Source organism: Oryctolagus cuniculus, chromosome 12 (genome assembly GCF_051225735.1).
Source record: "Oryctolagus cuniculus isolate XC-2025 breed Fujian yellow rabbit chromosome 12, ASM5122573v1, whole genome shotgun sequence".
Taxonomy (NCBI): Eukaryota; Metazoa; Chordata; class Mammalia; order Lagomorpha; family Leporidae; genus Oryctolagus; species Oryctolagus cuniculus.
The window spans coordinates 24,783,441-25,071,798 of NC_142878.1; the positions used below are offsets into that span (position 1 = coordinate 24,783,441).

Sequence of the window (288,358 nt, forward strand, 5' to 3'; positions counted from 1 at the left end):
AGAGGGGAGGTGTGAGAGGGAGCAGGGAGGAGGTGAGCGCCACTTCCGGTCTGAAGACGCTGTCCTGAAGCTGCCTGCTGGAGCTCCCAGGAGGGGTCCAAGGTGACATGGGGCTCCGGAGAGAGCATGGGTCTGTGGGCCCAAGCCACACAGCGAGGGCCAGGTGCGGCCCAGGGGCAGCCCCGGCCTCCTGCCAGCCCAGCCCCTGTACTCCACACAACTCTCTGTCCTTTCTTTTCTCTTAAGAGCCTGATTTGCTATGAGAACCAATCAGCTCAGCAAGGCCGGTCCACTCAGAAATATGAAAATAAGTGCTCTATCTTATGGCATAAGTGGCAGGCTTTTCAGGTTTTTTTTTTTAAGATTTATTTTTATTTTATTTGAACAACAGAGTTACAAAGAGAGGTTGAGACAGAAAAAGGTCTTCCATCCACTGGTTTACTCCCCAGATGGCTGTAACAACCAGAGCTGCGCTCATCCGAAGCCAGAAGCCAGGAGCTCCTTCTGGGTCTCCCATGTGGGTGCAGGGGCCCAAGGACCTGGACCATCTTCTACTGCTTTCCCAGGCCATAGCAGAGAGCTGGATCGGAAGAGGAGCAGCCGGGACTAGAACCGGTGCCCATATGGGATGCCAATCTTCAAGCTAGGGCGTTAACCCACTGTGCCACAGCACCGGCCCCCTCAGTTTTTGTTTTTGTTTTTTAAAGGTATTTGTTGAGTCCGGCGCTGTGGCACAGTAGGTTAATCCTCTGCCAGTGGTGCTGGCATCCCATATGGATGATGGTTCTAGCCCTAGCTGCTCCACTTCTGATCCAGCTCTCTGCTACAGCCTGGGAAAGCAGTGGAAGATGGCCCAAGTGCTTGGGCCCCTGCACCCACGTGGAGACCAGAAGCAGCTCCTGGCTGTGGACTGGCTCAGCTCCAGCTGTGCCTGGCTTACTACACTTAGCAGCCTGTCCTCCATGTTCGCCTGTGCAGCAGCTCCTCTGCTGTATGTGTGTGTCTGTGTATGTATGTGCACACTGCAATACTGTTTAGCCCTTAGAAATGAAATGCTGCTATTTACAACAGCATGGATGAACCAGAAACTATCTTCAGACTTTGTGTCTTTCTCGAAGATGTCTATAGGTAGGCCTTATAAAAATCACAGAAGGGTGGGATGGGCCCTTGGCACAGTGGTTAATTTGCCTCCTGGACCATCCCATCCCATGTCAGAGAGCCTGAGTAGGAGCCCTGGCTCCAGCTTCCTGTGAATGCCCACCCTAGCATGCAGGTGATGTTTCAAGTTTGGGGATGCCTGCCATCTTCATGGGAGGCCTGTATGGAGTTCCAGGCTCCTGGTTTTGGTCTGGCCCAGCCCTTGCTGTTGCTAGCACTTGGAAAGTGAGCCAGCAGACGGAAGCTCTGTCTGCCTGTCTCTCTCCTCTCATGATGGGATGGACATGTGACAGAGTGGTGGCTCTTAGTTGCGTCCACCAGGAGCTGATCCCACAGCTCATCTCCTGGCTTGGGGATCCTGGCGTGGCTTGGACTTGCCATTACTCAGTTTCCTTTTCAGACCCTCTTTGTTCTGTGAGTCACATCAGAGATGCCCTATTGCTACCAGAAACGCAAACAGGAACTATCAACCACACGTACTAAGGGCACATCAGGAAGCGACCGGCAAGCAGGTGCCTACTATCCACACCAACAAACAAAAGGACCTCTACCATTTCAGGATAAGGACTCCAGGGAGACATGCAGCCTAGTCATTACAATGCCAGCTAAGATGCCCACATCCCAGACCAGAGCACCTGGCTCCACTCCCTGGCTCTGGCTCCTGGCTCCAGCCTCCTGCTAATTCAGCCCCTGGGAGGCAAGTGGTGATGGCTCAAACAGTTAGGTTTCTGCCACCCACAGGGGAGACCTGAAGTGAATTCTGGGCCTGTGGCTTCAGCTCTCTAGCTGTCCAGGCATTTAGGGGGTAAAATAGCAGACAGGAACACACTCTGTCTCTGCCTCTCAAATAAATGAAAATTTAATAATAGTAATAGCAATAATAGGGAACTGACTACACAGGAAACAAATTAAAAGCATTATTTTGCCCTGTGACAGATACCACCTTAGCAGGCTGTAGGACCTTCCTTTTTGTGAGTGTGGGTATAAAGAGCTCCACTTCAAACACTTAAAGATTTCTTAAGTAAACTAGCACTCTGTGGCACAGCGAGACAGCACAGGAACATATTCTAATCCCTTGCGTTTGGCCATGAAACTGGTAACACAGCATGTGGGGAATGTCACCCATCAAGGGCTGATATCACCCAAGTTTCAACCATAACTTACAGTCTACAATCTTTCCTGCTAGAAGCAGCCAACAAAACATTTTTCTTCAAAGTGACATAAACCCACATCCCAAATAAGGCAGTGAAACAGAAGGAAACAGGGCACGGAGAGACTCTAGATTCTGCTTCCCAGCTCTTTTTCAGTGCACAGTGTGAGCTGAAGCCCACACTGCAAGAGCTGTGGTGTTGAGGAAGTGACGGATGGGACAGAGGAGGCAGAAGGAAGCTGTCTCGAGCACCCGCCCTCCGGGTACCAAGCTGCCCTGAGACCAAGCGAGCGTCCTCTGAGCAGTCTCAGCAAAATTCCACGTGCTAGCAAGGATCCAAACCACTCCCTGATGTATGCCGTTTTTCGTTCGTTCGTGTGTGTGTGTGTGTGTGTGTGTGTGTTTAAAGATTTACTTATTTATTTGAAAACCAGCCTTACAGAGAGAGCAAGACATCTTCCATCCACTGGTTCACTCCCCAGATGGCCACAACAAGCCAAAGCCAGGAGCCAGGAGCTTCTTCCAGGTCCTCCACGTGGGTGCAGGAGCCCAAGCACTGGGCCATCTTCCACTCTCCTGCTGCTTTCCCAGGCATGTTAGCAGGGAGCTAGACTGGAAGTGGAGCAGCCAGGACTCGAACCAGCACCTGCTATGCCACAATGCCGGCCACAAGGCCAACACTTTTGAGACTGTTGATGCTCACAAAGAAATTAACTTGGTGACAACCAACTATGCCATCTCCTGCATGGTCCTCAAACTCAGTGCTCACGCCAATCTGCATATGTGAGTCTGCTCTGTGGTCTCTGTCTTTAGCTTATAGCGCTCCTTCCTCTGCGAACTGAACACACACTCATGACGCACGCCTTTCTGTGGCCACATAACACAAATTAATCTACAAGCAATTAATGAGCACAGACCTGGCTCCATTCCAAACTTTTCTCTTTACACTCACACTACATTAGATTGAGGGTACTTCACAAAGCTCACAGAAACATAGAATTAAAAAAATAAGAGGGGGCTAGCACTCTGGCATAGCAGGTAAAGCCATATGGGCACTGGTTCAAGACCTGGCTGCTCCACTTCCAATCCAGCTCTCTGCTTGGCCTGGGAAATCAGTGGAAAATGGCCCAAGTCCTTGGGCCCCTGAACTCTCATGGGAGACCTGGAAGAAGCTCCTCACTCCTGGCTTCGGATTGGCCCAGCTCTGGCCATTGCAACCATTTGGGGCGTAAACCAGTGGATATAGGACCTCTCTCTCTCTCTGCCTCTGCCTCTGCCTCTCTGTAACTCTGCCTTCCAAATACATATTTTTTTAAAAAAAGATAAGTTTATTTTAGTGCAGGAAAACCTTGGAAATCCATGCCTAGGTTTTTCCTTCATAACATGCATTTCCAATGAACTTTCTGAAGTCCCTCCTGCCACTTGCACCTAAGTTTACATTTTTTTTTTTTTTGACAGGCAGAGTGGACAGTCAGAGAGAGAGACAGAGAGAAAGGTCTTCCTTCCATTGGTTCACCACCACCCCTAAATGGCCGCCATGGCTGGAGCTGTGCCAATCCGAAGCCAGGAGCTTCCTCCTGGTCTCCCCTGCGGGTACAGGGCCAAAGCACTTGGGCCATCCTCCACTGCCTCCCCGGGCCACAGCAGAGAGCTAGACTGGAAGAAGAGCAACCGGGACTAGAACCGGCACCCATATGGGATGCTGGCACCACAGGCAGAGGATTAACCAAGTGAGCCACGGCGCAGGCCCCCAGACTAGGGTACTTTCAATGTAACAAGTTCAATTTAGACATAGAATCAAGAGAGAGAAACTAGGGGGAGACTGAGAGTGCCAATCACCAGGAGGAAGGAGCGCTAGAGGAATAGTCACTCGGAAGCCCACTGGACCCAAGATCTAAAAGCAACCTGCTGCTGCTCTGCTGTCCACAGCACGCACGCTGTTTGCCTCTGCCCCGCCGTCTCCACTGCCTTCCCTGGATACAGCGGGCTGGGGAGCAGTGACTCAGAGGGCGGCCCTCAGAGCCAGGCTGCCTGGACTCAGGCCCTCGCTCCACCTCTAGCATGCTGTGCGACCCTGGGCTGTGAACTCGCTTCTCTGCGTCTCATCGCGCCGTCTGTGACAGAGCTTGTTTGGAGAAGCAACGAGACACCGTCCTCAAAGATTTCTGCACAACGCCCGACAGACAAAACGCTCAATCGACGCCAGCCAGTTTCTTTTAAAGAGGAAATCTGATATTCTGTCAAATCCCTGGAATTTCTAATATAAAATAGGAAAAGAAAATGGGGCCACACAGATGTCAGGTCTTTCTTCAATTTCTTTTCTAGGTTCATGAGCGGCCAGGTGACCACTTGTCAGGTCATTGCTGGGTCAGCATCTCGGCTCACAGAGGGCAAGGCAAGGAAGAACAGCAGCTTCGTGGGACGCGGTGTATCGGCCATCAGCTGCCGTAGGAATGCGGTGGGAACCACGTGTGTGGATAACTGCAGCGAGCGTCAATCATAGCCTCTGCTGGAGACCTGTCCCATCCGCTCCTCTCTGTCTCCTGTTACACTGTCACCAGGGCAAGCTCCGGTGCACTCTCTCCAAACGCAAAGGGAAAGTGGCTTTGGAACTGGATTCTAGCCACTGGCTGTGGGCCTTCGGGCAGACTGCAGAGCGGTAGGACCGCCCTACCAATGCTCTCTCCGTAAAAATCTGCTGTGATCCATAAAGTACCCGTATGAGCTAGAGTGCACGAGTTTACATTAATCAATCTCCCAACCAGTCGTGCACCCCAGGGTGCACCCCACATCTCTGTCCACACAGGGCATGCTTGTGACCCGGGGGACCTTCAGAAGCAATAAGGGAAGGGGCTCGGTGACACCTGCACGTGGAAGCTTCTGTCCCTAGCACGATGTCACCACCAGGTGAGAAAGCCCAGCCTCCTTTAGGATGAAGGAGCACACGGGGAGGCTGATCTTCAATGCAGGGAAGTCACGTGCAGAAGCCCAGATGGGGCCAACAGTAATTAAACCTGCCGCTCAACACACAGGCTCACGCTGCAAACGAGCAATGCTGTATGGCACTAAGCATTTCGGTTTTTTGTTTCTCGGCAATAGGTAAAACAAAATTGGCTAGGTGGAGCCCTGCCAGAACAAAAACTTAAAACATGTGGCCTTGGCTTTGGGACCAGGTGGTGGGCAGAGGTTGGAAAGGCAGTGAGGAAATTGTTTTCGGAGGCTGGAAGATGGACAACTGCACTGGCGGAACTATTAGCGCAACTGCCACCTGCCTACCTTGTCGGGGGAAAATTGTGCCTGATAATTTTGTGGCTCTGACTACAGAGATTGCCAGCAGAAGGCTTAAAAGCACACCAGTGGTTCTTTTTTTTTTTTTTTTTAGAAAACTTTTATTTAAAAAATATAAATTTTGAAAGTACAACTTTTGGATTATAGCGTTTTTTCCCCTCCATAACCACTCTCCCACCCACAATCCATCCCATCTCCCACTCCCTCTCCCATCCTATTCTTCATCAAGATTCATTTTCAATTATCTTTATATATAGATCAACTTAGCATATACTAAATAAAGATTTCAACAGACTGTACCACACAGACACACAAAGTATAAAATACTGTTTGAGTAGTAGTTTTACCGTTAATTTGCATAGTACAACACATTAAGGTCAGAGATCCTACATGGGGAGTAAGTGCACAGTGACTCCTGTTGTTGATTTAACAATTGACACTCTTGTTTATGATGTCAGTAATCACCCTAGGCTCTTGTCATGAGCTGCCAAGGCTATCGAAGCCTTTTGAGTCCACAAACTCTGACCTTATTTAGACAAGGCCATAATCAAGGTGGAAGTTCTCTCCTCCCTTCAGAGAAAGATGCCTCCTCCTTTGATGGCCCCTTCTTCCCACTACACCAGTGGTTTTTGTTTATTTGGTTGGTTGCTGTTTCTGTTTTTTTTTTTTTTTGGTTTGTTTTTGTTTTTAGCATTGTTTGATAAGGTAGAGGAAGACAAGGGGATGAGTTAAAGAAGGAATTTAGTCTGTGAACAGAATGTGGAGAAAATGAAAAGGGGCTGGGACTTGCTGGGTTGGAAAATCAACCTTCTCTCCAGCCAGCAAAATATCCTCCAAGTAAGAAATGGCTTCAGGGTAAAGGCTGATGAAGCAGGTGCTTGTGAGGGCCTTTATCAGGACCTCAACACATATTCGGAAATGCTAGGAGTAGATCCTCTCAACTGGACAACAGGGCTTCCAGGAGTCATGGAAAATGAACCCCAAGCAGCACTGAGCAGCCTGAAGCTGGGCTCCCCAGGATGGTAACTGCCAGCCACCTGAAGCTATGGAGCACACGATTTGTGGCTAGTCCAAATCGAGTCGCATTAAAAGCATACAGTACATGCTCAATTCCACAAACTTAATATGAAAAAAAAAATGTAGATTATTTTATGGATAACTTTTCTATTGACTACTTGTTGAAATAACATTTTGGACATACCAGCCAAATAAAATATATTATTAAAATTACTTTCACCCATTTCATTTCACTGCTTCTAAAAATGTAGCTACCAGAATGTTTCAAAGTATGTGTGTGGCTCTCAGCTGTGGCTTGCATTACATTTCTGTTGGACAGCCCTAGTACAGCAGAGGCCTGTTCCAAAAAAGAAATGTGGGAGAACATTGTGTCTGGTAGAAGGAACAATAATCAGATATATTAAAAAAAACACACAGGGGGGTAGGCCTTGTGACACAGTTGGAAATGCCAGCGTCCCATGTTGAAGTGCTGGTTCAAGTCCTGGCTGCTCTGCTTCCCACCCAGCTTCCTGCTAGTGCACTAGGGAAGGCAATACAGCATAGCTCAGGTACTTGGGGCCCTACTACTCATGCGGGAGCCTCAGATGGAGTTCCTGGTTCCTGGTTTTGGCCTGGCCTGGATCTGGCTATCGTGATTATTTGAACAGTGAACCAGTAGGTGGAAGATCTCTCTCTCTCTCTCTCTCTCTCTCTCTCTCTCTCTCTCTCTCTCCTTCTGTTGCTATGATTTTCAAATAGATACTTTCAAAAGTGTTTAAAGGAGTGATATCAGATAGTAACAACAGTTTAAAATGATAGACAATCTCTGAACTTCCAATTATCTATAGACAGGAAGAAGGATGAGAGATACAAGGTACATGTAGGCCATTTATTCTGAAAAGCTATTCTTAGAAGGTGGAATGAAGAACCTGTAGGATTGAGTCAAAACCAGAGCCTGATATTAATCAAGGTCTTAATTTGCCTCCTTGTATAGAAGAACCCGACAATACATGCAGAGATCTGCTACTGCTGTTGGGTACCCTTTGGATGGCAACATCAAAGGAACAAAGGTTCCTTTGTCCTTGATTCAACATCATATGTTGAGTGTATGGTTTAATTTCTGAGTAGAGTTTAGAGGAAACGAGAGGGCCAGGACTTGCTATGCGGGAAGGCAAATTTCATTTCTAGATAAAGAGGAACCACATAGGTATTGGGAAGTCAAATTTCATTCCTCAATAAGAGGAACCACATATGACTGACAAACCTTAACTATGTCTGGACTGGACACAGATCATAAGATCACAGACTCTGAGCCTAATGGGATCATTAGGTAAGACTTCAGGGGTCCTGGAAGAAATGACCATATGAGGAGTTCATGAAAAATGCACAGTATTTTTCATTCCACTTTCCACACATTTTTGAAGTTCTCTTAACTCTACACATGGGACAATATAAGTAACTGTTGCCATAGGGTAAACCTGTAGCCTAAAGAAGACCATGTGTTATTCCCAAACCTTTTTATCAGTTTATTCCTCCATCCCTTGAATCTTATCTTTTCACTTTCTTTCCCCAATAGAAGTGATTCTGCACAGCTTTCTCAGAGGTCACACACCCTCTACTCTTGTACCCTTGGCACTCAATCATGCCGTGATAAAGTTCATGATGAAAGGCCATGAGGAGACGGAACCCTGGCCATTCCAGCTGTTCCTTCCATCCATCTCTGAGGCCCCAGACACATGGGAGTGGCACTCTCTTAAATGTGTAGGAACCGTAGTCACATCAGTCAGCCCAGGAAAAACCAGTATAACCACTCAACCCAAAGAACTGCAAGAAGCGATGAGCGTGGCTATTCTGGCTGCAGTGTGTTGGGGGTGTTCTGTAGCAACAGGCAACTAATATCCATTGATAGTCCAACAGGGAACAAGGAGCTGGACAAGGGTACAGGTCCTCTGGCAGGGGGCTGAAGTGCAGTTCTGCATTTGCAACACTGTCACCAGCAAGCTCTCACCACATGGTGCTGTTCCCAGCATGGCGGCTGGATTCCCCCAGAACGAGTCATCCAGAAGCAGATGGAAGCTACAACACCTGTTACAAACTAATCTCAGAAATAACAAAGCTTCACTTCGCCATTCTGTTAGTCACTCAGACCAACCCTGACAAAATGTGGATGAAGACACAGAGTGCTGGTAATAGGAGGCGCCATCTTGGAGGCTGGCTATAACAGAAGGCAATAAATGGATGCAGGTATTTCATAGCCTAGTCTTCAGGAGTCCCAAAGAGGTTAATGTCCCCGTATCCTCCCTTACTTCCCTGACCTGCTCATTTATCACAGGTTCTTCACCTGCTTCTCTCCTCAACTTAACCCATGTTTTTCCTCCTCTGCTCCAACTCCAGTAGGCATGGACCACGGCCTTTAGAGCCTGCAGAGTTCTGCCTGGAGGAACCGCTGGAGTTCACTGAGTCAGTCTTAGTTCTCAGAAGGCTCAGTAACATAGAAAGAGACCCACTAAGAACAGGCCCTACAAAACCTTCAAAGAGGACAACTATCAGTGATTCCAGCTCAACCAACGGCAGACAGCCTGCAACCAGGAGACAAGGGCTCACGCTTGCTGCTGGTTTTGGAGGAAGGAAATCTGCCAACTGACCTAAGAGCCATAACATTCTCCCACACTGTTTGACTCACTGGTTTCCTCGGGGGAGCCCAGACTCCCTGGCTGTGGTCTAAACGGCTGTGTTCTTCCCAAATAGACCCTTACAGGGATCTTGGGGAGGGCTCAGGAAGAGAAAGGCTGTACAGAAAATCTCAACACTCTCAGCGCATACCTAAGTAGCCATCAAGAGAATGTGTGGCCACACACGGTGTCAAAGTCCACCGTGATGAGGCCGCAGAGGGAAATGAGGAACACGTCACTGGACAAAGGAGGAGAGGTGATTTTTTTATTATTATTATAAAGTGGCAAAGAACTTGGCTGACTTGTGTATGTGAGCAACGACACTGACTGTTTGGCTGAGGAAACTTCTAAGGAAAATGTTGAAAGCAGCGTTTGGCTTCCATTGACTACCTATACTAAAATGTCAGAAGAGAGAAGATGGAATAGTTAATCAAATGGAAGAATTTAAAGATTTTGAAAATGCTCAGTCTACCTATGTTGCAAAGAGGAAGCATGCTTGGGAGAGAACAACATGGGTGAAACCGAGTGATAACCTATAAGGAAAAGAGTTTCTCATCTAAACAGAATCCAGGACCTGTCACCCGAGAAAATGGGCAAAAGGCTCGGAAGGCAATTCCGAAAAGATGAGGCTAAAATAAAGAACAAAGTGAGGCCGGCGCCGCGGCTCACTAGGCTAATCCTCCGCCTTGCGGCGCTGGCACACCGGGTTCTAGTCCTGGTCGGGGCGCCGGATTCTGTCCCGGTTGCCCCTCTTCCAGGCCAGCTCTCTGCTGTGGCCAGAGAGTGCAGTGGAGGATGGCCCAAGTGCTTGGGCCCTGCACCCCATGGGAGACCAGGAGAAGCACCTGTCTCCTGCCATCGGATCAGCGTGGTGCGCCGGCTGCAGCGGCCATTGGAGGGTGAACCAACGGCAAAGGAAGACCTTTCTCTCTGTCTCTCTGTCTCTCTGTCTCTCTCTCTCACTGTCCACTCTGCCTGTCAAAAAAACAAAAAAAACAAAGTGAAGTATTTGTAGTGAACGTATAATTGCTAAGATCAAGGTTTGGCAAATCTAATACGGTATGAATATGTGAGTGTTAATCAGGATCTGGGGGGTGAATTTTATCATGTGAACACTATTTTCCCAAGAAGCTATGTGTCTTTGAGATGAAACTAGCAACCTTTAATATATACATATATTTATACATATATAATATATATATATTTATATACATAAATACATTGCCTGGCAGCATCCTCCAAGTTTCAGTTTCCTCCTCCAACAAATCAGGGCCACAAATCTACATGCCAGGAACGTGAAGCTTAAATGAGATGGAAGTCGAGGAATGGCAAAGCAAAGGAATAGTCACTTCCCAACTCTCCTAGCGGCGAGGCTGCCACCGAAACTGGCAGCACAGTGGGGGTAGAACACAGCTCCTGCGCCATGACAGGCAGCCCCAAGAGCAGGGGAGGAACAGCGGCAGGGCCCTTGCTTATACACAAAGATGAGATAAACGTCACCCACCTCAAAGGGAGACAGGACAGAGCCCTTGCAGAGAGAAGTGTCAGGCAGCGGAGCAGGAGCCCCAGGTCCCCCTGGCAGTCTCAAGCAGAACTTTCCAGAGATTCCCCCAGAAAGCAGAGCAGTGAGAAGGGCTAGAACGGAGTCTCCCAGTGCCAGTGATTCTGTCTGCGAAGTGGAGACAGCAGAAGTCCCTGCGATGTGTATGTCAAGCCGTGAGCACAGTGCCTGACCAGAGCCAGCACTCCGCCAGTGCTCGACGCTGTGGTTGACGCTGGTGTTGTTGATTTCCTCCTCTGCGTTGTCATCTCACCCTAGCAGCGGCACTTCTTCCCTGGAACTGGGAGATGTGCAGAGCTAAGGGACCCTCGGGGATGAACTCAGACGTTTTCCAGAGCCAGGAATGGTGTGAGTCCCAGCTGCCACATGGAGAGGCGGCTGCAGGGCAGAAGTAAAAGAGAAGGGGGTCCCTTTTCCATCCATCAGCCTGCCCTCTGGGTCTGCCTCCCGCTCACCGAGCAGCAAGCACCCAAGAGCAGGAGAGGGCGCCAGGGCCAGCGCTCCAGGAAGTCCCGCCATGGTCACTGAGGGCCCGGGCACACTCAGAGATGATGCAAAATGGAGAAGGACGCTAGGAAACACCCAGGGAAGAGTCCTCCAAAGGGGAAGGGGCGCCACGCTCCCACTCCCAGCCATCCTTACTCCCACAGGGATTCTGGGAGAGGCCAGAACAGAAAAGGCATTACCTCCAGCCTCGGCACCTGCTCTCACGCAAGAACCAGCGTCCTCCCTCCCCCAGAGAGGTTGGAGTCACAGACAGGATACAAATCTATTAGTTGTGTTCTTGGCCACAGAGACTGGTTTTGAAGGAAGCTCGAGCCCAGCCAGGAAGCTTGGGAGGTACCATGTACTTTCAAGAGGGTGTCATTCGCCACACAACGGCAATATATGTTTACTCAGCAGGTGGGTGGCCAGATGGGCAGTTCAGGTATTGAGGCCACCTTGGGAGACCAGCAATGGTAATTGCACTGACATTCTATGTCTGCCTTTTTGTTGACAACACTAACAAGAGGGAGGTAAAGGGTACTGGAGAGGAAATGCAGCAGGATATAGAGTTCAGGGTCAAGCACAGCACCCAGAACCCAGAAGCTGCAAATTCCTGTGTGCAGAAGAAGTGGTATCTGACATGCATTTTTAAAAGATTTTTATTTATTTATTTGACAGTTACAGACAGTGAGAGAGAGAGAGATGGAGAGAAAGGTCTTCCCTCCATTGGCTCACTCCCCAAATAGCTGTAATGGCTGGAGCTATGCCAATCCGAAGCCAGCAGCCAGGTGCCTCTTCCTGGTCTCCCACGAGGGTGCAGGAGCCCAAGCACCCAGGCCATCCTCCACTGCCTTCCCAAGCCACAGCAGAGAGCTGGACTGGAAGAAGGGCAACCAGGACTAGAACCCGGTGCCCATATGGGATGCCAGCGCCACAGGCGGAGGATTAACCTAGTGCGCCATGGAGCCAGGCCCCTGAAATGCATTTTTAAACACCCCACAACGTGTCCAAAATCTAGTATACTGGAGTGTTTAGTCACTCCTCCCCTCTCTCCTCTCACTCTCATACACACACACACACACACACACACACACACAATGGCAAACAACAGATAACATTTGATCACTTGTTAAAGCGAGGTAATGGCACAATTCATAAACATCTTCTCTGAGCACTCATTCCTGGTTGGTGACTCACACAAACTCCGTTTGCTTTTAAAGAGTAGACCACACGACCCTCATCCGGCTCCACTGGGCTCTTCTCCATGTTCCCTTCCTGACTTCCCTCAATCACACGTGTCTCATACTTCACTTTTACAGCACCTGGGACCTGGGTATGACAAACTCCATAAGAGCTCATTGTATTTACTTTAGGGCCCTTGCCTAGTCACTAAATTATTTCCCTTCCAAAGGAAGTGCGGGAATCCAAAAAACCATAAATGTCTCTTTTTGGCGACCCAGAGGGTGAGCATGCAACTTCTCAGCCCTTAATAACTTCCTTTTTAAAACTTGTAGTGGCTCTTACAAAAAGCCATCACTGGACTCTTGAAACCTTTAGAATGGAACCACACATCAAAAGGGATCTGTCTTCAAGTCAGATCATCATTTGTGTTTGTGAAAGTGTTTCTTAACAAAGAGGCATATGTCTGTAGTACAGGACACACACACACACAGAGCAAACGTGCACACAACAAGCCAAAGTCCAGAGGGCCCAGGCACTGTCTAATTCATGAGACGCGAGTTTCTTCGCAGCCCTCACTGCAGTGGCTGCTACAGGGAGTCAACCCAAGGAACCCCCTCCCCAGAGAAGAAGCCTCCTCCCACCCATCTCGGCGGAAACCAAAGCACTGAAATCCTTTGGTGGTTCGACGGCGCCCACTGTATTGACCGTTAACATGAAATTAGTCTTGCAATTGTATTCCCTGACAAACCAAAGGTGAGCACCACCATTCTCTTCCTACCTGCTGCAGGAGCCACCAGGAGCCGAGCTGCTGCTCTAGGAACACGGCGGACTCCAGCTGAGACCTTCCGCTCCTGCCCCTGGAGCCCGAGCGTCGGAAGAAAGACGTTCAGCCGCTAGGAGCCAGCAGACAGTCCACTCCCAGCCAGTTCTTTCTTATTCCCATGGCCTGCTGAGTGCCCGAGAGGGGTGCTCAAGGCAGCATGTTTGGGGGGAAGGGAATGAGTTTGGGGGAAGAGGAAGGAGAAAACGGGGTTCCCAAGGCGAGAGTCAGTTTCCCCAACCCTCTTCCTCCGGAGAGGAAAGCCCTCTTTTTGCAACTTTCAATTCTCAAGGAAGAGCTGCCGCTGCATTACTCATGTAATTGCTACATTGCCCCTTCCCAAGCTGCAGACATAGTTTTTGGGCAAGCCTCCAGCTTTCTGGTGCGTGCTAGAACCTGCCTGGAGGATATCGCCATGCCTGGGAAAAACAGGAGGGCAGCACGCCCGCCCTAAGGGTGGGCCCCGTGTCCGCTATAAATCACGCTCTTGGGATACAAGGTGCCACCAAGGGCATAGTTACCCCACTGGGGTGAGCCTCTTGTCCATCAGGCGTCCACCTCACTCGTGGCTGACCTGCTTAGGGCTCAAACAGCTTCTAAGCAGATCAGCAGCTACGATTTGTCAAGCTCTGACTTGTTCCCCCAAAGAGCAAAGGAACAGCAAGGATTACTATCTCCAAAGGAATGCAGTTTTCTTACTCTGGGCAGTCGGTGGAGAGAGCCCAAGATGATAGATGTGCAATTAGAGGTCCCTTCAGAGCCATACATGAAATACAGTCCTGCAGAAGACGCTAGGAGATCAGGCAGGTGTAACAAAGGGGCCAGCTTTGATGCTTTGATGCGCCCCTCGCTTCCAAGAAGATCGAAGTACTGTAGCTGAGAGAGCAGAGCCAGAAGGCAGGAGCCGGAAAACCTGGGCTCCACTGTTGACTATCTGTGTGGTTCTGGGTAGCTCATTTGACCTGGGTTCCAAACAGGCAGAGAGAGGACTGTGCTGGAAGATCTGTGCTACCCCAGAACAGCAGCTCCCACCTCTGCATCCATTTCACCTGCTCTCATAGCACAACTCCCATGCTCCTTTGGGGACCACTCCTTCTTCTCCACTGCCCTGGGCCGGGCTGATAACACTCCCAGCTTCTTCAGAAGTGGGCGTGTGGCCAAACCTAGCTGGCTGGAGTGGCTGTGACAGGTTGAGAGGCAAGTTTTTGCCGATGGGAATAATCGCTGGTACTCGGGCCGTCTCATCCCGCGGCAGCTGCTAATCACGGGGCAGAGCCCAGGACTGCTGGGGGCTGTCCTGGGGGGCAGAGGAACTGCTGGAAGCTAGAGCCGCTGCTGATGAGAGCAGCACTGAGATATGGCAAGAGACCAGCTCCTCCGAATGCCATTTGAAGGCTCAGAGTTAGCCATGACCGAAGCCAGCGTTTCTCTTAGATTTCTTACTAATTCCTTTTATCTCCTTAATTGCATTTCAATTAAACTTCTTACACTTGCACTGAAAAAAAAAAAAAAAAGTCAGGTTAGATGAATTCCCTTCTGCTACCCTCTACAACTAGCACCAGTGCTTTAGAACATTCATACCCATGACATTATGGGGGTGGTGCAGGGGCTGCACAGGGCTAATACAGAGTTTCCTTCTGATTCATTCCAAATTCCAGTGCAACGTCTTTATATTATCCACTCTTCTCTTTGAATACACATATTGGTTAAAAAATGCAAAATAATTGGGGCTGGCACTGTGGTGCAGGGGGTTAAAGCCCCTGCCTGCAGCACCGACATCCAGATGGGTGTGAATTTGAGCCCCGGCTGCTCCACTTCTGACCCAGCTCTCTGCTAAGGCATGAGAAAACAGAAGAAGATGGTCCAAGTGCTTGGACCCCTGTATTTGTGTGGGGGACCCGCAAAGAGCTCCTGGCTCCTAGCTTCAGATCAGCTCAGCTCCAGCCATTATGGGGAGTGAACAAGCGGATGGAAGACCCCCGCCCACACTCTGCCTTTCAACTAAAATGAATCTTCTAAAAATGCAAATAATTCACAAAGACGATGTGAACAAAGTGGAAGTCCTCCACAATTTGACCTCTCAGAGATAACCATGCATTATGTTTTTGTGTCCTGCTATTTAAAATGTGGCCTACAGAGTAACAGCATTGACCTGTATCTGCTTAGAAATTCAGAACCTGGAGTCTCAAATGGTCTTGCATTTTAATAAGAATGCCCAGGAACCTGCACACACATCAATGTGGAAAAAGCACTGGCTTCATGTGGTATCCTCTAGAGATCTTTTGACCTAATCGGCAATATTTTTTAGCGCAGGTAATTGGTTGGCTTTTAGTTTTATTGACTTGGTGAAGGAAAGCCAGCTATGACTAGAACAAACCAGAAGCAACATAATCAAAACCCATCCCAAAACATAAGCAGTTCATTTAGTAGGAGTCTATGCTAATTATAAAGGTGTTATAGGGGGCCGGCACCTTGGCTTGATTGGTTAATCCTCCACCTGCGGCGCCAGCATCCCATATGGGCTCCGGATTCTGTCCCGGTTGCCCCCCTTCCAGTCCAGCTCTCTGCTGTGGCCCGGGAAGGCAGTGGAGGATGACCCAAGTGCTTGGGTCCCTGCACCTGCGTGGGAGACCAGAAGGAAGCACCTGGCTCCTGGCTTCAGATCAGCATAGCTCCAGCCATGCAGCCATTTGGGGGGTGAACCAACAGAAGGAAGACCTTTCTCTCTCTCTCTGTCACTAACTCTGTCAAATAAATAAATAAAACGTGTTATAAATCCATGCCAGACTCTGGTACACAGCATACAGACCAAGCCAGGCAAACAAGAGCAGGAGTCTGCACTCTGGGGCAGCAGTTCTCCAACCTGAACATCCTCAGAACCTCCTGCAGGTCATGTGCACAACTCCCCGCCCACACCAGAGTCTCTCATTCAGTAGATAGAAAGTAAGGACTAAAGACTGTATTTATTTATTCGAACAATACACAGACAGACAGACAGACAGAGGTCTTGCATCTGCTGGGATACTCCCCAAATGCTTGCAACACTTGGGCTGGGCCACGCCAGAGCAGGAGCCAGGTCTCCCATGTGAATGGCAGGGACCCAGGAATTTGAACCATCACCTGCTGCCTCCCAGGGTGCACATTAACAGGAAGCTGGATGGGAAGCAGAGGAGCCAGGACTTGAACCAGCCACTCCAGTATGGGATTTGATCATCTGAAAGAATGTCTTAACTGCTGTAGCAAATGCCAGCTCCAAACTTCGCATTTCTGATCAAGTTCCAGGGTAACACTGATACGGCTGAACCCAGAACAACATCTCACCAGTATTTTTCAAAAGCAAAAATGGTTTTCTATGATACAGACTATCCTGCAACTTACTTTTTTCATGGAATAATGTCTCTGGGATATCTTTCCACGCCATTAAGTTAGCATTGTATCATTCTTTCGAGAGGCTACAAGGCTCTCTTTTTCGAGACAGGCTACAAGACACTGTTGGCTGACACAACAACGTCTATTAAATAATTTAAAAGGCAATCACTGGCATCTTCCACATAAGGACATGCATTTCCACCACCAGAATCATCATCTTCAACATTGAGCAGACATCCTGGGATTCAGTCTGCAGATCAGCAGAGCTCTGGACTGACCAGGAAAGAGGCATGGGCCCTGAAGTTGCAAGTAAATATTCTGGTTTCTTTGGGAGGCTTTCTAGTCTTTTCTTTCCTATACCACAGTGCCGGGAATGAAAACAGGTATACAGTAAGAGCTTCATGAATGCCTGCAGGGTCAGTGAATGCAATGCATACCACCATTCTACCTGACCACCTTGCCTGCAGAGCTATTGTGCCACACTGCACACTGCCAATGCACAACAGCCACAGACCCCTTTTTGCTCATTCAGGTTTCCAGAAAGAAAGTGACCCAACCTGAAGACACGGTTGGCACTTCAAGGGGCAGTCCAGCAGGAATCAGGCCTGGAATTCTGAGGCAGCTCCGCAGGAGGAAAGTGACTTGCTTCCTGGAAACCCTGGGCTCAGCTGCAACGTGCTTTCTAGTTGTCCCCAGGGGTACAATGCTCTGGGCTCAGACCTCCCCACCTTAGCAAAGAGACCCTGTCGGACAGGGCTTTCCCTGAGGTACAAAAGTACAGCTAGAGAAACGAAACACGAAGAAACAACATCACATGTTCCTCCGAAGTCCTCAAAGGTGCAGCTGAAAGCTCCATTTCATTTCTCTTTGAGAGCAGAAGCTTCATGGGACACGTTTTGAGGCCCCAGAAGACCCCCCACACCTAAAGCCCCTGATGCAGTCTCTCCTCGCCTGCACTGCAGCTGCAACTGATGAATGTAAACCAAAGCCTCCACCCCACTGGCTGCATCTCTGTTTTGACGTTGCTTTGCCATGTGGAGGACCACACAGTCAATGGGAAGAGGAAGACGGTGTAGATTTGAGAAAACAGCACTGATTGTCACATCCACTTTCCTTACATGGTACAACAGACAGAGACATCTCCTTGCCTCCCTTCCATCCAGGGTTTGGTTTACCAATCAGTCCTCCCAGACAGATGCACTTATGGGAGATGTGGAAGGTAGAAGCGATGGAGGAATCGCTTTGCCTGCTGCCTTCCCTGTTGCTGTTTGCAAAAAGCTTCATGCGGTAGATTGGAGCTGGAAGGAGCCATTCCATGGCAATTGTCCCAGGGTCCAGTCTCCAGCAGGGTGACCGTTGAGTGACTATTCTGGTGGCACTAGTGGACTTATCCCAATCGCTACATTGCAGCTAGGCCGATGTGTTCTTCAAATCTGCAGTGGCTTCCTGATTCACAACCTGTTCCTGATGCAGGAGGGGACGGCAGAGGGGGGCACCCCTGGGAGGTCAGACAGCCCTCCACTGTGGGAGCCAGCCAGAATCCCAGCCACATACCTCTTTCTCCAGCCTCTCCAACACTTGTGAACCTGCCCAACTACCTGTATTAAACTCCTTTCTGCTTAAGAAACCTATGTAGGTTTTGTTCCCTGTGATCAACCTCTGATACGTGTTCAAATTCTAATGTTAAGTCTTGAGTTGTTCTGGCAGTTCCTGTAGGTTCTCAGATCCTCATTAAAGCAGAGCTAATGCTAGAGTTTCTAATTATCTCTTACCCAGGTCCCCATTTGGAGATCTGATGTTAAAAATATAGAAATTTTTAAGGGAAAATTTACCCTTTTCATACATTTAACAAAGATTTGATTGGACTTTTTTTTTTTTAAAGGATCTACTTGTTTAATAGAAAGAGCTAGAGAAGGAGAATGGGAGAAAGAGTGAGAGGGAGAGGGAGAGGGAGAGGGAGAGGGAGATCTTCCATCCACTGGTTCACTGCTCAGATGACTGCAATGGACAAGGCCAACTTAGGCCAGAGTCTGGAGCCAGGAGCTTCATCCAGGTCTCCCACGTGGGTGGCAGGGGCCCAAACACTTGGGCCATCTTCCACTGCTTTTCCCAGGTGCATTAGCTGGGAGCTGGACCAGAAATGGAGCAGTCAGGACACAAACCAGCACCCACATGGGACACCAACGTTGCAGGTGGCCGTTTTAACCATTGGATATCTTCTGTATTCAAACCACAGTCCTAGCCCTCAAATGCTGACACAGCATCCTGTCATGAAAACAGCACACATTGCTCATAAAGACTTGAACTCGCTCTGCCCTACTACATGGTCCTGGGCGAGTTACTTCATCTCTCCAAGCCTCAGTTTTATCATCTGAATGAAGACAGTCACTATAAATAATTACTTCTGGGTCAGTGCTGTGGCATAGTAGGTTTATCCTCTGCCTGTGGTGCCAGCATCCCATATGGGCATCGGTTCTAACCCCAGCTGCTCCTCTTCCAATCCAGCTCTCTGCTATGGTCTGGGAAAGCAGTGGAGGATGGTCCAAGTCCTTGGGCCACTGCATCCACATGGGAGACCAGGAAGAAGCTCCTGGCTCCTGATCAGCGCAGCTCTGGCTGTTGCAGCCATTTGGGGAGTGAACCAATAGAAGGAAGACTGCTCTCTCTCTCTCTCTCTCTCTCTCTCTCTCTCTCTCTCTCTCAGTCTGTAACTCTACCTCTCAAATAAATGAACAAAAATATTTTAAAAAAATAAAAAATAATTACTTCTAGGATTGTTCTACTATACTTGATCTTAGCCAAAAGGTTGAGAAGCAATTAGGACTGTTCTCAAGGTTACAGGAGACATAGACAAAGTGTCTGAAACAATGCATAGTATATCAAATGAATACAACACATACAAATTCCCTGCCTTTTTCCTAACACACGTAAAAATGAAGTCATTGGTTTTTACTTTTTAAACGTTGATTGACTGATTGACTGACTAGTTTGAAAAGCAGAATGACAGAGAGAAGGAGAAAGAATCTTCCATCTAATACTGTGCTCCTCAAAGGGCTGGGCCAGGCTGAAGCCAAAAGCCAGGAACTCCACCCCAGCAGGGTCTCAGCCCTCAGGCCGTCTTTCACTGCCTTTCCAGGCACATTAGCAGGGAGCTAGAGCGGAAGCAGAGCAGCTTCCAGTTACAACTGGCACTCTAATACGGCAATCACAAACAGCAGCTTCACCTGCTCTGCTACAACATGGCCTCTCTATTGTTTTTTTTTTTTTTTTAATATTTTGAGTAATAGTCGACAATCCTTGCTTGCAGTTTCCAAACCCAATTCCGTCCCTCCCTGATTAAAATCCTCCAGCGATCAGGATGAAACTCTTCACCTTAGCCCCTCTGGCTTCTCCTGTACGAGGTTCCCTCCAGGCACCATTTCTGTTCCTGCACCTTAGCCAGCTCACTACAACCAGGGGCTCTGCTCTCCTCTGCCCCGGGCCTGCAGCAGCCTCCCTCCAGCTCCCTCCCTGCCTGCCTCCAGTCATTCAGGTCTCCCTGTCAATGGCCCTTATTTTTTTCTCTAATACATCTGCCCTATTCCACCTTACCATGACATTTGTCATCACCTCCTTTTGTTTTCTCGTCTATGTGGTAAGAACCCTTAGAATGTAACTGTCAGGCGAGCAGGGACCTCAACTCTTGCTTGCTGTTACACCTGCAGAGTTCACAACAGTGTCCAATGTGCAAAACACATGCAACAAACATTTAAGGAACAAGAAAACGGACCCATCAAAAACCCCTGAAGACAACGATAAAGTTAAAATACACATGGTTTTCCAGAAATCTTTCAAAACCAGAACAGGATGAGGCAACGCTGGATGCATTAAGAGTCATCCACAGGCAGGTGCTTGGCCTGGAAGTTAAGATGCCCGTATTGGAGTGCCTAGGTCTGGTGCCTGCTCCTGGCTCCAGCATCCTGCTGGTACAGGCCCTGGGGACAGCAGTGATAACTTGGTAGCTGGCTTCCTGCTCCCCTTGTGAGGGGTCTGGGTTGGGTAGCTGGCTCCGGAGTTCAGCTTTGGCCCAGCCCTGGCTGCTGCATTTGGAGCAGGGGGAATGGACTGGTAAATGGGGCCTGTCTGTCTCTCTCCCCTCCCCATCCCCTCTTCCTCTGCTTTTCAAATAAATTAAGAAATAATAATAACCAAATGTCTGGGTGGAGTCCCAGCTCTGGTCACATCTCCCTGTTTCCTATTTCTGGATGTGCGAGGCTTAGCTTTTGTTCCACAGATTCTCCCTCTTTGGATCAACTCTGGTATTCCAGAAGTTCACTGTTCCCAAGGATTCCTGCGGAGCAGAGACAGAACCGGAAAACACAGTTCTGACTCCCTGGTAAACACAGGCCATAGAGACACCCCTGCGCACCTCTTCCAGCCTCCCCAGTGGAGGCTGAGCTAGATTCTAGAAACATGAAGGCCTCTCCACCAGCGTTGGGTGTGTGTGGCTTCATCTCTATGTGGATGTGGGGTTCCGCAGCCTCCGTGAGCCCACGTTCTGGGCCTGCATCTTGCCCATGTGCCGTGACACAAGCCCCAGATGGAACATTTCAGCGCTCGACAAATAGCTCTCAGAAACATCTGGATGCAAGCCCAAAGTAGGTAAAGCCAGATAACTCCATGGACGGCAACGTCCCTGCTACGTCATAGAAAACACTAATCAGGTTCAGATAGTCATCCTTTGCTAGATGGAAGCAAACCCCCTTCTCCAACTCTTGAAACCTCCAACTCCTTTGAAAAATGGTCAGAGCTGAGCTTCCCATCACCTTACTGCCTTCTTTCTGGGATAGTCAGGAGGGAAATGCAATCATGATGGATCAAATGCCATTTGGACAAGCAAAATAAAACACAGCACAAATTAGCGCCAGTTCCTGGACAAAGGGCTTGCATCTGCCCTCAGCTCTGGCACTGACTTAGTGGCTGCACAGCCCGCTGAGCACTGAGGAGAGCCCGGGAGCCAGAAAGTTCTCGAATGCTTTCCAGTTTCAGTCAAGAGACTGACAGGGTTCCTTTGACGTTCCCCACTTAATGCTCCAGCCAGACCGGCCGCTTTTCAGGGCTGAGGATGTAGCTTGTCCGCAGTGTACGAACTATAACAGAAACTACCTGGGGTGATCAAAGGCGACACGATCTAAGGGACTTCAACCTGGAACCCATGGGATACTAACTCACGTCAAGGGTCTGTGTCCTTTGAACCTTATAAAAGGGGTATTCAAAACATTCATGGAAAAATGTATGTTAAGAAAAAAAAACTACATGGATTTCAAAACTTTTTGCTCTAAAATATGTTCTTCTTTTAATCCCCTTTGTTGGCAAGCCTCCTGAAGCCCCCACATGCTTCCACAGAGTAGGCCCCTAGAATTTTCACTCTTCCTTTAAGTGTGATATCTATCTACTGCGCGGCATCATTTTCATGAATGACCATTGAATGAATGATGAACCAACATAACACAGCCTGACACCTAGGATTTGGACCTTAATAGATAATCCCCGAAATTGTGTTCTTTAGTTTTAGTGTTATACATGTGGCTTCTCAGGAATTATCTTTGACAACTAGGATGTCAACACATTGATTAGAGACCCACTTGTCAACAAAGGATTACAGTGTTAATATCCAATGGGGTGAAGTGAGCTATTGGTCTCACCCCACCACACCATGTCCACCACCATGGCCACTGCCAGTAGTACAGCTCCTCCCACATATCTAGCATTCAACAGGCATTGTTCTTAGCACTTGGCAAGGATTAACTCACTTAAACCTCCCAATATCGGGGCCAGTGCTGTTGCGCAGCAGGTTAACACCCTGGCCTAAAGCGCCAGCATCCCATATGGGCACCGGTTCGAGACCTGGCTGCTCCACTTACAATCCAGCTCTCTGCTGTGGCCTGGGAAAGCAGTGGAAGATGGCCCAAGTCCTTGGGCTCCTGTACCAGCGTGGGAGGAAGCTCCTGGCTCCTGGCTTTGGATTGGCGACCACCTGGGGAGTGAACCATTGGATGGAGGACCTCTCTCTCTCTCTGCCTCTCCTCTCTCTGTGTAACTCTGACTTTCAAATAAATAAATCTTAAAAAAAAAAAAAAAAAGGAACCTCCCAATATCCTTGTGGGTAGTAGATACTATTATTGTCCCATTTCACCCTTGAAGAAATGCAAGCCAGGAGAGGCTCAGGAGCTCACTCAGGAAGACCGAGCTGGGTGTAGTGGAATCAGGATTTGCCTGTAGGTAGGGCACTAACTACCCTAATTCATGTAGTCCCTGTGTATAAACAGGGTGAATTCTTCCACTCAAGAGCCACAGAAACTAATGGGGACACATGCAGGCAAACAGATGGTAATGTTTCTGAAACCAATGTTTGGTATCTAGATCTTAATTGTTTTTAAATATTTAATTATTTATTGAAAAGCAGAGTTAGAGAGAGAGAGTGAGATCATTCATCAACTGGTTTACTCCCCAAACGGCTGCAATGACCAGGGCTGAGCCAGGTCAAAGCTGGAAGGCTGGAACTCCATCCAAGTCTCCCATGAGCATGTCAGGGGCCCTAGCACTTGGGCCACCTTCTGCTGGTTTTCCAGGCGCATTAGCAGGGCGCTGGATGGAAAGCAAGGCCGCCAGGACTCAAATCGGTGCTCATATGGGGTGGCAGCTTCACAGATGGTAGCGTAACCCACTGTGCCACGATGTCAGCCCCTAGATCTTAATTTTTGACATAGCAGGCATACAGACACAGGAGAAAAATACGCTCACAGGGCATGAAGGAAAGCTACCCTCTCTTCATATTCCTTCCCAGTTGCTGGTCTTTGTTCTCTGCCTGGCCGTCTACTTTTGGCCTAACTCACCACTTATTCACCCTCAACTGTTCAATACATACACATGCATGTGGCTTTGCTGTGGCCTGCCATTAGGCTCAGAGACCACGGCGCCAGGTCCCAAAATGTAGCTGTGCTCTCACGGCTGTTTTTCCCAGGGCCTGCGAGTCCTTCCTCCTTGATTCCTGGGAGCTGTCTCTTACCCTCCGTGCTGCCAGCCAAGCCCCGACTGCAGCTCAGCTGGGCTGATGGGAGAGGCTTCTCTGACCTCCCTGACTTCCACGGCCCACTCCTTCCAAGCCGCCGGCTGCCAGCCTCCCCGCCGTCACCTGTCTCCTTCACTCACGTATAGACAACTCATTGTTGATCACATCAAAACCCAAACTGCTTCACCTGACTTGTGAAGCCTTCCTAATCTTACCCCACCCTATCTATTCAGTTTCCTTTCCCACAAAGTACAATCCACACCCACTGAACCAGTCAAGCTGTTATCTCAGCTGTAGAGGCAGCAACCCACATGCCTTTACGACTAGCATTTCCCCACCTCGTGTGACCTTCCCTGCTCAAGTCTGGAGCTATCTACATTTCAACCACCACTCAAAAGGCCCCTGGTCAAGTGTCAAGTCTATAATTAAACTTTCCTCACGGCAACAGCACATATTACTCACTTCTTTCTCTTACTTTGATTATATTTACAAATTAATGAGCGTCAGATTGTGCTAACTGAGCACGTGCTATGTGCCAGGTCCTGATGGGCTAAGTAGTTGTTTTACTCCTGGATACAGATGAAGAGACGCAAGTACAGAGAAGACCCCATAATTCAGGTTAACCTTTGAGTGTCGCCTGTTTCAGATGCGCTATCCTGGCCCCCCTAACGAGTTTTCCACTTCATTGGGAGCAGAGACTAAGCATCAGAGCCATCCCACGCCTCCCACGCAACTTGGGAAGCAGCGGGTGCACTGTAAGTTATTGGGTGGTACCGATGGTTGGTCCTTCATACATGCTACTGTTACACATCTCCTAAAGTTCCCAACCAGCAAGAGTTGCACAATGTCTATATAACAACTAAGTAAATGCTAAACAAACAGTTCAGAGCACAGGGAAGAATAGTTTTGGGAAATTCATAGCCTCCCAATGGTCCTAAGTGATTCTTTCTAAGTTATCCTCACAATATCTATCCTCACATGCACTTCTAACACTGAACCCACAGAAGAGCTGTTAGCAATCTACGACAAAACTACTTAGCATTTTTGCAGAGTTACTGGACGAGTGAATTTGTTCACTGTATCTTAGCCAAGAACTGGGAATTTGGGTTTTATTAAAAATCCAATGGCAACAAGATTTTCCAAAGAAACAAAATATTTGTATTCCACACATTATTATGGGCTTTTCTCTCAATCTCTTTCAGCACATGGCTTTCCTTTAACAATGACGGCAGGTACTGACACAAATCCAGCGGACAGAAACATCACAGTGGGAACAGCACTGTACGGGGAGGGGGGGGGGATCATGATTTAGTCGATGTTTCCTGAAGGTCATCACTGTTTCCTATTCTCATCATAGGCTAGTTTCTCATTCTTCATTTCCACACCCATTCTACGCAGAAGGTCCCCCCACCACTTCAAATCAAAACCAACAAAGGTCAAGACCACAGACAAAATTTTTATTTCAGAATTCTTGCATTGGCTCAATTGCAAGTCATGAATTCCTGAGCAAACCCTCAGAAGTAATAAAGGAGCAGATGCCTTAACTAACCAATCAAATGAGAAAACTCATCGCTAATGACCAAAGACAGCTGAGCTGGCGTTTCCATGGCTGCTACTCACTTTTTATCTTTTTTACTTGGAAAAAAATTACCCAATGAGAAGAAAGCAAACCATGTATATAGCTTGATTCTTTGTGTGCTTTCTTAAACCCACAGCTTACTGGGATTTCCTTGGTTGCCGGGTGAAGCAGATACATGGTCCATCTGAATCTGTAACAATTTCAGTTTTAGAGATGAGCTGGCTTGCAAAGCATCCTCATGGAGAACTCCATTTCCGAACCAAAACCACTGGGTCAGAGGAAACCTGATTGAAATGGAAGCACGGAGTCTTTCTCCCCAGTCACGGGAAAACAACTCGGCTTACTCTGTAGAGCCTGCGGTACACTCATTCCTCACTCAGCAGTCTTTGCTCATCCAGTTTAAGATCCTTGAGATCTAAGTGAATCTTTTCTCAGCAGAATGCATTAGTCTTTGCACACAGTTTTGCAATCATATTGAAGACATCTATTTTTAATAGTCTCCAGTGAGGGGCAGGCATTTGGTGTGTTGGATAAAACTACACTTGAGATACCCCCATCCCTTATCAAAGTGCCTGTTTTTTTTTTTTTTAAGATTTATTTATTTATTTAAAAGTCAGAGTTATACAGAAAGAAGAGAGGCAGAGAGAGAGAGGTCTTCCATCCGCTGGTGAACTCCGCAGATGGCCGCGACAGCCAGAGCTGCACCAATCCGAAGCCAGGAGCCAAGAGCCTCCTCCAAGTTTCCCACATGGGTGCAGGGGCCCAAGGACTTGGGCCATCCTCCATTGCTTTCCCAGGCCATAGCAGAGAGCTAGATTGGAAGTGGAGCAGCTGGGCCTCAACCCGGCGCCCGTATAGGATGCTGGCACTGCAGGCAGCAGCTTTATCCACTACGCCGCAGCGCCGGCCCAGAGAGTGCCTGAGTTTGAAACCCGGATCCCCTTCTGATTCCAGCTTCCTGCTCATGTGACTCCTGGGAGGCAGCAGGTAAAGGCCCAAGTACCTGGGTCTCCACCACGCACGTAGGAGAACTGGACGGAGTTCCTGGCTCCTGGCTTTGGCCTGACCCAGCTCCAGCTGTTGCAGACATCTGGGGAGTGAACCAGTGGATGGAGGATCTCATTCTGTCAGTTTCTGTCTCTCTGCCTTTAAACAAAATAGTTTATTTTTATTTTTTAAAGAAGTCATTTTCTACTATTTTGTTTCATGTGTCCTCATCCCAATTCACCTGTTGACCAATTGGACTGAAAATTCAAACACTTTTTTTTTTTTTTTCAGAGGAGCCTACAAAGGGATACACTTGCTGCCATTCTGGAAATGTGAAAGCGAACTCCTGCAGTGTTTGCACAGAAACTTCTCGCTGGAGGACTACGTGAACACAGCCTTGTCTCCTGGAACACTGTTTTAGCCGTGATGACGGCGGTATCTGAACCCAGCCCCATGGTCACTTCCGGTCCGTAACCACTCATTCCCGCCCCAGGCCGGAAGGATTCTTTCTTTAATGCGAGTGCCCGAGTCTGGGCATTTTAACTGCTCTCCTATCTGCGCCACCTCGGGGAAGCTTCCCTCTGGCGCGTGCTTGACGGTTCCCAGTGTTTTTGCGTAGTTTATTCATCGAGGACAAATCTAACCCTGCGCTCAGTGTTTTCTCTCTTCTTGCCCAACGTTTCTCATCTTGCTCTTTTTGTTCCTTATTTTGTCTTCTAGTTTATTGGTTTCTCTTTCTTTCCGAGTCTCCCCTGCAGCATCCTGAATTTTCAGCGCTGCTCTCCTACTCTTGGCATATTTGCCTCCGTTTCTTCTTCTAGCCTTTGCAAATCCACCTTCCTCACTGTCTGCCTTCTCCTAACACCCCCTGGCTCCTGTCTTGTAGTGACTCTAAAAAAAAAAAAAAGTCTGTGAAATGTCTTTTTCCTGGAGAAATTCATTTTCAGAGATATCATCTTGCTTCCAGTTTTAATGGAAAAGCTTCCTCGTTCTTATCTTGCGATATTTTCCTGGGCTCCCTTGGGCATTTTTCCACCTAATTACGGGAAAAGAGAACAATATGTTCAAGTATGGCAGTTGCCAACACTGAGCCTTGGCGAAAACGCTTCGGGCTGCTTCACTTTCCTTTTGGGTACAAGTGAAGCAAACCCGAAGGTCAAGTCAGGAACACGGTCTGACGCAGGTGTGCGGGGGGACTGGGCTGGGCTTCTGCTCACAGGCTGCTCAGAGCGAGGCTGAGAGGCCGTCCGCCGTTCCGTCTTAGAGAGCAGTACACGAGGACCCCAGGCCTTGCCTCTGGCCTTTTGCTTATCCCTTTCCCTGGAGCCTCTGCGCTGGTCTGGAAGCCCTGGGCTCTGAATGCCCGCGGAGGGAGACATGACTCTGGACTAGACTGGTCACTTTGTGAGTGTTTTTCCTATTGGACCCTTTGCTTTTCTGACCGGGGCAGCTCCAAGGTCCTGAAATACTTGAGAGCAGAACACAGGAGCAAGGCACATTTGCTTTTGCTTATATTTTGGTACAAGGTGGCCTTCTCTGGCTCGGTGGCAGAGCATGCGCTGTGTCGATGTCAAGAACATACTTCCCAGGGCTGGCATTGTGCCACAGCGAGTTAAACCCTGGCCTGCAGCGCCGGCATCCCACATGGTGACGGTTTGAGTCCCAGCTGCTCTACTTCCCATCCAGCTCTCTGCTGTGGCCTGGGGAAGCAGTAGAAGATGGCCCAAGTGCTTGGGCCCCTGTGCCCATGTAGGGGACCTGGAAGAAGCTCCTGGCTCCTCTTCAGATCAGCTTAGCTCTGGCTCTTGCAGCCATTTGGGGAGTGAACCAGCAGATGGAAGACCCCTCTCTCTCTTTCTCTCTCTCTACTTCTACCTCTGTCTGTAACTATCAGATAAATAAAATAAATCTTCAAAAAAAAAAAAAAAAAAGAATCTACTTCCCAATCCATCCCACTAACCATTCTGTTAGTAGACATCTCTGTGGACACATGGATTTTCCAGATCTTCAATTTAGATTATTATTCTCCCTCATTCCTTTTTGTGTAAATTCATAGGTATTTTGGTTTTTAAAATTATTTATTTGAAAGATGTAGAGAGACAGACAGAGATAGACCTTCCATCTGTTAGTTTAGTCCTCAAATGTCTGCAACAGCCTGAGCTGGGCCAGACCACAGCCAGGAGTCTGGAAGTCAACCTGGATCTCCTACATGGATGGCAGGGCCCCAGGTACATGGGCCATCACCTGCTGCATTCCAAGATGCACCTGAGCAGGAATTCGGAATCCAAAGCAGATCCAGCACTTGAATTCATGGGATACTCGGATACGGGAACAGGAGTGTCCCAGGCGACGTCTTACCTGCTGTGCCAAATGCCCACCTCCATGGATGTTTTTTAAAAGCATTTGGGAAGAAGCATCTTAGTCATTGGCCATCTCCTCCTATAAGGACCTGGGAAGTTTCTAAATAACAACTGTAAATATTGCTAACCCAAATGAGATAGGTAATCCACAACAGCACATTCATACTATATACTGAATGCGACAGAAGGGGAAAAGGGGCTTTTCTCATAGCACTTATAGACTGAGAGGAAAAATAATGGAAAGTGATTTTTTTTTTAATTTTTAGTTAGTGTTTAACAGGTTCATTGTGATTTGTAGATACAATTCTATGAACACAATGATATTCCATTGCTCCCACCCCTCCCTCCCTCCTTCCTTCTCACGTTCTTTCTTCTATTTTTTGTTTTTGAAATAACATTTTAAATTTACATTACAATAAAAAGCTTAAAACCTTGCCTAATAAGACAGTTTACAAGTAAAAAGCAAAAAGACCCTAGTTTAGTGGGAATGTAGACAACAGCTATAAACAATCATTGGATGGAAAAATGACAATTTCATCCACATACAGTAAATCTTAAAGTAATCCCAGATCATTAAAACTACAGTAGTCTAACATTCTTAACCACTGGTTTGACAAAGGTATAAAACAAAGTTTTAGAAAACTCTATTTGCAGCAGTACTGATATACATAGATTTTTTTTTCTCTTTTTTTCCTTTTTTTTAAATTTTAGCTCCCACATTTAACGGAGCACATAAGATATTTGTGTTTCTGGGTCTGGCTTATTTCATTCAACATGACATCTTCCAGTCATGTCCATTTTGCTGCCAATGGTAGGACCAAAAGGTTTTTGACAAAAGTGCTCAGACCATATAGTGGAGTAAGGATAGTCTTTTCGACAAATGGTGCTGGCAAAACTGGATGTGTGTGTGTGTGTGTGTGTGTGTGTGTACATAGAGGAATGAAATTAGATCCATACCTCTCACCATATACAAGAATCAACTCAAGATGGATTAGAGACCTAAATGTAAGACCTCAGACTATGAAGTTGCTGGAAGAAAATGCAGGGGAAACAGTCCACGACATTGGCGTAGGGGATGACTTCTTGGATAAGACCCTCAAAGCACAGGCAACAAAAGCAAAACTAAACAAATGGGAATACGTCAAACTCAGCAGCTTTTGCATAGCAGAGGAAACGAGCAATAGAATGAAGAAATCCAGCAGAAAAGGGAAAAATATTTGCAAACCACCTGACAAAGAACTAATATCCCAAATATATCAGCTAGTTTAACAAGTTCAACAATAAAAAAACAATTAACCCAGCTGAGAAATGGGCAAAGTACTTCAACAGGTAGTTATCAAAAGAATAAATATAGGGGCCAGCACTGTGGTGTGGTGGGTAAAGCCACCACCTGCAGTGCTGGTAGCCCGTGTGGGCGCCAGTTCGCATCCCAGCTGCTCCTCTTCTGATCCATCTTTCAGCTGTGGCCTGGGAGAGCAGTCCTTGGGCCCCTGCAGCTGCATGGGAAGACCCAAAGGAGGCTCCTGGCTTGAGATGGGCCCAGCTCCAGCTGTTGCCGTCATTTGGGGAGAGACACACACACACTCTCTCTCTCTCTCTCTCTCCCTCCCTCTGTAACTCTTCCTTTCAAATAAATAATCTTTAGAGGAAGAAGAAGAAGAAATACAAATGGCCAACAAATATAGGAAAAAAATGCAGCATCACTAGCCTTTAGGGATGTAAATCAAAGTCCCAGTGAGATACCACCTCACCCCTGTCAGCAGGGCTCAAGTCCAAAACATAGACAGTAACAAAGGTTGGCAACGAAGTGGACAAAGGAGAACACTTACACACTATTGGTGGGATTGTACATTAGTTTAGCCATTGTGGAAAACAGTGTGGAGATTTTTTTAAAAACTGGAAATAGACCTGTTACATGATCCTGCAATTCCACTACTGGGTATATACCCAAGACGTGAGCACAGTATATCAAAGAGATAGCAGCACTGTTTACAGTAGCCAAAATTTGGAACCAACCAAGGTGTCCCTCATCTGATAAAAAAAAAATGTGGTATATATACACAATGGAATAGTATTCAGCTATAAAAAATGAAATTCTACCATTTGCAGCAAAATGGATACAACTAGAGAACATGAGGAAATGCGTTAATAGCACCTTTGTGGTTCATGCTTCATGCAGAGAGGACAAGGAAGCCACACTGTCCAACGTGGCCACCCCTGTGCCAGAACACTCTGAGATTGGCAGAATTACCAACTTAGAATGGGTGAAGTCAGCCCCCAGCGAAAGGCAGCCCTGGTGTTATGACGCTTCTCAGCCCCACAGCAAGGACAGCTGTTTGTTCATCCAACTGAACCAAGAAAAAGAGGCATTTTTTTTTAACATCCATCAAAGGCCACAGTGACCTGCATCCATGCCCGGGTTCCGACATTGCTAATGCAAATCAATTTATGACTAAATAAACCACACAGTCTCCTTGTTAAGGAAACTATGTGAGGAGCGAGCGTGTCACAGATGGCTGAAACTAGCGCTGTCACTCTCTGGGCAGGTACCTCCTGATCTGGAAGGGGGATTACAGTAGCTGACGACTGTGATTAACACCATCTTGCTCCCTTTGCTCTGAGCCAGTGAGCTCTCTCTCACTTCCCAAGGGGGAGAAAACACAGGCAGGAAGAACATGGCTGTGCTGCCGAGTGAACCACGGAGGCTAATTCCACAGCTTAAGGCTAGCACCTTGACTCGTCTAAGTGGTTTTATGGCAAAATGAGCTATGCTGTGGACAAAACACGCCATGTAACTGTTTGCCTGCTTCTCCCAAGTCCAAATGCCTTCTGTCCTTCCCAGATTTCTTCATCTCAATCCAAACTCATCAATGTGACCCTCAAGCTCCTTCTCAAACGCTGTCTCTGTTATTCCCCAACACAGGCTACCTTCCTCTCCGGTCTACTCTGAGACCTCCCTAACTGCCCACACTCAGCCTCTCCTCTCCGCCTTTGCTCGGCTTTCTCCAGCCTGTGGTGTTCTCCCAATTCCTTCCTACCAACAAAAATCTCACTCATTCATGGGCAAGTTCAGGACCAAGCTTCTCCATTGAAACTCTCCAGCTCCACGGATTTCCACCTTGCAGATGAGCTGCCTGTAACTCTGAGGCCAACTCCTCTCTGCCAGCTCTGAGTTGTCATTGTAGATTTCTGTTGACTTTGTCATCACACCACCTTCTGTTACCTACGCTTCATGAATTTTCACTGTGTAACTGCACTGTGTATATACCCAGCCTCTCAGAGTCTTGGGGGGGCAGGGCAGAGACACTTCTCAACTTCCCTGTCTGTCTATACTGCACCAGTCGCTAAGAGGACCAACACTCAACCCAGCATTTTTCTGAACTGGAATTGAAGTCTGCGCTGTTACAATACAGTCGTGGATATGGAGCTATTTGAGTTCCCCTTTGGGACAGTGAAGTGACCAGTATTCTCTATCTTTCCTGTGTGAGACTGAGTGGTGCAGTGGTTAAGAGCACGTGCTCTGGACTGGGGTGGGGGGAGGAGATTTTCAAATCCCTGCTTGGCTATTTTTATCTGCAAACTTTGGACAAGTTACGTAGATTCTGTAAGCCAGATTTTCTATCCCATACGGCGGGATTTCAAAGGGTTTTGTTGAAGATTAAATGAAATGAAGCAGTGACATGCTGAGCGAATGCCTAGCACATGGCAGGCTTTCAACAAACAGTAACTACAACAGGTAGGAAGAGACCCAAAGGATGACTTCATTGGAGCCACCCCTCTGAGAACTCCAAGATGACTCTGGGTGAAGAGAAAGCCCATAAGATTCTAAGGTTTCTTAGAATAAAAAAGCAAGGAAATCCTCAAAATTGGCCGTAAGGCCAGGCCTGCTACGCTGTCAGATGCTCCGACCTTACAGGTACCCGGTCGAGAGTAAAAGAAAGGGGTTAAGCCGTTGGACGACTGCTGGAGAAAGGCAGAAAAGTCCCTGAAATGCAGCCAAAAGCCCATGTCCTAACCTGGGCCATCAGCCCAGAACCAGCGAGAAAGGTTTTTGATGAGACTCCAAGTAGTGCCTCCCAGTGAAAGGTGTACTTGTTTCAACCTGTTCAGATCTCCTCCACCACGGGTGTGTAAAACAGGAACAACAGGACTGGCTCTGGACACGCAGAGCTGTGCTCACCTCCTGGCCAGACCGTTCTAGGGGGATCCGAGGCTCTGATAGCCAGAGGAACGCCATCTGCCAGGTTCAAGGTCAGCTGGGGCAGCCAAGGGGCCGCAGCACTGGTGGCCGTGAGGGGACAGAAATGACAGTGAACACCCACAGATGGCTGGATAAGGCTCAGCCGCGACTGGAACCTTTGAGATGCAGTATGAATTCAAACGAAAGCAACACTGAGAGGGGGCTGGTAGTCGCATACATGTGTGATTTAAGGCCAAGTCTCAATCGTCCCCGAGGTTGGTGTGGCCCCAGATCTCTGGCCATTGATCGTTATGCTGAGCCAGGGTGCACAGGCAGCAGCATTGGCCCGAGCTTCTCCCCCACAGCCTTTCTTCTTGGCTGGGCACCCTCATTTGGGTGACATCCAGAATAATTGTACTCATTATACCTCATTTGAAATGATTTCCCAAGCTGCTCGAGGGTATCAAGTAAAAAGTGTTGCAAGGGTAACCATTAGGTCTTATCACACAGCAGGGAAGCACAGACTTGCGTTATCCTTCGTCCAATCTGCTAACAGACTCAGAGCTCAACCTTGGGGGTAAACTTGCTGCAGGAGCTGCACGAAGATCCTTGGCGCCACTGTGCTGGAGCTCCAGGGGCCTCTCCCAGGCTCCCACGAGCCCGTGGGTGAGGGCTGGAGGCCACTCCGAGTTCTTGCCCGGATGCTTTAGCCGTGAGCTAAGTTCAGATGAGCGAAGGAGAGGAGGCAATGTTGGGAAGCAGGTACGCTACTGGTCGTCCTTGAATGAGAAATTCTCCCTCTGCTAAGAGCTTCCCTTCTGCAGGGGAGCAAGAAGAAGACCTGGACTACCCACTATCAACTCTCAGCAACTGTGCCCTTCACTTGGGGGAAATCACTGTACATCGTCTCTTGGGTAATTCCCTCCTCTTCTGTTGTATTTGTTCCCTAAAAATAAAACTCTCATTGTGTGAACGTTGCACCTGCGAGAGCAATCCTCTCAGGTTCTTCTCATTTATCTACTGCTTCCCGTCGCTGCTGCTTTCTTGGTGGGTACTCTACTTACTAGATCTCTTCAAACTTCTCTTCTGGGCCTTCTTTGAGCATTCTTTTCCAATCTCAGTTATCCGATCTTCCTCTTCCAAGAGTGCAGAAAGTTTCCTTTACAATGGCCCTGGGGCCAAGGGGGCGGGCAAGGCCTGCAGCAGGCTGGCAGTAAGTATAGATGCCTGCATCCCACCGGTGCAGGGTGCCTGTGCCCTATTCCTGGCTCCGGCTCCTGACTTATGCTCTCTACCGATGTAAGCCCTGAGGCGCAGTGATGGCTCAAATGTCTGGGTTCCTGCCATCCACACAGTAGACCCATACTAAATTTTCAGTTCCTGGCTTTGACCTAGCCCAGGTCCAGCAATTGTAAGCATTCTAGGGATGAGCCAATGACAAGAGGAAGTTCTTTCTCTACTTCTCAAATAAATCAATTAATTGTAAAGAGTAAAATTATCCTGGAAATTTTATGATGATCAGGAAGATGTAACAGCTACAAATATATATGCAGTTAATAAGAGAGCCTGGAAATAAATGAGGGGAAAAAATGGATGGAATTAAGAGGAGACAGAGGAGCCAGCGCTGTGGCACAGTAGGTTCATCTTCCACATGCAAAGCCGGCATCCCATATGGGCAGCGGTTCTATTCCCAGCTCTCTGCTATGGCCTGGGAAAGCAGTGGAAGATGGCCCAAGCACTTGGGCCCCTGCACCCATGTGTGAGACCTGGAAGAAGCTCCTGGCTCCTGGTTTCAGATCGGCATAGCTCCAACCATTGCAGCCATTTGGGGGAGTGAAGCAGCAGATGGAAGACCTTTGTCTCTGTCTCTCCCTCTCACTGTCTGTAACTCTACCTCTCGAATAAATAAATCTTTAGAAAAAAAAGAGAAATGGGCAATTCCACAATTATATCAGAAGATGTACATGCTGCATCTATAAGCAATTTACAGAAAAACTGGACAAAACATCTACAAAGATACGGATTGATATGAGCAACTCTGTCAATCACCATTTAACTGACAGTGATGGAACACGGTTTCCAATGCTGGAAGAATATGTATTCTCTTCAAGTGCAGAAAGCAGGTTTAAACTAACAGGTCATAGGCTGGGTAATAAAACAAGTCAGTACATTTTAAAGGGATGAGATATACAGTGTCTATTTTCTGGCCATGGTGCAATTAAATGAGAAATTAATAACAATTCAGCACATGTCAAATACCTGAAAATTAAACAACACCCTCTTAAATAACACACGAATGACTCAAAATCGCAAGTATTCTGAACTAAATCAAAATGAAATACAAAGCACCAAAATTTGTGACATTCAGCTAAAACAGTGTTAAAGAGCATACACTGCGAATAGAAATATTAGAAATCAGAGAAAGATGATAATCAGAGCAGAAATCACCAAAATGGAAATTAAGGAGATAAAATAGAAAAAAAATTATTTTTAAAATAACAAAAGATTGGGGCCAGCATTGTAACACAGTGAGTTAAGCTGCCACCTGTGATGCCGGCATCCCACATGGGTGCTGGTTCGAGTCACAGCTGCTCCCCTTCCAAGCCAGCTCCCTGCTAATGCACCTGGGAAAGCTGAATATGGCCGCAGTGCTTGGGGCCCTGCTAGCCTTGCAGGGGAGCTGGGTGGAGTTTTCTTTGGGGTGTGAGCCAGCAGATAGAAGACCTCTGTCTCTCTCTCTCTCTCACTCTACCTTTCAAATAAATAAATAAATCTTTTTAAAAATCAAAAAGTAATTTTTTAAAAGATCAACAAAATTAACAAACTCAAAGCTAGACTGAGAGGTTGGAGGGGAGGAGGGGAGGGAGGGAGAGAAGGAACCCAAATCATCAATACGCAGAATGAAAAGTTGGAAAAGAGGCTGTCATCATAGATCCTGTAGACAGTTAAAGGATACAAAGAATAATATGGAGAAGTTTACAACAACAAATCCAACCAGTTAAATTAAATGAAAATGGTTGACAAATACAACCTACATAAACTGATACAAGAAGCAACAGAGCATTGGAAAAACCCTGAATCTGTATAAAAATTGAATTTTTAGCAATAGAACTCAAGGTACACATGATTTCAGGGATAAATTCACTCCAACGCTCTTAGAAGAAATGGCATCAGTCTTGCACAAACATTTCTAGACTATGAAAGGAAGAGGGATCACAACACACCTCATTTCAAGAGGTCAATATCACCCTAATGCAAAATCTGAACATGAAATCATGGTGGGGGGGAATTAAAGACTAATATCTTTATGAGTAAAGACAACAAAACTTTTTTTTTTTTTTTTTGACAGGCAGAGTCAACAGTGAGAGAGAGAGAGACAAAGGTCTTCCTCTACCGTTGGTTCACCCGCCAATGGCCGCCGCGGCTGGCACACTGCAGCCGGCGCACCACGCTGATCCGATGGCAGGAGCCAGGTGCTCATCCTGGTCTCCCATGGGGTGCAGGGCCCAAGCACTTGGGCCATCCTCCACTGCACTCTCTGGCCACAGCAGAGAGCTGGCCTGGAAGAGGGGCAACCGGGACAGAATCTGGCGCCCTGACCGGGACTGAACCCGGTGTGCTGGCGCCACAAGGCAGAGGATTAGCCCAGTGAGCCGCGGCACCGGCCACAACAAAACTCCTGATAGAACACTAGCAAGTTAAATCCAGCAATAAGAATATCATACCATGACCAAAACAATTTTATTCCAGAAATTAAAAGTTGGTCTAACAATTCTAAAAACTGGTATAATTTGCCATATTAATATAAGGGAGCAAAGCCATATGATTGTTTCAAGAGATTCAGAAAAAAAAATTCAAAATTATTCTAATCACAATAAATAGAAACAAACTTGCAGAAAACTGAGAAAAGTACAGAATCTCCTCAGACTGATACGACAAAAAAAATCCTATAGCTAGCATTGTGCTTAATGCTAAAGACTGGAATGTTGAGCCGGCGCCGTGGCTCAATAGGCTAATCCTCCACCTTGCGGCGCCGGCACACCGGGTTCGAGTCCCGGTTGGGGCGCCGGATTCTGTCCCGGTTGCCCCTCTTCCAGGCCAGCTCTCTGCTATGGCCAGGGAGTGCAGTGGAGGATGGCCCAGGTGCTTGGGCCCTGCACCCCATGGGAGACCAGGAAAAGCACCTGGCTCCTGGCTCCTGCCAGGATCAGCGCGGTGCGCCGGCTGCAGCGGCGGCCATTGGAGGGTGAACCAACGGCAAAAAAGGAAGACCTTTCTCTCTCTGTCTCTCTCTCTCACTGTCCACTCTGCCTGTCAAAAAAAAAAAAAAAAAAAAAAAAAAAAAAAAAAAAAAAAGACTGGAATGTTCTCCAATAGCGTGGCAAGCAAAACAAGAATACTCCCTTTCACTTCTATTCAACATTGTATTGAAGTTCTAGAAATAGGGACAAATATGAAAAAGGAAAATCCATCAATAAGAAGTAAAATGGTCCTAACTATAAGCTAATATATTAGTTTATGTAGAAAGTACCATAGAATCTACACATGTCTCTAACAACCAGTAAGTGAATTTAGCAAGATCACAGGATACAGTGTTCATATACCAACCATTTTGTTTTTATATACAGGTAGCAAATGATTAGAAAATAGATTTTCGGGGCCAGCGCTGTGGCACAGGAGATTAACGCCCTGGCCTGAAGCGCTGGCATCCCATATGGGCGCCAGTCCAAGTCCCAGATGCTCCACTTCCCATCCAGCTCTCTGCTATGGCCTGGGAAAGCAACAAGTCCTTGGGCCCCTGCACCTGCATAGGAGACCCAGTGGAAGTTCCTGGCTCCCGGCTTCAGATCGGCACAGCTCTGGCTGTTGCGGCCCATTAGGGATTGAACCAGCGGACGGAAGACCTCTCTCTCTCTCTCTGCCTCTCCTTCTCTCTGTGTAACTCTGACTTTCAAATAAATAAAAAAATCTTTTAAAAAGAAAATAGATTTTCAAAAAATTTAAGTTTTAGTGGCACCAAGAAAACAAAACTTAGGAATAAATCTAACAAAATATGTCCAAAACCTCTACACAAACAATTACAAATCACTGTGGCAAAGATCAAACAGCTGAAATACAGAACTATAAACACTTATGTAATAGAAGATTCAATATGGATTCGATAGAAATTATCCTCAAGCTGACTTTCAGATTCAATGCAATCTCTATCAAAATTGCAGTGAGCTACTGTGTAGAAATTTACAAGCTTCATATAAAATTTGTATAGAATTGCATAGAACTTAGAATAACAAAGCAACTTTGGAAAAGAACAACACTCAAGTAGTTTGCTCACTTAAGACTTGCTCTAAAGATACTGTAGGAGAGAGGGCATTGCATTGCGTGTTGCACCTCTTACAATAAACAGAGTGAAAGTGATTTACCAAACAGTACTCTTGATGAAAATTATAGTGGATCTATTTCCATCTGGATCTTATTTTGATTTTATCTGAGGTGACAATGAGCTGACCTAATGATCTCATTGCTGGGGGAAAGTTAGGTTAGGGAAGGACCTCAAGGGCCTTTCCCCTAAGATCTATGTACTAACACTGTTCTCTTAAGAAGAATGGCGACTATGAACTTTTTGGTGTGTTCCATCCAGACTCACAATAGAGCATATTTATTAATGTGAAAGTAATAATATGAACCATGTATATAAATGATTAACCTTTTTTTCATAATTTAATCTTGAGCTATAAACTTAAATATTTCCAACATGCTTTTGCTGAGAAATAGGCAGAGCTATTACAGTTTGAAAGTGAGTTTCTAAACTTTTATTTTTAAGCCAACTCTGAAATAATATGGTCTTACACAGTTTCTAACAGGTATAAATATTCCTCTTTGGAGGGGCACATGTGTAGAGGAAGAGACTATATGGGAACATTCTGTACCTTCTGCTCAATTTTGCTGTGACCCTAAAATACTCAAAAAATAAAATCTATTTTTTAAAAATAAAAAAAAAAAGATACTGTAGGAGAAGGCGTCCAACACCACAGTTCAGATACTGCTCAGGGTGCCTACATCCTGTATCACAGCGCTTGGGTTCAAGTCTTGGCTCCACTCCTGATTCCAGCTTCCTGCTAATTCACACCTTGGGAGACAGTGGCGATGGCTAAAGTAGTTGAGTCCCTGCTACCACACAGGAGATCTGGATTGAGTTCCTGGCTCCTGGCTTCAGCCTGGTGTAGCCCCAGCTGTTGTAGACATCTGGGGCCTGAACCAAGCAGATGGAAGACCTCCACCTTTTTACTTAAATAAATAAGCAGGCTACTATAATAATAATATAGTAAAATAATATATATATCAATAGGGAATAAAGAAATAACCCTACACATATATGATCAACTAATTTATGGCAAAAGTACCATGATCAATGAGAAATGAAAATTCTTTTCAACAAAGCTGGTGGATCAACTAGCTACTCATACAGAAAAAAAAATCAATCCTCAATTCACATTGCACTTACTCATAAATGTTAAATCAGTCATTCACCTAAGTGCAAAATCTAAAACACATGGTAGTAAAATCTTTGTGACCTTGGAGGAGGCAAAGGTTTCTTAGGACTTGAAATGCATATCACAAAAGAAACATACTAGACTGGACTTCTCCGAAATTAAGTATGGTTCTTCAGAAGATGCAATTCAGGGCCAGGTGTTTGGTGCAGTGGTTAAGTCTCTGCTCGAGATGCCCGAATCCCATAGTGGAGTGTCTTGGTTCATTGCTCTGCTCTGCTCACAATCCCAGCTTCTTGCTAATGTGCACCTTGGGAGGCAGCAGATGATGGCTCAAGTAGTTGGGTCCCTGTCATCCACATGGAAGACTCTGACTGAGTTCCAAGCTCCTGGCTTTAGCTTAGCCCAGCCCCTGCTCCTGTGGGCACTGGGAAGACAACCAGCAATGGAAGGTCTCTTTCTCTCAATCTCAATCTCTCTATCTTTCAAACAAATAAATGCTTTTTAAAGATGCAATTAAAATATGTAAATGCAAGAAAACAGTCACAATCCATATAAAAGACATGGATGCAGAATGTATGAGGAATGTATATAATCCAATGACCAACTTCCAAAATCTGATAGAAGATTTAAACAAAATATGATAGCAAAGATTCTCAACATCATTAATCAGCAGGAAAATTAAACTAAAACTGTAGTGAACTTGTATACACATTGGAGAAACTAAACGTGAAAAGACTGATCATACGCAGTGCTGGTGAGGATGCGGAACAACTGGGACTCTTACAGTGTCAACAGGATACGAAACGACACAACTGTTTTTGGGAAAACAGTTTGATCCTTTCTTGAAAAGTTAAATATAGGAAATTCCAAGATGACAAAACAGAGAAAGGGCATACTGCTGTAGGCTAGGGATAAATAGCAAAAAAAAAAAAAAAAAAAAAAAAAAATTGGAGAAGTACATTCCCAGGGAGAGTTAGAGAGACAGTCACAGTGGAAATTCCATGAAAGGAAGGACGCCAGGGATTGGTGTGGAAGGTGCAGACGCACAACACAAACACAGACACATGCAGGATCCCCGGAGCCGAGAGCCAGTGAAACGCCAGCTTGGGAGGGCGAGGTGAGAACAGACTGCAGCGGCCAGGGCCACTGGTGCTGCGGCCGGAGGGAGAGCTTGTCCAGAGCCTGGGCTGGAGCCCTGAGGGGCACAGTGTACCTGCTAACCCAGTGAGAAAAAAGCCTGTGTTTCTCTCTCCCCATCCTCCCCCACCCAATGGCCCCCAGCAACCGGTTCCTAAATCTGTATATATGGAATACATGAAATTTGTATAAATAAAATTTTGAGATTTAAATTTTCTTTTAAAAAGTTAAATATATGCATATGGATCATCCAGGCAGCCATTCCATTCTTAGCTATTTACCAAAGCAGAAAAAAAGGTGATCACACAAAGCTCAACACATGGGGCTGGTGTTGTGGCGTAGCCAGTAAAGCAGCTGCCTGCCTCCTGACACCCCAGATGGGTGCCGGTTCGTGTCCCAGCTGCTCCACTTTCAATCCAGCTCCCTGCTAATGGCCTGAGAAAAGCAGGGGAAGATGGCCCAGGTGCTTGGGCTCACGCCACCCTTGTGGGAGACCCAGATGATCCACTCCCCTCCCTATAACTGCCTTTCAAATAAATAAATCTTTTATTAAAAAAAATTTAACAGAAGTTCATTGCAACTTCTTTTGTAATTGCCCCAAACTGGAAGCAATCGGAACGTCTGTCAACATGTGAATGGATAAACAATTTGTGATACATCCATACAACGGGACACTACCCAGCAACACAAGAGAACCAATCACCGACACACAACCACAAGGGTACAGGTTTATGTCTGGATTTCCTATTCTATCAATCTATGCTTCTGCCACTTTGCCAGTATAAAACTGATCTCACTATTACACTAGCTTGTTTACTTACTTGTTCTGATTTTTTTAAAGATCTATTTATCTACTTGAAAGTCAGAGTTGCAGAGACAGAGGGTGAGACAGGGACAGAGGGATCTTCCATCTGCAGGTTCACTCCCCAGATGGCCACTACAGCCAGTGCTAGGCCTGGCTTTCGTCAGGAGCCAGGAGCTTCGTCTGGATCTCCCACGTGGGTGGCAGGGGCCCAAACACTCGGGCCATCTTCTGTTGCTTTTCCCAAGCCCTCAGCAGGGAGCTGGATCGGAAGTAGAGCACCCAGGACATGAACCAGCGCCCATATAGGATGCTGGCGTCACAGGCAGTGGCTTTGCTCAGTACAGCACAACACTGATCCCTGTTATCATTTTAATGATACAGTCATGCTCAGTGGGGAAAAAAAATCAAAGAAGAAAAAAGAGTACTTATTACATGATTCCACTTATTTAGAATCCTAGAAAGTACAAATCAATTTATCATTTCAGAAGATACATTGCAATTACCTGGAGGTGGAGGGAAGGGGGGAATTTTGAGAAAAAACAGACCCTGCCCCTGACTGCTGTGGTGGTTTCGTGTAAGCATGCAAACATGAGAGCTCCTCCAACTGTGTCACATGGCATTGTACAAATCTGTAAAATGGCTGTGAGTGTTGATGAAAAATAAAAGCTTAAAAACGCAGTTTATTGTTTCCAAGTTACAGGTCAAGAAATATTTAAATTTTTACAATAGAATTTTTTGTTTGTTTGTTTGTTTTTTTTTTTTACAGGCAGAGTGGATAGTGAGAGAGAAAGACAGAGAGAAAGGTCTTCCTTTTTGCTGTTGGTTCACCCTCCAATGGCCGCTGTGCTGATCCGATGGCAGGAGCCAGGTGCTTCTCCTGGTCTCCCATGGGGTGCAGGGCCCAAGCACTTGGGCCATCCTCCACTGCACTCCCTGGCCACAGCAGAGAGCTGGCCTGGAAGAGGGGCAACCGGGACAGAATCCGGCACCCTGACCAGGACTAGAACCCTGTGTGCTGGCGCCGCAGGTGGAGGATTAGCCTATTGAGCCTCGGCGCCAGCCACAATAGATTTTTAATAAGACTAAGAAAAACAGAAGCACTCGTTTTGGAGGTGGACCTAAAAATAGCATTATTATGTTTTCCCTCGAGACAACATATTGGTGTTGATTTTGGGAAACTGTTAATTATATTTTGCTTCCTACTTTCCACCTGTTTCCCACATTGTCTCTTTTTTCCTTTGGGGCTTTTTTTGTTTTTTAATTTGAGAGGATGAGAGAGTTCTCATCTACTGTTTCACTCCCCAAGTGCCTGCAACCACTGGCAGTGGGCCAAACTGAAGCCGTGTGCTGGGAACTCAGTCTGTCTCCCATTCAGGTGGCAGGGACCCAGGTACCTGAGCCATCATCTGCTGTCTCTGTCTTCCAGCGTGCACAGGAGCAGGAAGCAGGCTTGGGAGCAGAGGCGGGACTCAAACCCATGCACTCCAATCCACGATGCAGGGGCCTACGTGGTGTCTCCAGCACAGGGCCAAATGTCTCCCCACCCAGCCCCACCTTGATTTGTTTTCCTTGGGTTTATTCCAGTTTCCTTTTCGAGATGAGGAGAGGTCCTGTTCACAAGACTGTGAAAGGGGATGAGAGCGAACTAGACCTCAGGTCGTGTGACCCAGCCTTTGTCTCAGAGGCTCCAAAGGGTCCGTTTCTCCCCCTTCCCTTGGGCTTGTCCTTTCCCCGGAGGGGAATCCTCCTGATCCTCGGTGCTGCACGAAGGAACTTCAACAGGCTCCCAGAAAACCGAATAAAAAGACAGGTTTCTTTTGGTGCTAACATTTTTTGAAATCCATGAACACCGGCAGATCATGAAAAAATATTCACCAAACATGGATTCCGTGCAATAACCAAGCATGGGGTTTGTTGCTGTTATTGTTTTGTTTTGACGTTGTCTGCACCAAAAAAAAATTACCTTTTCATTTATTTATTTATGACAGGCAGAGTGGACAGTGAGAGAGAGAGACAGAGAGAAAGGTCTTCCTTTACCGTTGGTTCACCCGCCAATGGCCCCTGCGGCCGGCGCACCGCACTGATCCGAAGGGAGGACCCAGGTACTTATCCTGGTCTCCCATGGGATGCAGGGCCCAAGCACCTGGGCCATCCTCCACTGCACTCCCGGGCCACAGCAGAGAGCTGGCCTGGAAGAGGGGCAACCGGGACAGAATCCGGCACCCCGACCAGGACTAGAACCCGGTGTGCCGGCGCCGCTAGGCGGAGGATTAGCCTAGTGGAGGATTAGCCTAGTGAGCCGCGGCGCCGGCCACCTGTTCACTTCATTTTCCGCATACAAGCCGAAGTTCCCGGGCATGCTCCCCTGCCCCCGCGCGGCTCTCCGGCACAGGTGGGCCAGCTTCCGCTTCTGCGCATGTTCTGCTCCTTAAGTCGACGCCCTCTGGCTCTCCTCCACTGTTGCCACATCTCGGGCTCTCAAACGTACCGATTCACACGCGTGTGGCTCCCTCACCAGTACTAGAGACCAGTTTTTGGTTGGAGCGGGGATAAATGAGTATAACTTCTACTAAAAACTGCAGGAAATAATGGCTGGCTGTATTTTAATGTTGCTATGCAGAAGCCATCCTCGTGGGTCCCACACAAAGGCCTCCATCATGAACTACCTGCTAGGTGTCAGGTGCAGCGGAGCCTGTCCACGTGCACGGTGCCCCCGGAAGCCCTCACAGACGCCCATTCTGAGCCCACTCTGTGACAATCTGGCACTGCCAACACCCCCTCCTGTTCCCACGTTTCCCTACAGCCTCGCATTCTGGGCATTTACGCTTAACATGGAAATAGCCCGTCTTTGAGAGGCAGAAGAAAGAGTGGGTCAGTGTTACTTAGTGACCTGTCACTGCAAGGGAACTGAAACATACCACGGAGAGAAGAGACAGATACTCTTTTCCGGTGAATCGGGTTGAAACACAGTGGGCGAAGCTGGCCTTGTCCTTTGTCTCACCTACTCTCAACCAGCAAGTTCTGGAAACCATACATGGCTGGAAGACAGGGACATGGGGAAGGTTAATGTCCCTTTGTAACGATCCAGCAAGCTCGGTTTATAGGATCCTACTGCAATTTATGAGCAAGAAATGAGGTCACCGCATGATTAAGTTACTTTCCCAATGGCACATAACAAGTTGTGGCAGAAATGGGATTAGAATGCTTGGCTTCCGGGTTTTTAGCTCACTTCTTCAGTGAGTGCCAGTCCTTCCCTTTCCCGACCCTTCCTTTTCCATTCTCTTTTCTAACACAGTTGGTCTTCTGGATCCTCCACATGCCACCCCCAAAGAGGGTAATGCTCATGTTCTAGGTGTGGAATGGCCCGCCACCAGGCTTTGCCTCCTCTGTGGGCACTGCGTTCTGAGGGAGCCCTTCAGAACACCCATGCTGTGCTGTTAGGAGCCAGGTGGGTGGAGGCTGCCCATTGGGGCTCATGAACAGTCGCTGCACAGAAGCCCAGCAGAAGGGGAAAGCCCTAGCCCACCCCCAAACTCAGGAAGGACCCACCTGCGCCAGGAGCCAGTTCAAGCAGGCACACGCCCAGGGAAAGCTGGGTGAGACACACACCCTTATAATTCTTACTCCCCACCCCTGCCCCACCCCCACATTGCCTGCACATGAACTCCTTCGCACTCGCGAACCCATGGAGCAGGCAGTTCTAGAAATCCCCCCACTTACAGAAAAGAAACAGACCCCCGGCTCGGGGACGTCACATGATTGTCCGGGTCACGCACTTAGCGAGGGGACAGTCTCCAAAGTCCCACAGGAAGAATGAATCTGACAACAGCTCTATTGTTTTCCAATCTCTTCCTCCTCCCTCCCTCCTTTCCTCTTTCCCTTCCTTCCTTCCCAAATTTCTTCCTGTGGGTTTTGTGAATACAACACGCACAGCTAACATTTCCTGATGCGCGCTCTGCGCCGGGACTGTGCGTGCCAGGTGCCTTGCACAGGGACTTTCTCTTCCCTGTTACGGTCTCCAAAATGTAGATGAGAAAATTGTGGACTGAGGGCGACGTAAGCAGCGTCCAGCTGGCAGCAAGGAGCGCCTGCAGCTTAAACCCAGGAAGTCTGACATCAGAATCTACAAGTCACCATTTCCTTTCTTCCCTTTAACTCAAAACAAGCAATAATAATAAGTTTGATTGTTAGAGCACCGGCCAGCTGGCGGTAGGCAGAATTTTTATAAAAAACAAAGTTCTTGGGTGCTCACCAGTATTGTGGGTGAGCCTTTTCTCTGGGGCAGGTTTTGATTTTTAAGGACACCAAAAGACAGACCGGCAAAAGGATATGCTGAAACTCTTTTTTATGAGCTGTTCAGTACAGTGCTATATGACATTCACATGTTATCTACATTGGTTGCCGCTGTCACTGATGTGCTCTCATCACACCAAATGTCCGAATAGCTTTGGTCTCTAGCCATCAGGAACATGAATGCAAAGGTGGTGGCCTCTCACAGCTAAACTTATGTAAACAGCAGAAGCAGAAGGCTTATTGACACCTTTAATTTCTCTCCCTGGGAAGAAGTGGCAGCACTAATAACAATTCACTTAATAACAATTCACTTAATCACCATCAAGTTCCAAACTTGCAAAACTCTAAGGGCAGAAACAAAATAGTAAGCCGTTGTCAAACCTGGACCAAGAAATGTCTGACGGAAATCCTGAAAACAGGATATGAGCCACTTGTCCCAAGAGGTGTGCTTTATCTGTCTGGGAAAGGTACACACAGATCTCATGTGTTCTAAGTACACAGGTCTGTGGTCAAAAACTGCTCTTCCCTTTGGTTTCCCATTAACAGGAGGAAAAGTCATCCCATGGCATTGGGAACTGTGCATCTGTGGAAGGGAATTTGACCAAAGGCGTTCTGCTAGCTTTCACACGACCTATCCGTGGGAAAGGACTCTCTGCTTCCTACCGAACCATCACGAACCAATACCTCTGTTCTTTAAAAACAAAACAAAATAAAAAAAAATGCTAGGAAAAAAAGTAAAGTAAAATGAAAAGGTGACAAACAAGGGTACTTCGGAAAGTCCGTGGGCAGGGTGGGCATTGTGGCACAGCAGGCTAGGTCACCATCTGGGATGCCCACATCCCATACCAGAGTGGTTAGAAGTCCCATCCCTGCATCCGATCCAGCCTTGAGCTAATGTGTACCTTGGGAGGCAACCGGCGGTGGCCTAAGTCCTAGGGTTCACGCCACCCACATGGGAGACCCACATTGACTGCCTAGCTCCTGGCTTTGGTCTGGCCCAGCCCTGGCTGCTATGGGCATTGGAGGTATAAATCAGTAAGATCTGTGTGTGTATGGATACCTGCCTATGTTTCTCTCTGTCACTCTGCCCTTCAAACAATAAATAAACTTGATTAAAAAGTCTGGCCTATAGTCACCCCCTGTGCAAGCGAACACTTGCACTCATGTCTTCCACTGAAGTGAGCGTTGGGAGCCATTACCTGGTTTCCCTATGCCAATTATAGTCTGTTAACACTGTTGAAAGGGGATGGAAATGCTAACTAATTTGGTTAATCATCACACACTGAATAGGTTTTGAATTATCACACTGTATGCCATAAATATATACAATTAACAAAAAAGCTTATGGAAAAGTAGAATTTAAAGAGAAACTTATTTTGGTGCAAAAATGTTAAAAATTGGGTATGATTTTCTCATATACACATTTTGAACACACTGTTCAATCATGTCAATCACCGTTCAATCAATTGTTCATACAATCCTCACATCCCATTCTTTTAAATGAAAATCGCTTTATTGTATTTCTGTAAGTGTTTGTAAATTTACTTCCCGATGTCTGTACTTGCACAGGCCACCACTCAGCAGCCTGGACCTGCAGCAGCTGGGGGGATGCACTTTGAGTATTTCTAGGCTGAAAACTATCACTTACTCTTATTATTAATTTAAGTGATTTGAAGATTTATTTATTTACTTGCAAAGCAGAGTCACAGAGAGGCAGAGGCAGAGAGAGAAAGGTCTTCCATCCAGTGGTTCACTCCCCAAATGTCTACAATGGCCAGAGCTGAGCTGATCCGAAGCTAGGAGCCAGGAGCTTCTAACGAGTATCCCACGTGGGTGCAGGGGTCCAAGGACTTGGACCATCTTCCACTGCTTCCCCAGGCCGTATCAGAGAGCTGGATCAGAGGTGGAGCAGCCAGGACTCGAACCAGAGCCCATATGAGATGCTGGCACAGCAGGCGCTGGCTTTTCCCACTATGCCACAACACCAGCCCTTTAAATGATTTGGTTTTTTTGAAGCAACCTGTTGTAGTGTCCACCGGCTTTAAAAGTCTACACTGATTTTTCTAGAAGACTTTTTAACAGCATGTGTCAAGAGACATAGAATGTTCACTTTCCTGATTCAGTAATTAGACTTTAAGGAATCTACCTCAAAGTAATAATACCACATAGGCACAAAAGTGTTAACTGTAGGCTTATTGAAAAGAGCCAGAAATTGGAAACAGAGCAAGTTCCCCGAGTGAGGGAATCGTGGAGTGAACTTCATGCCATAAACCCAGAGAAGTTCCTCTGCCATGCCAGACTCCAATGCCTGCCGAGTTCCTGGTCACAGTCCACCTGCTTCCTCTGTAGCACCTATAACTGTGATTAAACATCCGTGCAGTGAATTAATGTGCATCTAATATGATGCCCTGCTTCTACTGTTTTCTCCATATTATCTCCAGTACTTAGTATAGTTTCTGGCATAGCCGTTCAATAACTGCTTATTGCATTGACACAGTGGATATGGATAAATGCTATACTTGGCAATATCCTTACAGTATAATGCTGAGTGAAAAAATTAGGTTGGCAAATTTTATTGCCATAAAGGTAAGTGTGCTTACGTGGTTTATCAAGAATGTGGTAAGATAGCATCAGGAAGGCAGAAGAGTAGCATTAGCCGAGATGTGTTCAACAATGTGAGTGTCTGCACTGTAAGGCATGATTGACTCGAGGGAAATGCAAAGAGCAATGGAGGGGAGAGCAGGCGCAGTAGTAACTGAGGAAAAAGAGAAGGCAGAACTGCCCAATGTCTGTGTCACCTGTTGGGGGGTCCAGTGTCAGATCCACACACCATGCGAAGGGGAACTTCAGGTGCAGACTGGCAAGGGGTTAGTGAGAGAGGCTCCATCTCTCCAGCAAGTACCCAGGCCTGCATGAATTACATTCCAAAGCCTGCAGGACTTCGAGTCCTTGATGGTCTTTGCGAGATTGTAGGAAGGAGAAGAAATAACCAAAGACCAAGGAGCCTGAGGGATGGTCAGGGGCGGCGACGTTTGCTCTCTGTTGCTGCAGAGAAATGAAATAAAACCTGCAGCTTTCAGTTATAGGTAGACAAATGGGCCAACACAAGAGGGGTCGGAGGGAGCTGAACTGGTTACCCACAGTCCCAACCTACAACGCTGCAGCTTAAGATTTTTCAAGATCATGATGGTGTGTGAGAGCAAACCTGTTCAGCAGAAACCTTACTTTGGATTTTTGCATTTTCGTCTTTCCTGGAGCTAGTGGAAATGTGGTGCCTATCGCTCACAGTGCCGGGTGCCAGCAAGCACAGCTCCCAGCCACAAGGGAGACCGCTGACACTACAGCACCTGCTGCTGAGCTGATACAGGGCTTGGCAGCTTAGAGCTGTTCAGCGCTTTCTTATTTAGGACATTTTCAGCTCAAGATGAGTGTGGGGGGATGTGACCTCCTCGTACACTGCGGAGTGCCTGTGCTAGCACCGTTCAACCCTGGAGGAGGGCAGATACTTTGCAATCTTCTGACGGAGAAGAGGGAAGGCAGGATGTGGGTCAGAGTGTTACTAACCCAGGTGACCAGTGCCATGCCTAATACGCCAAGGGAGCTCTCCTTCTCTCCAGCTGCCCAAGCCACAGAGTCACAGCCCTGATCCCTGTACCCACCGAGCCCTGGGCCGGGGGGTGTGTGTAGACACACTCCTGCTTTTCCCCAACCAGCCTGAACTGCTGCAGAACCAGACTCAGAGGGCCTCACAGTCTGCAACTCAGAATCCATGGCTGGGTGTATGAGGGGACTTCAAAAAGTTCACGGAAGACGGGATTCGACTTCAGTTTATGTAGGTGTGGAAGGCTTTTGAATTCCATGCATATTTCTTCCATAATGTACATTTTCCATGAACTTTTTGACGACCCTTCGTACGAGTGACAACTGGACACCAAGTGATTCACCCTTCGCTCACCCTGACACCAGTCCAACCAAAAAATTCCTTATCAGGATGCGCACTAGAACACAGCCCAGGTTCCCTTCCCAGCCTTCATTGCCACCTTGCTTATCTTCTAGTTTTCTTAATTATCAACAATCAATCATTCCATTGGTCCTGGAATTGCATCACTAATGGTCTGGAAAGATAGTATGTGGTATTCCCCAGTTTAGAAAGACCCAAGAAGAACTGCCTCCCAAACTTCAAAGGACCCTTATCCCATTTAAAACACACCAAAAAACCTTAGAGATAACACACAGCTTGGACTAAAGAAACAGAACAGCTTGGAGATAAGACACATAATCTCAAAACCTTCCATGGAAGCTGTGAAAACGCTATCAGGACCATCTGCAAAAAAACCCCAATTTACTGTGAAAGTCTAATCAGTCATTTGGCAAACATCGCCCAGGACAGATAAGAGATCAGCAGCATAGGGGTGAGGGGAGACAGGAAAGAGGGCCTATGAGCAAGAGGGACAATGAATACCTGGTACTGCTCTCTCCTATCCTTCCAGCCAAACTCCCTTGGAAAAGTGTCACCCATCCCAGCGGGTGAAGCAAGCGAGGCCAGAGTGAGCCCTGAATTCTGGAAACAGGAATCCACATGCTCATCGGAAAGACGAGTCTGCTTCTGCCGCTTTTTCTGGCCCACGTTCCAAGGCGCCTCAAAGAGGTGAGTAAACAAACAGCCACCTCAGAAACCGAGCGGAGCCCAGAGCAAGCCCAGGTGGAGCTCCGAAATCCTCTTCGACTCCAGGACTTACTAAATAGTCAGGATTCTGTCCACTTCTTGCACGTTGCTAACTGCTGGAATTAAAGCACTCACGGCGCAGGTGATAGGAATGCAGACAGGAGCATATCAGACCCTGCTCAGGATCCCCAGGGCACCTGCTTCTTACAAACCGGCCATTTGCCTCTACTGAAAGCTCACACAAGGGATGGTCTTTCACTCATCGACTAAGACTGCAGCCAGTGATAGTGAGATGCCAACTATTCAACAATAGTGAGGTCCACCTGCTGCGATACTTTCACAATGGTGCATATTCAGAGGCCTGGCTGCAGGGTGCAAAGCGGGAGGTGTTTCTCTCTTGGCCACCCCACCAGCCACCAGCAGAGAAGAGTCAGATTCCTCGAAATGCTTTTCCAGATGTCCAAAGCAAGGGCATCAAGTCACAGGGCCCTGTAGCTCCCCAGATCTGCTTCCTATGATTCCGTGTCAGTCGCAGTCCTCACCTCTGCGTCATGGGTTCTTGGTTTCTCCCTTAGTCATCACCCCCTTGATCAGCTACAGCTGTTTATTCCTTGCCTGCCCAGGTTTTCAATTATTCGTATTATTGCCATTGTCTTTTATTAATTATTATTATAGTGCCAACTCTTAAATATGGGCATCATCGCTTCTCTCCTGGTAAAGATTCCAAATCCACTCATTTCTGCTCTTGCAAGCAGCTGCTCTTATGAACGGGAGGAACAGGACCCTGGGCCTAAATCTACGTCTTTATCACAGGCAGAAGGAACTGGCCCGTGGCCGACCCGAGAGGCGGAGCAACTGGCATTGGCCACACAGCTCGAGGCAGAACGGGGCCTTAGAAGTCAGCGCTCTAGACCCCTTGCACAAATTTTTTCAATTTCACTATGTTTTTGGCATTTTTGTCCCATACTATTTATTATTTTGAATTCTACCCACATCCAGACTTTATATATATTTTATACATGGTTCTGCAAAAAGGTCATGGAAAAGGCATTTAAAGTTGTTTCTTTTGGTGCAAAAAAAGTTTGAAATTCCTGCCTCGCTTTTTCATAATACCCTTACCATGAACTTTTGATGCGCTCTCCTGATTGAGGCTGACAGCTGGTTCAGAAACGAGAATTAGCAGATCTTTCTGTACCTGCAGTGTCCACGTCCACAGGCCCTCCAGAAACTGGGCTCCTTCCGACCTGCCAGTCCCACGGTCACTTCTGTAGCTCTGCGGAGTGACGAGCAAGCACCGCGGGCAACGCCTTCCACGCAGGGGCTAGGCAGGAAGAGAAGGGGCCTGGGAGGGAGGGCCGGAGGCTGCAGGTGCCCTGGGCAGGTGATCAGAACACAGTGAGGAGTGGGATGGGGAAGGATTGGATAAACAGGTGGGAACAAAGTCGGCAAGATGGCCGGAGGTCAGAAGGAGGAGTTCTTCCGGCTGGCGGAACGGGGGTTGCCAATGCGCTGAAGCACAGATAAAGGCCTAAGAAACCCTACAGCAAAGAAACCGTCATCTTTGATTTAATCTGAACTTTTCTAAATTTGAGCACTGCTCTGTCTCCTTTTATAAAACTAAATTCCTGAGGACTGGCATTGTGGCATAGGGGATAGAACGGCCACCTGCAGTGCCAGCATCCCATAAGGGCGACGGTTTGAGTCCCGGCTGCTCCACTTCCTATCCAGCTCTCTGCTATGGCCTGGGAAAGCAGTGGAAGACGCCCTAAGTGCTTGGGTCCCTGCACTCACGTGGGAGACCCAGAGGAAGCTCCTGGCTACTGACTTCGGATCAGCCCAGCTCCGGCCATTGTGGCCATTTGGGGGGTGAACCAGCAGATGGAAGACTCTCTCCCTCTCCTCTCTCTCTCTGGCTGCTTCTGCCTTGCTGTAAGTCTGCCTTTCAAATAAGTTAAACTTAAAAAATCTAAAATCCTATTTGTTCTAAAACCACAGTTTAGAAAAAAGCTGAGCCAGATTTATTTAGTGTTTTTTTCCAACTTCTAATTAAAAAAAACTTTTTTTAAAGATTATTTTAGGGGCCGGCACTGTGGCTCAGTAGGTTAATCCTCCGCCTGCAGTGCCAGCATCTTATATGGGTGCCAGTTCTAGTCTCGGCTGCTCCTCTTCCGATCCAGCTCTCTGCTATGGTCTGGGAAAGCAGTATAAGATGGCCCAAGGACTTGGGCCCCTGCACCCGCATGGGAGACCTGGAAGAAGTTCCTGGCTGCTGGCTTTGGATTGGCTCAGCTCCGGCCATTGCAGCTATTTGGGGGAATGAACCAGCGGATGAAAGACCGATCTCTCGCTCTGCTTCTCTCCCTGTCTCCCCATCTCCCCCTCTCCCCTTTCTCTCCCCCTCTTCTCCCAAATAAATAAAATCTTAAAAAAACAAATTAATTAAATTATGTCTTTAAAAAAAAGAGCTTCATTTACTGAGGCCAGCACTATGACATGGTAGGGTAAGTCTCAGCTTGCAGTGCTGGCATCCCATATGGGTGCCAGTTCAAGTCCCAGCTGCTCCACTTCCAATTCAGCTCCCTGCTAATGGCTTGGGAAAGTAGTGGAAGATGGCCCAAGTGCTTGGGCCCCTGCATCCACATGGGAGACCTGGGAGAAGCTCCTGGCTCCTGGCTTCAGATTGTTCTAGCCCCGGCTATTGTGGTCATTTGGGGAGTAAACCAGCAGATGGAAGACCTCTCTCTCTCTGTCTCTCCCTCTCTTGTCTGTAACTTGCCTCTCAAATAAATAATATTTTTTAAAAGGTTCATTCATTTATTTATTTCAAAAGCAGAGTTGCAGAGAGAGAGAAAATCTTGCATCTGTTGGTTTATACCCCAAATGGCCACAATGACCAGGTCTGGGTCAGGTCAAAACCAGGAGCCTGGAGCTCCATCCCGGTCTCCTATGTGGGTGGCAGGAGCCAAGCACGGGGGCCATCCACTGCTGCTTTCTCAGGCACTCTAACAGGGAGCTGGATCAGAAGTGGAGCAGCCAGGACTCACATTGGATGCCAGCATTGCAGGTGTAGCTTAACTTACTGCACCATAGCGCTGGCCCCAACTTCTGCTTCAGATTCAACAATTAGCTAGAATGAATCTGGATGATAGCAAACTTGTATCACTGGACATCTCTGACATCCGCCCCGCCTTGAAATGTGTCTTCAATCAGTGCATTCATTGTTTTAATATTTCGCGAACTTGACTGGAGGGTCGGAGAGGAGTTGCATCCTTCAAAAGTCTCGCTGTGCGGGCCTGCAGTCACAGCTTCAGAACACTCTGGATTTTGCAGTGGGAGCTGGGACTGCTCAGGAAGTCCCTGTCCACAGCACACCTTCCTGGGGAGACAGAACATCACAGGCCTATGACATCCTGAGCTGGGACAGGCCCTACAGGTGGCCTATGGATGCCATCGGCCAGGAAAGCGAGAGGCAGCCTTAGGAGGGATGGCAGGTGTCACGACCACAGACTGTGCCCTGGAGGGGCTGGGATTAGAACCCAGGTCTTTGGGTGCCTCTGCCAGGAAACCTTTCCCATCCTGGAGTTCTCTGCCCTTCTCGGAAAGGAAGGCCTCGTCCTTTTCACCCTGGGAACCATGACGGAAGGGCAAGAGGGAAACAGGCTAGGCTGTTAACCATGCCTGACACCAAGATGACACTTTCGGTCTTAGTTCTGTTTTTCTGCATCACCAAGATGTCTCCACAGGACATCTGTTGCTTTCATGCCACAAACAAAACAACACAAATCTATGTTTTAAAAAATTAAGTGGAAGGTACGGTGCATATGCTGGAAAGGATTGTGTGCCCGGCTCCCAGCTGACCACAGCAAACAGAGCTAATGAAATACCGCGGTGCAGCATTTCCCAGCGCCAGGAGAGGCATCGGCTGCAGTGGGATGACTCAGAGACAGCGCGCAGGCTGCCCCCCTGGCTGCTGGCAGGGCCTTGGCCCTCGCTCATGGCCTGCGCACCGCTGCGGCTGCACCCACCGCCTGGCGTGGAGCCGGAGCGGAGTCCCGATTCATTGCCTTTGCTAATTTCCTCTCAAAGCGTGCACCTCCAGATGGGTTCTGAATGGCTCCTGCGTGGTTTCCAAGCTCAACCTGAACATGCAGTGTACTTGGCAATGTTTGCGCGTTGCCTTCTGTATTTATGCACGGCCCGCTCCCTCGCAGTCTCTTTAGAGATTTGATTGCTGATTTTGGAATCCAAGCAGACAAGTTGCAACGTGTTTATGTATAAAGGGTGTGAGTGTCCAGGTCAGCTGGCACATGTTCAAGGGTGCTTCAAAAATGTTATGGAAAACGGCGTGAAAAGTTCAGTTTATTGGAGTGGGTGGTTAGCTTAGCGGTGAAGATGCCAGCGTCCCAATTCGGAGTGCCTGGGTTTGATTCTTGGATTCCAGCGTCTCACCAATGCAGACCCTGACTCCGGCCAAGAGCAGTGATGGCTCAAGTAATTGGGTTCAGCCATCCATGTAGGAGATCCTGGCTCTGGCCCTGGTCCAGCCCCAGCCCATCTGGGCATTATAAGAGTGAACCATATCCCTTGTATGCATGGATTTCAAAATAGTTTTGTGTCAAAATAAAGTGACCTTTTTTAAAATTTCAAGATACCAAGAAACAAAGAAAAACAGAGAGCGAGAGAGAGAGAGAGAGAGAGAGAGCGAGAGAGAGAGAGCGCTTACATCCACTGTTTCCCTTAGAGCATGGCTAAGGTATGTCTTCATCCTGTGCATCACTTGCCTCAAGGCTTCTCGTGTTTCGCTCCACCTGACCCGACATTAACCACAGTTCCTTGCTTCATGTCTTTCCATTTCTAGGTTGGTCCCCCCTCCCACAGTCCCAAAAGGGGCCATGTCCTTCCCTCCCATTTAAGGCCAAGATCTTCTTAGGCTCTAAGTCCACGATGTGTACGCTCTCCAGGTGAGCCAGCTGTCGCCCGGCCACTCTCCACACTGTGCTCACATGCTCCGAGTCCTGCTCACTCTTTCTTCCCATCTGGATGGAAACATCGCAGGAACAAACACTGAGTTCCCTTTGCCTGTGTGCCCACAACATCCACGATCATGTCTGGCACGAGACAGACTTTCACAAACATTGGTGGAACTCATCTATTTTGAGGTACAAGCTGGTAGCCAGCAGGTGAAACCCAGCTCAGGATCATGGTCTGTTTGGCCTGTGTGATAAATCTTTTATTTTTCCATACCCATGTTTAAACATCAGAAGACTTCATATAAAAACCCCACAGTTTAGAATCTCATGAGAAATCTAAATATCTGGACACATCACGTTCATACATTGCTGTGGTAACTGGACTCATTAGAAAGGTTGCCCAGAGGCGGGCATTTGGTATAGTGGCTAAGCCACCACTGGGGACACCAACAGCCCATATTGGCATGTGTTGGCTTGAGTCCTGGCTGCACTTCCAATTCCAGCTTTCTGCTACCGTGCACCCTGGGAGGCAGCAGGTGGCAGCTCAGTCACTCAGGTCTCTGCCACCTCCCTGGGAGAGACCCGAACTGAGTTCTGGGCTCCAGGTGTGAGTTGATGTGGGCATCTGGGGAGTGAACTATGCGACGGAAGATCTTTCTTTCTTCACTTCAAGTAAACACGTAAAAATAAATGGCACTCACTAGCTATCTTCACAGTCCACTCTTAGCCCACATCTCTCTTGGGCCCTGGAGCTAACCCCAGGGACAATTCCTCACATCTGCTCTGCTCAAAGAGATGTTGGAGGAAGTTTTGTTGGTTTCATTTTGGGGAGCTCGCAGGCCCTGACCATATCAGGAAGGTCTCCTGATTTTGAAACACGAGTATATAAAATCCATCATGTGGCCAAGCAAACCATGGCTGCTGGCTGGATTTGCCCTGCTCACACCAGCTTGTCTTTCAAATAGACGAGGTCCACCAGAAACAGTCAGAGACCAACATGGTGGCCCTAGAATATTTAGAGTGAGCAAGAAACCCACCCTGGCCAAATAATTCTGCTCTGTTGCTGTCCAGATGTTTAGCTAATATCTAAGTCATGATGCTGCAGCTTCCAGCTCAATTTTAGAACTCAGCTTTGTCTCAAATTTCCTTTGATACCTTTCCCCCACAGAGTTCAAGGGAAGATGTCAGTGACATTATCATCTTCCTACCTACACTTTCATCAGTCATCTCATTCAATTCCCACCCCATCTCTATGCCGTAAGTCACGGGTCTTAGCACAGGTGATTCAATTTTGTGAACATATTGAATTTTCACCACAGGTATGACTGCTTTCACACAGAACGGACAACAGCCACGGGCACAAAGACACCTCAAGAACTGTTTTGCATCTTAACTGCTAACAGCTTTATGAATCTGAACGGTTCAGAAGGAGTTTATTTTTCACCCTGTGCTGAGATGGGGATCCCTGTCAGCAGGAAGAGCCGAGATCCATGGCTGGGATCAAGCTGCAGATTTGGAGGCAGAGGAGTCAGAACTTGACCTGCTGGTGCCACCATCTGCTCTGCCTCGCAGACCCAGGAGCTGGGGACTCCCCGGGGGCCCTACAGAATCACCCAGCTGTGGGGGTGTGTTTCACTTGCACTGAATTCCGCCAGCTTTGGGGCTCTGATAGGCAACCTGCAGTGCTGGGCTCTCTCCAATACTGCTTGTTCTATGTGCTTCTTGACACCGTCTAAGGAATCCTAATGCAGTTCACTCCAGTGACCGGAACTGGGAGGCTGGATGATTTTCTTCGGGAGCGCTCAGAGACACCCCCGCCATGCTGGACTCAGGACGGGCGCTCAGGGACTGCAGGGTCTATTTCAGCTGACCTTCTAGAATAGCGGGCCAGCTCTTTCTCTGTGGCTCTGCAACTGTTCTATAGCTGCCCTGACAGACGGCAGAAGACGCGGATTAGCCCGCTAATCACATAAGCTGCGAGGGGAAAATTCATTGTCGGGAGAGATTCTTTCCTCATCGACTGGAATCTCAAAGTCAGCAGCAGGCACCGCGGGCTCTTTCTGCAGTGCTGCCCAAGACTGATGGTTGCGTTTCTCCCCAGGAACCTCCCACTGACGAATGGCTAACTGCCAGACGCCGAATGCCACAGCGAGAGACTCAGCCTTCCCATCAGCCCTTCCCTCCGTCCCCAAATCACTCCGGGAACCCCCTCTGAGGTCATGCACGTCTTTCCTGGACTGTGACCCTGTCTGGGCATGACTGTGGCCACCAGCCACTGAGCAGACATCTGCTCTGGAAGACAGCACGGTGGGTTTTTTTTTTTTTTTTTTTTTTGAGACTTGAGAGACAGGCTGCTGTGATTAACACTGGCATCAGATAACCAAAGGCAGACTGTTTGCCTTGTTTGTCCACCCTCGTCCCACTTACCTGGTGCCTGGCCTGATACCTTACGAGTCTGAACAAGCTCCCGGAGACTCACTGGACCCCTCCGTCTTGATGGGATCCTTCCCTGGTGTATGTCTAAGTGAGAGAGAATGTGAAGCTTATCCCCACATCAAACTGGAACAGGCAACCCTGTTCAAAAAAGATGGCTGTTTCCCGTGTACAGCTTGTATTGCATAGCATTTCCTGCCCCCAATGTTTGTTGCGTAAGCTGACTGATATTTGGCAATTTTATTTGAAAAAGAGATACCTTGGCTTGGCCGTGGTTCACCTGTCCCATGGCTCTGCCTGGCCCAACCTACCCTTTACCCATAGACAGAGACAAACAAGCCAAGCAGTGCTACGTGCCTCTAGTGTAAGCACGGAGCCACCACAGTCCTTTATTCTTGCCATCAGTAACTGATTTGTAGTTTAGCATGTATCTCTACCTTAGATTGCACAGGAAGGTCAGTTGAACAATGGCGTCTTGGTCATGCCAGCCAATTCATTTCCACGAACACTGATGCCTGGCTGTGTATGAGACACTAAACCAAGATGAAATACATGTTGTGTCTCCCCTCAAGGGGCTTCCAGATCTAATGTGTAGAATTCGGCACATGTACACCTGAGGAGGGAGTACCAAACTGGAAAGCAGAAGCAAATAAATTGTCCAGAATGCAACCCATAGCTCTAAAGTAATGGAAATATTTTTGTATGGTTAAGGACATTTGGAAGAGTATCTATCACTTATTTTATCAGAAATTTGGATGTAGATAGAGGGAATTGTGAGTCATAATATTTAAAAATGATAATTTAGGCTTTCTTAAGCATCAGGAATTAAAAAAAAACAAACCAAGTAGATTAAAGGAAAGGAAATCTACAAATATTCCATCCTAGTGAATCTGAACACCCAAAATGGAGTGATAATATTAAAAGCATCCAGAGAGAAAAGACTCCTTACCTACAAAGGGGTAGCAATGTGCAGAGTCTCCACAACACTGGAAGCTGGAAAAGAGGAGAATAACATCTGCAGGTGGAATGTAGCTGCCAAGCTGGCACTATGTGCCCTCCAAGCAGGAATAAAACTCCTTAGGCTGTGATGAGCATTGTGATAGATGAATGAGGTGCTCTGAGAAAGCTTAAGGCGGGGCATCTCACTGTGCATGGTGGTGTTGCTGAGGGAGAAAGGGAACGAATGGCATACAACTAGACTTGGATCCTGACAGATGAGTAGGACTGGTCCTCTAGGGAGTGGGGAGGCTGGACTTCAGCTGCCTAAGGGGTCCCTTAGTCCAAATGAGAAAAAAAACCCTACCTCTCATCCAACATGTTCCACATAAGGTGCTCAGAGTGTAGGCTGTGAGATGCCAGCCCTCCCTGACTGTCCTGCTACGTGGCAGTACGTGGGGCACAATCTGCTCACTCACATTGGGGCAGACAGAGTACAGCACAATAGCAGAGGAGCCAACATCCCCTACTTCCTCACGGTCAGCATGGACTTTCTTAGGCATCACCTGTGGCCGATGCCCATCCCTGAGCTCATGCTGTCAGGAGCCAGAGGCTCAGGGCCCGCTTCCCACGATGGGTCTTCTCTCCAACTCTCACCTTCTTCCCAACATCGCAGGCTTGTCCTTAAGGGAACAATCCTCAATCATCTGAATACTGTCAGGATTTGGCCGAATGACCATAGTCCCCCCAATTACAGAATACTCCACTTCATTCTAGTTAATCCCCTCTCTGAAGAACCTTGAAGCCAACTGTTTGCTGGCCATTGTCAATACCTACAGGGCCTAAGGTACTGTGGATATGAGGCAGACATTCACTAAATTATTTGTGGAAGATAAGTTTAAAAAGATAGCCATATTGAATGGCTTCTGGCCATCAACTCATCTTTATTTAGGTATGCTACAGATGGGGAAAATGTAAAATCCAGAACCCAGCACAGGCAGCCCCAACATTCAAGAGGGAAGACAACCCTACTATGACGGTCCAGCTGAGAACCACAGATCCTCAGTTTCTTCCTGAGTCCATTAAACAAGTGAAAAACGGCAACAGTTGGTCAAAGTCAAACCATTTGCAGGCTCCAGAGGCATTTCAATGGTCATTAATATTTCTAGATAATTTCTCAAACACAGTGCATTAGCCGGGGGGGGGGGGGGGCACTTACAGGGACCACCTCGGAGGAGCTGCTTCCTCTTGGGCCAGATGGGAATGGACCTGGATGTGGGCGCTCCAGGAACCAGCACTGACAACCAGCTGCTTTCAAGCACGCAGAGGGGTTACTTGCTAAGGCCATGTAGGAGCCCAGATTAGAGACATGACAAATAAAACCCCAGGGAAGTGGGGCTCAGTGACTCCTTGCCAGGGCCAATAAGGCACTGGCTCTTCACCTCACCTGTGCTGTCACCACCCGGGACAGATGAACCTGCAAAGCACTTAGCAAGCAAAGACGAGTGCTGAGTACAGAGTCCTGTGCCCTCTGCCAGCTTTTACCTGCCTCTCTAGTGTGGGGTGGCACGTTGCTAAAAATGACTGACCATACATACTGTGAATAATCCAACTGCTACCGATTGTCCACAGAAGACGGAGGAAACTGAACCGGTTCCTATTCCCAGTTTCCCATCAAGGCAACTTTGCAAAGCACTCTTGGCGCTGTCCATGCACCTCTTGGCTTCCCAGCCTTGCGCAGTCTTCAACATGTGAAGCTTAGGAACTAATGTCAGGGAGTTACAGCCACAAAACTATCCTTAAGCCTCTTGCCAGCTCCTAACAGAAAAAAAAATCATTCTGTGAGATAAAAACATACTACTTGAAGGGCATAATTCATTCTCCAAACACACACACAGAGTTTTCTCCAAGAAAAGCAACCCTCTTTGCTAGAAACTTCTCTGGGCAGAGATAAGCCTAGTTCTGGCATTCCTGGCCAATGCTCAGGACCCCTTCCTTGTTTACTTTTTAAGGATGGGAGGCTGCTTCAAAGGGACTTGGAGAAGGAGGTATTTCGTATGGTTTCTCTTAGAAGATGGGGGCCAGAGGCTGTGGCCAGGCAGGCTTTCAGCAAGAGGGCATGAAGCTCACAGAGAAAAACCAATTCCTGGTCCTGGAACTTCAGCCTGATCCTACATGCCTGGTACAAGGTGGTGGAAGAGCAGCTCTTGGCTTCATGAACCATGGATTGAGGCTTTTTTTTTTTTTTGGTTGTTGTTCATCTGTACTTGGAGGCAAGAATCTGCAATTTTTGACAGCCTTAAACCTTGCCATATGCTAGAGAGAGAAAAAGAGAGAGAGAGAGTGTTACAGTTGAGTTACACTCAACCTAATCTCTTGGTATATCACAGCTCAGTCACATCCATTTTGACACTTGGAGAATAGAAATAGAAAGATTTGGGAGCAGAAATAAGAAACCTATCTATCTTGGAATTTCTCAAGTTCTTTTTGCTAGTGTATGTGTACTTGAAAAAGTTCAAAATAAGCTGACGTCTGAATTTTCCCACAAACTTTCTGACATCCCCTTGGATTTGCTGTTTCCCTGGGGAGCCTTGGCTGTGATCAAAGTCAAACAATGAAGAGCTCAAACGTTTGAATGTCTTTGATACATCAGATCGGGCAAGCCTGGGTGAAAGGCAGAGAACAGACGTGCTTTATTTCTTAGAACGCGGGCTGGGGGGTGGGGGACGGCGTGGGGGTGGCGCGCCTAGGGGCACGGCTTCACGTCGAATTCCTGTGGGCGATTCCCATTCTGCTGTCTTCACAGCCTCCTTAGGTATGGGGAAGGCGGTCATGCACTGATTGCTACACCAGGACTCCAAGTTCAGAGAGCATCAGGGCACAAGGCCGGACGCTATTGAACTTGCCTGTTTCCCACTCCGTGGTTTCTTGACAAAATGTCGTATTAGTTTGTTGGTTTTCTTGCTGTTCTACTAGGAAGGAACATAATATTCCAATGTGTTTATACCCACATGGTTACGTCCAAGGGGTAAGACACATACTTACCCTGAAGCAGGCTGCCGAGAGGATGAAGAAGCGACCACAGAAATTAGGTGACCAGGGACAGTGTTCCTGTTAAATATGTCAACAAATATTTCCTTGGCAATGGTGCAGCTCCTGCCTTGGGGAGTTGATATTATTTAGAGAGGAAGTGGAGGTGAGCAGTAAAATATTTAACAATTAGAAGATGGCAAAACTAGAAGCAAACAAAGGCAGAGACTTTCTAGGCGTTTCCAGAGTGAAACCGGAGACAGAGAAAAGCTGGCAGGGCCATTCAGTCCGGGACGCCAGTCTCTCAAGTCAGCCTTCCCTCTGGAGGGCGAATGCAATTCACGCTGTCTTGGGCTCTTACTAAAATTATTTCTCCAGGTACAGAATTTAACACCATTGAGAGGGCTTTGAAAGAAGAAGCGTTGGAGAGAGAGCAAGTGAGCCTATGAAGCAGAGAAGAGAAAATGGAGGCAAGAGGAGAGGAAGGGTATTTAAGAATGAAGAAGAGAAGCCGGCGCCACAGCTCACTAGGCTAATCCTCCACCTTGTGGCGCTGGCACACCGGGTTCTAGTCCCGGTTGGGGCACAGGATTCTGTCCCGGTTGCCCCTCTTCCAGGCCAGCTCTCTGCTGTGGCCAGGGAGTGCAGTGGAGGATGGCCCAAGTACTTGGGCCCTGCACTCCGTGGGAGACCAGGATAAGTACCTGGCTCCTGCCACCGGATCAGCGCCGTGCGCAGGCCACAGCACGCCGGCCGCAGCAGCCATTGGAGAGTGAACCAACGGCAAAGGAAGACCTTTCTCTCTGTTTCTCTCTCTCACTGTCCACTCTGCCTGTCAAAAAAAAAAAGAATGAAGAAGAGAAAAACACTGGGGGCAGAGGGGACCCCCAACCGAGGCCAACACCCTCTCCCCACACTAAGCACTTTCCACTAAAGTCAGGACTGGTAATGTCCCATCATCCACAAGTGCTTTTTAAGATACTGAACTACATGGGAAGTATTAACGTGCCTCCTTGAATAAGCCGAACAGAAATGAGCTTTCTCCCGGGACCCTTGGCGCTCCCTGTGGGCTGTCTGCTGGTGAGACTCACAACACACACGCAAACAGGAGTCAACAAACTTCACAGGGCACTGGAGAACTGGGGCTGTTCAGGGGCTCCTATAGTGAAGAGAGTATGTTTCTGAATTCATCGGAGTGGATAGAGATGGAAAAGGTTAACTATGTCATTAAGGAGTATATAATTATCAAGTACATTTCACATCACTTTCTGTTTAGGGCCATTTCCAAAGCAATTTTACATCATTATCTTACACTATTCCCACAAACTTTTTACGTGTTTTTCTGAAATTCGATGGCTCTCAGAAGAGCTCCATCACTTTCATTCTGTCCTCCGTGTAGGAGCAGGAATTTGAAGTGCGTGTGCTTACATTCAGTCCTTACATTCGCGTTCATTCATTCACTCGTGTCCCTTCATTCTCTCCCTCTCTCTCTCCTAGGACTGTGACACAGGGAGTAAACCAGGATAAAGACCACAGAATAGAGCTATTTCACTTCGACTTCTTTCCCCAAAGCAAAATGAAAGCTTAAAAGAACGGAAAACAGGCCGGCGCCACGGCTCACTAGGCTAATCCTCCTCCTTGCGGCGCCGGCACACCGGGTTCTAGTCCCGGTCGGGGCGCCGGATTCTGTCCCGGTTGCCCCTCTTCCAGGCCAGCTCTCTGTTGTGGCCAGGTAGTGCAGTGGAGGATGGCCCAAGTGCTTGGGCCCTGCACCCCATGGGAGACCAGAAGAAGCACCTGGCTCCTGCCTACGGATCAGCGCGGTGCGGCGGCCATTGGAGGGTGAACCAATGGCAAAGGAAGACCTTTCTCTCTGTCTCTCTCTCACTGTCCACTCTGCGTGTCAAAAAAAAAAAAAAAAAAAAAAATGGAAACCAGAAAAACTTTAACACTCTACCATCCTCCATGAAACTAGGAGACAACCTCAACTCCAAAACTCCAAACCGCAGTGGGAGAAAGACGCCAAATGCAGTGCCACGAGGACCTCGCTGAGGGAGGGCGTGAGAACACACTCCAACCACTACAGACCTCCAAGGGCACACAGTGTGCTCCAGAGGGGCTGACCCAGCCATTGCCTGACACAAGTGCTGAGGACGTGGACAGGGCCCAGAGGCTCCCTGTGTCCTGCTGCCGGCTCTGGGGCTGTGGGTAAGGCCCCCCAACACTGAGCACACAAGCATGTCTGGTAGAGGCAGCACAGTTACTAGGGACCCTGACCTGACACTGGGTTTGCACCAGTGACCCCAGACCTGCTGGTCACAAGGGTCTCAACCAAAGATGAGCCCCTCCCCAAGGGACAGCTGCCAATACCTGGAGATGTTTTGGATTCCCGCAACTGCAACCAAGTGGGTAAAGGCCCCAGATGCCATAAACATGTAACATGCACAGGGCAGTTCCCATAACAAAGGATCACACAATCCAAAATGCTCACAGCGCCATGTTGAGAAGCCTCTGACCTTGGACAAATTACTTAAAATTTCTGGACCATAATTTTATCATCTGAAGAATGGAACTGAAAAAAACACCTTCTTTTGGGCCAGCACCGTCATCATTGCAGCTGGTCAAGTTGCCACTTGTGAACCGGCATCCATATCAGAATGCCAGTTCAAGCCCCGACTACTCTGTCTCTGATGCAGCTTCCTCCTGAGGCACCTGGGAAGGCAGTAGAGGATGGCACAAGGACGTGGGTCCCTGCCATCCATGTGGGAGACATGGATGGAGTTCCTGGCTCCTGGCTTCGGCCAGGCCCAACTTTGACTATAGCAGCCACCTGGGGAGTGAGCCAGCAGATGGAAGACTTTGTCTCTTCCTTTCTCTCTCTCTGCATTAATCTGCCTTTCAAATAAATAAATAAATAAATCTTTTCAAAAAACCTGCTTTGCTGAGTTATTGTGCTGCTTAAAGCACACATATGTTTTATATGAAGCAGTATTTTACCCAGTTCTTCTTGACACATTTGTAAGCACTCAATAATGACAATTCTCTTGCTCTCTTTCTTGATGAACAAGTACAAAGGCACCTGTTTGACTCTATGACCTATTACCAAGGTTTGACACCATTCAACCTCCACAAATCATCTTTAGCAAAAACCCTCTAGCACTTTCTATGAGTGACTTCACCTCATTGGTCTCTGTTCTTGGAGAAAAGTGCTGAAAACCAGTGCAGGTTATGGTCAAGGGAAGTCCAGTTCAGTCAATTGATTGATTGATTATTCTTCCCTTTTAGAATAAGGACCATAACCCATCATTCCAGCATGACCTAAACAAATTACAGGAAAACCCAGGACATCTAAACCTTTGGACAATTAATTATTCTTTGGTATGTTTTCGGGATCATGGAAGATTTACATAGGTAAGCACCCACATTCAACTTGAAACATCTTTTAAAATCACCCTAAAGTGAACTATATACCTCTTTGAATTTATAACAGAGTGCATTCAACAGCGTAAGCTTTTCTGCATGATTCAAGGTCATGACTACTAACATCAATTATCACATATGCTTCAGTACAATGATGGCTTTAGGATCTACTGAGGTTTGTTGGATCTTAATCCACACACTAAATAGCCCCAGAGCACTTTGCTGTTTGATCTTTTGTTTACATTAATTAAGAGGATTACTTTCCAGCCTAATTCCTTGTTATAGCATTTCTAGCTAGCTCTTCCCTTAAAAAAGTCAAGGGTGGATTCAAAATTGTAGGGACCTGAAACTTGCACAATCGATGGTTGTTTTGGAGGAGATCTTTAAAAAAAAATTACAAATACAAAAATTAGATACCAGATTGGACAATAGGAGATGTTCCCACTCCAGTTAAACTAGCAATGATTTCATAATACAGAAGTGACTGTAAGACGTACAAATATATCCCAATAAACCCTACTGGACTTGACTGGAGCTCAGGAATGCCTGCAGCCTCTCCAATTCCATGTGATCAGAGGCTTTGTGCACTGCAGGGCCGGTGAGAGCAGCAACAGCGGGCTGAACCCACTGCAGCTCAAATAGCTTAGCTTCACAAATTTCACAAAACCTATGATCGAGTGCAGTAGTCAGCTTTGCATTACTACAATGAAATACCTGACACTGGCTTTACAAAGAGAAGATTGTTTTGCTCACAGCTTTGGAGGTTCAAGGACACAGCACCTGCGTTGGTTCAGTTCCGGTGAGGTGCCCATGGTGAATGGTAGATGACAGTGGCAGGAGAACAAGCTATCACATCTTAGCAGCAGACAAGGACTGGGGTCCCGCAACCCCTTTCAAGGGCCTGCTCTAGTTGACCCAAGGACCCTCCATAGGCCTCACCTCTTAAAGGTTCTACCATTTCCCAACACTACCTCCACCCTGGGGACCAAGTGCCCAACACATGAACCTTTGGAGATACACAAACTCTGTATAGAGCATCACACCTGACCTGCCTGGGGGCGCTTACCACTGACCTACCTGAGAGTGGTCTTTGCAGTGCTGTTTGTTCTCATCTGTTATGAGCTAGAAAACCAGAGCCCACCTCGACAGTGCTGAGTATGACAGATGAATGGGCTCTGAATAGGACTGAAGTCATCTCCTTAGAGAACAGCATAGAGACTTATGTGCCCAGAATTTGAGACAGGTGCACAAAATGTCTCTTTGCCTTATGACTTATTTATAACTGTGTTTCTACCACAGGAAGCCAAGGAAAAACTAGTCTATAGGTTAGAGTCATTTTTAAAAAGCATCTTCTTAGTATAAATAGTTTTGAATATGGTTTTGGTTAAAATAAACCTGACTGTAACTGGTACCTTTTCTGGTTGTGAAAATCCAAGACTTGGGTTTTCAAAAAAAGCAAATATTTGCTTGTGTCTCTCTTTGTTCTTCCTTACCAGTTATTTATTTTTATTTATTATTTTCAAATAATTTTTTCTTGGAGAAAAGTTGCAATAAATGTTCTGAGATCTCCGATATGTTTTACCTAGTTTCCCTAATAATTTCTCAGATAACTATAACACAACTATGAAATCAAGGAATTAACACTGAGTCAATGCTAGCAACTCATCTGTAAACCATACTTGAATTTTGTCAGTTTCCCACTAAAGTCTCTTTTTCTGGTCCAGGATCCAGTTCAGGAGTTCGTACTGCATTGAGTTGTCACGTGTCCCAGAAAGCCTTTCAATGGTGGTAGCCTGAGTCTTTGTTTTCTGTGACCTTGACACTTTTGAAGCATATGAGACAGTTATTTTGTAGAATGTTCCTGAATTTGATTTATCTGCTGGTCTCTCACAACTTTTTTTTTTTTGCAAGAAGACCAGGAGGTTATGTTATGCCCTTCTCATTGTCCCATGTCAAGAGATACACAAGACCCACATGTGTCATTGTTGTGATAACTGATGTGGTGGTTGGGGTGGTGTCTGCCAGGTTTTTCTACCATAAAAACATTATTTTTCCCTTTGTAATCTTTAGGAGAGGCTATGCACACAATTCTATTTCTTGTTATACACTTACCCATTAATTTAATGCAAGTGATGGTTCTTAACTGAACCATTACTGTTGGCCCAAGTAATTTTTACTCACAGCTTTTCTTTTAAATTTATTACTTGAATTTATACTGTAGGAAAAAGTTATCCTTTCTAACCCTTTTGATTATTCATTCAATTATTCACATCAGTTAGGACTCAGAGGTAATTATTTTATTCTATGGTATATAATCCATAATTACCATTTGCTGTTGCTCAAATTGCCCAAATGTCACTAGATACAGCCCCTTTAATTTCTTCAATCTTTTCAAGATATGCAAGGTCATACTTTCCAACACAAAACATCCCCAACTATTCTTATATTTTCCCTGGTTCAGTTTTGGAGTCAACTAATTCTTTAAGGATCCCTGGTTCCTTTCATTGGAGAATGGCATTTAGGAGCCAGGATACAGGTGCCAGGTGTGCTCAATGCTTATGAGAGTCGGTAAAGGAAGTCCATGGGTGCACATGGCACATGCACACACATATTTCTATTTGCTTCTTCCTCTCTTCTGTATAAATAACAAAAGCAGGAGCTCATGCTGAGAGCTATTCCAACACCACAGGGATCATTGCGGCTTCCTCCCCTTACCTTATTTGTAACTCATTCCTTCTACTTGAAAAATATGGCTCTCATTAATCACAATGCTTTAACCTATTTGCTCAATCCTGGTAAACACATCAAATATGCACAGTGGCAGAATCACTGGACCATGTCCCCATGAGAAACACATTTACCATGTAGATTATACTTGTACACCATTCTCTTTGCAATATTTATGTACTGTGATCCTTAGTGTTACAGTGCTCCTTTATAGTCAAAATCCATTGTCACTTGAGTTGGCTCTTTCCTTACTATTGTATTATATTTTTGGTGCCCCCAACAGCCTGGGTGAATTTCGTCACTGTGGGTGGGGGTATCTGGAACATTCTTATAGTTCCACAAATCAGAGCTACACAATAAGCTGTATTCAGGGAATTGCTGCTTACACCATGTCCATCCTAGTCTGCTCTATTCTCATTCTCCTATCTTTCCACTCTGGTTTCTTCTACCTTCTGTAGGTAACCAATCTCATTGTCTTGTGATTTATTCTTTTTGGCTTATTCATACACAAATGATCGATATATGTATATACTCTTAATATACCATTTTTTAAAAGATTTATTTATTTATTTGAAAGTCAGAGTTACACAGAGAGAGGACAGGGGGAGACAGAGAGAGGTCTTCCATCTGCTGGTTCACTCTCCAATTGGCTGCAATGGCCAGAGCTACGCCAATCCGAAGCCAGGAGCCAGGAGCTTCTTCTGGGTCCCCCACTTAGTGCAGGGGCCCAAGGACTTGGGCCATCTTCTACTGCCATCCCAGGCCACAGCAGAGAGCTGGATCGGAAGAGGAGCAGCCAGGACTAGAACCAGCACCCATATGGGATGCCAGCGCTTCAGGCCAGGGCGTTAACCCACTACACCACAGTGCCGGCCCCAGACCATTTTTTCTTAAATGAAGGGCATACTATAAATATTCTTTGTGATTTGCTACTGTCCACTTAACAACATATCCTGGAAAGTCACTACTTGTCATTTCATAGAGACATTCCTCACTCCTTTTTCACAGATATGTAGGACTCCATGTGTGGGTGAACAAATAGCTGTAGTTTTTCTTTAATGTATGAGCATCTAGATTGTTTCCAATATTTCACAAGTGCTTCAGTGAACAACTTTGAACATAGGGACTTTCCTATCTTTAGAGGTACATTTTAGGCTAGATTTCTAGAATGAGATTACTGGGTCAAACAATAAGTGCATTTGTATATTTGCAAATTATTGCCAAAGATCACTCTAGAAAGGCTGAATTTGTGTGGTTTCCTATCAGTACTGTAAATGAATGACCACTGACTATAGCTTCATCAACAGAATGTTCTATAAATGTTTGCTGATCCAATAGGTAAGAAGTGGTATCTCAGTGTTGTTATCATTGTTTTTCTCTTATTATGAGTATTCATACATTTGAGGGCCATTTTATATCATTTGTTCAGAATTGAATGTTCATGAACACAACAACCAGCAAGAGGCCACATCTTAAGACGCTCAGATCTGGTTCCCAGGGTGGGCTCGGCCCTCATATTGAGTTCTACACACAAAGAGCTGAGACTTGCATGCTTTTCCAGGCTTATCCATACACTCAGCAGACTGGGCAGACAAATTTCCAGTCCTCCCCGAGGCTGTTCGTGACCTTAATCCTCCAATCTGGCCAGGGTTCTAACTAGGCTCTGTGATCCCAATTTCAAGGCTATGGTTATTTTTAGGTCTCTTGTATCAATGACTACAGCGTTTGCAAGTGCCTCAGAGCAAGCCCTGCATTTGATGTAGAAATCATGAAGTTAACAATTAACACGGGCCTCCGTATCATCAGGCCTTAGTCACCACAGGTCACAAGGGGAGAAGTCATTCAACTCACCATTTAGTGGAGGGCAAAGCAGGAGAATGACCTTGCCACAGATAATTTTGTGTTCCAGATCATTGTCAATTTCTCTACTTCTCTGTTTACAGAAGGAAAAGGGGATTTTGCTGAGTTTCAGTAGAATTAATCACATTGAACAGCTCTTCAGAGTTAAAAAAAAAAACCCTCAATCTTGTAACACGCGAGTTCTGCCTGGGGACTCACACATTAGGTGTCATGCGTGTGTTTGTGGTCAGGACAGACATGGAGCTGGCTACACCTTTCCCAGGGGCACTTTGTGCCACTTTGTCTTTTCAACACTGGATCAGTGGAAACTGGATCGATTTCAACAACCTGCATTCCGTTTCAACGTACGCTGCTACTTCTTGTCTTTTTGATTCTCTAAGTCAAAAATAAAAGAGGGGGTTTTGTTTGTATGCTTGTTTAGCATCATCAGCAAACTGAATTGGTAAATATCTCATTTGCTTATAGTCTCCAGGGCTGGGAAGGACATAAGACACCGTAAGCCTTCTAGGTCACACAGCTCAGGGCACATTCATAAACTAGGTGCCTTTCAAAGTCATCTGTCCTCTCAAAAGGGGGGACCTCACCAAGAGCTCTGGCCCAACACCAAAAGCCATTCCATGCATGTGACCTCGGTTAGTTACATGGGATTAAGGAAAATTGATCTCTTCTAACCTGAACAGCTCATAAATCTATCTTTAATCTGGAAAGAAGATAGTAAAGGGAAAAGGGGTTAAGGGGAGTCTTGCTGACTTCAGGTAAAATCCAAGGTCTTGTTTGGATTAGCAGCTATATTTCTGAACACCTAAACCCAGGATGTTTCAGTTAAGGACCATGAGCTATAAAATAACGTTCACTTTTCATTACAACTTTTGTTAAGAAAGAGGCGTTGTTGGGGCCGGCACTGTGGTACACTAGGTTAATCCTCCGCCTGCGGTGCTGGCATCCCATATGGGCTCCAGTTCTAGTCCCAGTTGCTCCTCTTCCAGTCCAGCTCTCTGCTGTGGCCTGAGAAAGCAATGGAGGATGGCCCAAGTGCTTGGGCCCCTGCACTAGCACGGGAGGAAGCACCTGGCTCCTGGCTTCAGATCGGCGCTGTTGCAGCCACTTGGGGAGTGAACCAATGGAAGGAAGACCTTTCTCTCTGTCTCTCTCACACTGTCTGTAACTCTGCCTGTCAAATAGATAAATAATAAAAATCTTAAAAAAAAAAAAGAGGTGCTGTCAATGCAAGTGTTAATCATCTCAAAGACCTTCCAATTGTGTGATGGGTTCCCTTACCTTGATGCAAACAAAAATGTTTCACTTTCTGTACCAGGTAGAATCACAAGTGACTTTTCCCCAGGAGCAGTTGAATGCATTGGAAGCATATGAACATGAACGTGTCATGGAAAACAACTTCTGTTAGAGCCGCGGGCATTACACAATTGCTCAACACTAAGTGAGACAGAGTCTACTTTGGAAGGATTTCCAACCTGAGTGACTAGTTTACAAACTTTGAAAATCTCTTATCAGGGCAATGGCTTAACCATTAATAAGAAAAACACAGGATCCTTCTCTAATGCTGTAACCCTCTCACTGGACTTGGCCGAGCACTGTGCAAAGGCTCAGGGCCCATTAAGCCACTCTGACATTTTTCTGGGTTATATGTTGAAAACAATAACCTCTATCATTTCAACAAAATAGACATTTAAAGCCACACACATACATATATATCCTCTTAAACACACATGCACACTATCTTCTTAGTAGCACTGATCGTACTAGCAAAATAAATGTTCCTTTAAGCTCTTCTCTCTTTAGAGGTTCCTATTTCAGAGCCACCCCACAGATTCTTTGTGTCCTACATTCTCAGGAAGCATCCCAAGCATTCTTGCAAGCCCTGTGGCTTGGCTCACGCAGCTGGGAATAAAAGATCCCTTGAATACAAACAGCAGTGCTACACTCTAGCAGATGCCACCCAAGGGCAGCAAACATCACGCAGTTCATGTTTGTCCTGTTGTCTTTTGTTCTGAGGGAAAGATGAGAGCAATGCTCTTTCTGGGGAGTTCTTTTGGTCTGATTTACGGGGGGAAGGAACAGATGATTCTCTGCAGCAAATAGAGTTTGACTTTGACTTTTAAGTCTCAGGAACACATGAACTTCAATACAAGGTTATGTGTGGATTTTGAAAAAATAAGGGATTTGAGAAATCATTTTCAATTTGCATGGAGTAATCATTTTGTAGCTTTCAAGACGCTGCAATGTGGCATTGTTAACAGCAGTGGGTTAGGTCCTCTCTATTAATGCAGACCAAAAAAGCACCCTGGAAAAGGTCATTGGGATTAACTGGAGCTTCAGGAAGTGAGTGACTATATTTACAGATCCAGGATGGAGCATATTCCACTCTCCACACAAAGAATGCTTTCTTTCTGTTTTTAACTTGTTGCTAAGTCGAGGTGGATAAATTCTGAAGACTCACAGAGAGGTTTGTTACTGAATTGTAAAACCAAACTTTCATGGCATGAATGTCATTACTCTATCTCTCATTCTACTTCAATAGCCCGTGGCATGGAATAGCTTTTGCCTGGCATAATCACCCTAAACACAAAGCCGCTATAGAATTTTCTGGATTGAAAGAAAGGATATTGAACTTATTTTGCTTCTTTTTTCTTTCTTCTTGAGCTATGTGCATTTAAAACAGGCACACATTCTCAGGAAGTTCAGTGCCCGAGGAGCTAGTGGTGTAGACACAAAGCTTTTCAAGCCTGGGTGGTGGGTATGAATCCAGACTCAGTCAGTGGTGATCAAGAGAAGATTGATCAGCTGCATATTTTGTGTAAAAATAATCCTTCCCCACTGACACTCACTATTCAACACACCTGACACTGTCACCAAGTCCCACAAAGGAAAGGGAGCATACAGACAAAGCAGGCAGAATTCTTCACTGTAGAAATGTCAAAAACAAGACTGGGAGATGATGTATGACTTGCCAAGGTCAAGGGGTGGTGATGTCAAGCCAGTAACTAAAGTCTAGGTTTCCTGATTCCTAGTCCAGCACTTGGTCTCTTTAAAAGTCCCTGACACTTTATTGATTGTTAAATGGGAGAAATGAGTCCTTTCTTCCAAATGCATGAGCTGGCCTTCACCACACACACACACACACACACACACAAAAGTAGTGCATTTAGAGGGAAAATTAAAGAAATGGTTGGGTAATATGTCTATAACTACTAAGGTTAAAAAATTCTTATGGCTAACCAGGTGACATGATTTCTGAATGGCCAGCCTCTATATTAAAATCACCAGGAGGAGAGTTTGGGAGAACCTACTGCTATGTTCGCAGACTACAACAAAACTCAGCAATTGAAAACAATACCATTCTATCAGTCTCTCCATTTTGAAGGGCAAGAGTTTAAGCAAGGATTAACCCAGTGACTCTCTTGCTCCCTGTTGTGTAAGTTGGCATTATTTGCTGGTGTTGAGTTGGTGGCTGCATTGGTTTGGAGGACACAAGATGGCTTCTCTCATATGCTTAGTGTTCTGATAGGAACATCTAGGAGTCTGATTCATCTGGTCTCCCTCTCTTTCCATGCAGTTTCAGGGAATATCTTTGGATATGGCAAACTTCAGACTTGTTAGCTTGGGGCTCAAGAAACTGCTAGAAGCTACCTTTATTTTTAAAGACTAAGCTCTTACTGGCCCAACGTTGCTTCTGCCATTCTCTACCAGTCAAGACCATCAGACAGCCCAGACCCTCAGGCAAGGGAAATAAATCCCACCCCTTGGTAGAAGTGGCAGTAAAGAATTTGTGGCCATCTTGAACCTATCACAGTCCACTAATTATTTATATTACTTATATTCTTCTCACACGCAAAACTCACTTACCCCTCCCAAAGTCCCCAAGAGTTCTATCTCATTACCACAACCAGCTCAGATAGGAGATTCAAGATCTCTTCTAAATCATGCCCAGGTCCAGCTGAGGCTAATCAGATATATGACTCTCTAAGTACAATTCTGTCCATCCTGAAAATCAGTAAACCATGGAGTGCAGTTGTCTGCCCCATATACCCAACACACAGCATGCACAGTGAGATGATTGCACCAGATACACATGTCCACACGCGTGGAGGAGGACAGCGGAGATTTGCCACAGCAAATCTGAGCCATACTGGGCACTGTCACCGAGTCCTTACTAGGTCCTGATTTAGTGGAGCATGCAACAAAGCCTGGGAGCTGGCGTTCTGTGCTTGTTCCCCAGGTGGAGCTGCTCACGGTGCAGGGTTGGAATCCTTGACCTGGGGACTTTGCCTGCCCCCTTTATTATAAAAGAAAGAAAAGACTTACCTTGGAAAGTTTGAATGTGTCCTAAATCATGGTCTCAGTGTACTTTACTTTTTTTTTAAGATGTGAAATTCTTCTTTTAGACCAGACTTAATGAACCCAAATCCCTTTCAGAATAAGTCCCCACCACTCCCAACCATTCCTACGCCACCAAGAATTCAGATCTGCTGGATTTACTTCTTGGTAGAATTCCTTCTACACACTGTGAGTTTTTAAAGAATGTGATAATAATGTTGCATGCAGTGTGTACTGGTAGATGTTTAACAACAAAAAAACAAATTCTTTGGGGAAGAAAAATGTTTGACTCCTCATGGATGCTAATCTCTATAGTACAGGGAGAGACTGAATGAGCAGTCCTTATCTGAAAGGCTTGGGACCAGAGTGTTTCAGATTTTTTCCAAATTTTGTAATACTTGTACATACTTAATAAGATATCTTGGGAATAGGACTCAAGTCTAAACATGAAATGTATTTGTTTCATACACAGCTTCTGCACAGAGGTTGAGATAATTTTATACATGATTTTTAGTGTGCCTGTTTTGACTGCACCTGTCAGGAGAGTTTGGGTGTGGAATTTTCCACTGGTAGCCTGTCAGCACTCAAAAAGTTTTGCATTTCAGATTTTGATTTTTTGGATTAGGGATGCTCAACTTGTATTCTCACTGAGGCTGATTTCAAGCTCATTGTTAACATCAAAAACATGAAAAATTCCTGCAAATGTAGAACCACCACTTACAAGACAGCACCAGCTAACCAGCATGCCACTAAAATCCAGTTTATGCTCACAGGTGACACAAAGTGAAAAACTCAATTATAGCACAGAGCAGAAACTTTGAAGTAAGACTGCCTTGGCTGAAAATTCTTTTTTTTTAAAGATTTATTTTATTTATTTTCAAGTCAGAGTTACAAAGAGAAATGGAGAGGCTGAGAGAGAGAGAGAGAGAGAGAGAGAGGTCTTCCATCCTCTGGTTTACTCCCCAATTGGCCGCAATGACCAGAGCTATGTCGATCTGAAGCCAGGAGCCAGGAGCTTCCTCTGGGTCTCCCACATGGGTGCAGGGGCCCAAGGACTTGGGCCATCTTCCACTGCTTTCCCAGGCCATAGCAGAGAGCTGGATTGGAAGTGGAGCAGCCGGGTCTTGAATCTGCGCCCATATGGGATGGCAGTGCTTCAGGCCAGGGCGTTAACCTGCTGCGCCACAGCACCAGTCTCCTTGGCTGAAAATTCTAATCCTTCAATTTGCATCAAAGTGTGATCCAGGACAAGTTCATTTTCTGCTTCAGTTTTTGCATGAGTAAAATGGGGATCCCAGTCATAGTACTGCTTTAGGGGGTTAACTTTCCCCCATTCTTCTCAATCCTGTATCCCCTAAGTGCAATGCACTTCCCTACTGGAAGACTCCTCACACTTTCCTAATTTAATTCTTTGCTTTCCTCAAATGCCTGTGAGTTTCATGAAGCCAAGTATTCCTTTCTCTTTGGGAACCATATCCCTAGGCATCAGGGGAGTGGCCAGAAGGTAGTTAAGTCCCAACAACCACATGTTGACCAAATAACAGAATAGATGTGCCCCACTCTCACCTCCTGTACCCAGGGTAGCCATACATAGATCCTGCCACTTGCATACAAGACGATGAATGACCATGACCTGTGGAGTTACTCTAGGGAACCTCTCTACCCATGTGGAATCAGCCCATGAGGGAAGCCTATTTCCCACCCTAGTACTTGTTCTGCTAACAAAGACTGCTGAACCTCAATGGAGAAAAGTACTAGACCAATCCTGTCTCCTTCAAGCAATCACTTTAACTTTCCTCATCCACCAAAAAAAAAAAAATCATGTTTTGTAATTTGAATAGGACTTAGACCCTAATGTCTGAGGAGGAGAAAAGAAAATTGAAAGAAAATTGCTAACATTTCCCAGGAGGCTAATTTCAATCCATTTCCAATTTTCTTGTGAGCATTTTGCTCTCAGTCAAAATCGCTGTCACTGTTAAGTGAAGACATTGGGGAAAATGAGAAGGCATCAAGCTAGGTGTCAGACCTACTCCAACCCCGACACCAGCCTCCGAGCCAGGGTCCTCGCTGCCAGTTCAGGGTGCAAAGATGGAGGCAATGGAGAGCCCTGGGGTCCAAGAAGAAGTCCCCCTGCCTCACGCATGAGCCTCCCTGAAAGGAGCACCGTGATACTGGGTCCTAAACGCTGCACTCCCAGCACCTGGGATCCTTGTGTCCCACTTAGTGTAGCTAGACCCACTGGAGGTCAACTTAGGGGTCTTCAAAACCTTCAGGGAAACACACACTGTGAAGAAAAAACTCTGCATGGATTTCAACACTTTTTGCGTCTAAAGAAACTTATTTTTCAATTCCATTTTTCCACAATTTTCAAAGTGTCTTTGTATATCATTTGTGCATTTGTCAGTCAATATATATATTTCTTTTTAAAAATGAATTCTGGGCCGGCACCGCGGCTCATTAGGCTAATCCTCCGCCTTCTGGCTTCAGATCAGCGCGGTGCACTGGCCTCAGTGTGCCAGCCGTAGCAGCCATTGGAGGGTAAACCAACGGCAAAAAGAAGACCTTTCTCTCTGTCTCTCTCTCTCACTGTCCACTCTGCCTGTCAAAAAAAAAAAATGAATTATGAAAGAAATATTACCCATCTGCTGGTTTATTCCCCCAAATGCCCCCCAACACAGCCAGGGCTGGGCCAGGCTGAAGCCAGGAGCCAAGAACCCACCTGCATCTCCCATATGAGTCACAGAGACCCACCTACTTGCGGCACCACCTGCTGCCTCCCAGGGTGCGCATTAGCAGGAAGCTGGAATTGGGAGCAGAGCTGGAACTGGAAGCCAGGCACTCCAACGAGTGATGCAGGCGTCCCAAGGCCCATGATTGAATTCAGTATTTTTTTAAGATTGAACTACTGAATTCAGATTTTCTAGACACTAAGTGCCAAAAGTATAAATTCCTCGGAGGGGAGGAGTCTGCAGTTCACTTAGGAAAACAGCACGTACAAGGGAGAAGATTCATGGAAAACAGAACTCACAGGTAATGTGCATTTTCAACGGGCTGTGTGAAGCCCCCTTGTATACAAAGAACCACAGTATTAAAGACTGGAGGGAAAACCAGAGCACTCTAAGAGCAGGGCTAATTCTAGCCAGGGGGCAGGAGGGGACCTTGTGGATGGACAGGGCTGCTGCACAGAGGATGGTGAGGGACACACAGGCCAGAGGTGTCCAGAGGGTGCGGATCCCATGGCCGAGTCTCAGTGTGACCAGGCGGGGATGTGGGAGGGGAACTGGGTGGGAACAAGATAAAGCAATCTTCAATGCCAAACTAAGACCCAAGCAGAAGGTTCTGGAGTTTGAAAAGCCACTGTCGGCCGGTGCCGCGGCTCAATAGGCTAATCCTCCACCTAGCGGCGCCGGCACACCGGGTTCTAGTCCCGGTCAGGGCACCGGATTCTGTCCCGGTTGCCCCTCTTCCAGGCCAGCTCTCTGCGATGGCCCGGGAATGCAGTGGAGGATGGCCCAAGTCCTTGGGCCCTGCACCCCATGGGAAACCAGGAGAAGCACCTGGCTCCTGCCTTCGGATCAGCGTGGTGCGCAGGCCGCAGTGCGCCAGCCGCGGCGGCCATTGGAGGGTGAACCAATGGCAAAGGAAGACCTTTCTGTCTCTCTCTCAATATCCACTCTGCCTGTCAAAAAATAAAAAATAAATAAATTAAAAAAAATTAAAAGAAAAGCCACTGTCATGGTAACCAAGAAAAGGCATCAAGCTGTGATGGTGACAAGGAAAGCAGAGGGGAAGACAAAATGGGACCCTCGCTAGGAAGCTTTTGTGACAATCCAGAAATGAGGGCTGCTTTATGCAAGGCTTATCTTAGGCTTGAGACTGGATTTATGAACCAGAGAGGGCAGAAAGCCCAAGTGACTGCATTCAGGAACTGAGTGGCAGGAAAACTCATCCCATCGCCAACCACCACTGCTCCTTGCCACGGACCCAGCACAGCACTCAGTACTCAGGCCCAACAAGAACAGCCTTAGTGCCTGCCCGACGGAGCTCACGCCCTAGTCAGGAGATGAGGCTAGCTAGGGTCCAGCGTCACCACGGGGTAGTGAGTACTGCGCGGGACATTCGTAGGGCAGCAGGAGAGAGGACGGGAAACAGGAGGGAGCTGCTTGGAGATGGAGCTCTGGGGAAGATCCCCCACGCAGGGGCCACTCAGCGGAGGCTGGACAGGAGGAGGAGGTCACAGCCCTGCATAGGATGTGGCTGGGGAAGGATGGGGGGAGGGCACCACGGAGGGAGAGGCAGCTCCCGCCCGAAAGCAGGTAATGGCAGCGTGGGGCAGGGTGTCAGCAACAGGCAGGTGAGTCTGGGGCCTACTTTGGACAGCTGCACCCATAAGAGATCAGGGCACTGGCTGGCGACAGCTGTGGGAGGCCCTGAGCGGAGCAGGGAGGCTCGCCCGGCGGAGGCACGCAGCGCATCTGTGCGGACTGCTGAGGGCCGGGATGCAGGATACACGAACGCAGAAGACCCCGCAACTGCACAGAAACCAGGCATGGAGTCCAGGGGAAGAGTTCCAGGATGGGGACCACCAGAGCAGGGAGAGAGCGAGCGAGCTCGGACAGCAGCATCCGGCTCACCGAGGGTCACGTCTAGGGCACCAGAGTGTGGGCAGCACCGCCTGGCGCCAGCAAGCTCAAAGGATGGAACCAGGAGGAAGGGGCTGGGGGGTCAACACCGTCCAGGCTGAAGCGGACACACGTGGCCCTAAAGGTGAGGATCCCCAGCCAAATTCCCCATTTCCTGCTAGCTAGTCCTGCTGGGTCAAAGGGCACCGTGTGTTCCCAGGAACTGCTGGCCTACTGTTCGCCCAGGAGGGCGCCAGACATTTCTTTCTGCTCTTGGAAGCACTTTCTTTTCCCAGCAGACACACACCATGCACGCAGACGCTTCCGTGGGCAACAGCTGACAAGGAAAACTTCTGTTTGGGACACAGTTTGAGACAGCAGCGGTGCGAAGCTATGGTTCAAGTCACTCATGCCTTGAGGGAGGCCGTTCCTGGGGAGCTATTAGGTATCACAGGAGGCTGACAACACTGGGTGCCTCCCCTTGCAGCTAACCCCCCCCCCCCCGGTGCACACCAGGCCACTGCAGCCTGAGGTTCTCCCCACTCCTGCAGTGCAGGTCAAGGAGGTGAATTTCAGCCTTGGATTTTTGCCACGTTTTCCATTCATTTATGTTCTTGGTAATTTTTCATAGGAACTCAAGAAGCAACCCCACTGAATGCTTGGTTTGTCTGTATCCACAGGGAGACCCGGGTGGTGCATTTGAGGCTACATTCTGCTACCCACGATTGTCCACTTCCACATTTCTTCTCAAGGCCAGTCAGTGGTTTTCACCTTGCACTTGGCCTTTAACTATTGTTCTTTCGCACCTCCCAAGATGAGGAAGAGAATGCAGTGGTCTCTTCCTTCAGTCTTTCACCAAGGCTTACACACCTTGTAACAACCCAGAACCCCGCAGCTCCCACCTAATCCAGTAGTGCCCAGATTGGACACTGTCTAAATTGTATGATATAGCAGTTAGCGATACAGGCAGGATGCTAGTGTAGCGCTCTCCTCCACCCACTGGTTCACAAGTGACTAGCTGGAAGTAGTCTGTGCTCAATGATTATCCATTTTTTTATTTTTTTAAATTTTTTTTGACAGGCAGAGTGGACAGTGAGAGAGACAGAGAGAGAAAGGTTTTTCTTTGCCGTTGGTTCACCCCTCAATGGCTGCTGTGGCCGGCGCGCTGCAGCCAGCGCACCACGCTGATCTGAAGCCAGGAGCCAGGTGCTTCTCCTGGTCTCCCATGGGGTGCAGGGCCCAAGCACTTAGGCCATACTCCACTGCACTCCCTGGCCACAGCAGAGAGCTGGATTGGAAGAGGAGCAACCGGGACAGAATCCGGCGCCCCAACTGGGACTAGAATCCCATGTGCCGGTGCCGCAGGCGGAGGATTAGCCTAGTGAGCCACAGCGCTGGCCAATGATTATCCATTTTATTCTGTAAATCTTCCTATGTCAAGCTCCAGGACAGGGCTAAGTGCATTTTCCCCTGGAGGAACACCCCAGTCCTCCAGGGACGGGAAGAATGACCAAGCAGGGCCAAAGCTAGATAAACAGGAAGTGGTGAAGCAGGCGGCCCCACTGCTGGTGGAAAAGAAAAAGTGGTGTGCGCAGAATCAGCGAGATGGCGAGAACTGGCCAGAGAACCTCCTGAAGGCTCATGGTCAGAGGAGAGGTATCTACACGGGTCTGGGACAGAGGACCTTAACCCTGGGAGAGGTGTCCCTTAAAGGGTGAGGTGGAGCAGCCAGAAATGAGGGGGGCTGAGCCATCTTGGGAACTCAGTTCCCGTGAGGACAAAGAGACCAGCTTCAGGGAGAGTTCCCTGCACGGGAGAGGGAGCCCCACCATGGCAGGCCTGGAGCGAGCAGCACCCAGCTCCTTCCTGCAGCCATGGCTCTGGTGCACAATCAAGGAAATAGGTTGCCGGTGAGGCGCTACCCTTTTCGCTCATCTCATTGGCCAAGGCCAATCATGTGGTCGTGGTTAATTTCAGAAGGGCATCAAAGTACCATCCTACCACGTTCCTGGGGGGAAGCATTTGTGAGCAGCACTAGCAACTTGTACCAGTTCCACGGAAATGCATTTTCCCCAAACATTTTACTAATGCTCACCATAGGTCTCCATCGCTCTAACCTTTAATATCGGTTTCCTGGCTGCCTACTCCCCAAATAATAAGTGTAGTAGAGTTTAGCTTTGTGTTACTATAGCACCCAATTGCCCTCCCATTTCTTGCATTCATTCACATGAGCTGCTGTGACGTTAGCAGCTGAGCACCTTCACGTAACAGGTTTGCTCCCCCCTCCGACGTAGACCAATCAGCAATAGAGGACATCTGCTCCATGCAGTTAATCAGAGACTGGGACTCAAAGGAACTCAACTTGTGGCTTACAAGGCTGTCCTGGGCACTGGCATGCAGACCAGCGAGAGCCAAGGGATTATGCCTGGGACATGAGCACACTACCTCACTTTCACCATACTCTGCTAGCCAGAAGGAAGTCACACAGCCACACCTAACAATAAGGGAAACTCTGCACCCAGGAACAAAACCAATTTGCTTATAGGTGGCAAAACAGAGGCTGATCTCATCCTATTAATTCCACAGACTTCTGGTATAGCCAAAGAAAATGTCAACAAAATCCTTATACGATAACTAGGAGACAGACTGGAACAAAAAACAATGTAACACAGAACAGTGAAAAATACAAAGCTGGTTGAAGACATATCAAAATATACACACAAGAAAAGAAAGCAGGGTGGCATTATGTTAGCATCACATGAAAGGTATCAAGGCGATTGACATTAAACAGAAAACACTGAAGGAAATGAATTACGGCAGACTGGAAAGTGCTGAGCAGAAGGGAAGGAAAAGAGACCACAGGTGCACTTTGCTGGTGAAGAATTTAGCAGATTAGTTTTTAGTTCCTGACAGGTCAGAAGCCAGAAAAGCAATATGGAGTATTTAAATCGTATAGTAATAAAGTTCATTTAAAATATTGTACCTTCATGTTGAGGATGCCCATTGCTCTTAGCATGTACAGAAATGTGTTCTGTCCTCAGCCACAATGAAAAAGTCCTCTCCCCCCACAGTGCAGACTCTACAGGTCACACGTTCCAATAAAACATCCTTCCGTCTCCTAAATTTCACATCTATAAACACAGAAAGACAGCCACTATGTAAGTTGATGAACAATCAGATTACGAAGGAGCATGCACAAAACAATCCTGTTATGAAAAATAAAACAAGTGTTTATGCATAAGAAAAAGTCTGTCAGGATCTATAATACTGAATATATTTGACCATGGTTTTCTCTGGGTGGTGGGTTGGGATCACTTTAATTTCTTCTGAGATCTTTCTGAACTACACATGTCTAACCTCGAGCATAGACTTAAAGACAACAACCAAGATAATAAAGCAATTAAGGGATGGGAGTCTTACAACACATACTTTGCAACCCAGTAAACCCATCTCAAAACACCTTCTTAAGAGAATAATTGCAGTTATGCTTAAACATAGTCTTAGAAAAGGTCTTTCTAAAAAAAAGAAACAAATCTTTTTGAGTGTCCATGTCTTCTCCACGGGGCTGACTGAACACTGAACCTCCTGCACAAACCCTTTGACATGAGAATTCAGTAACTGGCTTTGAGAGTAAATCACCTATAGATAAAGGTGACATGGGAGGCAGCATCCCCAGTGGTCAGGAAAATGCAATCAGAGAAAGCCAGACTCTTTACAGGGAAAAGATGCCTTTTTTCCAAGCTACTATTAGCCATATGCCTCTAAATACCTGGTATTCCAGCTTGTTGTTATGAAAATTTGTTTCAGAAAAGAATCTGAAACTAATATGTACAAAAGCATACAGAGAGCAGCTTTACGAAGTCATTGTCCATTGGAACACTTAATAAACGGTCTTCCTTTCACCCAAAGATGTATCTTCAGGAAGCCCGGGAGGTGATGCAAGAAGAGCATTTTAGCAGGCGAGCCAGCAAGACTTGTATGGAGGTGGTCTTAAGACGCACTGTGCAAAGAATGCCTTGGCAGCTGCCCCCACTATCTGAAGCGTAGGCATCTGCATTTTAACAAGGGTCAAAGCCAAGTTAAAGGAGTGAGGTTGATACCCAATTTGCATAATGTGGTGCACTAGAGACCCTGGGCAAGTCTACCTCTGCAAGCAACCACAAATCCTGAATGCAATGCTTTTTAGCCTCTGTGTAGTCCACTGACAGCTTTCCAAAAAGACAGTTTCTGAGGGTGCAAAACCTAATTGAAACCAAGAAGCCAGAAGGGCGAACAGGGCCGTGGGTCAGGCTTCGTGCTAAGAGATTTGCAACCCAGGTGGAATGAATATTTGTTTTCATGCCACAAAGGACGCAGGGACAAAGAACAAAGTCCCCCACACAGAGGGTGGGAGGGCTCCCATGAGGTCTCCATAAAAGCTTCCAAGGGCTTAGTCAAGGTTTGGATTAGAAATATACCTGCCTCCATCCTTATGAAAGGTAAGGGAAAGTGCCTCTCCCAAACTGTGAGGATGGTGGTGGGGAGAAAAATCCTCCCTTGAGCATTCTTCACCGCCACCAGATTTCTTGTGGCTTCACGCTACCTAGGCAACCAAAAACCCTCAAGGTGAACATGTCATTTAAAGGTTGTGGGGGTTGGTTGTGGCCCAGAAACCTGGCAGAAGCCAGCAAAGTCCTCTCTAGAAATCATTTTTTATTCATGTGCACAAAAGACGTTAAAGATAAGGATTTCAAAATGTGAGACCATATTAAAAATTCCCAAAATGCCAGAAAACAAGCGTCCATTAAAGAAAGCCAGGAAATGGGGCAGGCATGTGGCACAGTGGGCTAAGTTGCCACAGAGGACGCCCACATCACCTCCCGTGTAGGAGTGCCAGGTTCCAGTCCTGGCCACTATGCACTTCCAACCCAGTTCCCTGTTAATGCACCTAGGGAGAAGGTGATGGACCAAGTAGCTAGTCCTTGCCACCCACATGGGAGACCGGGATGGAGCCCCTGGCTCCTGGCTTCTATCTGCTCCAGCCCTGCTATTGTGGGCATTTGGGGGTGTGAATCGGCAGATTCTCATTCTCTCTCTCTCTCTCTCTCTCCCCCAACACACTCCATCTCTCCCTCTATCTCTATCACTCTGTCTTTAAAATATATAAGTATATGTTCAAAAGAGCAATTCAGGAAATAAAGGACTCAAGTCAGATATACACAATATGTAGATATTGAAATTATTGGATGCACAATAGAAATAAAAGATAATATTGAAAACAGTAATAAGAGATAACAGGAGGATTACAGAGAAAAAGTTATAAAAGTATGGAAATTTGAGTAAAAGGCAAGAGACTATAGAAATAACAGCCTATCTGAATACAGTTGCTCTGACAGAACTAAAAAGGGAATTAGTAAGCTGGAAGAGAGATCTGAAGAAATTATCCAGAATACAACTCATGGAAACAAATACAAAGAAACTTCAAAACAGAAGTCGACCACTGTGGGAAATAGACTAAGGCAGTGTTAGCATAAATCCACATGGTGCTCTTGAGGACAAAGATGAGAGAAGAGATAATGCCGGGGGTGGGGGGGACAATATTAAAGAAGAACTAGCTGAGAATGTTCCAGTCCTGCTAAAGACTCAAGTATCCAAAGAATTCCCATACAAATAAGCTTTAAAAGGTTTACAAATTGAACATCTTAAATTCCAGAACACTTAAAATATAGATTATATTAAAAGCATTCAAAGTCTTTTGGTTGAAAGTTCAATAAGTAAATACTATAAACAGTGAACATTATGCCCCACATTTTACAACTTGGACAAAGTAGAAAAACAATCATTGAAATACTGTTAAAATACAAATGAAGCATTTATGGTAATTGATTGAGTTAAGTGAACCATAAAGCACATCTCACGTTGTCTAACAAGGCAATTAAGTTTGACATCAACCATAAAATTATAATTAGAATACTTCCTCAAGTTTGGAAATTAAGAAACATACTTTTAAATTACTCCTGGGTTAACAGAAGAAATCAAAATGGAGATTTAAAAATATATAAATATTTTATATTTACCAAATATAAAAACCAGCCATAAATATTGATATGAGAAAAATGGACAAATTCCTCTGAAAATACATATTACCAAAGTGGACTTAAGGAGAAGTAGGGGAATTAATTTATTCTATAACTATTAATGAAATTAAATCTTCCCACAAATAAAATTCTAGGCTCAGATGGCTTCACTAGAAAATTCTACCAAATATTCAAAAGAGAAATAATTCCAATTACACGAGCTATTCTATAAGACTGGAAAAGAGGGAATATGTTCCAATTCATTTAATGCAGCTAGAATTACCTTGCTCCCCAATCCTGACAAGGACAGGATGAGAAAAGCAAACCACGTATCAGTCATACTTGTGAACATCCAAACAATATGTGAGCAAATCAAATATAATCATATAGAAATATTGTATGTTAGAATAACTTGGTCTATCCTAAGACTATTAAGTTGATTTAAAACTGAAAAATCAATGAATACAATGTGATAAGTTACATTATGCATTTACCTCATTATCAGAGAATAGAGCCAGGGCAAGGAGATATAAAACATTAGAAAAACAACACTCATGTTAATTGAAGTTAATATTATTAACCACTTGGAAAGTCCCAAGAATCTTCAAACAAATCATCAGAATTAGTGTGATGTGTAATACATTGGTAGATATAAAACTGTAGACATAAATATCAATTATATCTCTTAATACCAACAAAAAGAGTTTTAAAAGGAGGGATTTTTAAAATATTTTTTAAAAATTCATTTGAAAGGCAGAGTTAGATGACTTGCCCCAAATGGTGGAGTTAGAAATGTGCCAGGGGATTCCAATTCAATCCCATCAAGGTGGCATGTACCAATGCCATCTCACTAGTCCAAGTGATCGATTTTAGTCACAATTGATCACACTGATAGATCTAAGAGTCAAAGGGATCACATAAACAAGACTAGTGTCTGCTAATACTAACTGATAGAATTTAAAAGGGAGAGAATGATCCAACATTGGAAGCGGGATACACAGCAGACTTATAGAATGGCAGGTGTCCTAAATAGCACTCTGGCCTCAGAATCAGCCCTTAAGGCATTCAGATCTGGCTGAAGAGCCAATGAGAGTATTTTAGGCATGGAAAGCCAAGACACTCTGGAAAAAAAAAAAAAAAAACTAAATGAAAGATCTCTGTGAGATCCCAGTGGAAAGAACGGGCCATCAAAGAAGGGAGGAGTGAACCTCCACTTTGACTGTGACCTTGTCTAAGTAAGACCAAAGTCGGTGAACTCAAAAGGCTTTCATAGCCTTGGCAACTCATGACAAGAGCCTAGGGATATTACTGATGCCATAAGCAAGAGTGTCAATTTGTTAAGTCAACAACAGGAGTCACTGTGCACTTACTCCTCATGTAGGATCTCTGTCCTTAATGTGTTGTTCAATGTGAATTAATGCTATAACTTGTACTCAATCAGTATTTTACACTTTATGTTCTGTGTGGGTGCAAACTGTTGAAATCTTTACTTAATATATACTAAATCAATCTTCTGTATATAAAGGTAATTGAAAATGAATCTTGATGTGAATGGAATGGGAGAGGGAGTGGGAGTTGGGAGGGTTGCAGGTGGGAGGGAAGTTATGGGGGGGAAAGCCATTGTAATCCATAAGCTGTACTTTGGAAATTTATATTTGCTAAATAAATGTTAAAAAAAAAAAAAGGCAGAGTTAGACTGAGAGAGGAGAGACAGAGACAGATCTCCATGCACTGGTTAACTCCCTAAATGGCCAATGGTCAGAGCTGGGCCAAGCTAAAGCCAGGAGCCCACAGCTTTTTCCACATGTCCCATGTGGGTGCAGGGGCCCAAGAACTTGGGTCACTCTGCTGGTTTCCCAGGTGCATTAGTGGGGAGCTGGATTGGAAGTGGAGCCACAGGGTCTTGAACCTACCCCATATGGGATGCTGGCATCGCAGGCAGGGTCATCCTCTATGCCACAATGTCAGCCCCTAACATGAGATTTTTAAATTGCTATTCATGACAGCATCAGAAATATAAAGTAATATATCTAACAAAAAAAGAAAGACCTTTATAGAGAAAATGATAAACACTATTTAAAAGATAAATAAATATAGAGCCAGATTCTGATGTGAATTAGTCAAATAAGCACTGTAAGAATACCAAGATCCTAAACTCTGTAAGTCCAATGCAATGGAATCTGAAACCCCAAGGTGGTATGGGTGCTCGGTCCGGTGGTTAAAATGCCCGTATCTCACCCCACAGGACTTGGGTTCAATACCTGGAACTGAAGTCAAGGAATGCAGACCCTGAAGGCAGTGGTGATGGCTCAAATGGCTGGGTTCCTGCTACTCTCAGGAAACCTGGAATTTGTTCCCAGCTCCTGGCCTGAGCCCCAGATGGTAAGTGAACCAGTAGCTGAAGGGTCTCTCTCTCTCTCTCTCTCTCAAAAATAAAATTAAATAAAATCTCAAGATTTAAAAAGTATTTCCCTTGTGTGGGTATGTATATAATTGGACAGGTTGTGTCTACAACACATGTGGAAATAGCATCATCTTGAGGAACTGGGATGGAGAGAGTGGAATTCACTTATGGAGATGTCAAGAATTATTAAATAGTATGTCAAGTAAAAAACAGAGTGTAATTAGGGCCAGAACAGAACACACAGCACAAATACGGTTTACGCAGAAAGAGAGAGCATTATAGAACAGCAGAGAAAGGACAGACTTTTTAAAAACCGTACTAGAACATGTTCATTATCTGTAAGGAAAATAAATCAAATTGAATCTTCACATAACAATTTACATAAAAGTCAACTCTAGACAAATTGAACACTTAAGGGAGAAAACAAACAGGAACGTTTTTCAAAAACAAAAAACATACAGTAGAATATCATTTAAGACCAGAATATAGCAAAACATTTCTAAAGTAAGATTTAAAAGCCAAAACTATAAAGGGAAGCTTTGTAAATATCAACTATAATCAAATGCAGAACTTCTGAGAGCCGAAGGACAGTATAAAACAGTGAATGACAGGCAACAACTGGGAGAAGACACTTGAAACAAATACAACCGATGAAACTGGATATTCAGAATACAGACAAAGGCTACAAATACAAAAAAAATGATCAAAGCTTGAGCATACATATTACAAGAGAGAAAATAAACCAATAAATAGGAACATGTCAACTTTGTTAGTATTAGGGAAATGCAGGGGCCAGAGCCGTGGCATAGCAGGCTAAGCCACCACCTGCAGCACTGGCATTCCATATGGACGCCTGTTGGAGACCTGGTTGCTCCATTTCTGATCCAACTCCTTGCTAACGGCTGGGAAAGCAGTGGAAGACAGCTTAAGTCCTTGGGCCCCTGCACCCATGTGGGACACTTGGAAGAAGCTCCAGGCTCCTGGCTTCATCTGGCCCAGCTCCAGCCATTGCAGCCATTTGGGGAGTGAACCAGCCCATGGAAGATTTCTCTCTTGCTCTGTCTCTCTTCCTCTCTCTGTAACTCTACCTTTCAAATAAATAAAAAATAAATATTTTTAGAAGAAAATGCAAATTAAAATTATAGTGCAATAGAACTCTGACTGCCAGAAAAGTAAAAAAAAAAAAAATTTAATCTGAAAATAACAAGAATCTAATGATTTTAACATTTATATGCCACTGGAATTTTAAATGGGTACAGCCACTTTGGAAAATAATTTAGCATTTTCTAATAAACTTGAAGATTCATGAGCCCTGTAATTTTTTTATCTTTTCTCCCAGGAATAAACCAAGATCAACTCCTGCACACACATGCCAGACCAAAGCACTCACAGTAGCGTTGCTCAGTGATAGCCAACTCTAGCAACAATACAAAAGTCTACCAATTATAAACGAAAATTTAAATTTGTGGCAGTCACTCAATCTAGTTTTTTTTTTTAACTTTTTTTTTTTTTTGACAGGTAGTTATAGAGAATATGAGAGAGACAGAGAGAAAGGTCTTCCTTCCGTTGGTTCACACCCCCTCCCCAAATGGCTGCTACTGCCGGCGCTGAGCCAATCCGAAGCCAGGAGCCAGGTGCTTCTCCTGGTCTCCCACGCCGGTGCAGGGCCCAAGCACTTGGGCCATCCTCCACTGCACTCCCTGGCCACAGCAGAGAGCTGGACTGGAAGAGGAGCAACTAGGATTAGAACCCGGCACCCATATGGGATGCCGGTGCTACAGGCAGAAGATTAACCAAGTGACCATGGCGCCGGCCCCTCAATCTAGTTTTATATAGTAATGAGGTGAGAATTCCAGATACGCACTAGAATCTGGATGAATCCTAAGACATACCATTGACTTTCAAGAGTTACAGAATGCAGTCTGATCCCATTTCTATGAAGTTCCCATATAAGTAAAACGGAACAATTTTAATAGAGAAATAAAAGGCAAAATTTCAAAGAAAAGCAAGGCAATGATTTATACAAAAATCAGGCCAATGTTTTTCTCTGAAGGACGAAAAACCCACGTGGTACTTCAAAGGGAATGATAAACGTTTTCCTTAAACCGGGTAGCTAGTATCATTATTTCTTGTATGTCTACATATTTTATAGATCTGTTTTGTTGCTTTTGTTTTGAAAATACTTTCAAAAATCATATACTCTGGGGCCAGTGCTGTGGCACGGCAGGTAAAGCTGCTACCTGCAGTGCTGGCATCCCATATGGGTGCTGGTTCAAGTCCTGGCTGCTCCACTTCTGATCCAGCTCTCTGCTACAGCCTGGGAAAGCAGTACAAGGTGCTCCAAGTTCTCATGGGAGATCCAGGGGAAGTTCCTGGCTCCTGGCTTCAGATTGGCACAGCTCTGGCCATTGCAGCCAACTGGGGAGTGAACCAGCGCATGGAAGATCTCAATCTCTCTCTCTCTCTGCCTCTCCTTCTCTCTGTGTAACTCTGACTTTCAAAACTAAATAAATATTTTCTTAAAAAAATCATATACTCTCCCAGTCATTTATTTTATTATTTATTTGAGAGTTATGTAGAGAGAGCTCTCATTTGCTCTTCACTCATCAAATGCCCACAACAGGCAGGGTTGGGCTTAGGCTGGGCCAGGCCAAAGCCGGGAGCCAGATACACCTTCCAGGTCTCCCATGCGGGTGGCAGGGAATGCAGTAACTGAGTTATCACCCAGGTCTGCATTAGCAGGAGGCTGGAGTCAGGAGTCAGAGCCGGGAACCGGGCCCGGGCACTGTGTAAGGGACACAGGCGTCCTCGCCACTCTGCAAAATGCTTACCCACAAGCAGAAAATCTCCACTGGGGAATTTCAAGCTTTCTAAGCATCTGTGCAAGAGGTTGGAGAGAGATTCCAGGGGCCTTCCTGCCCTCGAGCTGGGGGGCCTGGGAATGGAGGCCTGGCCAGAGATAGAGGTAGTCTCTGACTTTCCTGTTTTCTTTGAAAATGTAGAGTTCAGATAAACCCCCAACTTCCTCCTGCCACTTGCAGACATCTCTTCAAGGCCATACTGGCCCATGCACTCCACCCTTTTTCAATGAACAGAATTCACGCCCACAAACATTTGCCAGGAGTAAACGGAAAGCCCTCAAATCCAATGCCACGCAGTCCTGCGGGCTTGCCCAGACCTCTTCCCTCTGGCCTGCTGGCTTTCCTGGTTCTTCAGACTCCCTCATTTTGGCCCAGTTCCTCGGCTCTCAGTTTGTTTGGCTCCAGGGATGAGTGGTCTTGTTGGGCCAACTGCTCCAGCTTCACCCTCAGCTATCTCTCCAGAGCCCGTTTGCTAAAATCCATTCTCAAACCTCACGCACCATGCCCACACATGGGAGGGACAAGGCTGGCTTCCTCATGCACCCCCTCCCCACCCCAAATACCCGGAGGAGAGGAGGTCAGAGCGGAGCACTCGCTTCACATTCGCTCCGGTTTCCTGCTCTCCCACTAGCCCCAGCCTTGCACCTGTGCCAGCATTCCCCATTCAAACCCTGTTGACATTAGCAAGTTCAATACTCGCACTGGGACGTTCCAAACAACGGAAAAACTCTTCAGAGAAATTGATGATTGTTTCACTTTTAGCTCGAGCTTGGGGTCGGACAGGCATTCCTGAGAATCCATTCAGGACACCACCTGATGGGAGCTTTTCCTCTCATAGTTCAAAATGTTCCTCGCGGAAGGCCCTTGCACTTCACAGCCTGCCACCCAAGGAACTTGTTGCTACAACACAAACTCCCAAACCATGGAAACTGGACTGGCCAGGCCCAAAGCTGAACCATACACACAGCACAAAAATCAAGTTGCCTTAATCTCGCATTTTTGGCTCATTTTTCCTAGCCACATCCTAAAACCAAATGGATTCAATTACTAGATGAAAAATAAATTCCATCCGTGGGAACGGTTGCTATTGTCACAGAAACATTTTCCTGCCGTATCTAGGAAGAGATGAAGTCACTGTTTTAGGATAAAAGGATCAGACTTCAATTCCTGCCCCGCACAGAAAAATGGAGCAGGTAACCTCATTAGCCTGCTGATTAAAAGGTCTCTCATTAGTTTAAATTGGGTTTTAAAATCCCCAATCCAGGAGGCTCTTTCTGAAAAACAATCTGAAAATGCATATTTAAAGTCTTTCAAATGTGTGTAGTTGTGCCCAGCCGCTCAAATTCTGGGGATAATTAAGAAAGCATGCAGATTTATCTGCAAAGATATTTAATGCTGCATTACTTTTAACAATGAAGGAGGAAAAAAAACATTTAGATGTCCAACATAGTAAATTGATTAAATAAATTACTACATAGTAGAACTGCTCTTTAAATCCCAAATAGCCCTCAAGACTAAACCACAGCTCCCTATTTTTTTCTACAATCCTATTGTCTGGCGCCCCAGCACACTGAGTGCGCCCAGCCTGGAGGTTCTTGTTCCGTCACCCACACACGGACACTCCCACCAATTGAGCCGGACACTCACCAAGAATCAGTTGTGTTTGTTCCCGAAGCTCGTGCTGCTCATGTCTTTCATTGTAATTATGTAATTTGATTTAAATCATATGTACACCAATGAAGTGACAAAAGAGAGGTTTTTCTTTCTCTGGAATTGAGATTGAAAGTGTTAGACTAAATAGAGTTGAACTGCAACAAACAATAACAAAGGCTGTTGAGGTAGATGGCCACAAACAACAATACGATGTAAGGGGGAAAGGTAATGATAAATTTTTCTCTGGACCGGTAAATCAATGTAGATTTAATCTAAGATAATGGTGCTTAAGAATTCTGATGAGGTTAAATATGAAAGGATCCTACTGGATATTTATATGATAGAGTACTTGTCAGTTATTAAAAATGATGATCTAGAAAAACAGATGCTGAAATAGAAATACATCTGTGGCACATTTATTGTACAACTCAGTAATAGAACATACAACAGATGTTCCTGATTTTGTTTAAAAGTGTTATATTTATACATAAGAAAAACACTTGAAGGATAGACTATAAAAGGTTATAAGGAGTTATCTCTAGGTGATAATTAATTAACTAATGTATTTGTTTGAAGGGCAGAGAGACAGAGAAATCTATCACCTACCGGTTCTTTGATTCAAATGCCTGAGACAGTCAGGGCTGGGCCAGGCTAATGCCTGGAGCCCAGAAAGCAATCTCGTATGTGTGGCAGAGACCTAACTATGTAAGCCCTCATTGGCTATTTCCAGGATGCGTATTAGCAGGAAGTTCGAACTGGAAGCCAACGTCAGGACTGGAACCTGGGTACGCCAATATGGGATGTGGGCATCCCAGGAGGTGTCTTACCCACCAGGCCAAACACCCATTCCTCGGGTGACCATTATGGGCACCTGTAGCTTGGCTACAGACTACCACATGACAGTATGCAACAGGGGACAGGTACGCCAGTCCAGATGCCCATATCAGAGCGCCTGGGTTCAATGCTTGGCTCCATCTCCTGTTTGCAGCTGATGGCTCAAGAAGCGGGAGTCTCTGTCACCCATGTGGGAGACCTGGACTGAGTTTCTGGTCCCAGCTTGAGCCCCAGGCCATTGTGGACATTTGGGCAGTGAATAAACAGACAGAAGCTCTCTCTCCCTCCTTTCCCTATCCCTCTACCTCTCAAATAATGAAGAAAAATTAAAAAAGGAAAGAAACCTGAACCTCCATCTACAGAGGGGACAGACGGACACAACTGTAACAGAGCAGGCTAATCAGACAGGAGATGGCAAGAAGGCTGTGCTCTGGTGTCTCCTTCCACTTTCATTTCCCAGGAATGGGCCCGGGAGCATCCTGGCCATAGTTCTCAACAACAGTCATAGTATTCATTACTCATTTTTCTTGAAGCTGTTTTTTTTTTATATTTTTAAGATTTGTTTATTTCAAAGGCAGAGTTACAGAGAAAGAAGAAAAGATAGAGAGAGAAATCTTCCATCTGTTGGTTTGTTGCTCAAATGGCTACATCAGCCAGGGCAGGGCAAGGCTGAAGCCAGGAGCCAGGAACTTCTTCTGGGTCTCCCATGTGGGTGCAGGGGGCCAAGCATTTGGACCATCCTCCACTGCTTTCCCAGGTGCATTTTAGCAGGGAACTGGATGTGAAGTGGAGCAGCTGGGACTGGAACTGGCCCATATGGGATGCTGGTGTCTCAGGGGTGCTTGGATGGGGTTCCTGGGTCCTGGCCCAGCTCCGACTCTTACAGCTATTTGGACAGTGAACCAATGGATGAAAGATTCTCTCTCTCTCTCTCTCTCTCTCTCTCTTTCGATGTTTCTCTAACTCTGCCTCTCAAGTAAATAAATAATGATAATTTTATAAAACCTCCTAAATTTCACAGGAATTAAATTACCTCATAGGAATATATGAGTTAACAAATATAAAATTGCAATAGTATTGCCTAACACATAGTAAGCACTCACTCAACGTCAGTTTCCATCCATTATGTGTGTATGAACACTTATAACATACAAGCCTCTATCTTGTATTTCATACAAACATGTTAGTGTCTGCAAATGACTAAACTCTGCTTACTAGTTACCATGGGGAAAAAAGATAAATAGTAATAGAACTCTTCAATTATACCATAAATACAGTTATAAGTAATACAACTCTTCATTTATACCATAATTCTAAACTGTCATTTTATTTCATGTCCTAAGTACAGCAGTTATTAGATATACCACTATTCTCTGAAATTAGATTAACACGGTCCCATGTTGCAAACCTTTATTCAATCTACTCAAGTTTCTAACAGTCTGCGATCAAGCACTAATCGGTAACTAAACCAATATTGCCGGCACACCCGAAGCATTAACAGAGAGAAATCCACAGTTCCCCATTTTCATAGTCCCCTATATTTTTGCTTTATATAAGAAAACTTCTCATTTCTACTCAAGTCAAGCCCAAGCTAAAGTTTATTTGGTGAGAGGCAACCAATAACATAAGTATAACTGGAATAAAAAATACAAAGAAAACAGCTCTCATAGGTAGGGAAATACTCTGGGATACACACTTATGTAGCACTTACGTATCACAAATTTGACTGAACCTGAAGCAAAGGGAGACACTGCTCAGGCTATCGGGACATAATCACTTTGAGTCATTTCGAATCATTCACCAGGATCAGTTAAGGGAGGAACAATATCTGACAGCCTAACTCCAGTACCTACTGGTCCTCAGAAGCAATCAAGTTAGAGTTTGGAACTAATATTCTAGTGAACAGCTGTTTTTCTACCCCAGACTAGTATTTCAAATTTTATCTAGATTAGTAAGGATTCACTAGGCATTTCATGAACCTACTAATGGATTCAGAACATTCAGAGGGTGGCTAATTTCTAGAATAGGGCAAAGTAGAAGATTTAACATTTATCAAGTGCCTAATTGAGGAGTCTTGCAAAACAATTCATGGTAGGAAGGAGTAGGCATTTGTCCTAGTGGTTAAAATGCCACCAGTTAAGAAGCCAGCATCCCATAGCTGGGCGCATGAGTGCAACGTCTGCCTCTAACTTTGGACTCCAGCTTCTGGCCAGTGCAGATCATGGGAGGCAGCAGTGACGACTCGGGTAGTTGGGTTCTTGCCAGCCACATGGGAAGCCTGGGTTGGGTTCCCAGCTGGTGGCTTTGGCCTCAGCCCATAACCACTGCTGTAAGCATTTGGGGAATGAATGAGTGGATGAGATCGATCAATCTCTCTCTCTCCCCCTCCCTCCCTCCTGCCCTCCCTTCTTCCCTTCCTCTTTTCCTCCTCCTACTTCCCTCCTCCTCCTTCCCTCTGTCCTTCCCTCTCAAATAAATAAATAAATTAGAATGTTAAAAATATTTCCTGGAAAATATACATTGTGAAAAAAAATTCTATATGGATTTCAAACATTTTTTGCATGAAAATAAACTTACATTTCATTCCATGAACTTTTGGAAGCCACCTCATAGTTTCCAATGACTGTGAGGGATGAACGATGAACTGCCAATAGTCTCTGGATGAAGACGCCTGGCAGATGAGTGTGGGAAATGCAGAGAGAGGGACAGAACTAACGCAAGAAGACTTTAGAAAGTTCGTATTAAACACCTATTACGAAAAAACTATTCATGGACTTCCAAAACATTTTTGCACCAAAATAAACTGATCTTTTCATTTTCCACAAACGTTTGGAAGTCGCTTCCCATGAAGGAGAAGGAAGACCTGCTGTAACACTGGAGGAAGGCAGAGGGGGAGTTTCCTGCCTCCAGAGGGAGGCGAGGGTCAAATTTCAAGAGTAGAGCTAGGGTGGGGCATCAGCAGAAGACAGCCTATGGCGTCGGCTGGCCCAGGGGACAATGACTTTGCCAGGAGCACTGTGCCAGCTGCTCGGAGTCTAGGGTGTGCCTATTTAGGGTGGGGACAGGTGAGTGTGTGGGAAACTGAACCAGAGCATTGGACTGCTGGAGCTTGGTCTGTGCTCTATAGACACTGGGGAGCTACTGACTCCTTTTAAACCAAGGATGGAGCAGACCCCAGGTTTGGGGCATGCTTGTTGGCAGCAGTGGGTAGAAGGTTATAGGATCTATTGTTTCGGGTGGACATTCTTTTGAGAGTAGTTCAAAAACTTCATGGAAAAAAAGGAATTCAAAGATAAATGTTTGAGGCCGGTGCTGTAGCATAGTGGGTAAAGCCACTGCACTCACATGGGAAACCTGGAAGAAGCTCCAGGCTCCTGGCTTCTGCCTGGCCCAGCTCTGGCTGTTGTAGCCATCTGGGGAGTGAACCAATGGATGGAAGATTCTCTCTCTCTCTTTCTCTCTTTCTGTGTGTGTGTGTGTGTGTGTGTGTAATTCTGTCTTTCAAATATATAAATCTTCAAAGATAAATTTATTTTAGTGCAAAAATGTTTGAAATCTCTGCACATGAAGGTTCCTCAAAAACTTCATGGTAAACACACATGAAAGCATGAGTTTCATAAAGTTTTTGTACCAAAATAATTTCTCTTTTTTTTTTGTTTAAATATTTATCTATTTATTTGGAAGATAAAGTTACAAAGAGAGGGAGATACACACACAGTCTTCCATCTGCTGGTTCACTCCCCAAATGGCTACAACAGCCAGGGCTATGCCAGGCTGAAGCCAAAAGGCAGAAGCTTCATCCGGGTCTTTCACATGGATGCAGGGGCCCAAAGACTTGAGCCATATTCTGCTGCTTTCCCAGGCCATGAGCAGGGAGCTGGATCAGAATTGGAACAGCTGGGACTCAAACCAGCATCCACAGGGGATGCCAGTGCTGTAGGTAGCACTGTGCCACAGCGCTGGCCCTGAATATGTTTTTCTTATACAGATGAGAATATTCTCAAAGAATATTCTTTGAGAACTTGTTCATTGATGCAAACCTATCATTCATTAAAAAAAAGATTTATTTATTTATTTGAAAGTCAGAGTTACACAGAGAGGAGAGGCGGAGAGGGAGAGGGAGGGAGGGAGAGAGGGAGAGAGGGAGAAAGGGAGAGAGGGAGAGAGGGAGAGAGGGAGAGAGGGAGAGAGGGAGAGAGGGAGAGAGGAAGAGAGAGGTCTTCCATCTGCTGGTTCACTCCCCAGATGGCCGCAATGGCTGGAGCTGCACCGATCCAAGGCCAGGAGCTTCTTCCGGGTCTCCCACATGGGTGCAGGGGCCCAAGGACTTCAGCCATCTTCCACTGCTATCCCAGACCACAGCAGAGAACTGGATCAGAAGAGGAGCAGCTGGGACTAGAATCAGCATCTATATGGGATGCCTGCGCTTCAAGCTAGGGCTTTAACCCACTGTGCCTCAGTGCCGCCCCCCCTCCTTTTTCTGCTACTAACTTTTGAATAAAGGCAAAAAAATTACTGATAAAAACTGCTTTTTCCCCCCACAATCATCCTTGATACACACACAACTCATACTTGGCAAGTATTTCCAAATTTCTTTAAGCTGTGAGTTTGACCTGCACGATCACGAGGATCCGAGGGAAGAGCGCCTGGGCTGGCTTGTTGATCCCTCCCCGCCCAGGGCCTAAGCCACAGGCACACTCCAAAAAGGGCCTTGCAGCTTGAACTGTGTCCGGGCCCATTGCTCACTCTGTCCACTGCTGGGAACTCCATCCTATGCCTCCGATTCCTTCCTGATTTATACAGGCATGAGCAAGTGTGTTCGATGCCAGCACACTGAGCAGCCCACTGGGATCTGTGTTCTAGGCTCCTCTGAGAGACTTCTCTGCACCTCTCTGATGGAGAGGTGAGCCCGATCTCCCCTGTTCAGGTCCCAGGCCCCCCCACCATATAGCCATAACAAGAGGCAACCTACACCCAGGGGCTTCAGGACCGACCTGGCCAAGGATGAACCCTTCGGCTCTTCCCATGATGTGGCTTCACACTCAGCCCCAACGCAGGAACTCAGATGAGTCCCTGTGCACAACTGTAACTGAAAATTGGGTCTGCAGAGGGGAGCCAGCATTGTGGCGCAGTGGGTTAAGTCAAAGGCTGCGATGCAGGCATCCCATGTGAGTGCGGGTTTAAGTCTCAGCTGTTCCACTTCCTATCCAGCGCCCTGCTAATGTACCCAGGAAAGCAGTGGAGAATGGCCCAAGTGCTTGGGCCCTAGCACCCACCCGGGAGACCCAGATGGAATTTTTGGCTCCTGGCTCTGCATGTCCCAGCCCCAGCTGTTGCAGTCACCTGGGGAGTGAACCAGCAAATAGAAGATTGATCTCTCTCTCTGTCTCTGTCTCTGTCTCTCTCCCTCTCCTGCTCTGTGTGTATGCATGCGTAACTGCCTTTCAGATAAATAAATCTTTAAAAAGAGAAGGAAAAGAAAAACAGGCTCTCTTCATGCTGATTAGTAAGGCCCTGTGGCTTGCCAAGGTACCTATTAGTGTCCAATTTGTCACCACGTCTGGCTGACTAACCTCGGCCTTCAGCTCTGCAAATACAAGACTCTGACTCACCTGAAGGGTAATGATCAGGAGGCCAGAACGCCTACCTGGGAAAGTGCTTTGATGAGCAGGGACACTCGCCCCTGAGTCTGAGCACTGCCCGGCCTGGATGTGCCTATCCTGGATGTGCCCCAAGACAGAGCTCAGGGGACCGGCGCTGTGGCTTAGCAGGTAACGCCTCCGCCTGTGGTGCTGGCATCCTATCCCGGCACCCGTGCAAATCCTGGCTACTGCAGTTCCAATCCAGCTCTCTGCTGTGGCCTGGGAAAGCAGTAGAAGATGGCCCAAGTCCTTGGGCCCCTGCACCCAGAAGAAGCTCCTGGCTCCTGGCTTCAGATTGTCACAGTTCCAGCCATTGTGGCCATTTGGGGAGTGAACCAGTAGATAGAAAATCTCTCTCTGTATGTTTCTCCCTCTCTCTGTAACTCTAACACTCAAATAAAATCTTTTAAAAAAGATTTGAGAGGCAGAATTACAGACAGTGAGAGGGAGAGACAGAGAGGTCGGTCTTCCATCCGTTGGTTCGTACCCCAGATGGACGCAATGGCCGGAGCTGCGCCGATCCAAAGCCAGGAGCCAGGAGGCTGTTCCTGGTCTCCCAGTGGGTGCAGGGGCCCAAGCACTTGGGTCATCTTCTACTGCTTTCCCAGGCCACAGCAGAGTGCTGGATCAGAAGAGGAGCAGCCAGGACTAGAACCGGCACCCTTATGGGAAGCTGGCACCGCAGGTGGAGGATTAACCTGCTGTGCCACACGGCTGGCCCCAATAAATAAAATCTTTAAAGAGAGAGAGAGAGACTGAGCTCGGCATAGAGGTGGCTCGTGAGCCTGGAGCTCGAGGCAGCTGCGGCACACCCCCAGATTGTCACGATAAACAGTACCTCTTGCAGGTCAGAGGCCACAGAGCACATGGCTCACATCTTCAGGAAAACACGAAGAATTCACTGACAAAACGAAGAGGAAAGAAATCTGCCAAACATCTCGTTTCCTGCTATCTCGCCAGATGGTTATGAATCATCTGAAAAATCCCTTCCACCTCCGTGAACAAGTACTCGCTGGTATTTATGAAGCAGCAGGACAGCCGTGACTATGTACACAGAAGAAACTTCTCGGCCACAGAACACGGTTCTGGTGCACGCAGGAGCATATAGGATATGCAAACCTCTGTCTTCCCAGCTTATCTGAATAAGAGGCATTAAACAGGGATGAATGACCCAACAAAGACCAGTGGGATGTCAGGGGCTAGCGGCCACCACGCTACAGAAAAGAGGTTGCAAGAAACAGGTATGGAACTTGGCCACTGTGGTTTCACTCACTTATGTAGAAACAACCAGAAACATTTGTGTTAGAGCTTTGGGAAGAAAAAAACAAACGCTCTTCTGGAGGAGGCAAACAGAAAAGGAAGAAGGAAAGGAGAGGAGGAGGCGAAGGTTGGATGGATTCCTTGCTTGCCGAGGTACCCAAGCGCTATGGACAAACAAAGAAGGCTCTGCTGTGGCTTCGTGCGCTGCACCTGCCCCTTCTGGGAGCCGAGAGCGAGGCCCTGGGCGTCCCCAGCCTCAGAGGGGAGCGTCGCCCTCTGGCAAAGTCAAGTGCAGAAGGTTCTGGCTCTGTCCTGTTTGGCCGCCCGACAAGAATGTTCACTTACAGATCCCAAGTTCTCCTGAGTCCAGCGGGCAGGTTCTGAGGATCACAAACAAACGCAGGAGGCCTCCCCTCCCTGCGCCCGCCCTCCGGCTCAGGCTGTGACCTGCTTTTTCGAGCACTCGGGTGAAGCCCAGACTCGTTCCAAAGAGGGCTCTCTGGGAAGGAGACAGAGCCAGCAGGAGGCTGCAGGCATGAGCCCAGCAGCGCCTCCCACAGGCCACGGCAGCCTGGTTGGGCCGACAGAGCCCGGAGCTCCGGAGTCAGCCGCTCACTGGTGCTCCCCGTCTCAGGAGAATCACACACACACACACAGACACACACACAGAGACAGCTGGGAGGGAGCCCGAGACGGCTCTACAGAAGGCAGGCCACTCAGCCTGGGCCAGGTCGGCTCACACGAGGCACAACGGTTGGCAGAAGAGTTGGGATTAGATACTAGGAATGGGACTCTCATTTAGAATATTTTTCCAACCTACAGAATGTATGATATAAATCAGAGGTGATAACCTCAACCCAGCTCTTCTTCAAGAGCTGAGAAAGCCGGGGCATTGGGGGTGGTACAAACGAGGGGAGACAACTTTCTGTCACTACACAGACTCCTCTTCGACACAGGTTGGACATGCTCGATACAATAGTATGCCATCCGCACGGACTTGCTTGACCTGAACAGCAAGTTCAAATGCCAAGGTGAGTGGAGAAGGGGGAGGGAGGGCACAGGAAGTGAAAAGATTCAACTCTTTCTTGGGACAGGAGTTTGGCACCTCGCTCCCTTTTGAACAATGGAGCCACTGTGTAACCCTCACACCTCCCAGGAGAGGAGAAACCCAGGAGGCCCCCTCCTCTGAACCCACGGGGCTGCTTCCTCCATTCCCCAGGGGCTCCTGGCCCTGGGGGTTCCCTGTGGGAAGTGCTTGGAAACCACTTGCATTCACTGTCCCTGTGTCCTGCCCTTGCTTTTACTTAATTACAGGAAGCAGCCAGAGGACAGCTGGAGGCTCTCTGTGTCTTGGTTTGTTATAAAAAAGAAGGTTTGTAAACAGAGCTTAAGGGCCTTCCTGGGAAGGAGCCGACTGCCTCACGCCAATCAGGAGACAGAGAATTATTTGCACACCAAGCAGAGAGCCCCCAAACGAACAATAGATGGTCTGGAACCCTATCTTACACCAACCCTGACAATGTGTCAGAGTCACCTCTGGAATTGAAAACTGTTGGTAATTACATGTAAATGTGAAAGTTACAGATTCTTCCAGAAAACATGATCATTAGAAACAGGATGACAGTTCAGGTTATGGACAGGCACTGCCTGTCTGAGTTATTTCTTCCCATAACCTGAGCCCCTGAACACGACCTGGGAACCAATGTACATGAGCTGAGAGTGGCCTTGGCCCACAGGTCACGTGTCCCCTTCCCCCCTACATCCCCTTCAGTGGAGCACCCACTGCATTGGTCTGGTGCTCGAAGCACTTGCCCAAGGGGGTCTCTTCGCAGTTCAGCATTCCTATCTCTAAGAAGCACCCATGGGAGGGGCCCATCATGGTCATGGGCTGAAGCTTGTCTCCCCCAATTCAGACCCTTTAGTCCTAACCTGCAGGATCTCAGCATGTGACGGTGAGTGCAGAAAGGGTCTCTAATTAATTAAGACAAGGTCACTGGGTGGACCCTGATCCCACATGACCGGTGTCCTGCTAGAGGAGGATATGAGGGCACAGCCATGCAGAGAGGGAGGGCCACGCCACGACGCGGGGAGAAGACAGCCAGCTGGAAGCCAACGGGAGACGCCTCACAAGAACTCAACCCCACTCACACCTCGGTCTTGGTCTCCCAAGCTTCGAGAAGAGAAACGTCTTCATCTGAGTCACCCCGTCTGCAGGACCCAGGGCAGCCCTAGCAAACTAACACACGGGCTACTGGCACTTGAACATGAATTACCGAGTTGTCTTGGAGAAAGGGGACTGAGTGGCAGACAGGGAGGGAAGAGAAACCATGGTAGTCGGGACGGCCCCCGCCCTGGATTTCAGCTCCAGTCCTGTACTGATCAGCCAGCTCTGAGAGGAAGCGTCCTCGTCCACCCAAGGGAGGGACAGACACATACAAGGGAGGGACAGACACACACAAAAGCAGGAGGGGACAGGGAGTTCCTTCTATTTCCCAAGATCTTGGGAGAAGATGCCTTGCTTTTCCTTTCCACAGATGTCAGCTGGGGACCAGCCTTGGAATCATACTTCAGACGTGAGGGCAAGTTTCTTCAGTCATCTTTTCTTCTATCGAATGTCCATCCTTGCAAGAGGGACCACTATTTTTTTTAAGACTTTATTTATTTGAGAGGTATAGTTACAGACAGAGAGAGGGAGAGACACACACAGGGAGATTTTCTTTTTTTTTTTTTTTTTTTTTTTTTGACAGGCAGAGTGGACAGTGAGAGAGAGAGACAGAGAGAGAAAGGTCTTCCTTTTGCCGTTGGTTCACCCTCCAATGGCCGCCGCTGCAGCCGGCGCACCGCGCTGATCCTGGCAGGAGCCAGGAGCCAGGTGCTTTTCCTGGTCTCCCATGGGGTGCAGGGCCCAAGCACCTGGGCCATCCTCCACTGCACTCCCTGGCCATAGCAGAGAGCTGGCCTGGAAGAGGGGCAACCGGGACAGAATCCGGCGCCCCAACCGGGACTAGAACCCGGTGTGCCGGCGCCGCAAGGTGGAGGATTAGCCTATTGAGCCACGGCGCCGGCACAGGGAGATTTTCTATCTGCTGATTCACTTCCCAAATGGTCTCAGTGGCCCGGAGCTGAGCTGATCCAAAGCCAGGAGTCAAGAGCTTCCTTCGGGTCTCCCACAAGGGTGCAGGGGCCCAAGAACTCGGGCCATATTCCACTGCTTTCCCAGGTCATAGCAGAGAGCAGGATCGGAAGAGGAGCAGCTGGGACTAGAACCAGCGCTCATATGAGATGCCGGCACTGCAAGTGGAGGCTTAGCTACTACGCCACAGCGCCAGCCCCTAGGTTCCACTGCTGATGAAAGGAACATTTTCCAAGGACAACTTCAGGCACGAACTCAGAACCCTGGAGCAGCCCTTCCTTCCTCCAGTGATTTTGAATGGAGTCTCCCTTCCAAACTCGCCTGTGTGTGTCCAAGAAACCTAGATTTCCGCTTCTCCACTGGACCCTACGGGAGTGGGTGAGCAGGCATGGTTTGGACCTTACGTTACTCTGAAGGGATACCCAGAGATTTGCCCTGAGTGGGTTCTCTGCAAACACTAGAACTTCAGAGTCTTAAGGACAAAAACGGTTACATTTGTTACATGATAACCGCCACAGCTGTAGACAGAGCAGGCATTCGTTCAGGGAGCCACTCTGTCTGCCTGCTGCCAAGACACAGTGCTAGGTACAGGCTGGGCACAGGGGCAACCGAGACCTGAGCCTTTCCTGGGGGGAAGATCACAGACGCTCAGACGGCAGAAAGAGCCCATTATCGAGCCTGCTCTTCACATCAAACGAGACATGGCGCGATGCTGCGAAGCACTGGTCGGGGGGGTTTACCTCGTGGTTTCGACACTTGGTTAAGACACCAGATCCCACACCAGAGCTCCCAGGTTCCATACCAGCTCTGGTTCCTGACTTCAGCCTCCTGTTAATGTGGACCCTGGGAAGCAGCGGTGATGGCTCAGTTGGGTTCCCGCCACCTACACGAGAAACCAGGGTTGAGTTCCTGGCTCCTGGATCTTTGCTCTGGTCCAGCCTAGTCCCAGCTATTCTGAGAATTTAGGGAATGAACCAGTGGATGGCCTCTCTCTCTCTCTCTCTCTCTCTCTCTCTCTCTCTCAGTATCTCTGCTTCTCAGATAAAATGAGTGTATTTTAATTTGTATTAACATAAGCCATCCCAAAAATAGGTAAACTTCTTCACTTTCCAGAGGCGTGAATCCCTGTTTGCCCACCTGTTTTCTGAAGGCATGTAGTGGTTTTCTGGATTCCAGAGCTCAGGTTCCACGTTACTAACAGGACATCTCTCTAGTCCCGGGAGCCAGCACGTCGCAGGGCCCCGGCTGACCGGGCAGAGTGCTCTGAGCAAATGTAAAGGAAGAGGAGGATTTGCACTGTTTAGGCTTCCCCCGTCGAAACGAGGATTTTAGATTCCGTCTCTATTTTCTGGCACCGAAACTAGGCTCGCTCCTGGAGGCAATGTGTCTGAAGGAGATCAAGGTCAGGGGACAGCAAGGCTCAGTCCACCAAGTGGGCAGGTGCCGTGCAAATAACCAGGGGAATGCAGATTTCTAATTACATGTGTGTGTATGTGTGTGTGCGAGTGTGTGTGCATATGTGCATGTGTGTGCATGTGTGTGTGTGGCCTTCTCAGTCATGTGTCCTACTTGTCTCTCGGCTCTCAGCATGATTCCAGTTCTGAATTAAACATAAGGTGTTCAACCCCACTCCAGTGCAGAGAAACATCGGGGCGGGGGGGGGGGTCTTTGTTTTTTTTGGAGTCCCTCATGTTATCTGTAAGAAAGAACTGAGACACAATACAGCAGTACTTAAAGCCAATTTAGCAGGTGCCGGCATCCCATATGGGCGCTGGTTCAGGCCTGGATGCTCCACTTCCCATCCAGCTCCCTGTGAATGCACCTGAGAAGGCAGCAGCAGACGGTCCAAGTCCTTGGGTCTCTGCACCCACATGGGAGAGCCAGAAGAAGCCCCTGGATCCTGGCTTCAGATTAGTCCAGTCCCGGCCGTTGTGGCCATATGGGGAGTGAACCAATAGATGGACGATCTCGATCTCTCTCTCTCCTTGACTCAGCCTCTGCCTCTCTATAACTCTGCCTTTCAAATAAATAAGTAATCTTTTAAAAATAACAAAAAGTCAACTTATTCTAAAGCTTCATGGGTGTCTAGAAGTAGACACCTGTGTCTTTCATTTCTTCCTTTGAAATCAAGCGAGTACAGTCCTTTCTGTCTTAAGAAGACTCAAGAAAGCCAAATTTAATAGGTGGGCTCACAAGAACATTACACTCCCCTGTAAAGCAGTATCAGATAATATCCCTTGCTTCATATGTGAATTAAATCAGATAATACATGTAAATGTTCATGCTATGTCAGCTATTAATAAATAGGCATGAGTGTTAACCAGAAAAAGAACACATTATAAAACTTGGGCACTAGGGGGCCGGCACTGTGGTACAGCAGGTTAAAGCCCTGGCCTGAAGCACTGGCATCCTATATGGGCACCGGTTCATATCCCGGCTGCTTCACTTCCCATCCAGCTCTCTGCTATGGCCTGGGAAAGCATTAGAAGATGGCCCAAGTCCTTGGGTCCCTGTACTCACATGGGAGACCTAGAAGAAGCCCCTGGTTCCTGGCTTCAGATCGGCACAGCTCCGGCTGTTGCAGGCCATCTGGGGGGTGAACCAGTGGATGGAAGACCTCTCTCTCTCTGTCTCTACCTCTCTGTAACTTTGCCTTTCAAATAAATAAAATAAATCTTAAAAAAAAAAAAGAAAACTTGGGCACTAGAATTACAACAAGGATTTTTTTCTAATCAGTGAGAAACAGAATAAAGCAGACCTTCTAAACAATTATTTTATCTTTAAGCATTTTTAAAGTTGCAGTAAATTGGGGCTGGCTTTGTGGCATAGCAGGTAAAGCCTCCACCTGTAATGCCAGCATCCCACATGGGTGCCGGTTTGAGCCCTAGTTCTCCACTTCCTCTCTAGCTCCCTGCTAATGTGCCTGGGAAAGCATCAGAAGATGGCCCAAGTGCTTAGGCCTCTACCACACAGATGGGAGACACAGAAGTAGCTCCTGGCTCTGGTACGGCTCAGCCCTGGCTGCTGTGGCCATTTGGGAATGTAGGGGATGGAAGATTGTCTGTCTGCCTGTCTGTCTCTCTCTCTCTCTCTATCCCCCATAACTCTGCCTTTCAAATAAATACAATAAATCTTTAAAAACAATCAATAAATTAAAACATGTTGTAATTTACACACACAGTTTGCTATTATTAAGTATACAGCTCAGCATGCCAAAGGACAAGACTTTAACAATTTAGTGTAAATATCTTCATTGTCTTTATTTTGCGACTCTAGAATCAGGCAACAACAGTTCACTCCATAAAGTAGAATCAGTGTTCTGACAGGCTGAGCAGCAGAGGTTTCTTTGATAGACAGAGAAGAATTGAAAAAAGCAGAAACAAAGAATAATCAACAGACTCATCATTTCACAGTTACTTTTCTTGTAAGGCGGGGACAGGGAGAACAAGCAACAGAAAAGTAACAAGGGGACAGGGAGAACAAGCAGTAGAAAAGTAACTGATGATTTAACAGCAGGTTACTTTAGGTTACTTTTTGCAGGCCTGAAGGAGAGGCAAGATCATCATCACACGATGGAAGCTAGCTGCTCTCGCTCTGTCATTTCTTAAAAGGGCAGATAAACAGCTTCAGCCTGGTGACATAGAAGCATACCATGAGTGACTCCATTTGAATTTGTAATCTGGTCTGTTGGGAGCTCCTGCAGGAGTCTTGTCTAAAACAATGGCCCTTCGTGACTTTTAGTTAACAAGCAGTGAAGTTCATTCCCAAGGGTGAGTGACCAGCAGCACCCTCCATCTCTAAGACTTCATCATCTCAGAATGAACCCTGCACCCACTGAAAAATAACTCCCCTCTCTCCCTGCCCACCTAGTGTGACAACCACCAGTTTAGTTTCTGTCTTTATAAAGGAAGCTACTTTAGATCTTTTGTATAAGCAGAACTGTACCATATTTGGCCTTTTGTCCCTGGTGTATTTCGCTGAACGTAATGTCTTCAAAGTTCATCCATGTTGTAGCATATGTTGGACTTGCCTTCCTTTTTAGGGACAACTAGTATTCTATCACATGTATTTATATATGTACACACACACACACTATAGTTTCTTTACCTTGTCACCTATCATGGACAAATCTTGAGAACACTTTTTTATGATCAATTTATTTATTTATTCATATGAAAAGCAGCGCAGTAGGGGAGAGGGAGTAGGAGAGTCTCCAACAGCTGGGCCAAGCTGAAGCCAAGAGCCATGAACTCCACCTTGTCCTCTCCCCTGAATAGCAGGGCCCTAAGTACTTGGACCATTTTTGCCTTCCCAGGAGTATTAATAGGAAGCTGGATTGGAAGCAGAGCAGCCAGGACTTGAAGTGTCGCTGCAGTATGGAATGTTGGTGTCGCAAGTAGCGGCTTAACCCACTGAGCCACAATGCTGGACCCAAAATTTGAGACCATTTTACTAACACAAGATGTGACTTAGAGACCAAAAAACAAACAAGCAAAAAACCAACATGAGCACATACACAACACAGCACAGATGGCCTTTGACTTATGATACGGTTACCCCATGATAAATCCACCGTTAAGTTCAAAACGCCAGAAGTAGAAAATCCACAGGACACACCTAACCTATGGGGTGACCCAGCTTACAACACAGCTCACTCTAGAGTGCATGGTCTCTTCTCCTAAGTGCAGTCACTGTCCAGTTTCATAAGAAAATGCACTATCCAGGAAAACTCAATATCCAAAATACAGTTTCTACAGAATGCCTGTTACTTTCTCACCATCACAAAGCCTCCGAATCACACCAACATGATTCTACCAACATGAGACATCTAAATCAGCCCAGCCTAAACAAGCAGAGGATGAGCTGGGAGCAGCCACGTACTGAGGACAAGGAGCAAAAGGGAGCTGACATGCAGTGGTTTAAGGATGAGTCATGCAGGCCGGCGCCGCGGCTCACTAGGCTAATCCTCCGCCTTGAGGCACCGGCACACCAGGTTCTAGTCCTGGTCGGGGCACCAGATTCTGTCCTGGTTGCCCCTCTTCCAGGCCAGCTCTCTGCTGTGGCCAAGGAGTGCAGTGGAGGATGGCCCAGGTCCTTGGGCCCCGCACCCCCATCAGAGAGCAGGAGAAGCACCTGGCTCCTGGCTTTGGATCGGCGCGCTGCGCCAGCCGGAGCTGCTGTTGAGGGGTGAACCAACAGCAAAGGAAGACCTTTCTCTCTGTCTCTCTCTCTCTCTCTCACTGTCCACTCTGTCAAAAAAAAAAAAAAAAAAAGGATGAGTCACGTGGCACGGCCACTTCTCTACAGATGGCCCCTGCAGCATGGCCCTTGCAGCATGGTGCCTACAGACGATAACACAGCTGTGTTAGAGGGCTGCGTTTCACACTGCATGCTTCACTGTAATTTTTATAAAGGGAAGGAAGGGAAGAGACGGGCAGGGAAGGAAAAGGCGACGCAGTGTTTGTCCAGCTCTGTGGATGCACCGACTTGTGTGCATGCAAATAAGCTTGGCTGTTTTCCAACAGAGATCCTGACACAGAACGTCTTTGAAAAGTCACCAAATAATAGTGACCTTAGTTCTCTCTACTGAATGGTCTTCTTCAAACACGGTACATGCTCCAAAACCCTCCCTGGTCAGACAGGACTCAGGTTCCGCCACAAATCTTAGCCATATCCTGTAATCTCTTGTGGTGGCCAAGCATCTCTTTACAATCTTGCCTCTCCAGCTCACTTGCATGCTTCCCAATGAAAAGCCCCATGACATTGGCTTTAAAATGCATTTATTTAGATTAAAGAGAGGTTTTCTGAGCAAGTGGGATTTCAAATGTGCAGCCAGGTGTCTCAGGAGAAAATCAGACAGGACACACCCGAAACAGGTCGTCTGTAGAAGGTGAAGTGATCTTCCTGCTTTGCGGAAGTCAGAAGGTGTTCAGTCAATGCCTGGAAGGGGGAAGCTTTGCAGGAGACAATTACTAGCTAATACTAGTCGGTACTGAGCCTTTCCCAGCAACTCAGGAGGTAGCTATCATTATTTGCTGCATTGCATAGATTTAAGCATCCGAGGCCTGGTGATATTAAACAACTTGACTAAGGTCAAGGGACGAGTAAATGCAGAAGGTGCCTAAGATGACCAAGTGCCTATTCTTACAGAAATGGGGCTCTGGGAGATTAAGAAGGGAAACATCTTGCTGGGAATTGTCTGAGGGAAATGACCGATGATTGCTCTGCTGTGGCACAAACAAGCACAGGTGGCCTTTGACTTATGCTAGGGTTGCCCCATGATAAATCCACTGTAAGTTCAAAGCGTCAGAAGTAGAAAACCCACAGGACACACCTAACCTATGGAGTGACCCAGCTTACAACACAGCTCGCACACAGTGCACATGGTCTCCTCTCCTAAGTGCTGTCACTGTCCAGTTTCACAAGAAAATCCAGTATCACAGGAAAACTCAATATCCAAAGTACAATTTTGACAGAATGCCTGTCACTATCTCACCATCACAAAGCCCCCGAATCACACTCATTAATGTTCCAGTGAGAGTTTCCTGCCAAGCCCAAGGTCATTGTGAGGGAAGCCCGCACAAGGCTGTGAACCCCAGGAGCCATCATAATAACCACTCACCACAGGGTGTGACCATAATGATTCCCACTGGTAGACAGACTTGAGATTGGTGTTCATTGGTATTATTCGCCCACTCCACATTTGATTATGAGCCAGAAAGTTAACACCAATATTCCCTGTTTTTACTTGGCATATTGGGTGAAAAAAAGTCCTGTGAGAGCAAAGAAAATTATGAGTTAATAAAACCAAGGAAATACAGGGGTACATCAAAAAATTCATGAAAGTATGTATTTATGAAAAATTGCACATGGGTTTCATTGCTTTGTACCAAAATGGACTCATTTACTTTCATTTCTCCATGAACTCTTTAAAGCACCCTCATAGACTTGGCAGCTCATGACAAGAGCCTTGGGTGATCACTGATGTCATAAATAAGAGTGTCAATTGTTAAATCAACAACAGGAGCCACTGTGCACTTGCTCCCCATGTAGGACCTCTGTCCTTAATGTGTTGTACTATGAGAATTAACGGTAAAACTAGTCTTCAAACAGTACTTTATACTTTGTGTATCTGTGTGGGTACAAGCTGTTGAAATCTTTATAGTATAGAGTTGATCTTCTGTATATAAAGATAATTAAAAATGAATCTTAATGAAGCATGGGATGGGAGAGGGAGTGGGAGGTGGGATGGTTTGAGGGTGGGAGGGTGGCTATGGAGGGAAGAACAGCTATCGTCCGAAAGTTGTACTTTCAAAATTTATATTTATTAGATGAAAGTTCTTTATATATAAAAAAAAGTTTATCAGAAAAAAAAAAAAGTTCTCACTCAAACAGCACAACAATACTGGAACTGCAAGACAAGAGGTGCCCATAGGGGGTAGGGTGGGGGGATGCTTGCGGGACAGCTGACAGGCCCCGCCCGCTGGCAGACACAGACACCCACGAGCATCCTAAGGAGTGGAACTGCCCCATGTTCTGAAACAAAGACTTTGTCAGGCAAGTCAGAAACACGAAAACAAGAAAGGGGTTTGGTGAGCCGGCAGCGTTAGCACTGGACTGTCCAAGGTTTCCCTTGCCTGATGCTTTATCTTTGCACCGGGAATGAGACTATTGAATGTGAGAATGACGAACCCTGGAAGGGCTGGCTTGGAATCTCAGATAACGGGACAAATGCAAGAAGCTGGCAGAGACGTCAGGGGCGCTAATCTCTTTGAGGAGTCACCGATGAAGAACCACGTGTACGTTGGACAGTGCGCAGGTAGGTTTTCCAAAAAAAAAAAACCCTCAGCTACAGAGAGGTGACTCATCTCCTGCAGGCCACACTGGGACGTGTCAGTGTGGGAGAGAGGATGTGTGGCCGGTCTCGGCTGCTTGTTTTGATCCATTTTGTAAAGGAGAAATGTCTGTAAATCAAAACATTTGTGTCTTCATTGTCTCTATGAAACTGGAAAACACAGTCTCAAGGAAAAGAAAATACAGCTCAAAGATGCAACCAAACATCTAATCCCCAAACTGAATGGAAAAACAGGTTTCATGAGATGGTAACTCAAAATCGTTATTCAAATCAGAAACAGAATCTTCAAATATCAACTTCCGAGCAGGTTCCCTGTGGCTACAGACCTAGGAGAGTATTTTTAAAAGCAGTAAGCTGCTTCTTTCTTTATTCTGAGTAATCCCTTCTAAATCCCTCTGAAATTATAAATAGAGGCCAAATCTTGGTAGTTTCAAAATTCGGACACGATTTGTATTATGAAGTCTTTATCTTAGCTTATTTTCTTACTTCTTCCAACTGCTTGTAAACTGTTGTTTTTGAATTTAGGATTTTGCAATCTTGGGCCAGGAATTCTAATAAGGTACATTTAGTTGATCTATTTGTTTGGTGTCCTCTGTAAGTTCTGTGATACTGGTGGGGAAAAATACTCAGGGTTATGTAGGTTCCTTCTTGGAATGAAGAGGGCGGTGGCCAGGATTTGTCCATGACATTCGTGGGGGCAGCAGCTCCATCAGACACTGTTCAAAGTCCCGGCATCCCAGAATTTGCTGCTTGTCTCAAAGTTGGCAAGGGTTCCCGGCGAGGAAAATGACCCAGCATATTACTGCCACTGTACAACACAGAGCATGCCCCTGGGCACACACGCAAGGAGACAAGACTATAGGAACAGCGGGCAGACATCTGGTTGCAGACTTTCTCAGAGCGCTACTAGAATTAAGTGTTCAATTTTGGTCTCTGGGACTCTGGCAAGGAGTGGAAAGTTTGAAAAAATGTTCAGAAAAAAAGAGTTCTGAAAATTATGAAGAATTTAAGAAAATGGTCCTTTTGAGAAATCCAAAGGCATGAGGGCCATTTGTTCTGTAAAAGAGAAGCCTGTGGTCGGATTTAAGGCCTGAAGATTGAAAATTCAAGGCAGGAACAAAGGGTGACAGCTTCCCGTGAAGGGGTCCAGGCAGAAAATGAGGACACCTGTTCGGGCTGGAGGACTCTAGAGCAGACAGCCAAGGGAAGGTGCTGATTTTAAAAACAGGCTACAAGCATCACTGGCCTGTGTTCCCCAAGGACAGATTTGCACCCAACCATCAACAGCAGCACCAGCCCCCTTTCCTAGGCGTTCATTATTCACAGAATCCGATGAGATTCGCAGACCAGCTCAGAAGGGTCGGAGCCCCTTGCTGTTTGGTTTGGGGATGGGGAGGGATCCTTTGCGCATAAGCCTGAGTCTTTGCAAATAGCCCTGCACCTGTGTAGACCACACAGGGTCCTGGAAGGAATTCAGGTTTGGGATTCAAGCACACCCCTGAGGACGCTCCGTCTCTGCCCCTTTATCCGTTGGTAAACACCTTGCTCTTTTAGAGCTTTGTTTTCTGACTTGCTGGATGAAGATCATAACACTTACTTTAAAATGTCGTTGGGCTCCAGCGACACAATAGATGTGAAGTGCCCCGTCTGCCACAGGTGCTTCATCAGTCCTGGTTGCTTCTCCCTGCCCGCGCTCGGCAGGACTGTGGGAACAGGAAGACTTGAAGGGCATTTCAGGGAAGCACGGATGCGGACTGCATGTATTTTACAGCTCCAGGTCAAGTACTGGGCACCAACGACAGGTAAAAAGGAATGCTCGAGGCATCGAGTGCTGGGCCAGGAGGCTCAGGCTCCTGTTTGTTGCATACTGAAGTCAGGTGCGTTTCTCCAGCGCTCTCTAAAGCTGGGCACCCCCTTCCCCCACAGCAGGCTCACGCTGGGGCCCCTATATTGTAAATGAGGAAGCTGAGGCCTGAAAGACAGGGTGCTTGCTAAACAGGACGCGTGGTGACCGAGTCTGAGTTGTGGAGCTAGAGATGCAACACCTGAGGTGGTAAAAGGGGAGAGCGAAGTGGAGACACTGGCGCACGTATACCCAGTCACTCGGGGACAAGGCCAGAGTGGGAACCTACAGCTGCCGAGTCCGGAACTGGTGAGTCACCCCCTCAGGTCCCGGCTCCTGGAATCTGCTTGTGGCTCTCAATGCCGGAAACCCGAAGTGGCCAGGAGTCGGGCGTGTGCACCTGCCATAGGGGCATCACAAGGACGACACAGGGCCCCTGGCTTCCTCATCCCTGTTTGCATCTTACGAGAATGATGTCTGAAGACCCAATCCACGCTCTGACACTGGGAAGTCTTGGGTGTCGCCTGCGTGTCCGTCTCCCTGGCGTGTGCCGGCAGGCCTCTCTGCACCCACAAAGAGCTTCCCATTTACTGTGAGCCTACGGGTGGGAGCAGAGCCACGCTGACTCACACTGGGCTGTTCCCACCTGGTGCTCCTGGTCTTTCTTCACCCAGTCGCCAAGGTAGTGGGTGGTCCCGACAGTGATACTTCTAAACCTAAAAGCCACAGCTACACCCATGCCATCCAGAATGGGCCTATCCATGGCGGCTCCCACACACACGGTCTGGCTGCTTCCTGGGTGCCGTCTCCCATAGCTCCTGCCGGATGGTACGTGTGTGTCTTTTCCTTTCATGTAAGGGATTTCGGTCACGGTGATGAAGAGAAGAAAGGGTAATAGAAGAATATAGACGGCATCGTGCTTGATGTTTGTCTTCTGGTTATTAAATCCCATCGTGCTCAGAATAAAGTAAACATTATGCCAACAGCATACAGAGTCCCTCATGACGATCCGACCTCCTTGTCTCACGCCCTCTCCTTGTCTCCACCAGCACAGTGATTCCTCTCCCACCGCTCTCCCCCTTTGACATTGGGATCCAGCCACTGGGGCCTCCTCCTTGTTGCTCCTCAAACACACCCGGGTGAGAGCCACAGGGCCTTTGCACTTGGCTTGCCAGCAGCCCAGAACTCTTCCCCTCCACAGCCTCCTGACTTAGCCCCTCCCTCACTCCGGGAGTCTGCTCAGAGGTTACCCAAACAAAGAGACCCTCCCTGGCCATCTCGGCAGTCACTGTTTGTCTCTTCGGCCTCCTTTATTCTGCTTCCTAGCATGTAGCTGACATCACGCTGTATGTTTGCTTAGTTTACTCACTCTACATACAAGGGTACTTCAAAAATGGAAAATGGAATTACAAAGGGAAATCCATTTTGGTGCAAAAAAATTTGAACTCTATGCATATCGTGGGTCTTCAAAAATTTATGAAAAATATGTACTATGCAAAAGCTAGGCATCGATTTTATAATTTTTATACTAAAATATTTACCTTTTCATTCTAATTTCCACAGGCCACATGGATGCTTTGCCGTGTTCTCATGTATGTCAAAGCCATGACTCAAACCACCGGCAGCCAACGCGCAGGTGCCAGCAATGCGTCTCGAGCTCTCTACCACTCACTCATCGCCCAAGTAAGTGCAGTAGGAAAGGCCATGGTCTGTGCTGACGCTGCGCCCTGCACAGCCACACTGCACTGGCACACGGGAGCCTCCTCTCCCAAGTGGCCCAGCCAGGCCATTCCTTCCCTGCGTGTGACGGATCCATGATTCCAAGGCCTTCAGCGGAGATTAGCACCGAGAGAGAAGCAGCGGCGGGGATGAGAACAGGGAGTCACTCCTGCAGGGCCCGTCCCCAGTTTGTGGCCCAGCAGCGTCCTCCACCCTGGACTCCAGGGCACGGCGCCACAACCCGCCAATAAATTCTCTCCTTGCTCTCTTCTCTCTGCTCCCCATAAACAGTCTACTGCGGGTATATCAGGACAACAGGGACATACGGGTGTGTCAGAGACGGCAGGCAGCGAATACTAGGACTTGTAACCCATTCCCCAGCTGTTTTCAAATTCCCAGCCTTTCTCTGTTCTTCCTCTGTTTTCAAACGTAAGCAAAGGAAGCTCCTGTGTAAAGGAAAGAAATCAATTCAGCAGGTACCAGATGCTAAGGAAAGATGCGTTGAGATTTTTCAATAGCCTATCAAAACCTGGTTAGTTTTGACAAATGCCTTCAAAAGGTCCTACTTCTGGGGCCTGCACTGTGGCATAGCGGGTAAAGCCACTGCCTGTAGTGTCAGCATCCCATATGGGCACCAGTTCAAGTCCCAGCTGCTCCACTTTTGATCCAGCTCTCTGCTGTGGCCTGGGAAAGCAGTAGAAGATGGCCCAAGTCCTTGGGCCCCTGCACCCATGTGGGAGACCCGGAAGAAGCTCCTGGCTCCTGGCTCCTGGCTTCGGAACGGCATAGCTCCAGCCATTGTGGCCAATTGGGGAGTGAACTATCAGATGGAAGACTCTCTCTCTCTCTCTCTCTCTCTCTCTCTGCCTCTCCTTCTCTCTCTGTGTAACTCTGACCTTCAAATAAATAAGTAAATCTTTAAAAAAGAAAAGTTGCACTGCTTTTTGTGAGTACTTTGAGCTACTCTAAGAGGGTATTTATAAAAATTCATTGAAAATGGAATTGAGATTGCAGGCACAGGCTTTCTGGCGCTGCCAGCTAAGCCCTGTTTGGGATGCGTGCATCTCACGTAGGACTGCCTGGGATCAAGTTCCCCCTCCACTTCAGATCCACCTTCCTGCTCACTACCTGGGAGACAGCAGATGATGAGCCAAGTACCTGTGCTCCTGCCATCCAAGTGGGAAATCCAACGGATGTCCTGCATGCTGGCTTCAGCCTGGCCCAGCCCCAGTCATGTGGGCATGTGGGGAGTGAAACAGCAAATGGAAGATCTCTCTTTCTCCCCCTCTCTTTCTCTGACTCTGCCTTTCAAATAAATCTTTTAAAAAAACTGTAAAAAATGTAATGAAATTACTGGTGGACACGTGGCACAGAGCCCAGGGAAAACGTGACAGGACAATACAGAAGTACAGGGTGTTTTACACACTGAGCACTGAGAACATGTTTATAAGTGCTCACTAACGCCATTAGGCACTATAATATGATATTCAAGGCAGACACAATAATTAGAATACTGTTTGGCAAGTGTACCGTTGACCTTTCTTCTAAAGCAAGGCAAATATACTACTTAGTGTTAAAAATATTAATCACCCACTCTCCTACGCACTTTTACCTTTTAATCAGGCTTTGTTCAAGTGCATGAGGAAGAGTGAAATTCAGCCAGAAGGCCACTCTGGAAGAAGTCAGCGTGAGTCATTTTCCTATGGCTATTGCTATTGCTTGATCAATACTATCACCGAAATTCAACATCCTGAAGACAGACATTGCCCCTGCCCACAGCACTCTAAAAAAATCTTAGTACCATTGACCTTGAAATGTCCTCTGACTTAACTACCACTAATAACTCACCAATTTGGGGGTGACTGCTGGGTTCCAGCCCTCTTTTCAGCACTTTCAAGCAAAATCTCACTTAATCCTCACATAAACCCATGAACAGACTTTCATTTTCATTTTACTTGAAAGGCAGAGAGACAGAGAGAGGTCCTCCATCTACTGGTTCACTCCTCAAGTCCTCACAGCAGCCAAATCTGAGCCAGACCAAAACCAGGAGTCCAGAACTCAGTTTGAATCTCCCGTGTGGGTGCAGGGACCCAAGCATTTGAGCCATCATTTGCTGCCCTCGTAGGGTGCGCATCAGCAGGAAGCTGGGACTCAACTGGGTCCTCCAATAGGGGCTGCAGGTGTTCCGAGGGCATCCTAACTGCTACACCAAATGCCTGCCACCGAGCACAGCATTTTAACATCCCCATTTCCCACGTGGGGAAATCCAAGCACACAGACATGGTGTTAAGTGGTCCAAGGTCACCCAGCTAGTTATATAGCAGAGTCTGATTTTGAACTCAGTCAAATTCTACTTGAAGTGCACGCTCTTGTCCACCAGAGCAAAACTCATTATGAGAGGCAGGCACGAGGCCTAGGAGAGAACATGCAGGCCAGGACACCCACGGCCCACATCGAGTGCCCGCATCCGAGTCCTGGCTCCACTTCTGACCTCAGCTTCCTGCTAATGCACACTCTGCCCAAGTGGCTGAGTCCCGGCTACCCACATGAGAGACGCAGGTCTTGATCCCAGCTCTCAGCTTCAGCTTCAGACTGGCCCAGCTATGGCTGTTAAGGGCATTTGGAGAATGAACCAGTGAATGGGAGCTCTCTATCCATCTCTCAAATATTAAAAAAAATAATAATCAGTAAATAAATAACAAAAGCCCATCATCCCCCATCTGCTCCGCCCCTTGGAGCAGCCTCTCATTGCTCTCCGCTACTTCCTCACTGCTCCTCCCATAACCCCATCTGCTACCCAAGCCAAGCACCGAGTTCCCATCTGCCCTCAGCATGCCCTTGACAATGAGAGGTCAGCCTGTGTGGGACACCACACATGACATACTTGCCCCGTGTTTAATCAGCGTCATTACTTTATCACACGAGAATGGCGCTGCACACTTGTGGAGGGGCTCTACCTCATCGTCAAGGCTGCATGTTCAAGTTCAAGTCTAATCCATTTCTCCCCAACAACCGCTAGCCGTCTTCTCCCAGGCCACTCTCATCTCGCCCTGCTCAAGATCCGAGTCCTTCTTAACTGCTCTTCCCTTCTGAGTCTACACATCTGCTCTGCAGCCTGGGCCTGTGGGTGTTGTCTCCAGCAAGCTTTTGAATCTTTTTCCTACTTCCCATTTCCCTGAGTGAAACCCCCTTACCTGTGGCTCTCTATGGCCTGCCAAACTAAGCACAACCTCCTGAGTGAAACCCTAAGACTTCTTCCTAACATGCCGTTACTGTCATGTCAGCGTGAATTTAAATTAATACACTTATGGATGGCCTGCAGTAACTCACGTTAGACCACAGGATTTATACCTCATCTTTAAACAAAGGGAACACTGTAAAGTATGGCCAGGGAGTCTTGTCGTCTTCCAAAGGCCACTTGGATATTTATAACATCATTCACAAGCCATACAAAATCAAGTTAAAAATTAGCATGCTGAACGTTTATTAGACTTTATGTCCTGCCTGTGGATGCCTTCGCAGGGCCAGACCAAATGACTCCACCTGCATTATATGGCCCATGGGCAGGATGACCCCCCACCTGCGTACTTTCACACAGAGTAAGTCACACATATTTTGTCCTACTAGTGTCAGACTTTTTTTAAGAGAGAGAGAAGATATCTTTCATCCATTGGTACACTCCCCAAGCAGCCTCAATGACCCCTGATGGGCCAGGCTGAAGCCAGGAGCCAGGAGCTTCTTCCAGGTCTCTCACATGGGTGCAGGGGCCCAGCACTGGGCCATCCTCTGCTACTTTCCCAGGCACATTAGCAGGGAGCTGTATTGGAAGTGGAGCAACCAGGACTCAAGCTGGCACCCATATGGGATGCTGGTGCTGAGGGCCGTAGCTTAACCCACTAAGCCACAGCTCCAGCTCCAATGTGTCAGTCTTTTCTTAATGAGCAACTTCTAAGTGATCTGGCCCAAGAAGTCCTTCTAACTTCTCACAACCAAAATTACTGCATTTTTTAAAACAAGGATTCATGCAATTCTTCTTCATAGTCAATTAAGGAGAATATTCTCCACATTTAACACACAATGAAGCTCCTTCCATTTAATGTAGCAGTAGAAAAGGAAAAGAGAAGGTATGAGTTACTGTTGGGCTACAGAAATTGTGGAAATCCTGTCTTGAAGTTCTCCTTCGCCCTAATAAAGAGCATGGTTCCCAAATAAGAAATCAGAGTAAGTGAGAAGGAACAGGTATTGTGTCTTGGATTATAAACGAAGTGACCCCAAATGATGAAAACAGGGCCAGTGAGGTAGGTAGCAAATGTTCTCCTAGCCCTTGATTTAAGAACTTACTCAGATGAATAATCCATAAACCTAATTAGGGTAATATTGTTTAAATTCTTTATTTCTAAAGAAGTAAGGGGTTGGTGCTGTGGTGCTGCAGGTTAATCTGCTGTCTGCAGCACTGGCATCCTACAGGTGCCAGTTTGAGTCCCAGCTGCTCCACTTCCGATCAGCTCTCTGCTATGGCCTGGGAAAGCAGCAGAAGATGGCCCGAGTGCTTGGGCCCCTCATCCACGTGGGAAACCCACAAGAAGCTCCTGGCTCCTGGATTCAGTCCGGCCCAGCCTGGTCGTTGTTGCCATTTGGGGAGTGAACCAGTGGATGGAAAATCTCTCTCTGTATCTCTGTATCTCTCTCTCTCTTTCTCTGTATCTCTCTCTCACCTTGCCTTTCAAGTAAACAAAATAAATCCTAAAAAAAAATCAAACAACAACAACAACAAAAATGTAAAAATCACTTGGTTCTCTGAATACTGCAAGCCTGATAGTTGGGCCACACAACAAAGGCTTGCAAGTGCCCCCTGGTGGCAGCCTATCATAATTGCAGGTTCATAACTCCAACAAGAGTATAATGCCCTCAGCACTAAGTCATCACTATTGTCTAGGCAAGGTTCTCTCATGGTTCCATGGATTCTAATTTCATCCCAACATTTAAGATAATCCCCCACCCCCACCAGATGCCTGATGGTGCTTTATTACTTTTTCACAACAGCACTGGGAGAATGACAGGTCTGTCACTTGCCCTTGGACGTAAACGGGACGTTCCTTGGAGTCACTAAGTTCACCGCTGCTTGCTTAGAAGGGCTTGTGACAGTGAACAGTCCAGGGCCTTCAGGAAAGAAGGCAGCATAAGTGGTAAGGGTGAGAGAAGGGCTCAAAGTGGAGAGGCTTGGTGGACCAAAGATACATGCTGTCCACCCAGTGCTTTCTTAAATCAGGGTCAGCTTTGGGGAGGCGCTACCTATGGGGGAGGAGGCAAGGACAAGTTGGTGACAAGTGCCAAGGATTCCAAACATGACCGTGGGCAGCCGGGGGGCTGACAAGGTTGCAGGGGTGCAGGGAGAGGAACCCACTGCCCGCCACGCCTCCAGCACTTCACTTGGCACCAGAAGGCAGTGCCTCCATCGCTCCCGATAAATCCACTGCCCTGCAAAGCAGCACCCATCACTGAGATTCTCTGTGCATTCGCCTCAGTCCCCGGGGAGCTGCGTGGCCTAGGTACAGAGCAACGCGCGCCATCAGCTCAGTGATTTCCCTCATTTCTTTAGGAAAAAGAAAATGTGAAAATTGGGTCCTAGGAAACGAATCTGATGTTAACACTGGGAAGATCTTTCTTCTACCCAACAGCTGGCTTGGGAGAGTGGCAGTGAGTGACGCTTCTTTTCTGGGAGGAGGAAGATTGGACGGGGAAAGCCAAGCTGCAGGAGTCTCTCCTCCTCTCATCCCTGACCCCAACACTGGCTCAGCTCTCCACACACCGAAATCCCAACGATGCCTGCACTCCCAACTAGTTGAATCTGAGAGTGGAAAAAACTTGCCCATGACTATGTTCTATTTTCCTAGGTCAAAATCAGAGGCTCAGTGCTCATCCATACCATAGGGTACTGGGAAACTCAGCACTGTATTTATCTGTGAGCCTTAATATAGCATCATGAAAGGTGCCTGTGTCCCTTAAATTCCAGACAGCATTTCCATTCTGGGAAGATACCTGGCACACGTTGCAAATCCTACCTCTTTATTGAACGTCCACAGTGATCCTTAAGAGGCTGCTTATAAACAGGAAATAACACTAAATTACACCTCATTTTCTTCGGAGCCATCTCTTCTACTTTAAACGGGCAATCATCTTGTTTTCCAGGGTAGAGCCGCATCTGTCGCAGGCTGGCACTGCTGTGTGGAGACGGCAGCGGCACCGTCCGCTGCAACAGCCACAGCCACGTGTGGCTCTCTCACCTTGGAAGGTCTCTGGTGCGAGTGCAGATGTGCTGTGAACTTAGAATACATATCTTGCAGCCCCAACAAGAAAAGCATTAAAGAGCTCACATCCTTCTTTTATATTACTTCCATGACCAAGTGGTAACCTGGAGGGACTTCAAAGAGTTCGTGGAAAATGGAATTAAAACACAAATCCATGTGGGTGCCACCATTTTTGAGGGTTGGGCATTTATTTAGCCTGGTAGTTAAGACAGCCACTCAGGATGTCCGTGTCCCTATCATATTGATCCTCGATTCGATATCGCTGCCTGTTTCTGACTCGGATCTCCTGCTAACGCAGACCTTGGAGGGCAGAGGTGATGGTTGGCTCAGACAACTGGGCTCCTACTTCCCACATGGGAGCCCTGGTCTGAGCTCCCAGCTCCAGGCCATTGCTTCCACCCGGCCCAGCCACCACTGTTTTATTTTGGGAAAGACCCAGCGGATGGGAGCTCACTGTCTCTGTTTCTCTCTCTGTCCATCTTTCTTTCTGCCTCAAATACATAATTTAAAAAAATTGCAACCCATGCATCATTTTGTCATGATCCTCATTTCCTACCAGCTTTCTGAGGATGCTTGGTATGCATGGCTAGATCTGCTTAGGTAGATATACTTATTAAAATGGCTTTCACTTGTTCTTCCTTTTTAATTTGGCTACTAGATGATTTTAAATCACGGATCGCGATGTGCCTTGCATTTAGGACAACCAATGTCTGAACGTTTGCTGCAGTTAGAATCACTGAGAGAGGTTTTATTGTTTGTTTGTTTGTTGACAGGCAGTTAGAGAGAGAGAGAGACAGAGAGAAAGGTCTTCCTTCCCTTGGTTCACCCCCCAAATGGCTGCCATGGCCGGTGCTGCGCTGATCTGAAGCCAGGAGCCAGGTGCTTCTTCCTGGTCTCCCATGCGGGTGCAGGGCCCAAGCACTCGGGCCATCCTCCACTGCCTTCCCGGGCCACAGCAGAGAGCTGGACTGGAAAAGGAGCAACCGGGACAGAATCCGGTGCCCCAACCAGGTCTAGAACCTGGGGTACCGGCGCCACAGGCGGAGGATTAGCCTAGTGAGCCATGGCGCCGGCCACTGAGAGAGTTTTCAAAAACTACACAGTGCCAGGCTGTCACCCCAGGCCACTTAATTCAGAGTATCTGGGGCTGGGCTCAGCATCGGTATTTTTGACTATTTGGAAAGCTCTCCCAGGTGACACGAATATATGTGCAGCCAACATGGAAAACGAGTGTTCTGAATTCTGGAGTTCTGTGCCTCTCGGGATCTAATGACAACTCCCACAGGTTAAAAGTTCAGAGTTGTTTTTTTCCCTTGCTCTGTATAATCAACTTTGTCTGTTCTGATCTATTTCTCCCTAAAGAAACAATGAAATGTTTTTTGAGTCATGCAAGTTAGAACTTTGCTTTATTTTTTTTTTTTTAATGAAGTTCACATGAGTCCCATACACTGCCAGGGTTGGAGGAAAAAAAAAAAAAAACCTGCATTGACCTTGGGACTTCCAGGTTGCTGAGTAACACACCATCTTTCCCAGGGCCGCTGCTTACACTGGCTTTTTTCTCCTTCAAGGCACCTGCTTTGTTCTTGCTAATAACAAGAAAGTCACAAGACTTCCTGGACTCTGACAAGCCTACCAGCCACCTGGGAATGCGGTGAACACACAGAGGCTGATCCAGTGGCTCTCGGCTGTGAGGGAGGTCCTCCAGCCCCAGCGTGCAGCCAGGTGATGCCAATGCTGCCGTCTGCGGACCACTCTGCAGGACACCAGGGCTCAGGGATTCACTGAGGCTCACGTGCTGGGAGGAACTTGGGCACAGCCCCCACTCCTGTGCGAGAATGGCACCAGCCCAGACTGATTTCTGCCATGAACACAGAGCAAGCCTTGAAATGAGGTGTGATCTATCTGCCCACAGAAGAAGTGATATGGGAATGTTTTTTTCTTTTTAATTTTTTTATTTTGTGAGCCAATGCTGTGGAATGGCAGGTTAAGCTGCCACCTATGACGCCAGCATCCCATATCAGTGCTGGTTTCAATCCTGGCTGCTCCACTTCCAATCTAGCTCCCTGCTAAAGTGCCTGGGAAAGCAATGGAATACAGCTCAAATGCTTGGGCCCCTGCCACCCACGTGGGAGACCCAGATGAAGTTCTAAGCTTCTGGCTACAGCCTGGCCCAGCCCCAGCCCCCAGCCCCAGCATTGCAACCATTTGGAAAGGGAACTAGCAGATGGAATCTCTCTCTCTCTGGGTCCTGGCTGGATCCAGTGACCTTGCCCGCACCTGCAGGCTCAGCGCTGCCTTGCAACTCTGCCTCCTCCCCTCGGCTGGGACTGCCACTCTCTCAGATGGCCCTGGAATTCCTCATCCACATCCCCCAGGCCTCTGACATCTTCTCCCCCACCTGTACCTTCACAGAGAAAACCGCGGCCATCAGAAAAGGCCCCAGACTCGCACCGCTGGCCCTGCTGGCCCTGGTACCGCACCGCGCAGCCCCACATCTGACACGGAGGCTGCCCGTCATGTGCCCATCTCACACCAGCCCTCACCTGCAGAGCCCACAGCCCCTCCCACCTGCTCCAGCAGCTCTCCTCTCTCTCTTGGGATTGGGAATCCCTTCCCCCACCAGAGGATTCTCATCCCACACAAATGCCTTTATCACTTCCCCCTCAAAAAAAAAAAAAAAAAAATTTTTGACAAAGTTCCCAGCAACTCCCTATTCCTTTATTCTATGTCCGATTCCTCTTCTTTCTCTCTTAAAACTGTCCAAGCTGGTTTTAATAACCCTGCCCTTGTCAGGATCACAAATGACCTCTATGTTATTAAATCCAATGGTTACTCTCAGTCCTCTAACTCTACCCACCAGCAGCTTCTGGAACATTCCACTTGCCCTCTTCATCACCTTCCTCAACACCCCATGGGCTTCTGGCTTCCGGGATACCACACTCCTTTGACTTCCCTTTCAGCCCCCAGGTCATCCCTGTCTCTCTGCTTCGCTGGTTCCCGCTTGTCCCCAAGTCTCCCTGGGCCCCGTGGAGCTCAAACCTTGGCCTTTTCCTGTTCTCCATCTGCGCCCCTCGAGGGCTCCTCCGGGCCAGACGCTGCTCCCACCTCCAGACAGTGAGGTCCACTGGTGTCCACCTGGGGGTCAGACGCCAACGACCAAAAGGCAGACTTGGAGGTTCTTCTACAAATTGACTCCAGCCACAATTTTCCCACCTTGAAAGCAACTCAATTAGTTGCTCACACAAAAATGAAAAAAACCAACAATTTTTTAAAAGTCTGAAACCAAACTAAAAACACCAAAGCTTTAAAGTCAGGAATTCCACGCCTGCTCTTATATCTCACTTCAACGTGTCAGGACATCCTGCCAAATGTCCCTTTAAATCTACCCACTTCTCACGCCTCCCCTGATCACCCCAGTCTGAGCTACCAGGACAGTCTGCATTCCCAAGAGAGCCTCCTCCTCCTGCCCTCCTACAATCTGTTCTCAACCCTGCACCTCCAGCGGACCTGTTAGGCACAAGTCCCACTCCCTCCCTACTCTGGACCACCCAATGACTTTCTGCCTCACTCAGTGCAAAGCCAAAGTTCCCAAATGACCTGTGGGGCAGACAAAAGCTGGACAGTTACTCTTCAAGGTCTTGCCTTCAATGTCACTGAGATCACGCTGGCCACCCTGTGTGCCTCAGGGTCTCTGTGCTGGCTAGTCCCTGGGCTCAGAAAACTCCTGCCCCAGATATACACATAGTAAACCCTTGATCCTTCTCCAAGTACTTGCTCAATGAGTCTCCTTAGCCATCTTATTCAAAATCCTGTTAGGTAGTACCTTATCACACTCTAATATTTAAGGATTTACTTCCTATGTATATTTTTATGGCCTCTCTCCATTACAGTGTAAGTTCCAAGAAAGAAGGGATTTTCACCTGTTTTTCTCACTGCTACATCCCAACACTTGTAGTAGTCCTTGATGGACATGTGCTGGATTAAAAAAAAAATGAATCCACGACACCACCATGGTCCTTAGCCCAAAGCTACACATGAAGAAGGTACCAGGTAAACTTTCATTGCACAAGAAAATTAAAACACTCTGCATCCTTCATGTTAAAATGAATGTGCTTGGAGAACGCTTAAATCTCTGCAGCAGGAAGTCGTTTTTAAAAATATAGAAAGGGTGGGGGCAGCGCTGTGGCGTAGCAGGTAAAGCCACCGCCTGCAATGCCAGCATCCCATATGGGTGCTGGTTTGAGTCCCAGCTGCTCCACTTCTGATCCAGCTCCCTGCTATGGCCTGGGAAAGCAGTAGAAGATGGCCCAAGTGCTCCCACCCTCGTGGGAGACCCAGAAGAAGCTCCTGGCTCCTGGTTTCAGATTGGCGCAACTCCGACCTTTGCGACCAATTGGGGAGTGAACCAGCGGATGGAAGACCTTTCTCTCTCTCTCTCTCTCTCTCTGTGTGTGTGTGTGTGTGTGTGTGTGTAACTGTGACTTTCAGGTAAAATAAATAAATCTTTAAAAAATGTATATACAGAAAGGGTGGATGCTGGGTGTAGAGTTTCAGATTCTTTGGGGGTCTCCCATCCATATCGTAGCACCTGGGTTCAGTTGCTGCCTCCAGCTTCCTGCTGACCTGCGCCCTGGGGGACAGCAGGTGACAACCCAAGCAGCTGGGTTTGTGCCACACTCACATGGGAGGTGTGGATTGAGTTCCCAATTCATGGCTTTTGGCATTGTGGGTATTTGGGAAGAGAACCAACGTAGGAGAGTGCATGCACACTCTCACTCAGTCTCTCTCGATTGTTCTTTCAGTGTCTCTGCCTCTCAAATAAAATTAAACTTTCAAAATAAACAGAAAACCTTGACGGTCAGCCTACAGTCATTCCATGCAGTGCCATCTTTGACACCATCGCATTTCCTGTCCTGGGCATTTCAGGCTGACTAATGAGCATAAAGATCTGCGGGTTCTTCCCGCCAACGTGCGTCACCAGTGCCCTCTGCATCAGGCATTGTTCTACGTACCAGGAATCCGCCAGCAAATGACAAAAGTCCCTTTTCCTCCTGTCTCAGCACCCAGCAGACTGCTTCTGCCCACCGGGCTCTTCCCTCCCCCTGCTTCATCAGATTCCTCCTCTGGGGACTTGGCGAGGGAGATACCGCCCATGAGAGTGGGTGAGCAGGTGGGGATCTGTTCTCCTTACCCGCACCCCCAGGACCTAAGAAAGAGGGGGTGCTACAATGCAGCAGGAAAACCAATGAGATAGAAAGGCAAGGAGTCAAATCAATAGCAGAGTGTGTGTGTCTGAGCCCTGGCTGTATGTCAGGCCATGTCCTACAGCATTGCGTGCGCCACCGGATTTAAACCTCCAACCATGACATCATGCATGTCACAGTTGAGACCCAGAGAAGCTGAGTAACTTGCCCAGGGTTGCACAGGTGGTAAATGGCCACGCTGAGACGCAGACCCGAAAGGGCGGCACCAGAGTTCATGGGCTTTGGAGTCCCGTTATGCCACACCTTGACACAAACTGCACTTGGTCTGTGGAGGCACTTTGGCATTTCTAGAATGTAAACTTAAGAACTGCTGCTCTTCATCCTTCTCTGAGAACTTTCCACTATAAAATAAGACAGACTGCAAAACAGTTTCACGAGATGTTGTAAAGCAAACACTTTAACAACCATGTCAGGGTCAGAAAATACAATTTCCCCAGGCACCCTGGCAGTGCCTCAGTGCCTTGCTGGGTCCCATCCCGAGCAATGTACCTTCCTCCTCGCAAAACTCTCCACTCCCCACTCCCCCCACCTTTTTTTTTTTTTTTTTTTTTGACAGGCAGAGTGGACAGTGAGAGAGAGAGCAACAGGTCTTCCTTTTGCCATTGGTTCACCCCACAGTGGCCGCTGCAGCTGGTGCGCTGCGGCCGGCGCACCACGCTGATCCAAAGGCAGGAGCCAGGTGCTTCTCCTGGTCTCCCATGGGGTGCAGGGCCCAAGCACCTGGGCCATCCTCCACTGCACTCCCTGGCCACAGCAGAGAGCTGGCCTGGAAAAGGGGCAACCGGGACAGAATCCGGCACCCCGGCTGGGACTAGAACCCGGTGTGCTGCCGCCACTAGGTGGAGGATTAGCCTAGTGAGCCGCGGCGCCAGCCCCCCTCACTTTTAAAGCAATCATATTCTTGGGGCTGGCATGGTGGCATAATGAGGAAAGCACTGCCTATAGTGCCAGTATCCCATATGGGCGCCGGATTGTGTCCTGGCTGCTCCACTTCCATTACAGCTCCCTGTTAATGCACCTGGGAAAGCTGTGGAAGAAGACACAAGTACTTGGGCCCCTGCAACCACATGGGAGACCTGGAGGAAGCTCCTGGCTCCTGGCTTCAAACTGGTCCAGCTCCAGCTATTGCAGCCATTTGGGCAGTGAACCAGTGGATAGAGGATCTTTCTTTCTCTCTTCCTCTGCCACTCTGTAACTCTGCTTTTCAAAAAAAAATGAATCTTTTAAAAAATAAAATAAAATAGGCCAGCGCCACGGCTCACTAGGCTAATCCTCCGCCTTGTGGCGCTGGCACACTGGGTTCTAGTCCCGGTCGGGGCGCCGGATTCTGTCCAGGTTGCCCCTCTTCCAGGCCAGCTCTCTGCTGTGGCCAGGGAGTGCAGTGGAGGATGGCCCAGGTGCTTGGGCCCTGCACCCCATGGGAGACCAGGAGAAGCACCTGGCTCCTGGCTTCGGATCAGTGCGGTGCGCTGGCCGCAGTACGCTGGCCGCGGCGGCCATTGGAGGGTGAACCAACAGCAAAGGAAGATCTTTCTCTCTCTCTCTCTCTCTCACTGTCCACTCTGCCTGTCAAAAATAAAATAAAAATAAAAAAATAAAAAATAAAATAAAATAAAATAATCATTCTTAGCAGCCACATGGGAGACCTGGATGGAGTCCCTGGCTCCTGGTTTTGGCATGGTGTGCACTTGGGGAGTGAACTAGAAAATTAAAACTCTCTCTCTCTCTCTTCTCTCTTCTCTTTTCATAATAGCCTTTTTAAAAAATTGTTTAAGGAGGCCGGCACCGTGGCTCAATAGGCTAATCCTCCGCCTTGCGGCGCCGGCACACCAGGTTCTAGTCCCGGTCGGGGTGCTGGATTCTGTCCCGGTTGCCCCTCTTCCAGTCTAGCTCTCTTCTATGGCCCGGGAATGCAGTGGAGGATGGCCCAAGTCCTTGGGCCCTGCACCACATGGGAGACCAGGAGAAGCACCTGACTCCTGCCTTCGGATCATTGCGGTACACCAGCCGCGGCGGCCATTGGAGGGTGAACCAACGGCAAAGGAAGACCTTTCTCTCTGTCTCTCTCTCTCTCACTGTGCACTCTGCCTGTCAAAAAAAAAAATTGTTTAAGGGATAAAAATGCCAACTAACTTGATTTTATCATCACATAATGAATACATACATCAAATTATCACATAGCACTGCATAAATATGTACAATTAAATCAGCAAATAAAAGAACCATATCTTCATGTTTCTTTGCAGTTTTATTACCTGTGTGTATTCCCAAACACTATAGTGCAACCCTACCTTCTTGTACATTGGATGTGTCATATTCCACAGGCTCCCCCATCCCGCCTCTCTTCTTCCTGCCACTTATCTAGGAGTTTAACCTGTAGACTCCCTGCCATCTGGCCTCACCGACTGTGTACTCACAGTGCAGTTCACCGTGTCCCACATGTGGTTCATTTCCTGCAGATGGGGGCTGGATCCGCAGAACAGGTCAGCCTCAGGTTGGGTCGCCTGGCAAGAGGCGAGGTGGTGACGTGTTCCTCCGCAAGAGGCATGCAAAGTCTGCTCGTCTTTCTATGATGAGAGCAGCTGTGGCTGCTCAATGCCAAGATCTCTTCATTCAGTGAGCATTGCAAAAGGGTGGTCTTCTGTTTCTTTCATATTTTTTCCATTTATTAATTCATCCCTTGGAACACACTCATAAAGATATGCGTTCTTTCATCTACTGTTCGGTTGCTAAGCAATGCCTCCATCTAGAAGATTAGGATAAATGTTTGGTTTGTTCCCTTCATCAACCAATTTTCATAAAAACTAATTTATTCTGTAACTAAAAAACTAATTTATTCTGCTATGACGGAGATCACTGTTTACAGTATCAGTATAGAGTCAGGGATCTCAACTTATTTGATGGGTTTCAAATGATTACAATGGTCCTATTTGTTGAAGCTCTAGTTTTCCCTTTTGACCAGTAGAAGGCTCACGAGTTGACCTCTGTGTGTTTTGGGCATGACCCTGGCAGTCTGCAACAGCTGCCTTGCTGTTTGACAAGGATATTCCAGATACAACTTGTACATTTCCCAATCAAAAACTAGAACTAGACATTCCTCTAGTTTCCTTTCTGAGAAGTGATATTTCCAGACCACATCTGCGATGGTCACCGTTCCTAGGCATTTACAGAAAATAGAAGTAGAAAACGTGCCCACACATGCACACGCAACTCATACCTGCACACGACATACCTCTCTCTCTGTACATCATATCCAATAAAAGGGTTTGGATTTTTTGGTCAAAATAATGCATTCTGTGCCTTTCTTTGCCAGCATAGCCCACTAGGGACTTCAGGCATAAAGGACATCGCCATATTTTGAAGACTTCAGGGGAAGAGACAGCACATCTATCCTCACTTCCAACTTAGCGATCCAGCTTCCCTTTCAATATTTTTTATCCTCCTTCTCATCTGTTAGTTCAGAAAAATCTTTGCTTGTCCTCAGCACTTTGCGAAGTCTCTCTGTATTTTCCACATACCAAGACTTCCTCCAACAGTCCTGGGGGTCGGTGTGCGATGCAAGTTGTGGCAGAAACGAAGAGGAAGCCGTGTCCCTTAGCCAGCCCACCTGCACTTGGCTCTCACTCTGACAGCCTGCCAGGTACAAATCCACAGTAAAGAATGACCTGCACACAGGAGTAACGAGGCTCCTCCTTACAAAGCAAACTCCCAGGGCTGTGGCCATGAGTCCCAGTGACAGCTTCAGGAAGGACAGGGGGCTTTGCAGGGCCCCCAGATTAAGACAGGACTTAGTCTATGCTGAAAAGCTTGAGAGTAAGATGGCACTCGTAATTGAGCTAAAGGCAAATAATCAGTCCCTGTCATACTTTCTCATTTTCAAAATTTATTTATCTAATTGATTTAGGAGAGAGAGAAAGGTATCTCCCATCTACTGGTTCAACTCCCAAATGCTTGGAACAATTGGAGCTAGGCCAGGCTGAAGTCAGGAGGCAGGAACTCAATCGGAGTTTCTCATGTGGGTGACAGGGACTCAACTACTTAGGTCATCACCTGCTGCCTGTCCCCCTTTGGGCTCACATTAGCCGGAACAGGAGCAGAGCCAGGCTCGAACCCAGGCACTCCATTCCAGGATGTGGGCGTTCCAAGTGAAAACTTAACCACTACACCCAAGACTCACCCCCCGCCACACGTTCAGTGGAAATCCGAGAAACATTCGCTTTCATACTTGTGCAGTCATGAGCATGGGCCCAATGTTTCACGTACTACATGACACATGTGAAAGTAGCACGCACACTGCAATACGGCAGGCAAATGAACTAACTATATTATTATTAAACATCATTAAATTCAAAAATTCTCCTTTGAAAGTTATCTTGACCAAGCCTCTGCTGCCCCTACATGTTGTTTTCAAATGAAAGGCAAAAGGACCATGAGCGCATCAGGCTGGCTGCCTCTGAGTGCCCGCGGGGAGGCCAGTAACTGGCTCTGTGATCATCACTATCTTTGGAACAAAGGGAGATCCTGAGCTTGGACCGGAGCCAGTCTCCCCAGGCTTCCCACTGAGAAAAATCACAAAGGCAAAGCCTCACTGTGCCCACAAGTCCACACATGCCTTTCATTGTTTACCAGAACTCAAGCCACAAAGCATTTAGATGGAAGTGTGGGTCTCAAGAAAGTTCTAGAAAGAGTGCCGTCTTGAGCGGGAGTGCCAGGGGCCTGAGCAGAATGCGGAAAGGGAGAAGACACGAATGGGGGTTCAGGGAAGCAGGAGGCGGATGAGAGTTCCTGGGAGACAGCGGCCTGGAATGTGGCTCCCCTTGGGTCTCTAATTATGCAGGTTTATGGGTGGGAATCGCAGCCACACTGTGAGTAAATGAGAATTATCCTATCAAAGAGATGAGTGTTCTCTGGACAGGACAGAAGGATGACGTACCTGCAAAACAAGCGGGAATGCTATAATTATGTTTGTGGATTGCACTGGGGTGGTATCTTGAAAGACGTCTCAAACATCATTTTCTCTAGATGTGTATCTCCCTACCCCGTGGGCCAGTGTGGCCTCCTTTCCGCTGTGCCCAACATGTGTGTTCTAAGCCACATAACCACCTCTTGCATTTGCTCTCCCACAGGGGGTTCACGCTGAATCTGTTCTGATGCTACTAAGAAAGAAGTGACACAGGTGTTGCCCCGCGGTAGGAAATGTAATTACTATACCAACACCCTTCCTTTTTGCTTGCTTCTTTGCAAGAAGAATAACAAATAAGATGCTGAAATGAAAATGTCTAACCCACAAAACAGAACTTTTCCTTTTCCTAAGTGGAATGTTACCATGGGAGACAATCAGATAAACATATGCCTGAATTTTATAACAAGTCATCGCTAACAATGCCCGCATCCCATATCAGAGCTGCTCCACTTCCAATCCAGCTCCCTGCTAATGCGCCTGGGAACCCACATGGATTTTGTGACTTCTGGCTTTGGCCTGGCCCAGACCTGGCTGTTGCAGTCATTGGGGGCATGAACTAGGGGATGAAAGCACTCTCTCTCTCTTTCTCTGTTTCTCCCTAAAGTAAAAATTCAGAAATAACTATGTACATTCTTGTACTTCTCCAGTCTTTTTTTCTAGGGCTGTATACATTTCTTGAAACAAAGTTAATATTCTGCAGTATGTAGTTTTGACTACCTACTTTTTTTTCAGTTGGTTAATGTGACAGACAAAAATATTCACAACATAGGGTACATAGAGGAAAAAAATCAAAAATGTTTACAATTATGGAACTAAAAATATCCAATCTGCAGCAATAATGTAGAACATTTACTGATAATTTTTATGTGTGAGGTACCCTGCTCAGTGATGGGCCCACATCGCTTCATCCCATCCGTATCACACTGGAGTAGGGAGTATTTTTATTCTTATTTTACAGTGAAGGTAAAGACTCAGAGAATCTAAGTAACTGGTCGTGGCTGTACAGCTAATAAGTAGCAGAGCGAGGATTTGAACCCAACGTCTCACCTTCCACTCTGAGGAGGTGACTGTATTAAATTTCTGTCACTGTATCACAGATGGCCGCCAACTTAGTGGCTACAAATGGCGTCCATTTATTATCTCACAGGTTCTGTGATCAGGAGCCAAGGCACGCCTTCCCTGTTCTGCCCAGGCCGCACAGGCTGCAGTCCAGAGGTTGGCCCATCTATATTCTTTTCTTGAGTTTGGGGTCCTCTTTCTTAGGTACACCGTTTCCCCAGAATCCAGCTGCAGTTGTGGACTGAAGTCCTGGCTTTCTTGCTGGCTCCAGGCCAGGGGTCCCCCGTGCCACAGGGCTGTCTCAAGGCCAGGAGGAGAATCTCTCTCCAGTCTGCTACAATGGAGTCTTCACCAGGAGGCAACTGTCTCTTACCTGTTGCCTTATTCTATTTGCTAAAAGCAACACACAAGCTCCCCCAGTGCCGAAGGGTATAATTCTCTGTGGTCCTTCTTAAAATCCTGTCTCCTATAGGTGCTACTGTCGTGTTCCTGTTTCGTTTATTTCACCGATGGCTAAAGGGATCAGCACTACATATGAACATCAAAGCATGCAAGTCGGCCACCACAACATGTAAATCCGGCAACAGAAAAGAAATGAAAGGTTCCAGTTTACAATCCAGTTCCTCAAATCCCTAAGCCTACGGTTTCTGTGCCTACAGTAAATCTGATTTCCCTGGTGAATAATTTGAGGTTAATGTTAGAGCAACTCTCAGTAAATGAAAAATATTATCATCACTCAGAGGTAAAGGCCATTTTTCACACTCTATTGGTGAACTTGGTTTAAAAGTAAGTAAGGATCATCCGAGCACTGAAGTTTTCTAATGACAATCAAATCAACACTGAGTACAATTTTATAATGGTACCATGGCGAACCGAACGCCTCTCCCAAAGCTTTTCTGATAACCCCCAAAACTGATGAAGGTGCAGTGAGCCTGCTGCTGCTGGTGGGATGGTCAAGGGTGAAGTCACTTCTAGAAAGCAGTTATCAATCTGGCCCTGCTAATCAAGTCCTTTAGGATATGGGCACCACTTTTCTTTACTAATTTCCATTTTATTTGAAAGACAGAGACAGAGAAACAGATGATGGGAGCTCTTCCATCCACTGATTTACTCCTCAAACACCCGCAACAACCAAGACTGGGGCAGGCAGAAGCCAAGAGCCCAGAACTCAATCCAGGTCTTGCACATGAGTGACAGGGACCTGAGTACTTGAACCATCACCTGCTACCTCCCAGGGCTTACATTAACAAGTAGCTGGAATCAGAGTGGAGCTGGACTTGAACCCAGGGACTCCAACATGGGATACGGGCATCCCAAGTGGCATCTTAACAGCTATGCCAACCTCTGCCCCTGCACAAATTATTAACAAACATAAAATTGGATTGGGAAGAAGCAAGGAAACTCCCAGCAAAAGGAGGCATTATCCGTGAGCAGCAGAGGTACGCGTGGATGTGCAGCGTGCAGCCAGATTTGTAAATAACCAGCGTCATTTGCTCACTACAGCTCCAGACAACACAACAGCTATAAGCCGAGCGGTTGGCCTTCTCTTTGATCATCTCATACTTATATATCCTTCTCAACAGAGGCTTGGATTGGGCCATTTTGCACCACTGGGTAGGGAGGGATTTAATGAGCACAATCTCTCCCAAGTTTCCAGTTACGATCGCTTCCTGCACACCCCAACCATATGCAGAGTTGCTTTCAGCTTCTGAGCCTAGTGCAGGTCCAGAGCTGGTCGCCGGTTAATGGGAGGCTCTACCTCCTAAGAAAACACGAGAGTGAAATAATCAATGATTGTAATATCAGCAAAAAGTTGAGGGCCCACTTTTCTTAAAAAGTTGGGTGTGGGACTGGCATTTTGATGCAGCATGTTAAGCTACGGCCTGCGACATCAACATCCCTTATGGGCATTGGTTCAAGTCCCAGCTTCTCCACTTCAGATCCAGCTGCCTGCTACCCACGTGGGAGACCCTAGATGAAGCTCCTGGTTCCTGGCTTTAGCCGGGCTCAGCCCCAGTCCTTGTGGTCATTTAGAGAGTTATCCAGTCGATGGAAGATATCTCTCTTGCTCTCTCTCTCTCTGCCTTTCCAATAAATAAGTATATTTTTAAAAAAAATCTGCATGTGTAAGAAAAACATCTTTTAAACTGTTTGAATGCCCTTTTGGTCCATATAATTCAAATGAGGGAACTATATATCAAACACAATAAAATATTTAACCTCTTGGACATTTTGAGAGTTTTTGACTCTTGATAACTTACCCTAAAGAGAAAATATTAACATGAGCAACAAAAAAAATCCATTTGAAAATATATGTTGCAGTATTATATATAATGTCCTCAATTCAGGAATAATCTAAGCACTCAGTAACAAGGAAATAGTGAAATAAGTTAGAATTTTTAACACTAGGCATGAAATATAACAATGAAGCTATACAAAAACTTGGTAAAAAGATAAAATGACTTTTACATGTAGAAAAACATGTAAAGTTTTATCTGTGTGTACATATATATACAGTATAGAATTAAGAATCATTAACACATGGAGGGTTTCTGAAGCCATGGGAAAATGGAGCCTATGAAGAGGGAAGAACCAAGGATAAACTCTTGAGAAACACAACTAGTTAAGGGGCAGTCAGGGCTAAGGATGGTGGGGGTACTGGGTGACAGAGACTTTGGGAGATAATTCAGTTTAGAGGAGGGCATGACAATGGGGTTCCCAAGTTAAGGATTAGTGCCTTTATCAGAAGAGATCCCAGAGCAGTTGAGTTTTTGGCTTTCTCCATCTGCCACCTGAGGACACCACCAGATGGTGACTGTCTGCAAGCTGGCACCTTGACCTCAGACTTTCAATCTCCAGACCTGTGGGAAAATAAATTTCTGTTGATTTGGCCATGCAACCATTTTGTTATAGTTCCGAAAATGAGGATTCCTTAAAGATCCTTATTGAGACTTGGAACTAAAACTCCAGCTAATGATTAAAACAATGAGAGAGGGAGAGAATGGAGTAGGAGAGAAGAGAGAGGGAGAGAGAGAGAGAGAGAGCAGGTGCACAGTGAGAAACTGTAGGAGAAATAAGGAGGCTGACTTGGAAGAGAAGCTGTCCTGCGCACTAAGGGGGAGGAAGGAAGGTGCCTTTTCAGACAGAGTGCTCAAAACAATCAGAGTTGTTGAACTCGGTTGAAGCTGAGAGCAAGATGGTTGTGTGGGCCGAGGGGAAGTGGGGAGATGCAGGTCCAAGGGCACCGAGTTTTGGTCAGACAGGACTCAGTTCCAGAGATCTGTCATACCACACGGTGACTGTGGTTACCCATAACCTGCTGTGTGCTTGAAAGTTGCTGATAGAGCGGATTCTAAACGTTCTCCTTACTAAAACACAAGGATGTAACGTGATGAATATGTAAATTAACTCAAGTTGTTTCACAATATCACAGATAGCAAAACATCACACTCTATATCATATATATTCAATTTTGTCAATTCAATATAATAATGCACTTTTATCTTACTATTACAGATACAGAATGACATAATGTTCAGTGAAACAAAATTAGGCCATCAAAACTACATACTGCAAAATTCTAATTTTGTTTAAAGAAACATATGTAGGCCTAGAAAAAAAGACTGAAGAAGTACAAGAATGTAAATAGTTATTTTTGAATTTTTACTTTAGGATGAAATTTGTTTTCTACTTTTGAAGTAATTTCAAAGTTTTCTATTATGAGCCATTTAGCATTCTATTTCTTTTTCAGTAAATGTGCATGTAATGTTTTTAAAAGTCAGAATAGCAAAGACTTTTGGATTCAGTGTTTTGAAAGTGAAAATATATAGCACTTGCAAAAGTCTTTAAAGCAAGACAGTAGGAACTATTGAAATGCCAGGGCGTAGTTAAGTGTTTTAGGTTAGCATCATTTGGCTCTGTTCTCATAAAAAAAAAAGAAAGCAGGAAAGTATTAAGATTTCTTTTTTTTTTTTTTCATTTGTGTTATAATGATCTCTCCCCAGAAAGAAGGGAGGTAATTAAAACAGTCATCTGATTGTTTTTATTCACTTAAGTAGTCACTTCCATAGAAATGAAGAAGCTGGGTTTTCATTTTAAAACACCAGGGATACAATGCAACCTGGGGCTGGGCACTTGACAGGGCCCTGTCCTGGGCTTCCCAGGTGTCCAAGGAGACTGCTGGGCCCTCCACAGTCCCCACGGTGGCTGTGACACTGACTAAATTAAATTAGATGGGGGGAGAGCTGCGGGCACAAGAGAGGCTGCAGGGGTCACTCTTCCCCAGCCTCCTGTGCACTCTGGCTTCCTGGCCAGCAGCCAAAGGTAGCTTAAACCAGTCGGCTTGGTTGGAATGCCCGCGAGTGGCCACGCCACCTCTGCAGATGGCCCCCGAGGGCACAGCTCCTGCCTGGCACCAGAAAGCCTCTGTGGTTTCCAGCCAGGCTCCAGAAGTGTAGGTTTCATTCCTGAAGCTGGTAGTAAAAGGAGCCATGGTACCCTGTGATTAGCCTGGCCCGGCCAGCAGCCGAGCTGAGCTCTGCTTACCCTGAGGCCCTGCCTGAGTACGGGCTAGAAACCTCTTCGAACAGATTCAAATAACAACATTTCATGCTTCAGAACACCGGAGCAATTGAGGACAGGCTGGACTCAGCGGGCTGCACATTTTTCCCAATAGGTTACCACTGGTTCATTTGGCAAAAAGCAGGCGAGAGGAGGGGAGGTTTGATCACAGAAGTGACAGGCGCAAAGTTCCAAACATTCTCTTGTATCATCAAGTTGATTCTGGAATCAACCTCGTGTGCACCACAAGGAGAGAGAGCTCACAGAGCTGGTCGCTGCTTGAGGCATGAGGAAGGGAGCTTGGGTAACATTCCCTATGCTGGAACCTCACTGTTTTCTATCAGAGAACAGTACAGTAAGCAGAGAGAGAAAACCGACTAGCTTCTCTTAAACAGCAGGTTGCTTAAGGGGATATTGTCACACCGGGGAAGAGGAATAGAATTTGAAAGCTGTAAGGTGAGCCACCACTTGCCGACCTGGATGAGTTCATTAACCATTCTGAGACTCAACTTGCTTCCAATTTCTGGGTTGACTGGGTTAACGGCCACCCCCAGGGTGACCGTGAGGGCGACAAGCTGACAGCGCAGCTGGCTTTCGGGGCTCACACTGGTTGCGTGCCACTTGGGCCAGCCGAGCCAGGCTTTGAGCAGCCCCATTGCCCTTGTGTCCCTGTGGTCCCATGATCCCCTTCCCAGCACCGCTCAGTAGGCGTCCTCCTCCCCAGGGTAGCCCACCCACCACTGTGAGCAGCTCACAGCTCCAACCTCAGGGTCTGCATCTTCCATTCTGCAAAAGTAGTGACACTCTCACCACCCCATCCGGAACCTTCCCTTGTTTATCTCATTTCCTCATTAGTCCCCTGCCACTTCTCTCTCTGCTAGTCCCCTGCCTAATTGCATTTTCCAGCACTTGGGAATCCTGAATCAATCTGCAATTTCTCTTCCTAGAATTCATCCCCAAGAGTCCTGATCACATGCAAAACAAGCTTAGCCATTGTGCAAACCAGTTCTGTGGCCAAGTTCTTAATGCAAAGTCTAAGAGCAGCCAAGGGTGGGGCTGGGAAAATGAAGTCAGTGTGACAGACCCATGCTGAGCAGGAGGCTAGGAAAACCATGTAATCCAAAGGCAAAACAGCAGATCAGGGGTCAGGAGACCTGAGCCCCAGTGCTGGATAGATCTCCGCCTTAGACCTGGGACCAAGGGTCACACACTTTGGGCCTCCTTACATAGGAGGTCAGAATGACTCAGACATGGCCAACAAGTGGTAGGGGTGCCATCACTCACTCGTGCCTACCACCTGTCACTAATCAATCAATACTTTCTTTCTTGGCAGAACCCAGACTAGACCCAGAACCTCAGGCAACCAATCACCATGAAACAATGGGAGGTGGCACCAGGGACAAACACTCCCTGCCATCCTGAGCTATGCTCTAGAACTCCTTTCCATTACTTGAACCTCCTCCCCTCCCTGGCATGGATTTCCTCCTTTGCAGACTGGTGGGCATCACGAGGAAGTGGAGCACCGCAACTTTGCGGAAGTCACGATGCACACCCAGGCTAGCGCCCTTTTACACTCAGCACTGGGCAGATGGAGGATGGGACCTGCTAGTGTGCCACAGGGAGGAAGATGAGAGTCAAGCCTGACTGTGCCTGCTGCAGTGCTATTCCTTGCAGTGGGCGGTTGGCCCTTTAAGGTCTGGCAATGACTTTTTGTTGAAATTTCCAAAAACATATCCCATGAGCCTCGTTTACCATGGATAATCTGACTGATTCCACAGACTCTACAGTGCCAAGTCTTCCCTTTCTTGCTAGCTTCAATGTCTGTTTTGGCCTCCTGTCCTGGCCCCCTCCACGGGACAGCCCACAGCCCATGACCTTGACTCAACTCTGTATGTGGCTCCAGCCACCTTGGACTGCTTTGGAGCCCCTGGCCCTTGTCATCCAGGGGCTGGCAGCCCCAGAACTGCCTGCCCACTCTGGCCCATCATAGAAACTATGCTCGGATCCACTTGTGTCTGACTGGTCATCATTCTCTCCACTCAGCTTCAGTCACTCACGGAAGTGATAATTCTCCTGGCCCTGCAAGAACTACGGAAAAGCATTGTACCTGCTACACAACAGCCCCAGTGGCTCCAATAATTCCTTGTCTCATCAGAATTCCAGCCCTTCTACTCCCCTTAACCTTGCCAAGAACATCCTCCTCTCTTCCATGAGGTCCCAGGTCTACCAGGTGCTCACAATCCAGCCTACTGCCCATGTCTGCCAGAAAGATTCCTCTGACCATGCCAGGCCTCAGTTTCCACCTAACAGCTGACATTCACACCAGGGAATCCAGCCCTTAATTGTATGTTACTTCTCAGGGTTTCATAGAGCAAAAGTTCTATGAGGGTGAAACACTGCCACTCAGCTTGAGTGCCTGTCAACAGGCACAACTGGCATTGCTGTGCAGACAAGAGTGTGCAGTAACCACCAGCTAATTCATTATTTGAACTCTTGAATTCCAGGGCATCAAATTCTTGCCTCCATAGGTCCAGTCTGGAGCCTTCTCCAACAGAATCAAAAGAAAGTTTAGACCGTACCAGAGTCCAAGCAAGAATCCACCTGTTGGGCTTCCAAGGTGGTTTTCAATCTGTTGAATACAAAAAGTCCCAGGGAGTATTTTCTAGAAGATTCCCCAGCTACACCACTGCTGTTCTGATTTACTGGGCCTGGGGAAGACCTGGGAGGTGCATTTCACTAAGGGGTAGGTCGTTTTGAAGTAGGTGGCCACCAACCCTATTCTGAGGGGAAAGCAGGACTGTCACAACCTCATTTCCCAGAACAATCTACAATGAGTGAGGCCAAGACAGAGAAGGGAACGGACTCTCACTCCCAGAGCAGTCTTCCCAGGCAGCCAACGCCTCAACTTTTTCCCGGCCTCTTCCTTGGTTACGGTCCAACACTGGTTACCAAATCTCTGGGCCCTTCAGCCAAAAGACCATTTGGCCTTGAAGAATCATTTTATCTGCAGGGATCTCCCTCACGAAGGCCTCCATTTGGCTTGTCCTCGTCCTAGTAGGAGGCAAAACAAACAAACACACCCAAGTACTCTCCCTTAACCCGCTGCAGCCTAGGGCTGGGAGGCTACACTGACCCTTACGGTGAATCAGAATGGAGTTACAAGTAATTTATAGGAGGCTTGTCACATCTTGTTCCAGTCTTTCTTGGGCTCCTGGTTTTCCTTGTTGGGTCACAGGACTACTTATATGTCTGATTATGCTAAAGGCTTCTAGTCTTCAAGACTGCATATGAAGCATTACACAGAATCCGCCTCTTGTGGCTGACATCTCACTAAGCTCTCAGACTTGTGGCCCTGAGGATCGAAGGGAAGGAAGGAAACAGCCCTTCCCCCAGGCAGGGCAGAGCCTGGCAGGTCATCTCGCCAGCACCCAGGCTGGCATTCTTCTCTGTGTCTTAGCATGTTGGAAACGACAGCCTGGGGCCAAGTGGTTTTCCACAATAACTTTTGCAGCCTTATTAACACCCATCCTGCCTGCACGTGGGAACTCCATAGGATAAACAATTGTTCAGAAGAAAAAAGCTGTTAAAAAAAAAAAAAAAACCTACAATTGCTCCAAAACAGATGGCAGAGCACCAGACTCCAGAGACAAAACCTCGCGTAAGCGATCCTGTAAGCATCATTCAGAATCTCTCCTGCAGGAGGAACTTGAGGCAAATCAGAGAAATATTCCCTGGAGTCGTCCCCTAAGGGAAGCAATGGCACGTCCATGAACTTGCCCAGGCACAAGGGAGACCTCGAACACCACTGGGATTTGCTGCGAGACAAGCACTACGTGGAAAAATGAAATTCTTCCTTTTTCAGCCCCACTCCCAAGCCTGATTCCACCCAGGGGTTCCAAGTACGCATGTGCAATGTGTTTATTCAAAGACTGGTCCTGGCTTTCTTGCAGGTAAGGCCGGCATCTTTGAGCCACGGCAGGACGGCAGTATGGGCAAGGGCTCTGGGAAGTCCAGGAGCAAGAGCGCCCCATCTGGTGGAGAGAGGAAGTACATGCCTGCCCCTTTTTGCAGCAGGGTCTTTTTCCTCGTGCCTTCACGCTGGAATCTTGCAGGCCTTAAGCAAGGGCATTGCAACAAGTCTGTTAGCTTGAGTGCCTTGACTTCTCTTTCATCTCACCCCAAGCTTAACACCAGTCACAATTCTGAATCCATTCAACTTTGCTAAGCCTCTTTTACAATTATGATTCCTCCTGTAAAATGATAGCCACAGGCAGGAATGAAGGTTGAAAAATGCACTATTCAACAGAGGCCAGGGGCCAGCATTTTGGTTGAGCAGGATGCTGCCCATATGCTAGCATCCCATATGGGCACTGGTTCAAGTCCCAGTTGCTCTACTTCCAACCCGGCTCCTTGCTAATGGCCTGGGAAAGTAGTAAAAGATGGCCCAAGTGCTGAGGCCCCTGTACCCACGTGGGAGACCCAGAGGAAGCTCCTGGCTTCAGCCTGGCCAGCCCTGGCTATTGCAGCCATTTGAGGAGCGAACCAGAGGATGGAAGATATCTCACTTCTCTCTCTCTCTCTCTCTCTGTCTCTGCCTCTGCCTCTCTGTAACTCTGCCTTTCAAGTAAATAAATAAATAAATCTTTGTTTATTTGTTTTAAAGGGTTGGAACAGAGAAGCGCCTGTATGGCAGGGATGGCCTGGCTGGTTCCTTGAGCTCATGGTCCCAATGCACTTTGGGGGGCACAGATGTCATGAGGGGAGGAGGCCACTGGGCAGCGGTGAAGCCCAGGTCCAGAACGAGAGCACCTAGGTTCAGTTCAGTCTCCACCCCTTTGTAACGAATGCACCTGGTGGGGTTTTTTTTCTTTTTAAGCTTTATTTTACTTATTTGAAACACAGAATTACAGAGAAAGTGAGAGAGAGATATCAATCGTCCATCCATTGGTTCACTCCCCAAACAGCTGCAACAGCCAGAGGTGTGCCAGAACAAAGCCAGGTGCCAGGAGATTTATCCAGGTCTCCCACATGGGCGCAAGGGCCCACGCACTTGAGTCATCCCCTGCTGCTTTCCCGGGTGCATAAGCAGGGCACTGGGTCAGAAGTGGAACAGCTGGGATATGAACCCGTGCCCATATGGGATGCCAGTGTTGTAGGCAGCGGCTTAATCTGCTGTGCCACAGTGCTGGCCCCGTGGGTGTTTTCCTGGCAGCTCCACGAGTCCGTTTCCTGTTCTATGAGGTAGAGATGACGACGGGAACGACTTGGGGGATTCCTGTGAGAGTCAAATGAGATGCTTGTGTAGAATGGGGTCCTCACCAGCTGCTAACTCCATGCTGATGTCTGAGTTTATCTTCTAGAAAAATAAATGGATGTAGAATTGAGTCCTCAGGGCAAAAGTGCCCATGTTTCTGAGGCTGGCAGGTGACCTGTGACAGAGGCAGCAGTGGGGCCCAAGGGCCACACACACATCCCCCAGCACCCCCTGCCCAGTGCTCAGGTTGTCGGAGGGGAACAGCCTGTGGTCCGTATCTTGGTCTCCACCTCGCACCAAGTGAGGAGAAAGAAAAGGACGTTACTGCTCTTGCTCGGTTTTCATTTCATGGAAAAATCAGAAATTTCATGAGTATACAGCACAGTGGAAGTGATCTGTCGGGGAACGATAATAGTTCATGTTACTGAAGCGCTCACGACATGTATTTTAATTCTTCATCTCATTTTTTCTTCTCAGTCCTTTGAAGAGGATCCTACTGTCCTCCCCAGTTTACAGAGGAAACTGAAGCACAGAATGAGCACCGGCCAAGGTCATCAGTTAGCCAGCATGTGAACGCAGAGATCCAACTCCAGCACCCACCCAACAAAGCCACATCTCACCTCGCCCGACCCCTGCTCCCACTGACTCACTTCAGTGTTTCATTTCTTCTAAGTGACATTTTCTAAGAAAGTCAAACAGATGATGATGAAAAATGCTGTGAGCACTCACTGCAGCAAAATTATGTCTAGCACTTAACTCCGTTAGGTCCAGGGGGTCATGAGGAGGACACATAACCTGTGTCCCTGGTGAACAGTCATCTCCCGCATGGGAACGGGAGAGGGCCAGAGAGGTTCTGCAGAGTGCACGTAATAGAATATAAGGAGGGGAGAGAGGAAGGGGAAGGAGGTACCTGGGAGTGCACAGAGGACGGGGGAGCCTATCAACCCCAACAGAAAGGGCTGCGTAGCTTCTTCCCTTCCATAATAAACCAAAGAACCAGAAGCTCAGAGATCTCAGCATATCCTGGGCTGCCTGGCAATTGTGAGGGAGCCCATCCTGCCCTCCCCTCGTCAGCCAGGCCCCTGAGCCTGGGACGCGAGGTCAAGCCAGGTCTTTCGGTGCCTGAGTGCTGCGCTCAGGTGATGGCTTTCCTTCTCTAAGGAACGGGGCTACCCACAATGCCCCAGTATAAGCGCGTCATCCACTCCCAGGCAGGAGGTGAGTCCCGGTGGTTTCCCTCTGCACACATCCATCCCCTCCCCCGAGGGTGTCCAGCAGGCCAGTGAACCTTTTTTTCATTTCTTTATACAAACATAGCAGCTGGGTTAGCTGCACCTGCAGCCCCTGCTGTGTCCCACACGATAAAAGGATCAAAGCCTAGAAGCTGCCTTTAGACTATAATTTAAGATAATTAAGATTTTTTTCACCTAAATTACATTTTAACATTTCATAACAGAGCTGTCAAGATTCTATCTATCAAAACTCTATCAGGCAAACAAAGGAGGATAATTATATTTTCAGACACATGCAGTCATCACTCTGCTTCGTTTCTTATAAAAAGACTTCAGCCTTCCTTCGCGTTCTCATCTCCAAACGCTCTTCCTCCACCCCACCCACCCGTGGAGTCTGAGCCTGCACAGTCTTAACCAAGAGGAAAAGATACCAACACAGTCTGGAACTCAGGCCAGCCAAGTGCCTCTCAGAAGCAGCAGTTCTAATTAGACAGCATCTCCAGGATGTGGCTTAGTCCGTAGGGGCATCCTGCCTCACTAGATGGACTCTGATTGGAGAAGGCGGAATGGCAGCACAGTAATCTCCCCAAATCAAAGAGAACAATGAAGTGCCAAAAAAATTCGTACTAGAAGCTGCGTTTGCTTTCATCTCGCCCCATTAAGTTAGGGAGTTTGTTCTAAGATCCCCTTTGAGATAGCAAGAGAAGAACACTAATTCTGTTGGGTATTGTTGCACGTCTCCCCGTCATCTCTCTCCTGAGCATTGGGACACAGCCATGTTGTCGGAGTGAAGAGGACCCTTCTCCCAGTTCCAGGAATGAGCCCTAAGGAGCCCAGGTCACTCAGTGTCATCTCACTCTCTGTCAGACGGCGATGGCTCCACAAGTGGGAAACGAGGACAGGCTGCAGCCAATCTGAGTGTGGCCTCCCCTGCCCCAAGGACTGCATGGGACAGGGACACAAGGTCTTGGTTGGTCCCATCAGGAGAAAGCCCATGAGTTTCCCCGGATAGTGGAAAGAAGAGAAATGCTCTTCTGTTGACACGTGGTGAGCAGACATTGGCTGTGGAACTGTAGCAGGCAGTTTGCTGTCACTGAGGGAAGTCTGGGGACAAAGCCACCCCTGGAAGAGGGTGAGAGCAAGAGTGTCACAGAGCAGGGGCAGGAATGCTGGTTCATCTGTATGTGGACCCTGACAAACGGTCAGTTTGAACTGGGCTTCATTTGCAACCAAACTGATCCACCAACTCTGATTAGGTTGAGTGCAGTGTTCTTAGGTTTGTGGGGCTACAGCCCTTTGACAAGCTGACATCGGCCACGACCCCTACCCTCAGAAAAGTACACAGACACCAAAATTCCCAGAAAACTTAGGGGTGACAGGGCCATGGACTCCAGACTGGCCAGGCATTGGGGTAGGACAGTCCTGGGTTCAAACCCTACCTTGGCCAACAGCATGATTTGGGGTTAACTTATTTAACTCTTTGGAACCTCCTTGGATTCCTCTAGAAAGTGACCATACCTGCTTCACACTGTTGTAAAACTCAAATAAAACCATGGAAGGCCACAAGCTAGGACCTGGAGCAATCAAAAATGCTCACAGCAAGAGATCAAACATGCCCAAAAGTGAAGCCACGACCAAGCTCAAAACAGAAAGCAGTGAGTGGGGACTGGTCCTGAATTTGGGGACAACCTGTTGTGAGAAGAGGATCTGGGGCAAGACACAGCTTCCCCATCTGAGAAGTGCCTAGATGGGTCCGAGGGGTACTGTGGGGTCAAATAAGAAAAAAAGGACTTGACCCACCTGGGACAGAACAGGGAAGGTTTTGTTGACTGTGAAGTTTTTATTTTTTTAAGCAAATTAAAAAGGGAATAAAAAAGATCTATTATTACTGCAATCTATATACTTGGAATCATAAGAGAACAAAACCTTAGCAATTTCCCATCCCAGCCAAGCGGGAGTGAGTCATTGGGCTATCCCTCTACAGGCCAAAACCCCAGGTTCTTATTAAAAATCAGAGAGAGAGAGAGAGAAAGCTGAACTCTGCAGGTAGTGGCCACCCTGCCCACTGTCCCTCCCTGCTGCACAGCTCACGGCCCGCTGCCCAGCGCCCACAAGGCCTCCTGCAGCCAGAGGCTCGCCCTTTGGCTCACAGCGCAGCACAGTCATCAGGCCCTTCCAATCTGCCTGCTGACTTATGACTTGGAAACAACAGCAGGGATGGAAAACCCGGGGCCGAGCCAGGAGGCGCACAGAGCTGGGATGTCACCGAGGCTGGACTGCCCCTCTGCTGGGCTTTCCCCGCCGTTCTCCCCTCCGCCTCTCGCTGCCTGGCTTTTCTTTCTACATCCGTTCCCCCTTACCCAGCTTTCTGAGGAGGCCCGTTGCAGACGCAGGCTGTTTGAGCACTAATGCGATCCTATCATCGCACGTCCTGCACTGATCCCGCTGTGAGGACATGAAGCGAGTCTCAATAACACCGCGCAGTGAACGGACCCCCTCCCTGCTGGTGGGGGGGCAGCAAGATCAGAGTGGAAGCGAGCAGGGCCCACCCTGACTTCTTAGCCCCTATACATCAACTTTTCCCATGAGCCTCCTCCCTGAAGACTTCTTCTCAGAGTTCTGGGAGGCATAGGGGGAGCCACAGAGGAACAGGACAAGGTTAAGAGCTGCTCCGACTTCCTCTGCCACACTAGTGATGACTCAGCGATGAAGTTCTGCTCCCTTCTAGAAGGAATGGAGGCCCAGAGAGCCCACTGCACCTTGGGCAAGCACCAAGCCAGCCAACACGTCTCAGGGAGCGAGAGAGCAGACGCAAACACGGTTGGCAGCAAGAAGGGCCAAGCCGCAGCAGGGCTAGTGGCAGTGCCCACGGCGGAGAACCAGCCAACGGCGGCCACAGAGGCGCACTCAGCTCACCAGGGAAAAGTCTCAGCCACGGCCAAGGCGAGGGTGGCTGCTCTCTGGAAGTGGCCGTCTTATCTGCTGCGCGTCCCGAGCCAAGACCGCGCGACCACGACGCCCAGGTTCCAGGAGTGACGGGCAAGCACCGGAAGGAACAGAAAACAAAAGCTTCAAGGAACATTGAAACACGGGCCATGAGAGACCCTCCTGTAGCTTCGGAGTAGCAAGATTCTACACACAATCCCTGGAGGTTTCCTAAACGGCTGAGCCCAACAAAGGGAATATTTATTTAATACTAATTAAGATTTCTATTCATTTCATTTTATTTGAAAGGCAGAGAGTCAGAAAAACACAGACCTTCCACCTGCTGATTCACTCCCCCAGACACCTATAATAGCCAGAGCCAGGCTAGCAGAAGCCAGGCACCCTGAACTCTGCCCCGTCTCCTGTGAGAGTGGCAGGGAACCAAGCACTTGAGCCATCATATGCTGTGTCCAAAGGTGCATAGTCACTGGAAACAGGGTGGGAAGTAGAGAAGCCAGGACTCAAACCAGGCTCTCTGACATGGGATGTGGATGTCCAAGTGGCACTTAATTGCAGTGCCAAACGTCAACCCTAAAATATACTTTTTAAAAAACATTTATTTATTTATTTGAAAGACTTACAGAGAGAGAAAGAGAGGTAGAGAGAGAGAGGTCTTCCATCTGCTGGTTCACTCCCCACATGGTCGCAATGGCAGGAGCTGCGCCGATCCAAAGCCAGGAGCCAGGAGCTTCTTCCGGGTCTCCCACATAGGTATAGGGGGCCAAGGACTTGGGCCATCTTCTACTGCTTTCCCAGGCCACAGCAGAGAGTTGGATTGGAAATGGTGCAGCCGGGACTTGAACTCACACCCATATGAGATGCCAGCACTGCAGGCAGTGGTTTTACCTGCTACACCACAGCACCAGCCCCAAAATATACTTTTAAAAACAGATATAGGGGGCTGGCGCTGTGGCGCGGTAGGTTAAGCCTCCACCTGTGGTGCCAGGATCCCATATGGGTTGTGATTCAAGTCCTGGCTGCTCCACTTATGATCCAGCTCTCTGCTATGGCCTGGGCAAACAGTGGAAGATGGCCCAAGTCCTTGGGCCCTTGCACCTGCATGGGAGACCCAGAAGAAGCTCCTGGCTTCTGGCTTTGGATAGGTGCAGCTCTGGCAACTATTTCAGAAGCAAATGATCCACAAATCACTGCCAGTGTGCTCGGCACTGAGAACCACGAGTCCATCCCTGTGGATCTTCATCTAGATAATTCCTCCTCCTGACCCAGGTGCGCTTCACTTGTCACCATCGGCTCTCTCATTTTCGCGAACTCTGTCCCCTCCTCCACTTTCATCCCTCTTGTCTCCTCGCTCACAGGGTCCTCTGGCTTCATTTGCCCTCTACCCCAGCCCTGGATTTTCCCAGAACCTCAGGACTGCTCACTCCCAACCTGCTGCTGGCGGCTGCACTGTGAACCCGCACATCTGGGGCTCTGCTGCTCTCCCCGCAGGCCACTCTGCCAAGCAGCGTGGGACAAATCCCCAGAGCCCACAGACCCCGCCCCCGGGCCCTGGCTGGTCTTCACTCCTTTGCCTGCTGCCCTGCACTGCTTCTGACAGCACTGTGCTCCTCCATGCCTTCTGTCCCACAGCCTGTTCTTGAAAGACAAGCCCCCCTCGTCATTCTCCCCGACAAGTGCAGGTCATTTCTGGGAGCTTTCACAAATTCTTGACTCAAAATATCAACACTTTTGTTAAAAAAATATTTTATTTATTTGTGAGGTAGAGCTACAGACAGAGGGAGAGACAGAGGGAAATGTCTTTGATCTGCTGGTTCACTCCCCAAACTGCTGGAGCTGCACCGATCCAAAGCCAGAGCCAGGAGCTTCTTCCAGGTCTCCCATGTGGGTGCAGGGGCCCAAGCACTTGGGCCATCCTCCACTGCCTTCCCAGGCCATTAGCAGGGAGCTGGATTGGGAGTGGAACAGCCGGATAGGAACCAACTCTCATATGGGATGCAGGCAGCACGGGTGGAGACTTAGTCCACTATGCCACAGCACCAGCCCCTTAGATACATCTTTCACCATGGTTTTATCTCCTGTTTGAAACTTTTTATAAAGTCACACCTGGACTCCTCACCTTCCAGCTTCTCGCCTTAGCCAGGGTCTAGCTCTGTCCCTTTTGTCCTCTCTCACCTGCAATCTGTGTCTCAGGTAACTGCTAACTCTGTCCTCTCTGCTGTAGCTGTGTCCCCATGGCAAGAACTATTTAGCTTTCCTGAAACCATGTTTCGCCTATTCCTTGTAAGGACACTTAAGCCAGCTGGACCCACAGAAATCCTTCAGGGTGGAAAAAAAAAAAAAAGAAAACCAAAAAACCCTGCTGAGGATCTCAAAAAAAAGTCCTACAATCTGCAACAGGAACCAATAAACTTGATGTTCCAGGAGGGACCATCAGCAGATGTAATGCACGGTGAATTATCCTTCCAAGAATGAGCGAACAGAATGCAAACAGACTAAAACATCAGAATGTTTTAAATATTAATAGTTTAATTAAAAACATAAACTTTAAAGTATGAAAAATGACAGATTTATTTTTAAAAATAAAATACTTTGAATGAAAAATAAAGCATTTAAAATTAGAAGCTCAAAACATATGGCAGATTACACAGAACTGAAGAGAGTATCAGGTGAATGGAAGCTAGCCTAAAGAGATTATGCAGGGGCCGGCGCCATGGCTCACTTGGTTAATTCTCCAACTGCAGCGCTGGCATCCCCTATGGGTGCTGGGTTCTAGTCTCTTCCAGTCCAGCTCTCTGCTGTGGCCCAGGAGTGCAGTGGAGGATGGCCCAGGTGCTTGGACCCTGCACCTGCATGGGAGAGCAGGAGGAAACACCTGGCTCCTGGCTTCAGATCGGTGCAGCTCTGGCCGTGGTGGCCATTTGGGGAGTGAACCAATGGAAGGAAGACCTTTCTCTCTCTCTCTCTCTGTCTATGACTCTACCTGTCAGATAATAATTAAAAAAAAAAAAGAGATTATGCAGAAGGTAGTAAAGAGATACGGGAGGATGAGACACGAGGAATCAGCTCAGAGCTACGAAGGCTGCAGCGTGTGGGTCCAGAAAGAGAGAGAAGAGACGGCGAGGGTGAGGGGACATTGGAAAAGACAATGGCTGAGAGTTTTCCAGATGAATGCCGAAAACTACCCACATGCTAAAGAGGAAAATAAAAATAGTCACATTGTGGTAAAAATACAGAATATCAAAAATCTCTCAAGCCAGCATAGAGAAGAGCAAATCACCTAGAAGGAAATGGCAGCTACATGGCAACAGGTTTCCCGTCAGCACCATGGGGTCGCACGGGACAACAGGCCAATATTCTCCACACCATCACGAGGAAACCCCTGTGAGCCAGACTCCTGCACCCCACTCAACCCAGACTCCACAGTGACCAGGACACACGCCTCGGAAATACTAACACAGGCCTCATGAAAAAGGAAATGTGTTCTAGAACAAAGCAGTTAGAAGCAAAATAAAATCGACTGCACACAAAGCATAATAATATTAATAATAATAACTAGTGGGGAAGTTAGAACAAGTCAGGAGAAAACATTAATCATCAATAACATGGAAATGGAAGAAGCGTTGAGCTTATTTTTTTTTTACAAGACATGCTTTTTAAGAAGTATTTTTTTATTTGTTGATGGTCACTTCATTTGAAAGGCGGAGAGACAGATAAAGAGGTCTTCTATCTGCTGATTCACCCCCAAATTCCCACAACAGTAAGGGCTGGGCCAGGCCAAAACCAGAGAAAAACTCAGCCTGAGTTTCCCAGTGGGTGGTAGGGGCCCAGACACTTGAACCATCATCGGCTACCTCCTAGGGTGTAACAGCAGCAAACAGCTGCATCGAAGGCAGAGTGACTGGGACTCCAACCAGGCACTTTGACATGGGATGCAGGTGGCACAAGTAGCATCTTAATTGCTGACCAAACACTCACCCAGAGAGCTGTGTTAAAACGTGGAAATTCTTGTGACTGGCATTGTGGCACGGCAGGTTAAGCCTCTGCCTACAGTGCTGGTGTCCCATATGGGCCCCCAGTTCAAGTCCCGGCTGCTCTACTTTCCATCCACCTCAGAAAGCAGAGAAAGACAGTCCAAGTGCTTGGAGCCCTGTACCCATGGGGAGACTTGGCTCCTGGTTTCAGCCTGGCCCAGCCCCAGCCCTTGCAGCCAACTGGGGAGTGAAACAAGGGATGAAGGACCTCTTTCTCTCTCTCTCTAACTCTGCCTTTGATAAAAATCAATAAATGTTTTTTAAAAATAAAATTGGAAATTTTTATTTCCTGCTTCCTGCTACCTGCCATTGCAGACCCCAGGAGGCCACAGTGATGGCTCAAGGAATCGGGTTCCTGCCACCCACGCGGGACCTCAGTGGTGATGCAGTTCCCAGATCCAGCCCTGGCCCAGCCCTGGGCCAGCCCTGGCCACTCTGGGCATCCGGGGAATGAATCAGTGGATGAGCGCCTTCTCTTTCTCTTTCTTTGTTGGCCACATCCCAACTTTCCACTTTTCAAATAAACTGAAAATAGTAAGTTAAAAAATTTAAATTCTACAGTATTATACCCCTGAAACTTGCTAAGAGCAAAAATCTTGAGTGTTCTTTCCATAGGAAAACAAATAACCATGTGAGCTGATAGGTATGTTAATTAGGTTGATTACAGTAATCATGTGAGGTGATGGGTTTGTTAATTAAGTTGATTACGGTAAGGACTTCACAATGAATACATGTATCAAATCATCATTTTTTATCTCAAACATAAGTTTTTTTTTTTTTTTTTTGACAGGCAGAGTTAGACAGTGAGAGACAGAGACAGAGAAAGGTCTTCCTTCCATTGGTTCACCCTCCAAACGGCTGCTACGGCACTGCGCCCATCCGAAGCCAGGAGCCAGGTGCTTCTCCTGGTCTCCCATGTGGGTGCAGGGCCCAAGCACTTGGGCCATCCTCCACTGCACTCCCAGGCCACAGCAGAGAGCTGGCCTGGAAGAGGGGCAACCGGGACACAACCGGCACCCCAACTGGGACTAGAACCCCGGGTGCTGGCACCGCAGGCGGAGCTGGTTTCAAACATAATTTTTATTTGTCAACTATGTCTCAATAAAGCTGGGGGCAGGAAGCTGGAGTCCTCAACTTGGAAAACATTAACTTTAAACTTTGTCAAGTATTAATGATAAACATTTAAAGATTATCGCTAATAGAAATTTTAAAATATAACAGTCCAACTAGAAAAAAATGAAGGAAAATGAACAAGAGCAAAAGGAAATCCAAGTATGACACACGTGCACACAAACTCCCCCAAACTTAGATGCAAAAAAAAAAGCCCAAATGTGTCAGCAATCAACATACAGAAACTGAAACATTACTTATACACTCAGATCAGAAATCTTAAATTTTTACTATGATATTTATAATATGCAGATGAAAAAAAGATACCAGGCAAATAGTAAATACAAGAAAACTAGTAGAAAAGTCAGATAAAATGAAATTTAAGGTAAATAGAATTATTAAAATTAAATTGTACTAAACGAGAAGAGAACATCTTTCTAGGAAGGCAGAATAAGCCTGAATCTGATGTATGAACAATATGGCCTCAAAATACATGGAGCGGCTGGCGCCGCGGCTCACTAGGCTAATCCTCCGCCTGCGGCGCTGGCACACCGGGTTCTAGTCCCAGTTGGGGCACCAGATTCTGTCCCAGTTGCCTCTCTTCCAGGCCAGCTCTCTGCTGGGGCCCAGGAATGCAGTGAGGATGGCCCAGGTCCTTGGGCCCTGCACCCGTGCACCTGGCTCCTGGCTTCGGATCAGCGCAGTGCACCAGCCACAGCGTGCCAGCTGTAGCAGCCACTTGCGGGGGGGGGGGGGGGGGTGAACCAACAGAAAAAGGAAGACCTTTCTCTCTGTCTCTCTCTCTCTCTGTCTATACTCTGCCAGTCAAAATATATATATATATATATATATGAAGCAACAAAGTACAAAATTATGCAAAAATTGTAAAAATAGATTTGAGTATACATTATCTAAGACAAAAATTGGTTAAGACATAGAAGAGTTAAATAATGATAATGACAGAGCTGATGTTGTGGCGCAGTGGATTAGGCTGCCCCATACAAGCACTGGTTCAAGTCCTGGCTGCTCCATTTCCAATCCGGCTCCCTGCTAACGGCCTGGGAAAGCAGTGGAGGATGGCCCAAGTGCTTGGGCCCCTGCACCCTGAATAACCTCCTGGATTGGCCCAGCTCTGGCAGTTGCAGCCATTTGGGGAGTGAACCAGAGAATGGAAGACTCCCTCTCCCTCTCCCTCTCCCTCTGTCTATAACTCTGCCTCTCAAATAAATAAATCTTCAAAATATATATGTAATCATAATGATGAGTATTGATCCTAAAGACATTGCAAAGCCTGAATCTCCAAGATGAAGCAGAAAAACCTAATTTTTGAACAACGGCACAAGTACACCTGCCAGGTAAGAGGTGCCTTTTCCTCTGACCCCAGCCAATTCTGACACTGAACGTGTGGGGTTTTCCACGCCAACAATCCATTCTCCAACTCTGACGCCAAGTGAGAATCCCACAATGCAGTGCAGTTACGGTTTACTGTAAAGGGCTCAGGTGAGCGGCTACGGAGGGAGGAGCAGGCTGGGCCCGACCGAGCACAGGCGCCTGGCCCGTGGGACTGCGCGGAGCTGCCCTCCCGCAGGCTCTCAAGTGTCACGCTCTGGCATCTTTATGAAGGTCCCATACCGAAGGCATGGTCACGTATGAACGCCGTCTCCTGCTCCTTCTTCCTCCTGGGGCTGCGGGCTGGGCCGGTGAAGGCCTGGCCTCCACCCCAAGGCTATCTGGGGCCCGGGAGCTCTGTGCGGACTCTCAAGAGCGACTTCCTTAGGGCAAAAGATGGTCCCGCTGCCCCCACGACTCAGGAAAGCACAGGGGATTCAGGAGCCCCGGCAGAAACCGGGGACACAGAGCAACACCATTTGCAAGTCACTTAGGAGTTAGCCAAGAACTCATAGTGGAAATGAATAGCACAACATGTCAAAACTTACAGCACGTACCTGAAGCAGCATTAAAAGGCGCAAGTGTGGTCCTGGATAAACAGCTACCTGTGTGCAAGAAACGGGCAGGGAGGGAAGGCCGGGCCCCAGGACATGACAAGCACCGGGAGAAAAATCAATAGACAGGAATAATGAGACAGTTCTTTTCCAGAAATGGAGAATCATATAACTGACTTTCTGTTAAGACTGGTTAAGAAAAACAGACGGTACGAATTCAACAGTGATGAGAGAAGAAAAGAAATGACCATGGTGAGCTAGAGACTCAAAAACACGCCAAGGGCATGCTAGGAACCCAAGTTTTCGCAGCCAAATTTATGATTTTAAAGTAAGTTTTACCAACATCGCGATAAGAAGAATCTGAATCAATCTGAAGTGACACTTCTGAATAAAAATCTGAATAAATCTCTAATTTTATAAAAGGAAAAAAAGTATACATATAAATTCCCAAGGCAAGATGATTTTTATTAACAAGTAACCAAAGCTGCAATAAATATTGAAATCCTAAGTTTATAGGAAGTATAGCAGTAAATAACAGAGAATGCACTCAATCTTCCATTAGGTACAATTATAACCTGATGTCAAAAGTGAGCAAGACGAGGCTGAAAAATAATGATACAATAATCAGAGGCAGAGCTGCAGGTGAGCTTCACGTAGTATTCAGCGAGGCACTGGGACCTGACCTGAGAGCTGTGCTTGGATTATTTCATTTAATGTCAAAAAAAAAAAAAAAAAAAAAAAGCCCATGTGGTAAAAGCATGATCGTTAACTGGATCTGAAAGGAGAAAACTGGGGCACTGAGGGTCCAAGGAATCTGCTCAGGAAGAACAAACACCAAATGAACACAGCAAAGAAAGTCTAGCTGAAGTAGTAGCCATCTGTCGACGCAATTTTTAGTATTTAGTCAAATTCAAAGCCATTTGTAATTTTAGGAATAAGGAAGCACACAGAAAATCAGGTGTAGGGAGGGACTTCCTACATCTGATAATGAGCCACTGGCGCCCTGGCTCACTTGGCTAATCCTCCGCCTGTGGCACCAGCACCCAGGGTTCTAGTTCCGGTTGGGGCACCGGATTCTGTCCCGGTTGCTCCTCTTCCAGGCCAGCTCTCTGCTGTGGCCTGGGAAGGCAGTGGAGGATGGCCCATGTCGCTCCCCCTCTTCGTGGAGGAGCAACACAGGACCCTGCGCTGTTCTTTCGTCTGCTCGGCCCTCCCCGGGTTTGCTGCTGGTTCTTCCCGGGTTGGCTACTATCCCTTCCACCTCCGTGGAAGGGCAGTTCCCCCAGGCCACATTCCCCACTTCCGCAGGGGAGCGGCACACCGCCGGCCGGCTTTCTCGGGGGCTGCACGGGTTCCCTTAGATGTTCCCCATAGATGTTCCCGGTGCATGCCGTCTCTCTCCTCCTTTATAGTCCTCCTCCGCCAATCCCAACTCGGCTGCCCACACGCCGAGTACGCTGCTCTCCAATCAGGAGCAAGTCCTACAGTTTATTGGTTGAACTGGAGGCAGCTGTGCGGAAGCTGTTTACTTCTCTCCCAGCGCCATATTGTGGGAGAGCAAATGCATAGAATAAGTCTTAATTCCAGTAACTCAGTCTAGTCCGGATTGCTCCCCACAGCCCAAGTGCTTGGGCCCTGCACCCGTATGGGAGACCAGGAGGAAGCACTTGGCTCCTGGCTTCAGATAAGTGCAGCGTGCCAGCCATAGCAGCCATTTGGGGGGTGAACCAATGGAAGGAAGACCTTTCTCTCTGTCTCTCTCTCTCACTGTCTACCGGTCAAAAAAAAAAAAAAAAAGTAAACAGATTGGGGCCGGCGCTGTGGTGCAGCGGGTTAATGCCCTGGCCTGAAGTGGCAGCATCCCATATGGGCACCGGTTCGAGACCCATCTGCTCCTGTTCTGATCCAGCTCTCTGCAATGGCCTAGGAAAGCAGTAGAAGATGGCCCAAGTCTTTGGGACCCTGTACCCACATGGGAGACCTGGAAGAAGCTCCTGGCTCCTAGCTTCAAATCAGCGCAGCTCTGGCCATTGCAGCCAATTGGGGAGTGAACCAGTGGATGGAAGACCTTTCTCTCTCTCTCTCTCTCTCTCTCTCTGCCTCTCCTCTCTGTGTAACTCTGACTTTCAAATAAATAAATAAATCTTAAAAAAAAGTAAACAGATTATGGTGAAATTCAATTTTCCACAAAATTCAGGAAAATAAATGGATATTCCTGTTATAATTTCTACTCAATACCATGCTGGAGATTATATCAAGTAAAAATAAGGCAACAAAGAAAATTAAATGCCATGGCACAGTTGGTTAATCCTCTGCCTGCAGCGCCAGCATCCCATATGGGTTCCAGTTCTAGTCCCAGCTGCTCCTCTTCCAATCCAGCTCTCTGCTATGGCCTGGGAAAGCAGTAGAAGATGGCCCAGGTGCTTGGACCCCTGCACCTGCGTGGGAGACTGGAAAAAGCTCCTGGCTTCGGATTGGTGCAGCTCCGGCCATTGCGGCCATCTGGGGAGTGAACCAGCAGAGAGAGGACCTCTCTCTCTCTCTCTCTCCCTTTGTCTGTAATTCTGCCTCTCAAATAAGTAAATAAAATATTAAAAAAAAAGAATTAGGAAAAACAATCTTCTGAGTTTCAGCCAATCTTGTTTTATCCACAGAAAATCCTAGAACAATTACCATCTTTCAGAACTAAACAAGGTGCTTCAGAATAATTCCTTAAAGATCAATATAAAACAATCTGTTGAACTCTTATCCCATTCATAAGAACAGCAAAAGCATCTTCAGGCTGATTCCAAAACATGAAAAAGCAGAGTAACAAAAATGTCTTACCCAACTATATTTTCAAAATTCATTGTTAGGTAATGGCATTGTGACGTAGCAGGTAAAGCCACCACCTGCAGCACCATCTGGGCATCCCATATGGGCACCAGTGAGTCCCCGCTGCTGCTCTTCAGATCCAGCTCCCTGCTAATGCACCTGGGAAGGCAGTAGAAGATGGCCCAAGTGCTTGGGTCCCTGCACCCACGTGAGAGACCTGGAAGAAGCTCCTGGCTTCAGCCTGGCCAAGCCCCAGCCCCAGCCTTTGCAGCCATTTGGAGAGTGAACCAATGGCTGAGAGACTTGTGTGTGTGAGTGTGTGTGTGTGTGTGTGTGTAACTTCGCATTTCAAGTAAATAAATCTTCAAAAGTAAAACATTATTGTAAATTTATACTAACTCAGGAGTTAGTTGACGCTGAGGCTCACCTTCTGCTGGGTGTGGGGTGACTGTCCCGGGGCAGGGCTTTAGGCCCTGCACTGAGCACAGATGCATCCAGATCTACTGTGTCAGCTTGGCTTTGCCCAGCCATAAGAATGCACTTTCTGCTGTCCTCCATGGAGGAGCCTCCATATAACACAGGCAACCCCTCCAGCTCTGTGGCTGGACAACGGGAATCACTCCTTGACAATCCTTTTTAACACCGACTATCAATGGAAGAGTCTCTCAGAACCCCCCTTGGAAAAGGTGGTCTTATCTGGAAACAAAACAGAAGCTGGGGTTTACCCAGGCAGGGTGGGCAGGCCTGCTTCAGAAATTAAAGCTGATGGATCCTGGCGACCTTGACCTCAGCCAGGGTGAGCCACATAGTGCCCCGGGGCTGCAGGGGGCAGCGGCAGGAACAGAACTCCTTGGGAGGTAGAATCAGCCTTTTCACTTTGTCTACCTCCACCCCCTCTCTCCAAATATTTGGAGGAGATCCCATCAGAATGGGAAAGCCAATGCTCACCCTCCGTCTTTCTCTCTCTCTGGCACATACACTTGACACTCTCCATCCAGAGCAGCACAGCTTCCCCGAGTCCCAGCAGGAATCTTGGGCGTGGCACCAGGAACCAGCACGTGACCTGCATTCATTAGCCAGTCAGACCAACCGCACAGCAATGGAATTTGAAGGGAACAGAAAGAGCTCTGTGCTCCAGCCATCGGCTCAGGGACTGAAGTTTGCTTCACACGACAAGAGGGACAGCCAGAGCCCTCCCAGGGCTACGTTTCTGCAGCAAAGCCCCCACTTCTGGCCCAGACAGGCACCTTCCCCTGCTACCACTTAAGGGACAACAGCCTCTCTGCCCATGACTGTTCTGTCCTTACTCAGCAGGCTCTTGAGGTCACAGGCACCCAACAGCCTCCCTCCGCCCAGCCCAAAAAGAGAGTTTTGTGTGCAGAAGGAAACCACCTCCCCACAGAGCTCAGGACCAAATAAGGCAGGGAGCCGATGCACAGCAAGGCAGCCTAGCAGCTCTCACTTCAAAACCTAAGGCTGGGAGACGCATTGCAAGAGCCAGCAGAGGGGAGAGCAGGTGAGAAACACGCGCCCGGGCTGCGATGGCATAGTCAGTCCACCAGTAGCCTGACTTGCAGGGCTCCTCTCCCAAGCCAGGCTGCCATCGCATCAAGTTCCACTTCACAGCTGCGGTTTGCTTGGCTGCAGAGGTTTCTGGGGGTGACTCAGCAACTCTGGCATTTGATGAGTCATTCGATTTTGCATTCATGTATTCCACATTTTACTGAGATCTGTAAACCAACTACCATGCTTGGTCCTAGGACAATCGGGGAAGGAAAAGAAACAGGCCACACAGAGTGACAACTGATTATAGTGGCTCTGGATTTGTGGGGCCAGGAGAGCTACCCTTTGGGCTGGATCTTGAAGAAAAAGTGTGTAGGGCATGTTGGGGAAGCCTCTCCCCAGTCCCTGGGGATGCATCCCTTCATCAAAGATGCTACGAAAGCTTTCTCGGCATGGCCATAAAGGTGAGACCTCAGTCAATTTTGGAAGCATTTCATCTCACCAAAATCATGCAGCGAGCGGTTCCAATAAAGTGTGTGTCATCTTTTGGAAATTAACCATTGTGAGCATTTTTGATTGCTCAAACATTTTTAATCACAAAAATAATACATATCTTCCCCAGATGTGTACAAGACACACACACACACACAATAAAAATTAGCAGGAATTCAACCATGAGAAAAAACAAATCATAATTTGGTGTTTTCTATGAATAGATTTTGTCTTGTTTTGTACAAAATTGTGAGCACATATTGTCTGCATAATTTTTAAGCCTTGTGGTTTTTTTTTTTTTTTTCACTTAACATTCTATTCTAAGCAAGTCCCACAACTTTAAACAATCTCTGAGAATAGTACTTTTAGTGGCTGAAAAGCATTCCATCTATGGATGGGCCACAACTATTTCAACTATTTCCTCACTCTTGAAAATTTAGGTCACGTCCATTCTTCGGCTCCTCAGGCTGCAAGGAACCTCTGAGTACATCCATTTGTCTGTGCATCTCTGGTGATTTCTTTGTAAGAAATTTCTCAAGGCACAAAAACTGAAACAAAGGTCATACACATTTTTTGGATTCTTGCTATATATTGCAGAAATTCTTCAGAATTACAGACACAGCACCAACTACAAAGTTGGGACTTAATTAATATTTATCAAACAATGAATGAATAAAAGAATTTTATGATTCCTCAGAGTACCCCTGCTAAAAGTTGCCATACTTGAACCACAGAAACTAAATAACCTTGCGAGAATAAACAAACATTTAGACAGGATAAACTGATAAACTAATGAATTTTTAAATACCCCTGGGAAGAATATAGATCAAGAATTGTGTCGGAAAAAATGCTGTTACATATTTATGTGATGGAAAATTCTGTAACTGAAATCAGGCTACAGAAGAATAACTACTATCATAAGAAAATATGCACTATATGATAAAATGAGCATGCATACTATATCCATGACTTCAAAGACATAGATAGTATGAGCCTATTTTAGTGAAATACATATAGGTGTGTATAGGTGTGCTGTGATCTGAATGTGATTTGGTCCCCAAATTCAAGCAGGACTTTCAACCCCAAAGTCATAAATGAATGGTACCGAGAGCAGAGACTGACCCAGATCACACTGTTAGGAGATGGGGCCTGGCAGGTCGGGGGGGGGGTGGGCCTGGAAGGTAGTTCTCGTGAGAAGCTTCTGATGAAAGCCTGAGTTTGGGCCTAGACTCTCCCTGTGTGTCCTGGTTCATCATGTGACCCGCCATTGGTGCCCACCATCCTCAGCAGAGGCCAAACCAACGGGGTCACCCAATCTTGGACTCAGACCTCCAAAACTGTGAGCTAAATGAAGTTTTTCTCTTTGTAAAATAAATGGGTGCAGCTATTTCATTATAGCAATGGGAAGCTAATCTGTGTGCATACACCTACATTACAAACATTAAATAGTATTAGAAGACAAATACCAAAATATCAACCATGGTTCTCTTAGATTCAGGATAATTTTTCCTGTGTAGGGCATGTATGCGTGCGTGTGCATGCGTGTGTGTATGGGCGGGTGGGTGGGAGTACACCAAGGAGTATTCTAACCTAACTTTTCGTATGACCTACACCTAACAACATGTTTACCCATCTTTCAGCCCCGTATGCTTTATTACTGGCAGAAGGAGAAATATTTCACTGGGAGGTGTTAAAAGCCTGTATTTAATAATCTCATCTTTACATGTCTAGTCTATAAACAAACCCATAGAGAAACAGGTCGGCTACCACGAACCATGGGTTTTAGATTCTTTCACTAAATATTAAGTCTCTTAAAGACAGGAATCTCCTCCCTCTTCCTGCCTATCATTTCAAAAACTAAATGCTTCCTGGTTAAAAAGAAAAGCAAAAACAAAGAAACCCTTTTGCAGAACCAAACACAATTTCTTTAAAGAGAAAGATTTCCAGGGCTAAATTTATAATCCACAAACATACAGAGTATGCCAATTAGTCCCCTTAATGATCTAATCATGGGGGTATAATAGCAACAACAAGGTCCAGATGCCAGTTAATAAACCATCATAGGATATATTAAAAAAGAAAATCACATCCCACTGGTTTGGCTTTCTATTATGGAATCATCCCAGCTCGTTGTCTTCTAAACAATTTTAGTGAACAACTGATCTACCTCCAATATCGAATTTTCTGCTTGTGTTAACACACACATACACTGCTTCTGAACCAGAGAGGCAGGCTTACACCAATCTATTGTTTGTGCAATGTGTTTGTATCTAATTAAAAATACAAAGGAGATAGCAAGTGTATCTTTGTGTAAGAATCTTTTTTTTTTTTTTTTTAATGGCAACATCCAGGCTGTGCTGTCTCAGGACTGGATTTCATTCTGTACTTTAAATCACAGAGCCCAAGAGAGAAGCAGCCCCTGCAGTGGTTTTGTGGGATCGATGAAAAGGTCAGGTGCAGCAAGCACTGTCTTCGACTGCCCAGGCATTACGTAGGCAGGGCTGCAACACTTCCAGGACACAGGCGTGCTGCTGTTGGCTGTTTATTTCAGACAACTGATGGCTACCGTGAGAAAAATACTTACAAATCAAACAGTAATTTGATTGTCTTTCCCAGCATTTTAAATTCATAACTGTATTAATTTTGTTATTATTCTTATCAGCAATGTTATTATTTTATAAAGGTTTTCAAAAACAAATGGAATAAAAGAAAAACCAGTTTGGCTGCGTGTGGCCTGTGGATAACTTTGCCTTGATACCACTGTGAAGCAAATATGAACGCTTCAACCATTCATAAGAGGACTGTGCAGTTTGAGAGCAGGACACGGATCAGCCTGTTTTTCATTACTACAACAGAAGACGTGCAAGAAGCCATTTAGGAAGGAAAGGGAGATTTACCTAACAGCTTTGCAGGCTGGAAGTCCAGACAAGATCACACAGGCTGGCCAAGGCCCCATGGCAGGCAGCAGGTGGTGTGCAGGTACAAGGAGAACATGGTGAGCCAGAAAGCAAAAACAAAGTAGGAACACACTCAGGCTTTTCTAACAACCTTCTCATGAGAACTCCTAAGGGTACACCCCCCAAAACCCAAGGTTCCACCCCCAAAGGTGAGCCACTTCCCAGCAGCACCACTCTGGGGACCAAGCCTTTAACACGTGGGCTTTTGGGGAACATTCAACATCTGGGACCATAGCTCGCAGGCTAGAGGGGACAGGAAGGATGGCATGTAGGCGACCAGCAGTGAGTGTCCCACTGATGGGGCACCTAAAGGAGAACCCAGCAAATACGGAAAGCACTTGGAGGAAGCACAGATGTCAGAGCCCAGTGATGCCCTGCCTCTCTGTGAGGGAGACTTTCTGATGCATGGTATCAATACACTCAGTAACTCTCCACATCTTGTAGCATTTTCCTGAACTCAGGACACAAGTCTTTGAAAAGGGTTGACACCGTGAATCTGAGATCGCATTGTGTCCAGTGCAGGGCAGCATAGTGAGAGCAGCAGGACGGGGACAGGGACGGGCCACCTAGACAAGGCCCCGAGGGCGTCCGCCCACCGTCTCTCCGGTGCTGCGGGCGCTGCAGGGATCCTGCAGGCACACCACTCTCCCGGGCCGGAACACTCAGACCCAACAATCCCGAGTTCCGCGCTCCTGCAAGCACAGCAAAGGAGTTCTCAGTCTTCTCCAACTTCTCTCTCGAGGGCAGGTGTCCAGCCTACAAGCAGTGTCGTCTTCGGCTCCTCTCTGGGACACGGTGAAGACGTACGCTGTTTGCTTCGACATGAATGGTGTGAGAAAAGGGCTGACAGAGGAAAACCTGAGTAGCAGGCGAGAAGTCAGCAGCCGCCTGCAGTGCTTGTGCGCGGAGGGCGGCCGGGGATTCCACCTGAGGCCTTCGCATGTACGACGTGATCAAGGGCAGGCGCGTCCCCAGGAGCCGTCAGCACCGCTGGAATATTGCCAAGCCACGTAAAGCTGGTTGCCACCGAGGAGCACATGTGCTTGCTTTCCATGAGTATGTTTCTGAAAATGAACAACAGACTTCCAAAACTTGCCACTCAGTTGGTTCATAAACAATCCAGGGAGATTCTGGGTCAAAACTTCGATGGTCATTGAAAATACTCAGTCTCAACTTCTTTTAAAAATCAAAGAAAGGGGGCTGGAGCTATGGCAATAGACTGTCCCCCCACCCCCGAGGCACCAGCATCCCATATGGGCGCTGATTCATGCCCTGGCCACTCCTCTTCTGATCCAGCTCTCTGCTATGGCCTGGGAAAGCAGTGGAAGATGGCCCAAGTCCTTGGGCCCCTGCACCCTCGCGGGAGACCTGGAAGAAGCTCCTGGCTCCTGGCTTCCAATCAGCCTGGCTCCAGGCACTGAGGCCATTTGAGGAGTGAACCAGTGGGTGGAAGACCTTTCTCTGTCTCTCCCTCTCTTTATCTGTAACTCTGCCTCTCAAATAAATAGAAATTCTTTTAAAAAAATAAATGAAAGTGTCTCCTGCTGTAGCAAAGCAGAATACACTGCTACCTGCAATGCTAGCATCCCAAATGGGCCCTGGTTCAAGTCTCAGTAGTTCCACTTCCCATCCAGTTCTCTGCTATGGCCTGGGAAAGCACTGGAAGATGGCCCAAGAGCTTAGATCCCTGCACCTGCATGGGAGACCTTGACAAAATTCCAGGCCCCTAGCTTTGTCTTAGCCCAATCAAGGCCATTGTGGCTATTGGGTAAGTGAACCAGCAGATGGAAGATTGTCTGTCTCTCTCTTTCTCTGGTGAGTGAGTGAGTGAGTGAGTGTGTGTCCTTTCTCTATGTAACTCTACTTCTCAAATAAATAAATAAATAAATCTTAAATCAGTGTAGAAGGCAGTACAAGGTAAGTAGAGAATGCTGTGCTAAGTTGACATTCCAAAATGTTATTTGTGAGCATTTAGCAGATTGATGAGACCAGGAAGGGGTTGCAAATCCTAGTACCAAATGCTTCTCTTCTCCATAAGGCCTCCTGGTGGATGTGTCACTGCCCTTCTATACCGCATCACTCAGATTAGGTTCCCAACTAGAGTTTCAGAGGCTACCACACTCAGACTACACAGAACGACCTAACCGGGAGGTGAAGAACAGCACTGTTAACCTGCCTTGTATAGATGACAGTTGAAGGAATAGAATCCCAAGATCCTACCCACCATGATGGGCATTATTTCTCATGAAGACTACAACAGCTCAAACCCAAGAGCAGAGTTTGATTTCTATTCAAGAGCAAAGAGAACAGTCAGATGTGTCGTCCAAAGAAAAACTCCCAAAAGGCACGATGTCCAGTTACTCAGGAGGAGGGGATGTGTTGGAGAGGGTCTGAATGCAAACCTGTTCTCCCATGCCTCTTGGTCACTTGGAGCTTTTGTCATTGTCACTACTCGGACTCCACATCAAGAGGCTCCCATGATGTGCTTGTCCCTGTATTTCTAGTGTTTGGATTGGATGCAAAGCCAGAAACCTGAGGCATTCCTTCTCTACCTTAAGACATCAACTGACAAAAAACAGAGCCCATGCACCAGCTTCTCTTCCCAAAGGACTCCATTTGCTTGGCTTTATCCAGTGTGGTTGAAGGGAGAGGCTTAAGGAAGCTGGCAGACCTCAGTGTTATGTAACTGGAGAGTTAGAATGGGCAGGTTTTGTAGAAAACTACAAAGCCTCCTTGTGAAGGCCTTGTTCCTAACTTCACAAACACTGATCCCCAAAGAATGAACAGACTTGCAAAGCTAAAGTTTGCCTTAAAAAATGTACTCAAGGGGCCGGCGCTGTGGTGTAGCGGGTAAAGCCGCTGCCTGCAGTGCTGGCATCCCATACGGGCACCAGTTCAAGTCCCAGCTGTTCCATTTCCAATCCCACTCTCTGCTATGGCCTGGGAAAGCAGTGGAAGATGGACCAAGTCCTTGGGCCCCTGCACCTGTGTGGGAGACCTGGAAGCAGCTCCTGGATCCTGGCTTTGCATCGGCATAGCTCCAGCTGTTGCAGCCATCTGGGAAGTGAACCAGTGGATGGAAGACGTGTCTGTCTGTCTGTCTCTCTCTCTCTCTCTCTGCCTCTCCTTCTCTCTGTGTAATTCTGACTTTAAAATAAATAAATAAATCTTTTAAAAAAAATGTACTCCAGAATCACAACCACAATAAACAACTAGAAGAAAGGAACACAGCTTCTATAAGGTATAAGGATATGTTGAAGGCAAGCAGCTCTTTCATTGCACATAATCCCAGTGAAATTTCACCATGATGGAACTACTGACCTGTTTATACAACTGTTCACATCCTTAGTGCTTTATCTGAGAATACCAGCAGTTCACACCAATAACTATGCTTTGTGCTTCCTTTAAAAAGATGTAGCTTTTCTTCCCAAAGTGATCATCTATGTACTGAGTGACTGCACTTGCAGGGTAACGTTCCCTGATTACATGATACAATTGTAAGGCAGGAGCCAGCGCCATGGCTCACTAGGCTAATCCTCCGCCTGCGGCGCCAGCACACCGGGTTCTAGTCCCAGTCTGGGTGCCGGATTCTGTCCTGGTTGCCCCTCTTCCAGGCTGCCTCTCTACTATGGCCCGGGAGTGCAGTGGAGGATGGCCCAAGTGCTTGGGCCCTGCACCCCATGGGAGACCAGGTGGAAGCACCTGGCTACGGGCTTCGGATCAGTGCAGTGCACCGGCCGCAGTGCACCATCTGGAGTGGCCATTGGAGGGTGAACCAACAGCAAAGGAAGACCTTTCTGTCTGTCTCTCTCACTGTCCACTCTGCCTGTCAAAAAAAATAAAATTGTAAGGTAGGAAACTGCCAGCAGTGATTAAGTCTTAAACCCAAGTATGCAACAATCACAAAAAGTGGCCTGCAAGTCCCTCATGATTTAATCAGCATGGGATGATGACCAAAAATGCTGGATAAGAATCACTTGTTGTGGCTGATACTGTGGCATGGGGGTAAAGCCGCTGCTTGCAGTGCTGGCATCCCATATGGATGCCTGTTCGAGACCCAGCTGTTCCACTTCCAATCAAGCTCTCTCCTATGGCCTGGGAAAGCAGTCCTTGGGCCCCTGCATCCACATGGGAAGACACGGAGAAAGCTCCTGGCTCCGGGCTTCGGATCAGCACAGCTCCAGCCGTTGCGGCCAACTGGGGAGCAAACCCACGGATCAAAGATCTCTCTCTCTCTCTCTGCCTCTCCTTCTCTGTATAACTCTTTCAAATAAATTAATTAATCTTAAAAAATCATTTGCTTTGCCTGAAATTTTTGTGAGATAATCAGCATATCTTCCTTATAAATCATAGACTCTCTGAGGTAGAAGAGACTGAAAGCAATGGAAGAAAGTCTTATTAGGTCGGAGGACCGATTTGCTCAGGTTTGCCTGGGATTTTTCTGGTTTTAGTGCTAAAAAATCTCATGTTTCAGAAAAATCTGAGTCTTGAGATGACTGGGATAATTGATCACATAAAAATAGGATATAATCTACAAGAGACTTAATTTTTAGCCTGCTATCCCTCAACCTGAGTAAAATCAGCATCCCTTGTCCTGTGTGCTATAGCAAAGCAAAAGTTGATTCCCTCTCCTACTGGTAGTGCTTTGAAGACTGCCCACCTATTCTAGATCCCCCACTCCAGGCTCTGTTCTCAAGGTTAGGTTGACCCAGCTCCTTCATCTGCTCATTCACCATTCTTACACCATTGATAACTCCATGTTTCTCTCTGGCTCATGCACCCTTGTCCCCCAGATGATGCCATCCCAGACCGAGCTCAAGCATCTATGAATGGTTCTGAGCCATCTTGGAGCCCCTCCCCTGCCCTAGGTGTCATACTCCGACAGGGACAAGCTGGTATTCCTTTAGCTCATTTGATCACCACATCCCACTGCTGGAAGTCAGTGCAAGGCGGGTCAACATGGAGAGTTTTTATCATACCATCCTGGACTTGTGCAACTGGTCTTTAGACATAACACCACACGTTGTTCCTTCAGCAGGAGCTCATTATTCCAGCACATGGTGCAGCTCTGGGTCATAATTCTATCACCCAAATTACTTAAGCCAATAAATTCAGTTGCAGGTTAGGGTGTCCTGCAAACATTTTTTGTGCGTCAGCATCTGTAGTCATTCAAGCCACTGGCAGAAATGTTGGCTGGGTCAGCCTAGAAAACCAGATGATTCATCAGCACATAGCTATCTGCTACAGAAAGGCAGGCACTCACATGGGTCATTTGTTCTGAAATATGCTCTAGGGATTTCCCTTCCAGACTTTAGAAGAGAAGTTGAAACCAGGAGCAGAGTACAGACACACCATAGCAACGTTTCTGTCTTTCCATCCAGCAATTGCCTTCCCTCTTGCATTTAGCCTACATCAGCGAAGCAAGTATTTCAGAAATCCTGCTGAGAGCCGGAACTGGGCAGAGCCCAGTGTGGACCATCAGCACAGGGTATCCAGTGTTCCTGATTCTCCTCCTTCCAGAAACACAGCAGTTGCTCTTAACTAACCCATCTGAAGTTAGACACAGCCGCACGGTTTGCATTAGCCAATGACACATCGGTGGAATGACAGGTGTTACCCACTGGCTGGTCAGGTTTCCTCATCACTGTTGTTCTGATCAGGCTGAAACCTTCATTAACCTGGGTTACCTTTCCCACTGCAGACCCCTGTTAGACTGCAGGCGGAGGGGGAGATAAAGCTCCTGAGATTTTTGGATGCTCTATTATTACTATATGACTTTGCCTACCCTGATTGTTACACTGAGGAAAATATAGGTGAGGAGATAAACCCTACCCACAAAATAAAAAGGACCAAATTGGCATACAGAAAAAACCTAAACCCCAAAGTCCAGATTGAGAGAGAGGTGTGTTGCTAAAACAATGGATTAAAAGAGAATTCAGAAGCGGGCACTCAGGCTAGTGGGTCAGACACCACATTCCGTATCAGAGTACCTGGGTTCATGTATTGGCCCTGGTTCCTGAGTGCAGCTTCCCGCTGATCTGGGAGGCAGCAGTGCTGGCTCAAGTGACTGGGCTCCTACCACCCTCGTGGGAGGCAGATTAAGTTCCTGGACCCAGCCTCAGCCCATCTCAGTCCCAGCTGGTGCAGGCATCTGGGGAGTAAAGCAGCAGATGGGTCGGGGCCGGTGCTGTGGACAGTGGGTTAACACCCTAGCCTGAAGTGCTGGCATCCCGTATGGGCGCTGGTTCAAGACCCAGTTGCTCTGTTCTACTTCCTGTCCAGCTCTCTTATGTGGCCTGGGAAAGCAGTAGAAGATGGTCCAACTCCTTGGACCCCTGTACCCGTGTGGGAGGCCTGGAGGAAGCTCCTGGCTCCCGGCTTCGGATCAGCACAGCTCCGGCCATTGTGGTCAATTGGGGAGTGAACCAGCAGGTGGAAGACCACCCCCTCTCTGTGTAACTCTGACTTTCAAATAAATAAATAAATCTTTTAAAAAATAGCAGATGGGAGATACTCACCCCCTCTTGTTTCCTCTCCTCCTATCCCTTTCACATAAATTAACGTGCTTTAAAGATAGAATTAGTCATGTGTAAACCCAATCAGTGGCTCATGGTCCTCAGAAAACAACTCATTTCTGTGAAACAAAACTTCAAATTATGTAATTTACTGACAAGTATTATAGGAAAATAGCTTTATGAAGCTGTTGACTCTTCTCTTTTAAAACAGTAATAAAAATGTGGGCTTAAGTTACAAGACCATTTGATTTTCACCTTTTCAAGAGCCAACACTAATAAGGCACTTACGTTTTCCAAATAGATGTATTATAGGTCTCTGTGCTCCGAAACGGACGGATTCAGTACAGAAGGGTAACTTTTTCCAGGAGTTTTACAGGAACCTTGGCAATTTGAGAAATGCAGATAAAATGAAGCCTATGTTAGCACCCACTTAAAATACGATTTACTCTTTTCACAGCAAGGGTCATTTCGAGTACTGTAACTATAAAGTAAATATTGGCCTGAATACCCAATGTCAAATTGGCTGATCCAGCAAAATTGTGGCATATATATATATATATATATGCCACTATATTCCAGTCCTTTTATAATAATGGAGGGAGTTTAGTCTTTGTTGGAATATCATTCACTCATTCAACATTTTCCGAAGACTGACTCTGCCAGGGGCTGAGCAGGATGCTGGCTTCCCATTAGTGAGCAGAACGGATACAAATCTGTCCTCAGGGGGCTCACAGTCTGGAAGGGGAGCAGGGAGAGGGGGCGGAGAAAGGCCTTGTGGGTAGAAGAAATACCACTGTGCCCTACCCTGAGGCAGGAAAGGGCTTTCTGTTCAAGAAAATCAAAGGCCAGGGTGTGCCCCTCAAGGACAGCAAGTGGTAAAGTAGTGTCAGAGCAGGTTAGCGCTGGATTGAGCACATGGGCTGTGCAAGCCCTGTTATGGATTTTTCTTTCATTTCCCAAATGCCCTCAGGGTTTCGCACAGGGGGTGTGACATGATGCCAGTTTCCATTTTAAGAAAAAACAGATTTCCATCGCCTCTTAAGAAAGGCCTTCTTCCTATTGTGTGAAGAAGGGTTAGGTAGGGCTTAGAGGAGAGATGGGGGATTACCCCTGGACCAGAATGGTGGCAGTAGCCGTGGCAGGAAGTCAAGACTGGGAAAAGTATTTGCAAGTACACACTTCAGGGATAGGTAGTGGCATGACTATGAGGGTGATGGATGTGTCCAGACAACTCCCTGTGCCTGGCTTGAGCAATGTCCCCATTCCACACAGTGGGGAAGAGAGAGGAGGAGCCAGCCTGGGGAAGCGGAGAGAGGGTTCCCATCTGAGCCGTCACCTGAGCTGCTGAATGGCGGCCGCGGACGTTTTCTGAAGCTCGGCAGTGAAGAGTTAGGAGAGAGAGAAGTGAGAGCGCCATCTCTCTGGCACTGGCTGGGCTGGAAGGAAGGCCCAGGGCTGTGTGCCATGGCTGGGGTTTCCTACAAGGGAGGGTGGGAGGAGGGTCCCAGACAATGATGGGAATGTGGTCTTGGGAGATGTGAGAAAGATCAGAGGTGCTGGGAGCCAAGAGGAAGTTGGAGTAGAAGTCTCAGGAGCTTAAGAAAACAAAGAATCCTTGACACCACAAAGTCTAACCCCAGCCGGGCTCAAGAACATGGAAACCTCTGTGCCCGCTCCCACGCAGAATTCAGAAAAATGGTGTCTCTGTGCCCATGTCCACATCACACGTGAACTTCCTCCGCATCGTTTACTGAAAGCTGCACCTCCCACTAGGGGCCGCGTTTGTAAAGAGTGTGGCGTTCTTACCGCCTGACAAGTTTACTGCCCAAGCTATTCTGGGTCGTGAGATGACAGAGGGCTCACAGGTCCATGGTCAAGCGAGAAAACCGGAAGCAGGGGACACACCCAGGTCAACAGGAGGCAGCCAGCTGTCATTTCCCAGGAAAGCCCCTGTGTTCTGAAAAAATGCCACGCCCACTCTCCAGGGATGAAATTGCCCTTTCTCTTAGAACACAGTGCTGATGGGATAGATTTTTTTGACACCTACTTGGCAACATTTAAAAAAAAAAAAAAAAGTCCATAATCCTAAATAGGATTCTATGTATTTTTAACTGGACCCAGTCTGTGCAACCCAAAATAGGGCAGAACACGCAGAGAGAACAACGGAGTACCCGTGAGCTCCGTTGGGTCCACCTCTGGGGGCACTGACCCCTGCCAGACACAGTCTCACAAGGGCCTACGGCCCACTTGTGCCTCAGCAGGCACTGCTAAAGGCCATGGACACTAGGGGTTGTTTCCAGATGGTCAAAACCACAAATGTTGGGGCCAGCACTATGGCGCAATGGGTTAATGCCCCGGCCTGAAGCGCCAGCATCCCATATGGGCACCAGTTCTAGTCCCAGCTGCTACACGTCCGATCCAGCTCTATGCTGTGGCCTGGGAAAGCAGTTAAGGATGGCCCAAGCCCTTGGGCCCCTGCACCCACGTGGGAAACCCAGAAGAAGCTCCTGGCTCCTGGCTTCGGATCGGCGCAGCTCCGGCCATTGCAGCCAATTGGGGAGTGAACTAGTGGATGGAAGATCTCTCTCTCTCTCTCTCTCTCTGTAACCCTGACTTTCAAATAAATAAATAAATCTTTAAAAAAAAACACACACACAAATGTCAGGGTGCACAGTACCGGCAAGGCTGAGTCACTGCGTGCACATGGCAAAGAGAATTCCTGAAAGCCAAGAGCTGTGAACAGGGCCTGGACAGCTGCTTTCTCTCTCTGGAACTCCTCACCACATTGAGATCTTTACTGAAACCAAACAACTGGTCGTTGGATATATTTGAATATGGTCCGGGTATCACTCGCTATTGATGAATTATGGTAAGATACATGGATGGCATTATATTTAGAAAATGTTGTCTTTTAGAAATGCATACTAAAGCATTTGGAGTAAAATTTGCACTTGAGATTGCTTTAAAACACTTTAGCAAGGGTGGGGCATTTGACACTTTGTTTAAAATGCTACCTGGGACTGCCTGGATTCTAGCCTCCTCCAGGTTCAAGTTCTGGTTCAGCTTCCCACTAACATGCACCCTGGGTGGCTGCAGAGGATGACTCAAGTATTTAGGTCCCTGCACGCACGTGGGAGACCTGGATTGAGTTCTAGCTTTGGCCTGGTCCAGTCCCTGCTGTTGTAGCCATTTGGGGAGTGAACCAGCAGATGGAACCTTTCTCTCTGTCTCTGTCTCTCTGCCTTTCAAATAAAAAAGTTTTAGAATAAAATACTTTAGTAAAAGTAAAAACAGACAAACCAAACATGGCAAGCTGGTGAGCACTGTTAAATTTTGGTAAAACGACGAAGGTGCATTTTACTATCTCTTGACTTTGGTGTGTGTTCGACACTTTTCCCAAGAAACTGGAAAGAAGGGGAAGAGGCAGGAAGAGAGGAAAAATGGAGGAGGGAGACCACCTTCCAGCATCCTGAGCATCGCTGCATAGTGACTTACCAGTGGAGGAAGGCAGGGTAAAAAGAGGGAGCAAAGTGCACTAACACCTGTGCACCCCTCCGTGGACTGGTCTCCGCGGTGGGAACGCACCCGCAGCACCCGGCTGCAGCAGGGAGGTGTCACTCCCACAGCTGTCCACACAACAATTAAATCCACATTTCCACACCGCAAGAGAACAGAACTAGGCAACGAGTGCTATCTTGGTGGCTAAGGAAATTCATCTCTGAGCAATGAAAAACAAAGCCAATTACAGTAGCCCCCTCCCCAATCCTAGGTTTCTCTTTCTATGGTTTTAGTTACCCGCAGTTCCAAAATATTACATGGAAAATTCCTGAAATAAATAATTCATAGTTTTTCAATAACTTGTATTACAGTACAAGGATACTCCAAAAGCTTTGTGGGGAAAAAATGGAATTAAAAAGTTCTGGTGCAAAAAACTTTGAAACCTATGAACATTTTTTATTGTATCCATTTTCCATGAACTTTTTAAATACTGTTCACATGCATGGATTTCAAATTTCTGCAACAAAATCAACTTATATTTTAATCACACTTTCCCACAAACTTATTGAAGTACCTTGCAAACTATTACGACTCTTCTAGTTTATTATGACTTCTTATTGTTCCTCTTATTGCGCCTAATGTACAATTTAAAATTTCACATAGCTACGCACATAAAGGAGAACACAGCGCAGACAGGGCTACTATGCCGGGTCTCAGATCCCGCCCCCACCCGCCCAGACCGGGCAGGATCAGTCACCGGGACACAGCTCCTTCCCTGCATCCTGCCACTGGGATGAATGAACACAAAATCCACGGTGGGGCACCTGAAGGGAAGAAAGGTCCTCCGCCATCATCCCCACTGAACCCGGGAGCAGCAGGCCCCTGAGGGCCGCAGGTTCCCTCGCTCTTCCTGGCGCACCTCTGTCCGGCACGCCCAGGCACTCTGCCTTCAACGCCACTTTCTCCAGAGTCCACCCCGGCTTCACGCAGTCACTGGCTTCTGGAAGTCTGGTCTTCCCCACAGAACTATGGGCCAAGGGGCAGGTCTGGGGCCAGACCACAAAAGGCCAAACCCTGGCCACTTAGAAGCGAGGAGGTCCGGGACTAGTCCTCTCTCTGTGCCTCGGTTTCCTGCTCCTTTTTAACAGCATGGTTAGTGGGGCTGGCGTGCTGCTACAGCAGGTGAAGCTACTGCCGGAATCCACTATCAGAGCGCCAGCTTCAGTCTCGGCTGCTCCCCTTCGCATCCAACTTCATGTCATGTGCCAGGGAAGGCAGTGGAGGATGGCCCGAGTACTGGGGTCCCCGTCACCCATGTGGGAGACCAGGACAGAGTTTTGGCTCCTGGCTTAGGCCTGCCCTAGAACTAGCTGTTAGGGCCATTTAGGCAGTGGATCAGCAAATGGAACATATCTCTGCCTTTCAAATAAATAAAAACTTTTCAATAAAAATAAATAGGCCGGCGCCGCGGCTCACTAGGCTAATCCTCCGCCTTGCGCCGCCGGCACACCGGGTTCTAGTCCCGGTCGGGGCGCCGGATTCTGTCCTGGTTGTTCCTCTTCCAGTCCAGCTCTCTGCTGTGGCCTGGGAGTGCAGTGGAGAATGGCCTAAGTGCTTGGGCCCTGCACCCCGTGGGAGACCAGGAGAAGCACCTGGCTCCTGCCATCGGATCGGTGCAGTGCGCCAGCTGTAGCGACCATTTAGGGGGTGAACCAACGGAAGGAAGACCTTTCTCTCTCTCTCTCTCTCTCTCTCTCACTGTCTAACTCTGCCTGTCAAAAAATAATAATAAAAATAATTTAAAAATAAATAAATGAATAACCGCAGAGCTATTGGGGATGGGATGAGGTAGTTCAAGCAGAGCACTGAGAACAGCACTACCTTGCACACTTAACACCAGCACCACTATTCCTGAGACCCAGTCTTACCAGCTTACACCCCAGCAACGTATTTTGTCACTGGTCCCCAAATGCAGGCACATCTCCAGGGCCCTGTGACATTTGCCTTTGCTGACGCTCTCTGGGCACGTCCTCTCAGGTCAAGGCCAGCTGAAGCCCTAACTCCTCCCCAAGCTCCGCCTCCTAAGTTTCAGCCACACCCACCACCTGCACAGGTGTAGGGAACGAGTCGGTGAGTTGTGTTCTAAGGAAACAGGTAGCACCTCAAAAGCAACCCAACAGATCTTTGACAGAGGAGTGGGCTGGGCTGGACGGAGGAGCCCGAAAGGGATGGGAAGGCACTTGGGGACTAGCAACAGCAGAAGCAGCTATCACCAAGCCTGAAGCGACATGGGGAGGGAACAGTTACCAGAAATCAGAGAGCGCTGTAGGAGACGCCACCTGGGCTGGGGCCGCAAGGAGAGACACACAGCTGCTTCCAATGGGGAAGGCAGGTAAGCAGCTGTCCCTACCTTCGTGTTCTCCTGCTGGCCACAGCCCAAGCACAAGGTCGTCCCCTGGGAGACAAAGAAAAGGATGAGAAGAGTTGAGACCAGTGGGCACAGCCAGGTTCGCCACGAGCAGCTCAGCCCTCAGTTGGGAGCTGTCTGGTGTTCATCCTTGTGGTCTCTCTCCCATGTGGGCTGCGCACGAGTCAGCATGGTGAAAGGGAAGGGCGTGCACTTGAAGTCAGAGACCTAAGCTCAAATCTAAACCTCGTCATCTACCAACTGTATGACCTTAAGAAAGTGATATGACCTTGCTGGACCCCTGAGTCTCGGGTTCCTCATTTGCGAGATGAGAGTCATCAGCTTTCCAGGGTTGTTATGAGGGTTGAATAAGAAAAGTCCTGGAGGCATAGCAGGTTAAGCTGCTGCCTGTGGTGCTGGCATCCCATATGGGCACCAGTTCGAGTCCGGGTTGCTCCATTTCCCATCCAGCTCTCTGCTAATAGCCTGGGAAAGCAGCAGACAGTTCAAATCCTTGGGCCCCTGCACCTGGGTGGGAGACCTGGCTGAAGTTCCTGGCTCCTGCTTCTGATGTAGCCATTTGGGGAGCACACCACTGGATGATGCACTCACGCTCTCTCACTCGCTCTCTCTCTCTCTCTGTAACTCTGCCTTCAAATAAATAAATACATCTTTAAAAAAAAAAAGTTCTCCACTGATCCTCTCTTCCCAATGACTTATAATCTCCTGAAGACAGGCTGTACATCAGAGCCAGACAGCAGGAAGCGCGCATCTGTTGAGGCCTGGAACACTTTCATGAATCACGAATTCCAAGTCATTCTGTAGGTCACTGTATGGTCTTTGCTTAAGCCGCTCATCTGACGAGAGAAGCAGAAAGATCCTAAGGATTACTGGAGGGGGCGGTAACTTCCGTCTCTGATTCACTCCCCGGAAACGGCCATGAAAGCCAGGTCTGGCCAGGTTAAAGCCAGGAGCCAAGAACGCCATCCGTGTCTCCTACGTGGGTAGCAGGGGTCCAAGCACTGGGACCATTGTCTGTTGCTTCCCAGGCCTATTAGTAGGAAGCTGAATGGGAAGTACAGAGCAGCCAGGACTAGAACCAGGCTTTCAGATATGGGATGCCGGCATCACAAGTGGAGGCGTAACCCTCTGCACGACAGCGCCCACCCCTACTCAACTCCTAAAATGGAGACAATGAAGAGAGGAGAGGGTAAAAAGAAGACAGGTCTTCATCAAAGAACCTCTACTGGCTGTCTGTGAATCAGGCAAAATTCAATACGTAGAATTTAAAAATGTTAGGTACAATTCCTGTCCCGTGATGCTACAGCCAAATGTCATGTTGATTTGTCAATGTCCACGAATTCTATTAATATGGATTTACTGAGTTAGAAAAAAATGCATGTTTGTCTAATCAAAAGTTGCTGTTCCCAAACATACATTTAAAAAAATAATAAATGGCTTAAAACTCAAATCAGAGAGATCGCAAGAGCTGGAAGTGAAGGCACTGGGAGGGCAGTGGGGGATGGCCCAGGTGATTAGGCCCCTGCACCTGCATGGGAGTCCGGGAGGAAGCACCTGGCTCCTGGCTTTGGATTGGTGCAGATCCGCCCATTGGGGCCACTTGGGGAGTGAACCAGCGGATGGAAGACCTTTCTCTCTGTCTCTCTCTTACCTTCTGTAACTCTGCCTGTCAAATAAATAAATAAAAATCTTAAAAAAGAAAAAAACAAAGTGAAGGCACATCCAGAAACCAGAAGGGCTGACCCTTTCCAGAAGCCAATGGCCCACGGGAGGAAATACATCTCCACCTGAGCCCGGAGAGACTGCAACAGGTAGAAATGGAGGGTCAGAGGAACGGGACGGCCCTGCCTCCTTTCCCTGTACACGAAGCTTCTGGAAGCGCTCATGAAGTCCTCGTGTGGGCTCCTGCCCAAACCATCCCACCACTTTGAGGACAATGTGAGTTGCCAGTCACTGATAATGATGCTTATGGAAATTTTGTTTGTGCCATGCTATGTTTACAAAGCAACTTTTATTTTTTTAACTTTTATTTAATGAATATAAATTTCCAAAGTACAGCTTATGGATTACAATGGCTCCCCCCCCCCATAACTTCCCTCCCACCTGCAACCCTCCCCTCTCCTGCTCCCTCTCCCTTCCATTCACATCAAGATTCATTTTCAATTCTCTTAATATACAGAAGATCAGTTCAGCATACATTAAGTAAAGATTTCAACAGTTTGCACCCACATAGAAACACAAAGTGAACAATACTGTTTGAGTACTAGTTATAGCATTAAATCACAATGTACAGCACATTAAGGACAGAGATCCCACATGAGGAGTAAGTACACAGTGACTCCTGTTGTTGACTTAACAAATTGACACTCTTGTTTATGGCATCAGTAATCACCCTAAGCTCTTGTCATGAGTTGCCAAGGCTATGGAAGCCTTTTGAGTTCACCAACTCTGATCATATTTAGACAAGGTCGTAGTCAAAGTGGAAGTTCTCTCCTCCCTTCAGAGAAAGGTACCTCCTTCTTTGATGACCTGTTCTTTCCACTGGGATCTCACTCGCAGAGATCTTTCATTTAGGGTTTTGTTGTTTTTTTGTTTTGTTTTGTTTTTTGTTTTTTTTTTTTGCCTGAGTGTCTTGGCTTTCCATGCCTGAAATACTCTCATGGGCTTTTCAGCCAGATCCACATGCCTTAAGGGCTGATTCTGAGGCCAGAGTGCTGTTTAGGACATCTGCCATTCTATGGGTCTGCTGTGTACCTCGCTTCCCATGTTGGATCGTTCTCTCCCTTTTTTATTCTATCAGTTAGTATTTGCAGACACTAGTCTTGTTTATGTGCTCCCTTTGCTCTTAGTCCTATCACTATGATCAATTGTGAACAGAAATTGATCCCCAGAACTAGTACATAGCAACTTTTAGTCCTGACAGCAGGCTGGCTCTGTTCCTGATTTTGCAGATGAGAAAATGAGCAAACACAAGAACATAGACGACCAAGTGGGAAGAAACAGACAGGTCAGTGCCCCATAAGCAGGATCCCACCCTGCTCCTGAGTGTCTCCAGGTCTGCCATCCCAGCCAGGCCCCAGCACACCCTTATCCCATCCCCATTCTTACTTCTTCTGGTCTCCCTTGAAACGATTCTTGTTTAAGGAATCTTTGCCTCATGTCCTGCTGCAGACTAGGCTTTTTCTCCTACCTCTAAGCACTTACAGCTGTTACTAACAGATCGACAGATTCACTAAATGGATTAGATACCGATTTGTGGCTTGGTGTTGTGTTGTGGGGAAGGGAAGCATCCTTGCCCACCCAACACAGTCCCCATCAGCTCTTTCTTCCTGTCCACCCCAAAGAAAACAACCACCTTCAAGACAAGTCTCTATGCTACTCTTTGTCTCATATAACCGAATGGCAGTCCCAACCCATTCTCATGTAGGAACTATAGAACCTTTCATTAATGTCTTGCTTACTCTCAAATCTCATTGCTTGGTACAGGGTCAGCATCAAGGTATTTGTTGAGTGAGTAAAGGAGTAACTCAATCACCCAGGACTCTCAGGTTAGTGCTCTTCTGCTCCACCGTGCTGTGGACATTCTCGCGGGCTTCAGTGCACAGCCAGGGGCTTGCAGATCATAGCCCCTAGCACACAATTCTTTGCTGTGGATTTAGCTCAGATGCTGCACCCCTCACTCGGAGGCCATTCAGGGGATGCATGCCCTGGCCTAGGGAGAAATGCTGGAGGTGGCAGGGCCACCAGGAGCTGCTGACACGGAGGACACCATGGCGGGGGTTCCCAGGTCATCCTGGCCTCTGTATCATATCTCTGGGGAAGCAGAGTTAGGCCCAGAGCTGCCCGCGGAAAAGGAGACCCCAGATCCAACAGAATGACTACATCAGAGACAGAGATCTGAGGGCCCAGAAGTGCTCCTCTTCGTCCAGGCTCTCACATGAGGAACACCAAAACCCTCTGCAGGCCCTCTCTCAGATGCACCTGGAGATGCTGGTTGCAAAAAGCCAAGCCCAGGACTCCGCCCAGACCCACTGACTCAGAATGTCTGGGCATGATTCAAGGAGTCTGTGTTTGGAGCAGGCTCCCCAGCACACCCTGATGTTTGCTAACCTCTGAGACACCCTCGATTCTTCAAAGGCTGGGCATCAACTTGGGACTGGCCAGAACTGTGAGGCCAGGAATTCCACGAACTAGATAAGAATCCCTCCAACCTGGCCTTTCTGCATTTTCAGATCAGAGTGTAACAGTCAACTCCCCCCTCAATGGCAGGTGGCCTGGACCACGGCCTGCAGCCGGCCGCCATTACATCCTTATCACCGGCACAGTATCTCAGGCTCTGCCAGAGAGAGAGGCAAACTGAAGGACTGGGACCTGGTTCTTGTCACTTGGAAACAAAGTTCAAAGCGCCAGATGAAACCTGGATGGCACAAGAATGCAGTGGCTTTTCTTTGTTTATTTTGAGGAACAGCAGCCAAATCCCGAAACCCAGACAGAATAATAAAGCTGTTCCCCGGTGTCGTGTCACTCATGAGTCTCCCTGTCATTGTCCCTGGGTCTAGCCCCAGCCCCTTGCTAGGGCAAAAAACTCACCCACGGTGCCCATGGCTGGGCGGGGGCTGAAGGCCCAGGCACACAGAATGCTCTCCAGAGGTGCATGGGCCCTTTACTTCTGTACAGCGTGGACACTTGCTCTTCATCTGTGACCACCAGAATCCCTCTCCCAAAAAGCACACGCGACCCAAGATTTTTCATGTTATTTCAGGGACACCTGTAGCTCACCCTTGGAACTCTGCCCACAAGTCCCAGACTCAACAACCAACACAAGACGGAGAATTACAGACCTGAGATGCCTGGAATTGTTTGTCCTTGCCTAGGTGGGGATGGGGTGGGATGGACAAGGAAGCAAGTTTGTATAGATTCTTCCTTTCATATTCTGCTTAACAGAATTGTGGCAGAAATATAGATATGTGGTATTTTTATTAAACTGAAGTAACTTTGCTATTTTAGGGCCATTAATAATCGACTATATAAAATTTAATATACTCATGAAAAAGTCATGCTTTGTAAATTTAAAGGTATAATCTTAGAGACATATTAAATATTTATTAGCCAAATTTAAAACATATTTGTTTGGGAAAACTGAAACTTAAACTTTTAAAAATATATATACAAAGTACTTCAAAAAGTTCATGGAAATGCAATGAAAAGAGAAGTTCCTTTTTGGTGGAAAATACAGTTTGAAATCCAAGCATGCCAGGGACCTTCAAAAAGTTCATGGAAATGCTTCTTATGAAAAATCCATGCATGAATTTCAAAAAATTTTTGCACCAAAATAAACATCCTTTAATTTGCATTTTCCAGGAACTTTCTGAAGTCCTCTTATAAAAGATTTATCTTCTGCTATTTTTCATAAGAAGCACCCAAACTGAAAATTCTGACTTTTTTTCAGATTTATTTATTTATTTGAAAAGCAGAGTTACAGAGAGAGATCTTCCATCCACTGGTTTATTCCCCAAGGCTACAACAACCCGGCTGGGCCAGGCTGAAGCCAGGAGCCAAGAACTTCTTCTGGGTCTCCCACATGAGTGCAGGGCCCAGAGCACTTGAACCATCACCAGCTGCTTTCCCAGGTGCAACAGCAGGATGCCAGCGGTTCAGGCAGAGGCTTTACTCTCTAGGGCACAGCTCTGGCACCGAAAATTCTGACCTTAAATAAAGAACTGTGCACCTGATTCCCGCCCCCAATCCTTTGTCCATCTCAAGGTTACATACATAACTAAAAGAACTGGTTTTTCCTCCTCCATAGTCTTTTTTTTTTTTTTTTTTTTTTGACAGGCAGAGTGGACAGTGAGAGAGAGAGACAGAGAGAAAGGTCTTCCTTTGCCGTTGGTTCACCCTCCAATGGCCGCTGCGGCCGGCACACCGCGCTGATCCGATGGCAGGAGCCAGGTGCTTCTCCTGGTCTCCCATGGGGTACAGGGCCCAAGCACCTGGACCATGGTCCACTGCACTCCCTGGCCACAGCAGAGAGCTGGCCTGGAAGAGGGGCAACCAGGACAGAATCCGGCGCCCTGACCGGGACTAGAACCCGGTGTGCCGGCGGCGCAAGGCGGAGGATTAGCCTAGTGAGCCACGGCGCCGGCTCATCCTCTATAGTCTTGACACTCATTCTGTCTCTGGTCACTCCACTCATTTGGGCAAGCAGCAACCACAGGCACAGAGAGGGCCATTGTCACAGCGCCTGTACTGCTCTCCAAAGTGGAGGTCCCCCAGCAACGGGGCACTGGGTTTGTCTTCCTTTCCTGGAAAAATGCGAATGCTCCCCTGAGTGCCATCGGCTTGCATTTGGGCCACTGTCCGTTGGGTCTAAGGCAAACTTTATCCCATGTGCTGCAAAAGAATGCTGGCATACCATATGGTGCCAGTTACAGTCCTGGCTGCTCCATGTACGATCCAGCTCTCTGCTATGACCTGGGAAAGCGGCTCAAGTGCTTGGGCCCTGCACCTGTGTCAGAGACCCGGAAGAGGCTCCAGGATCCTGGCTTCGGGTTGGCATAGCTCCAGCCATTGCGGCGATCTGGGGAGTGAACCAGCAGAGGGAAGGCCCCCTCCCCGCCCCTCTGCCTCTGCCTCTCTGTAACTCTGCCTTTCAAATAAATAAATAAATAAATAATCTTTTAAAAAAAATAAAGGTCAAATGAGAAGTCCTGTGGCTTTTTTTCTGCATCTTTTTGCACACCCAGCAATTTTTCATTTCAATGTCAAAACATAGCATATTCTTTGTGAGGAACTTTTGAATGGCAATGGCACTCACCATCTCTAGTGCTAACAATGCGCTTCAGCGAAGACAGCATGAGCCCCTAGGACTAAGTTTTGACATTATTAACAAGTGCATCTCCAGTGGCCAACATCATCAGCAGATCACCAGAGGTGTTGTGCTGTGCAGAACGTGTGTTCCAGAATCAGTTCAATGCAGTTCCCACCTCCTCTCCTGTCCCTCTGTCTTAATGCCCTCAGCAGATCGGTGGCCTTGACTGAAATGAAGAGGAAATAATTCCAACTGAGAGGACACCAGTAAAATCACCAGTCCTGTCACATCCTGTATTGCTAGGACTCATTTCTATCACTGTCTTCAAGTGAGGAGCTAAAGTAAAATAAACATTTTTTTTTTTTTTTTTTTGAAAAGTGAATGATTCGGGACCGGCATTGTGGCATCATGGTTTAAGCCACTGTCTGTGACCCCAGTTCAATCCAGCTCCCTGCTCACGGCCCGGGAAAAGCAGCGGAAGATGGCTCAAGTACTTGACTCCCTGCCACCCATGTGGGAGACCTGGATGTAGCTCTTGGCTCTTGGGTTTGGCCTATCCCAACCCTGACCATTGCAGCCATCTGAAGAGTGAACTAGTGGATGGAAGATCTCTGTCTCTCTCTAATTCTCCCTCTCTCTCTGTAACCCTTTCAGATAAATAAGTAAAGCCTTAAAAAGAAAAGTGAGTGACTCGAAGCCATCTTTTCCACTCACCTACACTATGTCATGTTACCTCTTTATGGTCTCAATGACAATACCCATGCATCTTTCTTCCTCCCCAATTTGTCTGTTTTCCTCCTCTAACAACCTGGAAGAGGAAGCAAGTGGCTAGCTCACGTTTCATCTACCATGACTGAGTTTATGATAAAATGCCTTCCTCTCATTTTTATCAGGATTCCCCAAGACAATTTCATGGAGTAGTATAAAAGAAGAACCTGCAAGGGCACTTTGACAAAGTGGAATTAAAAGACAAGTTTATTTTGATGTGAAACATTTTTAAAACCATGCACAGTTTTTCAAGATATGCATTTCCATGAACTTTTTGAAGAACCCAGAGATGCAGGCATTTCACAGTTTTTTTTTTTTTTTTTTTTTTGTACCAGAATCAACTTATCTTTTAATCCCATTTTCCAGCAACTTTTTGAAATGCCCTTGTATTTTGCAGATGACAAAACTGAGGGAGGGGGGAGTGTTGAGGAAACCAAGACCAGCACGCAGCCTCCCAGATTCATGTCTCATCTTGTCTGATGTCAAGACTCCTGCAGGAAGAGCCATCCCACACCCAGAAGTAGCTGCCACCAAGATGCCCAAGGGGTCTCCCATCACCAGCCAACCTTCGCAAAGGAAAGGATTTATTGAGCACTCCCCGAAGCTGAAGCCTGCTTAGACAGCTTCAGTTCAGTAAATACCCACGGTGGGGGGGGGTGGGGACTGTGCCCAAAGCCCATTGGACAGGGTGTGGTCAAGGATTCAAGGATGAAAGTCATAGTCCTGGCCTAGGTGACTCATATCAGGAACTCTTCTGAGTTGGGGGAGGAGGAAGGAAGAGGCAGAGAGGGGACATTTTATCTTGTGAACCAGGTGGCATTGAAAGGTTCCCAAAAATTGTTCTAGACTCCCACGAACACATGCACGATTCTGCAGATGGCTTATTAGGGGCTTCCACGGCTCCTGGACATGACAGGAGGGGTGCGTGTTTGCATCCCACAACATCTGGCCACGAAAGCCACACAGAGGATCCTTCCTGGAGGCTAGTCCCACCTAAGCACAAAGAACCCAGGCTGGCCAAACATTCAGGAGGGGGCACCATCCTGCCCTTGGAGTTCAGATTTTCTTGATTAAGACACGGTGTTTGAGGCTGGTGGCGAGAATTCTCCAGAAGACTCAAGCAGCCAGCGCACTCGCCAGTGTGCCACGACCCTCCTCCACGGCCTTGCCCACCCTATACCCCGTGTCCTGGGGCAAGACCCCCTGCAGCCTCGTTTGCCAGGCTTCCTCCTGGGAAAGGAGGGCTGGGACATTCTGAAGCCAGGACTAGTAATAAAAATAGTCAGTGCTTCAACAGCAATCCGATGGCACAAAAAGTTGAGAATTATTGAAAGTACAGACTATTGGTCAGATTCCAATCAGGAAAACAGAAACCACGCCAGTTATTTTAATAAGCAGATTGAATTTAAATAAGTAATTCAAAAGTGTTGGAGATCTTCAATGAAGATTCTCATGTCAGAGTCACAGAAACAAAAAGAAAGGTGGTTACCAGGAATGGGGTATATGGTGGGAAACGGGGAGGTATTGAATGGGTGCAAACTTTCAGTTTTTCTTCTTCCCTTTTTTTTTTTTTAAATTTATTTCTTTGGAAGGCAGAGTTACAGAGAGGCAGAGGTGGATGGGGAGTGTCTTCCATCCACTGGTTCACTCTCAACATGGCTGCAATGGCCAGAGCTGGGCCAATCCAAAGCCAGGGGCCAAGAGCTTCTTCCTCATCTCCCACGTGGGTGCAGGGGCCCAAGCACTTGGGTCATCTTCTACTACTTTCCCAGGCCATAGCAGGGAGCTGGATTGGAAGTGGAGCAGTGGGTGCCCATATGGGATGCTGGCACTGCAGGCAACAGCTTTACCCACTATGCCACAGTGCAGGCCCCGGACTTCAGTTTGACAAGGTGAAAAAAGCTCTGGAGATTGTTTGCACAACCACGTGACTATATTTAACCCTCCTGAATGGTTCACTTAGAAATGGTTCAGATGGTACATTTTATTTTTTTTTTAATTTTTTTTGACAGGCAGAGTTAGACAGTGAGAGACAGAGACAGAGAGAAAGGTCTTCCTTCTGTAGGTTCATCCCCCAAATGGCCGTTATGGCCGGCGTGCTGCACCGATCTGAAGTGAGGAGCCAGGTACTTCTCCTGGTCTCCCATGGGGTGCAGGGCCCAAGCACTTGGGCCATCTTCCACTGCACTCCTGGGCCACAGCAGAGAGCTGGCCTGGAAGAGGGGCAACCGGGACAGAATCCGGCGCCCCGACCGGGACTAGAACCCGGTGTGCCGGCGCCACAGGCGGAGGATTAGTCTAGTGTGCCATGGTGCCAGCCAAAATGGTACATTTTATATTGTGTGGTTTTTACCATAATGAAAAGGAAGGAAGGGTCCGAGATCTGAGTATGTGAAAAGTAACCCAGAAAAACCCCTGGACTGGGGACAAAGGAAAGTTAGCCGCAGCAGCTGGAGAGGGAACAGGTCTGGGAGGAAGAGATGCCGGAGAGGCACTGCCCGGCTACCACAGGTGCTTGGGGGCAGCACCTTGAGGATGGTTCTGGGTGTGCTGGGCCAGGCTGCACCGCTGCCCAGGGGGCGCCATAGGAAGAGTAGGCAAAAGGAGGAACTGATCCCTTTTGTGCCCCGGCCTTGCAGGCTCCTGGTAGCACCATGGAGGGCACTTGTGACAGGGAGCTGCTGACAGAGAGGGTGTCACGGGCAAAGTCCCAGCCCTGGTACCAACACCCAAGGCACAGAAGAGTGAGTAGGAGCTGAGCAACCTTGGCTTAACAACAGCCAGGGCTAAGAGAAAGGTAAAACAATCAGTAAATGGAAACAGCTGGAAGCAGAAGGAAAGGGAACCAGCACATGGAAGAGAGCCCTCCACTCCCGCGTTCACTGCAGCGCTGTCACAACAGCCAAGACAGGGAGTCAAGCCAGATGTCCACCAGCAGACACAAGGGTAAGGAAAATGTGTGTACAGACGCAGTGGAATATCATTCAGCCATGAAAAAGGATGAAATTCTGACATTTGCAGCAAAATGGATGAAACTAGAAATCATTGCGTTACATAAAATAAGCCAGACGCAGAAAGACAAATAGTGCATGATTTTCTCATGTACATATATTTCCACCTGAATTTAAAATAATGATTATGAGAGGCAGGGAGGGTGGGGAAGGGGCATATGAGGATGCATCATGGTACCAAAATGCAGTTGGGTGAAGGTCAAGGGTTCTGGTGTTGGGCAGCAGGGTGAGGTGACTGGGGTTCACAATAATTATATTCTGCATAAAGAAGTGGAAGAGAGAAGCTGGTAGTTCCAAAAGCAGCAGAAAGATAACAAAATATAAATGCTAACTGCCTGCTCTGCTCCATTAGTGCTGTGTATATGTCTTGAAATATTGCACTGTACCCCATAAAATGTACAAGGATTACATATTAACCCCAAATTTAAAAAATAATGTAATTTTTAAAAAGGGAGCAAGAGGAAGAAATGATGGTACAAAAACCTGGCTAGGGCCATCTGGCCCGGAGCTGTGGGACAGGAGCTGCCTGACAGGAGCGGAGGCCGTCTGCCTACCCCATGGCAAGTCAGGTGGGAACAGTCGGGGTGGGGGATAAGGCCCCGACCCTCTCTCCTTCCACCTGCTGATCTGACACTGCCACAGCCAGGCCAAGCCAAACCAGAGCCAGAGGACCACACATGTGACATTCACACAATGAAAACAGACCTTATCCGTACCTTTACTGCTCCATTTCCCCACTTAAGGACAATGCCAACAACGACTGAAATCCCTCCAAGTGAATATATGCATCAACTCACGCTCCAGGGTTTAGCAACAACTTGGCATGAAGGGAATTCGCTTCTGTTTGAAACATGAAAAACTGGTGATCTTGGTCAAATTTTCTGAAAGTCTGGAACGCCACTAAAATCCTTGTAACTGAGTTTCACAAATACCTGTGGTGTGAAAAGTAGCTCCAAAGCCTGTCACCCACTTCTCCCGGCAATTGCGGAGAAACTGCTTTGGGTTCAGGCTCCTCCTCCCAAACAGGAAAGATAATAACCCACACCTCCCAGGACTCCAGGAAGGGGAGAGGATAACACGGGCGAATGCATTGAGGGACAAGGGTGCCTTCTGCTGTCTGTTGCCTTCAGCTTGCCCTGGGTCTGAATGTTCTGTATTACTTTTTAAATTTTTCATTTATTTAAGTTATTTCAAAGTCAGAGAAAGAGAGAGATAGAGATCTCCTATCAACTGGTTCACTCTTCTAATGCTTACAACAGCCAGGGCTGGGCCAAGCCAAAGCCAAGAGCCTGGAACTCAATCTGGGTCTCCCATTTGGGTAGCAGGGACCCAAGTACTTGAGCCATCACCTGCTGCCTCCCAGAGACGCATGTGAGCCAAAAGCTGGAATTGGGAGCAGAGCCAGGACTCAAACCCTGGTACTCTGATATGGGATGGGGATGTCCCAAGTGGTATCTTGACAGCTGTGCCAAACACCAGTCACTGTCACCTCACCCACAGCATTCTCCACCAAGCCGTACAGTCACCCTCACTGACATCATCAAATTCCCTTGCCCTTAGACCCTCCAAAATTCACGGAGCTAAAAACGCTCTTGGAGGGCACTGGGAGATGGGAGTTGGGGTCAGGAGAGCTGTGTAGTTAGGTGGGCTTTGCTGTTTTGCAGCTTCCCCATCTGTGACACAGGAACGCCCATCTAGCTTTATCGCGGACTCTCCTGTTGCTGTCTTATTCTGTGTCCTGCAAGGATAATCATAGTATCTAAGACATATCATATACATACATACACATATATACATCTGAGTGTGTGTATGAATATTGATAGAAGAGATGAAAGTACATCTACCACAGTTATCAGGTTTAGGGGAGCGAGGTGGCAATGGTAGTGGAAAGATTACATAAGAAAAAAAGGTAGACCAAAATGAAAAAGATTTCCTTCTTAAGACACATTGAGTAAAGGAAACGAGACACAAATCATAGCTGTGTACAGTGTCATTTGTGGGAAATTCCTGCAGTGGCAGGGCTGCCTGGGGCTGGAATGGAAGGGGAGGTGGCCCACAGTAGGGCACTGTTTTTTTAGAGGTTACTATTTGTTTATTTTTTCCCCCAGAAACAACAGGTTATGAAGGGAACTCTCTGGTAGTGGTGAAAAGTGCATGCACTTGCAAAAGCTCAACTACTCATACAAGCGCCTGGACCTAAATGGGTCCAGTTTATGATATGTGAAATAATACCTCGATATAGTTGATCTTAAAAAATAGTTATGGTGAGGCCAGCATTGTGGTGCAGCTGCCTGCAATGCTGGCATCTCGTGTGCACATCGGTTCAAGTCCCAGCTGCTCTGCTTCCAAACCAGCTCCCTGCTAATGTGCCCGAGAAAGCAGCAGGATGCTTGGGCCTCTGCCACCCATGTGAGAGACTTGGATGGAGTCCCAGACCCCTGGCTTTAGCTTGGCCCAGCTCTGGCCATTGTGGCCATTCGGAGAGTGAACCAGCAGATGGAAGATTCTCTCTGTCTTTCCCCCTTTCTCTGTAACTTTGCCTTTCAAATAAACAAATAAATCTGTGTTTATGGCATAATACAATAGAATCCTAGCTGTTCTGTGAGTGTAAATCTGGACAGCTTGAATGTGCACACAAGGACTAGATGGTGCTGAATGCATGGGCATGGCTCACAGATTTTCTAAGCAACAAATAGAAAAGAAATGAGCTGGAGAAGGGTTCTGAAGCAGGGCCGACCCAGCAAGGCTGAACCCATCGATGAGGTTGGCCTAGATGGAAACAAGGTATAGCAGTATTGAGAGGAACAAGAAGAAGTAAAGAGAACTGCCTGTAGGATCCTGAAGGCAGCCTCATTTTTAAAGTAACAGGAGCTTTATGCAGTGGACAGCTGGATAAGGCTTAAAGGGAGAGAGACAGTGATAGCAATGCCGGTGTGGCTGCATTTCAATTCCTTGTGTATAGACTAACACAATACTAGCCTTCAAATGCCAAATTTTTAAGACCCCAATTGATACTCAAAAATACTTCCAAAGACATTTAAGGAAACAGCTATTGATTCAAACATGAAATGTGTGTGCGCATCAGCCCTGTGTTAATGGTATGGGAAATTTAAATGACCTAATTAGCTCCCTGAATTTATGGAACTAAAAAGAGCCCCACCTCTTTATGCCAATCCAGTGGCTCTCATCCTGGCTGTGCCCTGGACACAAGTACAGGACTTTGAGAAAGTGTGGAATCCTGAACTCAGCCCCTGGAGGTGATGACTCAGTGGGCCTGGGATGCAGCCCAGAGAGCTGTGAACATGCTGCAGGTGACTCAGCCGAGGAGTTAATGTTGGGAACTGCTTTGCTAGGCACCTGTCTTGCTATTTTTATGCAGCCCAAGCATTGCATCACGGTTCACCAAGAACATTCTTTTTTTTTCTTTTTTTTAACAGATAGAGTTAGACAGTGAGAGAGACAGGGAGAAAGGTCTTCCTTCTGTTGGTTCACCCCCCAAATGGCCACCACGGCTGGCACGCTGCGCCAATCTGAAGCCAGGAGCCAGGTGCTTTCTCCTGGTTCTCACGTGGGTGCAGGGGCCCAAGCACTTGGGCCATCCTCCACTGCCTTCCCAGGCCACAGCAGAGAGCTGGACTCAAAGAGGAGCAATCAACACTAGAACCCGGCACCCATATGGGATGCCATTGAGGCAGGCGGTGGATTAACCAAGTGAGCCACAGCGCTGGCCCCCACCGAGAACATTCTTTGCATCTTCCAGTTTTGTGATATTCTTTCAGACTGTCCCCAACCCCAGGGTCTCAGGACTTAAAAGAAACACAAAGCGGCGTGCACTCTCACGGAGACTGGGTGCACTTAGAAACAGGTAAAGGAGACAGAGAGGGATGGAATGGATACTCACATTTGCATTACAAGGGCTCAAGCTGCAACAACACAAAATGTGTCTCCTTTCCTACTTCCGGAACACCCGTAGTGGACTTGGCTAACAAACAGTATCTCCATGCTATTGGGGTACAAGGAAATGACAGCGTCCTGATCTGCCATCCCCACCCGCAGACACCTGCCTTGAGAAAAATCATCTCTTCATTCACTCCTTCCAAGCATGCGTATTGTCTGCCAGCTCCACACAAGCCCGTTCCCAGGGGCTGGGGACACAGCAGAGGGTGAAGCAGCCAAGGCTCCCTCCCTCCTTGGCTCACAGGCCAGTTGGATAAGACCCGTAAAAACAACAAAGCCGGTGTCAGACTGTCATAGTTGTAACGCAAGGAATTAAAAATATGTTGTTACAAGGAGTAAAGGGCAGAGCCACAGAGGGACAAACACGGCATGATTCCCCCACTGTTTACGAAGTCTCTGGAAGGGTCCAACGCATGGAGGTGGGGTGTAGAATGGTGGGTGTCAGGGCTGGGGTGAAGAGGAAGCGGGGAGTTGCCGTTCCAATAGGGATGAAGCTACAGTTACGCAAGGCGAGTACCTTCTACACATCTGCTCCCAACTGTAAACAACGCCGGACTGCACACGTAAAACTTTCCTTTAAAGGGAAAGTTATATGTTCTTATATGTTATATGTTCTTATCAGGAAGCGGGGGTGGGGGGAGACATTTTAAATAAAATTAAAAGCGAAGGGCAGGAGGTAGGATGTGGGTAGTCAGGGGAGGCCTCCCAGGGGAGGAGACGTCTGGGCTGAGACTCCCACAAGAGGGAACCAGCGTGCAGGGCATCCGAGAGGAGCCTGCAGGGCACAACGTGACAGCTGAAGTCTGGCAGGAAAAGCCGGCACTCCAAAGGGGTTATGTGCAAAAGCTCACACCCAGGGCAGCCGCAGGTGTGGCCTGCAGCACAAGGGGAGGAGCAGTTACGGAAAGATGGAGAAGGTCGTGGGAGGGACCGTAGCCCTTAGTGAAGGGAGGCAGCCAGCCCCAGGTGACCGCCAGCAAGGGAGCAGTGCCAGCAAGCAGTCTGAATACCTACCTCCCCCCACCCACTCTCTTGATCTGCTAGTTTCCTTATTGGCCAGTTCCTACCAGGAGGCAAGAGTGACTACCGATGCAATTCAGTACAAGCCGACAGAGGGTCTGCGCGAGCGCGGAGGCTTGAGACCAGGAAGACGTGGCTTATTCCAGGAACAATGAGGACTGCTGTGCTAGCGCCTCCAAACCATGCGGGCTCCTCTGGGTCCTCCGAGCCCCAGGGAATGTCCCTTGACACCCTTGTCATTAGCCGCAATGGCAGAGGCCCCAGCCGTGTAACCACTTGGCCGTGCTCCATTTGAGTGCCTCTGTGTCTCCTATCTCAACAGACACGCCACGCCACGCCACGTCAGCTCTGCTGGTTCCCAACTCTGAAGTCATGCCTCAGGAGAACAGAGGAAGGCCCGCCACTCTGCGCACAGCTCAGAATCTGTTTCGGGGGTCACCATCCAGATTGGCCAAGAAGGTCCTTTAGGGAGCTTCCAGCTGACTGCTTCCCCGTGTCCCAGAATGGGAGCCAGCAAGGAGCCCTTTGGCCCTCTGTCTTCCTCCTGGTGTTCCACAGACTTTCCTCTCAGTAGGCTGCAGCCAGAGGAAGCTCAGAATACCTAACTGGCCATCTCCCTCCTGCCTGGCTCTCTTCTCCAAAAATCCTAGCCAAGCTGGAAGGCAACCTTCATTATCACGGCCCTCATGTGCTCACCTCCAGCCTTATCACAGGGCATTAAGAGCAACACAATAAACACCCTACCTGTTATGGGAGAGATTTATATTCTTATGTGCCCAGCCTAATTAAGTGGGAACTAAAAACATTTATAAAACTCTTTCTCTTTCTAAAAACCCTAGCTTTCAAAGCCACTCTTTTTGCAAATCCCATTTTTGAATATCAGAAGCCAAATCTCAACTCTTTCTTCCAGTCTGCATTCTTTTATCCCCTCTCAGAGGCAGATACACTCGGTGGAAAAAAGGCAAAGCACAGATCTTTCCAGACCATGGCCATCATTTCCCCCGCGGGGTGAGAGACAACCACAGCTTGCTAGCTGATGGAAGTGGACAGAGAGTAAGAGTGAAAAAGACACCCAAGCAAGTTCAGGAGACACACGTTCTGGAGGAAAAACTAATAGAATTGCCTGATGGGTTCAGTGGCGGGAAGCAGACAGTGGTCCATTTCACTAGAATGGAGAATCCTGGAGAAGAAATGGATTGTGGGGGCAGTGTGTGGGGGAGGGGGGGGTAGGTGAGAGGGGAATTCTGGGTTGAACTTGGACATTTGAAATGCCAGTCGGACAATCACGTGGCAACATTAACTAGGCACTCCAAAGAGAGGTCAGAGATGCAGCCTAAAAACAGCAGTCACCACACAGGTGGTACCCAAAGTCCATCCACGGAGGGCACCAGGCCTGAACCTGTCTGAGGGTCTACCCCCAGAAGGCAAAGGAGGAACAACCTCAATACTACCTCCAGGCAGGCTCTGGCACAACTTTCAAGATCCAAACTCAGGCACGACAAGCTTGTATTGAATTGAGCAACCGCCACAGAAGAGAGAGAAAAATGCGCATGTTGGAATGAGGTTATCATTACTGCACAGGCTTTGAGTCCAAGGAATGTTGTAAGTACTTATGTGGGACCAGTCATGATGAGAAGACTCCCAGCAAAGCAGGAGACCAGCGAGAGACAAAGCCTTCTCTCAAAGCTTTGACTCTGCCATCAACAAAGGACACTGCAATGCGCCAGTTGTTCAGCCCACCTGGAGAGCAGGCCCTCTAATGATGAAAAATGACCTACACTTTAGTTTTTGGTTATGCACCCTAACATTTTGTTGTTGAGTAGGAGTAAGGAGAAAAGAACTCATAAACCTCTCTCCCTTAATGGATGGGGCTAACACCATTTCCAAGAATATTTTCAAGGAAATAGCCCCACCTGCTGAAACAAATTTCCCATTGGCCTGGAGAGGAAAAGGAGAGATGATTTGAGGGCTTTTGCAGGAATTACTATTACTCCCAATTATAACCCTCTTGCTCCCTCTAGAGGTTGTTGCCTTGAATAGCAACCTGTAAAAGGAAAAAAAAAAATCACTGTATCTTTCTTTACCACTACCAAGATGTCATTATTTAAATACAGAAACAAAATAAAGGCAAAACATTAAAACTCCACAGACACTGTCCACACACTCTGGAATTAGAATCCCAAGAGGTGCTTTGTAAGCAAAGCCAGACATTGGGCACTTACGGCTTCTCTTATACAATGGGGAAAAGCAAGAGACTGCACTGGCCCACATCAGCCTATTGTTCCAAGTGACTGATGTTTATTCTGGGAACGGGAGGGTGTTTTTAGGATGGTGTTCCTCCTCACATCAGGGTGAAGTCATTCCAGAACACCAGTGTCTAGACTTTTGTTTCAGGTTTCCTGAATTTTAAAAAGAGAATAGTGTTGTTGCCAAGTAACAATGATGTAGGTGCACAGGAACGTTAAATTGCCTCATAATTCCAATGAATCTGCTCTGGCAGTGATCACAACATTATAATTCATCTCCACAGATCCAGCAGTTGGGTTATGGGAACACAGCCAGGAGCCACAGACAACAAAGCCTGCGGAAGCTGGGGCCCCCGAGGCCATGCCCCACCGGTTCCACAGGCGGTTCCGAGGCAGTGCGGGGACTCATTGTCGAAAGCTTCCTTCCAGCCTCAGGACTGTACAACAGAACGGACTCTGAGAACATTTGGATGGAAGCAGCGATGTTTCATAGCTGCGGCTTCTACTTGGGTATCAGCGTCTTATAAATACAGAGCCAGAAGGTGAATGCCTCCAGTTTCGAGGATTCCTGCTGCAATAATCATTCTTTTGGAAGGACAGACAACAACCCAGAACCGTTCTTTGCGCTGGCGGGCCCGGGCCGTGGATGGAGAGCAGAAATTCCTCTGGCACTTCCCACATGCTCTGAAGAGGTCGCCACAAGACTCAGGCAGCTTTAAAGGTGATTCCAGGTCATTTCATTTTTGATAAAAGTGGCATCTCAAATCATTGGGGGCGAGGTGGACTTCTAAGACAAGTGGACCACCATTTGGAAAAAGACACAATGCAACCCATATTCATGCCATTCAAAAGAATCAACTCCAGATATCAGAGGTCTGAGTGTAAAAAATGAAACTATCTGAGTACTAACAGAGAACGGAAGCAAATTTCTCTTCAATGTCAGCGTAGAGAAGAAGTCTTAATACACAGAGGCAACAAAATATTAATAACTGGATCACATAAAAATAAAATATGCATGGCAAAAAATGCAAATAACTGGCAAACTGGGGGAAAACATCTGCAAAACACATACCTTTAATATGCAAAGAGCTCCTGAATATCAAGGGAGAAAGGACCAAAAACCTGATAAGAACAGCTCACCCAAAAGTATAAAAGATGGCCTTTAAATATATGAAAAAAGTTATAGCTAGAAAAATGTAAATGAAATGAACACAGAGATAGCATTTCTTATCTACAGCAAGGCTGCAGAGAAGTGCTCTCGAACACAGCTGGTGGGAATGAAGATCAGTTCAAGGCTTGCAGAGGGAAATCTGACAAACTCAGAGATGCGCTTTGCTTTTGCCCCAGCAATCCTACTTCTGAGAATCCACTTTGAAGATAAATCTCCAAAGGCAAATACCACAGAATTACCATGCGCAAGGTTCTCCGTTGTGTAACTGCAGAATGTTGGCAGTTGCTGGATGCTGAATGCCCACACAGAAGCACTATGATTCAGCCACTCAGCAGAACACCGAGCAGCTACAAACAAGAATGAAGGAAGTCTCTACAAATTATACAGAGCGATTCCCAGGACACACTAAATGTAAAATGCAAACTGCAAAAGAGTATCTAAGCATGCTACGTTTCATGTAGAACGGGATATAAACACATATTCTTTAATTCAGATACATGCTCACATACACATGAACTCATGTATTCATTTGTGCAAAAGAAATATCGAACGAATGAACCCTAGGTCAGTGAGACTGTTGTCTACAGTCAATGGCTGGGAACACAGAACTGCGAGTCAGAGTCAAGAACCAAACCAGGGCCCCTGACGTGGGATGCAGGAACCTGGGGTGGCATCTGAACCACGAGGCCAGGTGCCCGCCTCCCCCCAGGGTTTTTAAGTTTCTTAAAATCTATGGCTGGCCATTTGAGAAACCCCTCCAAGGCCAAAAATGAAGCTACAGCTTGAATCCAGTGAAGTAGCTAACCGGGGCTTCTGCTGGTCCCTGGTAGGCAGGTCTAAAGTTTGTTAGGAAAGAACCTGGAGAAAATGTCCAGGACCAGGAGTGTGAAGTCAGAGCAGTCCCACCTGCAGCTCCCTCAGGGATGAGAACCAGCAAAGCGCCTTCAGAGAAAGACGTAACTGGAAAATGTGCCTATCTCACTTCAGCTCTTGGAGAAGGGAAAAAAATTCCTCTGGAGACGGCCATTCAAAAGCTGGGTCTGCACACAAAATTCCTGCTATTGGGGGTATGAAAACCTCAAGCTCAGAATTTAAAACACCCCCCAAGAAACTCATGGAAATAAATGCAAGCCCTGAAAGAACACATCTTCAAGTCAGGCCTCCAATAATTAACACAGAGAATATGAATTTAAGGTCAAAAACCTTCACACACAAGAGGAAACAAATCAAAACGACTGACACTCAACACGACCATATCAAACTCAAATACATGACTCAAATGTGTTTGTGACTAAATACAGAAATAATGTCATTTTATTTGGTAAACATAAGTGTAAATTATACTAAGTAAAACAGGTAGATATCCTGAGTATCCAAAAATTTTAAATACATTATCATATTTAGAAACTCAATAAAAAGATTAGGCATGGTTGAAGAAAGAATTAATAAATCTGAAGAAATTATTCAGAATGAAGGAAAGAAGAAAGAGAAGGAAAATATAAGGGAGAGCGCTCAACAAAGCTCTAAGCAGAGCACCAGAAGGAGATCATAGAGGATACCGAGACGAGACAATACGAAGACACGGGGGCTGGGGTGCGGCGCTGCCGGTTCAGCTGCCACCTGCAACAGCAGCATTCCAGATCAGAGTGCCGTTCAAGTCCTGGCTGCTCTACTTGCAATCCAGCTCCCAGCTAATGTGCCGGGGAAAGCAGTGGAGGATGGCTCAATACTTTGGTCCCAGCTACCCTCCTGGGAGACCTGAATGGAGCTGCTGGCTCAAGGCTTCATTCAACCTGGTCCAATCCCAGCTGTGACAACCATTTGGGGAGTGAACCAGCAAACGGAGTATCTTTTTCTCTCTCCCTCCCTCTAAGTCATTCAGCTTTCCAAATAAACAAAATAATTAAAAAAAAAAAATCATATACCTACCAGCTGAAAACTTTCCAAAACTGGTGAAAGGCAAAAATCCTCAGATCCATAGAACCTGATAAATCCTAAAAAAGCTTAAATAAAAAGATTTACCTCTAGACAATGCAGAACAAGAAGCAGATCCAACAGCAGCCAGTGGAAAAAAGACTGTCAATAAAGAAATGAGTTTAATGGCTGGCTTCTAAACTTCAGCAGATCTGCTCCAGGAGGAAGTAAAATGACCCCAAAAAGAAGGCCCATGATGCAAGAACCAGTGGTAAGCAAAACAAATGGAAAATAGGTAGAAAAACCTAAACTAATATGAACTGCGTAAGATCAGAATAATAGCAATACAGTCATGTGTCACATAATATTTTGATCAACAACTGACTATATACACAACTATGGTCCCATAAGACTACAATGGAGCTAAAAAAAAAAAAATTCCTACTGTCTAGGGAACACATAACTGAAAAAGCAAGAGAAAAGGAAACTATTGAACAATCAGATGCCCAAGAAAATCCTCAGTGAAGGGTTCAAGCAGCTTTTGTAGATTCCAACATTCAGCTTAAAAAGTTTAAAAACAGGGGTCTGGGGGCCCGTGTTGTGGCATAGCCAGTAAGGCCACAACTGCAACACTAGCATCCCAAATGGGTACCAGTTTGCGTCCTGGCTGCTCCACTACTGATCCAGCTCCCTGCTAATGGCCTAGGAAAAGCAGCAGAAGATGGCGCAAGTGCTTGGGCCCCTGCCACCCACCTTGGAGACCTGGATGAAGTTCCTGGCTTTGGCACGGCCCGGTGCTGGCCGTTGCAGCCATCTGGGGCGTGAACCAGCAGATGGGAAGCTGTCTCAATGTCTCTCTCGCGCGCGCGTGTGCTGTCTTAGGGTCCCAGCACTGAAAGATTTTACCAACCAAGAAGAATGTCACATTATGTGCTTACAAGCAAATCTATTGTCAAACAAAACCAAACCAGCAACCCACTGTGGATCTATTTCACAGGAAGAGGATCTATTTCAGGAAGAGGCTCAGGCAGGTCCTTCAGGACGTGTTCCGGAAGAAGGCACTGTTATCACAGACCTCAGCTCCACAAGCTCGTTCTCCTGAAGACGTTCTAGTAGGACAAGACGCGAAAGAAGACGGCGATATTTCTGATTCCAACCCTGTAGGCGGAAGCTAATGTGTGTTTGTGTTTTAATTTTATGGATTTTGTTTTTTATTTGAAAGACAGAGTGATGGGTTTGTGTCTGGGGTTGGGGGAATTGACTGATTCACCTTCCATCCCCTGGTTCACTTCCCAAATGGCTATAACAGCTAGATCTCGGCTAGGTCGAAAGCAGGAGACAGGAACTCCACCAGGGTCTCCCATGTGGGTGCAGGGTCCCAAGCACTTGGGCCAACTTTCATTGCCTTCCAAGGTATGTTAGCAGGGATCTGGATCAGAAGTGGAAGTGCTATGTCTCAAACTAGCACTCCAACACAAATGCCAGCATTCAAAGTGGTGGCTTAACCTGCTGAGCCACAAGGCCTCCCTTCCATCTTAGTTTCTAACAAAAAGTTAAAAGAAAAGAAAATTCAGGGTCCAGCGCTGTGGCATAGTAGGCTAAGCCTCCATCTGCAGCACTGATATCCCACATGGGCACCATTTCGTGTCCCAGCTGTTCCTGACCTGGAGGAAGCTCCTGGGTTCTGATCGGCCCATCTCTGGCCAATGTGGCTATCTGGGGAATGAACCAGTGGATGGAAGACATTTCTCTCAGTCTCTCCCTCTCTCTGTATGTAATTCTACTTCTCAAATAAATAAACAGAATCTTTTAAAAAATTTAATTAAAACAAAACCAGGAAAATGCTTACAGACTAAGACAACACAGAAATAAAATGTTTTCTGTACAGCTAGACAATGTGGTTGTGTTTTAAGATACATGTTATTGGGGGCCGGCGCTGTGGTGCAGTGGGTTAACGCCTTGGCCTGAAGCGCCGGCATCCCTTATGGGTGCCGGTTCGAGACCCAGCTGCTCCACTTCCTGGAGAGATGGAGAGATCTTCCATCCACTGGTGTACTCCCCAGATGGCTAGAATGGCTAGGGTTAGGCCAGGCCAGTGCCAAGAGCCAGGAGCTTCTTCCTGGTCTCTCACATGGGTGGCAGTGACCCAAGCACTTGGGCCATTTATACAGCTTTTCCAAGGCCATTAACAGAGAACTGGATCGAAAGTTAAGCAGCTGGGATATCAATCGATGTCCATGCTGACATCACAGGTGGTGGCTGTACCCACTAAGCCACAGTCAGCCCCTTATCTTTTATACTGCATTTTTGCTGTACTTTTTTATGTTTAGATACACAAACATTTACCAATACATTACAATTCCCAATAGTATTCAGTGTAGTAACATGCTACATACAGGTTTATAGCACAGATAGCAATAAGTTACACTAAATAGCCCAAGTGTGTAGTAGGTAAGTACACAGTGATGTCACACAACAATGAAATCACCTAATGCTACATTTCTCACATTTCCACATCATTAACTAGAGCTCAAGTACAGATAACTGAAATACAATAGTGTCATTTTTAATAGAAGAGGAAAATGTAACTAAAAATAAGTTTTAGGGGCCGGTGTTATGGCGCAGCAAGTTAAGTTGCCGCTTGAAATGCTGGCATCCCATATAGGCACCAGTTCAAGCCCTGGCTGCTCCACTTCCCAGCCAGCTCCCCATTAATGCACCTAGGAAAGCAGCAGAAGATGGCCCAAGTTCTTGGGCCCCAGATACCCAAATAGGAGACCTGGATGAACTTCCAGGCTCCTGGCTTCAGCTTGGCCCAGCCCTGGCCAGTGTGGCCATTTGGTGAGTCAACCAGCAACTGGAAGATGGAAGATCTCTCTCTGTAACTCTGCCTTTCAAATAAACAAAAGAAATTTTTAAAAAACTTTTTTAATGAAAGAACAGATTTCTCCAGTAAACAAAAAGGGAGAAAATACGTAGAGAAAAAGCAGGAAACTCACAAAACATAAGGTAGTAGAAGTAACTGCAAATGTATTAGTAATCACAGTAAATGTTAGAATTAAATTCTTTTGTAAAAGAAAATACTTGTCATCCTAGGCCCATGTCCAGCCACCTGTTTTACAGATAAAGTGTCACTGGATCATAGCTATCTTCATTCTATTGTCATGGCTGTTTTTGCGCTATAATAGCAAATTGAAATCATCAATGTCTCATTCTGGAATTTAATTATCATAAATCCTTCTGCCTATTCATCCAAGAAAGATCTAGACACGTTCAGGTTGTAACTCAACTTTGTGGAAATCACTACAGACCACTACAATCTCCTTTACTAGTAGCAAAACCTTCTGACTTCGTAGGCAGTAGCTCTGGCAACAGTACCAGTCCTGCAGGACTGGTTTTAAGGGTGCATTTCAACTGAATGGTGTTTCACGCTGTACAGTCTTTGCTGTCTGCAGGAAACATACATTCCTCCCAAGTGGGCTTACATCCTACGAAAGCCTACCACTTATTCTTTTCACACATTTCCATTCAGTGCAGTACTACTTTAAATGCTATTCTTCTTCCATTACCTGGAGGAGGAGAAACTCATGACTGTTTAACCTCTGCTCATAAATGATCTGTATCCCAAACAGTTAACTAGAAAGTCCAAATTGAAACTTGTTTGCTGATGGGTTAAATCTTAAGACTGAGATGGAGGGTTGCACTGCAACACGTTTCACCTAACTTTGAGATGAAGCCACACTAGTCTAGCTATCAGAACTCACGGCACTTAGCAGAGACTGTGATCCACAGACTTAGGGCAGACATGCTTGTGGGGTAGCCTATGATTCTTAGAATACTTTGACTACAGTAAGTGTTGGTGACCTCAGCAGGAAATCCAATTAAGATCATTCAGCAAATTAAAGGACGTTCAAGTGCTCTAACACTTCCTATGGTATTGGCTACTGTTAACACAAACACTCAACAAACGACCTGGCTGATCACTCTGTGACTCAGGGATCCTGTTCTAAGATCCTAGCACCCATGCAACTCCAAGAGATCACCGTTGGAGAAGTTCAAAAAGACAACACCACCAATTAGATCCAGAGTCAGAAAAGGGGGAAATCTGGATGCAAACTCATGAGGATAAACTCCGGCATCCTCAGCACGGGATGTTGTAAAAGTTTTATACAAAATTATCTGATACAGTAAGGAAAAGCTGGCCAAGGTACTGAATGAACATTGGTGGGAAAACTACCAAAGTTGGCAGTGGTGTCATCAGTCATGTTCCACGTCACTAGTCCACTGTACACCCTGAACATGGACAACAGCCCCAAACCCCAGCCATCTTTGTGTACCTCCAAGTGAAGCCCATGTAAAGCACTCCTTGCAGCGGGTTCTTAATAGGTCCTGGTCATTGCTTATTTTCAGGGCAGAACAAAGCTTTCCTTTACCAGGGAGTGATGGCTCTACAGCAAAATTAAGAATTTTTCTTACGTATGTTTTCTTAGTTTTTATTCTTTTTTTAAATTATTTTTTTAAATTTATTTGAGGCCAGCGCCGTGGCTCACTAGGCTAATCCTTTGCCTGTGGCACCAGCACCCTGGGTTCTAGTCCTGGTTGGGGCACCGGTTCTTTCCCGGTTGCTCCTCTTGCAGTCCAGCTTTCTGCTGTGGCCCAGGAAGGCAGGGGAGGATGGCCCAAGTGCTTGGGCCCTGCACCCACATGGGAGACCAGGAAGAAGCACCTGGCTCCTGGCTTCGGATCAACACAGCGCACTGGTCGTAGCAGCCATTTGGGGGGTGAACCACTGTCTAACTCTGCCGGTCAAAAAAAATAAATAAATATATAAATTAAAAAAAAATTTATTTGAAAGGCAGAGCAGCAGGGCGATCTTTCATCTACTGCTTTACTCTTCAAATGCCTGAAATAGCCAGGGTTGAGCTAGGCTGAAGTGAGGAGCCAGGAACTCCATCCAGGTCTCCCACATGGGTGGCAGACACACAAGTACCTGCTGTCTCCCAGGATGCAAATTAGCAGAAAGCTGGATTGGAAGCACAGTTGGGACTTGATCCCAAACACTTCAATATGGGATATGGGCAACCCAATGGAGACTTAACACAGTACACCACAATACCCACCCCAGAAATATCTCCTGATGTCATGTTCCCAACATGAGTAAATCAAAACTCTCTCTCTAGTAAAACCAATTTTTTTCTGGTACTTTTGAAAAGCACTGTCACTTTCACAGATTATTTATATTTGTGTTGCCCCCAATATCCAGGAAAAGAATAATAAATGAAACTCTAAAACAATTTAGCAAAGATCTCAGAGACTCAAAAAAATTCTTATGATCTAAGATATTCTCACTGGCTTTAATGACTTCTTGACTAACTCTTACCTTCCCAGTATCAGGCCTGCCCACACATCTAGGAATAATACTTCTGGTTCTAGACTGCATACACTACCAGCAAACAGGACCATATATTGCAAGGAGCACATGCACTATATGTAGTATTAACACAAACAGATAGAAGCAACCTTCCCTCAAAATCCTCCTAAGCAAACTATGTACAATTGAAAACCAATGGCCGGCGCTGTGGCTCAATAGACTAATCCTCCACCTAGCGGCGCCGGCACACCGGGTTCTAGTCCCAGTCGGGGCGCCGGATTCTGTCCCAGTTGCCCCTCTTCCAGGCCAGCTCTCTGTTGTGGCCAGGGAGTGCAGTGGAGGATGGCCCAGGTGCTTGGGCCCTGCACCCGCGCACAGGAGACCGGGAAGAAGCACCTGGCTCCTGCCTTTGGATCAGCACGGTGCACTGGCCACAGCGCGCCAGCCGTTGCGGCCATTGGAGGGTGAACCAACGGCAAAGGAAGACCTTTCTCTCTGTCTCTCTCTCTCACTATCCATTCTGCCTATCAATCAATCAATCAATCAATCAATAAAAATAAAAAAAAAAGGAAGACCTTTCTCTCTGTCTCTCTCACTGTCCACTCTGTCAAAAAAAAAAAAAAAGAAAGAAAAAGAAAAAGAAAACCAAAAGACTTAGTCTCCTGGAAGAGACAACTCCCTCGTGAACTGACGAAAGCACACACTCACACCGAGTCTGGGGACCATGCATGGTTTCAGCTTCTGTCAATTCATTCCCTTGTAACGAGATCAGGTTATCTACTGGGTAACTGGACTCCGGCGTGGTATCAGGTGACTTGTTAAGTGGCATGCAACACAAAGGTAGCCAGAAACGCACAATCTCCTATCACAGCTAGAAAAGGAGGCTCCTCTCTCCACCCATGCTCGGGATCTGTGGTGGGCGTTAGCTCTGGTAACTAAGAGCATGGAAGAGAACAAGGGAGCAGATGGTGCGCATTTGGAGGCTTGTCTCATTTAACCAGTTTGAAAGATAATTTAAAGGCTAGCTAATTAATGATCTTGACACTATACATTTCATTGCCTGAAGCCAGACCACTCTTTATAAATGTTCCCTCCACCCAACATCACAACATAGCAAAAGTACTTGACAACTCCTATAGGGTACTTTGACCCACACTAGATGACTAGGCAGCCGCTGATGATTGGATTTCTAACAAAAAAGTCACTACCTGCAAACTGGACCGTTTGTTACCTGCCTTCAGGAAAACCCCTGGTATCAACTTCTGGTTCATTCATTGACCCCCATCTTGGAAAAAGAGATTAGCTAATTTAACAAAAGCAGGAAAAGTGGGCACTGATTTGGAACTGGAGGAGTAACCACAGGATGGCTTTTTTTTTTTTTTTTTTTTTTTGAGAGGTAGAGTTAGAGAGAGAGAGACAGAGAGAGAGGTCTTCCATCCACTGGTTCACTCCCCAGATAGCCACAATGGCCGGAACTGGGCTGATCCAAAGCCAGTAGCAAGGTGTTTCTTCTGGGTCTTCCATATAGGTGCAGGGGCCCAAGGGCCATCTTCAATTGCTTTCCCAGGCCATAGTGGAGAGCTGGATCAGAAATGGAGCAGCCAGGACTCGAACCAGCACCCTTATGGGATGTGAGCACCGCAGGCGGCAGCTTAGCCCACTATGCCACAGTGCCGGCCCCAGGACAGCCACCTTCTCTCTCCAAGCCTCTTCATCTCACTTTATGAGCGGCCGAGAGGTAAGGAGCCCCCTTGCATACTATAGTTCAAAGAGCAGAAGAGCTGGGCAATGCCACAGGGGCTAGAACCCCTCTCCTTGCCAAGAGGTTCGGGGTACTGAGACAGAGCCCGTTAGTTATGACGCTATTGTCTTCAGAAGCAGCACACACTGTTCTGGGAGGACATCACGTGCTTATACCCCTGCAGACCTCGCCCACATCTTTAATATCACGGAAGACATCCGTAGACTAACAAAAAGAAAAGCACATAATGGAGTTATTTGGTAATAATCTCAGATCTGGTGAGGTACGCTCATCACACTGCCGATGAAATCTGAGCTCCTGGATCAGTTTGGACCTTCCTGGCTCATGGTTTAGAGGATTACAAGCTCTCGAACATAATCCTTCACTTAGTATTTGTCTGTTTCAGGGGTTCAAAGGGTCAACACAAGTTTCAAGTTGTGCTGTCCAACTACTGTCCTATCACGCTATCCAACAATGGGTCATCCAATAAAAAGAGCAGAAAAAGCTAACACTTACAGCTGTTGAAGCAACCATCTGGGAAACAGGAGTAAGATGGTGATTCCATAGACAGTCCTGAAGAGTTGCAATGACCTCATGCCCAGCAGTGACTCCTTCAGCTCAAGCTAAAGAATGACAGTAACAAAGTAAAAAGAAAAAACTGTATTCATGGTGCTCTTGGCACCAGATATCGGAGTTTTCCACACCAGGGAATTCTCCGATTCCCTACGAGCATCAAGTAGGTGTCCTACAATTTAATCTGGACATAGAGATAGTGCAGACCCCAGAAATAAGGACTCAGCCCCCAAGACGGGCCATCCCACTCTCCCACACTTCAAATATCAATTGTAAATCCAGGCCTCTTGTACTTCCCACAGGTACAAATCGAGGGTTCCCTAGAACTCCTCCTCAGTTCTGACAATTTGCTAGAACTCACAGAACTGAGGAAAACCGTCTAATTACAATCACTGATTTCTTATAAAGGATGTAACTTGAGGACAGCTGAACAGAGGGGATGCAAGGGGCAAGGCAGGGGGGAAGGAGGGAGTGTCCATGTCCTCTTTGACCACACCACCGCCACGTTTGGACAAACCAACTCTCCAAATCCTTGTTAGAATTTAATGGAGGTTCCATTACATAGATCTGATTGACTAAATAGTTGGCACTGGTGAAATAACAATTTCTAGCCCCTTTATTGTCTTACGAGATTGGACAGGGCTAAAGTTCAAATCTGCTCATCAGCTGGTTAGATCTTGGAGCCCCAACCCAAAGCTAGCCAAGAGCCTTCAGCCACCCCTCATCTAATTAGCACATAAAAACCACCTTATCACTCACTCCAGAAATCCCACTCTTGGACCAAGAAACTGGAATAAGGCCAAATAGTCCAACAAAATATTTTCCTCTCATTCACTAAGGCAATTACTAGGGTTTTAGGAAATCTGTGTCAGAGGACACAGACCAAATATCTACTTCATATTAGATCCCGGGGGGATACTGAGATCTGAAACCATCAGTATCTACACACCTTGTCAACATGAACAAATTTTACTATTTAGCTGTCTTCATTCACAAAGCATTAATACCCTAGGAAACATGCCTGGGAAGCTCAGGTTAAAATAACTTTATTGTTCTCTTCAAGAACTTCCTCATTTATGTGAATAAAATATTGAACTTATGCTTAAAGTATACCAGGGAGCTCCAAAATGTTCAAGGAAAATGAAATTATAAGATGAAGCCCCCTCATAAACTCTCTTCAGTGTACAAAGGATAGCACTGCATGCTGTTCACTTTTTAAAATCCACTTAAAAACCCTAACCTCAAATTTGTCCAGTCATAAACAAGCCTGCTAATCAAAAGAATCCAAATATCCTGCTTTTGCTTTCCCTCTAAGATGCTACCGAGATTCTATCTATGTAGTGTTCACCCCAATCATACCAGCAATAAATGCAGCTTTGCTTGGTCGGTAGAATTATTTCAACATATTTTCAGGAAGCTAGCATTCAACAGTAAGAACCTTAAATTACAAAATATCATAGAAAGAAGCCCCATACAGGGGCAGGGGTGTGGTGCAGCACCTGAAGCCCAACCTCTGCTTCCAATCCAGGTTCTTGCTAACGTGCCTGGGATCCAGCCACCCACAAGCCAGACTCAGATGGAGTTTCTAGATCCTAGCTTCAGCCTGGCCCAACCCGAGCTCTTATAATTATTTGTGAAGTGAACCAGCAGATGGAAGATCTATCATTCCCTATCTTCTCTCCTCCCCACCTCACCTCCATCATGCTGCCTTTCAAATAAAAAAAAAAACTTAAAAAAAGAGTCCCATGCAAGATGAGGGTAGCAGGGTATATAAGTATACTAACATTCTCCACAAGATGTACTGTAAGGAAACACTTATCTCTGGAAATGTTCAGAGGGTGCCACATTTAAAAGAGGGTCAATATTCAAATATGTTTGGGAGCTATCAGGTTGAGCAAAGGTGATCTTGCTGCTTGAGGAACACGTCCATACTGCAAACATTCACCTGGGTCGTACTATAGACATGTTTTCCCAAACTCATTTAACTATGAAGAACTTCTTCCTTAATACCTGTGGAATTAATGTTTCACAAAAGATAATTTGAGAAACACTCAACTCTGCCAAATTCAGCAGTGCTAGGTTTAAGTCCTAATTCTACCACTTACTTGTGGTGTTACCTCAAGCAGTCATCTCGCAAAATAATGATGGTAAGAAAAATCATCTGCCCTCTGAACCACTTATTCGCGTTGTTGTTAGATTCAGAAGAGATACATCATGAAAGCCCTGGAAAAACTCATACACACGAATAGTGTTTTTAAAATGCCTAAATTTAAAGATAAGGTAAATCCATGAAAGTGAGTGTTATTAGTGAAATTAAATAGAAAAGAGTCTATTGAAAGTTGTTTTTCCAGCAAAGTTGGATAACTAGGTCAAATGGGGCTTTCTTTGGTGGTCTGACAATCAGTGATAAAGTTGAAGGAAAAAACTTCCAGAAGTTCGTTAGGTTGCCACTGTGCCACAATGCTGATATGGACTTGGGGCACTTCTCTTTGTTGCTACATATTTTGTACTGAAATTTCTGTAGGAAAAAAAAGCTACAGAACTTTAGAACTTGTGTATACCCAACTAGTCTTTCTACCTCTTAGTACCAAGTATCAGATTCAATCAGATCTTCCTGTATGTATGGGGAAGTGTCACTGATATTAACTAAAATTCAAAGATAATCACACACCTTAATGATTCTATCTCAATACAGTCATGAAGAATGAGATTACTAAAGGATTGAATGATAGAGAAACGCAAACTTTCACCTGACAGATCTCTTAAATCCATAGCTGGTTTTGCTAAAAAAATTTGTTCTATTTAACTACACAGATGTATAACAGTGTGGTGACTAAAGAACACGTGAAACAGAAAGAAATCAATTGACTGTGAGGAGCCTGGAATCCTCAGCTTCTGCCTTCCATGAGGCAGTTAGGAAATTGTTCATCCGGACTGGTGCTGTGGCGTAGCGGGTGAAACTGCTGCCCGCAGTGCCAGCATCCCATATGGGCACCGGCTTCAGTCTCTGCTGCTCCACTTCTGATCCAGCTCTCTGCTAGGGCCTGGGAAAGCAGTGGAGGTGGCACCAAGTCCTTGGGCCCCTGCCCCCACGTGGGAGACTGGGAGGAAGCTCCTGGCTTTGGATGGGCACAACTCCAGCGTTGCGGCCAGTTGGGAAGTGAACCAGCACGTGCAGCACCTCTCTCTCTGCCTCTCTCTCTCTGTGTAAGTCTTTCAAATAAATAAATAAATCTTTAAAGAAAAAGAAATTGTTCACCTCCCACCATGTGAATGGTTCCCAAACTTCACCATTTTATGTCTGGTAAAATTCCCCACATTTTAGATACAAGATTGTCAATTTTTAAATTCACTAGGTCATTTTTTAAACAGCTACTACCAATTTCCACTTCAAAAACATGAAGTAGGCTAATCTCAGATTAAAGGACATCCCTAAAGATGAATGGAAAATGCAGCACATGGTCCCCTTTGTGTGTTCATCATTTCTCTCCAAGCTCATACCCAAGGGAGACATTAAGACATCATTTTATGCAGTTTATATACCCTTTGATTAAAAATCAACCAGAGGGGCTGGCGCTGTGGCTCACTTGGTTAATCCTGCACCTGCTGCACTGGCATCCCGTATGGGTGCCGGGTTCTAATCCCGGTTGCTCCTCTTCCAGTCCAGCTCTCTGCTGTGGCCCGGGAAGGCAGTGGAGGATGGCCCAAGTGCTTGGGCCCCTGCACCCGCATGGGAGACCAGGAGGAAGCACCTGGCTCCTTGCTTCGGATTGGCGTAACTCTGGCCGTAACAGCCATTTGGGGAGTGAACCAATGTAAGGAAGACCTTTCTGTCTCTCTTTCTCACTCACTCAATCTGTCAAATAATAAATTAAAAAAATATCAACCAGAAAGCTGAAGCTATTTCACAACATGACCTCACATATAAACACTGGGCATAACTAGTTTTACACGCACTGTATCACTAAACTCTTACCTAGCCATTTGGCTTCTCCACCACTAAGGTGACAGTGCACACACACAAGGAGCAGAAAATCATATCCAAAAAAGCAATCACGTTGACAAGTATGCAAAAATAATCCCTTAAAAATAATTAATGTTACACAAGTTACAGGCTATTAAGCAATGTTTATTCAACTAGAATCCACATTAATAAACATCAGACTAAGAAAAATGCCAAACCATAAACATACCTCAGCCTTTCCTCCCTCCTCTCCAGAGACAAAATGGCAAAATAATTCCTTCTCACCACCTCCAAACTTACACTGCTCCTCTTTTCAGAAGACTCAAGCTACTGTTTAAAATGATAAGAAATTTGCTCTAAATACAAAGAGACTTAAACCAGCCAAACAAGCCTCTTCTAGGCTCAAAGACTGACGTCAACACACACTACTTTCAGCTTCCAGGGCTGTCTCTAATGCTTACAGAACACATTAGTGTAACAAACTATGAGCAAAAAGAAGTTCCTGAAAAGGCAAACTAGACTCATTTATTACCCAGCATGTTTGCAGGAAATGTCTGATTTGGTTCATGAATTAGTTTCGACCACACATACAAATTTTTTTCCTGAGTTGGAACACCACAGAGAGAGAAGTAACCCACAGCCTGAAGGAGGGGCAACTCAGATAATGCAACAAACATGGAAGTGAGTTAGGTTCAGCTAAATCACACCATGGTTCACAAACTCCAGAGAAGTAGACAGCAACACTCATACTTTAGATTTCAAGGAACTAAAATCCTTACTCAAAACAGGTAGTATGGAAAACTACCTCAGAAAAAGATGTCTAGAGGTAGCACAAACGTACTATGCCAGACTTTGACTTTGCTTTTCTGGGATTCTCTGCACTCCTGCTTGCTGGCTTAATCCTCTGACTGGGTTGTCCACAAAATTCAATGCTGAACTCCAGAAGAAATAGAATTCTCTCTCTCTGATACCCATTTTTAAGTGATGCCCAGCATCTCACTGGGGCCAATCAGATCACAAGCCCATTAACCGGGTCATTCAATGGCATGGATCAGCATGCATCCTTATAACCCCCAGTGGTAAACAAAAACAGAGTCGGCTCCCTCAGAAGTACACGAACACAGAGATCATGGAATTAAATCCTGGTCTCTGCTGTGAAGAATGGGACAGTGTTAGTAGTGATACAATCAAAGTACTGACTATAAGGGCAATGGCTACAGCATTTTTCCTTTCTGCTCACCTCAGAAGAATGACATGAGGCTGGCGCTGTGGCATACAGGGTAAAGCTACCACCTACAGTGCCGGCTGCTCTTCTTCTGATCCAGCTCTCTGCTATAGCCTGGGAAAGCAGTGAAAGATGACCCAAGTGCTTGGGCCCCTGCACCTGTGTGAGACCTGTGTGAGAGACCCAGAAGCTCCTGGCTCCTGGCTTCAGATCAGCTCAGCACCCATCTGGGGAGTGAACCAGCGGAAGGAAGACTTTTCTCTCACTCTCTGCGTAACTCTTTCAAAAAAAATAAATAAATCTTAAAAAAAAAAAAATGAGGACATTAGTTGGTACCTAGAGACTTGTTTTACAAAAGTGAAAATCAGTGCTAAGTCTCCCCTACAAAGAATAGAGTTTGTCTCTAAAGAGCCTCAGGCTTCAAGGAATTAGGTTTTGCAGACAGTGTATGAATAAAGTGGTTATCTTGTTCAAGGTAGAAAAGAAACCTCAGAAGTCATTTTGTAATTTGAGGACCAGACATACACAGTCACTTGCTCAGTGTCACTCAGCCTTATAGTGTAACAAACCTAAGAGAAATACTACAAGACAAGATGTGATTTACTGCCAAAGAATGGTAGAACTTACTAAGGTTTGTGAAAAATCGGTTGTGGGACAGAAAGGATTAAAGCTGACTTAGAATGTGAGGTATGTTGCTGGAACACATGACTTGCTATAGTTTTAGGAACATGAATTGGGGTAGACACGTAGCATACAGTTATCTGTATTAAAATTCTCAACCAAGATATATATAATGGAATTAAAAGATAAAATTTATCTTGTTGCAAAATATTTTGAAATCCAGTAAATTTTTTCACAATACACATTTTCCATGAACATTTTACACTCCTCATAAGTATTTCAAAAAATCTTGTATCAAAAGAAACTTTTAATTCCATTTTCCCATCAACTTTAAAAAAATTTATTTATTTGAAAGGCAGAGTTAGAACAAGTAGTGAGAGGAATGAAATGGAGAAGATGGCAGAATAGGAAGGGAGCACACTGATATTCTGGGGAGAGACAGTTTAATAAAAGTGGAGATACTGCAGGTTCAAGAAAGAGTAGGGGAAAAAACAGCAGAGGAAACTCTTCCGGAACTAGTGATTCACAGTGGACCTGCGTGGAGACCATGGGAGCCCACATTTGGGACACCAGTGGCAGAATCAACACACTAGCACTGGAACGCAAGGTGAGCCAAACCTCAATAGCCCAAGACTCCGGCGGGCAAGCGGAAGGAGGAGACTAGAGGGAACGAGGCTTGAAACCCCGTGGGGAAAAGTTCACCAGGCTATCTATAAGAGAGGAAAACAAAAAAGTGACCCATACGGACACGAGTTTCTCTCTCTCCGCTCACCTCTCAAAGACAAGCAAGACAAAGAGCAGGCACCATTTTGGACATACGTCATAAGCGGGGCGACCTCAGGTCTGCACCCGCCCTCAGCCAAGCAGAAAAACCTGACTCTGGGTGGGTGGGGGGGTGAAATAACAGGAGATTAGGACCTAGTGAATGTGTGGTGCTAATGAACTGAGACTGTGAAAAAAAGAGACAGTCGGGGAGAGAACTCATGGAGTTCACGTGAGTACTCTCCAGAGACGCTACAATTCAGTAACGTTGCCAACCCAGTGGGAGACTGCAGGAGAATTTGAGCCCACACTGAGGGCAGAACAGATTCTTTGTGTGGTTCTTGGAAAAGAGCTTCTGATTGCTGGCTCCTGTGGGTATATCATTCGCCTGCTAACTACCTCCAATTCCGTTCAGCTGTGTGGAATTACTTCCCTTTTGAATCAAAAAAAAGAAAGAGAGAGATTTACCATGCCTAACCTGGGAGTGTCACCTTTGGCACACCCTTAACCCTGAGGAACCAAACAGAGCTCTCAGGCCACACCCATCTCAAGCCTCTAAGGCTCCATCAAAAGCAGGCAGTCCACTTAATACAGTCATAATAGAACAAGAAAAAACACCACAGCAAGGGAAGAAAAATCCAAAGAATATCTCTACAATGCCAAGCAACAAACACAGAAACCAAGGGAACAAGATCAACGAAGACATTATGATGCCCCCAAATGAACAAGACACCCCAAGCCAAGATTATGAAGATGATGAGATGGAAGAAATGCAAGATACGGATTTCAAAAAATTTGTAAGAACAATTAGAAGTTTTCAAAAACAAATGTTTGAGCTACGGAATTCCTTACTGGATAGGATAGAAAACCTCCTTCGAGAAAATGAAATCTTAAGGAGGAATCAAAATGAAACGCAGAAACTAGTAGAACAGGAAGGTGTGATAGTAAAGAGAAATCAAAATGAAATGAAGAACTCAACAGATCAAATGACAAACACATTAAAGAGCCTTAAAAACAGAGTCAGTGAAACAGAGAGAATATCAGACTTAGAAGACAGAGCACAGGAAAGTATACAGTCAAACCAAAGAAAAGAAGAGGAAATTAGAAATCTAAAAAATATTGTTGGGAATCTACAGGATACTATTAAAAAACCCAACATTCGGGTTCTAGGAGTTCCTGAAGGCATGGAGAGAAAGGATTAGAAGGCCTTTTTAGTGAGATACTTGCAGAGAACTTCCCGGGTTTGGAGAAGGACAGAGACATCCTAGTACAGGAAGCTCATAGAACCCCTAGTAAACATGACCAAAAGAGATCCTCACCACGACACGTTGTCATTAAACTCTCCACAGTGAAACATAAAGAAAAGATTCTAAGATGTGCAAGAGAGAAATGTCAGATTACTCTCAGAGGATCCCAATCAGACTCACAGCAGACTTCTCATCAGAAACCCTACAAGCTAGAAGGGAATGGCAAGACATAGCCCAGGTACTAAGAAAGAAAAACTGCCAGCCCAGAATATTATATCCTGCAAAGCTCTCATTTGTGAATGAAGGTGAAATAAAAACCTTTCATAGCAAACAGAAATTGAAAGAATTTGTCGCCACTCGTCCAGCCCTGCAAAAGATGCTTAAAGATGTGTTACACACAGAAACACAGAAACACGGTCATCAATATGAAAGAAGGTAAAGGAAGGAAACCTCACAGCAAAAAATCACAGGAAGTTCGAAGCATATATTAGAAAATATCTTTGGCAAATGGCAGGGCAAAGTTACTACTTATCAATAGTCACATTGAACGTTAATGGCCTGAACTGTCCAGTTAAAAGACACAGATTGGCTGATTGGGTTAAGGAACAAAACCCATCTATTTGCTGCTTACAAGAAACACATCTTTCCAACAAAGATCCATACAGACTGAAAGTGAAAGGCTGGAAAAAGATATACCATGCCAACAGAAATGAAAAAAGAGCAGGCGTAGCCATTTTAATATCGGACAACATAAACTTTACCACAAAAACTGTTAAGAGGGACACTACATAATGATTAAGGGATCAATTCAACAGGAAGATATAACAATTATCAATGTATATGCACCTAATTACAGGGCACCGGTTTATTTAAAATATTTGTTAAGGGACTTAAAGGGAGACCTAGACTCCAATACAATAGTACTGGGGGACTTCAATACTTCACTCTCAGAAATAGACAGATCAACAGCACAGAAGATCAACAAGGAGACAGTAGATTTAAATGACACTATAACCCAAATGGATCTAACAGATATATACAGAACTTTTAATCCTACAGCTAAAGATTTTACATTCTTCTCAGCAGTACATGGAACCTTCTCTAGGATTGACCACATACTAGGCCATAAAGCAAGTCTCAGCAAATTCAAAAGAATTAAAATAATACGATGCAGCTTCTCAGACCATAAAGGAATGAAGTTGGAAATTAGCAACTCAGGAATCCCTAGAGCATATGCAAACACATGGAGATTGAACAACATGCTCCTGAATGAACAATGGGTCATAGAAGAAATCAAAAGAGAAATCAAAAATTTTCTGGAAGTAAACAAAGATAACAGCACAACATACCAAAACTTATGGGATACAGCAAAAGCAGTGTTAAGAGGAAAGTTTATATCAATAGGTGCCTACATCAAGAAATTGGAAAGGCACCAAATAAATCAGCTTTCAATTCATCTCAAGGATCTAGAAAATCTGCAGAAAACCAGACCCAAATCTAGTAGGAGAAGAGAAATAATTAAAATCAGGGAAGAAATCAACAGGATTGAATCCAAAAAAAATTACAAAAAATCAGCCAAACGAGGAGCTGGTTTTTTGAAAAAATAAACAAAATTGACACCCCATTGGCCCAACTAAAAAAAAAAGAAAAGACCCAAATCAATAAAATCAGAGATGAAAAAGGAAACGTAACAACAGACACCACAGAAATAAAAAGAATCATCAGAAATTACTACAAGGACTTGTATGCCAGCAAACAGGGAAACCTATCAGAAATGGATAGATTCCTGGACACATGCAACCTACCTAAATTGAACCAGGAAGACATCAAAAACCTAAAGAGACCCATAACTGAGTCAGAAATTGAAACAGTAATAAAGGCCCTCCCAACAAAGAAAAGCCCAGGACCAGATGGATTCACTGCTGAATTCTACCAGACATTTAAAGAAGAACTGACTCCAATTCTTCTCAAACTATTCAGAACAATTGAAAAAGATGGAATCCTCCCAAATTCTTTCTATGAAGCCAGCATCACCTTAATTCCTGAGCCGGAAAAAGATGCAGCATTGAAAGAGAATTACAGACCAATATCCCTGATGAACATAGATGCAAAAATCCTCAATAAAATTCTCGCCAATAGAATGCAACAACACATCAGAAAGATCATCCACCCAGACCAAGTGGGATTTATCCCTGGTATGCAGGGATAGTTCAATGTTCGCAAAACAATGTGATACACCACATTAAGACTGCAGAAGAAAAACCATATGATTATCTCAATAGATGCAGAGAAAGCATTTGATAAAATACAACATCCTTTCATGATGAAAATGCTAAGCAAACTGGGTATGGAAGAAACATTCCTCAATACAAACAAAACAATTTATGAAAAACCCACGGCCAACATCCTATTGAATGGGGAAAAGTTGGAAGCATTTCCACTGAGATCTGGTACCAGACAGGGATGCCTACTCTCACCACTGCTATTCAATATAGTTCTGTAAGTTTTAGCCAGAGCTATTAGGCAAGAAAAAGAAATTAAAGGGATACAAATTGGGAAGGAAGAACTCAAACTATCCCTCTTTGTAGATGATATGATTCTTTATTTAGGGGACCCAAAGAACTCTACTAAGAGACTATTGGAACTCATAGAAGAGTTTGGCAGAGTAGCAGGATATAAAATCAATGCACAAAAATCAACAGCCTTTGTATACACAGGCAATGCCACGGCTGAGGAAGAACTTCTAAGATCAATCCCATTCACAATAGCTACAAACACAATCAAATACCTTGGAATAAACTTAACCAAGGATGTTAAAGATCTCTACGATGAAAATTACAAAACCTTAAAGAAAGAAATAGAAGAGGATACCAAAAAATGGAAAAACCTTCCATGCTCATGGATTGGAAGAATCAATATCATCAAAATGTCCATTCTCCCAAAACCAATTTATAGATTCAATGCAATACCAATCAAAATACTGATGACATTCTTCTCAGATCTAGAAAAAATGATGCTGAAATTCATATGGAGACACAGGAGACCTCGAATAGCTAAAGCAATCTTGTACAACAAAAACAAAGCCGGAGGCATCACAATACCAGATTTCAGGACATACTACAGGGAAGTTGTTATCAAAAGAGCATGGTACTGGTACAGAAAGAGATGGATAGACCAATGGAACGGAATAGAAACACCAGAAATCAATCCAAACATCTACAGCCAACTTATATTTGATCAAGGATCCAAAACCAATCCCTGGAGTAAGGACAGTCTATTTAATAAATGGTGCTGGGAAAATTGGATTTCCATGTGCAGAACCATGAAGCAAGACCCCTACCTTTCACTTTACACAAAAATTAACTCAACATGGATTAAAGACCTAAATCTACAACCCGACACCATCAAATTATTAGAGAGCATTGGAGAAACCCTGCAAGATATAGGTACTGGCAAAGACTTCTTAGAAAAGACCCCAGAAGCACAGGCAGTCAATGCCAAAATTAACTATTGGGATTGCATCAAAGTTTCTGTACTTCAAAGGAAACAGTCAGGAAAGTGAAAAGGAAACTGACAGAATGGGAAAAAATATTTGCAAACTATGCAACAGATAAAGGGTTGATAACCAGAATCTACAAAGAAATCAAGAAACTCCACAACATCAAAACAAACAACCCACTTAAGAGATGGGCCAAGGACCTCAATAGACATTTTTCAAAAGAGGAAATCCAAATGGCCAACAGAAACATGAAAAAATGTTCAAGATCACTAGCAATCAGGGAAATGCAAATCAAAACCACAATGAGGTTCCACCTCACCCCAGTTAGAATGGCTCACATTCAGAAATCTACCAACAATAGATACTGGAGAGGATGTGGGGAAAAAGGGACACTAACCCACTGTTGGTGGGAATGCAAACTGGTCAAGCCACTATGGAAGTCAGTCTGGAGATTCCTCAGAAACCTGAATATAACCCTACCAATCAACCCAGCCATACCACTCCTTGGAATTTACCCAAAGGAAATGAAATTGGCAAACAAAAAGCTGTCTGCACCTTAATGTTTATTGCAGCTCAACTCACAATAGCTGAGACCTGGAACCAACCCAAATGCCCATCAACAATAGACTGGATAAAGAAATCATGGGACATGTACTCTATAGAATACTATTCAGCAGTCAAAAACAATGAAATCCGGTCATTTGCAACAAGATGGAGGAATCTGGAAAACATTATGCTGAGTGAATTGAGCCAGTCCCAAAGGGACAAATATCGTATGTTCTCCCTGATCGGCGACAACTGAGCACCAAAGGGGAAACCTGTTGAAGTGAAATGGACACTATGAGAAACAGAGACTTGATCAGCTCTTGTCCTGTTGATGTACAATGTATTACTTTATCCATTTTAGTATTTTTTTGTTCTAGTACTATTGGTTGAACTCTAATTAACACGCAATTATTCTTAGGTTAGGTGTTTAAATTTTAACTGGAAAGTGATCCCTATTAAATATAAGAGTGGGAATAAGAGAGGAAGGAGATGTACAATTTGGGACATGCTCAATCAGACTTGCCCCAAATGGTGGAGTTAGAAATGTGCCAGGGGATTCCAATACAATCCCATCAAGGTGGCATGTACCAATGCCATCCCACTTGTCCAAGTGATCAATTTCAGTTCACAGTTGATCACACTGATAGGTCTAAGAGTCAAAGGGATCACACAAACAAGACTAGTGTCTGCTCATACTAACTGATAGAATCAAAAGGGAGAGAACGATCCATCATGGTAAGCGGGATACACAGCAGACTCATAGAATGGCAGATGTCCTAAACAGCACTCTGGCCTCAGAATCAGCCCTTAAGGCATTCAGATATGGCTGAAGAGCCCATGAGAGTATTTTAGGCATGGAAAGCCAAGACACTCTGGAAAAAAAAAAACCTAAATGAAAGATCTCTGTGAGATCCCAGTGGAAAGAACGGGGCCATCAAAGAAGGCTGTACCTTTCTCTGAAGGGAGGAGAGAACTTCCACTTTGACTATGACCCTGTTGGAATAAGATCGAAGTCAGTGAACTCAAAAGGCTTTAATAGCCTTGGCAACTCATGACAAGAGCCTAGGGAGATTACTGACGCCATAAACAAGAGTCAAATTGTTAAGTCAACAACAGGAGTCACAGTGTACTTACTTCTCATGTGGGATCTGTCCTTAATGTGTTGTCCAATGTGAAGTAATGCTATAACTAGTACTGAAACAGTATTTTACACTTTGTGTTTTCTGTGTGGGTGCAAACTGATGAAATCTTTACTTAATATATACTAAATTGATCTTCTGTATATAAAGATAATTGAAAATGAATCTTGATGTGAGTGGAATGGGAGAGGGAGCAGGAGATGGGGAGGTGCGAGTGGGAGGGAAATTGGGGGGGGGAGTCATTGTAACCCATATAAACTGTACTTTGAAAATTTTATATTTACTAAATAATAATAATAATAAAAAAAGGCAGAGTTAGAGAGACAGAGAGAGATTGATCCTCCATGTGCTGGTTCACTTCCCAAAAGGATGCAGTGACAGAGGGTGAGCCAGACTGGAGCCAGAGTCCAGGAGCTTCTTCCAGGTCTTCCACATACTTTATTAAAAGCATTGGAGCTAGGAAGATTCTAAAATGATTTACATTGCCTAAGTTATTCTTCAAACTGTTTGTTTCTTTATTCATTTGCAAGGCTGAGAGAGAAAGGGGGGGGGGAGAAAGAGAGAGAATCTTCCATCCATTGGCTCATCCCCAAATGCCCCCAACAGCCAGAGCTGGGCAAGACAGAATCCTGGATTCAGGAACTTGATCCAAGTCTCCCACGCGGGTGGCAGCAACTCAAATATTTGGGCTGTCATCCGCTGCCTCCCAGAATGCACTAGCAGCAAGTTGCTGGGAAGTGGAGGTGCCAGAACTCAAACCCCATTCCTATATGGGATACAGGCATCTCAAGTAGCAGACTAACCCACTGGACCACAATGCCTCCCCTTATATTTAAACTCAGTCTTAGATAAATCAAACCTCTACTTGAGCAATTTACTTTTTCATTTCTCATATTTTCTAGGAAAACAGGCCTAAAAGTAACATCACACATAGCTAAGTGGGTAAAAAGCAGATACAAGCTGATTTCATTAATACTGAAAACGCTGATGTCACGAGTTGTAATCAATGAATAAAAATTATTTTTAAACAGAGAATATTTTAGACCCATTTAAGTGTGTAACTGTATTATCAAACTGGACTACAAAATTTCTAATTCAAATTTATTATCATTCTCATTTAAAAGTTCCAAACAAAAACTGGCAGACATGCAGCACCAACATATTGCGTATACAGTACCAACATCTGTAAGAATGCTCAACTCAAAAAACTACTTTGAGAATACTACCACTCAGTAAGACCACTCACTCAAATTCCAAGTCACAACAATAATCTACTAATAAAAAGACCTAAAACAAAAGCAATTTATTTAAGAACTCTAACTTAAAATTATGGGGATGAATTAGAATGTCCTAGCTAACCCTGAAGTTAAAATTCATCCAAAAATGTTAATCTCATTATAACTACATCCAGACCCTGGACTTAGTGGATCTTTGATGTACTTGGTTGAGTAAGGACACAACTAGCTGGAGAAAACTGCTTTCAAAAGCATCATTTACTTTAACAACTTCATATAGTAACCAAATCACAAGTCTGCAAATACTATTTATGGCTTCTAAATAGCATTCCTTGCTATATTCTGATAAGAGTGGAATTTCAAGACCAAAATAGAGATGGCTGAATCTTCAGTACTTACACTGATGAAAAGTGGCAAGACTGGGAATCTGAATAGGATTCAAGAGTCCACCTTAGCTCCTAGCCTGTTCACCTCAGAGATATTTAACTATCTTAGAGTAGTTTTAAGAACTAAATGAATTCTAAGAAACACCTGTCAAATCTACCAATAGATACAACAATGTGTTGTACCTGTTAGACAAACACAAAAGTCTTCATTAAAATTTTTTGCAGTCTTGCTAATAAATCATTAAGTATTCACACAATATGCGGTAGAACATTGCATTTACTGCTACATACCAGATTTTTAAGAAATTCAGTGGTGGAACTTAACAGTTACACAGGGTGAATGAGCAAGAATTCTCCAGGGTTTAGCTCACTGCATCTTATTCCTGAACCATTTGTAAATGTAGATGGCGTCAACAGAAAACTTACTTGGATGTCTCCAATAACAATCTTTCAGAACTAAGAGATCTATATTTTATGCAACATCAAGTATTTTCTAATTAGAGCCCTGAAAATGTCCTATGTAACACTACCAGAAAAAAGAATGCTTGATAACAGCATTATTTCCTCCATCACTGTAACAGAAGATTCCAACCTTTCAATTACACACATTAAGTACACACACAAGGTTCAGAAAGTTCATAGAAAAATGGAACTGTAAGTTAAGATTATTTTGGTGCAGAAGTTTTGCAATCCAGGTATAATTTTCCCATCACATGCATTTTCCATGCATTTTTTGAAGAACCCTTGTAGGCAAGATTTCAAAAAATTTTCACAATAATAAATGTATCTTTTAGTTCCATATTCTATGAACATTTTGAAGTACTACCACACAGTGATACACACTATTTATCTGAACATAATTAAATACAAGGCAACCAAGCATACTTTCAAGTATGTGACAAGAAACTGTATGGGTCTTCATTATCATTGAAGTACTTAGAAAAGTTTAATTCATGCTTACAATGTTTTTCTAAGGCATTGCAATTGTGTGCAATTCAAACTCCTCAGTGGTAAATATTTAGTATTCTAAAGAACAGACCTCTGAAGAAACTTGTGCTTTACAACACAGTAAGTTTAATGAATTCAGCAGCAAGAGGGTCTAGAAAAAAGGGAACATGACAGAAATCATTCATTACGTAATGGTCAGGTGATTCAGAGTGTTTCTGGTTTGCTTCCCCCTTCTTGCGGCTGACAGTCTATCACACTCCTCTTACTCCATAGTGCAACGTGTGTGTCCTCACTCATGAAGGAATGAAAATAAATGACACATTCCAACACACTGACTGCCACATGTGAAGTGTCATGTAGTATTTCCAGCAGAATAAGAAGTCTGTCTTTTTAAAAACACAAAGAAAGTTGTAACTTTAACACACTAAGCATACATTGACTATAAAACCCATTAGGACTTATCTGTACACAAGGGCAAACTTTTACTGAAAACATGTACTAAAAGATGCTTTTTCCTGAGTAGAATGCAAACTTTATTTTATATCAAATTAAGCTGCAGTGAATTTTTAAAATGTAAAACACCAAGGCTTTCCCACATCAAATAAAAATCAGGAATGTTCACCTTCCATAACTATAAAACAGAAAAGAAAAATTAAAACAGACGCTTTCATCAAGAGTGACATAGAAGTGAAAAAAGTGGCCAAAATTATCAACAATTCAACTTGATGGCTCCCTCAGTAAATTTCAGTTTGAAACAACAGAAAAGAATTATTTACCCACAGTAAATACAACAGTGATAGTGTTCACATCATTCAATTTGAAAAAGGTGACCCTTGGCAACCAAGAAAATAAAACACACAGAGGGAACAAAAGCAGCCATCAACCTTTGTGAGAACTGAGAAAGTTATCAGGGACTTAGAAAAACCTCCTTGATCAGTAGTAGCATTTCCTCTATTACCATGTGTAGAAAACTGTAATTAAAGTAAAGTAGTTATTATTAGTTGCATAATCTAAAAATATGAGATTTTGGATCATGTCTCTAAAAAGACTAGAACTGTTACTGAAATACACATTTCTTGAGACAACGGGCAAAGTTCCCATTTATGGGAAATATGTTCTTTTTTTTCACACAGTGAAACTGAGAAAAATTATATCAAGTGAGAAATCTTTTTTTCTCTAAAGTAAGGATCTTAAATACCCCATAATGTAATACTTGAGAAACATAATTTTTCAACTCAGACTTCAAACAGGTAACTATAAAATAAACACACAAATCTTATTGCTTGGCACTAGATTTTTTTCAAAATGTAAAAGCTGTTGAAACCACCATACTGTCCTTAAATCATACTTCAAGCTTTTATAACTAGTGCTTTTATTTTCTGAAGACTGCTCAATTAATGACAAACTAGACTGGACCCTGCATTATACAAGCAAGTCACAGTTCACTTCAAACCAAAAGAAATGATCCATCTTCTGTTTCTGCCGAAATCGTAGTAGAGAGAGGTATAAAAATGAACTAGGACTGATCTGCGGCCTGCGAGGGGCCCACCGCACGCTGTCTTAGGGCATCTGCCTGTACAAAGTCTTTCTTTGCTCCCCCTCCATTTTTGGCTTCCTCTTCTGAAACATCTTCCTCATCAGCTTCTTGTTCTTCTTCCACTTTTTTCAAAGGTTGAGAAAATTCTGGCAACGATTTCTCTTAAAAAAAAAAAAAAAAAGAGACCACGAACGTGTTTTTGTTGATATATTAGATTTTTTTTACAGTAAAATGAATATACAATAGTGAATCACATGTCCATAAATTGCTTTGGCATTTATTTATATTTGGATTTTCAGAAGGAAATTCTAAAATTTTGCCAGTTTCACTGAAGAGTGTTTCTGATGAAGTGTTAAACTATTTTTTAAAAGTTAATTAGTAACAATAACATGCACAAACCTTATTATTTACTTAATTTGAAGGGCAGTGAGACACAGGTCCCCCATCTGCTAATTCACCCCCCAATCACTCACAACAGCCAGGTCAGGGCCAAGCCAAACTCAGCAGCCCAGAACTCAATCCTGGTCTCTCACATGGGTGACAGACTCAAGTACTTGAGCCATCATCACTTGCTGCCTCATTGCATGCACATGAGCAGGAAGTCCGACTGGGACTGGAACCCAGGCACTCCAATCTAGGATGCGGGTGCTCCAGTTGGCATCCTAACTACTTGCCAAACACCTGCCCCAAAATGTACAAATCTCAAGTGCTCAGCTCAAGCAATACTGAACTAGGTACACACCCATACCTGTTCTGTTTTCTTACAGGTTCAGGAGTTAGTGACTTAAGCTTACAGCCTGTCATTTTACTGAGACACAGCAGACAGGATTGGGCTAAAGAGCTTTTCTCTTTTCAGTGATCGCAGACTGCCCCTAATCTGGCAAACCTGAAGGAGAGTGGTCAGGGGATGGAGGTAAGACAGAAAAAATTACAGAAAGCATTTACCATAGAGGACAATCCCTCATTTGGTTGGGTTAGCAGTCCCTGCCTATGCCATAGCCCATGTGGTTTTGGCAAGTACCACAGTTCACAGAGGTGAATCTCCACCCAAAATGTTTGGGTCTCCCAACAACAACAACTGAGCAATGTCTACAGTTTATTTTTGGCTGGCACATCTTGGGAGGAATACTGCTGAACATCCTATATGAACACTATTAAGAATTATCCAGCCCTGGCCGGTGCCGCAGCTCACTAGGCTAATCCTCTGCCTGTGGCGCTGGCACCCTGGGTTCTAGTCCCGGTTGGGGCGCCAGATTCTGTCCCGGTTGCTCCTGTTCCAGTCCAGCTCTCTGCTGTGGCCCAGGAAGGCAGTGGAGGATGGCCCAAGTGCTTGGGCCCTGCACCCCCATGGGACACCAGGAGGAAGCACCTGGCTCCTGGCTTCGGATTGGCACAGCGCGCCGTCTGGAGCAGCCATTTCGGGGGTGAACCAATGGAAGGAAGACCTTTCTCTCTCTCTCTCTCACTGTCTAACTCTGCCTTTAAAAAAAAAAAAAAAAAAAAAGAATTATCCAGCCCAAAACACCATTCTTGTGGAGGCTGATAATGCTTGTTTACAGTACTTGTCCTCAAAGTGAGCCCTTACATAAGTGGGATTTCTACAAAAATTTCTACAAAATATATTTCTACAAAAGATAGATAGGTTTAGGAGGAAAATGGATTTCCTTCTAACTCTTGGATTATGAGTTATGCCTTTTTATAACTATCTATGCTGACTATAAGAGCCAACCTTAGAAAAATATAACCAGGGGGCCAGCATTGTGGCGTAGCAGGTAAGGCCAATGCCTTTAGTGCCAGCATCCGATATGGGCAGCCAGTTCAAGTTCCAGCTGCTCCACTTCTGGTCCAGCTTCCTGCTGATGCACCTGAAAGAGCAACAAAGGATGGCCCGAAGACTTGAGCCCCTGCATACACGTGAGAGACCCAGAAGAAGCTCCTGGCTCCTGACTTAAGCCTGGCCCAGCTCCAGTTGTTGCAGTCATTTGGGGAGTGAACCAGTAGGTGGAAGATCTCTCTAACTCTGCCTTTCAAATAAATAAATAAATATTTTAAAAAGGGAAAAGAGAAATGTAAGGAGAACTGAGCAATTCAGGAACACAGAGCATCTTAACAACAATATTTAAGCCCCAAAGATCCAGTCAACTCTGCCCTCACTCTTCCTTGCTATAAGAACCAAGAAATTCTCATTTTGTCTCAGAATAGATAGAGTTGGGTTTCTATCCCTTTCAATTCAAAACTTAAGGAAGCCAAACACTAATCCTGGAAAAAAAACAAGTGGTCTGTTATAGAAGCAGCAGTATCATGTTAAAATCTGAATTAGGGGCAGGTTAAGATGCCACCTGGGATGCTCACACCCATATATATCAAAGTGAATGGGTTCAAGTCCTATCTCCACTTCCAATTCCAGCTGCCTGCTAATGTGCACCCTGGGCAGCACAGGTGAAAGCTCAAGTACTTGGGTCCCTGTCTCCCATGGAGGTAACCCAGATTGAGTTAAAGAATCCTGGTTTTGGCATGGCTTAGCCCTGGCTGTTGCTGGCACTTGGGAGTACACAAGTGGATGGAAGATCCGTATCACTCCATCTCTTTTACTAAAGAAAGTAAATATGAAAAAAAGAAATTTTTTTTTGAAAACCTCTTTTAGAATATATTTAGGGGCAGGTATTAGGCACAGGATTAAGATGCCACTTGGGACATCTGTATTCTATTATCAGAGTACCTAGAATCAAGACACTTCTAGTTCCACCTTTCTGCTAATGCACACCCTGGGAACCAGCAGATGATGGTTCAAGTATCTGGGTCCCTGTCATCTAAATGGGAGCTCTAGATGGAGTTCTGGGTCCCTGGCTTCCACTTGCCCCAAGCTTAATTGTCATAAGGATTTGGACAGTACAGCAGATGGATGATCTCTCTCTATTGGTGTGTCTGTGCCATTACCTTTCAAATAAAATTTTGAAATACTTAAAATATGCTTACTTGAAGGGTAGGGCTGTGGTCTGCGTCGTTTTGAAGGACAAAGGCAATCAGCTAAAAATATCATGCACTGCAAAAATACATGTAAAAATATATGATACAGCAACTATATTATTGTATTTTAAAATATTTTTCTCCCTAGTATTCTGAAAATGAAGTACTTACAAGTCCTAACAACAGTCCTGAAAGCAGAGTTGCTAAAGCAAAAACTGTATATGATCCCCAAACCGGCAATCCAAGGTCTTCAATAAAATAGTTATGACAAGTCTAAAACCAAAAGAAAAAAAAACTGAAAATCTGTATTTTTTAAAAGTTGGTATTAAAAATGCTCAAGATGGAAATAATATTTTAGTCCATACCCTGATATACATAGATAGCTGGAAGAGTGCTGACATACTACTCATCCTAAAATAAAAAATAAGAAATGAATGAAAAACTGATTTAAACACACAAATTGTCCACATTAATATATTCTATTCTTTACCATGTAATTTTCCCCAAAAGACAGAATTTTTGGATAATGTTAATTAAGTAGTGACACATCACTTATTTCACACCTGTGATAAAGCAGATTCATTAAAATTAAGTTTCTGAATTGTTATCACAATCTGAAATCCTCATAAATAAAATACTTGATATTTCTCTTTCCTTTCCTACTGTTTTGAGAGTAATCGTTCAAGTAATTATTTCTGAATGCAGAGTAACAGGTTACAAACCCTATGAAATCAGTTGGAAATGGCAATTCTTATTCACTCTTAAAAACCTCCAAAGACTGAGTAGAAAAGGAAGCCTGGGAACACACTGAATTGATTCTTTCTACCCAAGAATTACCCTTGTACTAAAATTAACGAAAATTTACAATAGTGTTAGTTTGGCATATTATGATATGCCAGTTACATAGGAAATAAATGCTGTCATGAATAAAAATAATTCAGGTTTAAAAGAGCAGTTAAAAAAAAAGGCACACTACAAAAACAGTAACGGCCTGTGGGATCCCATCGGTTTTCTCTCTAGCAAAAAGCGCCGGTAGGGTTGCCAACTAGCCAAAGGATGGCCTGACCCAAGTGCCAATCCCTAGGATAGGTAAATGTGCTGAGGAATGAGTCAAACTGCCAATAAAAAAGGCACACACTCACACCCTGAGGATTCAACAGAGATTTAAAAGCAACTATCTTCTTGAACCGAAGAAGAGTAAAAGGTTCAATTACGAGATGAGATAGCAAAGATCAAAAATCAGTTACATTTTAAGATCAGCATAGAAAGGCACCTTCCATTATTTAAAAGGTTAAGTGGGAATAGGAACAGAGAACTGAAACATGGCCCTCCTATATTCTGTACCAAGTAATTTATATCCAGAGTAACAGGTTCCTTTAACTGAGTCGCCACAGTGGTTCAATGGGTAAGTTCTGACAGCTGAAACACAATTCAAAAGTTTTGTCAGAAACAGGGATATGAAAGGAAAAGATGCTAAACTACTTCTCCCACACAGAGTCCACAGCATATTTCCATTATATAGCAGGAGCTCCTACTCCAAATGTTCCAAGGGCAACTGTGGTTGAAGGGACAATAAGAGACAGCTTAGCCAAACAGGGATGAGTCCACAGTGAACACGCCTAACATCATTATTCCCAGAGGTCTCTCAAATGAGTGAGGGGTCTTGTGCCCCCACAGCAGAGCCGGACACATGCTTGCCATTTCCCATCTTTACCACTCTACAGTAAACTGCTAAGGAGAAATCTACCTACCATCAAGCATCCACAAATTTCAATGGTCAGTGATACCATTAGGATCATCGTTCATCCACACTATTCACAGAAGTTGTCAGACAAGTGGAATAATCAACCAAACAAAATTCAATAACTTACATCAAGAATTTAACTCTAAAGGTAACTAGAATAGGTAAATGAGCTTTTTCCTTTCTGATTATCACACTTTACCCATTATATTACTCATGCTCTTCAGGGGGTTAATATTTAGGTGTCTGATGATAATTATGACCAAAGCTACAAAGCAAATAAATTCCTGAAAAGCTATTCAACTGAATTCTAGAGAATGCTTCCTTCTAGCTTCCTTCTGTGTTAACAAGCATATATATACACAGCTGACTGCTAGGGTCATATCAAACACCCAAAAAAACCCAAGTGTACCTTAAAAGCACAAGAAAAACTGAGTATGAATGTTTCACTGACATAATCATCTGCTCCAATTAATTCTAAAATAGGTAAGAAAAAAGTCCCTCCTACTTACAGAACAGAACCAGGACCAAACCAGGATGAAACAGGCTCAATGCTCTTCCACTCTTTCTCACTTATGAAGTTTATGAAGTCCTTCTTGCTCCTTGGCCCCTGATAGCGCCTAAATTCACCATCTTTACAACTAAAGAGGGTCAGAATTAAATCATTAACCAGCATGGAGTAGTAAATTTTGTTTTTGCTATTTCTACTACTTATTTTACAGTCAGTCCTAATATTCAAAAGCATTAGCAATGAATAAGTAAACAAATGATAATAATTACCTATTCATGACAACTCAGCATCAAATTTAATTCAATAAGGCTATATTTTTAAAAACTCATAAACCTTAAGATTTTTATTGTGCTTTTCCAAATAAAACTACTAAACACAATATATAGATAATCTCAGAAAATCAATTTGAAGTCTGATCTGTAATGAACATATTAAAGGTACTACTATAGGGGCCGGCAGTAGAAGATGGCCAAGTCCTTGGGCCCCTGCACCCATATGGGACACCTGGAAGAAGCTCTTGGCTCCTGGCTTCAGACTGGCCCAGCTCTGCCACTGTGCCCATCTGGGGCATGAACCACCAGATCAAAGAGTTCTCTCCCTCTGCCTCTCAGTAACTCTGCTTTTCAAGTAAATAAATAAATCTTTAAAAAAAAAAACTTTCAAAGTTTCATTTAAACCCTACTTTCCCCAGGAATCACTCACCTAATAGTGCTTTCTCCTTAGCCCAGCTTTTTACAGCAATCACTACTACTAAGGGCTCATAACCACTGACTATGATAAATCAAGACCACGCCAGTTCCTGTGAACACCACCTTCCCAAACCACTTCGCCTCTGAGAATGTAGACTATTTCATTTATCATCCGTCTATTTAAAAGCTTCCAGGGCAACAGTGGGAACAAAGCAAAGCCTGTGAAATATCTGCCAAATATAATAAGATTACTTCAGCTCCTCAAACATGATTCAAGCCAGAGCCCTATTATTCTGATTACACTAATGCTTCCTTCTCCATAACAGAAAATCTTCAAATACTCACTGATAAATAGTAGGAAGGGCAGTTATGATAAACCGTCCACTCAGTCCTGCAAACAGTGAAGAACAAATAGGTTTTATATGGGCCAATTACTACTTAAAGGCTGATTTTTAATCATTTAAATACTAGTATGAAATATTACAATTGTACATAAAATAGTTGAATTTTGTAATAAGCAATGAAAAACATGAACTATCTTCTTAAAGCCATTAGTGGAAACATAACACTGCTGACTATTATTTCAACTAAAATGTGAGGAAGAATATTGAAAATATTCATGAATATAAACACAACTGCTGTTATAAAGACTACTAGTGATGAATCGTAGACAGCACAACTTGATATCTGAGGATGTTCAAGTCCCTTAAGTAAAACTCACAGTTCTGCATATGACCCACACATATCCTCCCATACACTGTAAATCATCTTTATGATACTTACAATGCCTGATACAATGTCAATGTTATGAAAATAGTTGTTATACTGCACTGTTTAGAGAATCCTGACCAAGACAAAAGTCTGTACATGTTCAGTATAGATGTTATTCCTGGCCCCCTTCAACCCCCAAATACTGTCCACACTTGTTGGCTGAACCTATCCTCAGATGCAGAACCCTTGGATACGGAAGTCTGACTATATTAAGATCTTAGAAGGGTCTAAAGTCAAATGAAATTGCACTTTAAATTCAAGAATCAAAGGCAGTTTAAGGTGTTGTTAGAAATAGAAAGGTCTGGCCGGCGCCGTGGCTCACTAGGCTAATCCTCCGCCTTGTGGCGCCAGCACACCAGGTTCTAGTCCCGGTCGGGGCGCCGGATTCTGTCCTGGTTGCCCCTCTTCCAGGCCAGCTCTCTTCTGTGGCCCGGGAGTGCAGTGGAGGATGGCCCAAGTGCTTGGGCCCTGCACCCCATGGGAGACCAGGAGAAAGCACCTGGCTCCTGCCATCGGATCAGTGCGGTGCGCCGGCCACAGCGGCCATTGGAGGGTGAACCAACGGCAAAAGGAAGACCTTTCTCTCTGTCTCTCTCTCTCTCACTGTCCACTCTGCCTGTCAATAAATAAATAAATAAATAAAAATTAAAAAAAAAAAAAAAACCAGAAAGGACGGTGAACATTTCATAAAACAGGCAATAATGACAGCAGCCAACAATTACAAACCACGTGTCAAGCACTGTGAACTAAGATTTAACCTTGTGTCCTTCAGGTTTCTTACTTATAAAGTGAGAACATTATATATCTCACAGAGTCGTGCAGGAATTAAATAATAAATGCTAAACATGTGAGAGTACTGTAATGAGAATATGCTCAAGAAATATTACCTGCTACTATCATTTGGGATGGGGTAGCTAAGAAGTTAAGTTTACTGGGACCACCAAAAACAGGTAAGATGTGGCTACCTGAGAAAGGAACATCATTAACGGCAGTACTGGCCACTTGTGCAGGGAGCCAAGTCAGGACTGACCTAACAGAGGGCTTTGCAATTAAGAGGCCAAACCCTCAAATTACGGGTAGTAATTGTGGAACTCAATTTCAGAGATGGTCTTCCCTGTTCAGGGAAAGTGACCTGCACTCTAAAAAGAAACTCAGCCACTCTCAGTACTCTCAAACTTGGTATGCATGCAAATGATGCCCCGGTTATTGTCCACCTCAGTATAGTGTTCTAGGATTTCTCAAAGGCGTCTTACATGCTAGTCTAGGGCTTGTGATACAAACCAAAGACCAGAGACAGCTATGTGAGCCAGAATGGGGAGTGGGTGATATCTCCAAGGTACCCCGGTGTACCACGCACCAAAAAGGAGCTGCTTTTCACAGCCACTGCAAACTGAGCCCCCAGGGAAGCAGGTTAGCGGGCTCAGCTAGCTGCAGACCTTAAATCTAATGAAGGGTGGAGTTAAAACCACGTAATGCAGAAAATATGATGAATGTATCAACCCAATGTGCCAACAAACAAAGCCACACATTTTCAGTACCTGTCTGCTCCGTGACATCTACTTTTCCAACATTCACTTCAAGATCTTCTCCCCATTCAGCAAAACTTTCCCATTCTGGTTGAAGATTCTGACAAGCAGGACACCATGGAGCATAACTAGGGAATGTAATTTTTTTTAAAAAAAGTTACACAAGCTAATGATCATTCATCCTGTAATGAAACCTTTAAAATGTGTAACTTGTGAAGCATATTTAATAGTAAAAACACTGAAGAAAGCAAAATGGTTAATTTCAAACAAAAGAGTTCTAAATGTGGGTCAAAGAATCTAGAAATCAAGAAGCATGAGTTAATGATTCTGACTACATAAAAGTAATTCCAAGAATAAGTTCTGAGGACTCAAGTGCTTTTTCATAGGTAAATCAGGTTTTTAATAGCCTTTGGATTTTTCTACCAAAATGCAGCCACTAGAAGCTCAAAGTCAAATTTGGTGTTCACCAATTCTAATGATTTTACATTGCAAAGTCACAAATGCAAAGTGTTGGAAAAACAGGAAGTGCCTTTAGGCTGTGGTGAAGAAGGAAGCCCTCACTCCATCTTAAGGCCACAACCATCACTCAGCAAGACTGCTGGAAAGGATGCCAGCCCACCTTGGCAGGCTATACATTTTTAAAAGAAGCCACAGATCTGCATTTCTCTGTAGAAGTATTATTTCAAATCTAACCCACACCCAAAACTAAGGCTAAACTGGAATTCTTTTGGCCCAGTTAGGTAAACCCCTTTCCATAGAAAAAAAATTTTATGGCCAAACACATTAGCAATTTAATTACTGCTCTGCTATTGTCTCCTCAGGCCCTGATTTCCCCCAGGACTTTGTTTTTCCACTTCACTGTATAGTCTTGGAATTTGCCCCCACCACACACCTTTTCCATGGAACCAAGAAGAATAAAGCTTATCACTGTTAAACACAAATACAGCTTCCGTTCTTCACATTTTGACATATTTTAGGAAAAATCAAACTCCCAAAAGAGCACTGCAGAACAAACTAGTACTATACTAAACAATAAACTGTTTTGCAACAAAATAACCTTACAACACAGTTTCTAATCAGAAATGAAGCTACAGAAGATGATTCACTTGCAACTAAGTGAAGACTACCTGGGCTATTACATTCTTTCTTTTTAAAGTTCATTTTGTTTCTTTGTGTTTTTTAAAGGCCTACTGTCAGAATTTCTAGCAAAGGAAAAATAGAAAACCACAATACTATCATTTCTGACAGATGCACTAATTTGGGCTTAGCTAATATTCAGTGTTTTTGTAAGTTTTGTTCCCATTAATACTTCTTCTGACTGCTGCGTTTATAGAGTTTGACCAAGTGACTTAAAATATACTCATTTAATGATCCTTGCATACAAATTCTTAATCACTTAATATGTTGCCCATAACACTATGACAAAACAGAGCTGTCACTGGGTGTATTTCCTTTCCCTCTGGCTTCAATGGTGCCTGAACTGAACTTTGAAGTTGTAGACCACATGCATCCCATAATCATTTCTCCTGTCTTATCCTTATGAAGTTTGAGGAGTTTCTCCCCTTTTAACTACCTCAAGGAGTTACTCATTTGGCTTTTTGGGGCCTCCATTTCCACCGACATCCAAACTGGTAACCCTGGGTACGCCCATGATACAGGCACTCACTCGCTTGACCGGTGTTAAACAAGGGGGTGTTCCAGTAACCCTACTCTCCATGTCTCCTCTGGAGGCCCAGATAAAGCTCCGGGAGCAGCATCTGGACAGGCTAACTAAAGTATTTAGGCAGCTAAAAAATGTAGGAAGTAACACCTGTCATAGAGAACGTGGCGAGCATTACTAAGATCTGCACAGGTGCTTGTCAGTGTGCAGCACAGTTATGCAGTAAGGGTTTGTTCACTAGTATCCACAGGTGTATTGATAACGTCATCAACACCGCCAACTAAGCATGTAAAGCAAGGGCGGTTATTTCCTATCGCTGCAGAACAGACATTCAAATGGAATCCCTCACAAACACATGATTTTGTTAGAACAGGTAACAACCTAGCACCCCTGAAAATGTACAATAATCACCCTAATGTAGTAACTTTATTTCAATGCAGTAACAAAGGCCTAGGAGTTGCAACTTAAGGCACTCTCTACACTGCAAAAACCACTGAAAGGAAAAACGAGAGTGGAGTGAAAAACAAGGGGCAAAAAGGGGAAACGGAGACTTAAGAATAACCCAGCTGGAGTTTTACTCAGCATTTGCAGTGTTTAAAACAAAAACACCACGCTTAATTAAACACAACCTCAAATCCCAACGCTCCCAACGCGAACTATCGCTCGGCATTCTTCCGTGAGCCAAGTCTGGAAGCCTGCGCAGGACCGTTCTCAAACAAACCACGCGCGGGAACCCGGCAGGACCGCCGCCCGCCAGCCGTCCCCACCCCATCCTCCAAGCCACCAAGAAACGCTGCGCGGAATGTCGAAGCCCTCGGGCGCACCACGGCGCTGGAAGGGACTCCAGGGTGCTGCAGTGGGAACTTCACGTTCCCAGGTAAGTGCCGAGCAGGGGGGGTGGCACCAAGCCGGTGGCGGATTCCAGGAGTTTGGGGGGTCGGGGACAGTGGCGGCCGCGATTCCGGGGAACCCAGACTCCCTCTGAGGGGCGCGGGCGCCAAGCCGCGGTCCAGGCTCGGATGCAGGACCCCGGCCGGTGCGGCGGGTCAGGGGACCCGGGACCGCAGCCCCGAACTCACAATTCTATCATCCACTCTCCTTCCAGCAACTCTCTCCAGTTCTCGTCGGTGATGACGCGCACGTCGCTCCTCCGCCCGTAAGTGCAGGGAGCCCCCCAAAGCAACAGCACCAAGACTGTCAGAGGAAGCACGGGACTCCCGGGGGGCGCCATGTCGGACGCTCGCCCACCTCACCGACAGCGCGGCGGCCCCCACCTCCCCGCAGTGGCTCTCACTTCCGCCCTCGCCGGTCTGCGCCTGCGCACTACGGCGCGGCGGGGCGCGCGATCCGAATGCGCATGACGGCGCCCTGGGCTCGCGCCGACCCATAGTGCGCATGACTGAAAGCGGCCTCCACCCACCTACTGGAGTGCCCCAATCTTGGGGCGAGGACGAGAGCCCGAAGGGGGCGTGGCCTGGGGGAGGGGCGGGGCTTCGCCGAAAACGGGTTTTAAAAAATCGCCTCCAGGATTTTGGCGCTAAAAGGTTACTCTAGCCAACTGGTGGGTTAACACGAAATCAGTTTCCAGTTAAATACTCTTCAGAGTTTTCATTTGTTTTTGGAAATTTTTGGTTGTGCAGCTGATGGATGTAGATAGGAGTCGGAATATTGGTTCACCCTGGGTGATTGTGGACTGGGAAAGTGCAGAGGGCCCCTTACCTGGTGATCTTTGTATTTGCTACCTTGGTGGGAACAGGGGTTACACATGTTATATATTTCTGTTAGGTCGTCACAAAGCACACCAAACACCGGAGTAAGGGAAAGGGTTTATTGAGGAAACCCAGCAGACTGGAGGGAAGGGGCGAAGAAGGAAAAAGAGAGTAAGAGAGAAAGAGGAGAGGGGTGAGGGGAGTGAAAGAGAAGAAGAGGAAGCTATAGTGAGCAGGAGAGAAGAGAGAAGCCAAGAGAGCACGTGTTCAGGAACAGGCTCTTTTAAAACTTTGCCTGAGGGCGGGCAGGGAAGCAGGAGCAGCGAATCCCATTAGGATGGGGGTGGGGCTTGACACCAGCGGTTGGGCCAAGTGGACACCTGGCTTCCAGCAATGGCAGCGGGAACCAGGAACGGGGCCTAGGATGTAAATCCGGGTGTAGATCGCACCATAGATAAAACTGTGCCAGTTTCCTGACAACACGGGCATGGCCACAGGGAGAAAAATATTTGTACATTTTAAGATCAGTACGCTTTATGCACTTTGAGGTGTACCCCTGAATTCAAATAAGAAACTTGGAATAGAGATGGTAGATTAGAACTTCAAGACGGCAGAAGACACAGGCTTGTTCCCTGTGCAGTGCCCACGTCGGCCAAATGCAAACAGTAAATTCCAGTTGGACCACATACCACCCTCCAGTGGATGGTGCCCAGGAATCTGCATTCTAGCTAGATCGCCTGCAGCATTGCTGCTTTATTGTTTTGCCTTTTGAGGGTTGGGGGGTGGTGCTCTGTTTTTTGCTTTCCTCACTAGCTGCTGCTTCTCAGACTTCTTCACCTTGCCCTCCAGTACTGCCTGCCAGATACTGGCATGATGCTTCCGGATGTGCTACTGCTTCTGTGGTCCCCTTTACTCATGTGGACTCACGCCAGATAACCTCATCCTGGCTTTAAAAGCCTTCCATACGCCTGTCATCTGGGAACTACAGACGTTGTATATTGAACTCCTTGCTTGTTAGCTTTTGCATATTTAATAAGCAGCTCAAATATCACAAGACCAACACCCCACACACACACCGCGGGAAAAAAAAAAAGTGAGAATTCTCTATTCTCCCTGTGCTAGTCTTCTATCTCAGTAAAGACCCCTCAGGTCTACCTGGTTGCTCCAGCCAAAAATTTATGTATTGATTCTTTTTTTTTAATTTGTTTTTTATTTATTGGAAAGGCAGGGTTAGAGAAAGAAGAGAGATCTTCCATCTGCTCATTCACTCCCCAAATGGATGAAAAGGCTGTTGCTGGGGCAGGCTGAAGCCAGGAGCCCAGAGCTTCCTCCTGGTCTTCACGTGGGTGCAGGGGCCCAAGCACTTTGGGCCATCTTCCACTGCTTTCCCAGGCAATTCAGCAGGGAGCTGGATTGGATAGCAGCCGGGAGGCGTCAGCATCGCAGGCAGTGGCTTAACCTGCTAAGCCACAGCGCTGGCCCCATACATGCTGATTCTTTATTGTTTTCTCCTTTCACCCCCTCCCCCAGTACTCCATCAGCAAGACCTAAAAACTCCAAAACGTATCCTGAGTCTGGCCACCAATTTCCATCTCCACAGCCAACATCCTAGTCCCAGGTTCTAACAGCTTTTGCCTTGAGTATGAGAGTTTTCTTTTCTTTTTTTTTTTTTCTTTCTTTTTTTTCTTTTTTTTTTTTTTTTTTTTTTGACAGGCAGAGTGAACAGTGAGAGAGAGAGACAGAGAGAAAGGTCTTCCTTTTTGCCGTGGGTTCACCCTCCAATGGCCGCCGCGCTGCGGCCAGCGCACCGCGCTGATCTGATGGCAGGAGCCAGGTGCTTCTCCTGGTCTCCCATGGGGTGCAGGGCCCAAGCACTTGGGCCATCCTCCACTGCCCTCCCGGGCCACAGCAGAGAGCTGGCCTGGAAGAGGAGCAACAGGGACAGAATCCAGCGCCCCGACCGGGACTAGAACCCGGTGTGCCGGCGCCGCAAGGCGGAGGATTAGCCTAGTGAGCCGTAGCGCCGGCGAGAGTTTTCTAACTGAGCTTGTATCCCCCTCACTTCTCTAAATAAGATTGAATCATCTATCCTCATTTTTGAAAGATTTTATTCAGAGGAGTAGAGATTTCCCATCCCCTGGTTTACCCTACAAATGCCCTCAACAACTAGCGCTGGGCCAGGCCAAAGCCAGAAGCCAGAAACTCAGTCCAAGTCTCCCACACAGGTGGCAAGCACCCAACTAACTCCCAGACCCTTTGCCAGCTGCTACCCACGGTGTACATTAGTAGAAGGCTGGAATCAGGACCTGAGAGTGAAACCCAGGCACTCCAATAGGATGCAATTCATAACCAGCATCTTAATCATTAGACTCAATCAGGGACCTGACACTATGCTTTAACAATCAGAAATATGTTCACACACCCTCACTCCAGGTGCTTTGTTGTAAGGGATGAACTAGCAAGTTGGACTTTTTCCAGCATGTTTGTGAAAAGAATTGTAGGTATGTTCACAATTACTGATGAAATAGAGGAACAATGTCATCTCATAGACAGCGTATTAAAATGTAGTATCTCTAATACAATCAAAAGGTTTTCTAAATTGGAGTTTGCAAGATAATCTTTAGACATTGCCTAGTTAGTGACAGCAGGAAACTAGCACTAAAATTAGAAACAAAACACAGCTGGAGAAACATGGGGCCATGTGTCATCGAGAGAGGACACAGCTCTGCAGACTACCTCCCAGTTCCTAAGGCCAAGATTAGAAAGATTAATTATTCTGCTCTCCCATCTCAATGCAGAAAAGCAAAAGTGAGAGTCATTCTAAATTTATGAGGTTGGCTTTAAAACTTAACTTTAAAGAAGCTTATTAAATATTTTATACAGTTCTTATTCATGGATAAAATATTTAAATCTAGTTAGAGAAAAATCTAAGTGTTCAAAGGGGTCTTATCATGTGAAACTCTAAATTAAAATTAATAAACAAAGGTTTCAGTATGTGAAGGTTAACTAATCAAAAGGAGAATTAAGCACAATGAAAGCTAAAGCTATAGACAGTAGACTTAAATTCTGGAGTCTGGCAAATTTCAGAAGCAGAAAGAAGTGTGTGCACCTATCATTAAGATCTCTGAGACAAGGCTGGCACCGCGGCTCACTAGGCTAATCCTCCACCTTGCAGCGCCGGCACACCGGGTTCTAGTCCCGGTCGGGGCGCCGGATTCTGTCCCGGTTGCCCCTCTTCCAGGCCAGCTCTCTGCTGTGGCCAGGGAGTGCAGTGGAGGATGGCCCAAGTGCTTGGGCCCTGCACCCCATGGGAGACCAGGAGAAGCACCTGGCTCCTGCCTTCGGATCAGCGTGGTGCGCCAGCCGCGGCGGCCATTGGAGGGTGAACCAACGGCAAAGGAAGACCTTTCTCTCTGTCTCTCTCTCTCTCTCACTGTCCACTCTGCCTGTTAAAAAAAAAAAATCTCTGAGACAATTGGTAGCTCTTCCTACACAGATGGCCCAGTGCTCAGAAGGGTTCTGTAAATGATGCAGAACCAGGATGACAAGAATTGCTTGAGCTAGACCAGAACTGAGATGGTTATCTGAGCATGCCTGGCAGTAAGCAGTCTTTCCTACCTGTGACTGTTGGCAGCTAAAGAAAACCAATATTGCATAATAATTTACATTTACATATTATGTCAATTATAATAGATAAATATCAAATTTTAGGTTTCCAGTTAATACCACACTTGCTTATAATTGTCACTTTGAATCTCAATAATTATAGACAATAACAACTTGTTTGAAAAAATTAAAGGCCAAAGTTAGGTGTTTTAAAATTTAACAGACCTAGTTTCTGTGATTACTTTAAAATTTACTGTTGATGGTGAAATACTCATTTTTCCATTCATTATTGTTTATAGCTGTTGTGTATATTCCCACTAAGCTAGGGTCTTTTTGCTTTAAAAAAATTTTTAAATAAAATTTAACAGATGTATAAAAATTGTATGAATGTATAGTTACTATGTGATGTTTCTTTATATATGTAAACATTGTACAATGTCCAATCAGGGTAAATATATTTGTCCTTTCAAGCATTTAACATTTCTTTATAGTAAAAACATAAAAAAAATCCCATCTTCTAGTTTTTTTCTTTACATAGAGAAATATATCATAAATTAAATTATCTATCTTCACCGGCTGTCACCAGAGCCCAAGAACTTCTCACTGCTGTCTACCTACATCCTAGTACCCATCAGTCTAGCTTTCCCAGCCAGTCGCTCCCCACTCAGCCTCCCCAACCTCTGATAACCGCAATTACATTGTTAACTTCCACAAGCGCATCAATTTTTTAAGACACCACATATCCATGGGATCATGTGATATTCATCTGTCTGTGCCTGGCTTACCTCACTTAACTGTTCCATCCATGTTGTTACAAAAGACAGGATTTCATCCTTATGGCTGAGTAATATTCCGTTGCATACGCGTCCACATTTTTTTATCCACTGCTCAGTGGCTGGACGCGTAGGTTGCTTCCATTTCCTGGCCACTGTGAATACTGCTGCAATAAACACGGCGGTGCAGGTGTCTCTGCGGCAGCTGGATTTCATTGCCCTCAGATACAGCCCCAGAAGAGGTGCTTTAGGTTTCTAGTATTTCCGTCCCATATAACACTAGGACCCAATAGGCTGAGGGGCATCTGTTTTCAGAAAAGCCTAGTGTATTAGTTGGCTACTGCTGCCTCACCTTAGCCTGAGACTTAGTAACCTGAAGCAACAATAAACCTTCTCTCTCCATTTCTGTACATCGGGAGTGGCTTAATTCCTGGTGGTTCTGGCTCAGAGTGTTGTGATGCTTTCCGAAAGCGCTACCAGTGCTGGAGGATCTGCTCCCAACATGGCTTCCATATGATGAGCTGCTGGTGGTGGGAGACTTCCACTCCCTTCCCCGTGGGCTTCTCCCAGAATGCACGAGGTCTTCTTTGTGATTGGTTTCCATCCAAGAAAACAGGACAGAAGCACACTGTCCCTTATGACCTGGCCTCTGCAGCAGCTCTCCATTAGTCTCTTCCAGTATCCTATTGGTCTTAAAGTTGTCAGCCCTGCTCATTGCCAGGGAGAACCACACAGGAGTACGGTAGGTACAGAGGGTACACTGGCTACCACACGCAGCAACTCCGTTCTGATGGTCATGGTGGTTTAGGTCTGGTGGCCGAGAGCCTGCTTCTGGAATCACACAGACCAGTGTTCCAATTTTGACTGCACTACCTACTCTGTCTTCCATTTCCTAATCTGCTATGTGGAAAGGTTGGCCTCATCTCACAAGTTTGCTACAATAAGAAAATGAGTTAGCACATGCGCAATGGTACGTTCTGTCCCACCATGTTCTTTTGCAGCTCAAAATCCTCTAGTAGCTTCCCATCAGAGTTGGAGATTTACTGGTGTACCAGAACCTGATGGCTGAGGTTTGGATATCAGTTTGGGTAGCTCTCAAGGGCCCATGTAGTAAAGGCTTGGAGCCCAAGGTATTGTGTTCATAGTCCTCAGAGAGTGGAAACTTGATCCAGTTATTGTGTTTAGAGGCTGGGTCGTTGGGAAGTGGCTAGCTTGGATGAGGTTGTTAGAGTGGGGCCCCATGACCCAGTCAGGTGGCTTCCTAAAGAGAAACACAGTCATACGTGCTCTGTCATGCCACGTGATGCTCTGTGCTGTCTCAGGGCTGTGCCAGCAACACCACTGTCAGCAGATGCTGAACCAGTGGGGCCACCCAATCTTGGACTGTGAACCTCCAAAACCATAAGCCAGAATAAACCTCTTTCCTTCATAAGGAGCTTGTCTTAAGTATTTTGCTGTATTAATGGAAAGCTGACTAATACACTGATCTGACAACTGACTGCTGCCCTGACCTGGTTCCTTCTCACTATCTCCCTCACTCTTCCCCGACTATTGGTCTCTTTGTTATTATTTAAACACTCTAAACTCTCTTGCTTCAGAAACTTGCTGTTCCCTCTGCCTGGAATGTTTTTCCCTCTATTCACAGTGGCCCACTGTATTCAGATCGCTACATGACTGTTACCTACGTGGAGACTTTCTCTGGGTTCTTACTTTCCTTTATCCTTCGTTGTGTCTTTTATTCACAGCATATATGACTACTTGGCATTGTATTATGTATCCGTTTGATGACTTTGATTGTTGTGGCTATCCTTGGTGGTGTCAGTTCCATGAGAGTTTGTGTCATTCACCACCATAACCTTAGTGATAGACAGACAGAGAGACAGACATATAGACTCCTGGCTCTGTGGACATGGACAAGAGGGCCCCTCCACTCTTCAGGGCTTAGAAAATTCAGGTCACCAGCTTCTCTGGGGGAAGCGGATGTGCTGGTGTCGTGTGCTAGTCCTTGTAATCCAGGTCTTTCTGTGCTATTGTAACTGACCTGGGTAATGTGAATTCTGAGTCTTGGGGGAGTTTCATGTGTTGGATCCCAGTGGGGACCATCAGTCAGTTAACCAATGAAAACCGCCCCTTTCCCAGACCAACATGGGAAGGGCCTTTTGACAGCCTGTAAAACCCTAGACAGTCAGCCTTCTACATGGCTGCCTCCTCCAGGGAGCCCTCCCATTGCTGTTGGGAGTCTTCTCTTTCACTTTTGCTTTCTTTAGGGATCCCTGTTAGTGCTGTTGAGTTTTGTTTTCTTCTCCTTTACTCTTGTTTCCTTTGTTTTTCTTGAGTAAACTCCTGCTTTACACAGGCTTCCTTGTCTGTGCTCCTAATCTTTCCTGAATAGGAGACGTGAACCTGGCAGAGAAAAAAATAGAATTGTAAGATCCACAGACTCCTGCAACATTGGTGACTTAGGAGTGTGCCTGGGAATGGGCACTGTGACACAAGAGGTTAAGCTATCCCTTGGGAATGCCTCATCTTTTATGATAGTGCCTGGTTCCTGTCCCACATGGAGTTCCCAGCTCCTGGCTTTGGTCTGTCCCAGCTCTAGCTGTTGCAGTCACTTAGAGAGTGAATCAATAGATGGAAGATCTCTCTTTCTCTCTCTCTCCTTTTCAAATAAATAAATAAATAAATAATCTTTTAAGAGAGAGAGAGAGAGAGAGAGAGAGAAAGTATCCCTGGCTTACAGTTGGTTCTACATAGAGTCATTTAAAGATTAAATAACAGGTAGAAGTCACTCAGCCCATTAGCTGATCCAAAGCATCCTGAGAGTTCAATAAATCCTGGTTGACTTAAACTTTATTGTCCTCCCTGACCACCTCATGTCTCACGTGTGTATGGTACTATTCAGTTTTCAGATTTGTTTCTTGTTTACAAAGTACAGTCAGACTTAGAGTGGTAGTGAGACTTTCAAAAGCAAAGCTGTAAGCAGGTAGCTGTAGTTGGAAATTCTCTGACAAGTCACGAACCTGTGGATTTGTGTCCTATAAGTGACTGTTTTTCTCACGTGGCACTGCCTGCAAATTGGTCTTTTCCTACCAAACAAGTAGGCTTTGCTGTGGACAAATGAGTTGTTCACTGAAGTACCACACACTCACCTCTGAAAGAGTCCAATATAAATCACATTCTGGCAAACACACAGGGAAAAGGGATATATAAAATATATCAACTGCCACGTGTGTGTGTGTGTGTGTGTGTGTGTGTGTGTGTGTGAGTTAAAAGTTTAATAGAGTTTAAGAAGTTCACATTGCACAATAAGGGTTTGATCACTTTAGCCTCTTGTCTTATTTATGAAAACACCAGTGAGAAAACTCTTTCAGTATAGATTTTAGAGTGGTATCTGCCTCAAATGAAAAACATAGTCAGGGATCTGGTGTCTGATAGATATGACAAGGGATTAGGATAAGGTGAGCTCCAGAGTTTAGAAAAAACTGTCTTGGGCAGAAGTGATGCTGGTAGGCTAGACGTCCCCAGCTGCTTCTTTGATTTGACAAGCTTCATTATTCTGCCGTTTGGCTTTCTGTCTTTTTTAAAAAGTCAACATTGTGACCATTAGCACATCTATCAGATGTACACAGAAAATGTGCAGTGTTATATAGAAATGACGGTCTTAATAAATAGTCGTGGTTTGCTATGGTTTTGTTTTTTTAATTCAGGGGTGCCCATATAATTCGTATATTAGAAATGATCTTCTAAACTAGCTGCTACCTCCACTCCTGCTATGACTACTTGTATTTTCAGATCAGTTGAGTATTTATTCAGACAGTCTTTCCTCTTCTTTCTTTTTTTAACTTTTATTTAATGAATATAAATTTCCAAAGTACAGCTTATGGATTACAATGGCTTCCCCCGCATAACTTCCCTCCCACCCGCAACCCTCCCCTTTCCCGCTCCCTCTCCCCTTCCATTCACATCAAGATTCATTTTCAATTCTCTTTATATACAGATCAGTTTAGCATATATTAAGTAAAGATTTCAACAATTTGCACCCACATAGAAACACAAAGTGAACAATACTGTTTGAGTACTAGTTATAGCATTAAATCACAATGTACAGCACATTAAGGGCAGAGATCCTACATGAGGAGTAAGTGCACAGTGATTCCTGTTGTTGACAGTCTTTCCTTTTCAAAACTCATGAAATAAGATCCTTAAGGAAAAGCATGGATTAGAAAATGATCATTTTAAAATCCATTGAAGACTTGACTCTTTTTCTTTCTTTCTTTCTTTTTTTAAAGATTTATTTATTTATTTGAAAGGCAGAGTTACAGAGAGGCAGGGGCAGAGGCAGAGAGAGAGAGAGAGAGAGGTCTTCCATCCACTGGTTCACTCCCCAAATGGCTGCAGTGGCTGGAGCTGTGCCAATCCAAAGCCAGGAGCCAGGAGCTTCTTCAGGTCTCCCACATGGATGCAGGGGCCTAAGGACGTGGGCCATCTTCCACTGCTTTCCCAGGCCATAGCAGAGAGCTGGATTGGAAGTGGAGTAGCTGGGACTCGAGCTGCAGACCAGGGCTTTAACCCGCTGCGCCACAGCGCCAGCCCCTGAAGACTTGACTTTCAAGAGTCTTGAGTGGTTTCTTTCAGGCTAAACCCTGAAGCCGAGGATTGTGCTTTACGATGCTCCAGCTCTGGAGTTTTCCACATAAGGTGAGTGGTTTCCTCTACACCTCCCGGTTCCCTCTGCTTGCCTCCACAGCACCTGCACGTGAGTTATTAGGAAAAGCCATGCTTTCCTCCTGGTAGAGGCAGCCCTGCAGGGGACCTGCCTGGGTAGGGACGGTGGCCAAGGCACCTCCTGTGAGTCCCCATCACTCTTGGCTGGAAGCCACAGAGCCCAGCAGTGGCCCTGGAAGTCTTTGTTCCCTGCATGCTGCTCCCAGGCTGCCCATGTCTCCACGACCATCCTAGAGGACGGCCCTGCAAAACTGAATCGAGTGGACCACGTCTTCACTGCAAGGCGCTGCAGCCCAGGGCGACCGCATGGCAATGTGTTAAAGAATGGGCTCCTGAGGTCAGGGCTTGTGACTTTGAACCCTGCCTCCCCTGGGAACAGCCTTCAGCCTTGGGCAAACGGTGCCATCTCTCTGGGCTCCGGGCTTGGCTTCCTGTGAACTTTCCATGAGCTCATATGTGTAAGGTATACTCAACACGCGTTGTTTATTGTGATAGGGTAGCCCAGAATGCCTCGTAGACTTGTCCGTAAGTTGCCTGCTCGTGCAATCATGAGCAACTAGCTGAAGAAGCACAGCTCCCCCTAAGGATGCTTGACTTCACGCCTCCCATTCTCCGTTTCTGGAGACAGGCTGGCAGAAAGCGCTGAATCAGGAAGCGAGAATCTGCACACCTACCATGCACAACGGCCGACAAATCCACTTTAAGAGGTAAGCCTCACCTCCTAAGGTATGTTCCCGAGTTCTCAAAAAGTCAATTGAAACAACAGAACATTATTTATTTTCCTAAACAAATGTGACCATAGCAGGAAAGCCTACTGATTTCCTGGAATGGCTGTCTGCTCTGGAAAGCTCATCCTTGAACTTTCCCTTTCTTATTAGCTGTGTGACCTCAAGAAAGTTACTTACCTTCTCTGAGCCTCAGTTTCTTAACAGGTAAAATAAGCTAAAACAAAGCAAAGTCTCAAAGGCTTTTGTAAGAACTGATACAATATTCAGAAACAAAAATATTGTGGCACAGGGGCCGGCACTGTGGCATAGTGGGCTAAGCACGTGGGTGCTGGTTTCAGTCCTGGCTGCTCCACTTCCGATCCAGCTCTCTGCTATGGCCAAACTGCTAGGGCCTCTGCACCCACGTGGGAGACCCAGCAGAAACTCCTGGCTCCTGGTTTTGGATCAGCTCAGCCCTGGCCTTTACAGCCATTTGGGGAGTGAACCAACAGATGGAAAACCTCTCTCTCTCTCTGTCTCTCCCTCTCTCTGTCTGTAACTCTACCTTCCAAATAAATAAATATTGTGGCACATAGGAGATGTTTAATCTATGGTAGCTTTTGTCCTTACTAACATTTTCTATTTTCATCATCTGATTTCCTTTGAAGAGACCTATGATGACCACCAGTATTCCACAAGTTACAGACCAGACCGGATCCTTCACATTCAAGGCCTCTGGGAATCTGACTCATAGCTACTTTTCTAGCCACTCCCCTGACCATAAATCCTGGAGCCCAAACACGTGGAGCAATTTTCAGATTCCGGAATTTAAGATTACACGTCCTGTACTGTGAAGGTTGAGCTGGAGTCCCTGTGACTAGAACATGAGGTGCGCAGACATCTGCTCCATCATTCTCACTGTCTCTGGGAGGGGGCTTTTGAATGGGTCCCACACAGAACTCAGGAGACGGCAAGAAGCAGATTGCCCTCCCCACTGTGGGTGGGCCTCGTCTAAGCAGCTGAAGGCTGGAATTGAACAAAAAGTTGGGAAGAATTCTTCCTGCTCCAGGGCCTTCCCAGTGGAACACTGACTTTTCTCCTGCCCTTGGGCTTAGACTGAAGCATCAGCTCTTCCTGAGTCGGGTCTCTGGATTCTTAGTTGTCAATTCAGACAGAAATCACCAGTCCTCCTGGGTCTGCAGCTTGCCAGCTCACCCTGCAGACTTGGGATCCACCAGCCTCCATAATCATGCAAGGCAATGCCTTATAATAAATCTCTCATATCTATACAAGACGAGGCTTCAAAAAGTTTATGAAAAATGGAATTAAAGAATAATGTGGAGGGACTGGCACTTTGGCGTAGCAGGTAAATCTGCTGCCTGCAGTACTGACATCCCATACGAGCACTGGTTTGAGTTCTGGCTGCTCCACTTCTGATCCAGCTCTCTACTAATGCTCCTGGGAAAACAGTGAAAGATGGCCCAAGCACCTGGGTCCCTGCACCAACGAGGGAGACCCAGAAGAAGCTCCTGGCTCCTGACTTTGGCCTGTCCCATCCCTGGCTGTAGCAGCTATTTGGGGAGTCAAGCAGCAGATGGAAGACTTACTTGCCTCTCTCTCTCTCTCTCTCTCTCTCCCTCTCTCTCTCTCCCCCTCTCCTTCTCTCTCACACACACACCCAAGAACTCTGCCTTTCAAATAAATAAAACAAATCTTAAAAAAAGAAGAATATGGGGGAAAGTGGCTTGCCAAGTGGTATGGATACCTATATCCCACATTGGAGTCCTTGGGTTCAGTTTCTGCCTGTGGCTCCTGACCCCAGCTTCCAGCTAATGCAGACCCAGGGAGGCAGGAGTGAGGGCTCCAGTGGTTGGGTTCCTGTCAGTCACCCATGTAGGAGACCTGAATGAACCACTGGCTAGGGGCTCTGTCAGTCTCTCTACCTTGCAAATGAATAAAAATAGATACATCTATATATTTAGTATGGGTTTGGGTTCTGGGTTTTGGTATCTTGTTCTGTATTTCTTGACTTGGTCACATGGAGCCACTAGGTGGCAGAGGATGATTCCTTTGATTACAAAGAGACACAAAATTCCAGTAGGAAGCAGGTTTTAGGATAAAACAAATGTTTTAATTACATTATAGATTTCATAGATTTTATTTCACAGTTTTCTACCATCACAAATTTGCCCCCTTGGTTGTATTGTAATGATAACGATAGCAACAGCAACACTAATGAGCAAACCACAAACATTGATTTAATGCTTATTGTGTCCCAGGGAGCGGACTAAGAGGGGGTGCACAGGAGCTGTTTATCCTCACGGCAGCCAGGTGGGGCAAGCACTGTCAATTCCCACTTTGCAGAGGAGGGGGCTGAGTCTTGAAGGGGCCCAGCAAGGTGCATAGGTCACGAGTAAGTGCCAGGGGCTGGATTCGAACCAGGTCGGTTGGACATCAGCACCTGGGTGGCTCACAGCCTCATTCCACACTCACAGCAGGGAGAATCATTCTTTCTTTTTTTCTTTTCTTTTTTGAAAGTGGAACCATTTTGTGATACACTTAAAGTGTGTTTTGGCTTTAGGTATATTCTCATATTTTCAGTGTCATGCTAATATCAATGAGCTTAATCTTTTAAGTCTGTATGAAATGAGTTTATTAAACACCAAGATGACTCCCCCTCCCCCACTCCTTTTGAAAGAGAGAGAGATCTTCCATCTGCTGGTTCACTCCTCAAATGTCCAAAACAGCCAGTGCAGGGCAGGACAAAGCCAGGAGCCTAGATCTCCATCCAGGTCTTCCACATGGGTGGCAGGGTCCCAGACACTCGGAGCATCTCCTGTTGCTTTCCCAGGTGCACTAGCCGGGAGCTGAATTGGAAGCAGAGCAGCTGGGACTAGAACTGGCGCTCCAATAAGGGGTGTGGGCATTACAGGCGGCAGCTTTGCCCACTGTGCTACAATGGCCCCTTGTCTCTATTTTTTTTTTCCTGATCATTATTTTAACTCATTCCTTCAGAACCTCCTTTCCCTACGTGCTTGGAAGAAAGAATTCATCAATGAAAGCTAACTGTTCCCATACCCCAGTTTCTAGCCCAAGATATTAAGTCTCCAACAGTATAATTGGCAAGGAAAATGTTACAATGGTGTCAATGTACACTTGGGAGAATAAAATGAAACCAAAGGACAGAGCTGGTGAAAACCTTATTTTTCTAAGTCAAATGTGCCCATCTTCAGACAACTACACTGTATTCGGAAGCCTTGAGCTTGCAGAAGGCATTCATGATAACAAACGACGTCTCTCTTTATCTCCTAAACAACACTTACTAACTGGCTTAGGCCGGGAAAAGCGAGAGATTCGGCAGGCAGTACTGGTTAATGCTGAGCTTTGTGGCCCCGTGTGACTGCTTTACAACGTGAGGCAGCACAGTGATCCCGTGGGAATTCCGTAGGAACACATTACTCAGGGGAGATTTCCTAGAGCTGGCCGCTCCGCTCATTAGTAACGGTTTACTGAGTGTCTTTATACTTGTGTTTCCTTTCTGCTTTTCCTCTTTGGAAAAAAAGCGAGGAGTGTGTGCGAACGTGTTATCTCGTACCTACACACACATTATTTAAATTAACACAGAGTTTCTCTTTGTGGCGCAGTGCAGTAAGCTGCCAGTTGAGATGCCTGCATTCATATCAGAGAGCCTGGTTCCAGCCTCGATTACCCCACACGTCCAGTCAAGCTCACTCGAATTTTGAGAGGTGGCAGAAGATGACCCCAGTACTTGGGTCCCTGCCACCCACATGGGAGAGCTGGATGGAGTTTCCGGCTCCTCCTGGTGTTAGCCAGGCACAGCTCCAGCTGTTGCAGGTGTTTGGAGAGTGAAGCAGTGGCCACCTCTCTCTCTTTCTCTCTTTCTCTCCATCTCTCTCTCTGCATTTCAAATAAATAAAAACAAATAAATAAATATTTAAAAACAAAACAATGCCTCCAAATTTTCATGTTCCTGATCTGAGGTGGGAGTGCTGGCTAAAAGGAAAAAGTTAAATCTCATGTCTTATTACATGTTATTATGAAATTGTCCCCAGATTACCTAAGATGAAAGTGTTTTGAGTGGCCACAGGCTATGTTTGGTCCAGGTTCTTATTTCCAAATAACAAACGATTCAAGGAAAACATCGATAAAATGAATGCGAAAGCAGATTTAGTTCAAGCAAAAATGCATGCTCAAGGACTAAGTGTGGACAAACTTCAGAGAGGACGAGCTGCTCTGAAGATTTGGAGGCTTTCCTTAGTGCTGTTGGGAGGCTTAGAGGGTGGTGTCTGGGTGGGGCTTTGCTGAATATTCAAAGGGAGGCAGAGTTTGCGGCCAGGCTTGTGCACTGCCATTTCCAAGTCCCCTCTTCCCCCTTTTTCATCTGAGAAGTGTCAGGACTGTAGCAGGGCTGGGCAGGACAGAAAGGCAGTCTGCCAAACCTCTGCTCTTGCTCCCTCCTCTACTGCATCCAAAGATGAAATAGCATACTCTATACTATACAGCTTAGAAGACGCTTTCAAGAAATATCAACTTTTTACGTGTGTGTGTGTGGAGAAAGAGAGAGAGAGTTTTTAATTTTACTTATTTGAGAGACAGATGGACAGAGAACTCCCACTCTCTGGATTCACTCCATAAATGCCCACAAAAGCTAAGTCTGAAGCTGGGAGTTGGGAACTCAGGGGTACAAGGGGTACAAGGAACCCAAATACTTGAGGCATCACTGTGCTTCCCAGGGTGCACATCAGAAGGCGTGGAGCAGGGACTTGAACCCAGGCACTTCCCTCTGGAATATGGGCATCCACAGTGGCATCACAACCATTAGGTCAAACACCCACCCCAACTTTGTAAATCTTTAAAACTATCCTTTGAACTAAAAGAAACAGGAGAAAAACTGACTATTTACAATAGCAATTGGTAAATCACTGGATGTTGACAGTTTGTTACACGTTAAACACCATCAACTTATTTGTATTATTAGTTAAACTACATGCTCATGCTTTTTTGTTTTTCATTATCGAGATTTTCAAATTACAATAGGCGAAATGCAACTTCAGAAATAAACTTGGTTTCCTTTTAAATGTTCAAATCTATGTTGGTCAAGCGCAAATGTCTAGTATGGCTATACATGTTGCAAGTTTATATAAATAGTAAATTGTCTACAAACAGAACAACAACAAGGAAAAGCTTAAAGAATCCAGTATCTTAAGAATTTCAGAGAAAAAAATGGCTCTCACACTGCCTATGAATTTTACTAAGAAGTACACTACAGGTGCACATCGGGATTTAAGGCTATTTACTGTCATTTTATTGATTGATTTTTCATCAGCTGTAACTCAGCTAAATGCAAAGAAGGCCAGGAGCTAAGTCACACAGGAAATGGTTTCGCTGAGTGTGAGGCAGTCTGTGCCAAGCCCGTGGTAGCAGTTCTGGAAGAAGTCACTTCCGGTAAGTCTTTCATGGCTCAAGCAGAAGTAATCCGTCTCCTGCTACTACACCTAAACTTTGAGCTTTTGGGATAAACTGTCCTGCAGTCCTGTGGGGTTCAGTCTGAGATGCCCCACTGAATGCTTGAAATCATAACACTCAACCCGGTATTTACTATATTTTTTCCTGTATTTACTATGCTTTTGACTACACATATTCATGCATACATAAACTTAATACACTTTCCATCTTAACTGAGCACTTGTCACACACGTGCCCATAACTTTGCAGTTTGAGGTGTGACAAAGCTCGCACTTCTTCACAATTTCACAAATGGAAGAGTTATTCTTACTGTAGAATTTAGCAATCTCAGCGTGTGATTTTTTTGCCTTTCCTTTTTTTTTTTAAAGTTGTATTTATTTACTTTAAAGTCAGAGTTACACACAGAGAGAAGGAGAGGCAGAGAGAGAGAGAGAGAGAGAGAGAGAGAGAGAGAGAGAGGTCTTCAATCTGCTGGTTCACTCCCCAATTGGCTGAAATAGCTGGAGTTGCACCGATTTGAAGCCAGGAGCTTCTTCAGGGTCTCCCATTAGGATGCAGGAGCCCCAGGGCTTGGGCCATCTTCTACTGCTTTCCCAGGCCATAGCAGAGAGCTGGATTGCAAGTGGAGCAGCCGGGTCTCGAATCAGTGTCCACATGGGATGCCAGCACTGTAGGTGGCGGCTTTACCAGCTACGCCACAGCACCGGCCTTGCCTTTCCTTATTAAGTCAAGAACTTTCACCTTTTCACTTAAAGAAAGTGCTTTAAAGCTTCTCTCAAGCATATGCAAATTGCCAGCATCACTATTGCATTTTGTATTTTGCACCCATTATTAAGTAAAATAGGAGTTACTTGAACACCAGCACTGTGATACCACAACAGTGGGTCCTAACTGTGAGAGCTACTAAGTGACCAATGGGCAGGTAGTGTATGCAGCGTGGATACACTGAGCGAGGTTCAGGCTGGTCCTGGGAATGAGCTTTCATCATGGTACTCAATGCTGTATGATGTAGCATTTATACAGTGTTTATTTATGGAACTTTCCCTTGGATGTTTTAGACCACAGTTGGCCACAGGTAGATAAAACTGCAGAAAGCAAAACCATGGGGACTATTGGCATGAGGTCTTTTACTACCAGGTAATAAATGTGATGTGCTCTGGGAAGCTGTAGGGCCAAAGCTTTATGGGCACGCAGTAGCCAAAGCAGGTGCAGACTTTGCTGAGGCCACTGCCCAAATCCTACAATGAAAGCTCAGCCACCATCCTTTCACCTCCACTCTGAACTCAATTTTCTACTGCCATTAGCGTGACCTGGGCTCCACCTCTGGCAGTGAGTGAATTCATGATCAATGCAGGCAACACTCATTTGTAGAACTGGCTCCAGGAAAAACTGAACAAGAAAATGAGGTTATAAAGGTTCACCAAGCAAATATCTTACAACATGGTTTAGTGATAACGGAAGTATATTAATTTTGTTTTTATCTATATGTTGTAAAGGATATTATCCTAGCACTGATTTGGTAATTGGGTTGTTTGGTTGTTGAAAATTATGCTCTACTGCATTTATCACCTTCTGAATGTTTGAAGTTGACTGAATGTCAATTTCACTTGATGGCTTAAATGAGAATAAGGGCTTTAACCCCTTTTATGAAGATTAAGAAAAATATCTTCTGTTACCTTGTTTTATTGTTGTTACCATGGAGACCACAGGAGGCACAATCTTTGTAAATGCATTAATCTAAATGCATCGACTTCCAAGCAATTAATATTTTTATACATTTATTCACTTCACATAATTTTTGAAATGATTTCCATTTTTGTCAAAAAATGAATATGGATTTTTTTACTTGCTTGAATCTCATATATATGAAGCTCAGGACCATAGATTATACATATAAAATCAATTCACTGAAATACTCATTTAGGAGTGTGGCATTATTCATTAGTTCATCACAAAATGTCATAGCAAAGTTACAGATCATTAAAAATGTGAAATTATAATGAAAATCTCATATGTAATATCAAGTTTGATGTTAATATTCTATCCTAACTTATTTAACATTCTGAAGGATGTTTTTATTCTGTTCTGAATTTTAGAATAGCAATTATAATTGTTTCAAAATATACACATAAAATAAAATCACTGAAAGGCATGACAGAGAGTAATCTATTGTTTGTCAATGTAGCATTAGTAAGGTTTATGGCCAGTAATATTTGACTCACTTTCATAGCAAACTCTACTTGAATAATTACTTTTTTCCTTCCAAATATTGGATCTTTCTCGTTTAGAACTATGAGTCACTCAGAGACGGGCATTTGACTGTACCTAAGACACTGTTAGCACAGTCGCATCCTATGTCGGAGTGACTGGGTTCAGGTCCCAGCTCCACTCCCGATTCCAGCTTCCTGCAGATGTGCACCTGGGAAGCAGCAGGTGACGGCTCAAGTTGCTGGATCCCTGCCACCCTCAAGAGAAACCTGGATTGAGTTTCCAATGCTCCTATATGGAATGCAGGCATCTTAAATGGAATCTAAACCTTTAGGACAAATGGCTGCCCCTTAATACTTGCTTTCGAGGTTATTTCTGTCTGTTATAGACAGAAATGTAGAGAAATGGCATATAATGGTACTGGGCTAATATTGTGGGTCTCTCTGCCCCGCTGCAATGTTCAGTGACATCAAGTTAGTAACTTGAAATTGGCCATGGAAATCAGCAAACACTACAAATCGGGTTTTCTTTTTTCTGTTTGTGAGCTGGTTGCTAAACTTTCTATGCTAAATACACATGTTATAGGAATATGTAATACAGAATATATAGATATTTCTATATTAACCTGTAAATATGTTAAGTGTGTGTGTTTAAGCAAAATAGCATGGCTGGCTGGCACTGTGTGTTTATTTCATTTTTCATATCTTTCCTCCCTTTCTCCTTCAATTTTCCTTCTCTTCTTTCCCTTCCTACACCACCAAATATGATGCAATAGGTATGGGGAGATCTGCCAGTAAGTGGAAGTCGTTCTAACTCCCCTCTCTTCCTCCTAAGCTTCTCCTGACTCGATGTTAAGCCTGCCCACACCAGATCTGAGTCCGTGCACATCCACCTGCTCTGGCACTGCTTCCCCAGCACCAGGCAATGAGCCTGCCGCAGGGTTGCCCTTAAAGGACCCTGCTCTACTGACTCCCCTGAGGGCTGGCAGGGACCATGCTGCAGCAGCGATACAGGCCACCCAGTGGCAGATTCTTGCTTCTGCTTCCTTCTGTTCTGATGCTCTTGTGCTCAGTTTTCCCGGAAAGTCAAAGCTGCAGCTAGAAATCATTGCTTTCCAGCACTGATGCTCTCCACAGACCACTCCCAAGATTCACTGAAGAGGTTTCAGAGAATGTTCTAGGACATGCATGAGATTAAATAACCGTAAGAAGCAGGAAACAGCAGTAGACTATTTTGCCAAGAAGCTTGCAAATCTGATGCCTGGAGGAAGGCTTTTGTCTGCCCCCACTTCTGGAAGCTCTACCCCTGCGCCTGCCTCCCTCCACTTCCCAGGCGTGTTCAAGAGCTTTCTCAGTTAGTGACTGCAGCCTTGAGAATCAGATACTCATCCTATTCATCCATCTAATGACCTGTGTGGTTCATTTTACAACTACAAAGGCCTCTGTCCTGTGTCCTAATTCAGTTTCCTTTAATTTGCCTTTTAATGGAGAACTCAAAGATTTACTTTTACCAGGTCTTGTCAGTGTTCTATTTAAATTATAGGTTACCATTTTGCCCTAATTCTAACAAACAGTGGCACCTGAACCTTGAGTTGCAGTTGAGTACAGCTATAGTAAAGTTACAGTATTTATATTTTTAGTAAACAAAGTCATTTATAGACCCTGAAATTTAAAGAGAACCATCCAAGGGAATTTTTTTAATATAAAGATTTATTTATTTATTTATTTGAATGTTAGAGTTCCAGAGGAGAGGGAGAGATCAAGAGATCAGTCCCCAGATGGCTGCAACGACCAGGCCAAAATCAGGAGCCAGGAGCTTCATCTGGGTCTCCCACATGGATGGCAGTGGCCTAAACACTTGGGCCATCTTCTGCTGTGTTTCCCAGCCCATTAACAGGAACTGGATCAGGAGTGGAGCAGCCAGGACTCGCACTGGCACCCATATAGGATGCTGGCATCACAGGCAGAGCTTTACTGGCTAAGCCACAGCACCATCCCCCAAGGGACTGTTCTGCATATGACTTGCACCACAATCCCCATGGATCTCCCTAGTGCTCTTTGTGATCAGATAGAGCAGGGACCCGTAATCAGCTCTTTTGTTCACACAGTGAAAGATAACTCATTAAGTACTCAGAGTGGTTCCTTCACATAACTGGAGTTACAGGTGTGCAGTTCCAAGGCAGGAACTTTCTTTTTAATGTCCTAGTCCCTTGGAAGTTCTTTTAAAAATTGATTAAACACTTGTATCTTAAGACTTTACTGCCCAAGTCTTCTGAAATAAGCTACGAAATGGCATTAGCCCACACTCTTGGACAATGTGGTTGCTTTTTAGGTTAAAAATGGTTCGGCACATGGCTCACAAGAGGCCTTCTGCAGGCTGATTTAATTGTCTAACACAGCCACTGGTGCCATCCCAGCCGCAAACAGCGAGCCTTGCGCAGCTCTGGGGAGAGCAGGTAAGAGGACCTGCCTCCTGGTTTCATCTGCCTGCAGGCCACACATGTTTCTCTTTCTATATACTTAGATTTACTTCCATTTACTTACTTCTGTGGGCTCTAAAGCATGCCCTTCTATCTCTGCCTTCTTGATTCCCAATAGGGTTCTGAAATAGAAAATTTTTGTGTGTGTAAAAAAAATAACAGAATGACTTCCACAAAGAGTTGGCAAAAAAGTGTAAGTTTGGAGGAGCGGCCTGGCTTGGGAGCTCTCTGAAGAACAGGGGTTGTGGGCGGGCAGCCTGACAGGTTATGAGAACTTGCTGGGAGCAGCTGACTCTGCCACACCAGGGTGCCATGGGTTACATCACATGGGATACATTAATACTGTATTACAGGAAATGGTGCCCAGTGTGGCATGGAGCTGAAACTAAAATGACAGATCAGTGCGTTGTTTGTTCTGCTTATTGTGGCCTAATGTGAGGCTTAAAGGGCACCACCTTTGGGAGTTTATGCTTCCCATTCACTTTCTTCTGAGCAAAGCTATAAAGCCTGCCATCTTCTCTTATAATATGAAAAGTCAGTGACACTACCCTTTCAAAATGTAGATCTCCTCTACAAAATAGAATGGAATCAAACAACCTTCTAGCCAAAAGCACATCTCCCGAAGATCAGGCTACCTCCTTAGCAACCCAGAATTCTGTGCTAACCCAGAATTTTTTTATAGCATTGCTGGAATTCCATACACTACTTCACCAGTACAGTACATATCCAAAGTGCATCTCTTAGTCTGGACTTCCTTTCAGTGCTGCTCCATCTCCTAGTAGTTCTTCCTATTTTTTTTCCCAGGGAGCAGGTGTAGAGCCATTTGCGCCATTTGCAGCCATTGTAGACGTTTTGAAGTCTGTTATGTGTTAACTGAGTGATCTGTCTCCTTACTCACATTGTCTCAGGCTGGTGAATTACTAGGAGTGCTCTTCCTCTTGAAATGCAACTGACAGAAACTCTGGAAACTTTACAACCACTGGGGGAAAATGTCCTATGCGATTAGCACTTTCCTTTCCAAAGGAAACCTACTATTGAAACAGCAAACAGGCAGAGAAATACGAACTGAACAGCAGGAGCCACTGGACCCACAATAAAGCGACAATCTTCAGTGCTACGAGAATATCTCTTCTCCAAGAAGGTCTTACGAGCAAATGGAAGCTGGTTTTCTGTCTTTTTTTTTTCCTATCTCCCCAGTTCTCCTAGGAATTATAGTCACACATTGCTTAATGATGGGGATCTATTCTGAGGAATGCTTGGGTAAGTGGCTTCATCATTGTGGGACCGTCCTTCAGTGTGTCAACTAAACCTGGATGGTATAGTCAGTCATTCAGGCCAGCCTGCTGTGCAATCAGGAGGTGTGGTGAAACGTGATGAACAGGGCCGCTGCTGGTGCAACACGACAGACTGTTTTACAGTAAACTTCTTTTTGTAAGGGTAAAAGAGAATAGGAAATACGTAATACATAGTCATCAATGTCATTATCAAGTGTTATGCACTGTACACAATTGTGTGTGCAGGTTTGCACCAGCATCACTCTAAGCACAACCAGCATGTTGCACTACAGCATGAGGATAGCTATGGTATCCTGAGGCAATAGGAAATTTTCAGCTCTATTGTGATCTTACGTCATTACCCAGCCATCTTTATGTGAAGCCCGAGTGGATGCAGATGAATTTTAACAATGTGCTCAGAATCCCTGAGACCAGAGTCACAGGTCCCTTGGTTGGTTTATTTGTGAATGTTGGCTGTCAGGTCCATCTCAAATCTCAAGTTATCACTTAGGGCTTTCCTTCTTGCTTTCACAAAGGGCCCAGAGCTGGAACCAGAACCCAGGAGTCCAGGCACGTGGGGAGGAGTATTTTGCTCACTTATTGAAATGCTCTCTGGGCTCCCATCCGGTCAGTCTGAGCCTCAAGACAGAATCAGCTGGGGCCTTCAGGTCACAGTAGTTGGAAGAGAAGAGAAAAAAGGAAGAAGGGGGCTGGCGCTGTGGCACCTGCAGTGCTGGCATCCCATATGGGCACCAGTTCGAGTCCTGGCTGCTCTTTTTCTGATCCAGCTCTCGGCTCTGATCTGGAAGAGCAGTGGAGGATGGCCCAACTCCCTGGGCCCCTTCACCTGTGTGGGAGACTGGGAGGAGGCTCTTGGCTCCTGGCTTTGGGTCTGGGGAGTGAACCAGCATATGGAAGACCTCTCTCTCTCTCTCTCTCTCTCTCTCTCTCTGCCTCTGCCTCTCTGTAATTCTGCCTTTCAAATAAATAAATTAAAAAAAAAAAAAGGAAGAAGGCTACAGAACCTGCCCATGGGAATTGCCCATCTTGAACCTGGATGGGAGGGCAGGGGCCCCAGCTACATAAAGTCTATGGGACAAATACTGGCACATCAGTGATCCCCCAAGAGAATTAAAATCCAAATGCCTGAAATAAAGAATCACTCCTCTTTTGCAAAGCGCTTCAGTTTGCCAGCAATTCAGACCTGCCTCCTCTTTCAGAATCAACCTATGATGATAACCATAATCGAGATGATTGCCATTCATGGGAAATGAAAGATTGTTGCAGGATTTGTTAGCTGTTCCTCTGTGAAGTAATTCTGGTGCCCCCTGGTGAAATGCAGGGATCATTAAGATAACAAAATAAAAGTAGTTCCAAAAACAATCACGACATTCAAGCGTAAGATGTTTTCTGCAGCTTACCAAGGGGGACAGCGATTTGAGCTGTGTTCAAAGGGGGCTTCTTTAACAAAAGCAGGAGCCTCACAGCCAATTTTGTATCATTTGGGTTTAGAACAAATTGTGCCATGACATCGTTCCTCAGAGAAGAACGCCTCTTGCCTGAATGGGAGAATGGGTGAAAAGTGATTTATGAGGTACTTTTGAAGAAAACATGCCTCCTGGGAAACAAATGGGAGGCAATCAATGAGCCAGCTGTAAACAGAGAATATTAAAAGGCAGGCGAGAAATCCAGACCAGCAGAGGCAGAAGCATGCGCCTGAGATGGAAAGGTGAAATCACCGAAGGACGAGCCCCCAGTTCAGGTTCTGTGGTCTTTGGCCCTAACTAAGTCAGTCACGTCTCTTTTTCCAACATAAACAAATTGTGGGCACAAGAGGCCGGAACTGAAAACCATTTCCTCTTTCTATGTGTTCAATGCACTTAAAACCAAACAATACAGAGCTCAAAGAAAAATCATCTGCCTACAGGAGGTCTCTCCAGCCCTGAGAATCTTCAGGTTTAGAAAACTTAGGGTATCGGGAGTGATCTTTAAGAACATGGGCATTTTAATTAGTTAATTAATCCAGAAGATGAATCACAAGATCAAGGAATGTCATCCAATAGCAATAACTCCTGAGGTCCCACAAGAGAAATGTGTGTGTGTGTGTGGATGATACTGCATCAGACATTTAACATAGGGAATGTTTGTGTACTGGGTTGTGAAATAACAAAAATGTCTCTTTGGTCTCCGCTGCTGATTTCTGCCACAGAATTCCCAAAATCCTTGTTATTTCCTGAGTGACAGGGGTGCTAGGGATATATATATATATATAGCTCTCTGATATATATATATATATATATATATCAGACATATGATATATATATATCCAGCTCTCATAAATATATATGAATATATATATATATTTGTTGTTGTTCTAATATTTGCTTCTTGCCTCTGGTTCTTGATCCAGAGCTCCTAACCCCTTAGAATCTCCTGGGAAATAAGAACATATTTGGTTCTAGTGAATGGATCTTTGGTGGGCTCCTGCATAGGCCTGAAGACCAAAAAACACAAAGCCTGATTGGAAGTTTGGAACTCTCATCCTCACCCTACTTCCACTAAGAAGGTCAAGGGACTGGAGACTGAGTTGATAAATGATCATGCCAATGCGATGAATCCTTCAAAAACTATCCCCAAGCTACCGGTCCAGAGAGCATCTGTGGAGGTGCCTGGAGCATGGTATGCCCACAGGGACTTAGCTCTGCATCCCTTGCCTCGCACCTTGCTTTGCGTGTGTGGCTGTTGGGCTGTAGTCTCTGCAATGTTCTTCACGATAAACTGGTACACATAAGAAAGCTATTTTTCTGAGTTCTCTGAGCTGACCTAGCGAATTAATCCCTCCCCAGAAGGGGGCTGGGGGAACCTTGAACTTGAAGGCAGTTGGCCAGAGATTCCAGAGGCCTCAGCTTTGGCATCTTAAATGTGAGCAATCTTGCGGGACTCAGCCCTTAACAACATGGGACATCCCAGCTGGCCTCAGATGCTTTGCGCCTGCTTACCCCTGCCTTTCCTCTTGACCTGCCTGTGCTGTGGCTCCTCCCAGACAGGAGCAATGGCTGGGCTCTGGGCTTCTCAGTCCCCTGCCCCTAAAATTAGAACAGTTGATTAAAATTATTTATGTCAAAGAGCAGTAACTTCATTAATGGGAAGACAAGAGACTTCACATGCTATGTTCAGTAGATTATGCTGCACGCTTTAAAAAGCTTTTTCTTAGAATTCATTTTTTAAAAGATTTATTTTATTTACTTGAAAGACAGAGTTACAGAGAGAAGTAGAGCCAGAGAGAGAGGTCTTCCATTCTGCTGGTTCACTCCCCAAATGACTGCAACGGCCAGAGTAGGGCTGATCCGAAGCCAGGAGCCAGGAGCTTCTTCCAGGTCTCCCACGTGGGTACAGGGGCCCAAGGACCTGGACCATCTTCTACTGCTTTCCCAGGCCACAGCAGAGAGCTGGATCAGAAGTGGAGCAGCCGGGATTGAACTGGCGCCCATATGGGACGCCAGCACTGCAGGCGGCGGCTTTACCAGCTATACCACAGTGCCAGCCCTTAAAATTCCTTAAGTTATGATCAAGGAAGATAATATCTAAACTGCAGATGTGTTGACAGGGTCTGTGGAGATCTATCGGCCACTTGAAATTGAGATTTGAAAAGCTTTATTAAGCTTGCTTACACCTGCGATAATTTATGTGTGAGTTGCCAAGTTTCACATTCAGCCGCTTGCCATTTTTACTGGGCCTTCCTTCTGAGATAGTGTGGTATTTATTGTTAAGGAAATCATCCAAGAAAAACACCCAGAAGTTATTAACTACAGCAGGTATTGGATTCCTGACAGGGAGCCTTGGAGATTTAAGACCTTCCTTGGGGACCAAACTCCCCTGCACCTGCATGGGAGACCTGGAAGAAGCTCTAGGCTCCTGGCTTCAGATCGGCGCAGCTCCAGCCATTGCAGCCATCTGGGGAATGAACCAGCAGATGGAAAACTTCTCTCTCTCTGCCTCTCCTTATCTATCTGTGTAACTCTGCCTTTCAAGTAAATAAATAAATCTTTAAATAAAAGAGAGACATTCTAAGCATAAAGCATTTAGATGCTGTTGTACCACTTTTTTTTCCTAGTTCAATTGGCTTCTGGAATGAATAGAACAATGGATTTCCCAGACTGTTTTCCAACAGATTCAAAAAGAAAAAAAAAAGTCACTTTTTTCCCATAGGCAAGAATATCTTGAATTCCTCAGACCTAAATTACTGCAATCTATTTTCTATTCATGTAGTCCATTCATTTGTTAAGGGACTGCTTCCTAATACAGCATGAAGTATGAAAGGAATGGGTGCATAATGAAGTGCAGATAACCAATAATTATACGCTGTAATATCTGTAGTAGAAATTAGAAAAGTCACAGACTTAAAATCTTTTCTAGATAAATATGCCTTCTTTCTTCTCTGTGTCTTAACACAGAGAAAATTAAGATTATAGAGTTAAGTAGCTACCTGAATCATTATTGGTGATATTTTTGAAAGGGATATACCAAACTGCTCTAAGAAGATCTCAGGCGACAGGAAACCAAGGGGGAATCTGAACGAAAACCAGAGTTGAAAGAAACCCCTGTCGCTAAGAAGACTGACACTTTCCCTCTTCCCCCAATTATTTCAGGCATAGATGTCTTCCGTTATGTACTACCTTGGCCCACTTGTCCCTACTCTGAGATTCATCACTGAATCTCCCCTACTGTTTCCCCACACACAGCCATTCACATATTCCGGCATTCCTCCAATTGCCCATATTCTGCCCTATGAAAGAATTCAAGGTGGACACTGTTCCCAAGAAATTAGCTGGTCCTGCTCTATTGTCGGCAGGTAATTAAAAGCAATCAGCCGACAAACAGAACAGATCTTCAGGACTCCCAGAAACCAGATATTTGGAAAAAACTATGCATGAACTTCAAAAATTTTTTTGTAACAAAATAAACTTACCTTTCAATTCCATTTCCCAGGAACTTAAAAAAATTATTTAAGAAAAATAAATTCACAATAATCGTACATGTTTACAAGCTACAGTGTGATAGTTCAGTACAGGTATACAGTGTGTACCAACCAGAACAGGGTGAGCAACACGTCCTCTTCTTTGACATTATTTTATGATTGGACGCGTGCAGTTTCATTTGTTCTTAAAATATTTATGAGGTTATCGTGAGCTGTGCTGTGTAACACCAGGAACTTACTCCTTCAATCTAAGTCTGATTCAGCACCCATTATCCAAACTCCCTCTGTCTCTCTGTACCCCTCCCAGCCTCTACTCTTCACCGTTCAGTAGCCAAGAATACAAACACATGCTCACTGTCACTAGTCATCAGGTACGTGCAAACCTCGCTTTTGTGAGCATGGCCGTTGTCAAAGGGATGGAGAGGAGCAAATGCTGGCGAGGATGTAGAGAAAGGGGAACTCTCATATGCTGTTGGTGGTGGCCATGTAAATTAGTACAGTCACTCTGGAAAACGGTATGAAGATTTCTGAAAAGATGGTTTTTGTATTTAGCTTTGTGTATGATTCCAAAAGATATGAAATTATCATAGCAAAGAGTCCTGCTCCACCATTTTCACTGCAGCTGTACCCACAACAGCCAAGATACAGACTAATAAAATGTGTTGGCATAGAATCATGATGACATCCAAAAACTCCTGTCAAGAAATCAGATCTCGGCCAGCGCCGCAGCTCAATAGGCTAATCCTCCGCCTGCGGCGCCGGCACACTGGGTTCTAGCCCTGGTAGGGGCGCCGGATTCTGTCCCTGTTGCCCCTCTTCCAGGCCAACTCTCTGCTATGGCCCGGGAGGGCAGTGGAGGATGGCCCAAGTCCTTGGGCCCTGCACCCCATGGGAGACCAGGAGAAGCACCTGGCTCCTGCCATCGGATCAGCGCAGTGCGCCGGCCGTGGCGGCCATTGGAGGGTGAACCAATGGCAAAAGGAAGACCTTTCTCTCTGTCTCTCTCTCTCACTGTCCACTCTGCCTTAAAAAAAAAAAAAATCAGATCTCTTAATACCACGTATCACAAGTCATCCTAGAATTTCATTTTCCTACATAACAGAAGCATTCAGCATTCCACTGTATTGTGATCTTAACAGCAGAGCAACATGTATCTCTGGCCAGGGAGTTTTGATGAATGATGAAACCGAAGACCATAGAACACCTGACCCCAATATTTCTCTTAGCAGATAGAGAGACTCAGGACTAGGTCAACATCTCACGTAAGTCAGGTGTTGTGAGGTTGGAACAGTTAAGAAACCCTAGCCAGTGACATTCTCGTGCCCTCTCCCCAGCCCCTGCCTCTCCAGTTTTACTGTAGCACAATCTCCAATGGCCAGCATCACCATGTCTACCTAGAGCCCACTGTGTGACGTTCGCTCATCGGAAAATTCACGCACACAGCACTCAGCCCTCTAGTGCTCCCTCACTCCTAGCTGGGACAACTTTGTCTTTTTTTTTTTTTTTTTTTTTTTTTTTTTTTAAGATTTATTTATTTGAAAGGCAGAGTGAAGGAGATGGAGAGGAAAGAGGGGTTGAGGGGACTGGGAGATCTTCCGTTGCTAGTTCATTCCCCAAGTGGTCATAACGGACACAGCTGGGCCAGGCCTAAGCCAAGAGCCAGAACTCCATCGGGTCTCTCTCTCTCTCTCTCTCTCTCTTTTTTTCAATTTTGCCCTATTTATTTATTTTTGCTCTGGTTTTCCTTTCTGCCCTTTGTATGTCACCCACATCATTAAGTTACTATTAGAAATTTTCCATTGAATTTGTTATGACTCACTTAGCCTCATCCTAAATAACATCTGTGACCTACACATTGATGTGCTCACTTCATTTTCTCAGATTCACACTGAATCATGCAAATGAGCAACGGCAGGAACTGCCCAGCATCACTGAACTGAACCTACGTAAGGAGGACTCGTTTACAAAGCCTCATGTCAGACTGAGGGGCTGTGTGTCTGCACCACAGTAGAAACAAGTGTGAATCAAACCAACCCCCCCCCCCACACACACACACACCACCCAGCTGGGCAGCGCTGGCCGTCGGGCACTGGAGCAAGCTTCATCTGGGTCTCTTACATGGGTGACAGGTGTGGAAGGCGGAATCCACTGTCCCACTACACCAGTCCCTGGGTGGGACAACTCTGAGGGATGAGTCTAAGCAGCTCCCAGGGGCCCCCCAAGATTAAGCTCCTGATAACATACCCTATATTAGCTGCCTTCTCTGCTTTGTCTCATTTCCTCCCTCTTCACAATGATCCTTTCACCTCTCAAAGAAACCACCTGCACTTGAACCCTTGTCTGCCTTGGCAAACCCCAATGGAAGCAGTCAAATTTCTACAAGTCTCTTGTTATCTCCAAATTTCTGGCCAACAGAATGGATTGTTAGAATGCATTCAGTTCATAAGTCTCATTTTATTATGTACTTGGATAATATTCGATTGTGATAATAATCATTAGCTTTTTTTAATCACTTTTTCTCAAAGAACTTTATGAAGTTTTACAAACTTGTGTGTATTACCCTGATTCAGTGTTCCTCATTCATTTATATTTTCTCTTTAGATGAATTGAGAATATATCCACTGACAAGAAAAAATGAAACTTGACTATTATGGGCCTACAGAAAAAAATGAAAAGTGAAAGAAAACAAAAGTGAGGCATACACGGTGGGGCCTGAAGTCCATTTAGGGACTATGGCATAATTAAAGTCACTAATTACTTTGGAAAGCAGCGAAGTGGGTAGGTGATCTTTGCCTGTGTCCTACTAAATCACTGCCTAAGAACTGCTCTAGAATTGGAAAGTTCTGAGGGTTTATTTGAACTCTAAAAATGCCCTCCCAAGTAGTTACAGGAAAGTTAATCTTGGTATTTCAATATCCAGTTTCTTAGGCAAAAAGGAAAGGGTTTAGAAAAAGAGGAGGAGGGCAGAGCAGCTTAGGCAGAGCCCGCATCCCATGTGGGCACCAGCTCTAATTCCAGCTCCTCCACTTGCGATCCAGCTCCCTGCTCATGTGCCTAGGAAAGCAGTGGAAAATGGCCCAAGTGCTTGGCCCCTGCACCCAGGTGGGAGACCTGGAAGAAGCTTCTGGCTCCTGGCTTTGGATGGGTCCAGTCCCAACTACTGTGGCCATTTGGGAACTGAACCAGTGGATGGAAGACCTTTTTCTCTCCCTATCTCTCTGTAATTCTGCCTCTCAAACAAACAAAATAAATCTTTTTTAAAAAATAAAAAGAGGAGGAAAAGGATATGCTCATTAGTCCCTCATTGCAGAGGGGACTAAGACATTTCCAGCTGCCAATGACTCAGCACACCCCTTCTAGATGGGGAGACTCTCCGTCTTCTGCATCTTGACTTTCCCTTGACAGAGGCCAGAAACCCTTCCCCAGAAAGTGACCAAGTCTGACCCAATCAGACACCCTCTTGTGACCCCTCAGGTCTGAAACAGGTGAGCCGCCTGTGCTGGCACTTCACTGCTCCATGCTAGGGCAGGTGACTGTGGAGACACGCACTTCGGAGGCAGCCACGCTAAGACAAGCTACAAACTACCGCCCATTTGCAGGTGGAAGCCAGAGGAGCCACCCTCTGGGAATATCTGTGCGCTGCTCCCAGCCGTCTCACCTGCCAAACTGATTCTCTGCTCCTCCTGAAGAGAATCGCACTACCCTTATCGTTTGATGAATTTCTATTTCCTGCTTAGACTAATAAGGATGAATTTCTATCTCCTGCAACTCAGAAAGCTTATGGGCACATCTTTAATATATATATGATATATTTAAGATTTATTTATTTATTTGAGAGAAAGAGGGGAAGAGAGAGATCGATCTTCTATCCACTGGTTCACTCCCCAAATGCCCACAACAGCTGGGGCTGGACCAGGCCAAAACGAGGAGTCTGAATTCCATCCAGGTCTCCCACGTGGGTGGGAGGGACTCAAGCACTTGAGCCATCACCTGCTGTCTCTCAAGCACATTGCCAGGAAGCTGGATTGGAAACAGAGGAGCCGGGACCCAAACCAGGCACTAGGGCTGTGAACGTCCCAAACATTGGCTTACTCCACTGTGCCACAGTGCCCAACCTTGCACATCTTGTATATGAAAAGCTACAGGTAAGAAGTGTGAAGATGAACTGGATAACATCCTCAGGAAGCTTACAGTATGGCAGAGATTAAAAAAAAAATAAACAGGTAAATGGCCACCATATCTTGTTGGCTCTAGCAGGGCAGAAGCGTATCGTAGATAAGAACAAGGCTTTTGGAGACAGACTGCCTGGGGTTCAGATCCTAGCTAGGCCATTGTGAACTGTGTTCCATTGGACAAGTCAGATAACCTCTGTGTGCCTCAGTCTCCTTATCTGTAAAATGGGGAAAATAATTCAACTATCCCACAGGGACTCGTAGTGGGGATACTTGATTGCCTTTCTCTGCTGTGTTTTTCAACCTCCCTTAGAACTCACTAGACACAGCCACGCGACTAAATGTTAAGCATCGGAGCAAGAGTAGAAGTGACAAGAGCCACCTCTGCTCCACTTGGTTAAAACAACATTCCTTATCCTGGACCTCTGCTTTCTGCCCTGTTCTCCAGGGGTTTGAAATGGTGATTGTGGGTGACGCCTGCCAAGGGCAAAGCTGAATGTTGAGGAGGCAGACTCTCCCTGCTCCTGGGGTCACGGATGTCTCTGAAGCAGACTGTCCCACAGGAGAAAGCCATGCCCTTACTTTTTAAGCTTCTGCAGCTCTGGAGGTCTTTGTCACAGCAGCTTTGGTTTTTACCCTAAATATTATGGGTTCTTATAAGAATTAAGTCCACACTTTTTTTATTTTTTAACTTTTATTTAATGAATATAAATTTCCAAAGTACAGCTTATGGATTACAATGGCTTCCCCCCCCATAATGTCCCTCCCACCCGCAACCCTCCCCTTCCCCACTCCCTCTCCCCTTCCATTCACATCAAGATTCATTTTCGATTCTCTTTATATACACACATTTAGTCTACCACTTAGAACAGCACCTGGCGTGAAGCAAGCACCTGTTAGCTGGTCTCAGGGCTATAATTCTTTTCAAAGGAAGACATTGAAACCCCAAGAGATCAAGCACTTGGTTATTTGTATATCTATTCCTTTGTACAAGTTTCCCACTTATATAAGAATGAGGTCCTAACCAATCTTATCATTTTCTGAGACTTTACAGTCATTAGATTTCCTTGGCAGTCAGTGGGCGTCCCCACCAACCTTGGTTTCCCTTAAGATCTTCCAAATGCGGGAAATGAACTGGCAGGGGAACCAGAAGTGGTTGTCTTGTCCACCCAGAGTCAGAGCCATGAGAAAAAAGAGTCTAAGCCTCACCAGGGTCCAGCTGGGTAGGAAAGAAGCGAGGGCAAAAGGACCAACAGGCTCTGAGCACAGGGACTGCCTGGCTAACTCTAGGGATGTCAACAACAGGTAAGCAATACTGAAGACTGGCACAGGTAGAAGGATGGGTGGTGGTCTCAGCAGAGAACTTTAGCCCAAGCACAAAGTCTGTTTCATCCTATGTCAATTCTCCTATTTTAGCTGCTCACATCATTTCAACCATATCCCACCTACAAAGAGATTTGTTCATTCAATGGTTTAATTGCTCAGCTTGATTCTTTAATAGCCATACAGGTAGCTTGTCCAGGCTTGGCTGCTTATGGATCTAAGGTGACTTCTGATTGAGAGCTCTGTGGGGACCTGTAGGTCTGTAAGGGAAGAGAAGAAACCTAGGGTTCATTGAGCAGCCACTAGTATACATTTGACATTTTGAGCATATAATTTGCTTTCCTTCTAATAACTCATGACATTTTAGCTTCTCAATTTTTAGAGATGAGAAACCCAAAGTTCAAAGGAGTTATGTAACTTTTTGAGATCCCAGATTTAGCAAGTAGAGGAATTGGTGTTCAAGTTCAACCCCACCCCCACCCCCAAATCTGAGGTCTACGCTTATGAGGATGCTGCCATTCAGACTGAATTGAATTTCCTCTGTTGAATGGGGATAAGAAAGGTTCTTGCCTCGTGTGGCTAAATCAAACAAAGGGATGTATGTATTTGGCACAGTGCCTGGTATATAGAAGATGTTGAATCACACACATGGCCCTTCTTGGAAAACACGTAAGAATTTCCTATATAGAACCATGAAATGATACAGCTTTAATTATGTCTCATTTTACCCTGACAATGACATCAGCGAAACCGACGTGTCCAAAGTAGATACATGGGCTCATCTCTCCATTTTGGTTTTATGTGAGGAATTATCAGATTAAGTCCAAGAAATAATCAGAAAATGGACTTTTCTTAGTTGTTCCAGAAGGTAAACGAGGGCGAAAGAATGGAAGTTACAGAAAGGCACATTCCAACAACGTTTACAGAGCAAATTCTAGTTGTCGGATGTTTCCTAGGGAAGTGAATGTTACTGGGTAACATGGGCAGGCTGAGCAGGGGACCAGCTGGCAGAGGTGGCTGGGCTGGCAGCCTGAGCTGGACCGGACTCTGGACTACACTCATCTAATCCCATCTCCTTGCTCAGTTTCCTTTGGCCCTTCTGCAGGTTGAGGAGAATTCCATTGACTTCCTGGGTAATTTCAGGACATCTCATCCCCGAATCTCCATGAATTATGCCTAACTGCAGACAGTTTTCTTCTTCAAAAGCCACTGTTCCCATTTGTCTTTCCCTGCACCTTTGGAGGGAAGCATCTGCTCCTGGATTTCTGTCCTGTCCTCTAGCTATGAAGCACACCCCCGTTCCTGTGGGGGCGGGAGGCTTGGCTCTCCTTTTAGAAACCCCCTTCTGTGCAGAGCTAATCACACCCTGGGTACATCTCACATCTTATTTTTAGGAGCAAAGCATGAAGAATCCCAGCACCAACAGCAGTTTCTGTGGCAACCTGCATCGCCCCCTTGCTTGTCCAGCTGTGCAGAATGAAATTCCAAAAGAGGACATTTCACATGATGCAAAGGAGATCCAAGGCTTCCTTCTAGGTTAAGAGGGAATTAGATGGGAACTAGGCTGGGGGAAGGTGAAAAGAAGGAACAGAGCTTAGAACTGGAACTGTTACAAAAATCCCAGGTGTGCACAGCCATGCCCTACTTGCCTTGTTTTTCTTCTTCCCCATAGGGCATAGTCCCAGACACAAAAATAGCATTTAGACCAATGAGAACTAGGTTTGAATATTTATATCAGAGGGCTTTGTTGATAAGTTCCATTTGAGCACACACACACCACCCCCCTTGTGGGGTCTTTCTGCATAACCTTCTGAGTTAGACTGGATGGTAAACTGACATGCTTCTGACACTTTCTCAAGGAGCTCTTTCAAATCAACTGACCCAGCTCCAATGAGGTGTTTCTCAAATTCACGACCTGACAGTTAACTCACGTGATGTCTCCCTGGGCTCAGCCTAAGGTGGAGCCTGGGAGAGCAGCCTCCTAGACAGTGCAATTTGGGAGACAACCAAAGACCAGTAGTCCCAAACACCACCCCTAACCGAGGTCATAGTATATCCTTGTTACCATCATAACCTCTGCCTCGGGTTGACTCTTTTGTGTCTATATCATTCTGGGAAATGGCAAATATGCTTTTCTGGGAGAAGTACAGTTTATAATCAGATTTACATTTTATATTGTGCTTGCTTCTCAGAAAACATGAGGCAGTCCACAATCAAAAAGGGTCTTTACCCTAAGACCATTAGTTAAAGGACCACAGAAAGGAACAAATGTGCCCCAAACCTAGACTAACCTCATTACCGTGCTTAAACATTAATAGAGTTCCAACTTTCCTGAACTCAAATAATTTTTTTTTACAATTAATTATATCATAATTACTTGTTAAAAAAAAGACACCAGTTTGTCAGCAAAGAGATGTTTTTCTGGTACTAAATTATTATTATTTTTAAATTTCCTTATTTATTTGAGAGGTAGAAAGAGAGACAGACAGACAGAACTTCCATCTGCTCATTTATTCCCCAAATGCCCACAGCAGCCTGGGCTGGGCCAGGACTGCAGCTTGGAGACAGGAACACAATCCAGGTCTCCCACATGGGGACATGGACCCAATTACTTGAGCCATCACTGCTGCCTCCTAGATTCTGCCTTAGCAGGAAGCTGAGTCAGGACCCAGGGTCAAGTATTGATCCCAGGTATGCTGGTGTGAGACATGAGCACTCTGTTTTGTTTTGTTTTTTAATTTATTTGAAATTCAAGATAACAGAGAGAGAGGGAGAGACAGAGAGAATGAAAGGTATCTCATTTGCAGGTTTGCCTACCCTGAATGCCTACAACAGGCAGGACAAGGCCAGCTTGAATCCAAGAGCTAGAAACTCCATCCAGGTCTCCCACCTGGGTGGCAGGAATCCACACATCCCAGCCAATGTCTGCTGCCTCCTGGGTATTGCCATAGGAAACTGGGATGAAAATGTAGAGTATCTGGAACTTGAACGAGGCACTGTGCTGTGGGATGCAGGTGTCCCAACAGAGGCCTAACCTGCTGTGCTACAACATCCACGCCTGACATGAACATCTTCATTGGAGTCATGACCATTAGATCAAATGCATGCTACTAAATTCTTTTTTTTTTTATTTGACAGGTAGAGTTAGACAGTGAGAGAGAGAGACAGAGAGAAAGGTCTTCCTTCCGTTGGTTCACCTCCCAAATGGCCGCCATGGCTCGAGTGCTGCGCCAATCTGAAGCCAGGAGCCAGGTGCTTCCTCCTGGTCTCCCATGCAGGTGCAGGGGCCCAAGTACTTGGGCCATCCTCCACTGCCTTCCCAGGCCACAGCAGAGAGCTAGACTGGAAAAGAAGCCACCAGGACTAGAACCCGGAGCCCATATGGGATGCTGGTGCCACAGGTGGAGGATTAACCAACTGAGCCACGGTGCCAGCCCCACTACTAAATTCTTTAAAGAAACCCTTTAAAGAATTTTCTGTTTGAAACAGAAAGAATGAGCTATTTTTTCAACAGTTATTTAGGAAAAGGTGAAAATTATTGTCCACTTGACTATGTATCATTGACTTTTGAAAAATACAAAATAAAACACAGTGAAGTCAGTATAATTCCTGAAAACATTTAACAGCCATAAACACACTAAATCAACCTACCTAAGTAGACTAGTAAGGAAGGGGTTCCATGGGAATATGACATTAAAAAAAGCTAGATTTTGACAGGAACAAGTAGCAATGAATATCAGCTTATGGGGCCCATATTAGGGTTATCCAGAGAAACAGAACCAAGAGAAGCTATTGAAGCATTTATTTATTAACTTATGGGAATTGGCTCACACAATAATGGAGAACCAAAGTCTCACAATCTGACCAGCTGCAGCACCAGGAAACTCAAGGATCTAATTCAGTCACAGTCTGAGGCTCGAGAACTAGGGCTAGGGAATGGGGTACCAGTGTAAGTTCAGGGGCCCAAAGGCTCTACAGCCTCTGGCATCTGATTCTAGCAGCAGAAATGGGCCCATGATTTCTAGGATCCACTCCAGTGTGAATAACATAACAAGGTAGGACCAAATCTGATGACCAGCAGTTAATACACTATTGTGCATATTTGCCTATAAGTCTATTTATGCCTCAGAGGGAGTCATGAGAGAAGGAGGGTAGTTTATCTTTGAAATTTTTCTCTTCATTAGACATAAATTCATCAAAGGCAGAGGAACATTTATTCTCTCTTAGAACCCATAGTACCTAACACAGTAGCTTACATATGGATGACACTTAGGACCTATACATTGAACAAGCTGATAATAAAACAATATTCAAAGAATAGCCTGTAACATCTCAGAAAACTTCACTCTGGCCAGGATTTCATGGGTACTACTCTATTACAATTTGGAACCTGAAAGGAGACTCTAATTCTAAGAGGGTATGAGATTACTGATTCTCTTCATCAACTAATAGCTACCTGGAAATTTGCACACAGAATTGCCTGAAAGTAAAATTCTTCCTTTCCTGGGAAAATTCTACCCACACCAAATCCCTTCTGTTTTTGTTCCTCTGAAGTCCTCTTATTCTTTATCCAAATGCCCCAATTTCCTAACAACTCCAGACTTAACTCATTGTCTTATCTGATGAATGTTAACACATTTAGTGGAGGAATTTAGCCCACTCACATTTATTTTAACCACCAATACATTTAGTCATATTTCTGACTTAATTTCGAATTCTCCATTTTTCATTATTTCCTCATGTGCTATTGTTTTTCTCTTTTCTGACTTTTACTGGAGAAATCAGCTTTTCATCTTCTTTCCCTGCCCAGCAGGGGCACTTTTAACTACTATGGGCCCAATGTCAGCAATGTAGGCTCGGTCGGCCATCCAGTTGGGGTAACTCCTCAACTCTGATGTTAGAATGGAGAAACAACCAGAGAGAGTTCATGAGTGATTATGGCTGTGTTTCAATAAAACTTGGGTACAAAAACAAGCCATAGGCCAGATTTGGCCTTAAACCATCATCTACCAACTGTTGTAGAAAACTAAACATCTTAAATCATTCATTTAAAATAAACATGCCTGTATTTATTAGCATATCCATTCAATTTCTATAGCAGATCATGTAAACACTATGCCTTTATGAAGAGATTTGTGCTTTTAACTCTCCATGTGCAAGTCAAGGCTCCTGTGACCTTCCACGGTCCTTCTAGCCAGGATTCTCTTTCACTGTTCCTGGTCACTGAAGTATTGCCCTTGCTGTACCCACACCTCCTGTATCCACACCTCCATCCTCATTTCTGTCGGTAGGAAAGAGGAAGGAGAAGTGCACTGCAGGCCCATCTCTTTGGGCACACAACCAGGGAGATGAGCCCGTGGTTTCTGCCTGTGTCCCTGAAGTCAGAAATTTCTCATAAGTCTCACCTGGCTGAGAAGAGAGCCTGGAATATGTAGACAAACTTGGAGGCTATGGACCCATTTTCAAAACCTGTGACTAAAAGAGGAGAAGGTTTGGAATCAAGCAGTCTCTGGTTTTCTGATGTGGTAAGATTAGAAACTAAAAGCCCTCATCAATAAAAACAAAATGGCTAGCATGTATTAGCACATTTAAAATCCAGTGTCTTAACCAATTTTTCATCACTATAACTAAATACCTACAGTAAGCTACTTATGAAAGCAGGAAGTCTGTTTTGACTCAGGGCTTAGGAGGTTCACAGTTCAAGACAGTGGTTTGGCTCAGAGCATAGCCATGCAGGAGTGTGTGCAGAGGAAGCAACACATGGCAAGCCAGGAAGCAGAGATAGCGAGCATCGGCATTGTCTGTCTATGTTGTCTCCTATGAAATCCTCAGGATTCCAACATGGGGGCTACAGCCCAGTCATCTAATCCAACCTAATCGCTTCTGACTGGCCTCACCTCAAATACTTAATTGGATGAAGCTTCTGCCCTTACTTTATTAACCATTAACATCAATCCATTAGCCATTAGCATAAGACCCTGGAGACCAAACCTTTGACACGTGGGCTTCTGGTGGGTACCCAAACTAATATCCAGACTGTAGCATCCACTAGGCATCTGTGTTGTCCTTGTCTCTGGGTTCTTCCGAATCCTATTCAGTTTTTGGTGCTCCCCAATGCTTATTGAAAGGATTTGACTGCTTCATTGGTGACTGTGTCCTAAGAGCTGGCTTCCAAATGCTCAGGACAATTTTCCTACACCGTCCCCTCCTTTTTTCATCGAGAAGGAAGCAGCAGAACATGTGTGAAGCTTAGTATTTTTACTTTGAAAGATCCGGGCTTTAATTATGGTAATTTGCCTCTGAGTTTTGTGTTAAATGGTGGACAACATGAAATGAAATGTTTGCTAATGTGACATGGCACTGAATGAGGGAACAGCCCTCCCCAGCCAACATGTGTCAGTGAATTACGTCCCTGCAATGGTAACTGTTCTCAGAACTCCAGTCATCATCCCACTTTATGAATAATTTTCCATTCGCATGTACGGGTGTCTGACACTTTGTTTACATGCACATTGGGAAGAAAAGCCAAAATTATTTGGCTTGGCGTCAAAATCCATCTCTATTTCTGTTGTGTGCAGTGCCCTGATTCAATGCATTTTAATAAGTTTTTAACAATGCGTGCATTTGAGTCAGAAGAATTAAAGGAGAGGCTGTGATGACATGCACTTATTATGGGATATAAAAGGAAGAAACGTCATCTATTGTTCACCATGCCAACAACACTTAAATTAATGCCCTTTATCCTTCCGAGCAGAATCATTCTTGCTACCACTGGGTGCAAGAGACTTGGCATAATGTAAGGTTCTCCTTTAGGAGAGTTACATCTGAAGTCATGCTTGAGTTATTTATTCTCCAAGTTCACTCTCACCCAAGTTGTATCAGCCTTCAGTAAGATCTGGGCTTTGGAAGGCTTCTTCCCTATATAACCACTAGAGATTTGTAGCTCCTTCTGCGGGGATATTTTTTAAAATATTGATTTATTTACTAGAAAGGCAGAGTTACAGAGAAGCAGAGACAGAGAGCGAGAGCAAGCGAAAGAGAGAAAGAGAGAGAGAGAGAGAGAGAGAGAGAGAGAGAGGTCTTCCATTCGCTGGTTCACTCTCCAGATGGCCACAATGGCTGGAGCTGTGCCAATCCAAAGCCAGGAGCCAGGAGCTTCTTCTGGGTGTTCCACACGGGTGCAGGGACCTAAGAACTTGGGCCATCTTCTACTGCTATCCCAGGCCATAGCAGAGAGCAGGATCAGAAGTGGAGCAGCCGGGAGTCGAACTGGCACCCATATGGGATCTTGGCACTGCCGCAGCGCCAGCCCCAGGGGATATATCTTGACCCACTAGAAATCCATTGCTGTTTATGAAGCTGTTGAAATAATCCCTTTGTCTGTAGGCTTGTCTTATTGTTCTTAGTCATACGGCATTGAACCAACAATGAAGCATAAACTAAAATTTTACAGCATTGAAGTACATTAATATTTTTTTCTTAAGTGCCAAGGCAATTTGGACTTTGTCATTGAAGTCTCAGTAGCCTCTACATCAGTGGTAAACCCATTATATTTAAGCTGTCCATGGTTTCTTCTGCTGAGGGAGGTACAGTAAGATTTTAAATTGCCCCAACTGACAAACTGTCATCCAGAGGTTCCCAGCCACTGCCTGCGTGTGTGAGTGGACCCTGCAAACTCTTCTGTGGGCAGGGCCCTGTTAGGTTTTGCATGCAGATAGATGTAAAGTTGATAACTCCCAAACCACTGGAGTGATACCAATACAGATGCCCCAGCCTGAGAGGTTTTCATTCCGTTCAGTAGCAGGAGGTGGATGTCTTTAGCAAGACTGTGTCTTGGAAGAAAAATGTCTCTTCTCCAAATGTGCATGTGGACTGAATTGAATGTTATCCCAAAGGGGTAATTATTTCAGACTGAACCACTCAGACGTGGGTTAACACAGTGCCCATTAATTACTGTGACTGCCTTGCAGGGCAGGGGATGGGGCATCAAAGCACACTGTTTTCCTCATCAGTCAGACTAGGTAGAATGAAGAAACTCTGTCTCTCACTGAAGGAACAAGATGGTGGAAAATTAGGAGAAAAAGCATGTGATGTGTTGTTGGTGGGGCATTCACTTGGGGCTTGTGCACAATGACAGTTGCAGGTGAGCCACGGGGGAGTTTTATGAAGACATATGGTCCATTGCTCTGCTTCTCTTTCTTTTTCAATATTTATTTATTTATTTGAAAGGTAAAGTTACAGAGAGGCAGAGACACAGAGAGAGAGAGAGGCCTTCCATCCACAGGTTCATTCCCCAAATGGCCACAGTGGCTGGAGCTGCACCAACCCAAAGCCAGAAGCCTGGCACTTCTTCCAGGTCTCCCAGGCCAGTGCTGGGGCCCAAGGACTTGGTCCATCTTCTACTGTTTTCCCACACCATAGCAGAGGGCTAGATCGGAAGTGGAGCAGCCAGGACTCAAATTGGCGCCCATATAAGATGCCGGCACTGCAGGCAGTGGCTTTACCCGCTAAGCTACAGCGTGGGCCCCTGCTTAACTTTTTTAAGCCCAGAATTTCCCAAACTTACTGAGGCAAGGAACCCCTTCCCTGCATAATGTTTGTTAATATGCTGCCAACTTCCTTTCTCAAGAACGTACTACAGGAAATGGTGTGAGCCATACTTCTTCCCAGCAGGCATCAGAATTCCCTGGATGGATCGCTGGATCATAGACTATGGATCACACCTCCAAAGTGTTCAATTCAGTTGGCCAGATGACTAACATTGTAACACATTCCAGGGAAAATGTTGATGTTGCCTTGTCTAGGAACCATACCCTGGTAACAAGCACAGGTGGAAATGGTCTGATTTCTCCTCTTGCTAGAGTAACAGCACAAACTAAGAAGTAGTTATGGAGCCTGTACCAGGAGCCTGGGTCTGCTCTGCCCTGGAAACACAAAGGCATCCTGACTCACAGGATGCCAGAGACAAGATTCAAAGTCGTAGTGCACCGCAAGGTAATTTTTAAAATCAATAAGCACATATTACATTATCCAACTTTCTGAGTTGTTTTAATCATCTCACAGTTTCATCATGTTTTGTCGCTCCCCGTCTTCATGGAGGAACGACACAGGACCCTGCGCTGTTCTTTTGTCTGCTCGGCCCTTCCCGGGTTTGCTGCTGGTTCTTCCCGGGTTGGCTACCGTCCCTTCCACCTCCGTGGAAGGGCGGTTCCCCCTGCCACTTTCCCCACTTCCGCGGGGGAGCGGCACACCGCCGGCCGGCTCTCTCGGGGGCTGCACAGGTGTTCCTCTTAGATGTTCCCTGGTGCATGTTGTCTCTCTCCTCCTTTATAGTCCTCTTCCACCAATCCCAACTCTGCTACCCACACGCTGAGTACGCTGCTCTCCTCCAATCAGGAGCAAGATCAGCTCCTGCAGCTCAGTCAATCAAGTTGGCGAGAGGCAGCTGCGTAGAAGTTGTTACTCCCTTCTCAGCGCCATATTGTGGGAGAGCAGATGCATAGAATAAGTCTTAATTCCAGTAACTTAGTCTAGTCCGAGTTGCTCCCCACATGTTTTTGCTTCAAATGTCAAATAATTGAGAGAAGGAGCAGGTATTGTGGTGCAATGGGTTACACCACCACTTGGGACTCCTGCATCCCCTATCAGAGTGCCTGTAATCAAGGCCCTCCTTCTCCACTTCTCATCCAGCTACCTGTTAATGAGCATGGCAGGCAGTAGATAATGGCTCAAGTCCTTGGATCCTTGCCAACCATGTGGTAGACCTGCATGGAGTTCTTAGATCTTGGCTTCAGCCTGACCCAGTCCTGGCTTTTAAGGACATTTGGGGAATACACCAGCTGATAGAAGAGTCTGTCTGTCTGTCTGTCTCTCTCTCTCTGGAACTCTGCCTTTTAAGTAAATAAATCTTACAAACAGAGTTATTGAGAGGAGATGGAGTCTTACTCATTAATATTGGCTTGAGATCATTCTCTGTAATTTTGCCACCTGAAGAGTCATTTGGGCATGCTGGTTTATGTTATCACAGCAGCCCAACATCTAGCCAATGAAATCTGAGGAAGCCCAGTTAGTCATTAGGCAATTTGGAATGTGTAACAATAATCAACTGGTTTTGCTGATTGCTTTGCTGAATTGATTAAATGCCTCCGAGAAAGAGTAAGAGCCCTTCAGTTTGCATGGCAGCTTTACATTTTTGCTTTCCAGTAATTATAGTCTCTGCTGAGCCAATACTTCCAGAGGAAATAGTGTGAAATGCTCTCAACTGGAGTCTCATTTACAATGTATTATTATCTTCATTATATTTACCTGAAATAGAGAATTAGCAAAAGCAAAACTGAAGTACATCAGAATAGATGAGTTACCTGTCCCCAGCCAAAGTTCATCTTGAGAAGTTAAATACACACAGTAACTATTTCTGTTTCTGCAAGGCAAACAAAAAATGATGCGTTTGCATCCTACAAATTCAAATAAGCTTTGCTCCAAGTTGCTTCAGGCAGCACCTCTTTGCACAGCTACATAGAACAGTGAACTACAAGAAATGTCAAGGTCACTCATTCTGTGTTTCAGTGACCTAGGAACTCATCCATCTATCCATCTTCTTTTATTGTGCAGCTTACAACTTGCTGACCTTGAACTTGGGCCACTTGGCTATCATCATGGACTGAGATCCCAGTGGCTGCTCCCTGAACGCACCACCAGCATTTCTACAGTAATCACCATGGATGCTCTCAGCCAGTGACTGAGCACAATGAAGACAAGAACGCAGGTCTGCTTCTGTGAGACACAATTGCCTTCGCTATGGTTTGAAATCCATGCTGAAACCAATTCACCAAAGAGACAGCACTGGAAGGTAGGGCGTCTGGAGGTGACTGGGCCAGGAGACCCCTCCTTCATGAGTGGTTCAGGGTTCTCAGGGTTCAGGTGTGGGAGAGGGCCCCTCTCTTCTGCTCTTCGGTGGGGTGAGGACAGTCTGCATCCCTTTGTGCCCTTGTTCCTGCTGAGGACCCAGCTTGCAGGCCTTCTGCTAGACACCGAGGCCAGCACCTTGATCTTGCACCTCCCAGCCTCCAGAAATAAAGAGATTTCTGTTCCTTTTATGTTACCCCATCTCCAGTGTTCTGTTACGGCAGCAAGAATGGACTGAGACAGTTCTTCAGTCAAGGACTGCCCATGACCTGGTTCCCCCATGGGTCAGACCTTGGTTTAGCCCTGAAGACTCTTTCCCTAGGGTTGCTCTCTTCCCGTTAGCCTTCAACAACATTTCTCCAATAGATCCCTGTGTATGTAATCCTGGCCCTTGCTTCTCAGAAAAGTCAAACTAACACAGTGACCATGGCCGTTTATGACATCATACAGAACAAAATCAAGATGATCCATAGTTTATGAATGAATTTTGGGAAATGGGAAAAATAATAGTAGACCTAAAGTTAAAAAAAAAAAAAAAAGCTTAATAATAGCTTCCTTGTTGGCCTGCGCTGTGGCTCACTAGGCTAATCCTCTGCCTGTGGCGCCGGCAGCCTGGGTTCTAGTCCCGGTTGGAGCGCCGGATTCTGTCCAGGTTGCTCCTCTTCCAGTCCAGCTCTCTGCTGTGGCCCGGGAAGGCAGTGGAGGATGGCCCAGGCCCTTGGGCCCTGCACCTGCATGGGAGACCAGGAGGAAGCACCTGGCTCCTGGCTTCGGATCGGCGAACCATGCCAGCCGCAGCATGCTGGCCATAGTGGCCATTTTAGGGGTGAACCAACGGAAAAGGAAGACCTTTCCCTCTGTCTGTCTCTCTCTGTCTGACTCTACCTGTCAAAAAAAAAAAAAAAAATAGCTTCCTTGTCAGGGTCACAAATTAAGTGTAGAATTAGTCAACGCTTTCAGAGTTTTATCCTTTGGTACTTTATATGTCAAAAATTCAACATAACATGTTGCTATAATTAAATATTTGGCTTGTTTTTAATGAACCTATTCCTATCCAAAGACTGATGCAGAGTCAATGAGAACTTACTCATGTAAAATTCATAGTGTTTGATTACTTTTACCAATATGTTTTAGGTTATTTCACTTATTTTCCCTGTTAGATAATCATTATGGTAACAATGCAAAGGCTACTTAAGAAAGGAAAAACAAAAATCACCACCTAGTTCCAGCAAGATGCATGATAATTACAGTTACCATTTTGGTATGTTTTTCAAAGTTTTTTTTCTATGTGTATACATCTAAATACACAGTTGAGATACTGCTACATATAGGAACTTAGTATCCTGTTTTTTAACCTACTGCTAAAAAAAAACTGAAGGTTTAAAACATTTCTGTAGCATACTTTGGATGGCTACACAGTATTCCATTGTATAATTAACCCATTATTTTCTTAGCTATTCATGTATAGTCTATATTTAGATAATTTCTAAGCTTCTCACTATTATTAACAGCCTGTGATGAATAGACTATTGTCCACAGACTTTACTCCACATTCTGGACTTGGTCCCTGGGTCCTGGTGCAGAAGTCCTTTCCGGCTTCATGATAAATCTGTGGCTTGAGAAGAGTAAACAACCTCCTTCCCCCACCCACATAGCATGTTAGAAGGTCACAGGCCTAGGAATGGGAAGAGTCGCTGTAACTAACTACCTCAGGTACACTAAGCAAGTCTCTTTACGGCAGTGGCCATAACTACACACTCAGAGGCTAAAGCAAAGAATCCCTGTTGTCCCACCAAGATTTAATATTCTTTGATTCTCTAGGAGGACCTTGCTCCTATCCAATGCAATCATTTTTCTTATACCCTTTGGGGCTCCCTAGACACAAGGAATACCATTGGTAATGGATCTAGGATATTACTATGCTTTAAGCCCTGAAGAACTCTCAATATTTTATTGGAATATGGTTGATTGTGCAGCTCTCCATCTCATATAACTTATTGTCTGTGTGTTTCTAGATTGCTCTTGGCTTCTAAGTATTATGAAGTATATTATAGCCATATAAACCTGTTCATGGAGCCTTGACTATTAACCCAAAGCAGAAGATTGTTCAATTGTTGAGTATTCAAATCTCACATTAAACTTATTTTTTGTATTCCTTGTATTTACCGACATCTCACTCTTCGTTCTAAAACAAAGATTGTATTAAGTGTTTCTCCGTGTGTGTCCTTGGGCCAGGAAACTGAATTACAAAGATGTTATTTTGATGAGGAGGAATTGCCAACTGAAGAGCCAAGACAGTTTGAGAAGAGACATAAAGGGCAAAGAGGCATCCAAACTCCCAGCCTGACCTCGGTGCCTGCCAAGGGAGACTGGAAAATGAGGGCTTTGAGGAATCCTGAACTTGCAGAGGCTGGAGCTGGAGGTGCATTATCCTGCTCCTTGAAGAACAGAGAAGTGGATGAGGGAAGAGTAGGATTCCAGAAGCTTTGCAAATGAGGTAGAATGGCTTGGGGTCTGCCAGAGAGAACATTTCAGGATCTGAGATCTGAAGATTCCTAACTGATACAGATGGGAATGGAGCTGTCTGATGCTTTACACAAGGAAAATAAGTCAGCTACAGAATAGACAAGAAGGACAAGCGTTTAGGAAAGGCAGGTCTTAGCAATGAGTGCAAACATCTAATGGGACTTAGCATGGAGAATTAAGGCTGCATACTTGAATTTGCCAAAATGCATACACAAGAAACTGCAATTCCTGTCAGTTGTACAAGACTTCTAATTAGGTCCCCTTATTGCTTTCAATAACAATTTCATTTATGGGAAATGGTGGAATTGACTCTTTGTTCACACATATTGTGAGCTCTACCTGGCTTTGCCACCAGACACTCCACGAAGACCTTGGGGAAATCCAGGAGATCCAGTGCCTCCCCTCTAAAGTGATTTGGGGGTGGTGAGAGTCCACCATAGAGAATGCAAACATTAATGAGTTAATGCTGAGGGGGAGATGTTTTCTGAATGAGGATACTTTGATAGACAGACCCACACCCAGCAGATCATACCATATAGACATAAATTTTAGAAATGTGCAATTCTAACTCCGAAGAGCCTTAGGCTGGGCTGTCCTGAAAGTGAAACCTTGACAGGGATCAGGGTTTGGTTCTCCAGGAGAGGGGCCCAGGATACAGGAGAGAGAAAGAACAAGTGAAGGCCGGCGCCGCGGCTCAGTAGGCTAATCCTCTGCCTGCGGCACCGGCACACCGGGTTCTAGTCCCGGTCGGGGCGCCGGATTCTGTCCTGGTTGCCCCTCTTCCAGGCCAGCTCTCTGCTGTGGCCAAGGAGTGCAGTGGAGGATGGCCCAAGTGCTTGGGCCCTGCACCCCATGGGAGACCAGGATAAGTACCTGGCTCCTGCCTTCGGATCAGCGCAGTACGCTGGCCACAGTGCGCCGGCCACGGTGGCCATTGGAGGGTGAACCAATGGCAAAGGAAGACTTTTCTCTCTGTCTCTCTCTCTCACTGTCCACTCTGCCTGTCAAAAAAAAAAAAAAAAAAAAAAGAGCAAGTGCAATGACAAAACAGAGGAACGTTTTTGGCTCTGGCCATCTCCTCTCAGACTGTTACAGGAACAGTGGAGAATGGGCCTCAGAATATTTCACTGAAGGGCGGAGGGACAGAGAAACTTACCACCTTCTGTGCCTTGGTCACTAATGTTTGCCTGTTTCAGTCAGGGTCCTCCAGAGAAACAGAACCAATGGGAGAGGTGGATATATGCATAGACACAAGAAGAAGATATTGTGGATTTGGCCCACACAATGATGGAATCTGAGAAGTCCTAAGATCTGCTGGTTGCAAACTGCAGTTCAGGGAAGCTAGTGGAGTCATCCGGTCCAGATCTGAAGGCCTGAGTACCAGGAGCTGCAAGGGCAGGACAGCCAGAGTCTCCCTAACTCTTTTGTTGTTGTTGTTCTATCAGGACCCTCAATGGGATGAATGAAAGCTAGCCAGCTGGGTGAGGGCAGATTTTATTATTCAGTTTGATACAAATGCTAATCCCTTCTGGAAATCTCCTCACAGACACAGATAAGAACAATGCTTGACATCTCCTCGTCAAGTTGACATGTGCAAGTAACCATCAATGTTTCCTAAGGTAGTAACCTTGCCACACTTCCGCATCTCATACATGCAGGATGAGCAGCCTTTGGAGAAAGTTCAAAGGCAAATGGTCAAAAGGCACCCTGGTGCCAACTTGAGGCAAGACACTGGCGTGCACAGTCACAGTCCGCTGACTGGTTCCAGTGTGATGTCCTGAGGTTTGTGCTTTATCACGTGGGCAGGGGACATGGTCCATATGGCCTACAGAGGAGAGCCCCCATCAACTTTTCAGGGATGCCAGTGCCTCCCTTACTAATGCACTCCTTATTGTCTTAGTGAAGGGAAGCTATTGGTTATGTTCCCTGGTGTCATGTTGTAAAACAATTCTAGGATGCCCTCTGACCATTCGTAACAAACTTTGCCAGATAATGACGGCATTTTTGTCTCATTTACTGTAAGTTATTACCATGTCCAAGCATCCAAGGACCTGACCTGTGGTCTATTAAGTGTCCTTGCCAGGAAGTTAAATCCTGAGCCATGAGAAGGTGATCTTGGGTCAAAACCACTTCCCCAGACAGTGTTCTACTTTCCTCTGTCCAACACCCTGAGGATCCACGCCCACGCATGTTCTCAGGTTCCTGCCAGTACAGATTAGGAAAAGAAGCAGTCTGCTCCTACAGCAGGAATGCCTTGGGCTATGCTCAGAGCTAATCCTAACCATTAACCTGGTGTTCATGAAGGAAGGACAAGCATAGTGTCACATAGGAGGCCTCTTTTTCATCTGCTGACAAACAAGGACTCCTTTTCTCTAGCCAGGTGGAGTGCAATACTTCTTTCCACCCATGGCAACAGAAGCTTCGGCATTCTTGGGCATGTGCACCAAACATGCCATTTGATCCTACCGCTTCTGTGTAAGCTCTTGGATGTGACCAAGGACACCTGTCAAAGATGAGCAGTCTCCTTCATAGCACATCTGCCCCTCATCAGTAGGAGATAAGCACCTCTTGAATGCTGTCCTGCATACACTTTTGGTTTCGGAGTGTGCCCTCAATTGACAGTTAGGACACCAAGCCTCCCTTACTTTAAGATTTCTACAGTAGATAACAAAAGTCAGCCAGCTCCATGATCCCCATACTCACCCGCCAGTACCAGAAGGACCAAGAAGTCAATGGTTGCTTTTAGTTAACCCTCACCTCCTTCCTCCACTCAGGAGATTCTTAGCATTTATGATGATGATTCCATTGGCCAGAAATTCTCACCACCACACCCACCATGGGCAGTGAAGGCCTTGTTGCCTGACTGATTTCAGTATCCATCCGGAGGGTCTACCATTTCTAGGGTCATCAGGCACAGCAGGAGCACCACTGTTCACACCCTGCCTGCTAGATGTTTGCCCCCAGTGACCAGATGGCAGCCATGCACTGGGAAGCCTATAAACTTTACAGCCACTCTTCTGAGAAAGGTCTTCTCCTTCTCCTCTCCTTCTTATTTTTTTTTTTAAAGAAGTGCTTCAGAATCCTGATCCCACAGGTTTAAAATTTCCATAGAAAGCTCTGCTTTGGTCTGAAGCTGATGCAAATGCAATAGTTTAGGCACCCATTGAGCAGAACAATTGCTCCCACCATCATTTTTCAGCCAGAATTGTGTAAGTTGAGCCAACTGAGATGGCTATGATACTGGCTATTGTTTCTGTTGTTAATTGTAAGTCCCCTTCAACTAGGTGTGAACAACATTAATTTTTCCCACTAATTAATGTGGGTGTCTCATTGCTGCTATGGGGTCCATCTTCAATATTATCTCATCTCTTCTTAAAGCAAGTTTATAAACTATGGATTTGGAGGGTAGTTTTATTTCACGGCCTTTTTATAAAGCATTAATAATTTCACTAGGTTTGCTTTTTAATTTTAGCAGAATTCATGTTGTTCTGATAGAGGCTTTTTTCAAACTGATGTTTTGCCCTTAATGTCTCAAATCAGATCTTATTCAGATATGTTACAGCAAGTTAATATAAATTTATTTTGGTGCAAAAATATTGAAAGCCATGCATAATTTTTTCATAATATGCATATTTCCATGAACTTTTTGAAGAGCCTTTGTATTTCTCTCTAAAAGGAACCAGAGCTTCTGGAAGAAGTGGCTGATACCTGATTTGTGGCAGAAAAAGCAAGGCAAGCCTGGGATATCTTGTCTACCAAATAGCAAAGATGTTTGCATAGACTTCCAGGATCACATCAAAAAACCTAGAACCCAACTGGGAGAAGCTCCCACTGGACAAAGATGTGATAATTGGAGTTTCAGTAATGCTAACAATAATTCCTATTGACTGAAATTAGTCAGATAAGCTAAATGTATGAGCTAATTGTGAAAGTTACATGAAGGATTGGCCTGCACTGTGGCTCACTAGGCTAATCTTCTGCCTGCAGTGCTGGCACTCCGGGTTCTAGTCCCGGTTGGGGTGCCGGATTCTCTCCTGGTTGCTCCTCTTCCAGTCCAGCTCTCTGCCTTGGCCCGGGAGTGCAGTGGAGGATGGCCCAGGCCCTCGGGCCCTACACCTGCATGGGAGACCAGGAGGAAGCACCTGGTTCCTGGCTTCGGATCAGCACAGCGCGCTGGCCACAGCGCACCGGCCATAGCGGCCACTTGGGGGGGTGAACCAATGGAAAAAGGAAGACATCTCTCTCTCTCTCTCTCTCTCTCTCTCTCTCTTTCTCTCTCCTGTCAAGAAAAAAAAAAAAAAAGAAAGTTACATGAAGGAATCAGTCATCTTAGGAATGTAATAGGGAATCAAGTCACTATCTTTTTATTTAAAGATTTATTTATTCAAACGTCAGAATTTTAGAGTGAAAGAGACAGAGAGATCTTGCATCCACTGGTTCACTCCCCAGATGGCTACAATATCCAGGGCAGAGCCAGGCTGCAGCCAAGAGCCAAGAGATTCAACTGGGTCCCCCACATGGGTGCCAGGGATCCAAACACTTGGGCCACATTCTGCTTCTCTTTCCAGGTGCATTATCAGGGAGCTGGATTGAAGTGGAGCACCTAGGACTTGAACCAGCATCCAAATGGGATGCCAGCATTGCAGGCAGTGGCTTAGTCTGCTATGCCATAATGCCAGTTTCCTCAATTCAATAACCTGAAAAATGGCTTAAGTAAAGTCAGAGAATCAAGGATCAATACTGTCTTCCTAATTAACCATACCTGGAATGATCTCTATATAACAGCATTTCAATTTGCAAATGAATGGCAGTTTATTAAAATGAGAATTCTTGTATTTTTAACCAAGTAAACCAGAAATAGTTAGTAGTCATTAATAGCTGCTAATATCACACCAAGGACAACAACCAGTTATTCCCCTTTTAGCATTGAACAACAACTCCTGCAGTTTAGTTGAGGAAATTAAACCTGAGACTATTCCAGTTTCTGGATCCAGCTTCTAATTATCATACCAGAAGACAGAGGTACATGTAGAATTGCACCGTGAGTGTGCAATCAGCAAATTCATACTGTGAGAAACTCTACAAGTCCAAGAATAAAATATCAAGAAAATAAGGAGATGATTACATCAAACCTTAAAAGATTAGCTCCCCCCCACCCCCAATGGACCAGGCTAAACTATGACATCCAGGGATGCACAACTGAATGATACAAGTATTTGCAGAGCAGCAATCACTATGAAAGTAAGTGAAAGAAGAAAGTATTCAGCACTGGGGTAGGGCCTGTAGAAGGGGCTTCTCATGTAGAAGTCAAACGTTTATTTATTTACTTATTTTAAAGATTTGTTTATTTGAAGGCCGGCGCCGTGGCTCAATAGGCTAATCCTCCACCTTGCAGCGCCGGCACACCGGGTTCTAGTCCCGGTTGGGGCACCGGATTCTGTCCCGGTTGCCCCTCTTCCAGGCCAGCTCTCTGCTATGGCCAGGGAGTGCAGTGGAGGATGGCCCAGGTGCTTGGGCCCTGCACCCCATGGGAGACCAGGAAAAGCACCTGGATCCTGGCTCCTGCCATCGGATCAGCGCGGTGCGCCGGCTGCAGCGGCGGCCATTGGAGGGTGAACCAACGGCAAAGGAAGACCTTTCTCTCTCTGTCTCTCTCTCTCACTGTCCACTCTGCCTGTCAAAAATAAAAAAAATAAAAAAAATAAAAAAGATTTGTTTATTTGAAAGGCAGAGCAACAGAGAGGGGGAGAGGGAGAAGGAGAGATATTCTATCTGCTGGTTCTCTCCTCAAATGGCTACAACAGTCAGGTCTGAGCCAGGCCAAAGCCAGGACCCTGGAACTCCATCTGGGTCTCCCAAGTGGGTAGCAGGGAACCAAGTACCGTGGCCATCATCTGTTGCCTCCCAAGGTGCATTATCTGGGAGCTGAATGGGAAGTACAGCAGTTAGGACTTGAACTGTTGCTCTGATACGGGATGCTGGTATTCCAAGTGGCAGCTTAACCTGCTGCATCACAATGCTAGTCCCAAAGTTTTATTTTTGACTTGGGGAGTCAAAAAAGGTGCTCACTTTTTTTAAATTTATAGCCAAACATTTGTTTTGTATGGTTTTCTGGTTTTCTTTTCATCTTAATAATTGAACATTTTTTAAAAAAGAGATAATTACTTTGGTTATACAACTAAATGAAATGTGAGGACTTGGGACCCTGATTTGAGCAAAGCAGTTGTAGAGGAAAAAAAAAAAAAAAAAAGACATTTATAAACTAATCAGGAAAATCAGAACACTAACTTTATCTCTGATGATGCTAAAGTTATTCAACTTCAAGTGTAGTATAATAAAGGTATTGCATATTTTAGAGAAAAAATAATAATTTTTCTAAAGGTACATACTGAAATACTTTTAAATAATGTCTGAGAGTTACTTTAATGTGAGGGCAGTGGGTTGGGCTGCTGCTTGGGACACCCACATCCCATACCGGAGTGCCCAGTTCAAGTCCTGGTTACTCCACTTTTGATTCAGCTCCCTTCTAATACTTCCTGGGAGACAACACATGATGACTCAAGTACTTGGGACCCTGTCACCCATATGTGTCACCCAGATGGAGTTCCTGGCTCCTGGTTTAGTTTTGGCTATTGTGGGCATTGGATGAGTGAACCAAGGGATGGAAGATCTCTCTCTCCTTGTCACTCTACCTTTCAAATATAAACAAATAGACAAATAAATAAATATTCTTAAAACGAGGGCAGAAAAAGCAAGTAGAGCATAAATGGAACAAATTGACCATATGGTGATAATTAGCAAATCTGGTGAATCTGGGGCTCATTATCTGAGGGTACTTCAAAAAGCTCATGGAAAAATGAAGTTAAAATATCAGTTGATTCTGGTGCAAAAAAAAATTGAAATATGCTTAGTGTCTTCATGATATACATTTTTATGACGTTTTTGAGGACCCCTAGTATGCATAGATTTTGCAATAGTTGTGCCAAAATAAACCTGTCCTTTAATTCCCATTTTCCATGAACTTTTAAAATTATCTTCATACTACCCGGGCTATTTTTGTGCATATTGGAAAGTCTCCCTAAGTAAATAATTTCTTTTATTGACACAATTGACATGAGCCTGTTAAGTGCTGTACACAGATTGCTCAAGTCATTTCCATCTTCCTCAGTCAACTGCTTGGAAAATTTCCCTTACAGAGACCAGGTTCACTCTTTCAGAGACAATGCCCCTGGATTGCAAATGTCCCAGTGCTTCTTTCAGATCCCACTGGCAAAACTAAACACATTCTCAATTCTCTTGGGAGGGCTGTGCCTGAGGATGGGATACCACCACTGGCTCCAAGTGGGTATGGGCTGGGGCCTGAAGCCCAGCTTGGTGCACCTGGTAGGCCATAACCTTCCATTCCATTCTGCATAGCTGCAAAATCTAAAAGGTGGACCTCAAATTTGTTTCTACAAGTCTCGCACATTTTTTGAGCAGCTTCCCAATCTCAAGTTAGAATCCTAAGTAAAACATGATAATGTTTGTTCAAGGCCTCACTGCCTGTATTTCTTGCTGGCATCAGCACCATATGTCTACTGGTGTGGCAAATTGAGAAGAAAATGTTTTTATGACCATGCTGCTGCTTTTAAAAATAACATCTAACAAGCCAGCTGTGATGAGACAAAAAAGCATTAATAATCACTTCTGCAGTTCACTTCTTCCTAAGGAGTTTTCAAATATTACCCTATCTTTAAAAAATCATAGTGCAGCTATGCTAAAGATGGCCCATCTGATGTCTTCTATTTTAAACAAAACACCTGGAGATCCAATTTTTTTGGTGGGAAAAATCATTTATCCCAGGTCAAAGGGACAGAACTAAAAAAAAAGAAATCAGAATTTTGACAAATTGGCTTATGTTTTACAAGTCAATGATGTCAGTATATGGAAGCAAAGTAATTTGTCCTTCTGGAACTGGAAAGGAAGGCAAATAAAGATTTAAGTCATACAATCCAAAAATAATGACCAGATCTGAGAATGCAAATATGCTGAGAGAGGAAACAGCTGTTGCATCAGCTACACTGGGCTCCACAAGAATGAATATGAGGTTCATGGGAAGTAGAATTTAGAGGTAAGTTTATTTTGGTGTAAAAAAGTTTTAAAATCCATGCATAGGTTTTTTTTTGTTTGTTTGTTTGTTTGACAGGCAGAGTGGACAGTGAGAGAGAGAGACAGAGAGAAAGGTCTTCCTTTTACCGTTGGTTCACCCTCCAATGGCCGCCGCAGCCGGCGCGCTGCAGCCGGCGCACCGCGCTGATCCGATGGCAGGAGCCAGGTACTTATCCTGGTCTCCCATGGGGTACAGGGCCCAAGCACTTGGGCCATCCTCCACTACACTCCCTGGACACAGCAGAGAGCTGGCCTGGAAGAGGGGCAACCGGGACAGAATCTGGCGCGCCAACCGGGACTAGAACCCGGTGTGCCGGCGCTGCAAGGTGGAGGATTAGCCTAGTGAGCCGCGGCGCTGGCCCATGCATAGGTTTTTAATAATAGACATTTTCCAAGAACTTTTTGAAGACCCCTTGTATGCAATGATTTCAAATTTTTTACACTAAAATACTCTTATCTTTCAATTCCATTTCTCCACAAACCTTTTGAAGTACTCTTGTATTATGATAGCAGAAACATGTTCAAACAAAGGCGTGTGAGGATATATGTGTATGGGGGTGGTGGTGGTGGTGATGTATGTCCCTTATAGAAGCATGAAAATTTAGGAAAATGAGTGTTGTCAGTGTGCATTTCTACATTGTTTAATACTGACAGGAGCCTCAGCCAAAGGTTGTGAGTTGCGCTAGTCTCAGAGCAAGACCATTCCTCCCATGAGTCAGGTGCACCAGGCTGTAGAAACTCAGTGCCAAGGTCACAATTTGGAGCTCTGCCTCACAGATGGATTTGTATAGCTCCTGTAGGTTTTCTTTGTGTATTCAAATGAATTGAAAGTGTTTCTTGGGGCCAGCACTGTGGCGTAGTGGGTAAAGTCATCACCTGCAGTGCCGGCAACCCACGTGGGCACCAGTTCGAGCCCTGGCTTCCAATCCAGCGCTCTGCTATTGCCTGGGAAAGCAGTGGAAGATAGCCCAAGTCCTTGGGCCCCTACACTTGTATGGGAAACTCGGAAGAAGCTCCTGGCTCCTGGCTTTGGATCAGCACAGCTCTGGCCATTGCACCCATCTGGGAAGTGAACCAGCATATGGAAAACCTCTCTCTTTCTCTGCCTCTCCTTCTCTCTCTGCGTAACTCTGACTTTCAAATAAATAAATCTTAAAAACAAAAGAAAGTGTTTCCTAAGTGAAAAAGTTTACATAAGTTTCTCCATTTGTTACCTTAAAAAAAATACACATTCCGGTGCGACAACAATCCTAACTAGTGCAATCTGTCCCCTGTAGAATGCCTTCTGTGGTCCCCACATAGAGCCTTCACTCAACTCACCTGCCTGGCCCCTGGAAGCATCCACCTTGGCCACCCCAGTCCTGATCTCTTCTACTAACCATCCACCCTCACTTCCTGGATCCTGAATCCACACTCATCATACAATCTGTTTCTAGCCTGACTTCCGCTGTTGGTCTTCAACTGGGAGAGAATGTGCTAGTCATGCCGATGTGTAGACTGCTGCCTATGTGATGGTTTTATGTGCCACAGCACAGTAAGAAACTGGCAATATGATTGTATTCATCAGTCTATCTATCCGGTCAGCCCTTAGCAGATGGGTCCCTTCTTGGTGTGCTGATCAAACTAAGTACCAGCCTTCAAGGTTGAGGATTAAAACCCTCTGCTAAATTCACAGTGGTCCTTTCCCATGGTGAAGTGACTTGGGATTGATCTACCCAATGTCACCATCTGGCATCTCACAGATAGGGCTTATCCCATTTTAAGTTTATATATAGAAGATATTTCATGCACTGGTCTTGTTTGATAAATCACATTATCTTACAGCATTATGCTTATTTTATTTTATTTTTTTAATTTATTTTTTAAGAAATACAAATTTCCCCAAGTTTTAGGAATATAGCTTTTCTTCCCACCATACCTGCCCTCCCATCCCTCCTCCTCCTCCTCTCTCTCCCCTTGCCAGTCCCATTCTCCATTAAGATTAATTTTCAATTAACTTTATACACAGAAGACCAACTCTATACTAAGTAAAGATTTCAAAAAATTGCACACACACACACATACCAAAAAAACCTGAGAACTTGTTTTACAGTTAACTCTCATAATACAACTCATTGAGGACAGAGGTCCTGCATGGGGAGTTAGTGTACAGTGACTCCTGTTGTTAATTTAACAATTAACACTCTTATGTATGATGTCAGTAACCACCTGAGGCTCTTGACATGAGCTGCCTAGGCTATGGAAGCCTTTTGAGTCCACAAACTCTGTCAGTATTTGGACAAGGCCACAAGCAAAGTGGAAGTTCTCTCCTCCCTTTAGAGAAAAGTATATCCTTCTTTGATGGCCACTTCTTTCTGCTGGGGTCTCACTCACAGAGATCCTTCATGTAGAATGTGTTTTTGCCACAGTGTCTTGGCTTTCCATGCCTGAAACAGCATTATACTTTGGAATGTAGTTGTGTGTGCATGTGTGTATGTGTGTAAATACCCTGAAAAGGGGAGATTAAGTTAGTGGAAGAGCACATACAATGAATGTTTCAGTTAAAAAAAAAAAGATCTTTGTCCTGGCTCCTCTCCTCTTCCTGCAGAGAACTGGATGTATGTTGGGGTTGCTTTATTCTTTCTATTAGTATCACACTTCATAGCTCTTGTGAGGGAATTTTTGCCTTTTCTGATTCTCTGATTCTGATATTTCGTTAATGTCATTGCCTCTGCACTCTCCCACTAGCCTCCTTTATTTTATAATTTAGAAAATGTCCACCCACATATTGCACCTTAATTGTGTCATCTGCCAAAAAGCAAGATGATTGGGAAAGAAGATGTTACAAACACTTCCTACACAATCACACTTGGTGGAGGCCTCCCCACGGTGGCATTCAGGAGTCCCGCTGTGTCTGGGAGAACGGCAGAGGATTTCTGCCGGAAGCAACATGAGGAAAGACGAACTCTGGAAAGTTCTGTCTGGCATGGGTGTTGCAGAGCTGACTCAGGTTACAGCTCTGAAACACCCCAGACTCTCACCCTCGTCACACCGCAGCATCAGACATCGGCACCTTGTTCATTCACTCACTCAAAAAGCGTTTGTGGAGAACCTGCTCTGTGCAAGGATCCTTTTCCAGTGGGAAGGAAAGTTTTCCTGGACTCTGAACCACTGACTGCACGGACAGGGATGACAGCATAAAGCAGACAGGATGGGTGTGCTTTTGCAGCCACTTATTTGTTTCCTGAACTCCAGGATAAAACCATTCAGCAGCCTACAAGAATTTCCAGCAAGTGCCAAGTAGCTCTGTGCTTAAGACATGTGTTTTGCTCCTGCAGCGAGGTGTCTTGGGTTGTCAGATTGGAGATTGCTACAAAATGCAGACTGTAAGCTGACGCCTGCTTATGGAATATTTCTGAACACTGCTTCTAAACAGCTTTAAAAGCACACCAGAACGTCAGAGTTTTTTTTCTATCTCTGTCCTCCACATCGTTTTTGTATTGGCATCACAGTTGTTGAAGCATTTTAAAATCAATAATGGATGTGCAATGACAAATGAGTAGATCTCTCAAAACAATCTTTTTGAAATTGTGTGTGTATTTGAATAATAAATCACTGATTAAAAAAAGATCCTGACTGAGAAAATTCTCAGATCTTTAATTTCCACAAAGTTAAATATTTCCAAGGTTAACATTTCAGTGACAACAATACAAAGGGAATAATTCATTTTTAATGATAGAAAGGCAGAATTACAGAGAGAGAGAGAGAGAGAGAAAGAAAGAATCTTCCATTTGCTGGTTCTCTCCCCAAATGGCTGCAAAGGCTAGGGCTGGGCCAGACCGAAGCCAGGAGCTTCCTCTGGGTCTCCCACATGGGTGCAGGGCCCCAAGTACTTGGGCCATCTTCCACTGCTTGCCCAGGCACATTAGCAGGAAGCTGGATCAGAAGTCGAACAGCCAGGACTTGAACTAGTGCCCATATTAGATGCTGGTGCTGCAGAGGGTGGCTTAACCTGCTATGCCACAGCACCAGCCCCTAAATTTATAAACTTTTAAAAAATTATTATTTATTTACATGCTACTCGAAAAACAGAAGAAGAGAGACAGAAATCTTCCATTTTCTGGTTCACTCCCCAAATGCTGGGAGTAGTTAGGGCTGGGACAGGTCCTCCGACGTGGGTGGCAGGGGGCCCAGTACTTGAGCCATCATCATGTGCTGCCTCCATGGTTGTACATCAGTTGGGAAGCTGGATTGGAAAAGGAGTAGCTGGGATTCAAAGCAGGTTCTCTGATATGGGATGCTGGCATCCCAAAGAGCAAAATAGTGCCACGCCAAATTCTTGCCCCATAACACAGACAAATTTTAATTTAGCAAAATAGAATAATAAGGCCTGTCCCACAATAAGACAACGCTCTTGTAAGGAGCACATGATGTTGCATGTGTGTGCCTTAGTAGCGTGTGTGGTAGGGAGCAAATACTCCATAAATGAGAGGAATTAGGGGCGCGTGCAGCAGCTGGAGGCAAAGGCACAGGGACACCTGCTCTGGCCCCTGTTTACCTTTGCCTCATCAACAAGGTCCCTGCAGGAGAGCTGCGGTAGCCTGGTTTCTTCCTAGAGGAAGAAAGTTAGATATTAGCCAGGTAGCATGTAGAAGTCCTCTTGCTGTCACTGGTGAGATTCCAAGAGAGATTGCTCTCCTGACGGCGGATGGAGAGGAACACTTGCATCTACTTTGTGTGTAGGGCTCCCTCGGATAATTGAAATGCCACTTGCCACATGAGAAACACAGGTAGAAACCATTTTCCTCATTATGAGTGGAGTTGAACTCTTTTCTCTCTGTGATTATTTCCCAGCTCAAGTCATCGCTCAACTATTGCCTTCTCAATGAGGCCTTCTTGGGCCATAACAAAAACAGTGCCTCATCTCTCCATCCTGTTTCCTGTTTCTACTGCTTCCGTAGCTCTGCTGAAGTAACAGAAAATGGTCTTCAAATTTATTACATTTCTGACTGTCTGTCCCAACTAGAATGCAATCTTTTGTTTTGGTGGGGAAGGGGCAGGAACCTTTGTCTCTTTTGTGCCTGGAACAGCTGGTAATTTATTG

The 288,358-nt window shown here is 46.0% G+C and overlaps 1 protein-coding gene, 2 long non-coding RNA genes and 1 pseudogene across 14 annotated transcripts; 1 reads left to right on the forward strand and 3 right to left on the reverse strand.

The window, feature by feature from the left end:
* Positions 1-59,779: 59,779 nt before the first annotated feature.
* Positions 59,780-172,581, reverse strand: LOC127483831 (uncharacterized). 12 transcript variants are annotated; one of them, XR_016217852.1, is made up of 6 exons: positions 172,202-172,581; positions 167,064-167,155; positions 91,533-91,652; positions 81,548-81,695; positions 61,616-61,730; positions 59,780-60,388 (listed from the first exon to the last, which is right to left on the reverse strand). It is a non-coding gene; the product is annotated as an uncharacterized LOC127483831 (long non-coding RNA). The 12 variants fall into 12 exon arrangements; XR_016217851.1 differs by lacking the exons at positions 59,780-60,388; positions 61,616-61,730 and adding exons at positions 68,340-68,523; positions 69,599-69,680 and having other exon boundaries at positions 172,202-172,580; XR_016217854.1 differs by lacking the exons at positions 59,780-60,388; positions 61,616-61,730; positions 91,533-91,652 and adding exons at positions 68,340-68,523; positions 69,599-69,680 and having other exon boundaries at positions 172,202-172,576.
* On the forward strand, positions 109,944-114,755 carry LOC149122982 (uncharacterized). Its single transcript, XR_016218510.1, has 2 exons — positions 109,944-110,226; positions 113,669-114,755. It is a non-coding gene; the product is annotated as an uncharacterized LOC149122982 (long non-coding RNA).
* Positions 172,582-216,959: 44,378 nt separating the features above from the next.
* TMX1 (thioredoxin related transmembrane protein 1) lies at positions 216,960-229,580 on the reverse strand. The gene is made up of 8 exons (XM_002718241.6): positions 229,335-229,580; positions 226,608-226,723; positions 224,644-224,689; positions 223,611-223,739; positions 221,723-221,768; positions 221,529-221,630; positions 221,367-221,433; positions 216,960-218,551 (listed from the first exon to the last, which is right to left on the reverse strand). The coding sequence occupies exons 1-8, from the start codon at positions 229,484-229,486 to the stop codon at positions 218,370-218,372; spliced, it is 840 nt and encodes a 279-aa protein (XP_002718287.3). The 5' UTR covers positions 229,487-229,580; the 3' UTR covers positions 216,960-218,369.
* On the reverse strand, positions 226,393-226,503 carry LOC149122983 (small nucleolar RNA SNORA70; annotated as a pseudogene).
* Positions 229,581-288,358: the final 58,778 nt, after the last annotated feature.

What these genes read in the sequence shown, in the direction of transcription:
- TMX1 (XM_002718241.6), bottom strand. Translation starts at nt 229,486, where the DNA reads ATGGCGCCCCCCGGGAGTCCCGTGCTTCCTCTGACAGTCTTGGTGCTG. An exon ending in TTTGGTCCTGGTTCTGTTCT is followed by an intron (nt 221,769 to 223,610) that starts GTAAGTAGGAGG and finishes TTTTTATTTTAG; the next exon opens with GATGAGTAGTATGTCAGCAC. An exon ending in AGCTATCTATGTATATCAGG is followed by an intron (nt 221,631 to 221,722) that starts GTATGGACTAAA and finishes TTTTGGTTTTAG; the next exon opens with ACTTGTCATAACTATTTTAT.